A 241,845-nucleotide genomic window follows, 5' to 3' on the forward strand; every position below is an offset into this window, starting at 1 on the left:
ATTACCTATGGTAGTTTTTATCCTTGATTATTTACTGAATTTAAACTCTTTATCTTTAAATATTGCGATATCTTCATATCATCTGGCATTTTCAAGCACATCCCAAGTTCTTAATCATTTTGGATTTCCCTTCATTCTTCCCTTCTTCCACCCACGTTGAACTTGTACTTCTGACCACTTCATTCCTTCCATATCACTTTTTCTCCTCATGTTATACGACTAAACATTTGCACAAAATCTTTCTACTGAAGTTTCATGTATTTTATTCTAGGTCGGTATCCGTTTGTTTCCCATGACCATGTACAAAGAATGTTTTAATGTATTTTGTAAATACATAATCATAATTTCTTGAGATCAAATGTCTTGTTAGAAAATTAAACTTTATTTCTAACTTTTAGTTTTTCCAGTTTGAGCATTTAAGCATAAATTTGTTGCAATCGATGAAAATGAACAGATGTACCGAAAATAAAAATCACTTTTTCTTTTAGAATATCTCCTAAAACAATACAAATGTCTGTCAATAATGTAAGACTTATAAGATACACAAAACAAACCTATATATATCTCTGCTAATTCTATTTTGATATTCTATTGCTGAAAATTTTGGGAAAAAAAGTTTCAGCATTTCAAGTTTCAATTTCTTTACCTATCACAAAACGTAAATTGTTCACGGAACCGTTATTCTTCAGTAATCTGATAATCAAACCGAATTTTGCTCTTTTGATAATCTGATTATCAAACCGTGGTTGCTCTTTTAAGTACTTCTTGGCAAACTGTAACCTGGCCATCCGATTTTTGTGGCTAACCAGTGGTTTGCATCTTGCAGTGTAGCCTCTCTATTTCTGTTCATGAAGTCTTCTGTGGACAGTGGTCATTGACAAATCCACACCCGACTCATGAAGAGTGTTTCTGATCTGTTGGACAGGTGTTTGGGGATTTTTCTTTACTCTAGAGAGAATTCTTCTGTCATCAACTGTGGAGGTCTTCCTTGGCCTGCCAGTCCCTTTGCGATTAGCAAGCTCGCCAGTGCTCTCTTTCTTCTTAATGATGTTCCAAACAGTTGATTTTGGTAAGCCTAAGGTTTGGCTGATGTCTCTAACAGTTTTATTTTTGTTTCTCAGTCTCATAATGGCTTCTTTGACTTTCATTGGCACAACTTTGGTCCTCATGTTGATAAACAGCAATAAAAGTTTCCAAAGGTGATGGAAAGACTGGAGGAAAGACTAGGTGCTGGGAGCTCTCTTCCACCTACATTAAGGAGGCATCTATACACACCTGAGCAATTACAAACACTTGTGAAGCCATGTGTCCAACCATTATGGTGCCCTGAAATTGGGGGGGGGGGGGGGGGGGGGGATAGGGGACTATGTACAAACACAGCTGTAACTAAAATGTATAAAAATGGCCTTTAATAACATCTGACAATGTGCACTTTAACCACATGTGATTTTTTTCTATTACAAATCTCAAATTGTGGAGTACAGAGGCAAATAAATAAATGATGGGTCTTTGTCCCAAACATTATGGAGCACACTGTATAAAACAGGAACATTCTCCTCACATTTTCTAATATAAGAGGAAATATGAGGGCCACACTCCTTGCACATCAAATCCCATAAAGAACAACGATATGGAAGACTTGATTTCCAATCAAGATGAGTAGGATTTGAACGCAAGATCTTTTAAAAATTATTTTCATTTTCTAGAGGTTGTGATTAGTTGTAATAGAACACTAAAATAGTTAGCAAGTATCACGAACATCACCCAGCTTTTTAGCTGTATGCCAATATAGTGAATGCCGTTTCACTAAGATCTGGAGGCCATCCATCATAAATACAAAAAGTGTATTTTTCCTTATTCTCCAACACTATAGCCCAAAATTGAATGCAAAACCTCTTCTACAACAATCATTGCAATGAGCAATTTCCACAGAACCCTTTGGCAAAATCGTTGTCCTCAGTTTCAAAACATTATGCAACCATAAGCTCACATATGTTCCCACAAACAATGCTGACAACAAAACAGATTTACATTAAATTCTACATGGTTCAGCTTTACACTGTATTGATCAATCCCTTTATTTTAATAGGTATCATATTTTAAGATTAACGTATTTGTCCTCATTAAAAAAAAATCTACAGTGAAAGAAAAAGAAGGGAGACAATCATGTTAAATTATGTAGTACAAATTTGTCTTTGTGCCTTAAATCAGCCATCACTGTAATTTCCTCTCAATAACTTGTTCTATTGTCCTCAGTGGCATCAAAAATTAGAAGGGGAGTGCTGTGGGAAGTTGGTGGTTCAAGTAACCAAAAGTGAATTCCAACCCTTTACAGTATAACAATTGACACCATGCTATTAGAAAATGCACAGGGCATTTTAAATATTTTTGTCAATTGTGTTTTTTCTATCAACAGCAGTCCAAAGATCATCAGAACTGCTATGTGCAGAGGCAGCCACTCAGTAGGATGGATGGATACTGAGCAGCCACTCAGTAACATGTTGATGTTTCGTCTGTTGAGGCAATGTATTCGCATCTACAGGATACTCCAGTCAGTATACTCTGAACTGTGCCACAGGTTCAAGCAAAAAGAATCAAATCCTAAGTACCAGAAAGCTGTAACATAAATGTATTATTGCATCTTGTTTGTTTGATCATTGTCTATGTATGAAAAAAAAATCTGTGATTATCAATTCTCAATACAATTGTACTGATTTCTTAAATCTTGTCTTAAGTTTTCTTGAAGGCTTGCATTAACTTCAAGTATTCATATTCTGAAGGTTTCTTACAACTGAGAGGTTCCAGAATTTGGTAGACCTTTTATTATTTGGTTAATTATTAAGTGTTCTGTTTTCAATTGCCTTTATCATTATTGTAGTAAATAAACTAAAGAAAACAACTTGCAATAGTATGTTGTCACTTAGTTGCTTCATTTATCAGTAACCTATTTGGAAAATGACTGAATAATACAGCAACATGTTCGTAAAACAGTCAGCATACTAAGGATTTACTTAAATAATCTACTGTAATGAAACTTAAAACATATTAAGCATTGATTCTGTACCAGGACAAATAAAATGCACAAAAGCTTTAATGACTGTAGCCATTTTAGGATTGAAAACAAATTGTTGTAACATCGAACAGAAAGTGTCTGATGTATTAGGGTACAGAAATATTTACAGACGTATTTACAGTTACAGAAAACTGATAAATTATATAGTTATAAATCTGAACCCAAAATGTCTATTCAAAAAACAAGAACACATATTACACGTCACTAGCTTTTAAAGTCCCTTATTGTAAATAGAATAGGTATTAAGGGTAAACAATAAACAATTATGTAGCATTTTGACGTCCAGCCATACTAACCGATGTTGATATGTTTACTTTTCAGTCATGTGGACCGAAAACTTACTCAGATTCTAAATGTCAGATATTATATTTTCAAATTATGTTCAGCCTTGAAGATAATATTTAAATTGGGTCAGCATTTCAATTTCATTCCAATATTTGTCATTTACCACTTCACCTTCTTATCTTTTTGAACTACCTGCTTTACATAAAACAATAAATTACATTTATATAACAAAATATCCCAGGCAAGCGTGGAGCAAAGGGAAAATGAATGGGGTGCTGCTTGTCCGACCTGAATACACATCTCGCGTGGGGGAGTTTTTAAGTCGGCAGTAAAATAGAACCCCCGTACGATTGGTCCTTGTCGTCATGCACGTGCACACGCGCGCACGGTTTAAAGCTCCCTCGTCCGCGCATGCGTGTTCCGGCAGTGGATAGTCGGGCACATGCGCAGTGGTAGTTCTGACTCAAGCGTCGTTTGGTTGGGAGTCGGGTTCGACACTAATCGGGAATCGACAGCCGCGGGAATGGAGCCAATAGCGCCAGGTACGGACTGGAGTCGGGGAGTTTCAGGGTCATTATGAAGATGATCGGTCGTCCAAAAACCGAGGTGGTGGTAGTGGCGGCAGCGAGGAGTGGTTTGGGCCCGTGAATGTGAGCGCCGCCTCGGCCCAGTTCACGGCCACGCTCAACCGGTAACGGGGTATCAGAGGAAAGGAAAGCCGTTCACGCTATAATCAAGGGCAATACCAAACCGGCGAAGGAGGACTGTTTTATTTTCTGCTGAATGTAACTGGGTTGTCCGGGGGTTGAGACTTGCCACGTTTTCCCCAATGTCTGAGGTGAAGGCCCTTTTAATCCCGTTGCCTATCGGACACGCACCTGAAACGTGTTTGTAAACAAGCGAGCGGGCAGAGACCTGGGGGATGGGGTGGCAAAGAAAGTAGGCGATAAAGCAACGGGTCTTGAGTAGGTGGCCATTACATACAATTCTTTTCCGCGTAGTCTGGGGGAGGGAGAAGTAATCGGCGACATGAGCTGGGGGTTATTGGTTTGTTCGAGTTGGAGGAAGACGACAGTCCACATTAATGAAAAAGCACGAAGACTGAGATCGCACAATGGGAATTGGTAATAATCTAGCTGTTTATTTACCCAAACAGTGATTTTTGAACATCGCAAGCCGTATGTTTATAAATATACCGAGCTGAATAGTTAAGTGCTGTGGGAACTTTAGTGGTTATTTAGAAGAACGCAACATCCGCCTCCAGCAGTCTTGTGTAAAGGAACAAGTGGAGGCGGCTCAACCTTCGAACTTGTGTAAATTGTTGTACTTGAGTTACGATCGCAGTGTGTTCAATTTCAGAGAAGTGAATAGCGACACAAATGTATATTATAAAAGAGTAATTCTATGGGAATGCGATCAGGCAATATTCTGCGTTGATTCTTCTGTCATAAATTGAGTTACCAAACAAGGAACTCCATAAAACTTGAACGAAGTACCGACTAGGACATGGTTTTGCGGAAATATGCTTTCATTACAAAATACATCTGTAACTTTGGCGAATGAAGATGCTGGTTTTAAACCTGGAAATGAATATTTTCCTCTGGACACCAGTCCTGCATAACTTTTTCTGTGTATAATTAGAATACGAAAGACATTATTTTCAACCTCTCCCTACTGTCACATGCTTTACCATCGCCACTTGCGCCTTTCTCATCTCCAGCTATCAATTCAGGTTGAGCAGCGATGTCCTTTCGATTATCTGTTTTAGCTATGTTTTATATCGTTGATCTAAAAATTTCATTAGGCCTTCTATTTTTACTCCCTTAAATTGCATACCTATATCTGAAGTCTGCTATGGTCTTTTTCTTCTTGCGTTGAATCTTGTAATCATCGAAGAGTCAAGTGTTTTATTGTCGTATTAAACAGAACATTGTATATATTAAAAAAAAAAAAAAAACAATAATAGTGCAAAGACAAAAACAATATTCCCCAACCCCCCCTCTCTATGTAGTTCAGTCTATGTAGTATGAAGAAGGATCTCGACCCGAAATGTCACCCATTCCTTCAGACTCCAGCATGTTATGTCTACCTTCGATTTAAACCAGCATCTATGTAGTTCAGAGCATATTTGGGGGTTGTCATATTTAATAGCCTGATGGTTGTTGGGAAGAAAATGCTCCTGATCCTGGTTGTTACAGTTTTCAGGCTCCTAAACCGGAGCAGGTTGAAATGTGAGTGTGGCCTGCATGGTGTGGGCCTCTGATGCTGGCTGCTTTTTTGAGGCAGCGACTCCTGCAGATCCCTTCGAAGGTTGAAGGTCAGTACCCATGATCAGCTGGGCAGTGTTGACCAATTTTTGCAATCTTCTTCGTTCCTGAGTGGCTGAACCAGGCTGTGATGCAACCAGTCAATATGCTTTCTACCGTACACCTATAAAGTTCAAGAAAGTAATCATCAACATACCGAATCTCCTCAATCTTCTTAGGAAATAGAGGTTTCGATGGGCTTTCTTTATGGTTGCTGGATTCAGGACAAATCTTTGGAGATCTGCATGCCTACGACCTTGAGGTAGTTGACTCTCTCCTCCAACGTTCCATCGATAAGACAGATTTATGGATGCTCGGCCTTCCTCTTCTAAAGTCAACAATCAGTTCCTTGGTTTTACTGGTGTTGAAAGCAACGTTGTTCTAGCACCAATTGGTCATTCATTTGATCTCCCTCCTATATTCAGACTCGTCACCTTCCATAATTCATCCAACAAGGGTGTGTCGTCAAATTTGAAGATGGAGTTGGAAAAGTGTCCAGCTACACAGTCATGGGTGTAGAGTGTTTAAAGAAGGGTGCTGAGCATACAGTTCTGAGGTGCTCCTTTGCTGATGGTTTTCGAAAAGGAGGAAAACTGCTTTATACATACTGAATGTGTTCTGTTAATGAGGATCCAGTTACAGAGGTATGCGTGGAGACACAGCTCTGTGAGCTTGGCCACCAGTTTGGAGGGGATGATGATATTGAATGCCGAGCTGCATTTTATGAACGGCCAAACATATGTTTTTATTGTCCAAGTGGTCTAAGGTGGAAAGCCAGCGAGATCGTATCCTCCGTTGACCTATTGTGGCAGTAGTCAAATTATAGTGGCTACAGGCTACTTTGTCTCTGATTTTGTGGGGTTTTAGGTGGCTAAAGAGGCTATTGTGGGAACCACAGGCCTGCTATGATAGGCCATTTCTCCACTTTGAGCAATCATATGTTGGGTTTCTGGGATTTGGTTGGGATGCTCTGCTTTTTGAGGCTCAGCAACTTGCTGACAGCTTTGATGCATGGGATCTTCAATGCGGTGAGAGTCATCTATCTCTTAAATGCCCAAGGCCCTACTCCACTAAAAACCAAGAAAAGATGTAAGCTTATCAGAGATGGGCAGTCAACGTCCGCTGGAAGCAGCACTTCAAAGACCACCTCAACTTCAACACTGTCCTGTTGAGTGTCCTTGACTCCATCCTACAGTAATCTAAACAAACCAGCCTACTACCACTGCCAAACAAGGCACTGAGATGAACATATAACTTAAAGCTAATAAAACATTAGGGATGGACTATAATTCTGCCAATATCCTATATCGTAGTTGCATCCACAATCTTTTTTTGTCTATATCTGGAAAGAGAATGACAAAACAGGGGATGACAGGGATACCTTGACCATCTTTAGCAGCCTTCCATCAAGCTAGCAACTGGGGAATTGAGCATCTTGATCAACAAGCATAAAAGGGCATACCGTGAAAGTATCTACCAAATTACCATTAACATATCACCTTCAACATCAGAGGGTAGCCCACACATACAACCACTGTGGTACCACCATCAGGGAAGCATAATGCTCTATCCCTCGTCTGCACTTTTGAAAATTTAACCAACCGGCTGCGCTGTTTCTTCCTACCCACAGCAGAGACTGAAGAATGGCAGCGGTAAAGAGGACTATAAATTGCTGGGCAGGGGAGGCAGTGGAAGGGTTATGTGACTGCTTTGAATTAGTGGACTGGGCCATGTTCAAGGATTAATCAGCAGATCTAAATGAATGAGTGAATATACCACAGTTGTTACCGACTTCAAAAAGAAATAAAAGGATGAGTGTGTACCTACAAAAACATTCTGTGTCTTTCCCATCCAGAAGCCCTGGATGAACCAGGAGATTCATAATCCTGAATATGGATTACATCATACTGAAGACCAAGTATGACTTCCTAAAGGCCAAGAGTGCAAAGAAATAATTTCAGACTAAGCTGGGGTCTCAGATGAAATTTAATAGCTATGGCAGGGCTTGCACATTATCGCTTCCTACAACCAGATATTTTAAGTATCAGGGATCCATTACTTCTGGATGATCTCAACATCTTATGCATGCTTTGAAATTGAGTCAATGATATACCTACACGAGGCCCCACGCCCCTTCATTACACTGTTACTCTAGAGCCCACATCTGATCATCCTTCAAGAGGGTGAATCCACGAAAAGTGTCCTGTCCATTGCTAAAGATCTTTCTGAACCAACTGGCTGGAGTATTGAAGGACATCTGCAATCTCTCTCCAGCAGTTTTAGGTTACTACCTGTTTCAAAGGGGGAATTGATCATATCAATGCCAAAGAGCACAGTGATCTGCCTCAATGACTACTGATGAAGTACCAACCTCCGAGGGGTTGGTTATGGAGTGAATCAATTCCTGCTTCAGAAATGAACATGAACAAATCGCCTGACCATGTCAACTGCATTTATCTCACTGGATTCTGGATAACAGGAACACGTACAGCAGGCTGCTGTTTGACTATAGCATAGCATTCAGCGCCATTAGTCCCTCCAAATTCGTCACCAAGCTCTGAGACCTGGATCTTTATATGTCTGTTTGCAACTGGATCCATGACATCCTCATCAGCAGACCTCAATCAGTGTATATCGGTAACAATATCTGCTCCTCGCTGACCATAAACATAGATGCACCTCAAGGCTGAGTGCTTAGCCACCTGCTTTGCTTTCTTTACATTCATGGCGTGTTGCTAAGCACAGCTCCAATGCCATCTATAAGTTTGCCAATGATACCACTGTTGTTGGCCAAATTGTGGGTGCTGATGAGTCAGTGTACAGGGGTGAGAGAGAACACCTGGTTGAATGGTGATGCAGCAACAACCTCTTGTGTCTTTACTTAAAATTTTAAAGATTTGGCAATACCCTGACAGACTTCTCCAGATCCGCTGTAGAAAATATCTTGACTGGTTGCATCATGACCTGTAGGACATTCCAGAGCATGTGACTGCAAGAGGGTGCAGAGAGTAGTGGTCTTGGCCCTCTCACCAGCAAAAACATCTACATGAGGTGTCTCAAGAAGGTGGCATCTATCATCAGGGGCCCCATAATCAAGGCCTTACCTTCTTCTTGCTGCTATCATTGGGCAGATGGTGCAGAAGCATTGGTTCTCTTACCACATTTTCAATTTACTTTCCTACAAATATAAGTTTCTTTAACCAACATTCGCAACCTTAATCCTAACTCGGCAATGAAATTTTACAGACCACCTCTTGCACTAGCATGGACCTTTTTTCCTGATTGTTTTTTTCACACATTTTTGCAGTTTGTTTATTTTTAGTGTCTTGCAGAATTTGTGTAACTTATGTATAGATTAAATTTTTGTGTATATTTGCCTGAGTCAGGCTGCGATGCTCCTGCAAGCAAGATTTTTGTGTACTTGTGCATATGATGATAAACTTGACCTGACCTGTTACATTATCCATTGTACATAAAATACTCTTTTTTTTTTAATGTTTGATGTTATGAAGAGTCTGCCTTCCAAGCTGTGTAGATCCAGTCTAAGTGGGGATTGTAGTTTTTATAATTATTGTTTGATGTTTGTTTTATGCCCAATTGTTAATCAGTATGCTCTAGCAATAATTTTTTGTCTCATGTTGTTCCTTATTTCCCATTCACCAGCCAAAATAATTATTTTTCCTGTTCTTCTAGAAAGACCCTGGTGGGAGTGATTTGCAGGCCCCCGAACAGTAGCTAGGATATAGGGTACAAATTATATCAGGAGATACAATTGGCATGTAAGAAAGGCAATGATGTGAACAAGTTCTCATAATATTATTAAATGCAAAAGCCCAGTGTATAAAGTCCTTGTGCTTTTGGTGCCAGTCATTACAAGAAATAGGGTTTCCATAACTCACATTTTCTGCCTTGAGGACAAAATCGACTCGTAGATGCCGGTAAAAATGGGACCCTTTAGCTATCCTCTGTTTCTTGCAAAAATTGTTGCCTTGACCTTTGTCATCAAACACAATTTTTCCATGCACCTGAACTACTTTCTCCTCATTGTCCATCATTCTCAACTTGTGTATGTTTATGTGCAGGAAAGAACTGCAGGTGCTAGTTTAAATCGAAGGGAGACATAAAATGCAGGAGTAACTCAGCGGGACAGGCAGCATCTCTGGAGAGAAGGGATGAGTGACGTTTCAGGTCGAGACCCTTCTTCAGATTAATTAAGTTTTTAATGCATTTTCCACAACCCTAATTATTTAACTCATCAGAACTGCTCCCAACCCAGTTTGAGAAGAGCCTGTCATATCCGATTTCTCCTCTGTACCGTTCCTAATGTCTAATGAACTGAAATTCAGCTGTCTTGTATTGATCTTTGTAATGAGTATTCAACTCTGATCTGCCAGTCTTTAACTTAATTTTCACATTAATGTGATCTGGTATATTTAATGGGAGGGATTTTAAACATAAAGACATTTGAAAACAGTAACATATCTGAGTCTGTTTAATTGTAATGATCAGAACTTACTTGTTGATCAATCGAGCTGCCTTTTATTTTAATGGGAAGTCAGTGCATTGGCATAGCCAGTATTTAATGTCCATCCCTCGTTGCTCTTGAAGATGGTGAGGACCTGGCACATTTCTTGAGGGGAAGATGTACACTTCCATGTGTGATTATGAGATCAACTTGCAGGTTATGGGTTTTCGTTTTGTGTGTTGCCATAGTGAGTTTGGACAGTGTTATTGAAGCCTTCACTGACAGCTGTAATGCATTTAATGCATGTTGCATTGGTGATATTGAATGTGAGCTATAACTGAAGGTGTGACAATCAAAAGGTGTGATTTTGTTTGCAAACCCACCTCATCGCCTCCTGGAAATTATCAACAGTTGCATTCATTCAATCACCCAAATAAGGGAGAATGCCTTTAGTTTTGTGACTTTTAAATTGTCAAATTGCTTTGGTTTATCAAGTAATAAGTCGCTCAGAGCAGGAGGCTTGATTTTCTGCCTATGTTTAAGCTATGAAATAATTCAGTAAGAGGGCCCACTCTAAATTTCTACTAAATTAGCTAACATTTTGCACATTGAGCAGCATTTTTTCCAAGTTTAGGTTAGGCTTATTATCGTTACGTGTAGAGGTACAGTGAAAAGCTGTTTTACATGCTATTCAAACAAATCAGATATACACAGTTTAAGAATGAGGAAGAACTTTTTCAGTCAGAGAGTGGTGAAGGTGTGGAATTCTCTGCCTCAGAAGGCAGTGGAGGCCAGTTCGTTGGATGCTTTCAAGAGAGAGCTGGATAGAGCTCTTAAGGATAGCGGAGTGAGGGGGTATGGGGAGAAGGCAGGAACGGGGTACTGATTGAGAGTGATCAGCCATGATCGCATTGAATGGCGGTGCTGGCTCGAAGGGCTGAATGGCCTACTCCTGCACCTATTGTCTATTGTCTAATACATAAATACAATCAAATCAACAATGGACGTCATTTATGACAAAGAGGCTATTGGGCTCTTCAAGTCAATTTCGTTCCCAGCAGGGTAATCTCGTCAGTTCCAGTACTTGTTTTCCTGTAATCCCAAAATTTATTCTCTCACACTTGCACATCAATGTTTGATTTTTGTTGCTCGCCTATATTGAGGGATAATTCTCAGTTAGTTAAGATGTTCACTTAACCAACTTGAACATCTTTTGGGGACCAGGAGAAAACCAAAGTACCAGGAGGTTGTAAAATGTGCAGACTTCACACATTCAGCTTCTGGTTCCCTAGAGATGAGGCAGCAGTACTACCCACCATTTCATTTGGTGGGCTGTATATGAAACCTCTAGTCCAAAAATATTGTTATGAATATTTTTTATTTGATCATTTTCCCCACATGCCTGTCCTAATCTTGGTCTTTTGGCTAAGTACTGAAGGCTGCATTGGATATTTTCTTTGTTGTCTTGAGTAGGAAGGAACTGCAGATGCTGGTTTATACCACAGACATAAAATGCTGGAGTAACTCAACGGGACAGGTAGTATCTCTCGAGAGAAGCAATGGGTGACGCTTTTGGTCAAAACCTTTCAGACTGAGTCGGGGAGATGGAGACATAGAGATAATAAAGTGTAAGGTGTGAAAATTAGAGATCAAAAGGAATGTAGATCAAGAAAAATGTAGAATGGATCATTGTTAGTTATGGGGAAGGTGACAACAAAGCATACAGTCAGTAAAATTTAATCAGAAAGACAGTGAAACTAGTCGGATAACTGGAATGGGGGAGGGATGGAGAGAGACGGAAAGCAAGAGAAGTCAACATTCATACTGTTGGGTTGTAAGCTGCCCAAGTGAAATAGGTGCTTTTCCTCCAATTTGCAATAGATCTCGCTCTGACAGTGGAGGAGGCCCAGAACAGAGGTCAGAATGGGAGGGGGAGTTAAAGTATTTAGCATCCAGTAGATCACGTAGGTCAAGGCGGACGGAGCGGAGTGTTCAATTAAATGATCGCCAAGCCTGCGTTTTGTCTCGCGAATACATCGGAGTCCACACCTGGAACAGCGGGTACAGTAGATGAGGCTGTAGGAGGTTCAAGTGCCTCATCTGAAAGGACTGTCGGGGTCCTTGGACGGAGTAAAGGGAGAAGGTTGACTTATTATTGCTCATTTATTCATCCTTCATGGAAACTTGCCAAAATCAAGAAATCCTGTTTCCTGTAACTAAATTGCATTTCTTAATTTCTTTGGAGGAATTGCCTCCTCCTGTATTTTCCCAAAGATCCTAATGAGGTGTCTATTTTTTCTCACTTATGAAATTGTAAGTATCCTGTATCTTTATTTTTAAGCGGTTTATTTTTCATTTCTATATTTTGCACAATCCTGATATATTTGATAATTATGGTCAAAAATGTATTCCAGCAGTTATTAAATCTCATTTTACTTTGAGTGATGCTTGTGACAAAATACTGTTATGTATATATTAATTATTGGTTGATTTCTGTGAGACTTCTCTTGCTGTCCTCCCCTACATTTCTGTGATAACCTGAAAGAATACAAATGATTTATTGGCCTTTAATGAGCTTTAAATGGTGAAAATAGACCTTGAGATACTGTTTTTTGGAAATATAATAGCTGATTAACTCAATTCTTTAGAGACTGCTGCATGGGTGCAATGTGTCTGATTCTCAAGCTAATTTGCACTGGCTAAGTAAGTATGCTTCTTCCATGGATCTTTTGTAATTGATTGCAGTTGAAATAATAAATTGTAGATTTATTGTTTGGAGCAAGATTTCTATAGGGATCTAAAATCACCCTACTCAGATTTTTAAAGAAAAAAAGCAGATCCCCTCCCATATTTCAGTATCTCAAATGTGCATAGCACTTACTTATTTAGGGAAAGACGGAGAATAGGGTTGTGATTTGATCGTTGGCATAATTAGCTTATTCGCAATTATGTCCTTTTTGTCTTGGCTGTTTCGGAGCTAAAGAGAGGAATACATGGTAAAGACTGTGTCAGGAGATCTTTGAAGAGCAACATTTATCCTATTAATTTAATTCCAAACATTGAATAGGATATACTGTTTTATGTATGTTATTGATGTGCTGTTAGCTTGTTAGTGCACTTAATAAGTGTTAGTTGGATAACTGTCATGATCACTTGTGGCCAATTTGAGCACTTTCAATTTTCTTTACAATTTTTTTGGCTTAATATTTAACGCTATTTAGGTTGTGATAAGTTGATGAAAGATGCAAGATCAACTTCTGTTCCCCTTTTGAACTTTGTGCATAGTGCTGGGGAATGTGGAGGAGGAGAAAGTATTTACTTAAAGGAGTGCGAGTTTTATATATCGATTTTTAGATACTTAATTTTTAAAAACAAATGCATCTGTTGAAATGCTATATTTAATTCAATTTAACATTTTAACAATAACTTCTCTTTTTATTTTTAGTTCCTCCTGCAACAACCAATTTGTTTCAACCTCCTCGCAGGCCAGGACTTGGTACAGTAGGAAAACCTATTCGCCTGTTGGCCAATCATTTTCAGGTCCAAATCCCTAAAATTGATGTTTACCACTATGAAGTGGATATCAAACCAGAGAAACGTCCCCGCAGAGTCAACAGGTGAGAAGTGGACACTTTCTGAATAGTAGATATGTCCTTGGCCCCTGTTAGATGATATCAATAGAATCCAACGCTCCTTATTGAAAGATTACTTATACATGATGTTATACACTTTGCAAGGAAAGATGACAATTTGCTTTATAACTTTCACATTGAATTTCCAAGAAATGTAACAAACAATAAATATTCCAGTAGACAACTGACTTGCTAACATGCCTCATTGGAATTAAAATATTAAGTTATCACTTTATCTTCCTGCCAGCAGTCACTATAAGTTTTGGCCAAAAGTGTATGCTTTTTTAAACTTGATTTGTATTTGTATGAATTGAACAAAGAGGCATCATGAGATTGTAGCATCTGCATAGTGTCTCCATAATGATACATCTACTACAAACCCACGACTCCCACAGCTATCTTGACTACACTTCCTTCCACCCTGGCTCCTGTAAAAAGTCTATCCCCTACTCCCAATTCCTCCGTTTATGCCGCAACTGTGCCCAGGATGAGGTGTTTCACACTAGGGCATCAGAGATGTCCTCATTCTTTAGGAAACGGGGCTTCCCCTCTTCCATTATAGATGAGGCTCTCACTAGGGCCTCCTCTATATCCTGCAGCTTTGCTCTTGCTCCCCCGCTCCCACTTCTTCCCATCTCCTCCTCGTTCTGCTTTCCGCGGAGACCAAGCCCTCCGTAACTCCCTGGTCCACTCGTCCCTTCCCACCCAAACCACCCCCTCCCCAGGTACTTTTCCCTTCAACCGCAGGAGATGCAACACCTGCCCCTTTACTTCCCCCCTCGACTCCATCCAAGGACCCAGTTAGTCTTTCCAGGTGAGGCAGAGATTCACCTGCACCTCCAGCCACATCTATTGTATCCGCTGTTCCAGATGCCAACTTCTCTACATCGGCGATACCAAACGCAGGCTCGGCGATCGTTTCGCTCAACACCTTCGCTCAGTCCGCCTTAACCAACCTGATCTCCCAGTGGCTCAGCACTTCACCTCCCCCTCCCACTCCCAGTCTGACCTTTCTGTCATGGACCTTCTCCATTGTCATAGTGAGGCTCACCGCAAATTGGAGGAACAGCACCTCATATTTCACTTGGGCAGCTTACACCCCAGTGGTATGAACATTGATTTCTCCAACTTTAGATAGCTTCTCTGTCCTTCTCTTTCCCCTCCCCTTCCCAGTTCTCCCACTGTCTTCCTGTCTCCAACTACATCCTTTCTTTGTTCCCCCCCCCCCCTCCCCTGACATCAGTCTGAAGAAGGGTCTCGACCCGAAACGTCACCCATTCCTTCTCTCCTGAGATGCTGCCTGACCCGTTGAGTTACTCCAGCTTTTTGTGATACCTTCACAAGAAGATAAGGTGGTGAAGAAGACTTTTGGCATGCTGGTCTTTTGTCATTCAGGGAATTGAGTATAGAAATCATGATGTTACATTACAGTTGTACGAAACGTGATGTGGCTGCATCTGGCAGATTGTGTTCAGTCACCCTGCTTCATGAAAGATGTAATTAAGCTGGAAAGCGAGCAAAGATTTATAAGGAGGTAGCCATGACTCAAGGGCCTGAGCACTAGGGAGAAGTTGGGCAAGCTAGGATTATTTTCCTTGGAGTGCAGCAGCATGAGGGGTGATCTTATAGAGGTGTATAAAATCATGAGGGGAATAGGATGAAGGCTCAGTCTTTTTCCCAGGATAGGGGAATCAAAAATGAGAGGACAAAGCTTCAAGGTGAGAGGGCACGATTTAATGGAAACCCATGGGGCAAAATCTTCACAGAGGGTGATGGGTATATGGAATGAACTGTCCAAGGAAGTTGGTGAGACAGTAAAATAACATGTAAAAACGTTTGGACAGGTACATTGATAGAAAGTTTTCAGAGAGATAAGGGTCAAATGTGGGCAAATGGAACTAGCTAAGATGGTCAGCATGGACAGGTTGAGCTGAACGCCCTGTTTCTGTGCTTTAGGACTCAATGACTCTAAGTGGTGTGTTACTGCTGGCTTGTCCCATTATCAATATGAAGTTTCACTGGGCGAAGTATACTTTAAAATAGGACCATGCTCTTTTGCTTACAATTGCATTCCCCGGCATTTGTAGAGATAAATTTTAACCTATCCCAGGAATTTGAGCAAATGCTGTTATTGCACTGAAACAATGAAAAAGGATCCTAAATCTGTATGCTCTGACTTTCAAATTTCAAACCGTCTACATTTTATTCCTCTCTAGAGAAGTGGTTGATACAATGGTACGACACTTCAAGATGCAAATTTTTGGGGATCGGCAACCAGGTTATGATGGGAAAAGAAATATGTACACTGCAAATCCATTACCAATTGGGCGAGAAAGGGTGAGTGTTCTAGATTTTTGTTTGGCTCTTACCTTTAACTGTTGAAGATGAGCAGGTTACTCAAAATATTGTAAAATTTTAAAGATTTTTTTTTCCAGATTATCACTGTAACTTGGCGATAAAAGGATGGTAGTAAAGGAGGCAAAGATTTGTTTTTGAGTTGAAGCCTTTTCTTAGTTCATTTAAAGTTAATCCATATTAGAATAAATAGGATAATTAAATATTGGGCCTTGTTACCTAGTGCAGACCGGCAATATTTCACAGAATTAAGTCCTCTGACGATATCATCTCCGAGTCCAGCCAGCATCGATGTTTTCCTTGATACCAGATTGGAGTTTGGTTCTCAACCTTGGGTTTTAAATTTCCCTATTTGACATTTATATTTCAAAATGCCTGTTTGGAACCTGAATGAATAAATCTAATTTATTACTTGTGTATCTTAAAAACACATTGTCAACTTTGGTTCAGTAGTGCTTTTGTTATTTCCAACGTTGACAGGTATGTACCGGTTACAAATATTCTAACCAAGAACTAGAGTTTCTAAATCAGTTTCACTCTTTTATTATAGGTTGACTTGGAAGTGACCCTCCCAGGGGAAGGTAAAGATCAGACATTCAAGGTTTCTATACAGTGGGTATCAGTTGTCAGTCTGCAGTTACTTTTAGAAGCTTTGGCAGGGCGTCTTAATGAGGTTCCAGAGGATTGTGTCCAGGCACTTGACGTTGTCACTAGACATCTTCCCTCAATGAGGTAAATACTAATGTGTGTTTACTGTTATATTTTAAGATTAAACCCGAGGTGTTTTATTTTCTGACATTAAATCTGCTCTTGTGATCCATTGTGACATCTTATTCATCTTAAATGAAGTATACATTGTGTTCTCCTTTGAATACACCTCAGTAATACTTTTATGAAAACCAAATCAAATTGATTAATATTTTCCGGAAGTGACGTGAGAGGACGCTGGCGTTGTTTGTTCGCCGCTTCTCACCACTTCTCTTTTTGTATTCATTTTGCCGTTTTTGAAAAGATTTTCTCAGCTTGCAAAAATCCCTCTGCTTAAACTAATCCTTCTGCTTGACCACCTGGTATCATCTGCCCAGCTCTTCCACCGCTGCCTCCGCACCCTTGGACTCCGCACCCTTGGACCTCTCACTCCTGTCTGTGCTCCTGTCTCTGCTGGCTTGGACTGCTCCCCTGTGGGTTACCTGACAGCTAGCGCTGCAGTCATCAACTCGCTAATTGCTAACGCTACCGCTAACACTAACAGCTGCCTGGCTGCCTGGCTACCTCTTCTGCCTGCACGTCCTCAGCTCCCTATTTAACCCTAAGGCTGCTCAGCTTCCTCGGTCCTCATAGGCCTTGCTCTGGATCAGCCTGTTGTGCCTGCTGTGACGTTTTGATCTCTCCGGGCTCTATGCTCCTTCGCTCCTGCCTGGCATGGCACTGAAGTACTTCGCTGCGAGGCTGCTCCAGCTCAACAACCACTCCACTCCGACATGCATCTCTGCCATCATCAACCACGGACTTCTACGACAACCCAAATACATCCACAGAGGCTCCGGTCACAAGTTTGTCTACTCCCAGACCGTTCACTCCATCCCTGCACTCTGGTCAGCTGATCGGACTTCCACTCGTCCATTACGTCATCACAACAACGCACACGAGCGTGCCCCCTGTCTACAAGCCCTGGCTAAATCACCCGTGTCCATCCACACCACACAAAGCAACATGAAGCTCACTCTGCTCAACATCCGGTCCCTCAACAATAAAAGCCACATTCTAAATGACTTCATCCTGGAAAATAAACTGGACTTCCTCTGTCTGACAGAAACCTGGCAACAACCTCTGGATTACCTCCCACTCAACCTCACTACACCCAACGGATACTCCTACATCAATAAACCACGCTCGGAAGGCCGAGGTGGTGGGATTGCCGTAATTCACCGACAGTACTTCAAGATCAACCTCATCTCCATCTCATCTGCTCCTTCATTTGAACACCTGGCTTTCAAACTCTGGCCACACAAAATTAGTCATGGCAGTTGTCTACCGCCCTCCCAAACCACACCCATCATTCCTTTCTGACTTCTCTGACTTTCTGACCCAGTTCTGTTCTCTCTCCCCCTCAATCCTCCTCCTCGGTGATTTCAACATCCATATGGACTCCACTGACTCCACAATAACCGCTGACTTCACTGAAATACTCAACTGCTTTAACCTCACTCAACACGTCAATTTTCCCACCCATAACCGTGGGCACATTCTGGACCTTGTCTGCTCCACTGGACTAAATCTACATCACCTCTCTGGCTCCGACCCCACCCTCTCTGATCACTTAGCCATCACCATGTCTGTCAACATTCCCACCCCAGCTCCAAAGCAAAAACGCAAAATCAACTTCCGTAAGCTGAACTCTGTTTCACCTACCTCGCTCTCATCCTCCCTCTCTGAAATAATGTCCACCTCTCCCTTCGTTGACCTCCACAGCCCCTCTGACCTCACTGACTACTACAACCACACTCTCTCCTCCTGCCTCGACCAGCTTGCACCTATAAAAACCAAAACAGTTTCCTTCACCCACTCTGCTCCCTGGTTTAACCCTGAACTCCGCGTGATGAAAACTCATGCCCGCCAACTTGAAAGACTCCGCAACAAAACAGGTCTCACAATTCACTCCCAAGCCTACAAAGACCACATGCAGCACTACAAAGATGCCCTCTCCCGCGCCCACTCCACCTACTACTCTCAAATAATTCACTCTGGCTCCGGAAACCCCAAAACACTCTTCTCTACAATAAACAAACTCCTCAGCCCCCTGGACACCATCTCCCAATCATTCACAGTTGACAAATGCACCACTTTCCTTTCATTCTTCCAAAGCAAAATAGACAACATCTACAGCACCTTAACCACCAACGCACCTGTTCCCCCTCAAACCACCTGCCCCCCCTTATCCTGTCAGCCCCTGCCTCAATTCTCCCCAATCTCCACCACCGACCTCTCTGACCTCTTCACAGGAATAAAAACTGCCACCTGCTCTCTGGACCCCATCCCCTCCAGCTTTGTCAAGGCCTGCCTTCCTGCTCTCTCTCCACTTATCACTGCAACAATAAACTCCTCCCTGTCCACTGGCATCGTCCCGCCATCCCTCAAAATCGCTACTGTCACCCCCATTCTGAAAAAGCCTGGTCTAAACCCTGACACCCCAAACAACTTCAGACCAATCTCCAACCTACCCTTTCTGTCCAAAGTTTTGGAACGTGCTGTAGCTTCCCAACTCAAATACCACCTCTCTACCAATAACCTGTATGAAACTTTCCAATCCGGATTCCGCTCAAACCACTGTACTGAAACTGCGCTCCTCAAAATCACAAACGACATTCTCCTCTCCTCCGACGCTGGCAACCTCAACATCCTCATCCTACTTGACCTCAGCGCCGCCTTTGACACCATAAATCACTCCATTCTCCTCACCCGACTTGAAACCTCCCTTAACATCACCGGCACAGCCCTATCCTGGTTCAAATCTTACCTCTGACAGACACCAGTTCATCTCCATTAACAACTGTAAATCCCCCACCGCTCCCCTCCCCCAAGGTGTCCCCCAAGGCTCAGTCCTTGGCCCCCTCCTCTTCATCCTCTACCTGTTCCCCCTTGGTCAATTAATCCGCCGTCATGGTCTCAACTTCCACTGCTTCGCCGATGATATCCAGCTCCTCATCTCCACCAAGTCAATCTCCCCCACCACACACTCTACACTAACAAACTGCATCACTGAAATAAAATCTTGGCTTCAATCAAATTTCCTCAAACTCAATTGCAACAAATCTGAAATCATCATCATTGGTCCAAAAACGCTCACCAAATCCATCCAAAACTTCATCCTCAACATTGATGGTCTCCCAGTATCCACCTCACCTCACATCCGGAATCTTGGAATCATCTTTGATCAAGCCCTCTCCTTCGACAAACACATCAAACACATCACAAAGACAGCCTTCTTCCACCTCAAAAACATTGCCCGTCTCCGTCCATCCCTCTCCTCCACAGCTGCAGAAACCCTCATCCACGCCTTCATCACCTCCCGTCTGGACTACTGCAACAGCCTCCTCTATGGCGCACCCTCAAAAATCATCAGTAAACTTCAATACATTCAAAACTCCGCTGCCCGTCTACTCACCCACACCCCGATCCGTGACCATATCACCCCCGTCCTTTATAAACTCCACTGGCTCCCCATCCCCCAGAGAATACAGTACAAAATCCTCCTCATAACCTACAAAGCCCTCCATAACCTGGCCCCATCCTACCTGACCGACCTCCTCCACAGGCACACTCCCACCTGCACCCTCCGCTCTGCTGCTGCCAATCTCCTATCCCCCCACATCCGGACCAAACTCAGATCCTGGGGGGACAGGGCTTTCTCCATCGCTGCTCCCACCCTATGGAACTCACTACCCCAAAACGTTAGAGACTCCTCCACACTCACCACATTCAAAACATCGCTGAAGACTCACCTGTTCAGTACTGCCTTCAACCACTGAAGGTCACCTCACCTTCTGTCTCCTTTCTCTGTTCGTTTATTTATTTACTTATTTATCTATTTATTAATTTCCCTATGTTCTCTAAATCTCTGTAAAGCGTCTTTGAGTAGATGAAAAGCGCTATATAAATAAAATACATTATTATTATTATTATTATTATTAATATCCAATGGAAAGGAGCTAGATGAAATGAAAAACATGCAAGAAAATGTGATTAAAGTTTGCAAAGGTCATGAATTGCACACTATGTTGATTCGAGGTCCTGAAAATTCAGAGCAATTGACAAAGAACAATGAAGAAAGATGTGCTCTGTTCCTGGACAGTTCTACTTTTTATACATTGGTGGAAGAGATGGTGGCCAGACAGAAAAATTAGCATCACATTGCATTGCTGATAAAATAACATTTAATATGCCAATTTTTCAATATTCATTTAGAATGATACAGCAGGAACTTAATCAGCTAACCAAGTGTGCTGAAGGAGTTTAGTGTAGATAGATGCAAGGTTTCGATTTTGGGAAGTCAATTTGGGACAGGATCTTCATGATGAATGGCAGGGCATTGGGGAATGCTGTATCTAGGAGTGCAGGTACATAGTTCTTTGAAAGTGGCATCACAGGTAAATAGAATGGCAGAAGGCGGCTTTCAGAACATTGGCCTTCATCAGTCAGAATATCGTATAGAAGTTGGAATGTTATGATACAGTTGTACAAGGTGTTGGTGAGGCCACATTTGGAGTATTCTTCAGCTTTGGTCAGGATAGATGTATATGAAATATGTTGTTAAGCTGGAAAGAGTGCAGAGAAGATTTACAAGGATGTTGCCAGGATTTGAGGGCCTGCGCTATATGACGAGGTTAGGCAGGCTAGAATTTTATTACTTGGAGTGCAGACAGATGAGGGTGATCTTATAGAGGTCTATATGAACATGAGGGATTTAGATAGGGTAGATGCATGGAATCTTTTACTCAGAGTGGGGGAATCAAGAACCAGGTGAGATGGATATGAACTTGAGGGGGCAATATTTTCACGCAGAGGGTGGTGGATATATGGAATGAATTGTCAGTGGGGGTAGTTGAGGCAGGTACCGTAACAATCTTTAAGAGGCTTTTGGACAAGTACATGGATAGGAAAGGTTTTGAGGTGGCGAGTGAGACTAGTGTAGATGGGGCATCTTGGCCAGCCTGGGCAAGTTGAGCCAAAGAGCCTTTTTCCTTGCTGTATGACTATCATTAGAGGAAAATATCATATTGTGAGCCTCAGTGACGATCAGATGAGTAATCCAGCAACCTGGGCAAGTCATAAAATGGGTTTAAATCTTAACCTAATGGGTTCTGGAATTTAAATTGCAATTTGATAAATTGGGAGTGAAAGGTATCAGTAGTGATCCTGAAGCTACTGTTTTAAAAAAAAAAAAAAAACCTACCTGATTCACCAATGCCTTTTTTTTAGGGAAGATAATTTCCTACCCTTGTTTGCAGTCTATTTGTGACTGTGGAATTCACATCAATGTGGTTGGCTCAAAGGCCTTCTGAAATGGCCTGACAACTTCTGTATTAAACTACCACAAAATCTGCAATTAAATCTAATATTAGATTCAGACACAACAAAGGCATATGGGGCACAGTCAACCCAGCAAAGTCATTTTAGTTTGTCATGTTTGCTGAATGGTAAATAATTCTAATGAAATTGTTTTCACTTGGCATTGAAGTAATGGCTTTGAGAAGAAACTATAGTATGCTCTAAAACTATTTTTAAGTGTCATTCTCCCTTTATTGTCTCTAGTATATTAGTATGTAGTTTTAAAATAATTTAGAAGGATTTCTATTTTTCTTTACTTCCCCACTTCACTTTAGGTACACCCCAGTAGGTCGCTCCTTTTTCTCTCCCCCTGAGGGTTACTATCACCCTTTGGGAGGAGGTAGAGAAGTCTGGTTTGGTTTCCATCAATCTGTTCGACCAGCCATGTGGAATATGATGTTAAATATTGATGGTGAGTTGCTAAATTGTCGACATACTTATTCTGTGGATCTTAAATATTTTTACTTGACTTGTTTTAGAGCTATAATAACATACTTAAAGTCATCTATCAAGGAGATCACGAGCATCAAATCTCTGCCTAATCTACTGGAACATGAAAAGATTATTTAAATGTATAATATGTAACCAGCTGAGTATAAAGGTTGTAGCACCATGGTGTTTGTCAAAATATTAAATCCATCCAAGCACTACCATTATAAGATAAGAGAACTTAAAAAAGATGCTTGAACCCTTTGGTCTCTGCAGAGTGTACAAAAATAAGTTTTTTAGTTTCGATGTCACCAATGCAAGATGGAGGCTAACTGCTGAGCTGAGCACTGCTCAAAATGTATGAAGCTCCAGCAAAAGATTTTTTTTAAACCCAAGAAGAGCTGCTATGTATTTGATGCATGAGAGAATAATTGCAAAAGAATTACATTATTAAACTGAATGTGTCAATTTAAAATAATATATGGCATTATTTTATGGATAATCCAGGATAACGCCAAACTAATCAGGGCTGTTAATCATAATTAGGTAGATTTTAAGAAACCAAATGGACCATTTAACCTTTCTGGGTGTATCTGCTTCCTTCCAAATATGCAACTAATTTTTATTTCGTTCACTTATTTTGGAAGCTTGTCCAAATAACAATTAGAAGAATTGCAAGTTATGATTTAGCTACTAGATTTCTTTCAGTGTATCCTAAAAGTTACCATCTACCAAGCTGTTGTGATGCTTTATAATTTTGAATCAAAATCAAATGATAAACTGTGACACTGTCTAAATTGTATAAATCCAACCAATGCTTCAATCATTTGATCTGCATCCATCCAAGCAAACAATAAAGCTCATGGCGTGCAATGAAAAATGCATCACCTTGTTCCTGATGCTTTCTGCAAACATGGCATCTGCTTATCCTTTATTGCTTATTGTTGTTTGTTGTATTTGGTCACTGGATTCTGGATAACAATAAGCCTTTTGCAATGTCCACAGTGGGAAAATGTAGAACATTTTACATTAATGAGTGAGATCACCTCTGCTCCTCCTAGAGCATAGGCCCAATCTGCATTACATTTCCTTGCAGGGCAAACCTTGTATCCCAGCAATCAATCCAGACAACCGTCACAACATTTTCCTTATTGTGTGTATCCTTCAAGTGGAACAAGACATCTGTTCTCTTATATTCTAAACTTCTAATAAAACTCAACATATCATGTCTTCCTGTTTATGGTGTGCCTGCATGTTAACTGTTAGTCATTCATATACAAAGGCGACAGTTTCACAAGTTTGGTGGCCTTTTGATGGCAGTGAGTTGCCAGAGACTAAAAGGATAGCCTGATGGGATGAAGGTGGAAATAAAAACAGAAACTCCTTGAAAAACTCAACAGGTCAGTTAGGGTCTATTTAATAGAATCAGTTAACATTTCAGGTCGTGTCAGAACTTGAAGCTTTGCCTCAGTGCATGACCTTGAGATCTGATATTTGGTCACCTTTAATGGACTTTTTTGTGTGGGAGAACTATACATCAGAGCTTGGAGGTTGACTTCGAACAGGCCTTTCGACCATCAATGTCCACGCAGATCAATATGCCAGGTTAAACTAATCTCCTCTGCCTGCTCATGATCCATATCCCTCCATTTCCTGCATATTCATGTGCCTATCATTTAAATAGTAGGACTGCAAATGGTGAGTTATCTGCAGGACAAATGAGGGTGGCAAGCGAGAGATGTTATCCAGATCAAACACAATGCAACCCAGTAGGACCTGTAATTTGTAATCATCAAGGAAAAAATGCCATCAATTACTCTTTACAATTGCACTTGTACTTGCGTTTAAACCTTGGAATGAATCGAGTGTCACATCAGGTCCTCAATGGACCTGAGCGCTGCATGAATGTCTAAATTCTTGAGCTATCCAATTAAAATGTTCTTAATATAGCATATTGGTTCTGAACCAAAAAGTGTGCTTCAGTTAATTGTGTACCAAAAGTAAGAACAAGTATAAATTAGAACAAGAACGTTCAAAATGATAGAAACCCTAAAAAATACTTTTGAAGTTGCAATAATATAAAATCAAATGAAGTGAGTCTCTATAAAAGTTGGTTATCAGTGGTAGCTAGATTCTTCCAGCAATCAAATTACCATAATCACCATAAAGGTGTATGTGCACTTACAGCGACAGGTCCCAATTCGACCATCAATGTCCATGCAGATCAATATGCAATTTCCACAAAAGTTCCTATTAGATGGTGCTTTCAGCTTGGCTGATATTTTGAATTCTACTGTGCCTTCCTGCCAGTTCCCAATAACCATTGACTGTAGTTCAAAGATGTGTTTGTCTCAATCTTGAATGTGTTTAATTACTCTGCTTCCACAGGTCCCTTGGATAAAGAAATCTCAAGTTTTGCACTGATATTCCTTGTCAATTCTGTCCTAAATGAGTTTAGGTCCAGTCTTCCCAATAGTTTCTCATGGCCATCCCTGCCTAATGAACATTCCCTTAATTGTTTCCATTGTAGGTGTATCCCACATTTAATAAGGACATCAAAACCAAACACGATGCTCTGCGTCTAGTATTAACAACTTCCTGTCTTTCAGCATCCCATCAAAGCAACTGAAAGTCCTGGGTTCATATTAAGCTATTAGCCATGTTTATTATTCAATCAGAACCTACTTTGTTCATTATAACTGCATTTAAAGCTGTAATTAATGTGTTTGTATTTTCTTTTGCCACAAATAAATCAATATACAAGCTGCCTGCTTAGTTATGCAATTTTACAGATACGTTTTCCATTTTATTTAGCCAGTCAGGGAAAGAAAAGAAATAAAAGCTCATTAATCCATCTCTTCGAATGTTAGTTCCACTTGGCTTATAGAACATATTTGAAATCCTGGACACAGTTGCAAATTGATAAGGTGGGAAAGAACAGTAAGGAATTTAGTTTGTGGAAGTCTGAGCTTTCAAGGATACTAATCTTCTTCTGCCTTACAGTGTCAGCAACAGCGTTTTACAGAGCTCAACCAGTCATTGAGTTCATGTGCGAGGTATTAGACATTCAGAATATCAATGAGCAAAGCAAACCACTGACTGACTCTCAGCGTGTGAAATTTACCAAAGAAATAAGAGGTAACATGCAAATGCAGGCAATTTTGCTACCCATTTCCGCAAGTGAAAACATTTACTTGAATTAAGTAATTATGATTCGGCTTTTGTTACAAAAAGTTGTAATCCCAGCATGAAAAAATCACTGTTTTACTTGGAAATTTTGTTTATAAAAAAGAAATGTACATTTAGATGTTATTGTATTGGAAATGGCTAGTTATTAATAGTAGGTTTGTTAAATGTTTGTAAATAGCTGCACATACATGGTTAGTTGTGTGTGTGTATCTAAAATCGACAAAATGAAATAGGCTACTTATTTATATTTTCTGTGCTTATCACTTACCCTCCCACCTACATTTCTTTCACTGGCATCACAATTCGTGCCTCTTTTATCCTTATCTCACACTTTTTGTCTTTTGTCCAACTGCCTATCAAAACCCGCTCTTGTCTGTATCCACCTATCACTCGTCTGTCTTTGTCCCGCCCCAGTTCTCTTTCTCCCCCCCCCCCCCCCACCCCCACTACAAACAGTTTGAAAAGGGGTCCCGACCCAAAACATGCTCTCCAGAGATGTGGCCTGACCCACTGAGTTACTCCAGCACTCTGTCTATTTTAAGGCTATTTTTATGATTTATATTTAAACCATGAAGCTTTTTGTATCTTATGAACTTGCTTCCACAACTGTTTTTAGCAGCATATTTTGTTTGGCAGTTTACTGTACTTTAAATTAAAAAGTTATGGAAAATCACTTTCCTTGGTGCCTTTCAAATTTTCTTTTGTTGCAAAATTAGGATTTGGCAAGTAAATGTGCCCATTTCATTAAAATGGATCAATTTATTAATACGTTTATTGTTAAAAAAAAGAATTGTCTCAATTTAGACCCTTCCTGCTGAGTTTTCCAAACATCTTCGCAGAAACGATATTTATCTATTTTCAAAATATAATGCATTTCTTTAATATTCATGTTCATTTCTGGATTGAAAGCTGGGTTAAGCATTTAGAAGATTAAAAATTACAATTTGTGTTTGCAAAAGTGGGAGTTTGAATTATTCCATAATAATTATGGAAGGTGATGCCAATCTTCTATTCTTTTTACAGTTGCAATGTATTTACATGACCATGTGGCACCACCAGCCAGGACAATGGGGGTCAATACTACGTATTGGAATGCTATCGTTCAAATTGTCATGCAACAAATACTAAATAACAAAATACAGATTGAGATAATTGTTCAGTGTAGCTCATTTGAACATTTACTTGCTGGTCTTGTTTTCTACAACTGATTTTAATTAGTTCTGCTGTCTATTCAGGTCTAAAAGTGGAGGTGACTCATTGTGGACAGATGAAAAGAAAATATAGAGTATGTAATGTCACCCGACGGCCGGCCAGTCACCAGACGTGAGTACGCACTCACTTGCAATATTTTATAGCTTTTTCATTTGTTTGTGCTTTGTATCCCATATTTTTACTGTATATAATAATTTTTATTTCATGCCTGCAAATAATTGTTCTGACTTTCCTTGTGGTTGTCAACTATCTGTGTTGCCAGGTTTCCTCTACAACTGGAAAATGGGCAAGCAATGGAGTGTACAGTGGCACAATACTTCAAACAAAAATACAATTTACAACTTAAGTATCCCCACCTACCTTGTCTACAAGTGGGACAAGAGCAGAAGCACACCTATCTGCCACTTGAGGTGAGATTGAAATATAGCGAACGATGTACCACTGAAATAAGGTTTTGTCATGAAGTTTCATGCTCGGGTCTGCCTGCGAGTTCACCCATTTTCCAGGACAAATGCACCTTTAATTCTACATTTGCAATTCCATTGCTGCAGTCTGGTAGTCTGAAGGAAAGGAAATGTCGCTTTGTTTTTCGTCACCAGGCCTTCTCTATGAATCTAAATTTTATTTCTACCTTTTTTTCTATCAAAGTGCTTGACTTAAATTTTTATCTGATGTTCCACTGATCTAATTAAAAACATTATTTCAAAAATATAACATATTGATTTCATATATAACATATAATGTAATTTCACTTTCTATTTGTAGGTATGTAACATTGTAGCTGGGCAACGTTGTATCAAGAAACTAACAGACAATCAAACATCAACAATGATTAAAGCAACAGCACGATCAGCGCCCGACCGACAAGAGGAGATTAGTCGTCTGGTGAGTTGTGAAAAAGCTTTAAAGTTTGGGTTTACAATCTGGAAGATGTGGTGCAGATTTGACTGAGCAAAACTAACCAGTGCATCGATTAAAGCAGGATAAATTTAAGTATACTAGAGTACCTGAAAGATTAATTTACAAACCTTTTTCAAACTATTATTAGTTTGAAAATAACTTTTAAAAAGAAAAATGTGGACGATTAAATTGAGTTCCACAATTAGCTGACCATTACAAGGTTTAGAATGCCGTCTAAATAGTCAAGTTAGTATTATGAATTACATCATCCAATATATATTAATCATTTTGAGCATTGCCAGCTGAAATAGGGCACAAATGGCTTTACACCATGCAATGCTACATCTTTCCAAAGCCTTCCTTTTCAATCTATCTGCATGTTTTATTGAAATGGTTGGTTAGAATGTAGTGGATAAATAATCTTAATGAGTGCAACAATCAGAACATTGATTAGTAAATTTGTTTTTTTTAATAAAAAGGTGAAGAGTAACAGTATGATTGGCGGGCCAGATCCATATCTAAAGGAGTTTGGTATTGTCGTTCATAATGAAATGACTGAGGTCACAGGTCGAGTGCTGCCTGCACCGATGCTCCAGTATGGAGGCAGGGTAAGTCTGATGTTGGACGGAAGCAGCTGGAATTGTGAATGCACAGGACTTGAAGTAAGTGATATAGTGCATTGCTCTGCTATATGTATGAATTGTACAGCAAAACTGTTTTGTTTTTGTACTTGCTGCTCAAGTACATTAGAGTATGATTGTCTGAAATAAATTACAAGGTTGAATTCCAAAATTAATAATTTACCTTCCCCCTCAAAGTTGTTTATTAATTCTTTGAAGAAGAGCAAGAACGAGTTGGTACACAGATTTTCAAGCTTTTATTCTGTGAACTGTTTTATTGTTTAAAATTTGTACCTAAGCTCCGTACAGAAACGTGCATTCATAAGCTGCAGATGTTGGAAATGTTCAGCAGATCAGGCAGCGTCTGCAGATAGAAATAAAGTTGACATTTCCGATCAATAACCCTTTATCAGAACTTGAGAGTTAGTTTCCACTGATTTAGAATTCTGCATCACAGTGGTAGTTTGTACTAGCTTAAAGATGTACATCTCAGCACCTAGTGGTTAAATCATTATCAGAAATGATGTATATAAGGAAATTAGATAAAGTATCTTCATTTAGTATCTTTTTAACCATTTGATTTTATTAAATTTTCGCACGTGCTGCAGTGATCCATTCACAGCATATATAGCAAATTATAGATTCAAACTCAATTTTCTTATAGAATTTGTAAATGGACAATATTCAATTTTAATTGTTGCTTAAACAGGTAGTGTTTTCAATTATAAATACATTTGATAATAATTGCCCCACAAAGTGAGCTTAGCTCAATTTCACTTGATTATTTGAACTAGTGAGCTTAAGCAAATACTAATTTTTTTCTGTGTTAATCTAATTTTTAAATTGATCTAACAATCATAGATGGTGTTTTTCCAAATATGAGCAGTTTTTGCCTATTAATAATTTCCTTCGGGCTCGGTCCTATGTATAATGGCAATCTGGGTAGGCCAGTCTACTTTGACAGATCTATATTGATGCTGATATTCTAGCTATGTTCTTGCTCCATAACTACCTAAATCCAATTAAGATGCTTATGTTTTTGTCTTTTAAGCTTAGACTTAGTAATTGGAAAGCAAATCATTTCCCTTAATGATCATCAAAAAGACTTGGCACGTTTGAAATGTCATTTTTATTCTTGCATCTACATGTTAAATGTTTAATAGATTTTATTTATAGAATGGTGATATCTTCAGTTCTCATTCATTTCTCATTCTTCAGTTGCCCTCCGTTCACCATGGCTTAGTTGGGCAATAGCAAATATATAGTCAAGGTTACTGGATACAAACATTCATTTTCCAAAGCATAATTAAAAATATGCTTTTTTAATATACCTACTATGGCCATCTTTACTCTCTGCACCAGTTGCTTCTGTAATGCTTTGCTTACCACAAAGGTTTGTTTTCTTTTAAGACCGCCTGCTATCAGCCAATAGAATTTTTATAAGGCAGCTTTGCGTATTGTGTTCCAGAAAAATGAAAAGCCCTGAATTCTTATTAAATAATCGGTTTGGCTCTGTTTCATTGTTGAAATAGTTGCTGATGAGTGTACGAATTTGGATTTAATCCTGAACTGTGGCAAAATAAAACTGGGTAAATGCCTCTTCCTTTGACCACATTTGCATTCCCACTTGAGAGACTGCAAGTGTTAAATGAGGTGGTCTGCATCAGACTAAATCTTTATCCTTGGAATTTGTCATTGCCAGTAAATTAGCAATGCTAAATGGAATTTGGGTACCACAGAAAAGATTACCTGTTTAATTCTTCTAGGTCATAATCTGCCATGATAAAATTATCCAATGTTTTCTTTTAAATACCAGTACTTTAACTACATCGATGATTTAATACATTTTCTTCATCCTGACATTGGCAGCGTCTAAATGTTCGGTGACCTAATCCCTGGAACCAAGCACAAGAAAAATATTTGCCATTTAGCCCAAGAGGCACTTGTGAAAGATGTTGGCTATATATTCCCTCTTTTTAAAAAAAGGAAGCTTCTGAAATATGCAGAAACAAAATGTTCTTGATATTTGGGACTTGTATGTAATGTAGTTAATATAACGAAGACAAAGTGAGGAAACCAATATGTGGATAGACTAGAGTAAGTCGAGCCTTACTCGACTTAGTAAGGCTCGAGTAAGGGATTATGACGAGCAGAAAAAGAGTAAAAAAACAGAATGAGAACTGGGCCATGTGATCCATTGAGTCCGTTCTGATGCTTGGGAAGATCCTGGCTATTGTTCTACTACTTTTCTATTGTAACTTCATGGGCTGAATTCTCACATATTCCCATCCCTCTCGTCTTAAAGCTATGCCGTCTAATCTTTGACAATTCCACCCTGGGGAAGAAAGGTTCTGACTGTCCACCCTAATTTTGCCCCTCACAATTTTATATACTTCTAACAGATCTCCCCTCTCGGCCTACGACATTGCAGGGAAAACAATCTAAGTTTGTCCACCTCTCCTTTTTAGCTTTACCTCTCTGTTGCAGGCAGCCTTCTGGTAAACCTCTTCTGCACCTTCTCCAAAGCCTATACATCCTTGCTGTAATTGGGTGACCAGAACTGCACTCAATGCTTCAAATGCGACCTAACCAAAGTCCTATAAAAAAACAAGTTACTTTCTGAATCTAGATTACTTTACTTCTTGATTTGCCTTGGTGTAATTTTCCTGAAGTGTTTTATTGAGTTTACATTTAATATTTTTATTCATTCTGATATTAATTAATTATTTGCATCACTTATAGTAGTTTAATATCAGTATTTAAATATCAGAAACATTTAAAAAAAGAAAACACAAACTTTGGCAACAGATGTCCCAGTTTGCCTTCTATCAAGGCATTGGAAGGGCAAAGATTCAGGATTAGGGCTCCTTTGGGGAGACTATTCCTCCACTTGGGGCTTTCAGTTGACCCAACTCGGGAAGATTGGTTTCAATATCCCGGGGTTTCCTTATTATTTCAAAGATCTGTTCTGTCTTGCATCTACAATTTTCTCGGGTTAGAACATTTCAAAGATTTACTGCATTGAGTGAATAGAATCTTGTATTTTAATCCCAAATAACCAACCAATCTTGATGCCCTGGTTGTTATCGACTCTCCGACTGTTCAAAACCCCTCTGCATCTTTTCTGTAGTCCTAGGAAATAATTTTCTGTTTTAATCGATCAACGTTGTCCCGTATTTTGAATGAACCCAAAAGCTTGCCGTTTTTGCCACAACAATATTGTGACCACCTAAGTTCTGCTGGAGTTGTGCGCAATTTGAGAGGTGTTCAGAATTGTGAATCGGTTTAATAGAACAAAACTGGCAGTGCAGCCAATAACCAGAGAATATACGTTTAAGATTGTCAAAATATCCTGGGAATGAAATTATTTTACGTATCAAATCACAAATATATTGCCTGCAAATGTTGTGGAAGATTTGACTTTTACCTTTCAAAGGAGAATTGAATATGTTATTAAATTGAAATAAAACTAGGACAAAGAGCAAAAGTACAGGTGGATGTGATTATTTAGTCAGCTTTTTTTTAAGAGTGATAAATGACCAATGATGTACTTTCATGTGCTTCCAAGAGACCAGACGATGGTTGTGGCCTGCTATGATACACTTTATCAAATCTGCCTTATATCTTTAGGGGGGGGGGGGAGCTTTGGAGAAGCCAGTGGCAAGAGGAGGGTAAGAGTAGTAAGTCTATCTATTGTTGAATAAAGTTTGAATCCACTCATGATGTTCTGTGGGAATTTTAATCTCATTGTCTAGGGAAGGACATTTACTTCAAATCACCCCCAGTTAATTTTTGATGCAAAAGGATTGTCCGATGACTAATACTATCAGGCATTAGAAGAATGTAAAGTACTATCATTAAAATTCAAGATTGTTAATGACAAGTGCTGAGAGGTTCATTTCCTTGCTTAAAGAAATGGGGCTACAATCTTAGGTGATGAATTCATAGGAAGGTTGTATAGGATGGTCGTGAGATGAGTAGAAGTCTTTTACTGTAGGTTATGGATTTTTACAATTCTGTCTTGGAAGGCTGTGGGTTCAATTGTTGAGTGTGATTGATATTTTTTTGGCACTAAGGGCATCAAAAATTAGAACTAGATGATGCGTTATGGTAGAAGATCAATTGTGAACTTAACTGGTTGAATAGATCGGACTTGATTTTCCTGTTTTCAACCTTGTTTTTTGTGGGATTTTATTTTTAATTATGGCTTGAGAAGAGGAAGTAATGACAACAGCATTATAACAATGGACCAGGACGGGGAACATTTTTCAAAGTATTTAGTTTTAAATGCCACAGCATTTAAGATATTAATTTTCTTTTGCATTGTAATACTTGTTCATAGAAAGTTGTCAAATATGCAAAACTCTATTCAGTGGAGGCCATATCTGTATTATCATATCATATCATATCATATATATACAGCCGGAAACAGGCCTTTTCGGCCCTCCAAGTCCATGCCGCCCAGTGATCCCCGTACATTAACACTATCCTACACCCACTAGGGACAATTTTTACATTTACCCAGCCAATTAACCTACATACCTGTACGTCTTTGGAGTGTGGGAGGAAACCGAAGATCTCGGAGAAAACCCACGCAGGTCACGGGGAGAACGTACAAACTCCTTACAGTGCAGCACCCGTAGTCAGGATCGAACCTGAGTCTCCGGCGCTGCATTCGCTGTAAAGCAGCAACTCTACCGCTGCGCTACCGTGCCGCCCTATAATCTTCATTATCTTGAAGATGGACATAAAAAGCTGAAGAAGGGTCTTGACTCAAAACGTCATCTATTTCTTTTTTCTGGAGATGTTGTTGGACGCTGAGTTACTCCAGCTTTTTGTGTCTTATCTACGGTTTAAACCAGCATCTGCAGTTCCTTCCTGCACATTTTGTCTGTATTTTCTTGGCTTTGCTTCCCAATATGTCTGATTTTGCTAGTTTAAAATTTGTGTTATTTACATTTGTTATTAGGGTAATACTTTGGCCTATATCCATATTTACTGTTGACTTTATTTCTGAATTCTGTACCAACTGTCAATCAGAAGAATAATTCTCCCTTGTGTAGGGGAATGGGGCATTGAAATTTCATTGCTTTACCTTGCATTACTTTCAATTGACAATAGACAATAGGTATAGACAATAGGTGCCATTGGTAGGCCCTTCGAGCCAGCACCACCATTCAATGTGATCATGGCTGATCATTCTCAATCAGTACCCCGTTCCTGCCTTCTCCCCATACCCCCTGACTCCGCTATCCTTAAGAGCTCTATCCAGCTCTCTCTTGAATGCATTCAGAGAATTGGCCTCCACTGCCTTCTGAGGCAGAGAATTCCACAGATTTTCAACTCTGACTGAAAAAGTTTCTCCTCATCTCCGTTCTAAATGGCCTACCCCTTATTCTTAAACTGTGGCCCCTGGTTCTGGACTCCCCCAACATTGGGAACATGTTTCCTGCCTCTAACGTGTCCAACCCCTTAATAATCTTATATGTTTCGATAAGATCCCCTCTCATCCATCTAAATTCCAGTGTATACAAGCCTAGTCGCTCCAGTCTTTCAACATATGACAGTCCCACCATTCTGGGAATTAACCTAGTAAACCTACTCTGCACGCCCTCAATAGCAAGAATATCCTTCCTCAAATTAGGAGACCAAAACTGCACACAGTACTCCAGGTGCGGTCTCACTAGGGCCCTGTACAACTGCAGAAGGACCTCTTTGCTCCTATACTCAATTCCTCTTGTTATGAAGGCCAACATTTCATTGGCTTTCTTCACTGCCTGCTGTACCTGCATGCTTCCTTTCAGTGACTGATGCACTAAGACACCCAGATCTCGTAGTACGTCCCCGTTTACTAACTTGACACCGTTCAGATAACAATCTGCCTTCCTATTCTTACCACCAAAGTGGATAACCTCACACTTATCCACATTAAACTGCATCTGCCATGCATCCGCCCACTCACACAACCTGTCCAAGTCACCCTGCAACCTCGTAGCATCTTCCTCACAGTTCACACTACCACCCAGCTTTGTATCATCTGCAAATTTGCTAATGGTACTTTTAATCCCTTCATCCAAGTCATTAATGTATATTGTAAATAGCTGCGATCCCAGCACCGAGCCTTACGGTACCTACTAGTCACTGCCTGCCATTCTGAAAGGGACCCATTTATCCCCACTCTTTGCTTTCTATCTGACAACCAATTTTCTATCCATGTCAGTACCCTACCCCCAATACCATGTGCTCTAATTTTGCCCACTAATCTCCTATGTGGAACCTTGTCAAAGGCTTTCTGAAAGTCGAGGTACACCACATCCACTGGCTCTCTCCTGTCAATTTTCCTAGTTACATCCTCAAAAGATTCCAGAAGATTAGTCAAGCATGATTTCCCCTTTATAAATCCATGCTGACTCGGAACGATCCTGTTACTGCTATCCAAATGCTCAACAATTTCGTCTTTTTGACTCCAGCATCTTCCCCACCACTGATGTCAGACTAACTGGTCTATAAATTCCTGTTTTCTCTCTCCGTCCTTTCTTAAAAAGTGGGATAACATTAGCTACCCTCCAATCCACAGGAACTGATCCTGAATCTATAGAACATTGGAAAATGATCACCAATGTGTCCACAATTTCTACAGCCACCTCCATAAGTACCCTGGGATGCAGACCATCAGGCCCTGGGGATTTAACAGCCTTCAGTCCCATCAGTCTACCCAACACCATTTCCTGCCTAATGTGGATTTCCTTCAGTTCCTCCGTCACCCTAGGATCTCTGGCCACTAGAACATCTGGGAGATTGTTTGTATTTTCCTTAGTGAAGACAGATCCAAGTACCGGTTCAACTCGTCTGCCATTTCCTTGTTCCCCACAATAAATTCCCCTGCTTTTGTCTTCAAGGGACCCACATTTGCCTTGACTATTTCTTTCCTCTTCACATACCTAAAAAAGCTTTTACTATCCTCCTTTATATTATTGGCTAGCTTACGCTCGTACCCCATCTTTTCTCCCCGTATTGCCTTTTTAGTTATCTTCCTCTTCTGGTCCAAAGAACTGAAGATGGCTGTGTGGGATTGCAACAGTAATAGATGGGAATGGGCCGATTCCAGCTCGAGCTTCTTAAAGGGACTACTTTTGCATTGGTTTAATTGGGGGGGGGGGTTATCCATGATTGGATTTAGGCTATCTATTCCATGGTAGGTGGAGGCAATTTATTTGAAGAATGAGGATTATTCCACTTGGTTAATAATGCACCTTGATTTTCCATGAGTTGTATACATATTGTTTTGCATATAAAGTCAGTGGGTTCTTTGCAGAGGAACTCGGTTTAATCAATTCATTTGCAATGTTAATAGATTCAATTAGAATTGTTTTTAGCAGTTTATATTTAAATAGCAATTTTAGAAATGGGTGTAAATAATTTCTCAATCCTTTAAGTTTGGCTAACCCACTTTGTTTTTTGCACATTTCATGCTTTCAACAGCAAAACAAATTAAAAGTTTGCTGAAGATGATATACCAAAAGGATTATGGGAATTGGTATCATTTTATTATAATTGAGTTCAATATAATACCTGCTGTTCTAAGCACAAATGAACTTGCAAAGAAAAGTGAATAGTCAATAAGCACATTAGTAGAAGCCGCATTGAAGAATTGAGAGGGGCTAAATCCACCATTCTGGACGATATATAAACACAACCAAACATCTTGATTCCACATATTTGGATATAATTTTCTATTTCTACTTTGCAGTTCAGAGAAGAAAAAGTGCGAAGAAACAGAAACATGGCTTTTTGTTAAGATGTAATTGTTAATTATCTTTAACAGGTTTCTTTTCACCTTCCCAACCACTGTGCATTTATTTCAGAATAAGACTGTTGCTACCCCAAACCAGGGGGTATGGGACATGAGAGGCAAACAATTCTATGCTGGCATTGAGATTAAAGTCTGGGCAGTTGCCTGCTTTGCACCACAGAAGCAGTGCCGGGAGGAAGTTTTAAAGTAAGCATCCTCTCACTTACAGAATGAAGCATTTGCTTCTTAGTTTGCTGGAAAGCATTAACGTCAAAAATAAAAAAGGACACGTTTTTAAAATGATGGATTAACATTTCCTTTCAACTAATGGTTTTCTGTATTTCTAGTTTGCATGATGAGGTTGTGAAATTTAAATGCACTTTTTCTAAATATAATTTTTAACAAATTTGCTTTATTTACTTCAAGAGAAATGTTCTGTTTTAAATTTGTCTTTGAAATTCTAATGTTAATGGAGCAAAAAGGAAATTGCCTTCTAACTGAAATGGGTTGAAAAACAATCAATGGGTGGTGGTGGTATATTTTTTTCTGCACAAATTCAGCTTATCGCATGAGTGCAGATAAAAAGCATCAGACAAATAGTTTTAATTCTGCTGCTTGTTCTCCTACAGGAATTTTACTGATCAGTTGCGTAAAATTTCCAAAGATGCTGGAATGCCTATTCAGGGACAGCCGTGTTTCTGTAAATATGCACAAGGTGCAGACAGTGTAGAACCGATGTTTAAACACCTGAAGATGACTTATGTTGGTCTGCAATTGATTGTAGTTATTCTGCCTGGGAAGACTCCTGTTTATGGTATGTTTGTGACGAGTGTTACAAAATGTTCATTCCACAGGCTGCCTTTGGATGCTAATGAAGATGAGATTCTCTACTTAAATGCTGAAATGGTCCACCAGTTACTTTTCAGTTCCATAGATAATTTCTATTCCTCTCACAAACAAACTAGAAAGCTGCTCATCACAGTAACAGCTATTATTGGAGTCCACATTGGTTTATCATGACTTCTGGTTTTGCCGCAGTGTAAATAAATATTTGAAAAACCTTCATTTCCCATCTTAAGCAAGTTCAAAAAGTAAATGAGTAAGAAGATGAGGAAAAATAATCACAAAATCCAAATTTAGAAAGTGAACAACTTAAGGTGCCACCAACAAACCAGTTGGTAATTTTGCATAGATCTGGTGGCAGATTGTTAGATCGTCCCGTTGTGCAAGCAATATTCAATGGGTACTAAAATGTGAAATTACAAACTTCTAAACAATAATATAAAGTCATTCTCCAAACTGAACTTTCTAATCTGATTGTGTACTTGAATGGAAAGCTTCTATGTTCAATTACTGAGCTACTTGATTTGTGTAGGGGATTGTTAAAATTAATTAGTTCAGTTTGATCATTCCATGATCATGTAATGCTGGTTTTCGGTACCAGCAAAGTGTTAAACATATTTTTGATTTGCTTGTTTGCCCACTATCTGAGGGAAAAAAAATACATGTGGAATCCATATCAAGTAATTGACATTTGATAATATTCAGTACTATGAAACATTTCTTGTAAAAATAAAAAATAAAATCAATTCTGAAAGGTTTTTTAAACTAGCAGAATAAAATATTCAAAGTCATCATCTAAATATTTAATTTTAAAATATATATTGGAGTCCTCCAAGAGCTTTTGCTTTTTGAAAATGTTTCAGGTGTAATTTAAGATCTCTTTTTATATCTATCTTCCAGCTGAAGTGAAACGTGTGGGTGACACATTGTTGGGAATGGCCACACAATGTGTTCAGGTGAAGAATGTAGTCAAGACATCCCCGCAGACATTATCAAATCTTTGCTTGAAGATTAATGCAAAACTTGGTGGAATCAATAATGTCCTTGTACCTCACCAGCGGTGAGTTCAGTCTGCAATAATTTTTGTACACTAGTTTTGCATTTTACCAAATTGTGTAATATAGTGCAAAATATTTTAATGTAATGTCTATTGCGTTAAGTTGTTTTCCACATTTTCTTTGAGGTTCATTGAGGTATGAAAACCAACGGTAGTTCTGGGTCAAAATCATGTCTCAAATGCTAACAAGAAGAACAATGATAGAACTTTAATGTTAGTTTAGTGAGGACATTGGGCAGGACAACTGTTTAATGTAAGGCAATAGTTATAATAGATACATGGGAGTTTTTAAAAAAAACTGCATTCCCAAGGGGACAAAAACAGATATCTGAACAAATACAATCCAAATATTTGTAAAATAATGCATCAGTGATGAAAAATTGTAAATTGAATATTTATTTTGGCAGAATGTTAAAATTAAAACTGTTTGGTTATCATTTGTACTTCCTTGATAACATCTTATTAATTCCTCTTGCCTACTGTCCTGCATAAAAATTCTGATATCAACACTTTCTATCATTTGTAGGACAGCAGTAGCTAACAAAAAAAACAAAGCATGCAGCTTATTTACTGGATATTATTTTCAGGATGGTCATCCTGTTCGCTGCTCTCCTACAATATTTCTGCATCATAATTGCATTTTAATCACTTAAAGCAAATTATCCTAATTCATAAGATCATGTGAGAGGAGTAGAATTAGGCCATTCGGCCCATCAAGTCTACTATGCCATTCAATCATGGCTGATCTAACTCTCCCTCCTAGCCCCATTCTCTTCCCCATAACTTCTGACACTCGTACTAATCAAGAATCTATCCACTAACTGCCTCCACAGCCTTCTGTGGCAAAGAATTCCACAGATTCATCACCCTCTAAAGAAATTCCTCCTCTTCTTCCGAAAAGAATGTCCTTTAATTCTGAGGCTATGACCTCTAGTCCTAGATTCTCCCACTAGTGGAAACATCCTCTCCACATCCACTCTGTCCAAGTTAAATCCAAGGAAAAGGCATATAAATTGGCCAGAGGAAACAGCAAATTTAGAACTCAACAGAGGAAGGCAAAGGGTTAATTAAGAGGGGGGTAGGGAGGAGCATGAAAGACTCTAAAAGCTTCTTTAGGTATGCAAAAAGGAAAACATTAGTGAAGACAAATGTAGGTCCCTTACAATCAGAGACTGGTGAGTTTATAATGCGAAACAAGGAAATGGCAGAACAGTAAAACGAGTACTTTGGTTCTGTCTTCACTAAGGAAGACACAAACATACTCTCAGAAATACTAGGGGACTGAGGATCTAGTGGGAGGGAATCCACATTAGTCTGGAAATGGTGTTAGGTAAACTGTTGGGAAATAAATCCCCAGGGCCTGATGGTCTGCATCCCAGAGTACTCAAGGAGGTGGCCCTAATTGTGGATGCATTGGTGATCATTTTCCAATGATCTCTCGACTCTGGCTACCCTCCAGTCCACAGGAACTGATCCAATGTAACCCCACTTTTTTAAGAAAGGAGGGAGAGAGAAAACAGGGAATTATAGACCAGTTAGCCTTACATCGGTAGTGGGGAAGATGCTTGAGTCGATTATTAAAGATGTTGTAGCAGCTCTTTTGGAAAGCAGTGACAGAATCGGTCAAAGTCAGCATGGATTTACGAAGGGGAAATTATGCTTGACTAATCTCATGGATTTTTTTGAGGATGTAACAAATAGAATGGATAAGGGAAAGCCAGTGGATGTAGTGTATCTGGACTTTCAAAAAGCCTTTGACAAGGTCCCACACGAGATAAGTGCAAAATTAGAGCACATGGTATTGGGGGTAGGGTATTGACATGGATAGAGAACTGGTTGGCAGACAGGAAGCAGGTCCCTTGCAGTCAGAAACAGGTGAATTGATCATGGGGAACAAGGACATGGCAGACCAATTGAATAACTACTTTGGTTCTGCCTTCACTAAGGAAGACATAAACAATCTGCCGGAAATAGCAGGGGACCGGGGGGTCAAATGAGATGGAGGAACTGAGTGAAATCCAGGTTAGTCGGGAAGTGGTGTTAGGTAAATTGAATGGATTAAAGGCCGATAAATCCCCAGGGCCAGATAGGCTGCATCCCAGAGTGCTTAAGGAGGTAGCCCCAGAAATAGTGGATGCATTAGTGATAATTTTTCAAAATTCTGGAGTAGTTCCTGAGGATTGGAGGGTAGCTAATGTAACCCCACTTTTCAAAAAGGGAGGGAGAGAGAAAACGGGGAATTACAGACCAGTCAGTCTAACATCGGTAGTGGGGAAAATGCTAGAGTCAGTTATTAAAGACGGAATAGCAACACATTTGGAAAGTGGTGAAATCATTGGACAAAGTCAGCATGGATTTGTGAAAGGTAAATCATGTCTGACGAATCTTATAGAATTTTTCGAGGATATAACTAGTAGAGTGGATAAGGGTGAACCAGTGGATGTGTTATATCTGGACTTCCAGAAAGCTTTCGACAAGGTCCCACATAAGAGATTAGTATGCAAACTTAAAGCACACGGTATTGTGGGTTCAGTATTGATATGGATAGAGAACTGGCTGGCAGACAGGAAGCAAAGAGTAGGAATAAACGGGTCCTTTTCAGAATGGCAGGCAGTGACTAGTGGGGTACCGCAAGGCTCAGTGCTGGGACCCCAGCTATTTACAATATATATTAATGATTTGGACGAGGGAAATGAATGCAACATCTCCAAGTTTGGATGACACTAAGCTGGGGGGCAGTGTTAGCTGTGAGGAGGATGCTAGGAGGCTGCAAGGTGACTTGGATAGGTTAGGTGAGTGGGCAAATGCATGGCAGATGCAGTATAATGTGGATAAATGTGAGGTTATCCACTTTGGTGGCAAGAACAGGAAAGCAGACTATTATCTGAATGGTGGCCGATTAGGAAAAGGGGAGATGCAACGAGACCTGGGTGTCGTGGTACATCAGTCATTGAAAGTAGGCATGCAGGTGCAGCAGGCAGTGAAGAAAGCGAATGGTATGTTGACATTCATAGCGAGGGGATTTGAGTATAGGAGCAGGGAGGTTCTGCTGCAGTTGTACAGAGCATTGGTGAGACCACACCTGGAGTATTGCATACAGTTTTGGTCTCCTAATCTGAGGAAAGACATTCTTGCCATAGAGGGAGTACAGAGAAGGTTCACCAGATTGATTCCTGGGATGGCAGGACTTTCATATGAAGAAAGACTGGATAGACTCGGCTTGTACTCGCTGGAATTTAGAAGATTGAGGGGGGATCTTATAGAAACTTACAAAATTCTTAAGGGGTTGGACAGGCTAGATGCAGGAAGATTGTTCCCGATGTTGGGGAAGTCCAGAACAAGGGGTCACAGTTTAAGGATAAGGGGGAAGTCTTTTAGGACCGAGATGAGAACGTTTTTTTTCACAGAGTGGTGAATCTGTGGAATTCTCTGCCACAGAGGGTAGTTGAGGCCAGTTCATTGGCTATATTTAACAGGGAGTTAGATGTGGCCCTTGTGGCTAAAGGGATCAGGGGGTATGGAGATAAGGCAGGTACAGGATACGGAGTTGGATGATCAGCCATGATCATATTGAATGGCGGTGCAGGCTCGAAGGGCCGAATGGCCTACTCCTGCACTTATTTTCTATGTTTCAAAGAGTAGGAATTAACGGGTCCTTTTCAGAATGACTAGTGGGGTGCCGCAAGGCTTGGTGCTGGGACCCCAGTTATTTACAATATAAACAATTTGGATAAGGGAATTAAATGTGACATCTCCAAGTTTGCAGATGACACAAAGCTGGGTGGCAGTGTGAGCTGCGATGAGGATGCTATGAGACTGCAGGGTGACTTGGATAGGTTGGGTGCGTGGGCAGATGCATGGCAGATGCAGTATAATGTGGATAAATGTGAGGTTATTGACTTTGGTGGCATGAACAGGATGGCAGATTATTATCTGAATGGTGTCAGATTAGAAAAAGGGGAGGTGCAACGAGATCTGGGTGTGCTTGTACATCAGTCACAGAAAGTAAGCATGCAGGTAGAGCAGGCAGTGAAGAAAGCTAATGGCATGTTGGCTTTCATTATGAGAAGATTTGAGTTTAGGAGCAAGGGGGTCCTACTGCAGTTGTACAGGGCCCTGGTGAGACCTATTGTGTGCAATTTTGGTCTCCTAATTTGAGGAAGGACATTATTGCTATTGAGGGAGTGCAGCATAGATTCACCAGGTTAATTCCCGGGATGGCGGGACTGACATATGATGAAAGAATGGGTCGTACAGTGCCCTCCATAATGTTTGGGACAAAGACCCATCATTTATTTATTTGCCTCTGTACTCCACAATTTGAGATTTGTAATAGAAAAAATCACAGGATTAAAGTGCACATTGTCAGATTTTAATAAAGGCCATTTTTATACATTTCGGTTTCACCATGTAGAAATTACAGCAGTGTTTATACATAGTTCCCCCATTTCAGGGCACTATAATGTTTGGGACACATGGCTTCACAGGTGTTTGTAATTGCTAAGGCGTGTTTAATTGCTTCCTTGACGCAGGTACAAGAGCTCTCAGCACCTAGTATTTCCTCCAGTCTTTCCATTACCGTTGGAAACCTTTATTGCTGTTTATCAACATGAGGACCAAAGTTGTGCCAATGAAAGTCAAAGAAGCCACAGATGGCAGTGGAGGCCAATTCACTGGATGTTTTCAAGAGAGAGTTAGATTTAGCTCAGGGCTAAAGGAATTAAGGGATATGGGGAAAAAGCAGGAATGGGGTACTGATTTTAGATGATCAGCCATGATCATATTGAATGGCGGTGCTGGCTCGAAGGGCCGATTGGCCTACTCCTGCACCTATTTTTCTATGTTTCTAAGCCTTTCACTTTCCTTTACGTTTCTTCTGAACTCCAGCGAATATCGGCCCAGTGCTGTCAAAAGCTCATCTTATGTTAACCGACTCATTCCTGGTATCATTCTTGTAAATCTCCTCTGGACCCTCTCCAGAGCCAACACATCCTTCTTCAAAATTGCTTACAATATTCCAAATGTGGCCTTACCAGTGCCGTATAAAGCCTCAACGTTACATCCCTGTTTTTTTTATACAAGACCTCTTGAAATAAATGCTAGGTTTGAGTTTGCTTTCTTTACTACCGATTCGACATGCAGATTAATCTTTTGGGAATCCTGCCCCAGCACTCCCAAGCCCCTTTGCACCTCCAATTTCTGGATTCTCTCCCCATTTAGAAAATAATCTATGCCTTTATTCCTATTACCAAAATGCATGACTCCAAACTTTGCTACACTATATTCCATCTGCCACTTCTCTGTCCACTCTTCAGACCTACCCAAGTCCTTCTGCAGAGCCCCTGCTTTCTCTACACTACCTGCCCCTCCACCTATTTTCGTATCATCTGCAAACCTGGTCACAAAGCTGTCAATCCCTTCATCCAAATCATTAATATACAATCTGAAAAGTAGCAGCCCCAGCATTGAGCCCTGCGGAAATCTGCTAGTCACTAGCATCCAACCAGAGAAAGCCTCCTTTATAGCCAGTCTTTGCCTTCTGCCGTCCAGACAAACTGATATCCATGCTAGTATCTGCCCTTTGATACCATGGGCTCTCATCTTCCTTAGCAGCTTCCCATGTGGACACCTTATCAAAGGCTTTCTTAAAATCTAGGTATATACCATCTACTGAATCCTTTGACTGTCCTGCTATTTACTTCTTCAAAGAAGTCCAGCAAATTTGTCAGGCGAGACCTCCCCTTCTCAAAGCCATGCTGACTTCGGCCTATTTTATCATGAACTTCTAAGTACTCCGTACCTCATCCTTTATAATGGACTCTAAAATCTTTCCAATCACAAGTCAGACTGTCCAGCCTATAGTTCCCACTATTCTGTTTTGCTCCCTTCTTGTGCAGCAGGGTAATATTGTCAATTTTCCAATCATCTAGAACCATGTTTAATGGTGATGGGGAAGGGATATATTTTCAATAATGTGTTAGTCTACAGAATCATTAAGTTATCTTGATGAGGTATTTCATTGTTGACACCTAGTGTTTTAAAATATGTTTTCTTTTGTTGTACATAGACCATCTGTGTTCCAGCAGCCAGTCATCTTTTTGGGAGCAGATGTCACACACCCACCAGCAGGAGATGGCAAGAAGCCCTCAATTGCAGCAGTAAGTTCCATTTAATATTAGAAATCCAAATCTGACAGAACTGGAAAATGTTGATTAACCTGAAACATTTAGGTTCCTCAGAATACAACAACAGGGCAAACTTGCACATTCTTAACCTGGCATAGATAGAAGGCATGAGAAAATTCAAGCAGCACACTATCTGGTTGAAAAATGTGTTACAAGATGATCATGGAATTCATGTTAGGTATCAGCAATCTCTGCTGCACGCAATTGACATCTTGGGTTCTCGTATCACAGATTCACTTGGAAGAGATGGCAGATTAAAATACTCAATACAGTCAAGATTCCCAGCTGACAGCTATGTGGGCTCTAGTTTTGGGGGGGGGGGGGAATATCAATAATCACAACCTATGGAATCAATAGGTTCTTCCTGAATTGGCTGTGTGGTGTGCAAGGTGTGTTCGGGAGAAGGGTAAAAACAAGTATATTTGTAGCTCGAGTTTGACATCCTTTTAGCAAGTTTTCATGGTTAGATTTTGGGTAATCCATTTACTAATATCAAAATATATTCAAAGAAAATTTCTTCATCCACAGCTGCCTCAGAAACTGACATTTTCGTTTATGAATCAGAGCTGTATTATTGATTAGAGGTTTAAGTTGTTCATTTGTCTTCCAGGTGGTTGGTAGTATGGATGGACACCCTAGTCGATACTGTGCAACTGTTCGTGTGCAGACATCGAGGCAAGAAACATCTCAGGAACTTCTGTTTAGTCAAGAGGTAATCCAGGATCTGTCCAACATGGTGCGTGAGCTTCTAATCCAGTTTTACAAATCAACCCGCTTCAAGCCAACGCGTATAATCTACTACAGGGGTGGAGTATCTGAAGGACAGATGAAACAGGTTTGTATTTGTGGTTATTGGGATGCTTTATATAACTCTTTGCAGTTCCATCTCTGATAAATTTCAGGAACTTTTATATTTTATGTTGAGCAATAAATCTGAAGCTTTTGCCGTCTATGTTGGTTATTACGGAGGAAAATATCTGATCATCTAGCTTTCTTTCACAGTAATTCAACTAGTAGATGAGCTGAAACAAAATTTCTTAATCCAAAATTCCTATGCATATTTGGTTTTGAAGGTTTGAAATCAGGTGATTTACCGTTTGAAAATAAACTTGGGCAGTTTAGACTGTTCTGCTTTCTCATTGGGCCATATTATATGGATGCAGGTTGTTAATAAGAATTGGCTGGGGTGGGCGTGCAAGGAAAATACTGCTGAAAAGTGAAAAAGTCAGTAATTCAGTGGGTCAGGTAGCATCTGTGGAGCGAAATGGACAGATGATGCTGACTGACCGACCAACTCAATCCAACAGCTTGTTATTTTGCTCAAGGTTCTCGAATCTGCAGTCCTTGTGTGTCCATTTAAAGACAGTAATGTTTAGAAGAATTGAATATTCTTGCTGCTTCAGTTGTTGCTTAATTTTATTTTTGTTTGAACTTCCATCTAGGTTGCCTGGCCTGAGCTTATTGCTATTCGAAAAGCCTGTATTAGTTTAGAGGAGGACTACAGACCTGGCATAACGTACCTTGTTGTTCAGAAACGACATCATACGCGACTATTTTGTGCTGATAGAAGTGAAAGGGTAGGTGTTCTTCTATTCAAATATGATACAATGTGGTACCATGCATTTAGTTCCATAACTTCCAATTATGAAATTCAACTGTACAGCACAAGAATGATCATTTGCTTAACCCAACCTAACAGAAGTGTTAGAGAGGCAGATGAAAATCCTGTTGTTCCTACCTGATCACTCTTCCATGACATCTCTTGGAAATTCTGATACTTCCAATCATTTTTCAATCACAACTTGTATTTGGCAAATTTGTAGATTTTTGTGTGAAATACATGAGAAACTATTGGTCATGATAGTAATGGTTTAATTTTGTTTAGAGATTCAGCATGGAAACAGGCCCTTCGGCCCACTGATTCCACTCCGACCAGTGATCCCCGTACACAAGTTCCATCGTACAGACTAGGGACAATTTACAGAAGCCAATTAACCTGCACGTTTTTGGAATGTGAGAGGAAACCAGAACAACTGGATAAAACCCCCGCAATCATAGGGAGAACGTACAAACTCCGTATAGATTGCACCGTAGTCAGGATTGAACCCAGGTCTCTGGCGCTGTGAGGCAGCAACTCCACTGCTGCGCCACTGCGGTGGTATATCCTTTAGTATTGAGTAGTAAGGGTTCAAATGAATATCACTCATTTTTGTACAGGTCACTGAAGAATGTGTTTTAAAATGATCAATTTTCTTTTTGGGCTCTTGGCATTGGTGGCAAAGCCAGTAGTAATTCCCTTTTGAGAGCAGCCTTGTAAAACTGCTGCAGTCTTGCACATGAAGATACTGATCTGATGGTATTGGAAAAAGCGTTTCAGGATTTAGATCCAGCAACGATGAAAGAATGGCTGTGCATGAACAGTTCAGGATGGTGTACAGTTTTGAGGGGATCCAGCAGGACCTGGTATTCTTGTGTATCTACTCTCTAGATCTAGTTGAAATTGGGTATGAACTGCTTCTTTCATTGATGAGTTGCCAGTGGATTTAATCATTGTGCAATCATCAGCAAACTTCCTAACTTTGGGATAGAAGGAAGATCATTCATGAAACTCGTAAAAATAGCCAGAGCACTGCCATGAGGATGTCCACTCTGGTACCTATGTTCGGGCTCAGCTAGCTCGATCAGCATTGGTGCTGCCAAGACACTCTGGGTGATGGACATCAAGTCTCCCAAGCAAAAAATTGTGCCACTTCAACCAACTTCATTAAAATGTTCTGGTTGGACCTTGGTGTATGCATATTGACTACTTCAATTGCAACAGCGACAAACTTCAGAAGTGTTTGGTTATTTGTCTAGTACCTTGTGTTCACAGGTTGTGATAGGCAGTAAATAAAATTATTTCATCTAATATTTTTGTTCGTTTCATTGTTTGCATGTAGCTTATAGTTTTTCTTAACCTTTTTATTGCTCAATTGACAGGTGGGTAAAAGTGGCAATGTTCCTGCTGGCACAACTGTTGATAGCACCATCACCCATCCTTCCGAGTTTGATTTCTACCTTTGTAGCCATGCTGGAATTCAGGTACAGTAATGCCCATTGCCTCCTTGGTTTTTAAACTGATTTAAATTTTTATAGTTTAAACTAGTTCGTGTATTCGCATGAAAACAAGACTCCTTCATTTATAAGCTTTTTATTAAAGTCAGTTTCAACCTGCGAGCTGACAAAACCCAACTGATCCCTTTTCAATCTCTCAATCTCTCTTTTGTGCAGAGGGTAATGGGAAGGTGCTGAAGAGTGTTGTAGAACAGAGAGACCTTGGGGTACAGGTACAGTTCCCTGAAAGTGTCCAGGAAGACCATGATGAAGGTGGCATTTGGCATGTTTGCTTCACCGATCAGGGCATTAGGTACAGGAGTTGGGACAGCATGTTATAACTCTAAATTATCAGGCTCACAGAAATTTCTTCGCAATTAGTTATTAGGAAAAGCATAGCCATTGTTTTTATTCCATCTCCAACACTATTCCTAGCCATCTACTGTATCTCTTTGCTTGGCAACTACCCAAGGCTGACCCAAGCTATTTGCAATGTTGGTATGCTATTCAATGCCACGATAAGCTGGGAACACTTGTCAACCATCATTAAGATTGCCCATTTCTACCTCCGCAATATGGTCAACCTCAGCCCTCCCTTTGTCAGACCACTCATCCGTCTTTTGTAATTCTTAGCCTTGACTGTCCCAGCATACTCGGACCTTCTATTTCAGTTCATGTATATAGCTGGCTTGCGTTAGGTTCTTTTCACCCATTGCCCTGCAATTAATAACCTATACTGGCCGCATTTTGATAAATTAAATCAGGACAGGACTTGGGGGGGGGGGGGGTAAGAATGTTGTAGAAAGAGTGTTGTAGAACAGAGAGACCTTGGGGTACAGGTACATAATTTCCTTAAAGTGGCGAGCAGGTAGACGGGGTGTAAGTGGCATTTAGCATGTTTGCTTCATCGGTCAGGTACAGGAGTTGGGACATCAAGTTACAATTGTACAAATCATTCAGACCACACTTGGTACAAATCATTCAGACCACATTTGGAGTATTATGTGCATTTCTGGACATCTAGCTAGAGGAAGGTGACATTAAATGGGAAAGGGTGCGGAAATGATTCACAATTATGTTACTGGGACTGGAGGGCTTGAGTTATGAGGAGCGGCTGGATTGGCTGGGCCACTTCTCTCTGGAGCCAAGGAGGCTGAAGGGTGTTCTTAGAGGTATGTAAAATAATGAGGGGCTTAAATAAAGTGGATGGTTAGCCTTTTTCCTCGGCTAGGGAAGTCTAAAATGAGAAGGTGTATATTTAAGGTGAGAGTGAAAATATTTAAATGGGACTCGAGGGATGACTACTATACGCAGTGTGGTAGGTATAGGCAATGAGCTGCCAGAGGAAAGCTGCAGAGGTGAATATAAAAAATATTTAGACAGGGACATAGTAAATGTTTAAAGGGATATGGACCAAACAAGGCCAAATGGTACTAGCTCTCATATACATCTTGATCATCAAGAATGAGTTGAGTGAAAGGGCCTGTTTCCAAGCTGTGCAACTCAGACTCTGAAGTTTCAAAAAAATGTCATCACCGTCTTCCTGTAGCCTGCACTAGATGTTCTTTGGTTCTGATCTTTTGAGTTTCCCTAACTTTAGTCGCTCCACTATTGGTTACTGTGACTTCAGCTGTCCAGACGCAAGAACTGGAATTCTCTCGCCAAGCCTCTCTTCACATATCTTCTTTCTTACTTTGAAGTGTTTTAAAGCTAATGCTTTTAGTCATCTGTCCTATCTTCCTTTTTGGCTTAGGTATCAAAATGTATTGGTCCTGTGAACTACAAGGACCAGTAAATGCATTTATCTACCCTGAACATGCTCTTAAGTTAGTGGTGTTTAAGCTACCTTCTGCAGAAATCTCAAAACAAAATTAATGAAGATTCTTTTTTTGTTCTTGTAACTGTATTGCTCGGTGTGAATGTTAGATATGTTCCCATTGCCATCAATTTGATCTTTAAGTAATTTGTGTACTTTAGGGTACTAGTCGCCCTTCACACTATCATGTCCTGTGGGATGACAACTGCTTTTCAGCCGATGAATTGCAACTTTTGACGTATCAGCTGTGTCATACTTATGTGCGATGCACACGCTCTGTATCAATCCCTGCACCTGCGTATTATGCCAGATTGGTTGCATTTAGAGCAAGATACCACCTCGTCGACAAGGATCATGACAGGTAAAATACCTGAGCTTCAAATATAAATTATATTTTTATAGCAGCTAATTAGCTATAGTGCATGCAATTGATATGAGTGCAAACTGACAAGGTGTCATTTTTAACATGTTAATTATATACGTTCATGATAAAAAGATGAAACTGGAGTTTTAGTAAAAAAAATACTTTGGATAATAACTTGCAAAGTTTATTCTGAGCCATTTGCCCCAATCAAACCCCCCTCCCCCAGCAGACCACCACCACATGTCATGCTAGAGACCAGTGCATTCCATTCCCCACAGCACCCACCCAGGCCTTCCCTCCACATCCCAAATACAAGGCATGTCCCTTTTCCTAATGATGGATGTTGAAAGAAAGCAGCAATGCACATTTCAGAAGATAAATCATTGAAAATTAAATGTTTCACAAACTGAAATGTCTTATTCTTTAGTCATTTTAATACCATCTGCATATACCAAACACTACATTCTAAAACTATTTCTAATACGATATATTGTATATTTAAAAATGTAACTTTTTGATCTTTGCAGTGCTGAAGGAAGCCACATATCTGGACAGAGCAACGGACGGGATCCACTGGCATTGGCCAAGGCTGTACAGGTCCACCACGATACCCAGCATACGATGTACTTTGCATAAGACCTGCTGATGAATTTTCCAGCCATTTCCAGCATATTCTGCCGTTCTGAAACGTCCTTAGTGCTTACATTTTTTTAAATAAACTCATGAGGGCCAAGCCTGTTTCAGACAGCAATCTACCAGCTAAAAGGATGCAACGCACTGAATGACTCATTTAACTCATTAGGATTTAAATGCACAGAGAAATGAGCCATTGTTCTTCATAATCTACCAGAAGCACTATATTAGGACAACTGTGGTGGCTTTTTCCAACCACGCTGATTTTATATTTTTTACCTCAAGGCTAGAAGACTGAACATCATAGGGGAAAATTGCATGAATGACTTTGATTGTTACTACATTCAGTAGCAAGTTTTGATATTGTGTGTTTTCTTTTTCTGTTTATACGAGGTAACACTGTTGTAAAACTCCCATCTATTTTTAATCTTTTACAAAATGACTGTGTGTGTATGTGTGTGTGTGTGAGAGTGAGGCAGACAGAGGGAGAGAGATGGGCATTAGATTCTTTGTAGCTAGTTCAAGTGTATTAATTGTGCAACAATTTCAAAGGGAACCCTTGAAATTGTGCAAGTAAAGGTGCAAGTGTTTCCAAACTATACAAGTACAGTTAAACCACATTGTGCACTCATAAATGTAAAGTAATTCTTTATGGTTCATCTTTGTAAGGCTTAAGTTCCTCTTGCGATGTGGCTGATTCAGAAAGATTGAGCTGCATTCCAAATAGTTGAGGTTTGTGGTAGAATATAAAGGAAATATGAGTGTAAATAAGTCCAATATTTAGTATTTAAATGAATCATTTTAGAATTCTATAGTTCTGAAATGTTTTGCTGACACAAAATCTGACAGTATGAAAAATATCAGGCTTGCTTGGCCTATTAATGAGTGCCCAATCTGTCTTAATCTGTTCGGTCTGACAATATTTTTCTATTTCTTTTGATGCTCTGTGGTCATCGGTATGGTTTGTCCCGAGTTACCATGAACTACCCAAATCACAATGCATTTCTCATCTTGCTTATTTAGTGGCATATTGGTTATGAATACAAATTGCCAGTCAACGTTGACATATTTTTGCTTTAAAAAATCCTAATTAATGATGCAGACCCTAATGCCATTGATAAACCCCATACTTTGGAATGAATTTAATTTGTTTTTAAATAGAGATTTTGCACTAAAAGTTTAATCTTTATGATTTTACCTTAAATCGTAATCATAGCTGAATGTAGTACAATTCTGTCATGCAATTGATGAACAAAGTCACTCATTAGAATTGCATGTAACAGGAGTAAAGCCAGTAATTACTTAAAGATGCTCAATAGAATAACATATACTCTGTGGAGTGTAATGTACTTGCATTTTTTGAAAAAGAAAGATTCTTGAACTTATGCAACATTTTAAATTGTAGTTGCCAGGTTTATTTTGCTGTTGTTCATCAACATCAGAAGCTTCTAAGTACTGATAGTTTGCCGCACTAAATTTCCAGTGGAATAACATTTAGTTGACTGCTTGATTGATTTGCTTGATTGCAGAAACTATTATGGTGCTTGAAAAATACTTGACTGTATTTATATTGAGGCTTTTGCCAGTTGGACTGCCCATGATCACTTTATAACTTGGGGAAGAAAGTTATGTTCAATGCTGTATTGGGAAGAACAAAATTGTGGATATAATACTATAGTTCAAATTCTTCACATTTAAATTCATAATTGCAATGGTTTGTTTTATTTGAAGTTGAGCATACCTTTTTGCATTTGAACTTTTGTGCAATATATGTTAAAAACCTTCAATTATAAAGCGCAGGCAAAGGCTACAGAAAGGGGTTGTGCTGGCCAGGCATGTGGGTGATTTAAAAAGTAATTTTTATTTTCCAGTATAATTCTCAAGGATATTGGCATGGGATATTGTGTATTATGTGGTTCCATGTCTCCATACACAATTTTCAATTAGTGACCTTTTTTTTTGTAGGGTAGGGGTGTTTAAATTTCTAAGTAAGCAAAGCAGTGCTTTCCTAAATGAGCTAATAATGCCGATTCTGGAGTCGGGTCGAGAGAATGGATTTATTCTAGCAACCTTTACTGTCAGCAAAATTATGCCACTCCATGCAATTTTATTGACTGTTTTCTTCATTTAGTTTCTAACATTCCATAGATGAAGGCATTGCTAAGAAAGTTTAGTTTTGGAAATGTTCTGTTGAACTACGCTTGGTGCAACAGTTAAATGCTTTTTTTAAAAGAAATTACAAGGTATGGGTTTTCCATGTATTGATCTGGTTTCCAGATGGATCCTTATGAAATTATTCAACAAATGATGAATGTCTTTTTCCCAAAATTTAAAACAAAATTATTTCCTGATAGTTGAAGTGACTGTACAACTGTTTAATTTGGTGACATGTCTGATATTTTATTATCATATTTACTTGGCATTGCTTTCCAGTTTTCTCTTCCCATTTACAGATTGGTAGGCAGAGTTTAGTTTTTAAATGTGGATAGTGCTGACAGTCAATTCCAACTTGAAATATTACTAATTTTTCTATGGTCAGCTTTATCAACTTGGTCAAACATATTTTTGCTCATGAAATTGCTGTACATTCAGTAAAATCTGAGGTTACTTAAGTTATAATAATGGCAGTAATTGGAGCAGTAGTGAAGCCGATTTCCTTATCTATTTTGAGCATTTTTAATGAATTGTGTTTTTCAACATTCTTGAGCTATATCATTGATAGCTATATCATTGTATAATCTCATCCAGATCATCATCCAGAGCTATATCATTGTATAGTCTGGAAAACCAAAAACTACAAAGTTTAAAAATAGTTACAACTTCTATCTGCAAACACCTTTCTTCAGTCTTAATGCAGTGAATATTGACAATAGATTGATAGCATCATGCTATTCAGAAACCAGTATTTTGTAGATAATCTACTAAATGGCATAATTGGCTTTTTTCTTGTGAATTACCTGAAGTATCCAGAATAGACTGCTCGAACAAGGCACTGCCAAGGAACATCAAGGGTAAAGATCATTAAGATTAATGTTTTACAAAACATAAACATTTATAGTTTTCAGAATTTGTGCTTAAAATGGCTCTCCAAAATAATGTCACTTCTGTTTCCTGAATACAGGAGATGGTCCTCAGGTCTTGTGGGATGCAAACTGTGTAGTGAGACATGTTTTATTGAGGGTGTATTTATATTTTACTTAAGTTTATAGCAATTGTAACAAATTTGTGATGTTGTATCCCCTTCGTCATAAGAACGTCACAATAGTTTTGCAAATATAACATGCAGGCAGCTGGGACTTCAATGCATTACAGTATTCTGTTTCTCTTTGTTTACTCTTAGATAATCCATAATGACAATATAAATTTTGATTACTGTCATAACATTTATCTAAAGTGGAGCTTGTAATTAAGAATGATAGAGCGTACTTGTCACTTATTTTTACATTTTTTGATTTGTATGGGTATGGCAAATGCCACTCAAGTTGAGTGGGCCATATTCAATCTGATTGTCATTTTCAATGTACAACAGCTGTGTGCAGAATTTAAATACCAGGATGCAGTAATGTAAATTGTTGACTGTGTTCCATGAATACAAAATCAATGTCAAATTCTGGGGGGAAATTTGTAGCTTTATGACTATTACCAAACGAAAACAACTTTTGAATTTAAGTAAATAATCTATAACAATACTTCCAACCAGCTAATGAATCTAAAATGAAGTAGCTGAAAGATTACTTCACAACAAAATAATAATTATCTGCTATCTGAGGCATAAATCTCCCTGCTGATAATTTAATATCTCGTGGTCAGAAATTAAGTTAATTAGAATTTCTGGGAAAGAGTAATACTTTGATCCATATTTATTAACCTCCTAAGTATGATAATCAAACTGCAAAGTGCTATGAGTAATTTTACTAAAACATAGAATTCTCCAGTTATAGGTTGGTGTACTAAGTTTTTGGTGCAGTGAATGGTGCAGATGAACAAATGCTTGCAGTTTGATTAGAAACAGATGATAGAGATAATGGTAAATAATATTCTTTGCAATTACCATAATTTGCATAGGTACAGAAAGAAAATATTGGAGGGAGTGATTTCAGTGCAGAAGGACACCACTTGATTATTGTGCCTCTGCTATTTTCAACAGCTGTCCATTTGTCCTAATTCTCCCGCACTGTCCTACAGACAATTTTCTTTTGACGGTTACTATTTATCTTTAAGCTTTTCTTGATCGGGTCTTTCATGAATTGACTGCCCTGTGCACTTTATTTTTTTTAATGTTCTTGCTTGCCCCTTTGTTTTGTCATAAATTTACACAATTGCCATCTCGCCAGCTATGTTAAAATGTTCATATGACCATAAACATTTATTTCACTCTGATTAGTGCCCATTTTAGACATTCATCTGGTTATTTTAAGGATTTTTCTCATCTCTCCATTCCTGATTTGTTACTGAGAATAACAGCAGAATAATTTTTGCAGTCAATTCATCACAATAGTTCAGTGGTTGGTAGGAAATAGTTTGGTGATTGGTAGGAAATTGGCTCCTAGTTGAAGTTTCCCTCTGCCTTAGAGATAGAATGTTGCTTCTGATTTTCAGGGAAAGAACAAAATAAACCACAGAAATTTCTGGAAGTATACTCATTAAGTCAGACAATATTTTTGGAGAAACAGATGGAGTTAATGTTTCAGGTCAATGATCTTTTATTCTGTTGATTATTTGCAGCATTTTCTATTGTCATGAATTTCCTGTTAATTTGAGTCAGAGTTATGATTTGGGAGAAGGCAATTAAATGATCTGTCAGGTTAACCAATGATTTGAGTAAAAACAATCAATGGCCGGCTGTAAATTTTGGTAAGCATCATTATGATATCGTTTCTTAATTTTAAGGTATTGCCATTCATGACATTTGTAAAGTGTTTTATTTCCCTCTATATCCCTTCAATATGTAAGACCGAGAATTAAACTGTTTTACAGCTGTGTTCTCTTCACAATACATAGATGGAAGACTAACAAATCAATCATTTTGTATAAGTACCTTAAGACCCCTGCCCCACCAAAAATAATTGTGTATTAATGACAGGAGTCTTTAAAGAGTGACTTAACATGAAAAAAATCCCAAATTTTGGGAACCCTCCTACATAAGTTTGGTACTGTACTAAGTTGGCGATAATGGGGCAATTAACCAAACAATTTGGCCTAAGCTAGGTTTTTGAGGATCTCTAAAAGGAGGAAGGAAATCAGGAAGCAAAAAATTAACAACTTAGGTCAGTTTAAAAATAAAGATGAATGACACTGCTGCTATTAGTGCGCAAGTTTGGAAATGTTCAAGAGCCAAATACGCAAGATATTTCCGCAGGACCTGAAACCATCAGATTAGTGACAGGGAGAGCGAGACCATGGAGTAATTTAAAGTTGAGGATGAGAAATTTAATATTGTGACTCACCAGTAGCCAATGCAGCTTGTAAGTACTAGATTGAACGAATGAAGATACACAAAGTGCAGGAGTAACTCAGCGGGTCGGGCAGCATCTATGGAGAAAAAGGATGGATGATGTTTCAGGTTGGAGCCCTTCTTCAGACTGAGCGAACAGAACTTGATACATGCTGGGAGTTCCCAGGTTTATGGAAGGTACAAGGGTGAAGCAATAAAATAATTGCTTACAGAAATAGGAAACGGATGGAAGAAAGTTGTTGAAGCAGGTAGAGTCAGATGGTATGGATAGATGGTACAAAGTTCAACTCTAGGGCAAATCTGACACTGATTGGCAAAAGTCTCTTAATTTTAAATGGTTGCGAAGATGAGGGAAGAAGTCAATAGTTGGAAAATGAGGTTTGTGATTGCAGAAGTTGATGACTTCAGTCTTCCCAGTTACTGTTCATCCAGAATTGGACATGATTATTGCAATCTAATAATAGATAGGTAACTGCATTAAGAGATACAGTGGTCAGACAGCTGCATGTTGCAAGTATAACCCGATTTTGGATCAAGTGCAGTACGTAATGGAGAAATTTGTGCCATTGATTGATTCTTGGAAGATACCAAAATTAACTACAGGAACAAGTGGAGAAATCATTGCAGCTAATTCGCTGCTGTGACTGGATAGATCAGATTGGAACAATTAGAGCTGGACAATAGGTGGATTGAATAGATGTTGGAGAAGAATGGTTGGGTTGACTTTGTTAAAAGGTTGAGAAAGGCAGATTTTTCATCCAGTGGATGTTACTTGCTAATAATATTTTGTAATTTGTGTTTAATTAGTCCAAAAACAATTCACCACATTGTGCTTTATGAATACGGTAGAAGCAATTGGTGTATTTTTCTCTCAAGATAACAGCTGCCATTATGGCATTTTAATACCACTTTGGCTAGTTTTAAATTAGATTAATGTTGTTTACAGATTAAACCCACATGGAGACAAGAAAACAACTTTGTTACCTTCTCCCCACACAAAGCAAAGTGACTGCACACCACGCATGACTGACAACCTCGTGCGGGTTTTCTCTTTGAGCTAGGTAATACCACCTCTGCTGCCAAACAGGAATGAGTTGATTCAACATATGCTTGATTTTTACCTGAATCTTCACAATCTGTAGCTTTGTACCATACTAGACTGTGTGCCTAATGATTTTTGCTAGTTTTGCCCTGTATATTCATGGAAGCAATGATCTTTGAATTGCTACCTGTGTGAAAATATTTATTTTTTTCTTTGTCTTGCCATTTTAGATTTTCTGTATACCTATGTTGCTAGAAGTTTCCAATTCCTACGAGTATTGCTGAGAATAACTAACCTCTAAGTCATGAGTGAATTACCAATAAACCAATTATGATATTGGTTATAGTGGTTTGTAGTTAACCTGCCCTTATGGATTATCATTCTAAACTTGTCACTTGAAATTCTGTTTTCCTTCCTGCGTCAGCTTTTGTCATCCAACAATTATAGGTTTCTTAATGAACACACCGCCATTAAATTTTATAAATGCCTAAATGTGTTGCCAGTTTAAAACTGATCATTGCACGTTTTGTGATGCACATTCATCCAAGGTTTTTGGGTAACAAGTTTTGTATCCGAGCTGATGTTAAGATGGTGTAGGTTGTGCAGAAAAAAGTCTAAAATTTGTAAGTAATACTGTAAATTAGCCTGGTCATCATGGGCTTAACGCCCCAGCCTTTGCTGTACGAAATGCATTGAAGGCATTTCATGCTGCATAGTTCTGCTGTAAACAATTTTTGTGTAGTTCATTGGGAAAGTTGTTGATAAGATGTATGCATTCTTCAATTAAGTTGGAAAAGCTTTTCTTTTTGTTTACACATTTAGATAAGTGCTGTTTTGATTATTTTATTGATTTTTGTGTCTACCAATACGAGGTACTCTCTTGAGCTGTAGGAATGGAAATTGTGTGGTAACCTTCCCTACACAATAAAAGATGTTGGCTGATTGAATTGCAAATCTGTATTGCAATATGATTTTTAGTCTGCAGGGACAACTTGTGTTCACATGACAATAAAATGGTATTTCCATGCCAAAACTTGTAAAGTCTTAACAACTTCCTTGGTCCCCCCCTCCTCCTGCTGTGGCATGGACATGTACAGATTACATATAGATTTCACAATGTGAAAGACTTGGGTTTTGGAGAATGGTGGAGAGAGACTGATTCCAGGGAATATATGACGTCTGTGTTGGTCTCGGTAGTATTGAATCCACCAGAAACTTGGCTTTGATTCTGGTTGGTTCCTTTTGAACAATTTATTCAACCCCTGCAAATTAATTTTCTTTCAAATGTCTTTGAAGGCACTAATCCACTGCAAACCTTATCCCCAACAAGGAAAAAGTTCCAGATTTTAATAAGCACCGTCTGCAGAGAGAGTGCACAGTGGCACTCATCTGATAGAGCTGCTGCATAGTGGCTCCAAAGTCCCAGGTTCGACTGTTGTCTGTGTGGAGTTTGAACTATCTCCCTGTGACTGGATTTCTTCCAGGTATGCCGGTTTCCTCCCCATTCGAAGGCCGTGTGGGTTTGTAGGTTAATTGGCCTCTGTAAATTGCCCTGAGTGTGCAGGGATGAGAAAGTGGGATAACGTAGAACTAGGACCTGCTTGCATGCTATACCTCTCTAAACTTAACCCAATTTGGTTATACACAGTACACCTGTAAATGATCAATATGACAATAGTTTATTTCAGGAATAGTTTTTTCCACTTGCTTGGAATCAAGAAGAGGACAAATGCCAATGGAGATTTGGCAAAAATGTACAAGATCAGATTATATTTTCAGTAACACAAATAGATAAGCAGCTTGGGTTTAGCACATGGATTAAGGACTGGGGATATTAAAGTGAAAAGCAAAATGAAAAACTTTCTCTCTGCAGACCATCTATCTATATTACTAAAACTCTCATCGTATGTATATATATATATTCGTATATTGCATTTTAGTACATGCCCCAAATACAGCCAAAACAGTACATGATAGCGCAACAATTTTACGCCCACCCCACCCACCAATCCCCTGCAGTCTCAATTGATCAAGTTTTGTTACATTTTTAGTTTAGAGCTCAGAGATACAACGCGGAAACAGGCCCTTCGGCCCACCAGGTCCGCGCAGACCAGCAATCCCGCACACTTACAGTACCCTACACCCACTAGGGACATTTACCAAGCCAATTAACCTACAAACCTGTATGTCTTTGGAGTCTTTTAAAAACAATGAACTTAATAAACTTTAATAAATGCACTCCCCCCCCCCCCCTTGCTGGGAGGACCGGCACCCGACCCGGCGTGCCCCGCACCTGACCTTCCTCCCGTGGTGCAGCGCGGCGACAGAAGGTCAAACAAGATGGTTGTACCCAACGGGGAGTTGCCACGCCCACAGGAGAGGTTTGCACGGTAGGCTGCCGCGCCCGCGGCAGAGTTTTCAACGGGTCCAGTTGGGAGAGGGTTGCCGGGCCCGCAGGATAGGCTTGCACCCAACAGGGGTTGCCGCGCAGTTGCTGGGCCCGCAGGGGAGATTTAGACCCAACGGGTCCATGCCCGTCTAGTACTTATTAAAATCTGGCTCTTTCTCATTGTCGGGGGGGAAAGGAAGTAGTGAATTGTTGCATTCAAAAGCACTTGAAGGAAAGTTAATTTGCAGAGCTATAGGGAATGGGGCAAAATAAATTGTTCAAAAGGAGCCAACCTGAACCAATGTCCCCTGGGCCATAATAATTCTGTGATTCTTTGGTGGTACTTTAACATCTCTTGAGTCCGCCACTAACGAATTGCCACATCATACAATGAGCTAGAAGCTGCTCCACTTCTCAAGGTTTTCCTTCCAAATCCTAACCAAGCTTTGTTTGGGACCCTGCTTTCACTGAAATAATGCAGGAACTGGTACCGAGTTCTCGGCCAAGCTTGCTGTCTTTCACCAACTGTGTATTCAATGGTCCTAAGTTGATTCCATGTTGATAATGGTTATAATGCATTGATATTTTCACGGAACTGAAATTGATGAAAGGAATTGAAGAAACATTCTTGCTTGAATCCCCACGCTGAATATGTCTAATGTAGATACATCAGCTGGAGCCTGAAACCTTGGCCAGGTTCCATTTGTTTCCTCCAATAACATCATATTCATGCAATTTAACAGCTTTAACAATGTTGCATTTGAAATAATTGCAGTGACTGAGGCTCTGGGGGATTCTTTATTATGAGTAATAATAGCTCCTCCATTGCATCTGAGATCCCCTGTCCAAAATTCAATTGTTTTCCTCCTGTCCTTGACCACTAACCAAGTCTAGGCCATTATTGAACCTGAAGTACCTGTGAAAGAAGATGACTGAGAAATTGAGTCTTGTAACAATCAGAAAATAAATCTTATTAATTAGAAATGCGAGCTTCATTTTTGTGCCTTTTTCAATATGATTATTTGGTCATCAATATGAACTTAACTGGACTGACTTTGTTGCAAAGATGTGTGAACCTTTTGACTTGAAGATAACCTATTATTTTGAATGTGACATTTGGGTATGGCATTCAGATAGAAAAATCCTTGATCGACAGTTTAAAAACACAAGACTACTTTTGAAATTTGGTTAGGAAGGAAAACATTCGATGTGTGTATACGTCAGCAAGGACAGGTAGAAGTAAATCAGGAGTAGAGTTATGGATCTGAAGCACGTTCAGCTGTTGTCCACAATCCTGTGTAATGACTTGTGTCAAATGATGTACAGTCCACCAGTACTGAATGTGTCAAAGCAATGGCTTGGGTCTGTAATGTTTTTGTCTCTGCTTCCCATATTGAGCCAAATTGCCAAACTGCCTTGACCAGCAGTATAAGAAAATAACTGCAGAAGGATCTCGACCCGAAACGTCACCCATTCCTTCTCTCCCGAGATGCTGCCTGACCTGCTGAGTTACTCCAGCATTTTGTGAATAAATTGCCTTGACCAGCAGATTGTTTTGAGTTTTGATTTTTGCTGTTGGCTTGCTGAGACATTCCCCAATAATTCTAAACTCTTTCTAATCTCATTCCAATGTATGTTGGGGTGGAGTCCTGCCTTATCCTCTGATAAATATGTATGGATGTTCAGTTTTCTTTTCTTTTCTTTTGGAATCCCTTTGGTTGTGTAGAATGAGAATTCAATTAAGAGTTTTGGCAAGCTTGGTGTGACCTGTCATGTACCATGGTAGGCTGAAAGCTGTGCTCAAAAAATGATCAAGAGCACAAAATTATGGCGTTTGAGCGGCAGAACAAAATGTGCTCTGTGTGGAGAAAGTAGATTTGGTTATTCAGTTATTCGAGGGAGATTTAAGAGCTGGAACAGGTACCTCTGTGAAGACTTTCTCTTCGAATATCAAGAAGACAAAACGCAGGGCCACAAGATATGCCCACGGTTTAGAAGGTACAAGGAACTGCAGAGGCTGGTTTTATAAGAGATTATTTTTTATCACCGCAGATAGAGAACCTAGGCTATTCTGAAAGAGAAAGTGGTTACCTGAAGTTGCATGTCAAGTCTAGAAACCTGACGTGCGTTGTTCCTCAAGCTGACATTCTTCGTTGTAACAGCACAGGAGAACGCAAACACGAGTGGGGCGGACAATTAAAGCGGCAGGTAGCGGGAAACTCGGGATAGCAGCCGCAAAAAGGTATATATAACTTGTGGGCGAAGGAATAGACACATTGTTGGAGTCACCCATTCCTTATCTCCAGAGATGCCGCCTGTCCCGCTGAGTTACTCCAGTATTTTCGGTCTATCTTCGGTATAAACCAGTATCTGCAATTCCTCCCTACACATTGTGGCTGACGGGAAATGGACAGGCGACGTTTCAGAGGAAGTAGGGTCCCGGGCCCAAACATCGTCTGTGCATTCCCTCCACAGATGCTGCCTCGCCCGCTGAGTTACTCCATCCAGCACTTTGTTCGTTGACCTTTAAATCTACTGCAATTTTTTCTAATCGACTCTTGCACCGTTAGGCGCCCCTTTGCTGTGCCGTCAATGACCACGGTATGGCGCTCCAAGAGCGAATTCCCGTCAATAGAAGATAGACACAAAATGCTGGAGTAACTCAGCGGGAGAGGCAGCATCTCTGGAGAGAAGGAATGGGTGGCGTTTCGGGTCGAGACCCTTCTTCAGACTGAGAGTCGGGGGAGAGGAAGACTAGAGACATGGAAGGAAAAGGTGTGAAAACGGCAGATCAAAGCAGACGCTGTCCAAAGGAAATGTAGCATTGATCATTGTGTAGGAAGGAACTGCAGATAGTGGTATACACCGAAGATAGACACAAAATGCTGGAGTAACTCAGCGGGACAGGCAGCATCTCTGGAGAGAAGGAATATGTGACTTTTGGGGTCGAGACCCTTGAATGTAGAATGGATCGTTGTTTGCTGAGACCCGCTGCTGCCTTTGGTGCCGCTGCTGATTTGAAGGAATGGCGGAAGCGGGAAGACCAACGGCTGGCCGCTCGGCGCGCTGGGGCCGCGAGGGGGCGTTGCGTGCGCGCTGCCGGCCTAACGGACAGCCCGGCCCGCGCATGCGCGCTGCCAGTGTGAGTGTGTGTGTGTGTTGTGAAGTGGAGTTGCTGCGCGAGGAGGACGCCAGATTTTAGGCGCTTGACCGCGGGGAAATCCGCGCTCACACAACGATCTATGGGATGGAAGCGGGTACAGCGACAGCCGGTAAGCCGCCGGACAGCGAGGACTGAGCAGTTTGCTTTTATTTTCCTGTGGTGAACTGAGGGGCTCCGGATAAGTGTGTGTGTGTGGGGGGGGGGGGGAGGAGGAGGAGGAGGAGAGAGGCATGCGCACTGGGCTGCTACCGCAGGAGCAAGCGGTGCAAAGAGTTGGGGTGAAAACAACACTCCGGCTGCGAGGGGAGCGCAAAACACTGGGCTGAGCAGTCGAGAGCAGAACAGCAAAAGAGAGCGCACGTATTCAAACTTTGCGCCGAGTTTCAAGTGATGTAGCGCATCAGGGAGGAATTTGATGGAGGGATTACTCTCGGGAGATTTTCCACACTGTGCATTTTATTGAGAAAGTTACCTTGATAAGAAATAAAGTATAGCGCAATGTAAAAAAGAAACTTAATCTATCGTAGTGGATGTTAATGAATCGTTTGGTGAAGAATGGGATGGATTTAACAGGGGGATTTTGAACATTACTTCGGGTAGTTAGAGTAAGCATGTCTTATTCTTTCATAGCTGGGAATGTGTTGCAAGAGTACTGTTCAGTATTTTTGATTGAAAATCAGAACTAAAATTCAACACGAGCCCTAGTGTTTATAAAGTGCTGGAGTAACTCAGCGGGTCAGGCAGTATCCCTGACTCGTGGAGTAACTCCAGCACTTTGTCTATTTTTGGTATAAGCCAGCATCTACAGTTTCTTGTTTCTATCTTAGTGTTTATAAACATAGTTGATAGCTATGACACAATCTGGTTCCGTCATTGTCGTGTCAGGTAGCCAAACGCGCTTATCCTTTCTTGTTGATCCCGTGGATACAAGCTATTGATGACAGTGACCTTGTTAAACAGATGTACAATATATTTAATTGTATTGTTTTGCACTATGAAACAGCACAATCGAAGAAATTTACTAGTCGTTGCCGTAGGAACAATAGTTGCTGTGTTTGTCCGCACCGACCGCAGTGACTACACTTCAAAAGAAATTGATTGACTGTGAAATGTTTTGCGGTCTTTGCCTCAGCGGTCATGTTCTTGCGTCTACAAATCAATGTTGTGGATTCAAATTTTAATCCAGAGATATGAAATCTTGCAATTCAAGTTGTCACTTTGGCACTAAAGGAGTGCGACACTGCTCTTGGGAGGAGATGTTGAAGTGAACCCCTTGAACCCTTGGCTGGAAGACACAAATAGTGTCATGCCAGTTTGAAGAACAGTTTTTCCTAACAGCATCCGAAGCAACATGCAGTACTCTTAATATCACCAAAACAAATGATTTACTCATTTTTCTGATTTCTCTTGATGTTCAAAGTAAACATCTGCACGTTTGTTTAAACATCCAAGTTATTAATTGCATTAAGCATTATTCAGCTGAGTTATCGTGCCCAATTTTAAAATGGCATTTTAGAGATGGTTCAGAGTTGCTGGGATCATTCTTTTTACAGCTACAAAGGCATAGGTTTGTTGCTATGCAGTATTGTTGAAGACTTTATATTGAATAAATGATGAGAAATTGCTCAATGGTCGATAAGCAGTTCAAATACAAGTGAGAGATTTTGGCAGATCTTTTAAGATATGGAATGTACTGCCTTGTAGAATGGTGTACAGAGATTACATTGCAGCCTTCAGAAAAGAATTGAATAAATATTCAGGAAAAAAAGAATGGGGATACAGCCGACTGGACTAACTAGATTACGCTGTGAAAGCTGGTGCAGACTTGCCAGGTTGAATGGCTGCCCTCTGAACTGGATACTGAACTGATTGTAACTCATTCTATTAATCAGTTTTAATTTAAATCTGACATGGCCTAGAAGATCTACTCTGGGAAATATGCAAGTGCCATGTATCAGAACATGTGGATGTCATAAGTAGAAATGATTACGATTTGCAGTTTACAGCTAATTGAAATGAGTTTGATTTGTTTTGCTCCTACTCATGCCTGCCCACATATTTTCCTCCATACTTTGGGGCATGTTCTTTACAAATTGAGTTGTCCCATTATAATTATTGCTACTGTGCTCAAGTTCAGGGTGATCTGTTTAAATCTGCATGGTGGCATTTCAACATTTGGTACTCTGATTATCAGCAATAGCTTTCTAGAGTTTTATAAGTTCTCTAAGAATTCATATATGTAAAACAACATTTCTGTATTCATTGGAGCAAGATTGAATAGATTTTTCAGGAAAACCTTAAGATTCTGGCACATTATGCATTTCTCTAGTACCAGCTGATTGTGTAGCTAATTCAATTGAATAACTTGAACACTTATCTCAATAAAATAGAACAACATTTTTTTCTGGACATTTGTCTAATTTGCTGTGACTTCACCCTTTTCCTTGCTCCTTTAATAATTCTTTCTTGGTGTATTTTTATGGGTACCAATAGCCTTTCAGTTGTTCATAGAGCTACCCTTCATGGATTAGTTTAAACAGCAGGCTGGTTGACTGTAAGGGTGCGTCTGCCCTCCCCAGATCCCTATATGTACATAGTTCCAGGTGTGCTATGTTAAATCCTATTTCTCAAACTGTGGAGCATGTGGACAAAATAGATTGCTTGCTGGTCACCCATTTTAACCTTCTGTTGTAACTCATTCTATTGATCAGTGACATAGCTTTATGTTCACATCTTTCTACTCGCATAGCTATCCTTTTGTGATTCAACTGCCCATTGCTAAAATTGAAATGGCATTGTAATACCTTAGGAATAGAATACTATGGAAGCCTAAGATCAGCTATTCCAAACTGTGTAGTGCATTTTCCCTCATATTCCTATTAAAGTTCCTTGGTCAACTTGTTTCCATTCTTTTTGAGTTGGTTGATGAGGACAACGTGGGAGCTGTAAACTATTCCTCACGATGAGCGGAATGTTCCTGACAAAGTGGTCACATCGCTTTGGGAAATCTGTAAAATCTTGCCAATTTCAATCAAAAGATAAATCCCAGTGGTTCAATAATATTATTAGTTTAGTTTGGAGATACAGTGCGGAACCAGGCCCACCGAGTCCGTGCCGACCAGCGATCCCCGTATATTAACATTATCCCACGCACACTAGGGACAATTTTTATATTTACCATGCCAATTTACCTACATACCTGTACGACTTTGGAGTGTGGGAAGAAATAGACGATCTCAGAGAATGTACAAACTCCTTACAGACAACACCCGTAGTCGGGATCGAACCCGGATCTGCGATGCTGCAAGAGCTGTCATGGCAGCAATTCTGCCACTGTGTCGCCCGAATTCAAATTCATTAAATAAATACATTCAGAAAAGCTCCACATCTGCAGGCCACATCTGATCCACGTGCTCGGCTGCTTGGGGCAGTACCTGATCCAATCAGGTTCCAGCCTGCTGCAGGGCCTGCAGGGGCCCACTCCACCGACTTCTCGATTTGCACACCGACCTGTGAACATGTGTTCATCTCGTCTCACATGCGGGAGGTAAGACCCTAGCCAGCTCACTGACACCATTCTTTACCTGCATCAGCTGCTGCCACCATCTTCATAAATTGCGATATAAATAATATCACATTTCAGAAATACAGTATCCTTATCACAACTATCCTTCCATCTATTTTTGTATAGTTGGTAAATATGGACATTTTACTGTTCATTCCTCTGGGTAATTAATGTAAATAACCAACAGTTGCAGGCCAATAACTGATCCCTGGTACTCTGCTTGTTGCCGGTCTGAAACTGTCTATTCTCACACATCCTCCAATCTTCTTATACACCAGCCTCCTATGTGATACCTTATCAAATGCCTTTTGGAAATCTAAATACACTACATCTACTGGTAACCCTCAATCAGTTCTTCCTGTTACACTCTCAAATAATTTGAGATAACTCTTTGTCCTTTACTATTAGTCCAGGCAGGCATCATAACCTTTTATTTCCATCTCCGGTTTGCATAGAACGGTGTCCCAATAGATGTCTATTGGTAAACACAAAATGCTGGAGTAACTCAGCAGGTCAAGCAGCATCTCTGAAGAAGGGTTTCAAACCGAAATGTCACCTTTTCCTTTTCTCCAGAGTTGACCAACATCTGTAGTTCTTTCCTACACAAGTTTGCTCCACTGTGAAATGTCCTCAAGGTATGCCACTCCACTCTTGAAGTGGTGCCCGATCTAATCGAGCCCAGGGGTACTGCAGCGTTTCGAGAGGCTCACTCCACTGACACCTCGACACAGACACATAGACCACAAAGGCGCTGTACCTTGCCTCATGCAGCCACCATTTAGCCTCCATGTCCCAGGGCACATCTTGTAGCCGACCTTGGAAGACCCAGAACGTCTTGGAGGGTCCCAGGCCATTCGCCAGCACAATTGTTTCCTCCGTCTACCGAAACAATCAAAGGGGTTTGAAGAAGAACCTTTTCACCCGGAAAGCATGCCTAAGCAAGTAGAGGAGGCAGAGACATAACATTTAAGTAGCTGGACAAGCACTTGAATTGGCAAAGCATTGAAGGCTCTCAACCAAGGTCTAGAAAATGGGATTAGTATAGATAGGTACTTAATGGATAGCATGAACATGGAAGGGCTTATTTCAGTGCTACCTTATATTTCCTTATTCATAAAATGCTGGAGTAACTCAGCAGGTCAGGCAGCATCTCGGGAGAGAAGGAATGGGTGACGTTTCGGGTCGAGACCCTTCTTCAGACTGATGTCAGGGGGGCGGGACATAGGAAGGCCTTTATATTTCCTTATACTCTGTGTTGCATGGCCAGCAATTTTAATCACAACTCTGTTGCTAATGTACTATTTTATATTTCTGGGCAGTTCTCCCCCACCCCTCACTGTTTGTTGCAAATGTACAAAAAGTAAGGAGAAGACTCCTTCATTTTACATTCCACTGCAGTGAAGTTGAAGCTAGCTTTGGGACTTCAAATACCCCTTAATGGTGCTCAGACGAACAATCCCAAAGTCTGGCCTTTGTCAAAAGTTTTATATTCCAAAGTTTTAATTGACTTTTTGCATGAACTGAAGATGGCATAAATGTTTCAACTTAGATTACTCTTTATAGGTGGGTAGAAAGCAAAACTATAGTCTATTGAATAATCTCATTCACTTTCCCAATTTTGAACTGATAGGTTGGAAACCAACATATTCAAGTCTAAAATTTGTGGATTCATGCCTGATTTAGGGTACACACAAAACATAGGCTACTGCTTCACTATGGCAATGCCCCATTTGCATGTTTGAGCATCAGATGAGTGCTGCATAACACTATTATTATTAAATTATCATTAAATACTACTTGCATTCTCTCATCTATGTTTAGTTATCATTGCCGCGCATACCGAGGCGTAGCGCAAAGCTTTTGTTTGCGTGCTATCCAGTCAAAGAAAAACCCATACAAGTTTGCAGTGAAGCTGTGCACAGTGCACAGATAAAGGGTACACGTTTAGTGCAAGGTAGTCTGATTAAAGATAGTTCAAAAGTCTCCATTGAGGTAGATGAGAGGTCAGGACCACACTCTAGCTGATGAGAGGTCGGTTCAGTTGCCTAGGAAGAAACTCTCTATGAATCTGGAGGTATGCATTTTTGAACTTCTGTACTCTTATCTGATGGGTGAGGGGAGAAGAGGGAGTGACCGGGGTGAGACTGTTTCTTAATTATGCTGGTGGCTTTGCCGAGGCAGTGTGAAGTGTAGATTGAGTCAATGGAAGAGAGGTTGGTTTGCTTGATGGTCTGGGCTACATCCAAAACTCGCTGCAATTTCTTGTGGTCTTCAATGCATCTGTTTCTAAACTAGGCTGTGATGCATCCCAATAAAATACTTCATATGGTGCATCTGTAGAAGTTGTTGAGGGTTGTTGGGGACATGCCAAACTTTCTAAGCCTTCTAAGGAAGTAGAGGCGTTGGTGTGCTTTCTTGGTCAAGGCTTCGATGTGGCTGGTCCAGGACAAATTTCTGGTGATATTTATTCCAAAGAACTTGAAGCTTTCGACCATCTGTACTTCGGTGTCATCAATGTATATGGTTTGTGTACTGCTTCACTTCCAGAATCTCCTTTCTCTTGTTGACATTGAGGGAGTGGTTAACGTCTTCAATCACCTTTCTGGATTCCATCTTGTCATTATTTGATATCCGGCCCACTACGGTGGTGACTTCTGCAAATTTGTAAATTTAGTTGGATTGATGCTTGGCTGCGCAATCATGAATGTATAAGGAGTAGAGTAGGAGGCTGAGAACGCATCCTTGCACCAGTGTTGAGAAATATTGTTGGGATGATTTGTCACCTATCCTCACTGATTGTGGTCTGTTGGTCAGGAAGTCAAAGACCCAGTTGCAGATGGGACTGTGGTATAAGGAACTGCAGATGCTGGTTTAAACCAAAGATACAAAAAGCTGGAGTAACTCAATGGGACAGGCAGCATCTCTCGAGAGAAGGAATGGGTGATGTTTCGGGCCTAGACATCTGAAGAAGGGTCTCGACCCGAAACGTCACCCATTCCTTCTCTCCAGAAATGCTGCCTGTCCTGATGAGTTACTCCAGCTTTTTGTATCCCATCTGCAGATAGAAGTGCCGAATCCAAATTCCACGAGTTTGGAGATGAGCTTGGTTGGGATAATGGTATTGAAAGTGGGGCTATCGTCAATGAATCTTAAAAATGTACTCCTTTTGGAAAGTTTTTCTGCCGGGGTATCTTTACACATATCAAATGTAGGTACATTTTTGGACAATATTGCTTTTGTCTCGGTGTTGCAATGTATGCTTAAAAGTCAAACTTTTAAAGGGGCTCAATTGCAAACTGCAATACTGTTCATTCACTTTATTTTCTATGGTGTGCTGAAGAAGAGAACCATACCACACATTTCTATCCTATGTGCCAGGATGATTCATGCACAATCATTACTGACCTTTGTGTGACTTATGAATTACAAAGACTTTGAAGAAAAATTCTATAGAATTCTATCTGAGAGCTTAAACTTTGTTGTTTCATTTAGCAAAGTTGACCAATAATGAGAGGGATAAATATAATAACATTACAATATTTATTATTTCACCTCTCGGGCAACTATTGCAGGAAAAAACAACAACTTTCCCCCTTGGTTATGCTCACTTTTTGTTTTTCAAGCAGAAATTGAATAATTTTAATTTTAAAATAGGGGGCAGTAGATCGAGTAAATCTTAACTTACAATTTTGTTAGTTGGTACCTTGAAAATGCATCTGTTTTTCTTCAGTTGATTTCTTTAAAGGTCAAATTATTTGAAAAGATTCCTTGTGACTGTTGGCCTGCTCTTGTGCTTGAGCATGGACACAGACTAAGTGACAGATGGCAGTATAGAGAGAATGGACAAAGGTACTTTACGGATGGACCAGAAGCAAAGTGAAGCACAAAGAGACTGAGCATTTTAAATTAGTTTAGTTAGAAATAGTGTACAATATAAGGGAATGCTGTTTAAAAAATGTTTAGCACAAACTTCTTAAGTGCTAGGAAATGGAAGAGAAGTATTAGTGTGCATAGTAGGCAAATATTTTAATATTTGAAATAAATCTGATATATTAGCACTCAATTACAAATCTCGCACACCTCTTCTCTGTAAGTCATACAAGCGGAGGCAGTTAAACATCTTGTGTCAATCTGGTGCAGTTTACATTATATTTAAACCCTATTGTAGTCTGGCCTGCGTGGGATTTATTAGGTGCAGGTTGTAGAAAGATTATGGTTAACATTGTATTTCTAGCCACAAATTGGTTAGGTCACAATGAATTGTTAATATATATATATTGGAAGCATTAATTATTTTCTATAAGTGCTCATTATGGTCGTGCTTATGCTGTGGATTAAAGAACAAGCTTGTGTAAACTTGACAGATTTGCAATAATGTAAGCCAGTAAGCACTTTTACCGGTTTGTCCCTTTCTTGGACCAAATAAAATGGAAGAAATGTTTTTGCCTGCACAAACATGTAATTGTGAAGCTATATGGCAGCTCTTCTCAATTTGTTGGCATGGATACTTGTATATAGCACGGTATGGCATTGGCTCTTGGCACCCGATTTACTAGATTCTTGTGCTATGGATAGATAATGATGAAACGTTTAGTGCATTCATTGTGACCTTAATGAGTTCACAGATCATCTTCACAAAGCATCGTTTTAGAATTTTTTTAATTTCAAGAATTATTATTTTTTCATAAAATATTTAAAAGGGAGTACATTCCAAAATTTGCTGTTCCTTTTAAAAATTAAACATGACAGCAAAAACAACTTCCAAGTATGATGCAGCAAGGTAATGCATGGATTGAAATTCCGAATGTCAGCAGAGGTTGTGTCTACTCCATCTCCACATCAGAGCACGGACAATGCCATTCTTACATCCTTTTTCCACAATTTCTTTCCTATTGCGTGCATATTGATTTCCCTCAGATGATACGATTAATTGCAAAATTCTTTTGATGTAATATTTTACCATTTCAGAACCACATTTGTTATTTTAAATTGTATTGTAGGTAATAGAAATCCAAACTGTATTTTATTCTTGGTATGGGTGCTATATTCATTTTGCAATTTCATCAGTGCTTCTTGGGGCCCATTTCAAAGAGAAAAGATAGCCGTAACTAACATGCTTACAATCATCATTATATCATGGAGCACCTTCAGAGTGTTTTCACATTGATGTGGTATTCATGAACTTCACTCTGGTCAATGTTAGAGCTACAAGATGGTAGTTTATTTGGTAGTCATTGAGGCAAGTCAGTTTATTTTTCATGGGGAGTGGAATGATGGAGGTTTCCTTGTAGGAGATTGGGACAGGAGAGATTTAACATGAGGGTGAAAACTATGGCCAGTTGATTGGTGCTCAATTTCAGAACCTATACAAGGATTCCATCGAGCTGGCTGCTTTCTGAGTGTTTACCTCTGAAAATAGAAGTATCGGAGCCAGTGGGAGATGGGGATGCACATAGTTGGAGCTTTGTTTGCCTGTTGTAAGAGATCTAGTCAGACCTTGGTTCTTAGCCCGTTAAGGAGGCTGTTTGGGTGGAACTCAGAAATGAGAAAGGTTTAGCAACACTTATAGGGGTGTATTATAGACCGCCAAATAGGGAACGAGAATTGGAAGAGCAAATATGTAAGGAGATAGCAGATATTAGTAGTAAGCACAGAGTGGTGATTGTGGGTGATTTCAATTTTCCGTATATAGACTGGGAATCACATTCTGTTAAAGGGCTGGATGGTTTGGAGTTTGTAAAATGTGTGCAGGATAGTTTTTTGCAGCAATACGTAGAGGTGCCTACCAGAGAAGGGGCAGTGTTGGACCTCCTGTTGGGAAATGAGATGGGTCAGGTGACGGAGGTATGTGTTGAGGAGCACTTTGGGTCTAGTGATCATAATGCCATTAGTTTCAATATCATTATGGAGAAGGTCAAATCTGGACCAAGGGTTGAGATTTTGGATTGGAGAAAGGCTAATTTTGAGGAGATGAGAAAGGATTTAAAAGGAGTGAAATGGAAATTGTTGTTTTATGAAAAGGATATAATAGAGAAATGGAGGATATTTAAAGGTGAAATTTTGAGAGTACAGAGTCTTTATGTCCCTGTTCGGTGGAAAGGAAAGAATAATAATTTGAAAGAGCCGTGGTTTTCCAGAGAAATTGGACACGGTTCGGAAAAAGAGGGTGATATACAATAAATATAAGCGGCAGGGAGTAAATGAGGTTCTTGAGGAATATAAAGAATGTAAAAGGAATCTTAAAAAGGAAATCAGAAAAGCGAAAAAAAGATATGAGGCTGCTTTGGCAAGTAATGTAAAAGTAAACCCCAAGGGGTTCTACAGATATGTCAATAGCAAAAGGATAGTGAGGGATAAAATTGGTCCATTAGAGAGTCAGAGTGGACAGCTATGTGCTGAGCCGGAAGAAATGGGGGAGATATTAAACAATTTCTTTTCTTCGGTATTTACCGAGGAGAAGGATATTGAATTATGTGAGGTAAGCGAAACAAGTAGAGTAGTGATGGAAATTAGGAGGATTAAAGAAGAGGAGGTACGGACACTTTTGAAGAATATAAAAGTGGATAAGTCTCCAGGTCCTGATAGGATATTCCCTAGGACATTGAGGGAAGTTAGTGCAGAAATAGCAGGGGCTATGACGGAAATATTTCAAACGTCATTAGAAACAGGGATGGTGCCGGAAGATTGGCGCATTGCGCATGTTGTGCCTTTGTTTAAAAAAGGTTCTAAAAGTAAACCTAGCAATTATAGACCTATTAGTTTGACGTCTGTGGTGGGAAAATTAATGGAAAAGATACTTAGGGACAATATATATAATTATTTGGATAATCAAGGCCTGATTAGAAACAGTCAACATGGATTTGTGCCTGGAAGGTCATGTTTGACTAATCTTCTTGAATTTTTTGAAGAGGTTACCAGGGAAATTGATAAGGGCAAGGCTGTGGATGTTGTCTATATGGACTTCAGTAAGGCATTTGACAAGGTTCCACATGGAAGGTTGATTAAGAAGGTTAAATCGTTGGGTATTAATAGTGAGGTTGTAAGATGGATTCAACAATGGCTGAATGGGAGATACCAGAGGGTAACGGTTGACAATTGTATGTCAGGTTGGAGGCCAGTGTCTAGTGGAGTGCCCCAAGGATCTGTGTTGGGTCCACTGTTGTTTGTCATTTACATTAATGATCTGGATGATGGTGTGGCAAATTGGATTAGTAAATATGCAGATGATACTAAGATAGGTGGAGTAGTTGATAGTGAGGTAGATTTTCAAAGTCTACAGAGAGACTTGGGCCTTTTGGAAGGGTGGGCTGAAAGATGGCAGATGGAGTTTAATGCTGATAAGTGTGAGGTGCTGCATTTTGGTAGGACAAATCAAAATAGGACGTACAGGGTAAATGGTAGGGAATTGAGGAATGCAGTGGAACAGAGGGATCTGGGAATAACTGTGCATTGTTCCCTGAAGGTGGAATCTCATGTGGATAGGGTGGTGAAGAAGGCGTTTGGTATGCTTGCCTTTATAAATCAGAGCATCGAGTATAGAAGTTGGGATGTAATGTTGAAATTGTACAGGGCATTGGTGAGGCCGAATCTGGAGTATGGTGTGCAGTTCTGGTCGCCAAATTATAGGAAGGATGTCGACAAAATGGAGAGGGTACAGAGGAGATTTACTAGAATGTTGCCTGGGTTTCAGCACTTAGGCTACAGAGAGAGGTTGAACAGGTTGGGTCTTTATTCTTTGGAGCGTAGAAGGTTGAGGGGGGACTTGATAGAGGTTTTTAAAATTTTGAGAGGGACGGACAGAGTTGACGTGGGTAGGCTTTTCCCTTTGAGAGTGGGGAAGATTCCAACAAGGGGACATAGCTTCAGAATTGAGGGACAAAGGTTTAGGGGTAACATGAGGGGGAACTTCTTTACTCAGAGGGTTGTGGCTGTATGGAATAGGCTTCCGGTGGAAGTGGTGGAGGCTGGCTCGATTTTATTATTTAAGAGTAAATTGGATAGGTATATGGATAGGAGGGGATTGGAGGGTTATGGTCTGAGTGCAGGTAGATGAGACTAGGTCAGGGAGAATGGTCGGCGTGGACTGGTAGGGCCGGACAGGCCTGTTTCCATGCTGTAGTTGTTATATTGTTATATTGTTATATTGATATTCAGGCCCTGTCACAGTTGCCTGGCACCCATTTGATTAAATTGAGTTTCCATCTTATTTCAAAAGTGTCACCTGGCATCCCTGATAGCCGTGCATAAATCATATTTGACCTTTTGGTACAGTGTGGGGTAATCCTTCTTGAAAGCTTTAGCAGAGAGTGAGGCTTCTTATTCAAGGTTTCTAATTAGGATAAATCCAAGTTCTCTTTGTCAGAACACAGTTGTCAATGCATTTCTTGACAACTGAGTACACTCATTCAGGCTTGGTTAAGTGATCTTGAACATGTTCATGTCCACCGACTCACAGTTATCCTGAAGTTGGCCTCCACAGACTAGTGCTGTATTACTCTTTTTGTTGGTCATTAACAACACTGGTATAAAAATTTGCTAGTTTCAAAGAGTATGGAATGTTTTCAAATCATTTCAACAAATAGAAATCTCCTCGAGGTATCCCTTAAAGTTCTCCTCCTCTCTCCGTGAGTTTTGTGAAGCCCTCTCTCACTGCTCCCCCTCTGTGATTCCTGCTGCTCCTGGCTCTATGAACATGTTTTAACCCAGACTTGACAACCATCTGCCTGTCAAAAAACTTTGCCTGTGTCAACCTATTACCATGCTTTGTCCCACCTTACCCCTTTTCCAGATCTCTTCCCTCCCAGCCTCTACAATGAGTCTGAAGAATGGTCTTGACTTGTAACACAATTTATTCATATTCTCCAGAGATGCTGTCTGACTTCCTGAGTTACTCCAGAAATCTGTGTTCTTATTAGAAATAGAATGTATTATGTCTGCTACTGAAATAACTTTTTCAAAATGACTAATCCACACTGCTGCCATTTGGGTTTTCTCCTCGCCCACATTTGAAGAGTAGTAAAATAAAGCATCGGTGTTATTAAAAATTCATTAGTCAAGCAAATGGTTCTTTTTTGACATTTCATATGTAGCTTCTGTTTAAATGCTGAAAATATTTGATTTATTTTACATAGATTGCTCTAGAAAATCTGTAGGCAGAAAGAGATTAAAACATCCATCCATTCAGTTGATGTGTGTAGTTGGAGTTTTACACAATTGTGGTTTTCTTCAATAAAATAATTTAAACCAAGTTATTTAAAAAACCCCTCAGTATTGTTTACTGTTCCAATGTGATTTTCTTGGGCAAATGATACAGATACTGGTAGATTGTGGTACGGCTTGCATGCTGTAACAGGCTACAAAACACAGGCAGGTTGTATCGCTGACAATAAGGGGGTCCTCCCTGATGAACTCAATGCATTCTCTACATCCGCTTTGAACAGAAGGTTTGTGAAGGAATGCCATCCTTGGATTTGTCTTTGGCACTGATGCATGACAATGCTGAGAACTATATTCTCCGTGTCTTCCCCTTTGCTCCATCTATTGTACGAGTTTGACTTGATTGGTATTATGTGATCTCTTTCGACAGAGTGCAAAACAAAGCTACCTTGGTACATATGACATTAATAAACCTAAACCAAATATGAAGATAACAATGAATCAAGGCTAATTTTTTTGAGATTAGTGATAAGGTGTGGGCAGTGTTCTTGATTCTTTTGCAATAACTGAACGGGTATGAATGGAACCAGGCAAGTGCTCTCTTACTGGGCATTCGTGGAGAGGCAATGAATATGTGTTGGATATGGTTGACTACCATTTCCACTTGATACCAATGGTGTTGATTGGGCCATGTACTCCACCACACTTCCTGAAGTCAGTAGCTAGCTCCTTAGTATTGCTATCATTGAAGAAGAGGTTGTTATCTTGACACCATGTTACTATCTTCTTCCTGTACTCTGTGTCGTCAGTGTTCATGATGCGGCCTATTACAGTGTGTCACCTGCAAACTTGTTGATGGAGTTAGAGCAAAATTTGGCTACAGAGTTGTGAGGGTTTTGGGAGTATAGTTAGGAACTGAGAATGCATCTCTGCGGGACATCAATGTTGACCATTACGGTGAAGGATGTTTTGTCACTTATCTTTGATGATTGTGGTCTATGGATCAAAAAAAAATCAAGGATCCAGTGGCAGAGGTGAGGGGGTCGGGAGTGCTAACTTCTAGGTCCAGGAGTGTGGAGATGTTCCTTTGTTGTGTGAGTATCTCTGTGTTTGGTTGAGATTATGGGGTTGAAGGTGGAACTATTATCAATAAATGGGAGCCTGCTATGTGATACAATCAAATAAACATTCAAGATTGAAGCGGCATTCCTTTGCCCCCATTAAGTTGTTCAGGAACCCAACTCTGTTAAAAAAAAAATTTGACGTCCTCCATAACTCCATCTATTCCTGGCTTGCACTAATGTTCTATTGCCCGTTCTCAGCTAATCCTGATGCCTCGTCCTTATCTATCAGTTTTTGTAATTTTGTGGTCTACACAGGTCTTTAGCATTCCTTCAGGTACACTGTCTGGGCCAGATACGTTAGTCTTTTACCGAAGATAGACACAACATACAAAATTCTTAAGGGGTTGGAGAGGCTAGATGCGGGAAGATTGTTCCCGGTGTTGGGGAAGTCCAGAACTAGGGGCCACAGCTTAAGGATAAGGGGGAAGTCTTTTAGTTTGTCTCTTCTCACTTTTGGTGGTCTTCAGATGTTGTACCTTGACTGTTTGCATGACATTGGATTACCAGTCCTAAATAGCCGCAACTCTCTCAGCAGATTATAAATCTTCTGGTCCATCTAGGGCTTCTGAATTCAGATTTTCCAAAGTGCAGGTGAGGAAGGATGGACAGGTAGGTGTTTCTGATGGTGGAATAGCATTGAGCAAGTGCATGGGGGTCCTCTGATTCTAGCTGCTTCAAAAGGGTATATATGATACCAGTGAGCAGGATCCTTGACTTCCTCATCAGTAGACTTCAATCAGTGTGTATTGGCCACAAAATGTCTTCGCTGACCATCAACACAGATGTACATCTAGGCTACATGCTTAGTCCCCTGCTCTGCCTTATTTACACCAGTGACTAAGCACAGCTCCAATGTCATCCATAAATTTGCCAACAGCACTATTGTTGTTGATAAGTCAACATACAGGAAAGATAAAACACCTGGTTGAATGATGCCACAACTCCGTGCTGACAGAACCAAGGAACTAATTATTGATTCAGGAAGAAGTCAGTTTTTATTGATGAATCGATAGTGGAGAGGGTTATCAACTTCAAATTCCTATGTGTTAACATCTCGGATGACCTGTCCTGGTCTTGGCTCATAAATGTAATCACAAAGAAGGCGCAACAATATTCTACTTTCTTAGAGGTTTGAATAGATCAGGCATGCTACTAAATATTCTAACAACATTCTGTACACAATTGTAGAAAGTATCCTGACTGGTTGCATAATGGCTGATATGGCAATTCCAACACACAGGGACGCAAGAGGTTGCAGAGAGTGTGGACTCAGCCCGGTTGATCATTAACGCAGCCCTCCGGTACCAAAACTGTAAGGTTCTTGAGGTGATCTGCAAAACTCTAATCCAACCTTGGTGACAGAATGTAATGGACCACCTCTTGCACTACCATGGATTTGTTTCTAACGGTATATTTTTGCACTAATGTTTTTTCCCCTTTTGCCTGTTATGCTGCAAGCAAGTTTTTTGTTATACCTGTACCTCACGATATTTGTGCATGTGACAATAAGTTCGACTTGATTATCACAATTAATCTCAGTTGTATATTCTTCATAGACAAGATGCCTAATTTATAGATGATCTGGTGTTTTCTCTTTGAAGGCATTACCATTGTGCTGTAGGTGAAAAGTTCAATGGTTTTGATCTCGCAATATTGAAGGAATGTCATTACATTTCCATTTCAGCATAGTGTGTTACTTAAGAGAGGAGCTTGCAGAATATGCTGTTTCCACGTCTAGCAGCCCTTGGTATTGGAGATGGTAGAGGTTGCTGGTTTAGCAGGTGCTATTAAAAATAATTCTCAAATATAACTTGAGCAAAACTCTTTAAAACAACATGGCCTGCTTGATCAACTGTTCACTTTTCATGCTTGTAATATTCCACTTGCTTTTTGTTAGCGGGGGTGGGGAGAGGGGAAAGGCCAATAGAAGAGAGGAAATGCTCTGGATTATTTCTTCCCTGACCCCAGAGATCAGTAGTAGAATCCAGGAATGATGTAAACCTATCTATATAACAAAACTCTTGTTTGTTTGTTCCTGAACTACAGCCAAAACGGTACACGATAGCACGGAAATTTTAGACCCACCTTACTCACTGTTGTCCCTTTGGTGCTAATGAAAGAAGTTTCATTGAAATCGGTGTTATATTTTTTTAAGTTATTCGCATTTTAAAGTTTAAACCTATCTCCTAGGGAGGGAGGGGGGAGGAGGGACGATAAGGGGGGTTGAGGGGCGATAAGGGGGGTTGAGGGGTTGATATGCAGTTGATATACAATTGCAGTAATACCTCCGTGTTCGACGACACAATGGTAACTCAACGGGCCTGCGCCTGCGCAGTTGGGGCCCGTTGATCTAGTACTTGCTTAAGATGGCCGCTGGATTCGCGCGTGCGCTCAAAGCGTGCTGGTTGTCCGCTGGGGCTTCTTCCCACTCAAAGCAATGGCTGTCGCCGTCGAGCTGTCACTGCGGGAGAGGTTTGCACCCAACGGGTCCACGGGTCGCTTTGGACGTCGCAATGGCTGCCCGGGGCCGGGATGTGTGGCTCCCTCTCCCCTTTCCTCGCCCCCCCCCCGGCCCAGCGGGAGACTCCCCGGCAGGCAACGGGTCCACGGGTCGTCAGTTGGGGGATGGTTGACGGGCCCGCAGGAGAGGTTTGCACCCAACGGGGGTTGCCAGGCCCGCAGGAGAGGTTTGGACCCAACGGATCCACATCCACCTAGTTAACAATATTATGTTATCAGAGGTTCAGTCAAAGGTTTCCAGATCCTGTTCAAGGTGTGCAAAGAGCAAGAACCCACCAGTTAATTCTGTTTCTTCCCCAGATATCTGAATTGGTTTGTAGTTTATAATTCTGCGCAAAGTCCAGGTAAACTGATCTGCCTATATTATATCTACAATAATTAATATTCCTTTCATAAAACACCCTTGGCACAAGAACATTTAACCAAGAAAAAATGTCAGAGTAACCTAAGATATTAGGGCAGATGTCAAAGCATATAGAGATAGCAAAAGAATAAGGTAGAGAAGTTGCGGGAGGGTGCATTGCAGGGAATTTAATGCTCATGGCAACTGCAGGAATGGTTGTCAGTGTTGAAGCTGATAATTTCAAGGATGATCGAGAGGCAACAATTAGAGGAATTAAGATATCTGAGCGGATAATAGGGTGAGGAGATGAAAAGGGGGAGGGGTAAGTTCAATGAAGGATTAAAAAACTATACTTTTAAATAAAAATCAAAAACTGGATGCTGAAACATTGAAACAAAAACATGGTAGAAAATGCTAGAAGCACTCAGTGAGTCAGGCAACATATGTCAAATTGCAGAATTAACATTTCAGGTCAAAGACCTTTAATTTACTACTTTTTAAAATGAAGCATTGCTTGCATGGAAACCTGTCTAGTCACAACGAACAGAGATCATTGGTAAACTGGATTTCAACTTGTTAGGACCTTGGCAACAAATGTATGGCTAGCATTAACTTTACAAAGTAGGAGAGGGAGAAACTACCTCTGAATCTTGCTAATATGTTTTGCCTCTGCTTTTTAAATTTGATCAACCCTTTGCAATCCCAATAGTTAAAGCAAATCTTTGAACACTTCTACTGTTATTTAGTATCTGTCCTTCTGATTTTTATAAATGTTTAACTTTATCCTCTTTTTCAGAAAGAATTTAAAAACATTTAGCAATTTAAATATGATACAATTATGAAAAAAATTAAAGATTGTCCTTTTTTTTAAATATACTAAGGGCTTTTAAGATATTGCCTGTTGGAGATAAATTCTCTAACACTAACACACACACACACACACACTCACAATCTCTCAGTGCTTCGTAGACTAGAAGTTCTTGTCCAAGGAGTGTGATTATGAATTGCTTAAAGGCCTTGTCATGAGTTGAGAGTGATACAAGGATTTTAATGTGCAGGGGCTGCACAATGTGTGAATGACTGTTTGGTATCCCAAGCTGTTGCATTTCTAATGGAGCAGATTTTGCACTGTTGAGTGAGCACATTGTGTGCAAGGGACACATGGCCCCTGTCCCACCATTTGAATCTCCATAACAAAGTACAAGTTTAGCTGCCTCTGCCATGGAGAGGTGAAGTATGTGTGACCTCTATATCCAGGAGGTGAGAGGGAAAGGCAGCCTCACGGCACAAAAATGTAAAGGGAGACCATTTCTCCAATGGTGTCTTGTATTAGTTTATTGTGTTTATTGGAAAGTTCTCATTGCTGCTCGGTCTCTGTAGGTTTGTTCATTTTTATTTACAACACAGATATAAAAGTTTTTTTTAAATTGTGACTCGGAGCACTACTCATGAGTGATCCTAGCAGTAAAATTCACCAGTGGTTACCCATAATCCAGTCAGGAAATACTTTGTTCAAACTTTTGTACAAACAATGCTAGTTGGTTTCATTTTGGGATGTTTCAAGAGGCATTTATTCCTTACTCTGACAGAGGGACAAAATATAAAACTTGCAACTCTTTATAAAACAACATAGTGAGGGTTTCTAATAGGAAGATTGGTAGAGATTCATTTTCACTTTGGCATGAGTGTAAGTTTAGGTTCATACATTTAACAGCTTTAACATGACAGAGCAAAATGTTATATTAGTCTGAAGAAGGGTCTCAACCTGAAACGTCACCCATTCCTTCTCTCCTGAGATGCTGCCTGACCTGCTGAGTTACTCCAGCATTTTGTGAAATAAATACCTTCGATTTGTACCAGCATCTGCAGTTATTTTCTTACACAAAATGTTGTATCTGGTCAAAGATGATTTTCTGTTACGCAGAATGGCTGTTTAGCTAGTGTGAATTCTGTTTGAACCAGAAACAAGTCAATTAGTATTGCAGCAGTTATGCAAGTGATGATGGAAAGATAAATCTTTGAAAGCTGATTACATGTTGAAAATAGAGAAATGTACAGTTTGTGAAGAGGTGAGGGTGGTGTCTGTGTTTTTCCAGTAGGAGTCTTGTAAATATACAGGGATAAACCATTGTAGGTTATACACTGAATACCAGATACGGCAGAGTCCATCTGATCAAAATCCTGCTCATTTTTGATAACCATCTTAACTATCTACGATACCATCCACTTTAGTGTCATCTGCAAACTTACTATCATATCTTGTGTATTCTCATCCAAATCGTTGATATAAGCAGCGCACAGCAACGGACCCTGAATCTATCTCTGAGGCACACCACTAGTCACATGTTTCTAGTCCGAAAAACTACTTTCCACCATCACTCTCTGCTTCCTCCCATGAAGCCAATTCTCCTCCTCCTGGATCTCATGCGATCAAACCTTCCAGAGGAGACCAACATGTGGAACCTTATTGCTCGGATGCTTCTTCATAAATCTCAGTCAGATTTGTAAGGCACGATCTCCCGCTTACAAAACCATGCTGACTATTCCTCATCAGTCTCTGTCTATCCGAAAGCAAATATATCTTATTCCTCAGAATCATCTCCAGTAACTTGCCTACCACCAGTGTTAGGCTCACTGGTTTATAGTTCCTAGGTTTTCCTTGCAGCCCTTCTGAAATAGAAAGACAACATTAGCCACCCTCTAGCCTTCTGGCACCTCACTCGTGTTTAATCAGTCAGGGGTTTTGCAATTTCTTCTGTAGCTTCCCCTAGTGTCCTCGGATATATCTGATCTGGTCTGGGAGATTTATCTTCCATCATGTGCAACGTGAGTAATTGTTCATCCAGTTCACCTCCAATCTAGTCAAGCTGATGTACAAAGATAAAGCTGGCATTTGCAAGCAAGCAGAAATTGAGTTTTAAATTATCTTCTACTTATTCATTGGCAGATGGGCCTTCAACTATTTTCACAAGATCCTCTTCCACCCTGTTCTCGCTGTACAATGATGCCTAGTAACAATAGAGGTTCACAAAGAAACCCTTCTCCAATGTTTTGTTCAGTTTATTGTACAGTGTACATTGTACAGAGGTACTGTGAAAAGCTTGTGTGCATTTTATTTTGCGCAATTTAGTTTTATCTACTTTAAGATCACTTTGGATATGTTTTGTGGTTGAAAGATTTGTGTTGTTGGGCTCTGGTTTACTAGATTATGAAGTTGTGTGTACTTTGCATTATTGTATCAAATCTTCAGAGTAGTTTAAGAAAATAACTGCAGATGCTAGTACAAATCGAAGGTATTTATTCACAAAATGCTGGAGTAACTCAGCAGGTCAGGCAGCATCTCAGGAGAGAAGGAATGGGTAACGTTTCGGGTCGAGACCCTTCTTCAGACTGATGTCGGGGGCGGGACAAAGGAAGGATATAGGTGGAGACAGGAAGATAGAGGGAGATCTGGGAAGGAGGAGGGGAAGAGAGGGACAGAGGAACTATCTAAAGTTGGAGAAGTCGATGCTCATAGCACTGTATTAGTTAGTGGTGGCAGCACAAATTACAATCAATACAAATTTGATACATTTTTTACGTTATTTTGAACATTGTTTCAAATCAACACCAGGAGGAAAACAAAATGTAATGCGGAGTAGCATAGCACATATAATTAAGATTTACAATTTAGATTTTCTGTGTAATTGTAAATTGCCAGTTAGCAAACCTTGTCTTCTGTTTAAAAGACTGCTTGTCTGCAGACCCTGAAGAATAACAAACTTTCTCTCACCCTTTCAGCAGCAGTTGGCCCTTATGTGCCACCTCTGCAGCAGGTGTTCCAGGCACCACGACGACCAGGAATAGGAACGATCGGCAAACCAATTAAACTACTAGCCAACTACTTTGAAGTTGATATTCCGAAAATCGATGTTTACCATTATGAGGTGGATATAAAGCCAGACAAATGTCCACGAAGAGTAAACAGGTACCCAATCCATCAACCAATCAGTTCAGAGTAATTCTTCCAAGTAAAGGCTGGTGAATGAAATCTTGAGTTTTTATTGGCAAAGTAGATTACACTTGCTGATATCTTACTGTTTGATGTTCTCTGGTAACTGTACTATTATGTTCAGAGCAAAATCTCATGACATGACCCTAGAATATTTTTTTGCAATTTTTCTAATGAATCAAGTAAAATTGTTCTATGTAAAATAATACTCTAAAGGTATTCTAAAATCATTACAGATAGTTTGATTATCTAGATGTTTACAATTTAGTATGTGTTTAAACAGTATACACAGCTTTTCTAATATATAGGTATCTTGAAGCTCAGGCTGAGTTTTCAGGAACAAGAGTGTTAATGGAATAAGAGTTAATCGGGGTCTGAAGAAGGGTCCGGACCTGAAACTTTGCCTATCCATTTCTTCCACTTTGATGAATTATGTTGTATCCACCTCTCTTATTGTGGCTGCTTTTCCTTCCGTGGCCGAGAGATTTCTCTATGGTAATAATCTTAACCAAGGGAACACAATAACTATCACATCCCAAAGGAACTCAGGAGAGAGACCATCGGATCTGGATGATCAGGACATAAAACCAGTGCTGCTAGCACCAGCACTGTCCTAGTCACCACACACTGGTCAGGATACAGCCAACTCTTTCACATTGAGCCATGGATAATTCTTGCTCCAAGAGCTCCAATGTAGCCCTGGGTTTATGGCAATATTTCTGACACAAGTGCACAGCAACAAGGGCATGCATTCTCACCAGTTTCCCGACACAACAATGGGGAGGCAGGGATTCACACCAGGCTCTTGGCACACACAGTCCGATCCGAACAGATGTATTTTTGAAGTACAAACAGTTTGCACCTGTGAGAGTTCAAACACCATGGCCAAGGGCCACAACAAATCAACGCTCTGTGGAATAGTGTGAAGAGATGTAATAGTACAGTTATATCAAAGGTTTTGCACTTAAGATTTATTGCTGTTGGCCCCTTGCTTTGTATTTTGCAATCTCTCCTAATACAACTGGCCAGACAACTCTTTGATTAAATTTTGTATTTCTCTTTCAACAAATTAGGTTTGAGCAATAGTAACAGTGGATTGAAAAACATTTTTGCCTTTCTTTCATTAAGTTGCTTACTAATTCAAATTAGCATGGACTGCCATTATGACATGGGCATCAATATGTGCAAAATGTTTTGTTCCATATTCAGTGCAAACTTCAACCGTACAAATGTGCTTGAAAATTGTAGAACTGCTGATGTTTATCCTGATCTATACACGTGATTTTATTGATGGCAACATGTTGCTTTATCACTTTCAGGAGATTTTTTTTAAAATTACCATTGTCAACCCATTGTATATTTGCCAAAAAATGATGATGCTCTGGCGTTTAGGTTTGTGAACCAGGGGAAAGTCACTTCTTTGGGATGGAGATAAAAGTTTTGAGACTCACTGGAGATGAACAGTGGACATAAAATTGTCCCTGTAAATTGAAAAGTCATTCCTATCTGTGGGGTACAAACACTATGGTAATCTATTGGTGTTGATATCATTATCTTGTGCAGAAGATCTCCTTGTAATCTGTATAAACTTAAAACTGTTAAAACAATCAGATCTGTAAAGTTCCAAGCTAGCCTGGAATGAGGGTAGTTTCCTCATAACAGCAGCTTGTTAAGGAGTGACTTTCATGTAGTGCAGCAAATCAAATCCCTTTCAAGAGTCTTCAATCATACCCACAAAAGTTAATAATAGAAGACGTGACTAAATGGAGGAAAGAGATAGAAAGACAAACTTTTTAAGGATGGGAATTCAAGCTTTTGAATGCACAATTAGAACAGCTGATGCATAAAGGCCAGATTTGGAGAAGCTTACGAGGTCTTAGAGAATTGTGTGATCAGCCTTAAGATCTTTGATTTAAAATTAATTTGACAATTAGTCCCAGGAACTTGAAAGTAGAAAGTTCAAATGCATTTTTGTTTTTTTAAGTGATTTGTCATGTGTTGCAAGGAATTTTGCACTTTATTTGAATATAGTCTATGCTCGATGGGAGCATTTTTGAAGCTATCACTTCCCTGATGAAAGTGGGTGGGAGATTGCTGTTCATAAATTGATGTTCCACTTTCTCTATTGAATAATTATCACTCATTTTAAAAGATATGATTATCCAGCATAAGAAGAACATTTTTCACAATCCATGAATAGTAGGCCCAAATCGCTGGCCTATCTTGCATTTAAAATGATCCAACCATGAGAATGATGCATATGTTCATTCTTGCAACTCTTATAAAAATTTTAAAAAAATAAAATCACACTTTGCCAAATATCACTTCAGTTTATAAAACCAAAAATGGAGTAAAAGGTAATTGAAGTTTACCTAAAATAACACTGAATCTTGGTAAGGATTGCCTTCTCAATGCATTTGTTTTGCAGGGAAGTGGTGGAGTACATGGTTCAGCATTTCAAACCTCAGATCTTTGGAGACAGAAAGCCAGTGTATGATGGGAAAAAGAATATTTATACAGCAACACTACTACCAATTGGCCAGGATCGGGTATGCTGCATCTCATGTGGGGATGGGGGTAAAGTCTTTTTTCTCTTCATAGAATGGGGATAAACTTTTTTTTGTTTAAAAAAAAATACAGTCAAAGTCAGTTTCTGCAGAACTGTGCAATGCATATTAGAAATTTCCAATTTATAATCTAATGTATGTTGATCTAGGGATATTGCATTAGCATGTTGAATGTAGTTTTTTGTAAAAATCATCCTGCGTTAGCTCTGCTGTTACATATCCAAGGAGCACTACTTAAAATATCTGTCAGAATGTTTGTGCTGAGGGAGGTGATCTTTTGGGACTTTCCTGTTCAATTATCAAATTTGCCTCGTTTGAGGTGGTTGCCTCTGGAATCTCTAAGGATCTTGTGCTCTCATACTTTTCATTACTGCCCTCACCAGTGGTATTTAAAAACAAGAAAGATTACACTTGTCGGCTCTGAACACCTGAACAAGCTTATCATGTTTATTTAAACTTCCCTAGAATGATTTTCTACTATAACAAATGCAGTTTCAGATTATAAGGTGATAAATGTGATCACCTTATCCAACAATACATTTTCAAAAATAGTGTTTAATGGAATCAAATGATACTCTGTCAATGGTTTTTGTAAACATAACTGAGACAATTCTGGTAAAAGCAGGGTTTCTAATCTGATTTTCCCCTCTTCCTCCTCAATAAATATATTGTGCTGATTTTGTGTGTCTTTTGTTGTATTCAACTAATGCAAGTACTCAGTTTTGTGCTTGCTTGGTCCAGAGTAGATGTTTCCTAACTCACATGCGATCCTCAACCTGGGTTTCTGGCCACTCTGAGGTCATTGCACCGACCATGGCCCAGCTTCTCTGGATTCAGGGCTCCCTGTTGCCAAAAGATTAGTAAAATTGGCAACGGTTACCTTGGATTGGTCGTTGGTTTTTAGGTTGTATGGTGAAAAAAGCTTCAACATGAAGGAGCTAACTTTTTACTGTTTAATTTATTTGTTTTTGTTTCAATGCAAGGTTGATTTCGAGGTGACCATTCCTGGTGAAGGAAAAGATCGTATTTTTAAGGTCTCCATTAAATGGCTGGCAGTAGTGAGTTGGAGACTGCTGCATGAAGCCCTTGTCAGTGGTCGAATCCAAGTTCCATTAGACTCTGTTCAAGCACTGGATGTAGCAATGAGGCATCTGGCATCAATGAGGTAATCTGATGTGTGTTGGTATACAATAAGGAATGTACATATAATAGTCAAAATCTGAATATTTTGACTATATTAATTTCATATTCATCAAGGCAAGTTATAGGTAGTCATTTGTTCCCTTTAGCAGTAACTGTAAGTTTTGCAAATATTGAAGTTTATTTGATTATTAAATGATGTCAGTTGAAGAAACCATGGATTCCTCTTGGACTTTGAATTTCTGACACTTTTATGGTTTGTCAATAATGTGCATTCACATTTTATGATGCTGTCAAATCATAGGATGTACTAAGACATATTTTGGGACATGGTTGTTTATTTATACTTTCATCATTTTCTTGGGTATTATGTCTCAGTTGCCTTCATCTGCCTTGCCTACCAAGCCTCTTGCATTGAAATAAATACAATTTAATCCAATTGTCTTTCATCACCCCCTGTTGTGCTATCCATTGAACTTGCTAATATTGATGTTTATAATCGACTTCCAGCCTCCTACTTGCCTGACTACTGCGTTGGATCCCGTCTCCCGGCCAATCTAGTCTAAGCCCTTCCAAGTAGCCTTGCAAACCTGCCCACCATTATAATGGTTCCATTCCAGTTCAGCTGCAACCTATCCCTCTTGTATAAGTCACCCCTGCCCCAGAAAATATTTAAATGGTCCAAAAATCAGAATTCCTGCTCCCTGCACCAATTCCTCAGCCACACATTCTTGTGTCCTATCTTCCTATTCTTCCCCTCACCATCATGTGGCACTGGAAGCAATCTGGAAATTACCCTTGAGGTCCTGCTTTTTAACTTTTTATCTAACTCCCTTTATTTATTCTGCAGGACCTCATCTCTTTTCCTACCTTCTTCATTTATACTTTTGCAGTGGCTCCAAGACATCCTGGACCTTGGCACCAGGGAGGTAACACATCATTCTAGAATCCTATTTGTAGCCACAGAATCTCCTGTCCTCCATATTGAGTCTCCTATCATGATAGTCCTGCCTGACCTCACCCTTTCTTGTTGTGGTGGGACCATCTCACTATAACCTCTGTCTACGATGCTCTCAGTCTCCTGGACGATCCCAAGGTCATCCAAGTGCACATTCCCTCACGCAGTCAGTCAGGAGATGCAGCTGGACACACCATTCACAGGTGTATCCCTCAGGGACTAGAAGATTTCCTAACATTCCCACATCCTGCAAGAGGAATAGACCGTTGCCCTAACTGCCATCCTGATTGCATTTGAGCAAAGAAGAAAATGTTTTAAAAAAGGACTTTGCCTCATGCTACCGTCACCCTCAGCGCAGCCTCCCCACTGAAGCATCATGAGCCAAAGCCTTGGCACTTACCCTCAAACACAGCACTTCACCTCAGAACATAGTCTTTCCCAAAACAGCTGCTCTAAAATGGAAGCACTCTACTTTTTACTTAGTAAACCAAAATCACTTCAATGAGCCTTCCATATGAGCTGCTGCAACTGGTAATTGTCCAGGGTCAACTATTTTGTTTTGGCCAAGGTAAAACGTTCCACTAGTTGGTTTGATTTTGATACCGATATAACCTGGTATGCTGATGTCAGTGGTTCTGATGGCAGTATTTAAGCATTCCTGTCTACATATTGAAGTAGTCAACTCGGACTGTGTTGCCTGGACTTTGACAAATATGTTGCCAGAGTCGGAAAGCTAAAGGTACCTTTTTCTCCATTTTCCCCATCAACATGTGCCATATTTTCATAATACAATAATATTAACGAGACTGCTAATACCATTCTTCAATTTCAGGTATACTCCTGTTGGTCGTTCTTTCTTTTCTCCTCCTGAGGGTTACTATCACCCACTAGGTGGAGGCAGAGAAGTTTGGTTTGGTTTCCATCAATCTGTCAGACCTGCCATGTGGAAAATGATGTTGAACATCGATGGTAATGTGCCTTTTCTGTTGAAGACATGCATTGATCTGTAACCTTTAAAGTTGATACTAATTGTTTTTGTTAATGCTGCTCTAATTCTTTGGTTGTGCAATACGCAGGCTGTAGATCCATTTTCTGACAATAGGTTTATTTTTTGTGGGGTGATGGGAGATTGCCATCAAATCAGAAACTATCTGACCAAGTTATTTTATATCCCTATCCATTTCTTTCAAACGTTCTATCACAATGAATGGCGGTGCTGGCTCGAAGAGCCAAATGGCCTCCTCCTGCACCTATTTTCTATGTTTCTATGCATGCGAATCTGAAGAAAAGGAGCGATATGGATCGCCTGCAGGCAGAGGAGGTTAATTTAACTTGGAATCATGTTTGCCGCAGACATTACGTGCCTAGGGGCCTGTTCCTGCACAGTACTGTTTAATATTCTGTGAGATTCAACTAGATTTAGAAGTATAAATCAGGTTTGTAACTCTTAGGAGAGGAAACAAAGACCTAATATACCTGATTCACTTCAGCCTATTTTGACCCTTTGATTTAATGCTATGTTGATTAATTGCATTTTGAGAATCTCTGTCCCAGGATAACTGCAGCGGTCTGTGGGACTATAGCTCCATCTACAGGCGAGGCTCACCAGTGCATCACACCTGACTAAAGCAAGGACGGTATAAATGCAGCATATCAATATTTAAACGCAGGGCATCTGCTCAGTGCTGCGATTGTTGATGCCATTCTTGTGTCTGAATCAGAAGATTTTGGTTTGTAATTGTACTCCAGAGACTGGACGTAAACATCTAGATATTTTCAAGCGAGAGTTAGATTTAGCCCTTCGGGCTAACGGAATCAAGAGATATGGGGAAAATGCAGGAACTGATTCTGGATGATCAGCCATGATCATATTGAATGGTGCTGCTAGCTCGAAGGGCCAAATGGCCTACTCCTGCACCTATTTTCTATGTTTCTATGTTTTTCTGTTCCTGTGAAATTGGTTCTTCTCCCGTATTCACACCAGGTTTCTTATAAAATAATTTGTCAGAAGGTTTGAGCAAAAAAAACAATGTGCCGGGGAACTAAGAGGGCCAGGCAGCATCTGTGGAGCGAATGGATAGAAGGTTTTGGGTCAAGACCCTTTTTCAGACTGATGGAGTCCTGGGGAGAGGGGCGGGGGTGCAAACCTTGGCAAGTGAGAAATGGATGCAAGTGAGGACCTGGTGAGCAAATAGCTGGAGCAAGTGATAAATTCTAGAGGTGAAAAGGAGACAAATTCTAGAGTTGAAGAGGAAAGAAGAGAAGGAGTGGAATATAAAGCCGAAATAGGGATATGGTGGAAAGAGATGGGAGGGGAAAATGGGGGAATAAAAGGGACATCTGGGACTCGAGTGGGAGATGGGTATGCAGAGGAGCGAATGGGAGCAGGATGATGAAGGTGATAGGAACTGGAGTTGAGGAGGCAGGGAAAGGAAAGGGAGGTAGGGGGTCAAGGAGGGCAGACAATATTACTGGAAATTGGATGATTCATTGTTCATTTTATTGGGCTGTAGGATACCCAAACGGAATATGAGGAGCTGTACATTGGATTGTATTTGTAATAAAAACTTCCAAAATACTTTATAGTTTATGTGCTTCAGTGATATCACGATGCAGGATTTCCAATGATGCAATAGTTGTCTAAGAACATTATTGTATCATTGGGGCTAGAGAGTTTCAGATTCGCAATGACAGTTTTTTTTTCTGCAGGCCTTTTGAAAATAATGGTATTTTTCATAGCTGTACGTTTATTTTTGTTCCTGCTAAAAATACTAAAGGCTGTTTGTCACATTGTTTAACAGGATAGTTGTTCAAGTGTCAATAAAAGCGATTGCTTGTCAATTTCAATCGGCAACTGCAGTGAAACTGACAAGCTGTGTTCTTGAGAGACAATGATGTCTGATTACTGTGGGGAGGCTATATAGAAATAGATTTTTTTCCTTAGACTTTTTTTCCCAAGACAGCTGTTTTGTTCCACTTGTCAATTTCCAAAGTAATTTTTAAGTGCTTTTGAAATAGTCCCCAACTATATGTCGAATTGGTGCATATCTTAATGGCCTATGGACACAGGCATGGCATTTAAATTTGAACAGTAAACCACCACAACAGGTACTCCTGAATAAACACTTGCCTGCAACATCTTCCAGAGGATGAGAACCCAGCATGGTTGTTATTGGATAGCTGTGACATTTCTGGTGGGTAAAGACTAAGGCAGCTGGATCCTAATCAGTGATGTTCGACTAAGCTTTCACAGCCATGTCCCCACACAGAACTGGCTATTAAAATTCATAATCATTCTTAAAGATTTAAGGATAACCTATCTTAACCCAAGCTATTTGCTGCCTCGGGATCACAAGTCAACATAAAAAAGACTTGTCCCAGCCTGATCATTCCTCCTCCTCTCCACTCCCGTCGGGTCGATAATGCACACCACTTGATAATGCACACCACCAGTCTTAGAACCAGTTTCTTCTCCTCTGTTATCAAGGTACTAAATGGTTCTTCCATGAGTTAGATACTATCTGATTCACCTCTATCCCTTTGCGGATATTGGGCATTGTCTCTGGAACTGGTGCACTGCAATGCTGAGAACTATATTCTGCACTCTATCTCTTTGCTCTACCTATTATACTTGAGTTCGGCTTGATTGTATTTATATATAGTATTATCTAATTTGGTTGGATAACATGTAAAATAAAGCTTTACAATGTACATTGGTGCACAAGACAATAATAAACCTAAACCTAAATTAACTATAAATTTGTTTCTAAAAAGTTAAATTTAAAAAAAAAAAAATTTAAACACTAAAAGCCATTTAAAAATAATTAACTTCATTGATTAAATCCTTTTTTTTAAATGTAAATGGCCTAGAATTTGGTATTTCTCTGAGCTGTTCAGGTTCATTAAAATTAATGAAGTCGTTGAGCTCCTGTTGCCCATTCAGCTCTTCGATTTCTCAGTTTAACTGGAGGAACACAGCAGGATGTTGATGCTCTGCCCCTGGCATCCTTGAGGAATCCACATTTGAGGACAGTGTGGGATTTTCACTTGAGTGGTCCTCAAATTATTTTGGATTGTGAATCTGACCATTCCTGCAAAAAAAGATAGTAAGTCACTAGCATCTAACTTCCTGAAGTCCCTATGCCATAATAGCAATTCTTTGTATTCATTTCATGCTTTCTGTGATATGTTCTAAAAGGCTTCACTGTTTTAATGATCCTGTTGTGCTGCAAATTATGATGCTTTTTTAAAGGTCTGGATATGTTCTGCTCATTTATATTGATCTTCACCAGTCACTACTAAATGTTGGATTTCAGTCTTGTGTTTTACATTGGATCAAATATGGTAACTATAATAGTCCCTGACCATAGTTGTTTTTCTTTCAATTTTAGTGTCTGCAACAGCTTTCTACAAAGCCCAGCCAGTGATTGAGTTCATGTGTGAAGTCCTTGACATAAGGAATATTGATGAGCAGCCAAAGCCTCTTACGGATTCTCAGAGAGTCCGTTTTACAAAAGAAATTAAAGGTAGGTGTCATGGCAGTTGTTTTTACCATTATTTTTATATTTAGCGATTATGCAACACAGCAACAAATTGGGGACTTGCAGCAGATCCCTCGACATCAAAGATATTCATGAAGCTACGGGGTTGGAAAAAATGCTCAGTTCATCCAGCAAACCCGCTACACCTATTTAGCAAATATTTTTAGTAACTGTACATTCATCCGTTACAACTTCACAATGTAGTAACATTTTAAAGCTTGTCCTTTTGTATGTGAATGTGGCAATTGCCAGTATTCTAAAAATTCAAATAAAAGTCCAAAATGTGTACTTTGGCTACTTTTTTAATTGGCTACTGAAATTGCCCCATAGTATAGTTAAATGGAAAATAATCAAAAGCAGAACATTTTTTAGAGATAATAAATTGTAGAGCCATTAGAGCATAATGTAAAGGGCAGTTGGACTGATGGAGTTGCTTTGCTGCAAGCTGGCATGGACTCAATGGACCAATTGTCTTGTGTAGGAAGGAACTGCAGATGCTGGTTTGATCCTCAGCCTGAAGACAGGTCTTGACCCGAAACGTCACCTATTCCTTTTCTCCAGAGATGCTATCTGACCCGCTGAGTTACTCCAGCATTTTGTGTCTATCTTCGTATAAAAATATGTATTAAAATCTGAACTGCAGCTTGTGCTTTCAACAATGCAGCGCACCATACTTCACTAATTTGTCTACCTGGATTATATACTCAAATAAAAGCAGAACATGCTCAGGAAGTCAATCAGCATTTGTGGAGAAAGAAAAAGTTAATGATAACGTTTTGGAACATTCTGACAAAAGGTCTTCGACCTGAAATGTTAACTCTTTTTCAGAGATTCTACCTATTTTTGTTTTGGATTTCCAGAATGCGTGATTTTTTTTTAAATGATTGATTTTCATTTGCTATACTACTCTGGTGTAAGAGTATCATCATTATTCTGAGCCAAACTTGAATAATAAATACTGGGGAGGTTCCATAAAGTCAACCCAATGTTATTATCTCATTGAACCAAAATTAACATGTTGGGAGTCAGATAATTTAAAGAAGTAATAACAAAAGACCATTTACATTATTAATTGTTCAAATACAAATGAGAGAATTTAGAAAATTTACTATTTTCACAAAAGTTTATCTTTAAAAAAAGACTGAATTTTAAGCTATGTATGCATATTCTGAGGCATATCTGTGCTGTTAATATTTGGACACCAAGTTCTTTGGTTCATTCTTTTGTGGGAATTTAATAAAGAGAAGCTGATAATCAGTCATGAAGCAACCAATGTGCATTTTGATGGGGGGAATAATAATAATTGAAATTGAGTTCCAGCATTTGTCTTTATTCAGTGGACAAAGCACAACAGATCTGCTTTTTCTGTGAAACAGCATTCCAGCCATACCACAAAACCATTCATACACTGGAGAGAAAAAAAAGCAGAGCTGCCAGTAGTTTTTTTATAGAAAGCACAAACATTGTAACATAAATATTCAAATTGGAGAGCAGATTCCTTCGTGGATTTCCTGTTGGCAGGTAGCCTCCTAATATCACTGAATAACAAAAGATTTTGCAAGCTTGTTGAGAGCTGTTAATGTCTTGTTATTTGGTAAGTGGGCATTCTTCTATGCCCCCTTTCCCTGATTCGAGGAAACACTTACTGATCCCCCTTCTATGTTAAGAAACCCTTGCTGCTAAATCTGCTCCAAGTATATTGCAAGCAAAGTTGACATTGGGAAACTGCAAATCATTTGTTAAACTAATGACATCAAATATCCCTTTCTTTTGGGCATGCAAACACATTAGAAAAAGTGTTCCAGTGATGAAATTAATGATAACTTGAAAATCAAAGAAAAAGGCTCTTTAAGTTGCCAGAAAAAGCACTGAACCTGAAGATAAGGAATGCTTCAGAATTCAAAAAAGGGTAACCATGAAATTGTAATGGGAAAATAGAATATGTTAGCAAGTCTGCAACAGTTAGTCATAGCTTTATATGTGATAAGTAATATTGTGTCACAAGTAATATAGCATCAGACAATAACCAACTTCAAAGAAGCAAAGACACCATGCTAAAGCTCCCATTATCAAATTTGGTAATTGATCAGCAATTTAACTACACCAGCTTGAAAAGTACTGCGAATGCAAGAGCTTGGGTGTTCTTGGGTAAGTGGCTCATCGTACAGCTTAACATCTAGAAAGCACAACTCATAATTGGAATGGAATACTCTCCCATTTGTCTGGCTCAAGTGGATATGATATTTATGGTTGAGTTAATGGCTGATTATCTATGGGCTTGAACCTATGATCCTGTGATGTGAATTCAAATTCCAATAAACAAGGAATTTGGTTAATTTAATTAATTAAATGATTTAGGAATTCTAAAGTAGTATTTGTATTAATGATTATGAAACTACTGGATTAATTAAATATAGAAAATCAGAACATTCAATTCTCGGGAAATTTTGATGGGCAAATAAGGTTCCAAAACTCAAGGAACTTAATGCCATCCGCCAAACCTAATCCACCAACCTAGCCACTCGCTTCCTCATTCGCAGGTTGTGCTTTGGCTATTATGTTTGTCATATCAAGCGCTCTGGGATTATTTGTCAAACTACTTCAATGGCATTGCCTAAACCTTTGACTCTCCCACTTCGGCAAAGTTAGGCAGGGTAAATCAACTGTACCAACTGTAAATTCCCATTCAAGCCCCATAAAGTCAGGACTTGGAAATATATTGGCATTCACTTGTTGTTCCGTGTAAATGCTGAAAACTCTGGGTTAACATATCATGAGCATTTGAATTTGACTACACTGGGCTGGCCTCGCTGGAGTTTAGAAGGATGAGGGACATTGTTAAGGGGGGACATTGAAACTTATCAAATAGTGAAAAGCCTGGATAGAGTGAATGTGGAGAGGATGTTTCTACTAGTGGGAGTGTCTACGACCAGAGGCCATAGTCTCAGAATAAAAGGACACCTTTAGAAAGAAGATGAGATGAAATTTCTTTAGTCAGAGGTGGTGAATCCGTGGAATTCATTGCCACAGACGGCTGTGGAGGCTCCAGATTCTTGATTAGTAAGGGTGTCAGGGGTTATGGGGCAAAGGCAGGAAAATAGAGTTAAGAGGGAAAGATAGATCAGCCATGATTGAATGGCGGAGTCGGCTTGATGGGCCGTATGGCCTTATTCTGCTCCAAGAACATTATGAACTATCCAATAGTGATGGGAATACAAGAATGATGTTTTAGTTCAAGATAGTTTTCACCAGCCCCCACCTTCTCAATGATAAATATGGATGATAATTAATTATGGCCATGCTAACAACACCTTTACCCATTTGCCATGGACACAACCTATGCACTTCCCATAAACATCCCTGGATGGTATTCAGAAGTACTGGCTGATAATTTTGACATTCAATGTGAACTTGCACAGTATAAACCAAAAAATCAGTATTGGATCATGGGAGTCAACGATTCGCTTCCTTAACCACCTGAGCTGTTTGGGAATATCGAATGTTCCAATTCATGATTGTTCCATTCTGGTCTCTCCAGGTTTAAAAGTGGAGGTAACTCACTGTGGACAGATGAAGAGGAAATATCGAGTGTGTAATGTTACACGTCGGCCTGCCAGTCACCAAACGTAAGTCACCTCCCATTAATGTGATAAAATCTAAATAATTTGTGCTGGTTTGTGTAAATAATATAGAGATTTTGCGGATTTCAGGTCAGGCATCGATTCCAGAATTACAGGTCACCAATGGGTGCTCATGTAGGATTAATTGTAGATTGTATACGAATTTAGGATTTGCAGAACTAAGTGAGATTAGATTGACCAATTAATATATCCTGAAAAAAAAGTGTACATTCGCAATCATATATCCAAACTATAATCAAAAGAATGAAGTATATGCCTCAGGTGTGCGCATAAACCAAAGATTCAATTTAATGATAATTGATATCATGGATTTTGGACGATCTCGGGAAATTGTAGAATAATTAGAAGATGTAACAGAAATGGAAAGACATTTGGGAAAAGTAAAAAGTGGAAAGAAATAGAAAAAAATCCAAAATACAGTAGTCATGTAATGTGAGGATGGATTACAATGACCATCAGAGTCATGTTTTTACTAGCAGATTATGGCAAAGCACTGCTGAGGGATTATTAAATGACAGGAATGTTGAAATTATTATGGATTAATTTTGCAACTCAAAAGCTCAGGCGAGCTAATTTCATTTCTAGATGAGTTAATGCAAAATAATATTAAAACAAGAACAGGATTAGGCTTTTTGTCTCTTCGAGCCTCACCCATTCACCAAAAACATAAAAACAGATATTTGGAGAAGGAATAGTTTTTTTTGTACCTTCAGGTTTCCTCTGCCATTTAGTATGATCATAGCTGATCATCCAAATTCAGTACCCTGACCTTTGCCTTCTCCACATATCTCTTGATCCCTTTTGCACTCTTCCTGATTTCCCCCTTGATTATATCTTTTGGATTCAACAGTGTGTGTGGTAGAGACTTCCACAGGTTTACCACTCTTTGGATGAGGAATTTCTTCTCATCTCGGTCCAAATCTTTAATCTTATATCATAACCATACACATGAGGGTTCCATCAGACAATGCAGATGAAAGTTGTGGAGGAATATACTATATTTACCAATGGTATAAAGCCAATCTTGTAAATTTGCATACCAATAGATAGTAAGTCAGTAGATGACGAGGGTCCAGTGTCTCTTGATCAAAGTGTCATAGACCATTTTGGGCAGAAATGATGGATAGTGAAAATTTGAAGCTATATATTGAAATTGGCTGTGGAGGCTTAATTGTTGAGTGTATTTAAGGCAGAGATTGTATTTTTTTTTAATATTGTGTTTGCTTGGGTAGGGTTCTCTGAGATAAAATATCAGACATGATTTTGAATAGCAGAGCAAATACGTGACTGAATGAACGCCTTCTGTTTCTTGTGTAATTGGCCTAACAGGCCTGTGCTGATGTTTATTCTGCGCATGCCTCCTCCTTCTCCTCTTTCTTATCCGGGTAATTCTATCAGCCTGCACTTTGATTCCTTTCCTCCTCATTACAAAAATCAAATACATCCAATCAACTTGATCAGCATCTCCAATATCTTGTGTTTCCATTCACCTTAATTGCCTGACATGTCAAATTCTTTACTTTTGCCACTGGAAGGCAAACAAGTTTATTTTTAATTCCTTTCAGATTTATATGTAATAAATTATTAATATGGAAATGGTTGCAGTGAAATTGCTGAGCATGGCAGTAACATGAAACACTTTTTGCTGTATGGTGAAATGGAGATAGAGTTTAGAGTTTATACTTGCAAAGTGGAACACCTTAGGGCAACGAACCAAGCATTGGAGGATTCCATTATGGATTTAACATGAATGAAGATAACAGCACAGAGGACAAGAAAGAAACATTAATGCAGAAGTCAATAATTATGGAGTGCAAAACTGGAAGCTTATTTCAGCGTCCAATAAAATATACAGGTTGCACACCTCTGGGTTCTGCCTGGATGGGGAAACAAGACAAGTGAAATGAAGGGTTAGGTTGATGGGAGTCTAACACAATTAGCTTTAACCTTGTTAAATTAAGGAAAGCCTACATGTTTATATATTTGTGAATGTGTAAAATAACAAGATGTGATTTTTTTTGCCAGGTTCCCACTGCAGTTGGAAAGTGGACAGACTGTAGAGTGCACAGTAGCACAATATTTCAAACAGAAATACAATCTGCAGCTGAAATACCCACATCTACCCTGTCTACAGGTGGGACAGGAGCAGAAGCACACTTACCTACCTCTTGAGGTGAGAGATTATTACAATATAGCTGAATGTCCTTTTCTTTGATTCACCTCTTGGCTTCTCTTACTTTCTAAATAACTTAACTTACTTAACTTTTCTTTATTAGCCTCAACATGGATGACAACAATGCCCTGTTATTGATTCTTCTCCCTAACTATTCTGATATTTTGCATAGCTTTGAATATATAACAGTACAGCCCAGTTCAGCTCACAATGTTTGTGCCCAGTTGAACTCTCGATGATCCTTATTTCATTGGTTGAATTGCTTTGGAGGATGACTTATGCAGAGTTTTAATGACTTATCTTTTGAAGGTCTGCAATATAGTACCTGGGCAGCGATGTATCAAGAAACTCACAGACAATCAGACATCAACAATGATCAAAGCAACAGCACGGTCAGCACCAGACAGGCAGGAAGAGATTAGTCGATTGGTGAGTGACAGAAAACCATAACATTTATTTTTTGTTGAACAATTCATTTGCAACTTGCATTCAGATAATCAATAGGCCACTGTATTGTTTTACTTTAAGAATGATGAATAGTTTTCACATAGTTAAAAATGAGAAAACAGGATGATGCACACTTTCTCTCCAGTTTGGCTCTTGAAAACGAAATTGTCTGCAAAAAATTAATTTGTTTCACATTATGGCAGTTACAATACTATATTTAACCACATTGTGCTGGTGCCCGTCTTAAATTATTTTTTCTCCATTCTTTGTATTTTTTGCAAACAATCATGCAAATATCATTTAAAGTGTTACTGCCAAGTTCCAAGATGTTGTCGACATGTTTTCTGATGTGTATGAGAGAATGCGTCTTGCACTGAACTTGTGTTGGACCAAGGTCCTCAACCAGCCTACTCCCACTTCAACACAATCCCGCCCTGATGATAAAGATAGGTGTTGAGACCCTGGAAAACATGGGCCATATTCCACATCTCTTGCCGATAAAGCACATCACTGCTGAAATTCACCACTGGGTTTAATGCATTCACATTATTTTTGATCCATTTAAATTAAGTATTTGAAGACCAAGACCACAGATCTGCCAGAAGATTCATATTCTACCAAGCAGCAGTCATTCCCAGCCTCCTACGTGGTCTCTCCAGAAATCTTACAAATTCACCAGAGGAATAAATGAACTGACATTAGTATTCTCCCCCAGGTCAACATGCCCAGCATTTAAATCCTAATTACTCTCAGTCAGCTATTTTAGGAGGGCACATTACGTATGTAAAGCACTCTGTCTGAACTGTATTGTGGAATGGGATTAACTGTGCAGGCAGAGGAAGATTTAAGGCTTATCTTAAGACTTTCTTGAAGAAATGTATGTTCCTCACTGACTCTTCGAAACCATTGGCCCATGACCACTTGAAATTGGAGAAGGAACATTCAAAATGATATTGAGAGCATCTAGACCATGCATCTGGGGCGCACGGAAGCCCTGCAAAAGAGCTAAGAGATCATACCTACAAACTATCCATTTGCTCATCACAGCAGCCACCACCTCCTCCAACGTTGACCTCATTAGTCAGCTTAATATCCACAAAAACAGAGAAGAAAATCATCCTTGATCCCGAGTGAATGCGTAAGAAAACCTAGCTCCCTTACCTGTCTAGCTTCAAGCAAGCATTCTGGCTTAGTGTGGTTCTTACCAGCTTCATTGGTGGGAAACATTTAGGCATCATGCCTGAAGATTCTGTAACTCCTTTATTTTGCTGCTGATAGATCATCTTACTGAAGGAAAATAAAAAAAAATATATAACTTGATGATGATGGCAAACTCTCAAGCCATGAAGATGTATACAAATTGAGATTTTTTACTTGCAGATGAAGAATGGCAGCTACAACCTTGATCCATATATTCAGGAATTTGGGATAAAGGTGAAAGATGACATGACTGAAGTTACAGGCAGAGTCTTGCCTGCACCGATTTTACAATATGGAGGCAGGGTAAGTTAATGATTTTTTTAGTTTATTTAGTTTAGTTTAGAGATACAGCGTGGAAACAGGCCCTTCGGCCCACCGAGTCCATACCGACCAGCGATCCCTGCACATTAACACCATCCTACACACACTGGGGACAATTTACATTTATACCAAGCCAATTAACCTACACACCTGTACGTCTGGAGTGTGGGAGGAAACCGAAGATCTCGGAGAAAAAAACCCACACGGTCACGGGCGGAACGTACAAACTCCGAACAGACAGCACCCATAGTCGGGATCGAACCCGGGTGTCTGGCGCTGCAAGGCAGCAACTCTACCACTGAGCCACCGTGTAGAAGGTGACTGTCGTCAACCACCCATTGTTGTCTTCACATAAGGTGGCACAGAGTGCAGCACATTAAAACATTGAAGGTCTATGCACATTAAAGATTATTTGAGGTGCAATATTAGATTATAGTACAGAGGAGTTAAGTAGTATTTGGATCTATACCAGAATCCATGTAATACTACGACAGCATCTCTTCACCATAGTCACAAGATACATCAATGTCGAGAGTGAGCTTTTCCATAAAAACCATTAAGCATGACATTTTAAGTAGCAAAAAGAGGAATATTGCAGGTGCTGAAAATCTGAAACAGAAAAAGGAAATACTGGCAACATTCGCCTAATATTAAAGAAAGGACACTGTGAATATGGACTTTTCCTTAGAACTGGAGTACTTTGGGCTCAATTCTGAGGAAGAGTCTAGATCCAAAGTGTTTCATCTGTTTTCCACAAATACACTCTCCTCTGACTGGTTACAGCTATTTGTTTGAGAGATGGCAAAGAGAACCAACCCATTTTCTTGCTCTTCATGGTGCCCCAGTTGTGTCTTTATGACTGTTGGCAAATTGATTTCCTTCCTGGGATAAATAAAATTCTATCGTATTGTAAAATGCGTGCACATCTGCTTGCTTGCATGTGCATATGGATGTAGGTCCATATGTCATTGAGATCTTGCACAGCATTCTGCTTGCTTTCTTACGATGAACTGATCGACACTAAAAAAATGAAAAATAGTCAAATGGTGAAAATGTTCAGAAAAAAGAAGGTAATGTTTCAGCAAATGTATCAACCTGAGACATCAGCTGTTTGTACCTTTGGATGTTGCTTGATCTGGTATATGTTTTCAGCTTTTATTTCTGATTTTTGATTGTCTTTCACCTGCAATACTTGATTGAAAACAGAATTGCAAATCTCCATAGCATCAGGGAATTCATGAGAGGAAGTAGTTCTTTATTTTCCTAATTCTATTTACGATACCTTCCTGTACTTTCCTGTTTTAGAGATGAAAAATTCCCAAGCATTACACTATGCCAAAATGAGAAATTAACAATATTAAATAAGATTCATGAAATATACCTCCTGAGAAATAAACCTTGTGCCTTTTAGTAAATCTGAGCTAGTGGGTGACTCATACTTCAAAAACCTGAATTACAAAATGTTGGTACTTGATTTTGCATCTCAACTTAGGCTTTACTCTATCCTAATTCAAAATTTCTCCTGCTACATCTTTTCACTTCTATTATTTTCACTTTGCCACATGCCTCCCGAATTTCACTTTTGTTCTCTCCTTTTATACCTCTTGTTTTCTCTTCCTTGCTGTCCATTCTATTTGCTCCTTGCGATATTAAAAAAATTGCTATGGTTGATGATGCATCTCGAGGTCCGGTAACATGGATTGGAATTGCTTCAAAGTTCAGTTCAGTTTAGTTTATTGTCACATGTACAGTGAAAAGCTTTTGTTGCATGCTAACCAGTCAGCTGAAAGACAATACATGATTGCAATCGATCCAATTGATCCAGTCTGTTCGGTCTCGGTCTGATACTATCCCAATGTTTGTAAAATTGAATTGTGTCATCAATCTGACTCTTCTACAAGTTGCTGAATAGAATTCTCCCTACTGGCTCTACTTGTTAGGAGATCAGTACTCGATCCCCAAAACGTTTACAGCGATTAATTTCAACTCTCAACAAACCTCTTGCCTAGTTTTATTCACAAAATGCTGGAGTAACTCAGCAGGTCAGGCAGCATCTCGGGAGAGAAGGAATGGGTGACGTTGATGGTTGATGATGCATCTCGAGGTCACCCATTCCTTCTCTCCCGAGATGCTGCCTGACCTGCCGAGTTACTCCAGCATTTTGTGAATAAATCGATTTGTACCAGCATCTGCAGTTATTTTCTTATGCCTCTTGCGTAGTTTTATTGACAATAGTGGTTCCCTCATTCCAAGCTGAAGGATATATAACATAGCCAAAAGTCGAGAGGAGGAGAGAAAGGCTGTAAAAAAATGTTTAATCATGACTGGGTTTATGAATGGTGAGGGCAGGAGAGCTAAATTCGGGTACTTGCCTCTGAGTAATCTGGCCTTGCCTTTGAGTCTCATGGATGCTCTGTGGTAATGATATTGGTTTATTGTCACGTGTACCAAGATACACTGAAAAGCGTTTGTTTTTTGCTATCCAGTGAAATTAGGTCATATTATACACGAGTACAATCATGCCATGCACATGTACAATAGGTAGTGCAAAGAGAACAACACGTAATGCTACATTTTATTCGTTGATTGCTGAATGATTATTCACTCCATTGCACTTTGAAACTCATTTGGACCTAACAAAGAAGAGGCCATTTTTGGTGACTTTCCCCTGTTAAATTACATCTGATGTCAACTCAAGATCAAGCTGACCATCCCTGTTTCACTGCAATAAATTAGAAAAAAATAATTCAAAGATTTCATTATTATAAGAAAAAAGTGTTGAACAATTCTATGACATTGTATGCTATGTGATTTTCTATGTCACTAAAGCTAATGCTCAGAATGCATAATGTATATTAGTGTACTGTGTGGCTCTGAGCTTATTTTCAGCTTATTTATTTGATCATATCTGGGCACGTGCTTTTTTATAAGTGCTATTTATCCTTGATAAGTTGTGTTTGGCTTCCATGTACCACTTGGTTGCTGCCTAAAGTTTTAAATTGTTTATATTCTATTTCTAATTGCATATATGGAATACTGTTTTTGGAAGAAAGGTGTGCTTATTGCACCTGTAAATTTAAAAAAAATGAACAAGCTTTCTTTACCTCTAGATCTACCTAGATTTAATTTTGCCATGATCAAGTATTAAGGCAATTATTAAGCTCGAATGAAAAGTGCCAATGTGTGTAGAGGTGGAGTGCAGCACATTTGAAGTATTAATCATTGCATTGTGGGTTGGAGACACATTGATCCATGGCCAGAGGAAGCTGGATGTGAACACTTCATTGTTTGCAGGTGCTGCTAGCCAGTAAATCTGGAGACAGAAGATAAAATTAGGTTAGCGTACAGTGATTTTTGAAATATTATCTGATGATTAAGCTTGTTTGGCAATTGATTCTACGAGAATTGTTGATAAGCTGCCTCTCATTGTAGTCTACATTGTATATCACGCCTGTTAACTCAGTCTGTTGATTACTATGGGAGGGCAGAGGCACTGAGACATTTCAGTGGAGGTTCTCAAGATGGTGTTGAACATCTGATTATGACAGTGATGTTTATTTCTACTAAAATGTATCATAAATTTGTTTATCTGTGTTTCACAGAACCGAGCAATTGCTACTCCAAATCAGGGAGTGTGGGATATGCGTGGAAAACAGTTCTACAATGGGATTGAGATCAAAGTCTGGGCCATTGCCTGCTTTGCACCGCAGAAACAATGTCGGGAAGAAGTACTGAAGTATGTAGATTATTCACTCATAACTTAAAAGAAGAACTTGCATGCATGTGTGTAGCAATTAATGTACTAGGATATCCCAAAACACTTCACAGTGACCAACCCAATTTTTCACTAAATTAGAAAAACTAATTTAAAATTTCATTGTAAGAAAAGTATATAACAAATACTCAGAGCACACAATTTATATTTGATTCAAATTAGTTTATTGTCATATACACCAGGGTGCAATGAAATTCTTTATTCACATGAAGCTCAGATTAAACAAAAATGGTATACATATAATAATGATAAATACAACAATAAACAACAAATGCAAAACAGTAGAATTGTGCAAATATTGTTGTGCAATGTGAAGTAGTGTAAATAAAATCTAAGATATAATAACAGAATACTCAAATTAGGTAAAGAGTAAGGTAGCATCCTTGGGAAGAGGGTGTGAAATAGGTGATTGATTCAGGACAATAGGCACAGGAGCAGGGCATTCGGCCCTTCGAGCCAGCACCACCACTCAATGTGATCATGGCTGATCATTCTCAATCAGTACCCCATTCCTGCCTTCTCCCCATACCCCCTGACTCCGCTATCCTTAAGAGCTCTATCTAGCTCTCTCTTGAAAGCATTCAGAGAATTGGCCTCCACTGCCTTCTGAGGCAGAGAATTCCACAGATTTACAACTGTCTGACTGAAAAGGTTTTTCCTCATCTCCGATAGAGGAGTCTGATAGCAGTGGGGAAGAAGCTGTTGGTATATATTTTCAGTATATTCATTTAATAGAAAGGTTAGGCATTGATTTTTATCTTGCTAACTAACCCTCATTGTGTATATTTGGCAGTATGTGCCTATTTGAGGTGTTATGTAGTTATTGAATGGTTGCCTAAATGCTTTTAATTATTTGTATGCTATTTATAACATTATATGTACAGTACACGGAATGTGTTGAAATGTTGTCATTGTTATGGAGGATGTTCCAGAAAATTAGATGTGTAACCAGTTTAGCAGTGTTGCTTGCGAATTAATTATTGGCTGGGATGTGAAGAGAAATCTACTTCTTTTAAAAGTATCATAGGATCATATAGGTGCCTAAGCAAGGAAAAAAATCATTTAATGTTCCATTCAATAGACAACAATGTCAAAAATGCAGTGTTGTTAAGTACCAATGTTTTACAGGGTGATATGGCTAGCAGGACATTTATCCCATTCTACTTGTGCCAAAAAGTTTCAGAACTATCGAGTAAACTACTCACTGTTCATTTCCCCTTTCTCGTATAAATATTTTCCAACTATTTCCATTGGTTTATAGTTTATAGTATAATTTCCACTTGTCTCTACTTCTTTTCAGCAATCAAATTCTTCTGTACTAGAAAACTTAGCTATTATGATTTTGAATTTCTCGAAACTCTTAATTTTCTCTAGCCAATGGTCTCTTACAACTCCAGGGACCCAGACTCATTCCTGATGCATTCAGTGTTTACCCACTCTCTGTGCCTGCCCAGGTATCCTCCAGGTACTCCTATTTCCGTCTGCAACTCAAAAGTGTATTTTTTTTCGTATGTCCTCGCAACATAGGAATTGGCCATTTGGCCCATTGAGTCTGCCAGCTATTAGAGCATATCCCACAGTCCTACTCCCTTGTTTATTTTCTTGTAACCTTTCTCGCAATCATCTCCCTTCACATTTTCATACCACCCAACTATGCTATGGACAATTTTCAGTAGCCAATTAACTTACTGGAATGTCTAGAATATGGGAGAAAACCAAAGCGTCCACAGAAAGCCCACAAAACAGCATGAAACCACACAAACCAGACTCATAGCTAACTTGCCTTTTAACTGTATTCCTACATTTGCTAACAGCTTTTCTAAATTGTCTTGACATTTTCACGTTTTCTGCAAATTTCTACAGGATGTCTACAGACACAATTCCTTCGACAAGGTCCCACACAAGAGATTAGTGTGCAAAATTAGAGCACATGGAATCGGGGGGAGGGTATTGACATGGATAGAGAACTGGTTGGCAGACAGGAAGCAAAGAGTAGGAGTTAACGGGTCCTTTTCAGAATGGCAGGCAGTGACCAGTGGGGTTCCGCAAGGGTCTGTGCTGGGATCCCAGTTATTTACAATATATATTAACGATTTAGATGAGGGAATTAAATGTAACATCTCCATGTTTGCGGAAGACACAAAGCTGGGTGGCAGTGTGAGCTGCGATGAGGATGCTATGAGGCTGCAGGGTGTCTTGAATAGGTTGGATGAGGGGGCAGATGAATGGCACATGCAGTATAATGTGGATAAATGTGAGGTTAACGACTTTGGTGGCAAGAACAGGAAGGCAGATTATTATCTGAATGGTGTCAGATTAGGAAAAGAGAGGTGCAATGAGACCTGGGTGTGCTTGTACAGCAGTCACTGAAAGTAAGCATGCAGGTACAGTAGTGAAGAAAGCTAATGGCATGTTGGCCATCATAGTGAGAAGATTTGAGTTTAGGAGCAAGTAGGTCCCACTGCAGTTCTACAGGGCCCTGATGAGATCACATCTGGAGTATTGTGTACAGTTTTGCTCTCCTAATTTGAGGAAGGACATTCTTGCTATTGAGGGAGTGCAACATAGGTTCACCAGGTTAATTCCCGGGATGGCGGGACTGACATATGAATGAATGGGTCGACTAGACTTGTACTCACTGAAATTTAGGATGATGAGAGGAGATCTTATAGAAACATATAAAATTCTTAGGGGATTGGACAGGCTAGATGCAGGAAAAATGTTCCCGAAGGAGCACTTTGTTTTTGTTCTATTCTATATTTCTTCCATCTCCTTTCACTGCTCCAAAGTACTATCCATGATTGTTGTTGACTTGAAATGGCCACAATCTCATTACAAGGCAACCCTTGTAAAGTTTTTCCACCTCTGGGAATGGATAATGTGTGTGAGTGGAGGTCACTTTTAACGATACAATTTTGAAAATGCTTCATTTAGTTTCAAAATTCCCATTTATGCCTACCCCTAAACAATCCTCTTTATGGAAGGAGTAATTTCATTGCTCAGCTTTAACAGGAAGCCAGGTGGTTCACCTATTGTGTAACATTCGCTGTTCTGCCCAGTGGTTTACTTATATAGGTCGGTCTTAACAATCAGCAGACTAAGTTATAGCAGTAAGCTCGGAAGGCTATGTATCATGATGAAGAGTAGTTGATTCTATTTTTAATCTTTTTTTAAATTTCCATGCAGTGAGCCATAAATGTAAGGAGGAATGTATAACTCCTGAGAGCAGGGCAGTAGCTGAGCTTCCATAGCAAACCCTAAAGGGCACTCGATTGTTTTTGGAAAGCACAACAGAAATGGCTTTCCATTAAGCTTGAAATTTCAGGATTTTGTTCTGAGCAATCAAATTATAATCACGTGACATTTCTCAGAAAAAAATGTATTGTTCAGCACACAGTTGAAATTTATGGTTTCAATCGTACAGGAGTTTTACTGACCAACTGCGGAAGATATCTAAGGATGCAGGAATGCCAATTCAAGGACAGCCATGCTTTTGTAAATATGCACAAGGAGCTGACAGTGTGGAACCGATGTTTAGGCATCTAAAGAATACTTATTCGGGACTCCAACTTGTCATAGTAATTCTACCTGGGAAAACACCTGTCTATGGTAAGAAGTGCAGAGGGTTAGTGTAATATTGAAGTGGTCACACATGAGGTTCTCTAGCACCATCTGGTGACAAACACTGATTATTTTACTCTCATTCCTCTCAATTTTGAATCGAGTAACAGATTCAGTTCGGACACAGTGCTGGAGTAACTCAGCAGGTCAGGCAGCATCTCTGGAAAACATAGATAGTTGACATTTCGATTCAGTTGTCTGCAATCATATTCTATGGGCCATATTCTGAAAGTGTGACTAACTTTACATTCGAATGTAGCCTGAAGCCTAAGCACATTTATTCAGTTAATAGTTAAGTCCTTCATATCAGAATATTCTAAAAGTCATTTCTTGCTCCTTGTAAAATTAGATGATGTCAGCGGGGGAAGCTACTGGTTTATTAAAACTGAAAGCAAGCTTTAGAAAGGGGCAGATTAGATTGTATTCCTCATCGTAATTACAAAGCACATGTGCCAAATTAACGTTCAAAAACAGAATTGGGGTTCAAATCTACAACTCTTAGATTTGGGTATGATAATATTTACCATCAAATATTACTTTTTAAGGATTGTCATTTGAGATAAGTACTGCTGGAATCTTAAATGACATTGGGAAGTGTTGAAAATTACCCTACAGATCAGGTAATGTTCTGTGAAGAGAAATGGTTAATGCTACAGGCCAATGACCCTTCGCCAGAACTGGAGAAATGAGAAAACGAGCGTGCTTTAAATTGAGAGGTGAGGGGCAGAAAGAATAAAGAGAAAGTCTGCAGTAAGGAGGTGACTATGTGCAGGATTTTGGTAGGCACCCCTAAGCAATCATTGATAGTTTCAGAAGGAAAGAAAGTTAGTAAGACTTCCAAGCTGTGCAGTACAGTATTGATAATTACTAAGTCTTGCCTAATATCCACTGATATTAGCTGAGTTTTTTTAAATTCTCAAGCAAATAGCTCAGCCAATTTATCCAGGAAGATTTTGGCAATCATCATTACTTAAAACTAACATGTAATCTTTAACAAAATCTAGGAATTAGAATTTTCATAAGCTTCAGTGCTTCTTTTTAAATACTAAATATTTGAAATAAATGTTAAATGTTAATTTTTTATTTTTAAATGTTAAATATTTCAAATAAGCGAAAACAATTACAAAACCAAGTCATCTGCTTTAGATCATAAAATTTCTCTCTCCCACCCCCTTCCATGTAGCTGAGGTGAAACGAGTGGGAGATACTCTTCTTGGAATGGCCACACAATGTGTTCAGGTGAAAAATGTTGTGAGAACTTCTCCTCAGACACTTTCTAACCTCTGCCTGAAAATCAATGTGAAATTGGGTGGAATCAACAACATTCTAGTGCCTCATCAACGGTAAGATTTATGTTTCATGTAAATAAATGAAAATTGGACTGGATGGTATTGGAGTTCATAGGCCACTGATGCTGCAGTTTTGGTATAAAGACAACTAGAAATTCTCTTCTCTTGAAAGGAACTTTCTAAGGCCCCACCTCCAAACATCACACTCAGCTTAGCAAGTGCACTTATAAAATGCAAACAGATATTTTGGAAGTGAACATAATGACCTTATTTTCAATTACTTATCAAGTTTACGAGAGTGGCAAACTAATGTTATGCATGTACAATTATGATTAAGAAATTATTTTTTAGTTATTGAACAAATACCAAATCAAGTAGCCAAAGGATTCACTTGTTGGTTAGTTTGGAGTCTGGATTTACTCATAAGAAATAATCAAAATCCATGTGTGATGTGTACTCCTGGATAACCTACAAAGAGCACCTGAAAGAATCTCCATTGTGGACACGACAAATTTTTCAAATTTATTAGCAGGAAAGAAAAGCAATGTACCTCTTCCACGCTAACATTTCCAGGTTCAAAGCTCAGATCATGCTCCACCAGATCTGATGTGTGGACCATATCGTCCACATAACTGACATTAGTCTCCATAATTGGGCACTGTTACAGCAAGAGATTTCCAGAACAAAGAAAACGCTTCAAGAATATTTACTGAGTCTCCTTGAAAAAATGTAACCTCCACACTAACGGTTGAATCATTGGCCGGTGAATGCTTTAAAAATGGTCAAAATCACAAAGTCGCACCCATTTGTGTCAAGACTTTTGATTTCTATACAAAAGAAATAGATGTTGATTTAATGTAATTTAAAAGCAAAGATTAATTGAAATATTCATTTTATTACTTCTGTCTAGAAGCATAAAGATCATGTTGACTATTTTGTATGACCATTTAGAAATTTGTAATTATACAATTTTACAAAACAATTTTCTTCAGTGTTCTATTAATGCTTGGGTACCATTCAATGCTCGTGATACTTCGTTCACTTTACGCAAATTAAAAATGGATTTCTACCTGTTTCAGTTCAGCTGTGTTCCAGCAGCCTGTGATATTCTTGGGAGCTGATGTCACACACCCACCTGCTGGAGATGGCAAGAAGCCATCAATAACAGCAGTAAGTTTACATTTTTTATATCAAAATATTACTGGCAAGTATTGCCAGTGAAATATAATTGATGAATTTTCTTCCAGGAATCAGAGAAATTCCTAATGGCCCAAGGGCTGTGTGCGTGTGTTTTTTGTGTGTATATGTACTTATGACCAATTAAGTGGCCCGATTCCATAAGACCAAAGTAATTATAAACTTAATATACAATGTATTATTTTGCTGTTATTGGTAGCTTTGTTGAAATAGCTACATCCATTTATCCCATCCCATGAACCTTTCAACAGAAGAAAAATGAATTGGGCAACATGGATAAATGGGCAAACATGTAATCGTGTATTATCTTTCTGCTGACTGGTTAGCACGCAACAAAATCTTTTCACTGTACCTCGCTACACGTGACAATAAACTAAACTAACTGGTTGCTTAAAACAAGATTGCCCAGTTTATCTTCTGATTGAAGTTAAATTTCATACCATTAAATGTAATCTTAGTGTCTAATAACTGGACCAGAAAATCTTGTAGATCTCTGCTTTCTGGTGTTATTTAATAATGCTTTTATTTATGCAAATGCATATCCTTTAGACATAACATTCCTTATACAGGTAGTTCTGCGATCACATGATAATTATGCTCCTAGGAAATGTCGCGTAATGGAAAATGTCTATCAAAATAATTGTGTCAATGGGAGTTATGGGGCTGGATAGTTTCAGACTTGCAATAGTTTTTTTTATATATAATTGTTTTAAGTTTGTTACTGCAGGTTAAAAATACTAAAGGCTATATGTTACATTGTTTAATAAAGTATCATTGCACAAGTGTCAAGGGAAGCGAATGGTTTGCATTTAAATGGCGAGCTATGCTGAAACTGACAGACTGTTCTCATGAGGCAATGGTCTCATGAGAACGCTAAAGTTAATTTTGTTCGGTATCTGTACCGAATGACAATAAAGTTCTGTATTCTGTAGAGGAAGGTTACATACGAAAGTAACTTTTAGGTGGTTCTCCAGTTCCCGATCAAAATAACCTGTTTGGTCCACATAATGGTGTTCCCTAATTCATCAATCATGTTATATCCAAATACATTATAGCAGAACTACCTGTCCTAATTGGAAACATGCTTGTTTTTTGGGGATGAGCAATAATACAAACATAAAAGTAATATTGCTTTATATTATATATAAGTAATCTTAATTTTTTTTTAAAATTTGGACATTTGTTCTTTGATCAATGTCATAACATCATATTAACATTGATCAAAGAAGAAATACTGTCCAATTTTTTTTTTGGTTCATCTAAATGCTTTTGTGTGGTGCAATGGCAGGTGCATTTGCCAATGTGGCAACAGTAATTATAATTTTAAAGTAACTTATTTTAATCCATGTCAAAATATCTTAGCAATGTGTTTAGAAGCTATTGAAAAATATGATACTTTGATTTTGGTGTCCAAAATATTTATTTGTATGTCAACTTTGTTCAAACCACTATATAAAATATAAATATTTCTGGGAGAGGTGGGACCAGTACAAACAGGACGGTCTGCACCTGAGCTGGAATGGAACCAATGTCCTAGGGGGAGTGTTTGCTAGTGCTGTCGGGGAGGATTTAAACTAATGTGGCAGGGGGATGGGAGCTGGAGCAGAGAGACAGAGGGGTGTAAAATGAGGGTAGAAGCAACAGGTAGCAAGGTGAAAAGTAAAAGTGGCAGGCAGACAAATCCAGGGCAAAAATCAAAAAGGGCCACTTTTCAACATAATCGTACAAGGGGTAAGAGAGTTGTAAAAACAAGCCTGAAGGCTTTGTGTCTCAATGCAAGGAGTATACGTAATAAGGTGGATGAATTAAATGTGGAGATAGTTATTAATGATTATGATATAGTTGGGATTACGGAGACATGGCTCCAGGGTGACCAAGGCTGGGAGCTCAACATCCAGGGATATTCTATATTCAGGCGGGATAGACAGAAAGGAAAAGGAGGTGGGGTAGCGTTACTGGTTAGAGAGGAGATTAAAGCAGTGGAAAGGAAGGACATTAGCTTGGAGGAAGTGGAATCGATATGGGTAGAGCTACGAAACACTAAGGGGCAGAAAACGCTAGTGGGAGTTGTGTACAGGCCACCTAACAGCAGTAGGGAGGTTGGGGATGGCATCAAGCAGGAAATTAGAAATGCATGCACTAAAGGCGCAGCAGTTATAATGGGTGACTTCAATCTACATATAGATTGGGTGAACCAAACTGGCAGGGGTGCTGAGGAAGAGGATTTCTTGGAATGTTTGAGAGATGGTTTTCTAAACCAACATGTCGAGGAACCAACGAGAGAACAGGCCATTCTAGACTGGGTATTGAGTAATGAGGAAGGGTTAGTTAGCAGTCTTGTTGTGCGAGGCCCCTTGGGCAAGAGTGATCATAATATGGTAGAGTTCTTCATTAGGATGGAGAGTGACAAAGTCGATACAGAAACAAGTGTTCTGAACTTAAAGAAAGGTGACTTTGAGGGTATGAGGCGTGAATTGTCCAAGATAGACTGGCGATTGATGCTGAAGGGGTTGACGGTGGACATGCAATGGAAGGCATTTAAAGGTCGCATGGATGAACTACAACAAGTGTTCATCCCAGTTTGGCAAAAGAACAAACCAGGAAAGGTAGTGCATCCGTGGCTAACAAGGGAAATCAAGGATAGTATTAAAACAAAAGATGAAGCATACAGATTAGCCAGAAAAAGTAGCATACCAGAGGACTGGGAGAAATTCAGAGTCCAGCAGAGGAGGACAAAGGGCTTAATTAGGAAAGGGAAAATAGATTATGAGGGAAAACTGGCAAGGAACATAAAAACAGACTGCAAAAGCTTTTATAGATATGTCAAGAGAAAAAGATTAGTTAAGGCAAATGTAGGTCCCTTGCAGTCGGAAACAGGTGAATTGATCATAGGGAACAAGGAGATGGCAGACCAATTGAACAAATACTTTGGTTCTGTCTTCACTAAGGAAGACATAAACCATCTGCCGGAAATAGCGGGGGACCGGGGGTCTAAAGAGATGGAGGAACTGAGGGAAATCCAGGTTAGTCGGGAAGTGGTGTTAGGTAAATTAAATGGATTAAAGGCAGATAAATCCCCAGGGCCAGATAGGTTGCATCCCAGAGTGCTTAAGGAAGTAGCCTCAGAAATAGTGGATGCATTGGTGATAATTTTTCAAAACTCTTTAGATTCTGGAGTAGTTCCTGAGGACTGGAGGGTAGCTAATGTAATCCCACTTTTTAAAAAGGGAGGGAGAGAGAAAACGGGGAATTATAGACCAGTTAGCCTAACATCGGTAGTGGGGAAAATGCTAGAGTCAGTTATTAAAGATGTGATAGCATTACATTTGGAAAGTGGTGAAATCATCGGACAAAGTCAGCATGGATTTACCAAAGGCAAATCATGTCTGACGAATCTTATAGAATTTTTCGAGGATGTAACTAGTAGAGTGGATAAGGGAGAACCAGTCGATGTGTTATATCTGGACTTTCAGAAGGCCTTCGACAAGGTCCCACATAGGAGATTGGTGTACAAACTTAAAGCACACGGTATTGAGGGTTCAGTGTTGAGGTGGATAGAAAATTGGTTGGCGGACAGGAAACAAAGAGTAGGAATAAACGGGTCCTTTTCGGAATGGCAGGCAGTGACTAGTGGGGTACCGCAAGGCTCAGTGCTGCGACCCCAGTTATTTACAGTGTATATTAATGATTTGGACGAGGGAATTGAATGCAACATCTCTAAGTTTGCGGATGACACGAAGCTGGGTGGCAGTGTTAGCTGCGAGGAGGATGCTAGGAGGCTGCAGAGTGACTTGGATAGATTAGGCGAGTGGGCAAATGCATGGCAGATGCAATATAATGTGGATAAATGTGAGGTTATCCACTTTGGCGGCAAGAACAGGAAAGCAGAGTATTACCTGAATGGTGACCGATTGGGAGAAGGGGAGATGCAACGTGACCTGGGTGTCATGGTGCACCAGTCATTGAAAGCAAGCATGCAGGTGCAGCAGGCAATGAAGAAAGCGAATGGTATGTTGGCATTCATAGCAAGAGGATTTGAGTTTAGGAGCAGGGAGGTTCTGCTGCAGTTGTACAGGGCCTTGGTGAGACTGCACCTGGAGTATTGTGTGCAGTTTTGGTCTCCTAATCTGAGGAAAGACGTTCTTGCCTTAGAGGGAGTACAGAGAAGGTTCACCAGATTGATCCCTGGGATGGCGGGACTTACATATGAGGAAAGACTAGATAGACTGGGCTTGTACTCGCTGGAATTTAGAAGACTGAGGGGGGATCTTATAGAAACATATAAAATTCTTAAGGGGTTGGAGAGGCTAGATGCGGGAAGATTGTTCCTGATTTTGGGGGAGTCCAGAACCATGGGTCACAGCTTAAGGATAAGGGGGAAGTCTTTTAGGACCGAGATGAGAAAACATTTCTTCACACAGAGAGTGGTGAGTCTGTGGAATTCTCTGCCACAGAAGGTAGTTGAGGCCAGTTCATTGGCTATATTTAAGAGGGAGTTAGATGTGGCCCTTTTTGCTAAAGGGATCAGGGGGTATGGAGAGAAGGCAGGTACAGGCTACTGAGCTGAATGATCAGCCATGATCATATTGAATGGTGGTGCAGGCTCGAAGGGCCGAATGGCCTACTCCTGCACCTATTTTCTATGTTTCTATGTAACTTAAATATTTGTAGAAGTTAAAGCACATGAAGATAAATTGGATTTATAAATTAGTCAAGGTTCAATTATATGATTGAAGAAAAAATCTTGAGCAACTTAAGTGTCTCAGATGGATATTTAAAGATAATCACTGTTAAAACAAAGGGTCGCATCTTATTGGACATTTTGTCACCATCGTTGGCTAGCTCTTCAGCTCAAAATTCGTATGCATCATAACTTGAAGTTGTGAATGCATGGAGGCATCATGGTCATAACTCCTTGAATGTGACAACACAAGTAGATAGAGTGGTACAGAAGACCTATGGGATGCTTGATTTCATTATAATAGACAATAGGTGCAGGAGTAGGCCATTCGGCCCTTCAAGCCAGCACCGCCCTTCACCGTGATCATGGCTGAACATCCACAATCAGTACCCCGTTCCTGCCTTCTCCCCATGTCCCTTGACTCCGCTATCATTAAGAGCTCTATCTAACTCTCTTGAAAGCATCCAGGGAATTGGCCTCCACTGACTTCTGAGGCAGAGAATTCCACAGCTTCACAACTCTCTGAGTGAAAATGTTTTTCCTCATCTCTGTTCTAAATGGCCTAGTTCTTATTCTTAAATTGTGGCCCCTGGTTTGGGACTCCCCCACCATCGGGAACATGTTTCCTGCCTCTAGTGTCCAATCCCTTAATAATCTTATATGTTTCAATAAGATCCCCTCTCATCCCTCTAAATTGCAGAGTAAACATGCCCAGTCGCTCCAGTCTTTCAACATACGACAGTCCCGCCATTCGTGAACCTTCGCTGCACGCCCTCAAAAATTAGAATGTCCTTCCTCAAATTTGGAGACCAAAACTGCACACAATACTCCAGGTGTGGTCCCACTAGGGCCCTGTGCAACTGCAGAAGAACCTCATTGCTCCTATACGCAACTCCTCTTGTTATGAAGGCCAACATTCCATTAGCTTTCTTCACTGCCTGCTGTACCTGCATGCTTACTTTCAGTAACTGATGAACTAGGACACCCAGATCTCGTTGTACTTCCCTTTTCCTAACTTGACACCATTCAGATAATAATCTGCCTTCCTGTTCTTACCACCAAACTGTATAACCTCACATTTGTTTAGTTGGGGCTTTGAGTACAAGAGTCAGGAGGTTAAGAAAGGAGGGAGAGAGAAAACGGGTAATTATAGACCAGTTAGTCTGACATCAGTGGTGGGGAAAATGCTGGAGTCAATTATAAAAGACGAAATTGCTGAGCATTTGGATAGCAGTAACGGGATCGTTCCGAGTCAGCATGGATTTACGAAGGGGAAATCATGCTTGACAAATCTACTGGAATTTTTTGAGGATGTAACTAGGAAAATTGACAAGGGAGAGTCAGTGGATGTGGTGTACCTCGACTTTCAGAAAGCCTTCGACAAGGTCCCACATAGGAGATTAGTGGGCAAAATTAGGGCACATGGTATTGGGGGTAGGGTACTGACATGGATAGAAAATTGGTTAACAGACAGAAAGCAAAGAGTGGGGATAAATGGGTCCCTTTCGGAATGGCAGGCAGTGACCAGTGGGGTACCGCAAGGTTCGGTGCTGGGACCCCAGCTATTTACGATATACATTAATGACTTAGACGAAGGGATTAAAAGTACCATTAGCAAATTTGCAGATGATACTAAGTTGGGGGGTAGTGTGAATTGTGAGGAAGATGCAATAAGGCTGCAGGGTGACCTGGACAGGTTGTGTGAGTGGGCGGATACATGGCAGATGCAGTTTAATGTAGATAAGTGTGAGGTTATTCACTTTGGAAGTAAGAATAGAAAGGCAGATTATTATCTGAATGGTGTCAAGTTAGGAGGAGGGGGAGTTCAACGAGATCTGGGTGTCCTAGTGCATCAGTCAATGAAAGGAAGCATGCAGGTTCAGCAGGCAGTGAAGAAAGCCAATGGAATGTTGGCCTTCGTAACAAGAGGAGTTGAGTATAGGAGCAAAGAGGTCCTTCTACAGTTGTACCGGGCCCTGGTGAGACCGCACCTGGAGTACTGTGTGCAGTTTTGGTCTCCAAATTTGAGGAAGGATATTCTTGCTATGGAGGGCGTGCAGCGTAGGTTCACTAGATTAATTCCCGGAATGGCGGGACTGTCGTATGTTGAAAGGCTGGAGCGATTGGGCTTGTATACACTGGAATTTAGAAGGATGAGGGGGGATCTTATTGAAACATATAAGATAATTAGGGGATTGGACACATTAGAGGCAGATAACATGTTCCCAATGTTGGGGGAGTCCAGAACAAGGGGCCACAGTTTGAGAATAAGGGGTAGGCCATTTAGAACGGAGATGAGGAAGAACTTTTTCAGTCAGAGGGTGGTGAAGGTGTGGAATTCTCTGCCTCAGAAGGCAGTGGAGGCCAGTTCGTTGGATGCTTTCAAGAGAGAGCTGGATAGAGCTCTTAAGGATAGCGGAGTGAGGGGGTATGGGGAGAAGGCAGGAACGGGGTACTGATTGATAGTGATCAGCCATGATCGCATTGAATGGCGGTGCTGGCTCGAAGGGCTGAATGGCCTACTCCTGCACCTATTGTCTATTGTCTATTGTTACGATGTAGCTTTATAGGACTTTGGTCATGCTTTGGAATATAATGTGCAGTTCTGGTCAACCCATTGCAGGAAGGATGTGGAGGCTTTGGAAAGGGCACAGAGGAAGTTTACCAGAAAGATGTCTGGATTAGGGAGCATTGACCACAGGGAGTGGTTGGACAGGCTTGGATTATTTTCTCTGGAATGCCAGAGGTTGTGGGGAGACTTGATAGTTTATAAAATTATGAGAGGCATAGATAGACAGTAAGAATCTTTTGGATGGAAAAAAATGAAATACTAGAGGACATAGTTTTAAGGTGCGAGGGGTAAAGTTTAAAGTTAATAGGGCAAGTATTTTACATAGTGGGTGGTGAGTCCCTGGAACTCGGTTGAGGCAGATAAAATAGTGAAATTTAAAAGACATTTCGATAGGCATATGGATATACAGGGAATGGAGGGATATGGGTTATGTGCAGGCAGATAAAATTTGGTCGGCATCATGTTGGCACAGACATTGTGGGCTGTAAAGCCTGTTCTTGTACTGTACTATAAGAAAATAACTGCAGATGCTGGTACAAATCGATTTATTCACAAAATGCTGGAGTAACTCAGCAGGTCAGGCAGCACCTCGGGAGAGAAGGAATGGGTGACGTTTCGGGTCGAGACCCTTCTTCAGACTGTTCTATGTTCTATATAGATTGGGTTCTTCTAGAATGCATCGGAGGACAGAAAAAGTAAGCATGGATAGGAACTTGGCTGAAGTTTCAGTATCCCTGGCAAATCTGCCATTTACATTTAGGTTTTCAAGAGGTAACAACCCAGTGGGATACAACCTCAAGTGCAAGATAGGAATTCCTACTACATTAACCCTTGCATTGACCAATTTCACCATTACTGTTTGTTGTGTAGAAAGTTGTGTAAAGGCGTACTTCATGACCAACCTTCATGTTTTATTTTCCTTTTCCCTTTGCTTCTCGCTTCCTGACTTTTTATGTTGTCAAGTACTAACCCACCTTAATTTTCAATATTTGTTCAAATGCCTTTGGCATTTACTTGGCCAAGTCACATGTAACATTGAAGTGCTAGAAGCTTGGAAGTTAATAGTACTTTTGTAAAAGAGCGAGGATAGGTGAAGGTTATTCCGACGGTAAATCATATACATTTGGCCAAATCGGGTTAACTGTCCTATACATACAAGGGGGACTCATGTACAAGCTCTTAGAACTAATAAAACATGTTTGTAAAAAGAGTATGTGAGAAAGTGGGAAACTGAAAGGAAGCAGATTGCCTGAACTTTACGTAATTTTTCATCTCTCTTGTAGACATTTTTGTACTTGAGGTGAGGGCACAGATTTGGGAAGCTGTTATCTTTGAGCATTTATCAGGATATCTCAGGCAGTATTGACCATTACCTGGAAACATGCATAATGAATTCTGCAATGTTGAGAATGTGTAAAAATACTCATGGAATTTTTGTTTTGTTTTTTAAGATGAAAGTTACTGAGAGCACCTGAATTGCTCCACATTGCCATGTATGAATTTGCTTAACACAATAAGTTCAACCAAATGAACATGGAAACTAATTCTGTATTTCGGCTTTAGGGGGAATTGGGAATAGAGTACTGAACCATCAAGAGTAGCCATGGCAGTTTTCTGCACAATTCTGCAGCCAACCTTGAGTTGCTAAATTATAGATAAAAGACATTCCACGCAGTTCATTATCCAATGGAATCTGGATTTGGGTTATTCAAGCACATTCAGAACTTTGTTTTTGGCAGTGCTGTCACTTCAGCACTAACACGAGTCATCCTGAGAGTTCTGTTTCTCACCAGGTGGTTGGCAGCATGGATGCTCATCCAAGTCGTTACTGTGCCACAGTCCGTGTGCAGCGACCCCGTCAGGAGATAATTGAAGACCTTTCCTACATGGTTCGAGAACTCCTGATCCAGTTTTACAAATCAACCCGTTTCAAGCCAACAAGGATTATTTTCTATAGAGATGGTGTCCCTGAAGGACAATTACCACAGGTAGCTCAAAGTTCCAAACCCTCACTGAAGTAAACACCTGAAATGGCCAAAGTCGTACAAGTCAACTGAAGCAATGTTCAGATCTACAGGGGTTACCTTGATGGATTTAGATACAGGCAGGTGAACAATATGAACAAAACAATTAAGCTGGATTTAATATTTGTACTAACTGTTCTCCTTTATTCTGTTTAGCACAGCTTCCTCTCAGTGGGAGGAAGAATAGTCTGCCTCATGGACAGTGGTTATCAATGCTATATTATAATCAGTTGCTAGGAGCTATAGTTCAAATGAGGTAACTTGGAAAGTGCACTGTGTACTTAGTATGATTTGGACAATGAAAAATAGTTGGTCCCTCTACATAAACTCTGCAGTGAAAGTTTTAATAGGGATTTCACATCTTTTCCAAAATACCTCTGGCAATATAATTGGTTAAAAAAAATCACCTCACTGATGGCGTATATTTCTCCTGATCTTGAATTCTTTATTCTTTTGGCTTAAAAAGACATTTTATAAACAGCTGCATCTATGCTCCTCACCAAAAATGTTTACAACTTTTATTTGAATTAACAACTTGACTGAAACTTCCTTTTTCAGATTTTACATTATGAGCTCCTGGCTATTCGTGATGCATGTATCAAACTGGAAAAAGATTATCAACCTGGAATTACCTACATAGTTGTCCAGAAACGTCATCATACACGACTCTTCTGTGCAGATAAAAGCGAGAGGGTAAGTAAAATGAAATAACTTTCTCCTTTTGTCCTTTTCGAAGGCGATGGTTACTTAGTATATCCCACAGGTGCTGTGGCCCTTGTAGCGCCTTCTAAAGTAACTTTTCATCATGTGTAAGATCAATTAATAACAAATGTATTAACTAAAAACTGTAAAAAGAGTACGGCAACATGCCTCAATGACAACCAACTGGTGGCACTAATGCCCATGGTGATGAAGTGATTTGAGAGGTTGGTTATGGAACATATCAACTCCTACCCTAGCAAGATCTTGGATCCACTACAATTTGCCTACTGCCATAATAGATCAATGGGGGATGCGACCTCGCTGGCGTTCCACTGTGCACTGGACCACTTAAACAATAAAAACACATGTCAGGCTGTTGTTCATTGACTACAGTTCAGTGTTCAACATCATCATCCCCTCCAAACGTGTTACTAAGCTCAGAGAACTGGATCTCTGTACATCTCTTTACAGACCACAATCAGTACAACTTGGCCACAGCACTTCCTCCTCAATAACCATTAGCACAAGGGCACCTCAAGGCTCTTTGATCGGTCCCCTGCTCTACTCACTTTATGCCCATGACTGTGTAGGCAGACACAGTTCCAGCTCCATCTTTAAATATGCCAATGACACGACGATCGTTGGACGAATTATGGGAAATGATGAGTCGAAGTATAGGAGATAAATTGATCGTCCGATTAAAAGGTGGATGAACAACCTTGCTCTCAATGTCAGTAAGTCCAAGGAGCTGTGTTAAATTTAGAAGAGAAACGCCAAGGATCTGCAAACCTGTCTTCATCAACAGTATTACGGCCAGCTTCTCGTCTTTCTTATCAAGCTCTAAAGCTTCCGTTGATGTAGGATAGGTGGAACGATATTTTCTTATTACGCAAACAATCAACAACAAAGATCTCCACGGCGTTTGAATTAGTTAGTCGTTTATTTGAAGTTGCAATATAACATATTGGCATGTCTCGTCATTGACTTGTTATTGATTAGCTTGATAAGGATCTCATATCCTACTGTGGTTCTTCGTGTGTTATACGAACTGCCAGGTCTTATCGCCGGCAGATTTCTTACTGATCTTCTATCAGTAGGCTCTTTAGCCAATTTATAGCGGTAGCTTATTTTGGCTGAACTTCTATCAGCCGCTTCTTTCCATGTACTGAACAAATACGTCGGAGCTGGAAGCTCTCTGGCCCTGCCCAGCCCAAAGTAGGCATAGTATTAACCTCTTAGTGTCCAAAAATACAGCAGGATACAAAGTAATATAATATGCTAAAATAACTAATAAACGCAAAATGGCTCCTACAAACAGCTCAGTGGTGGAGCGTCAATAACTTCAAGTTCCTAGGCATGCATATCTGTGAAGATTTGTCCTGGACCCTGCACTGATGCAATTATAAAGAAAGCTCATTAACACCTCAACTTCCATTGAAGATTGAGGAGATTTGGTATGTCGACAAATAGTCTCTTTAATTCCTACAGGTATATGGTAGGGAGAATATAGGCTGGTTGCCTCATGGCCTGGTTCAGCAACTCAGACATCCAGGTTACAACAAATGGTGGACACTGCACGTTACATCATGGATATTGACCACCCCATCATCAAATGGATGCCTCAAAAAGGCAGCCAGCATCATGAAGGACCCAATCCACCCTTCCTGCCGTCAGGAAAAAGGTATGGGAGTCTGAAAACCATGATGGCCAGGTTCAGGAACAGCTTCTTTACAACCATCAATCTATTCAACACTACAAACACCAACTAAGTACCAACTAAACTTAGAACTACAAACAGTCTCTGTTGCTCCAGGGACTTCAGGCTTGTTTTGATTTGCATTAATATCGGGTGGTTTGAATTTATCAAACTTTTTTTTTGTTTCGTATTAAGAGTTTAATTGTTTCATTTTGGTACATAGCACAGTTAAACACTCTTGGCTCTTGAACAACATGGAGAATTCTACGAAACATTTTTTTTTTTCATATCAAAGACAATCTGGACTGCTGAGAGCTTTCAGCACTTTCTCTGAATTTCAGATTCCAACATGTGCTTTTTTTTTCAGTGACATAAGTGAGAAAGATCAAATATTACTGGAGAGCAATATGTAGACACTTTCATTGTGTATACCAATAGCTGCCTAAATGCTTCCTCTGGCTGATCATTGTGGCATTTGAGATTTGTATTATTTTAGCCAAGATTCAGTCTCATTGTCTGCTTGACTTGGGATAAGGAAGTTTTTACTGGGAGAAAACCTTATTTACAACAAACTACATTAAGCAATTTGATTCCCATGAATATGGAATTCCTACGTTAATAAAAGTTCCTCACAGAAGTATTTTCTGAGGCAGCTGTTTTTACCCATTGTAATTTACCCAATACCAATGAATTCTGCGTAAATGTTCCAGAAGTGAAACCTCTAGACTGGGTTCTATGGCATAGATGATGATACCTTATTATCACATGTGACTTGTCATAGTGAGATTCTTTGTTTTGCACACACAAATAGTAGCAACATATAAGATGCGGACACAGTTACAAACTATTCCATTTAGTCTCCAATGGTCCCCCTTTGTTCTCGGTGTCGCCCCTTCCCCCATGCTGGGATTCCCCTATGTTTTCTCAGCGGCTCCCCCACGCCAGGTCCCTCTGTTCTCGGTGGCGCATCCGGCGCCCACATGGTCCCATCCGACCTCCAGGAAGCTCCTCCGGCCCGTCCTTGACCGCCTTCTTCCTCCTCGAACGGCAGCGCCCGTAGTCAACTTCGACTGCCGACCCCTACCTCGACTGCTGCAGGGTCCTCTAGATTATGCGAGTCATTTGGATGCAAAAAAATACTCCGAAGTTTGTTTCTACTATTCGAGGGATTACCAAAATCATCCTCTATATAATCTGTACTGATATATTTTCTCCTGATCAATTGATGTTTACTGGTATAAATTTGATAACTGATCTAATCAGGCTGCAGTGTGGGCTATAAATGCTGTATCTATTCTTGTGTTGAGAATATATTTCAAACTCAATATTCACTGAATTGTTGCTACTCTGGTGCCAGTGGTGTGGTTATATGATGTCATTGTTTCAAGGGTATAATGTCAAATGGAGTGTAATTTGAATGTGCACAAACCTGTAGATACATCAAATTAATATACGGTATAAGCCTTTATGTTTAAATATGGCAAAATATTTCCTTGCTGTGTTTTATAAAAAATATTAAATACTGAACTTTTAATTTTATAGATTGGTAAAAGTGGGAACATACCAGCAGGAACAACAGTTGATACTGATATCACCCACCCATTTGAGTTTGATTTCTACTTGTGCAGCCATGCTGGGATTCAGGTTAGTTCAATTTCTTAGTACTTGTAACCATTACAGCACAGAAATACAAACAATGTATACACATGACTTGCCATGGCAGTGTTGAGAATTACTTTAGCATGCAGAGCATGTTAAGCTACCAGCTTGACCTTTGTTCTCTCCTTTAATACGACTGTTCAGGTCCTGGGAAACTAATAACAATGATTGCTGAGGTCAGTTACTGGTTTATTGATGATGCATTACCTACAAAACCAATCACAAGCAGCCTCAGTATATGAGATATATGGACATTTAAAAAAAGGTAAATCAACAAAGTGAAACGCAAAGGAAATAAGTCAACAAGGGGGGCAGTTCACAGGACAGGTTTTATCATTCTAACTTCTGGACTGAAATGCATGTGTCCATCCACTTTGAACAATGTGCTCAAAATTCTTTGTAAATGTTTCTTCCATGGGTGTACTTGCTTTTCACTTATTGCCTCATTTATGCTGTCATTTATTGTGGTAAAAAGAGGACACGTATAGCAGTTGATATCAATTACCAAGAAAGAAGCTCATGGCATGGTGGAAGCGTTGTACAATCTGATTATTAAGACATTTATGATGGACAGTAACCAGCTTTAGAGAACTATAACATGCTTAAAGATATATATATATAATATATATATATGTGTGTATATATATATAGATGGATGGATGGATGGAACACTGGAGTAATAATTAGCGAGACAGGGATTCCTTAAAGGTTTGAAAATCATGGATAAAGGAAAGAGTGGGAAAGAGAAGTAAAGAATATGATAGATTTGAAGTATTTGAATTTGTTGAGATTGAGGATGTTAGGTTACATATGTTCTGTTTTGTGATGCTACTATGCAGCAGCAGGAGGGGTGAGGTAACTTGGCATTCAGGAGGCATGCTCTAGATATATCTATATTCTTCTGCACTGGTATTATAAGAGTTTTGCAGACAGGAGAAAGGTTGGGCCTCCACTGGGCCACAACAGTATTGACAGTCATTGCAAAGAACATTAATTTTCTGGGAACTTATATTTCTTGGAACCTATGTTTTATCGTAAGTACAATAGTCCTCTTGATATTTCTCTTGCAATATCACAAAGCAATAAAAATTAACATCTTTTTTCCACATACGTTTCACGCTTTTGCCACTTCTCATTTCTCCGTTATACCAAAAGTCTTCCCACAGTTGCATGCTATGTCAAAGGCTGCTTTTGCTTAATTAAACCAAGACATCCCAAATTGGTCTGGAGATACAGGAAGATGAAAAGGGGTGCAAGATCTCTGGCACTTCAAGGCAGCAACTCTATCACTGTGCCTCATGTTGCTAACTTAAATTTACTTTGCAGGAAGAGATGACAGCAGGCAAGTAAAACCTTTCCAGATTGTGGCAATGAGTTTGTATTTTTTTTTAGAATTCCACAAAACTAATGCAATGTACTTGGGAGTTAAGATTGATATAAATGGCTATGTAGGTTAAAGACCTGCAAATGCTTGTTAGTGGCTGATTAAATGTCATAGTTTCACCGATGATATCCAGCTCCTCATCTCCACCAAGTCAATCTCCTCCACCACACACTCTACACTGACAAACTGCATTACTGAAATAAAATCTTGGCTTCAATCAAACTTCCTCAAACTCAATTGCAACAAATCTGAAATCATCATCATTGGTCCAAAAATGCTCACCAAATCCACCCAAAACTTCATCCTCAACATTGATGGTCTCCCAGTATCCACCTCACCTCACATCCGGAATCTTGGAATCATCCTTGATCAAACCCTCTCCTTCGAAAAACACATCAAACACATCACAAAGACAGCCTTCTTCCACCTCAAAAACATTGCCCGTCTCCGTCCATCCCTCTCCTCCACAGCTGCAGAAACCCTCATCCACGCCTTCATCACCTCCCGTCTGGACTACTGCAACAGCCTCCTCTATGGCGCACCCTCAAAAATCATCAATAAACTTCAATACATTCAAAACTCCGCTGCCCGTCTACTCACACACACCTCGATCCGTGACTATATCACCCCCGTCCTTTATAAACTCCACTGGCTCCCCATCCCCCAGAGAATCCAGTACAAAATCCTCCTCATAACCTACAAAGCCCTCCATAACCTGGCCCCATCCTACCTGACCGACCTCCTCCACAGGCACACTCCCACCTGCACCCTCCGCTCTGCCGCTGCCAATCTCCTATCCCCCCACATCCGGACTAAACTCAGATCCTGGGGGGACAGGGCTTTCTCCATCGCTGCTCCCACCCTATGGAACTCACTACCCCAAACCGTTAGAGACTCCCCCACACTCACCACATTCAAAACATCGCTGAAGTCTCACCTGTTCAGTACTGCCTTCAACCACTGAAGGTCACCTCACCTTCTGTCTCCTTTCTCTGTTCATTTATTTATTTACTTATTTACCTATTTATTCATTTCCCTATGTTCTCAAAATCTCTGTAAAGCGTCTTTGAGTATATGAAAAGCGCTATATAAATAAAATGTATTATTATTATTATTATTATAGTTTCACTTTTTTACACTCACAGGGCACCAGCAGACCGTCACATTATTATGTATTATGGGATGACAATCGATTCACAGCAGATGAGCTACAGATCCTGACGTATCAGTTGTGTCACACTTATGTGCGCTGCACTCGCTCAGTTTCCATTCCAGCACCAGCTTATTATGCTAGATTGGTAGCATTCCGGGCAAGGTACCACCTGGTGGACAAAGAACACGATAGGTAAGATAAATGGTCTGAATAATTGCTGTTAATTTACGGATTTATAAGTATTTTGCATAACACAAGCTCAATAGCACCTTTTCCTACAATGTTACCTTTTTTGTCGAGAGCCAGCTTGGGAATGAAGATCATAAGTGGTAGGAGTAGAATTAGGCCATTTGGTCCATCAAGTCTACTCCGCCATTCAATCATGGCTGATCTATCTCTCCCTCCTAACCCCATTCTTCTGCCTTCTCCCCATAAGTAAAAACAAATGCTAAAAATGCTCATCAGATCAGGCAACATCTACAGACAGAAACAGTTTACTATTTTGGGGTCAATATTAAGGGTTAAATGGAAAAATTAAGGATATGGCAAATTTTGATAGAGGTACAGCAACAGGATAATAAATGACATGGAAACAAAGTGAATGCCTGTGCTATGTTGGTAAAAGGAAAGATTATCTGAGAGAAAGAATAATAATAATAATAATAATACATTTTATTTATATAGCGCTTTTCATATACTCAAAGACGCTTTACAGAGATTTTGAGAACATAGGGAAATGAATAAATAGATAAATAAGTAAATAAATAAATGAACAGAGAAAGGAGACAGAAGGTGAGGTGACCTTCAGTGGTTGAAGGCAGTACTGAACAGGTGAGACTTCAGCGATGTTTTGAATGTGGTGAGTGTGGGGGAGTCTCTAACGGTTTGGGGTAGTGAGTTCCATAGGGTGGGAGCAGCGATGGAGAAAGCCCTGTCCCCCCAGGATCTGAGTTTAGTCCGGATGTGGGGGGATAGGAGATTGGCAGCGGCAGAGCGGAGGGTGCAGGTGGGAGTGTGCCTGTGGAGGAGGTCGGTCAGGTAGGATGGGGCCAGGTTATGGAGGGCTTTGTAGGTTATGAGGAGGATTTTGTACTGGATTCTCTGGGGGATGGGGAGCCAGTGGAGTTTATAAAGGACGGGGGTGATATGGTCACGGATCGAGGTGTGTGTGAGTAGACGGGCAGCGGAGTTTTGAATGTATTGAAGTTTATTGATGATTTTTGAGGGTGCGCCATAGAGGAGGCTGTTGCAGTAGTCCAGACGGGAGATGATGAAGGCGTGGATGAGGGTTTCTGCAGCTGTGGAGGAGAGGGATGGACGGAGACGGGCAATGTTTTTGAGGTGGAAGAAGGCTGTCTTTGTGATGTGTTTGATGTGTTTGTCGAAGGAGAGGGTTTGATCAAGGATGATTCCAAGATTCCAGATGTGAGGTGAGGTGGATACTGGGAGACCATCAATGTTGAGGATGAAGTTTTGGGTGGATTTGGTGAGCATTTTTGGACCAATGATGATGATTTCAGATTTGTTGCAATTGAGTTTGAGGAAGTTTGATTGAAGCCAAGATTTTATTTCAGTAATGCAGTTTGTCAGTGTAGAGTGTGTGGTGGAGGAGATTGACTTGGTGGAGATGAGGAGCTGGATATCATCGGCGAAGCAGTGGAAGTTGAGACCATGACGGCGGATTAATTGACCAAGGGGGAACAGGTAGAGGATGAAGAGGAGGGGGCCAAGGACTGAGCCTTGGGGGACACCTTGGGGGAGGGGAGCGGTGGGGGATTTACAGTTGTTAATGGAGATGAACTGGTGTCTGTCAGAGAGGTAAGATTTGAACCAGGATAGGGCTGTGCCGGTGATGTTAAGGGAGGTTTCAAGTCGGGTGAGGAGAATGGAGTGATTTATGGTGTCAAAGGCGGCGCTGAGGTCAAGTAGGATGAGGATGTTGAGGTTGCCAGCGTCGGAGGAGAGGAGAATGTCGTTTGTGATTTTGAATGACAGTAGAAAGCAAAAAGGAAAGCCAGTAGATTTGGAGTGAACAATTGGGAAACAGGTGAACTGGAAGGTTTTGGTCATGCTTACAAACTGTAAAGAGGCATTCTACAAAATCATCCAACCTGAAATTTTGTTTGCGAACTGAGCAAAGAATACAATGGACAGAGGTGGACGCTCGATGAAATGATCATCTTGGCTGCACTTGGTTTCACTAGTGCATAGGAGGTCACATGAAGAACACCGAATGCAATTGACCAGGATGGAGGAGTTGCAGGTGAATCTCTGCCTTACTTGGAAGGGCGGATTAGGTCCCTGATCCAGATGGATTTATAGAAGATGTCAGTGGCATGTCTTTACTTAAAATGGAGACAGAGATGCTGAAAAGGAAGAGAAGTATCAAAAGTACTCCAGATAAATTTGAGGGTTGAATGGAAGTTGGTGACAAAGGTACTGAAATTGACAAATTATGAAGGAAGGAGCACTGATACATTTTTCGACATAGTGGAGAAATAGATTGGTGGGAAGTGCCAGAATACATTCTGGAATCTTGGAAAAACAGGGACATTGAAGTTGAATGAGGGTTTGCAAGCACAGACAGGTTAAGGGGATTTTTTCCAGGTGAATGCAATGGTTATTGTGAAAGGGTTTGTGACGGTGCCCCAAAGATGTAACCATGAAAATGGGCAACTGACATACAGGACAGAAATACAGTTACTCAGTAATTTAATGAAAACAGAAGTAAATCTCAAATGTGGCGGTTAAGGACCTGGCCAAGGACGGAATCTGGTTCAGATATGCAATTGCTTTGGGCAAGGCCGATTTGGTGTTGAGGAACTTCTCATTATCAAAGTGAGGTCGAAGGGATATTGGAAAATAATTTAAAGAAGCAACTGGTGGAGAAAAGAAACTGAAATTTAGCTCTTCTCTTCCCTCCCCCACCCATCCTATTCACCGACTAGAACCGATTTTTCTTGTTTACCCTTTGGATTGGGAGAACCAACATAGGGCTTGTTTCATGGAAAATTACAGAAATAGTTTGATCGACACAATGGTGTCAAAAATGGTGGTGTGGTCCAGCAACTGTGATACTATTGGGTGCAGTAATGAAAAACTAGGTTGGGAGACTAAAAATGTCATGATGAACATCTTTAGGAAGGTTTTCTTCGGGGCACTTGATAAATTAGCTGTATTAGAAATGGCTACTAGCTCACTTGTTCTTGGTCTTTCAAAAACAACTCGCCTCTTCCAGCATTAGTTCATTAAATAGTCAACTACTCTGGCCTCAAGCTTTCCTCATCTTTGCCAGTTACAGCTGCTGGTCACTAACTGGGTTATAAAATATTTGCTATTATCTTCTGCAGAAGTGGTTGGAGTAGACAAAGGAATTTAGTTCACTTTTCTTATTTTGTTTACAGTGGAGAAGGCAGTCATATCTCTGGACAGAGTAATGGACGGGATCCCCAGGCACTGGCTAAAGCTGTACAAGTTCACCAGGATACCTTACGCACAATGTACTTTGCTTAACTCTCTGAATATTCAGCCACTTCAACTTACCAGCCTTCTGGACTATAAGCAGCCATGTAAGAACAAATAAGCACCTTCCACTGGATGTGTCTTGGAGGTTGGAAGGGATCAAGGTGTATTTTACAAGAGCAATTTTCAAAGAACTAATAACTAGTGGAGAAAGATTGGCCAAGCATATTATAGATGTGACAAAAAACATTTCACATTTATGTTTTATTTTTTACACGTATTTATGCAATATACTGATGACTTCATGTAAAGTGCAAATGTTCACTGCCAAACTCCTTTTAGTTTTTAAGACACGAGGATTAAAGAAAATGCTCGGAAAGCAGCTACTTCAATTGAATTGTTCAAGGATTTTAAAAAATCCCATAGGTCCAAAAGCTGAACCGTTCAACTTAGTGCCTGGACTAGTAATTATTTGAATTTTTACGTCTGATGTACATTTTCTTAACTTGGCACCAAACATATCAATCATTTTCAACCTGTTTATGTTCTTTAACATCTCATTTTTTATTGTGCTTTCGTGTTTCATTCTAGCAAGTGCAGAAAATTGTGTATATACACAATCTAAAGAGATCTTAATGTTATGTGGTCACTTTCTAAAGTCTGGACTTTAGAAAGTTACCACATAACATTAAGTCTGGACTTTAGAAAGTTATTATGAATATATGGAAACACTAAGTCCTGAATCTGAGGTAGAACAAATGGAAACTTGTAAATTATTTTTTTAAATATCGCATTAAGTATCGTATAAGGTTGTAATGGCTGCTCTTCACTTTTACTGATATTATGAGCCCTCCTGCACAGACCCTTTTATACATGGGGGTTGAAAATGGCAGCAATGAAAGAAGTAGATTTATAGATTCAATTTTAGCAGACAGTTGAATGAATAAAGCAGTCTCTGGGGTCTTTTTAAGAATTCTTTGAATGATCTTTAGTTATTCAGCAGAAGAATTGCACGTCAACTGAACTCGCACAGTAATTCTCTTTGGAAGCTGCTAATAAATTGAAAGCACACATGGATGAATAAGAAGCATATGTTAAATCCTTTTTAAAGCCATTTACTTCGAAGGATTTAAATTAGATTTTTTTATAAAGTAAACCGATACAAACGTTGGGAAGTATGTTTAAAATATTCTAATTGCTATTTGGATTTATAATCATTTTGCTCGTATTTACATACTCATTTTTTATTAGAGAGAAGGATGGTATTATTCTCTAAGAAAAATTTCACTGAAGGTAAACTTTAGAATTGGTTTTGTAAACTACTGTCAATATAAAAACCTGTTGAATGCACATCACCTGTTTAAGGTGTATGAAAAATGCTTCCTATATTGTCCCCTGATGGTGCGAATGCTTGCATTCTTTGAGGAGTTCCCCTCCTCTACAGGCATTACATTTTAGTTTATTGGACCAACCATCCTATGAAACCACTAAATAGATTTTGTGCAGCTTTACCATTTGATTCATACCCAACGCACTAAATTGAGACAAGTACATATTTAGTAAAGGTAACTTTTCCTCCTTTGTTCTTGGAAGGGTAGGGTAAATGTTCCAACACATACCCCAATGCTATATTTACAGACTTTAATATACATCGAGGTATGTGTAAACCCAAATAAGCAAGTTTTCCCACAATATTTGCTCTAAGATTTGGTATTCATTTTGGGATATAATTTTATATTCACCATTTGCACAGGAGCATAAAGATTGAAAATGAGGCCTAAAAGCTGCACACAATACTACGTTCCATATTAACAGAGCACTACGAATTGACAGTAAATACTTCCATTAAAAAAAGTAATACAGCTAAGATTATCAAGAGTAAACCATGAGAAAGCATTTCACAACCCTGAATTTTATCCCCACCCAGTTCAACTTTCATCCTTAAGGAGATGACGTAGAAATGGATTCTGTAGATGTTCCCTGCTGTTTGATATCTTGTGCTATATGCTACATACATGTTTATGAATGAAGGAAGTATTTAATTGAGAGGCTATTCAAATATCAGGGTCATGATTCCCATCCCATTCTCATTCAGTATAGCCAAACTTGCTTGCAGCAGCAATGGTTGCTTTGTAACAACTGAGACCCAGACTGATGTGCCCTTTTCTGGATAAAGTCATTCTTTACCCTGCCATGCTCAGCTGCCTCTGTCTGAACTTCAGAAAAACAAATAGAAAATTCCCAGTCTGCGTGGCTCAATTACATGATTCCTTTGCCAGCTGTTGTCATGGGAACATGAACAACCAAGAGCAAAGTGTCACTTCAGCAGCATTGTCAAACAAAATATGTCAATGAACCACATACAAAGATGTTATGGGAGATGAACATAAGATTAATCAAAGGTTAGGTTTGAGGAGTGTTTGTAGAACGAGGATAGATGGGTTTAGGACCCTGGCAGTTGATGGCATTTGACAAATATAAGAAAATATATTTGGAAATGATCTAAAGCCCAGAATTCAAGGAGTGCAGCGATCTTAGATCGCTTAGAGTGCAGCCACCAGTCTGAAGAAGGGTCTCGACCCGAAACGTCACCCATTCCTTCTCTCCCGAGATGCTGCCTGACCTGCTGAGTTACTCCAGCACTTTGTGAATAAATAGCAGCGATCTTAGAGTCATACAGCACAAAAACAGGCCCTTCAGCCCAACCTGTCCATGCCGACCATTAAATGACTTAAGTGTTGTTACAGTATCAGCATCAACTACCACATCCAGCAGCTTGTTTCATATACCCATCACCTTCTGTGTGGAAAAGGTTGCCGCTCAGTTTCCTATTAAATCTTTCCCCTCTCATCTTCAACCTTTTGTCCTCTGGTTCTTGTTTCGTATTCTGCATAAAAGACTCTGTGTTCACCCTATATATTCCCCTCGTGATTTTGTACACCTCTCCAAGATCACCCTCAGTCTCCAACACTCCAGGGCATGAAGTCCTGCCCTGTCCAACCACTTCCTATAGCTCAGGCCCTCAAATCCTCTAGGGTCCTTGTCCGAATCTTGTAGAGTTCTAGGGTTGGAGGAGATTACAGAGATAGACGGACACAAAATTATGGAAGATTTTAGGGTCATTTTGAACATCAAAGTGAATTGAAATCGGCATAAGATTAAATCTGATGTCTGTAAGAGGCAGATTACCGCCACAATTTAACCCTTTGTCTTTTATAGCTGGCCATAACAGAGCTTTATGTTTGTGGCATCTGAGGTAATTGGCATGCAATGCACATACAGTTGGGAAATTCTTATGAATTATTTCAGTGTAGAGTAATGGATAAGATGCACTTGATGGGGTGTATGGTTTAACCTTAAAGAAAAGCACAACAGAAGGGTCATCAAACTCCTCATAAAAGAGAGCATGATTGACATTACTCAAGTATGTTCAATGTGCATAGATACAATCTGTAAACTATAAGATTTTCACATGGTTGTAAACAATGTCACAAGTCCTAGAAAGGTTGTAATGTGGTGTTACTGCAACACATTGCCAGTTGGTGTTCACCTGACTTTAGCTTGGACACTTAGGATGGGGAAAATTAAAACAGGTTGGGTTACTATTGTTTATCCCACATATATATTGGGGTACTTACAAAACCCTGGGAGCTCATCACTATTTCTCCTTGCAGTAAATTAAGAATGCGTAACAAAAGCACAAATTAATTTCAAATATACATGAATTTAATTCTCCCTGCTGCCTTAAATAGTGGAATTCTAACAATCCTAAAGGACTTGGTTTACAAAGGTTGATTAAGTACATATCTGTATTCTTATCTAATGCAGGTAAAGAACGTCTATGTGAAAATGACACAGGGCTTTCCCAATAGCTTAAATGTATTCAGCAAATTGCTACACCTCAAATTCCTGTGATATTTGTTGTGTTAGTCAATTCTGGGTGTGTAATTATCTTTGTATTCGGGATCTGCTTCAGGTCACTATCCACCAACCCTTGCTAGGAATGAAGTGGGATGAGCAGCAAAATTGAGATTGGTCATGGTGCCTTTCATTGTCTAATTGCTGAAAAGATGGAATTATGGAACTGGTGCCATAAAGGTCTGTGCCTATAAGGGTAAAGTTCAAATCTGGAGAGAGAAAGATAATCTGGTATTTCTTTAAACAGAAGTTAAAAGTAGCTTGAAACATTTTCATCTCAGCAGCATCAGTTGACAGTGTATGAGATGATCCAATACTCAGTAAGCTCATAACTCATCAATCCAATCATCTAACTTTACTCCCTGTGAAGTAGAGAATGAACCCATTCATTCCCAAGCCATGTCTGTGGAAATTCCTATTGAAATAAAATGCACTCAGCTAAGGTGCTGAGTGTTATGCTTGAGAATTTACTGAGGCAGAGTAGTTTATTTTCTTACACTGAATCAATATACTGAAGTTAACAATATTTATAATTTTCTATGTTTCTTTTCCTTGCTGCATAAGTGTTTTTTTTAAATAAAATGATTTGAAGCAACTTTCAAAGTAATTTTATTCAACCACAGGTGCCTCCTTTTATCAATTTATGGTTAAAATGAGATGCATAAATTCAACCAAGTGGAAACGAGTATCTTGAACAACAACTGTAAAATCAATTATATAACCTGGGGACAATTTACTTTTTAAAAACCTTTTTGTTTTCAGAAACTGCATTGAAGAAGTGTTTTCTTGTAATTTGGCTACCCATCATCTTTGATCTAAAATATATTGTACTGAGACTGTTAGAAGTGTTTTGAGCCTCTTTATATGAAAAATGTAGAATAATATTGATCAGATATTTTATTCTAACTCGCACACACTTATGTAAGGCCAAGAAGGATACGGTTCTATTGTGGGGGAAAATGGGATTAGAATAGTTCAGTAAAAAGGTTGGCATGGATATGGTGGGCCGAAAGCCTGTGTCTGCTCTGACTAAGAAATGCCTGACAATAGGTTTAGGTTTACTATTGTCACCTGTACCGAGGTACAGTGAAAACCTTTGGTTTGCATGCTATCCAAACAGATCAGGTATACCATAGATAGATGCAATCAGTTCAAATGTAAGTACAATAGATAAGAGCAAAGGGGAAGATACAGGGTGCAGAATATAGTTCTCAGCATTGTAGCGCATCAGTTCCATAGATCAAGTCTAATGTCCTCAATGGGGTAGAGGTAAATCTAACAATACTGTAACTAATTGAAGGACCATTTTGAAGCCTGAAAAGAGGTGATGAAGCTGTTCCTGTGTCTGGTTGTGCGTGCTTTCAAGCTTCTGTACCTTCTGCCTGACAGGAGCAGGGAGAAGGAGGATTGGGACAAGTTTTCTGTTATTTTGAAACAAAGAACTACAGATGCTGGTCAATGAACAAAAGGATACAAAGTCTGAAGAAGGATCTCGACCCGAAACGTCACACATTCCTTCTCTCCAGAGATGCTGCCTGACCTGCAGTTACTCCAGCATTTTGTGATACCTTTGATTTGTACCAGCATCTGCAGTTATTTTCCTGCACAAAGGACAGCGATAAGAGCAGAAGGTGATAAAACAGGTTTGAAGAGACGTGGATTGTGAAGCCAGAGGAAGGAAAGTAGCAGGAGGGAGGGGGGGCTGTGGTGGTGAAATAGGTGGGGCATTAGGGAGGGGTGGGTGGGGAAATAGGTGGGGCATTGGGGAGGGGTATGTGGAGAAAGAAATGAGGTAGTGAGGGAGAGAAAAGGGGTGAGGGGTTAGCTGGATGCTGGCTAAAATTGGAAAATTCAGTGTTCATACCATTGGGTTGTAAGCTACCCAAATGGAACATGAGGTGGTGCTCCTCCAGTTTACGTGTGCCTCACTCTGGCAACCGTCGCCAAGTCTAAGCTTGGTCTCGTCGATGTACAAGAGGCCAAATCAACAACGCCAGATGCAGCAGATGAGGTTAGGGGAGATGCATGTAAATCTGTGTCTCACCTGGAAGGACATCTGGGGTCCCTGGATGGAGGTGAGGGAGGAGGTAGAGGGACAGGTGGTACATCTTCTGTGGCTGCAGGGGAAAGTATCCATGAAGGGTGTCGTTTGAGTGGGCAGGGATGAGTGAACCAAGGAGTTGTGGAGGGTGCGGCCTCTGCGGAAGGTGAAAAGGGTGGAGATGGGAAGATGTAACTAGTGGTGGGATTCCGTTGGAAGTGGCGGAATATGATGTGTTGGATGTGGAGATTGGTGGCGTGAAAGGTGAGGACCGGGGAAATCTATCCTTATTCCATCTGAGGGTAGGGGAGCAAGAGCAGACGTACAGAACACAGGAGATGTGGGTGAGGGATCCATCTCTGACAGAAGGGGGGAAAACCACGGTTGTCCTAGAATGGAAAGTCTCATCTTACATAGATAAATAGACAAAAGGTGCAGGAGTAGGCCATATGGCCCATCGAGCCAGCACCGCCATTCAATATGATCATGGCTGATCATCCACAATCAGTACCCCGTTCCTGCCTTCTCCCCAAACCCCTTGATTCCGCTAGCCCTAAGAGCTCTATTGAACTCTTTCGAATGCATCCAGTGAATCCTTTCGAATGCATCCAGTGAATCATCCTCCACTGACTTCTGAGGCAGAGAATTCCACAAATTCACAACTCTGTGTGAAAAGGTTTTTCCTCATCTCAGTTCTAAATGGCCTACCCCTTATTCTTAAACTCTGGCCCCTGGTTCTGGATTCCCCCAACATTGGGAACATGTTTCCTACACTTAATGTGTACATTCCCTTTATAATTTTATATGTTTCTAGAAGATCCCCTCTCATCCTTCTAAATTCCAGTGCATATAAGCCCAGTCGCTCCATTCTTTCATCATATGACAGTCCCACCATCCCGGGAATTAACCTAGTGAACCTATACTCCCTCAATAGCAAGAATGTCCTTCCTCAAATTAGGAGACCAAAACTGCATACAATACTCCAGGTGTGGTCTCACCAGGACCTTGTACAACTGCAGAAGAACCTCTTTGTTCCTATATTCAACTCCTCTTGTTATGAAGGCCAACATGCCCTTAGCTTTCTTCACTGCCTGCTGTACCTGTATGCTTACTTTCAATGACTGATGTACTCAGACACCCAGGTGTCGTGCTTCCCCTTTTCCTAACCTGACACCATTCAGATAATAATCTGCCTTCCCATTCTTGCCTCCAAAGTGGATATCCTCACATTTATCCACATTATACACAGTTGAAAAAAATGTAATGCTTGATATTTACTTTCAATGGATTTTCAATTCCTTTTCTAAAGATGGTCGATTTTGGTGCTTGAAAATTTTTTTTTAAAGGGTGGCACGGTGGCGCAGCGGTAGAGTTGCTCCTCCACCATGCTTCCTGAAGTCAACAGCTAGCTCCTTTGCCTGGCTGACATTGAGGGAGAGGTTATCATCCTGACCATGTCACTAAGTTATCTATCTTTCCTGTATTGTCTTGCTTTCAACACATTCAAGCTCCATGTACAATATATATATATACAATGTGTTCCGTGTTCAGAGTATTATTTTCAGTTCTGAGCACCATGTTGTCGGAAAGATGCTGTCAAGCTGGAAAGGGTACATAGATGATTTACGAGGATGTTGCCAGGACTAGAGGGTTTGAGCTGTGGTCTTATCAGAGCTTTTCTGCAACTTGTTCCTGAATTTTTTTTTAAATGAAGTGCCTTCCCAAGAGTTCAAAATGCATTCTAATTATCTAGTTTTCTCAAGGTGACGTTCACCCATTCATTCTGATGGATCTCGATGTTACTGTGATCAAAACTCCTGGACCAATTTAAAGTACGTTTCTTACAGTAAAGTTTGCAATGTGATCATAAAATCTTGACGGCAACCTCAAACGCATGTGTTGCAAAGCATAAAATAACCACAGCATGTTGTATGAGAAAGATTACCCTATTAATTGTAATTGTGTTTACGGTCAATTTCTTTATTTACTATACCCTTGAATCTGCTTTCTGCAAATATGCAAGTACATATTTCATCTGCACACCATCAAAGAAGCATAAGCAAGTGTAGCTACGATGCGGGTAGACACAAAATGCTAGAGTAACTCAGCGGGACAGGCAGCATCTCTGGAGAGAAGGAATGGGTGACGTATCGGGTCGAGACCCTTCTTCAGACTGATGTCAGGGGAGTGGGCGGGACAGAGATAGAATGTAGTAGGAGACAGTAAGATTGGTGGGGGAAGGGGCAGGGGATGCAGAGAGAGTGAAAGCAAGGGCTATTTGAATTCAGAGAAGTCAATGTTCATACCGCTGGGCCTCACTCTGACAATGGAGGAGGCCCAGGACAGAAAGGTCAGATTGGGAATGGGAGGGAGAGTTTGTGCTGAGCAACTGGGAGATCAGGTAAGTTAAGGAGGACTGAGCGGAGGATTTCAGCAAAATGATCGCTGAGCCTGCGCTTGGTCTCGCCAATGTACAGGAATTGACACCTGGAACAACGGATACTGTAGATGAGGTTGGAGGAGGTGCAAGTGAACTTCTGCCTCACCTGAAAAGACTGTTGGGGTCCCTGGATGGAGTCGGGGGGGGGGGGGGGGGGGGTAATGGGACAGGTATTGCATCTCCTGCGGTTGCACAGGAAGGTACTGGGGAGGGGGTGGTTTGGGTGGGAAGGGACGAGTTGACCAGGGAGTTGCAGAGGGAACGATCTCTGCGGAAGCAGAAAAGGGTGGAGATGGAAGGTGTGGCCAGTAGTGGGATCCCGTTGGAGATGGCAAAAATGTTGGAAGATTATATGCTGTATGCGACGGCTGATGGGGTGGAAGGTAAAGACAAGGGGGACAAATGGGGGGAGGGGGAGCAAGAGCGGAGCTGCAGGATATCGAGGAGACCCTCGTGAGAGCCTCATCTATAATGGAAGGGGGGAACCCCCATTCCCTAAAGAATGAGGTCATCTCCGATGACCTGGTATGGAAATTCTCATCCAGGGCACAGATGCGGCGTAGAGGGAGGAATTGGGAATAGGGGATAGAAGGAAGCTGGGTGGGAAGAAGTGTAGTCTAGATAGCTATGGGAGTCAGTGGGTTTGTAATAGATGTGAGTCAATAGTCTGTGTCCTGTGATGGAGACGGTGAGATCTAGAAACGATAGGGAGATGTCAGAGATGGTCCAAGTGAATTTAAGTGCAGGATGGAAATTAGTCGGCGCGCGGCGGCGCGGACTTGGTGGGCCGAAAAGGCCTGTTTCCGCGCTGTATATATATGATATGATATGATAGTCGTGAAGTTGATGAAGTCATTGAGTTCCGCATGGGTGGAGGAGGTAGCGCCGATGCAGTCATCAATGTGGTGGAGTTTGGGGATAGGGCCAGTATACGCCTGGAACACTGATTGTTCGACGTACCCTACTAAGTGGCAGGCATAGCTGGGGCCCATATGATTTGGAGGAAGTGGGAGGAGTCGAAGTAGTTCAGGGTAAGGACCAGCTCTGCTAGGTGGAGGAGAGTGTTAGTAGACAGAAATTGGCTGGTTCTGCGGTCGAGGAAGAAACAGAGGACTTTAAGACCTTCCTGGTGGGGGATGGAGATGTAGAGTGACTTAACATCCATTGTAAAGATGAGGGAGTGGGGGCCTGGAAAGCAGAAGTCATTGAAGAGACAAAGTGTGTGAGGTGTCTTGGACATAGGTAGGGAGTGATTGGACCGGGGGGATAGGATGGAGTTGAGGTATGTGGAAATTAATTCAGTGGAACATCAACAAACAGAAACAATGGGTTTGCAAGCTTCAGTGCAGCAGTTCTGATTCAGGTGGATTGAACTGAATATGTGTCGGAAAGAACTGCAGGTGCTGGTTTAAATCAAAGATAGACACAAAATGCCAGAGTAACTCAGCGAGACAGCATCTCTGGAGAGAAGGAATGGGTAAAAATATAAATAAAACTATCTTTTAATTTAAAATTAAAAGATATTTATAATTCACATATTAAAGTTTCTTATTAATTTGAACTACCAAGTAACCAGCCTGGATAAATCAATTTGAAGAAAAAGTCTGAAGAAGAGTCCCGACCCAAAACATCACCTATCCTTTTTCTCCAGAGATATTGTCTGACCCGCTGAGTTACTCCAGCATTTCGCGTCTATCTTTGGATAAATCAGTTATTCAGTTCAATCGTCATCAGTCTGCAGAAGGGTCTCGAACCGAAACAGATTTTGATGTGTGCAGGATTCTCCTTTTCCTTGGGTATTGTGTAGATGGTTGTATAACTAGGTATTGCTGGCTCATGGGACTTAAGCAGTCTATAGTATAGAACTGATACCTGTACAGAGTTTAGATGTTCATGAGAAATGCCAATGGCCAACAACTCGAGACAATAACGGGGCAATAAATAAGGACCAGTGATGCTTATATCTCGAAATCATTGTAAATCCTGCAGCCTTCGCTCGAGCTAGTTGCAGCTCTCTTTTACTGTCCTCTGGCGAAATACAGGTCGGAGCTCCAGAACTGTACAATAACAATAACAATGCTCGCCGTGGTGTGAGCTGCACCAGCGTTGCCCCGTCGACAGTCTCCGTCTGAATGCGTAGGTAGGCATCTAATTCCTCTCACCATGCTGCCCAACGTTCAACTCACCACACTCGCTTCCCCACGCGGCTCGAATTAATTCAAACCTGTAATCGCAGCTGCTTCGACTCCATTAAAATGCCACATTCGCTTCAAAAGGTGAACTACACAATTCCTAGTCCGTCCTCGTCGCCAAAGTCAGATCGTCGCCTTGACCTCATCATAACAACATCTTACGTAACGTCGCATTCCTGAATATCACGCAGGCGTCGTGACATCACGCCCCCTCGCCCGGAATGTTTATGGGTCAGGCCGGGGCTCGTCATATCCGGCGGTTGGATGACGGCGCTTCCGCTTGGTGAGACGCCGTCGGTGAGAATTAAAAAAAGACGAAAGCGGCGGAGAGAGAGGAGGAAAAAAAAAAGTAGATCGTGAGCGGGGCCAGAACGTGGAGAAAGTGAAGGGAGCAGCCAGCGCCGCCGAGTCCAGCTGCATTCATCGTCCCGGCCCGTAAGCCAGAGGCCTCCTCGGCATTTCCCAGCCGTCAGCAGCGAGAGGAGAGCCGAGGCCCCGCCGCTCAGGAGGTGCGCCAGCGGGGACAAGCACTCGTTCCCAGCCCAGCTTCGTCTGTCACCGACTCGGCCGACCACCGGCTGCTGCCGTCCGTCAAGAGGCCGCTGCAAACCAAACTAAGGAGTGCGTGTAGGAAGGGGCTCCATGAATGGAAATCGGAACCCCAGGTACGAAGCGCTGCCTCGACACGCACAACACGGGGAAGATGCTCGAAAACGCCCTGAAATGCGCGGTGGGGGAGCCGGGGCGAGATTTAAATACAGCACCGGAGAGGTTCACACCACTCCCGCCAATAGGGCAGCAAAGTAGTTGCGATATTTATAAACGGCCTACTACAAAGAGAAAGTTAATTAGACACGCAATCGATACATCAAAAGTCTGGTTTCCCAGCCCAGAAATTGTACTTGCTGTAACTTAGCTGCAGGGTTGTTGCGACTGTTTAGAATTCTTGGGGGAATGAAGGGAATCTTGTAACTCCACTCAGTACATTTCCAATGGTTAGCGGGGCATGGTGCTTGAAGCCGGCATTGAAATGTATTGGTTGAACCTGTCATCGGTCATTTTATTAAATCTGTGGTTCGTATTGTAACTGAGAGCGAAACTAATCTAATAGGAGATCTATCATTAAGCTTTAAATGCAAGGCAATTCAGTTTGTCTATATAAACAGCAAATAGTACCAAAAAAAACAATGACACTGCGCAGTATCAGGGTAAATAATAATTTCATGTGGATATTTCTAATTAAGTAATTTGATCAGATGTATTCATTGAATTCTCATTCAAAACCTGGTTTTAATTACAAGCTGATTTCTGATCATGCCAGTGTTAGCTTCTTTGAGCTTAATTCTAAACTGAAGATGTAAAAGTTAGCAGAAAACAGTACTACTCTTGTAAATTAACCAATATTTTATGAAGAATCTGAATTGGTGCAGGTTAATATCTAGGCTGTAGGAAAAAAAACTGCAGATGCTGGTTTAAATCAAAGGTAGACATAAAATGCTGGAGTAACTCAGCGGGTCAGGCATCATCTCGGGAGAGAAGGAATAGGTGACGTTTCGGGTCGAGACCCTTCTTCAGACTGATGTCTGGGGGGGAACAAAGATGGAATGTAGTAGGAGAGAGGAAGACCAGTGGGAGAACTGAAAAGGGGGAGGGGATAGAGAGGGAAAGCAGGGACTGTGAAGTTAGAGAAGTCAATGTTCATACCGCTGGGGTGTAAGCTACCCAAGCGAAATATGAGGTGCTGTTCCTCCAATTTGCGCTGGGCTTCACTATGACACTGGAGGAGGCCCATGACAGAAAGGTCAGATTGGGAGGGGGAGCTCTGCTCTTGCTCCCCCTTCCCCCATTCATAACAAGGATAGAGGCCTTCTTGTCCTCAACTTCCACCCTATCAGCTGTCGCATACAACATATAATCCTCCACCATTTTCGCCACCTCCAACGGGATCCCACTACTGGCCACATCTTCCCATCTCCACCCCTTTCTGCTTTCCGCAGAGACCTTTCCCTCTAAAGCTCCCTGGTCAACTCGTCCCTTCCCACCCAAACCACCCCCTGTCCCTTTACCTCCCCCCTCGAATCCATCCAAGGACCCAAACAGTCTTTCCAGGTGAGGCAGAGGTTCACCTGCACCTCCTCCAACCTCGGCTACTGTATCCGCTGTTCCAGGTGTCAACTTCTCTATGTTGGCGAGACTAAGCGCAGGCTCGGCGATAGTTTCGCTGAACACCTCCGCTCAGTCCGTCTTAACCTGCTTTTTCTCCCGGTGGCTCAGCACTTCAACTCACACTCCCATTCCCAATCTGACCTTTCTGTCCTGGGCCTCCATTGTCAGAGTGAGGTCCAGCGCAAATTGAAGGATCAGCACCTCATATTTTGCTTGGGTAGTTTACACCCCAACGGTATGAACATTGACTTCTCTAACTTCAGATAGTCCCTGCTTTCCCTCTCTATCCCCTCCCCCTTCCCAGTTCTCCCACTAGTCTTCCTGTCTCCGACTACATTCTATCTTTATCCCGCCCCCTCCCCTGACATCAGTCTGAAGAAGGGTCTCGACCTGAAACGTCACCCATTCCTTCTCTCCCGAGATGCTGCCTGACCTGCTGAGTTACTCCAGCATTTTGTGTCTACCTTTTTATATCTAGGCTGCCTGCTGTTGAAGTAATTGATTCCACCAACCAAAGCAAAAATTAAACCTGACTTCTTTCACTTCTGGCATCTTGTTGTCATTAAAATCAATGATGTTACAGTCGGAAAAGACTCTTACAATAATTATATTGTTAAAAATCAGCAATATTGCTTTTGAAAACGGATTTAATTGTGTTGTGATTCTCAAAGGTATACAGGGTATACAGACTAATGATATATGATTAATTCTGTATGGAAGCATTTACAGTGATTGACTAATGGGTAAGTTGGCAGCATGAGGTTTAACTAACACATTTGTTAAGATGTATGACTAAAACAGGCCGATAATGTTTTTCCAAATGAACATGCATATCTCTGTATTACTTGTAGTTCAAGTTGCCAAAATGACATGACCAGAGTAAGCTGAAAGTTGCTCGGATCGCTTCTTTATGCCTTTATGGTATCTTGCAACAATTATCTGTTACACTGCGTGCTGGTTCCAATATAACATTCAGTTCTTTGCAGAATTTTATAACAAAATAATCATCATCTATATCCCATAGTCTTATACTGTCAAGATCTGAGTAAGGGATAAAATACTATGAATACTAGCATTACTCTAGGTTCTATATATATATATATATATATAGGTGAATAAAGTAGATCGTATAAAGTGTTTCTCGATTAGGCGACCGTTTCTGTCCAGAAATGTTGTAGATAAACTGAGGTTTTCCAGCTCCTTTCTGGAAATAGCCAAGGGAGCATGTACAAGTGTGGTTCTGTGTAGTGGTTATTTCTTTTCTCTTTTGGCAAGATCGCTGAAAATTGCTGACTTGATTGTGCACTCCACATTCTGAGGATCAAAAGGATATGGGCACTGAATATCTTCAATAATGTTGCTCTCTGATCCATCACTGACAAACTTTTCTCCCAACTTAATTGAAATGCTTCTCAGTTTATGTATATTCTGTAATTCCTCGCCAGTGGATCCACTTTTTTGATAAATTGTAATTTAATTTGCTGACTAATTTCAATGATGGGCATGCTGGAGTATTTTACTTGGTTGTAGCAGTGCAAATTTGGTAAAAATGTTTAATGTTTGTCTTTTGGGTAGCTTGCTTTCATTGAAGAATGATATGCTTCTGTCTAGTTTATTTCAATACACTCTTATAGGATAATGGAAGTAAACCTAGTATTAACCTGTCCTGAATGACTAAAGGTGAGGACAAGAAAGTTTATTGTGCATTTTTCCATAAAATCCCTATATCTGCTTTGGTTGCAAAGGTAGGGTTGGAGCTCCACTCCTTGCGATTAATTTGAACTATTTGTTCAATCAATTTTTTGGCAGTTTAACTGCTAATGTCACCTTAAGAAGCATTCCTTGGGTTAGTGTAATTTTAATAAATTATTTGCATTGGATTATAGAACCATGAGATCCATTATAGCAGGTTTAGGATGACATTTCAGATGAGCTAGTAAGTAGGTGAACTGGCTTTTAATTATGATAATAATGCACTTTGCACATGTGACAATAAAAGCACCATTGAATTACAACTGACAGCAAGAAAAATATATTTTAAGAAGGGCAATGGTGTGCTTGCATGTTTGCCAGCATCAGCCTTCTGGGTGGCAGTGATAGATGATTTGGGAACTTGTTTGAGAAGCCTTGCTATGTAGCATTTTGCATAGCATAACACTAGTCATATTTAGAGTGATAAATTAAGCCCCAATCAAGAAGCTACTTTGGATATGTTTAGCTTCTGTAGTTGTGGGAGCCCTGTTCCTCCAAACAGGTTTAGAATATTCTGTAATGCTCAAAATATACATTGATCAGTAACTGAATTGCTCATTGCCGAATACTCAGCATCTGGTCTGTTCTAGTAGCTGCAGTTTTATGTGGTTAGGTCATAAGCGATAGGAGTAGAACTAGGCTATTCGGCCCATCTGGTTTACTCCGCCATTCATGGCTGATCTATCTCTCCCTCCTAACCCCATTCTCCTGCCTTCTCCCCATAACCTCTGACACCTGTACTAATCAAGAATCTATCTATTCACAAAATGCTGGAGTAACTCAGCAGGTCAGGCAGCATCTCAGGAGAGAAGGAATGGGTGACGTTTCAGGTCGAGACCTTTCCAGCATTTTGTGAATAAAAACCTTCGATTTGTACCAGCATCTGCAGTTATCTTCTTATAAGAATCTATCTATATCTGCCTTAAAAATATCTGACTTGGCCTCGGCCTTCTGTGGCAAACAATTCCACAGATTCGCCACCCTCCGACTAAATAAATTTCTCATCTTCCAAAAAGAACGTCCCTCTAGCAAGTACAGGTCCAGGACAAACGCTCATCATAGGTTAACCTACTAATTCCTAGGATCATTCTTGTAAACGTCCTATGGACCCTCATCAGAGCCAGCACATCCTTCCTCAAATATGGTGCCCAAAATTGCACACTTCCAAATGCGGCCTTAACAGCACCTTATAGATCCTCAGCATTACATCCCTATTTTTGTATACAAGCCCTCTTGAAATAAATGCTAGCATTGAGTTTGCTTTCTTTACTCCCGATTTGACTTGCAGATTAACATTTTAGGAATCCTGCACCTGTACTCCCAAGTCCTTTGCACCTCCAATTTCTGGATTCTCTCCCCATTTAGAAAATAGTCTACGCCTTTATTCCTACTACCAAAATGCATGACTCTGCACTTTGCTACACAATATTCCATCTGCCCACTCTCCAAACCTGTCCAAGTCCTTCTGTAGAGTCCCTGCTTTCTCTACACTACCTGTCCATCCACCTATTTTTGTATAATCCGCAAACTGGCCACAAAGCCTTCAATCTCCTCGTCCAAATCGTTAATATACAATGTGAAGAATAGTTGGTTGGTCCATTTAAGCTTCCTGTCATTGACTCCCTTCTCTGCCTATGCCTGACTGTTGTCCAGGTTGGTCTGTGTGTAAACGTAGACTACATTAATAAGCTGAAAATAGAATAAACGCTTGAATGCCGCTACTTTTGATTGAGGAAATGTCTAGGTTTGGACTTGGATGCTGCCTGGTGAACTCCCTGTATTAATGTCCTGGGGTTGAGAAGAGCAACCATCTCTTGTTCTTGATACAAATGTAGTCAGAGAGAGGTTTACACCCTGATGCACATTGCCTTCAATTTTACCGGAACTGCTTGAGATTGTTGGCAGTTATGCTGAGCATGCCTTTTGAGCTCTGTTTGTTCAAAGGCTGTGATAACTTGTAGAGCTGTTTGGTCCTGGTGAATGGAAAACTGAGGAGATGCTCAGATATCACACCTGCTAATACTCTGTTGCTTAAAATCACCGAATAGTAGTTGGCCAAATTATATTTGACATTTTGAGTATGTTTTGCACCTGTATGTGAAACATCTCCTCTATCATAGGATCAACGATGTCACAGCTCAGTTGATGAATATTCTGAGGGGGGTGGGGGAAGAGTGTAAACGGTTGGAGGTTATGGTCCATATTGATACCAGTGATGTGGCTCGAAAGAAGAATGAGGGGCTGCAAGCAGATTGTGAGGATGTTAGTATATTACTGTGTAGGACCTCTAATTTAGTAATTTGTGGATCATTACTAGTGCTATAGGAGGATAGAAGAAATGACATGTGACTTATGGAATGATGCAGGGTCACAGCTTTAGATTTGTGCAGCAGTGGGATCTGCACAAGCTAGGTGAGATTCAGGTCAACTGGATGAAGACTCGTTTCCTGGCAAAGTTTCAATATATTTGGACAGGTTATTAAGTAATTTTGAGGAAGGGAAGAGGGAAAATTGGATGTTGAAAGTAAAGGTTTCGTAAATGAGCCTGGAAAGGAGAGGAGGCAAAGTCTGCGAAATAAAGAAAACACTTAATTATTTGTCACAGTAAAGAGTCCAGGGAAAAAACTCAGTGCACCTAGAAAGACTTTTTAGAGTATGTCAAGAGGGTTTAATTGTCAAATGTACGGGCAATGGAACAAAGAAATTATTTTCTTGCTGCAGCTTAACAGGCCCAGTTAACGCATCAACACAGATAATTTATTGGATTATTGATTATTATATATTTAATAACGGTAATGCAAGGTAATTATAGTGTGAAAATTCCGCAGTGCAACCACAGAGTCCAAAGATCATAGTTGCTGATATAGTGGTTACGGCTGTACAGTGTTCAAGTGCGTGATGGTTAATGGGATGAAGCTGTTCTTGAACCTGATGGTCATACACAAGACTTAAAGAGTAGTCAACAATAATGTACAACTGTGAGGAAAGATAATTTACAATAATTTACTGGAAAAATCTACAATGCAGCCGTATGGGTTGCACGAGAATAAAACAAGGGCACTTACATTGGGGGGGAAGTATACTCCAGCCCCACTAACAGTCACTGAGTTAGAAGAAAAAAGTACTAGGCGTAGTATTTCTGATATAAAAGATATTAAGGCAGTGATAATTATGAACGCAGTTACCTTAACCTTAATTGTATGGTATAACCGGAACAGAATTCTTGACAAACATTGAGAAGAACTTCTTTAATGGGGAGCAATACCACACTTCATTTTAGGTAATGAATCTAGCCAAGTATAACAGGTGGCAACGAAAATACCAAGCGGTGATTGTAAATTGGTTTAATTCAACGTTCAAGAATATGAAACTTTAGGTGTAGACTTTCTACACTGGGCGGGGTAGCTTGTTTTGCTCGACTGAGAATGGGCTATGCAGAATTAGACTCAAACTAAATATTCAAAGGTTGATCAATGTTAGAGCAGTGGGGATATATTCAAAGAGGTGAGGCTCAGAACACATGAACCCATTAAAAGGGAGAGGTATTCCAGGAACATGATCATAGATGAAAAGATGCTGAAAGGTTTAGAGCAGAAAAGTTTGAGTACAGAAGGTGCTGCGTTAAACCAAAAGGACATTAAAAAAAGTGTAGTGATTCCTTGGAAAAACTCAGATGAAGCTAAAGTAAGCTTAAGACGTTCTATAAATCTTTGAAGCAAGAGGATTGGAAAATAAACAGTGGATCCTAATAAAGACCAAAATAACAGTCCGAGTGTGCAGGCGGAGGAGATGTAAAGTTGTGAATAAACACTTAGCATCTATCTTCTAGTAAGCAGAAGATCATTGGTTGGTAAGAGGAAGGTTGATATTGTAGTGGCCTGGCGGAGGCCAGAGAAAAGGCAGGACGCCAGGCAGGTTTAGATAAAGGTCTTTATTAGGCTGTGAGCTCCTGCTCACAGCGTAGTCCACCTAGGGATGAGCCACGCCTCCCAACGGGCTGGCTTTTAACCCCTTACGCCTGTCCGTCAAGTGACGAGGGGGCTGACCCAAGGAGTGGCCTGATCCCCAGGGACCGCCACAATATTAAGAAGGAAGAACATGGTGTTGGAAAGGATGAAGATCAGAGATTGCATATTAAGTATTCAGGATTGCTTTGTGAATCAGTAATCAGTGTCAGATAAAATATATTACAAGATCTTCAAAAAAGCAGGAACTATCACAGGTTCTAACTATAAATTTCTAGTGGTGCAGGAGGATTGCAAGGGCAAGTAGCATTGGATTAAAAGTTGACTCTGAGAAAGCAAATGGTCAAACAATTTAAAGTCTGAAGAAGGGTCTCGACCCGAAACGTTGCCAATTCCTTCTCTCCTGAGATGCTGCCTGACCTGCTGAGTTACTCCAGCATTTTGTGAATAAATACTTTTGATTTGTACCAGCATAACTGGCGGCGCCTAACGGCTGCGGCTCGCTAGCAGTCTGTTCGTCTTTTTTCCTTTTTTTTTGTTGTGTGTCGGTGTTGGGATGGTTTTTGTATTTTTTTTGGTTGTGTATGTGTGGGGGGTGGGGGAAACTTTTCTCTTCCTCACGGCGCTGGGTGCGGCTCGGCTGCGGGGCCTAACAGTGCCCGGTGCGGCTCGGCCGCGGGACTTTTCATCGCCCGGTGCGGCTTGGCTGCTGGACTTAACAGTGCCCGGTGCGGCTAGGCTGCGGGACTTTTCATCGCCCGGTGCGGCTCGGCCACGGGACTTAGCTGCGCAAGGCTTGGTCGCGGGGCCTTTCATCGCCCGGCTCGGCCGCGCGACGTTTCAGCACCCGGTGCGATTCGGCCGCGGGGACTTCCACCCCCTTGCGGGGACTGTGCGGGTCGGTCGGGGACGAGCTGTCTGTCCGTGGGCGTGGGGAAGAGAGTGGAAGTTTTGTTGCCTCCATCACAGTGAGGGGGTGTTTGGAGTCACTGTGATGGACGTTTGTGTTGGGGTTATGTGTCTTGTGTTCTTTTTTTGTATGACTGCTATGTAGTTTCGTTCGGTACCTCGGTACCGAATGACAAATAAAGCTCTGTTATACTGTTATCTGCAGTTATTTTCTTACACTAAATAATCCAGATGCATTCAGAGGCCACAAAAAAATACATTTGCTAACGATACCAAAATTATCATTGTGATGGATGATAACAAAGTTCTTAAGAAGATGATGGATTTGTTTGGTGGATACACAGGTGAGAAACATAGAAAATAGGTGCAGGAGGAGGCCATTCGGCCCTTCGAGCCAGCACCGCCATTCATTGTGTTCATGGCTGATCGTCCACAATCAATAACCCGTGCATGCCTTCTCCCCATATCCCTTGATTCCACTAGCCCCTAGAGCTCTATCTAACAGATAACGGAAATGGAATGCAATCTCGCGAAGGGTGAATAACTACATTTTGAGGAGAGCAAATAACACAAGAGGATAAATACTAGGGTACAAAGAAGGGTCGAGCAACATAGCGACGACCAATGAGCTAATTATAGCAGAAGTGGCAGATAAGACGGTTAAAAAGGCAAAGGGGATATGTCTTATTTTAGCTGGTGCACTGAATACAACTGAAAGAAGATTCCTGGTTGGCTGACCATCACACTAAAAGGAAAATGTGATAACAGTAGAAAAGGTGGGGGATCAATGAGGATGTTACCAGAGCTAGAAGACTATATAATGGATGAATAATTACATTTTTGGGAGAGCAAACAACACAATGAGGATGTTACCAGAGTTAGATTACCATAATGACTATCCAGATTAGGCTTGTTTTCCTTTGAAACAGCACTGAAGGGAGGTTGAATTGAGGTGTGGTGTTTAGGAGGCATAACAGGGTAAAGAATGAACCCATTTCACTAAGCAGAGGTGGCAGTATATGGACATAGGTTTAGCTTAATAGGTTAAAAAGAGGATAAAATTGGTTCCTTTCTGAAAGTATGATAGAGAAATATTCGTCACATTTAGAAGCAGATTCATAACCCTTTGAAGAGCCAACAAAGTTGTGGGCCAAGAGCTGAGAAACTTTTAGTTGGCATGGATGGATGCAATGGGCTGAGTAGCCTCCTTTTTGTGCCATAAATTTTTGAGATTCCGTGGTTCGCTAATATTGGCTGCCAGTGCTCCTTCTGGCAGCTGTCCTCCTCGATTTGGTCAGTTTGTTGCTGCTGAGTCATTCCTAATGACGGACATGGCAGTGTTTCATCTGGAGAACATTCTATGCCCTTGTTAAATATGTGCACGCAACTGAAGTACAATGTGGAGGAATGTTTTTCATCCGCTGTGGGTGTTGTAGAAGCTAATCAGTGGGATGTTTTCTTGCACTTGTTCCCCTCTGCCAGTTCACCTATTAGTTTTGAACTGCTTGTGAGTCTGCTACGGCAGGCCTGTTTGTGGATTTTGGGATGGAGATAGAAACAGGCAGTGCGGGACAAGGAAATGATAAAGTTGGGAGTTGTGGAGGGGAGATGGCCAGAGATGAACAAATCAGAGGTGATGATATCTATAGGGTGTTGAGCTGAAAGACTCTTGAGACGTTAGCGAATGAGTGAAGGTGCCATTTTCGTTTGGATGGTCTGCGGGTCAGTTTTACTAGTGCAGGCACCAAATGCCTGTAGGAAAGACTGCAGGGTTGTGTGTCTGGATGGGTGCTGCTTTTATTCTTAATTGTTTTTGTTCTAGTTTTAATATAACCTGGTTTCTGATTTTGACTCTTTGTTCCAGAATTACTGAAATAATTAATTGAATTTAAATTAGCCCGAGACATCATCTCTCCATTTCCCCTTGCAGATGCTGCCTGACCTGTTGAGTTTTCTTTTTGTTCAAGATTTCAGCATTTGCTGTCTATTATTTCACGTCTTTGGAATTTGTAATTTCAGAGACATGTGGGTGTTGTCATTGAGGGTACTAACAGACATGGTTTTCTTTTTAACCTATAGGGAAATTCAAGGGCAGGAAAATGTAGCTGAGGCAAAAGATTCAAGCAGCCATAATTTCTTAAACTGCAGAGTAAGACGGAGTGGCCATGTGGCTAACCACTTCGCCTCTTTCTTATGTGGTAGAATATATATATTTTTATTCATAATTAAAAGGTGGTAGAGAAAGACAGGTTTAAGGAAAATATTTAGAGGAAGGAGCCTGAGTTCCATTGCTTGCAACCTCAGGTAAAATTGCTTGGCCATAATTCATTGCCTGCTGCTAAACATAAAGTAATCAAAAGTTAGAGATGTGAATCAACAGCTTCTGAAGAAAAGCACTGTGGGATTTAATGGGGCAAATCAATATTTTGATTGTGCATTGAAAGAAAAAGAAAGCTATGCTGATAATAAATTGGAAATAAACTCTTTTAAACATCCAGCTTACTGGATGCCCTTTTTCTCCAAAGGCATTAAAATGTGGACTTTAATCATTCATAGAATTACTGGCATGGTCTGTGTTTAAAATCTATTACTAATTGCCTATCTTGGGCTGTGATTTGGGCAGTTAAAAATCAACCATTTGCTTTGGGTATAGAGTTACAAAGATCTCATTGGGTCAGGGAGACTGATTTATTTTCCGAAAAGATATTGGTTGATATTTTCCAACTAACTATCAGTAGCTTTATAATCGTCATTTATCTGGATTGTTTTGTTAATGCCACGGTGAGATTTGAACAATCTATCAATCTAGCACTTTGGAATTCCACTACAGCTTTCTTTTGGCTTCTGCTACACTGTTATGGCCCTCTTTCTATCCCTAGCAATTTCTCAGGAGCACTAAGTTACACCCAGGTCCTCGTGTGTTCCGGCTGTCCAAGTTGAAATTAAACAATTTGATTTAGTTGATCTTTTACTGTCTTTGGCAGGAATGCACAGGAGAGAATTTTTTGTCTACTTTAAAAATGATGAAATAACTTCCTGCATTAAACATATGTCATCTTTTAATCTAGCAGAACCTTTTTGGGGTGGTTTGAATTTATTTGCCTTTTTACAGGCAAGTCGAAGCATTGTTGGAGTTCGACGATTTACATGTTCCCATTTACTTGCCGATTTTTCTGTCAAAGTTTGGGAATTTTTCACATATTAGATATTAATGTAATGAACAGCTCTTTGCAAACTTCTGGGGACTATAAATTACAAACAGAATCCTAATTGGGTTGAACAAAACTGGGTGATTAGAAGTTCAGTTTTATTCATTGCATTGCCAGTGTTTGGTTGCAGAATAAGGACTCGGGCACTATTGTTTATTGCTCCAAAATGAAACTGAAGCTTTCATTGCAATTACAGCTGTTCTGTGGTGTGTCTTACAGAAAGTTAAAATATTTGAGCATAAAACATGAACATTGGAATACTTAAAAACATGGCACAATTGAATGAAGGTTTGTGGTTTAATTGGCTTCTCTAAATTGTAAATTGGGTGATTGCAGAGGGTTGTGGGTAGGTCAGGACAAGATGAATTACATTGTTGCTTCAGTGTGCTTAGTCAAGAAGCAAAGGTGCCCTGCACAGTCCTATGGTGGGATGAAGTTACCAAGGAGAGTGTTATCTGTGGTGAAAATAAGATGGTTGGGACTGGGAGTGTCCAAGCTGTCAAAGTAGTAGAAGGCATCGGAGGTATCACAAATGTAAGTGGGAAAGGACGAGACATTGGATAAAGAGACTAAAATAATGAATCATGCAATATGGAAATGGGCATTTGGCCTGCTGAGACCATAGTGACTATCAAGCACACATGCATTAATTCTGTATTCCCATTTTATTCTCCCCACATTTCCATCAACTCCACCAGATTGTAGCACGCACCTTCATATGAGAGGTAATTTACAATGGTCAATTAACTTTCCAACACATGTCATTGTTGAGGAAATTGGAGGACTAAGAAGAAACCCATACATTTACATGGAGAATGTGTAAACTCCATATAGTACCACAAGTTCTTATCAAACCCAGGTAAATAGACCAGTGAATCTAGCAATTATATTCACTGTGCTATCTATGGTAGGTGAACTATGAGGCTGGAATTTTGGGGGGTAAGATATCCAGAGCAACTGACTTCAGAGACCTAAGCCTAATGTCGACCCATGGTGGAATGATCCAGAAGAAGTCACGAGGAGGTATCGGAAAGTTAGCATTCACCCCTTGCATGTTGGAGGTCAGATCACTAAACAATAATAGCACCCTGATTTTCCCACCCAGAAAAATTACAGTATTCCCTTGTCATTGCTTCTACTGCACAAGACTCCACATTCAACAGATCCTCCTTCATAATTTAAACCATCTGCAATTTGGGACAGCACGGTGGCGCAGCGGTAGAGTTGTGGCCTTGCAGCTCCAGAGACCTGGGTTCGATCCTGACTACGGCTGCTGTCTGTACGGTGTTTGTATGTTCTCCCTGTGACCACTTGGGTTTTCTCTGGTTGCTCTGGGTTCCTTCGACACTACAAAGACCTACAGGTTTGTAGGTTAAATTGTGGTTGAAGCAAACTCGGTGGGCTGAAGGGCCTGTTTCTGTGCTGTGTTTTTATTTCACATTTCCAATATCAGCAATTTCTATTGTTTTTAGAAAATAACCCTGGTCCAGAATGGTTTTAAGATTTAAGTTTGGTGACTGAATTTTAGCAAGTTACTGATGACACTCAGCTCCATCTATAAATACAAAGTAAGCTTGAGTCTTTTAAATTTGACATCATTTAATGTAGCTGAGTTTGTTTTTTAGTACCAAACTTGGTTCCACATTGGACAATCTAAAACCATTGGTCCTAACTTTGACCATGAAATCTGGACTAGAACTATGTTGTAACAGTTGCTGTTGCATTGAAATATTCCCTACCAGATTAGAGAATAAACTGAGCCTACGTTTGTCCCAATGTTTCATCTAGCTGTAAGAGAATCTACATTGTAAAGAAGTAGGAAGTTACAAGAACCTAGAAGGTTCAGTGCTCATTTGAATTTTTTTTTAATTGAACCCGAGGGAAACTGATTTTTAGCTACCTTTTATGCTGCTTAGAACTGACGGTGAGGTCGATACATAGTCCAAAAGTAGCATCAAGCCTTTTTGGAATAAAAGAAGAACCATTTGTCGCACTGCTATCTCATTGATGGATAATTCTCAAAGTTCTATTGAAATATGACTAAGTCACTGGGAGGTGAATGAACTTCATATGTAGATCCTGAGATTACAACAATACTTTAGTGCAGTCCACAAAGTTTTAAAAAAATCCACCATGAAATGTTGCTTGTCAAAATATTAATCAATAGATATTATGTTCTCAATTTAGCTACTTGTTATTTTTGTGTGCAATTTCAAGTGTTTTTTAAGATGCAAAGTAATTTATTATTGTGAACAGATTTGTAATTAACAACCCTTCATGCTTTATGCTCTGCTGCAGGTTTTGTGCTACTGAAATTGCTAATGATATATGCTTCAAAATTACTTCCAGAAGCTTTGTAGCATTTTCCCCTCTTTTGAAAATGGAAACCTGCTACAAGTTTGTTTTTACATGGGATGTTCATTAAAGAATTTTCATGACCTCAGATACGAGGACTAGAGGGATAGGGAGAGGCAAATAGTAATAAAACACAATTTATGCTTGAGTTTAAAACTAGAATGCTCCGTGCTGGGACCCCAGTTATTTACAATATATATTAACGATTTAGACGAAGGAATTAAACGTAACATCTTCAAGTTTGCGGATGACACAAAGCTGGGTGGGAGGGTGAGCTGCGAGGAGGATGCTATGAGGCTGCAGGGTGACTTGGATAGGTTGGGTGAGTGGGCAGATGCATGGCAGGTGCAGTATAATGTGGATAAATGTGAGATTATCCACTTTGGTGGCAAGAACAAGAAGGCAGATTATTATCTGAATGGTGTCCGATTAGGAAAAGGGGTGGTGAAACAAGACTTGGGTGTCCTTGTACATCAGTCACTGGAAGTAAGCATACAGGTACAGCAGGCAGTGAAGAAATGGCATGTTGACCTTCATAGCGAGAGGATTTGGGTATAGGAAGTCCTACTGCAGTTGTACTGCAATACTCCCTGGTGAGACCACACCTGGAGTATTGTGTGCAGTTTTGGTCTCCTAATTTGAGGAAGGACATTATTGCCATTGAGAGAGTGCAAGATAGGTTCACCAGGTTAATTCCCGGGATGGCAGGACTGACATTTGTTGAAAGAATGGGACGACGGGCTTGTATTCACTGGGATTTAGGACGAGAGGGGATCTTGCAGAAACATCTATATACTAAAACTCTCGTTTGTTTGTTTGTTCCTGAACTATAGCCAAAACGGTACATGATAGCGTGACAATTCTAGGCCTACCTTACTCACTGTCATCCTTTTGGTGCTAATGGAAGAAGTTTCATTGAAATCTGTGTTATATTTTAAAAGTTATTCACATTTTAAAGTTTAAATCTATCCCCGAGGGAAGGAGGGTGGAGGGAGGGAGGATGATAAGAGGGGTTGAGTGAGGGGGAGGGGGTGGAGGGAGGGGGGAGGGGATAACGGAGGGAGGGGAGGGGGGGGGAGGAGAGGTTGCTGCACCAATGCAGGAGAGGTTTGGGCCCAACGGGTCCACTTGGTCTAGTAATTCTTAAAGGATTGGACAGGCTGGATGCAGGAAAAATGTTCCCCAATGTTGGGGAGTCCAGAATCAGTCACCCAGAGAGTTGTGAATCTGTAGAATCTTCTGCCACAGAAGGCAGTGGAGGTCAATTCACTGGATGTTTTCAAGAGAGGGTTAGATATAGCTCTTAGGGCTAACAGAATCAATGAATATGGGGAGAAAGCAGGAATGGGGTCCTGATTTCAGATGATCAACCATGATCATATGAATGGTGGTGCTGGCTCGAAGGGCCGAATGGCCTACTTCTACACCTATTTTCTATTTTTTAGAGAGAAATTATTAGGCAGTGTAACATTCAATTCTGATCTTGTATCTCATTTAGCAACTCAGCTGAGAATCTATGACACTTGAATGGCAGGAATTTAGTGACAGGTAATGGTGGAAGTTGCAATTATTTGAAATTATTCTTTGTCGCCACTTGATGCAAGTTGCAGTTTATTTTTGTGCTTTTTATATCAACAGAAATGCAATGAGTTTCAAGCTACTTGGTCCATGGAAAGTAAAGATTTTAAAGTGTACAGTTGCAGTAACACGATTCAATTAATATTTTTTCAAAAAGTTCTTATAATGCTATTTTACTGTATTTTCTCTGTCCCACCCATTCCATTCTCACACTGCGCATTTGTCAAGTGGTTTGCCTTTGGTTTAAAATGTACTCACCACCTGCAGCACAGTTGGGATCACAGTATTCTCGTCTGGGGATTCCTGAGGTTGAAAAGGCCTTTATCCCAGGCAACCATTCTTTTCCCCTTGAAAGAAAAACAAGATACATCACTATTACTGGAGTTTTTCATGTGTGGTGGATTCATTGCACCTGGTTTTAAAAAAAAAATCTTGTTGATCAGCAATAAGTGATTATTTTATTGAACCATTGTCATCCCAAAACACATCCAATATTAAATTCACATGTATATCTGGCTGAAATCACATTTAATTGAAATTAATTGGAATTATTTTGTTTCTCAAATACCAAAACAGTAATAAAATCTTAACTTTCGGGATAAGACTTTCTTTGACATCCTTGTCCTTATCATTAATGCTCAAATGGAACAGTCTTCAGTTGAGAATCATGCTGCTATAATACTACTACAATATCATTCTTTTTAAACTCTTAGGTATGATGCTTTAGCAGATTAGCAGGAAAACTTCTACTTTTTAGCCAATCTAGTCATTCATCATTGATAATCTCAAATTTATATGCCTTATCTTCATCGTGAGATAACTTGTGATACTTGAAAATTTCAATGAATGATTTTTTCATTGGAAGTTCAAATAATTGTATCAGGTTACTTATACTGGACCTGGGTTTTTTTTTGTTATATGTTCATTTTCTAGATGGCTTCTTATTAATTTTGTGTTCCTTCATAGTTCCCTTGAGTACATTAAACTAATCAGCATACAATTACCAGATTTCATTTCATATATATTTTTTAATACATGTCCTCTGGCTTTCTTCATATATGGATGATTCTTTGAATTTGAATGCATGTCAACTGGAATTGAAGAATGCTACCTGCTTTAGTTTTATAAAATGTATCAGTTTTTATCCCTGCAATATTATTTTTTAATTTGCAATCTTGTGAACAGCCTTTGGTAGGGTGGTGGGGATGGGGGTTAGCAAATGCTGGGAATCAGAAATAAAAACAGAAAATGATGGAAATGTTTAGCAGGTCAGGCGGCAACTGTGAAAGAAGAAACAGAGTTAGCATCAGAGATTTAACAAATGGTCCGTGACGAGAAACATTAACTCTGTCTCTTTTTCTCTAGAAGCTGTCTAAACTTCTGAGTGTTTCCAGAGATTCGTCTGCTTTTATGACTAGTAAACATTTAATTTATCTAATATCTTTTAATCCTGCTTTTGGTACTATCATTCCTAACCATAACCTTTTACCATGCTGTTGCCATGACCTCAGAGATCCTTTAATTTATTTTCTGTTCTATTAATTCCCACAAGATACAATCATGCTTCTCCTTCTGTATTCGAACATAGAAGCAGGTGTATGTCATTTGGCACCCTTGTGTTTGTGCAGCCATTCAATAAGAGTATGGCTAATCATCCAAAGGCACTGGTTTGCTGTGCTGACCTATATCCTTTGATTCCTTTAACATCCAAACATCTGTCAATCTCTGTCTTGAATTATTTGCACGTGTATGGCACTCAGACAGATAATTCTAAAGGTTCACAGCCTTCAGTGTACTTACTTTTTGGTGTTTTTTTTATGCCTTGGCTATGCCCTAGGTCATTTGAACACATTTTGCTTGTTTGAACAACTATATTGGCTATTATGACAATTATATTTTTTGCTAGTGCATTAAGAAGTATGCCTTGTATAGGGCAGTATTTGCAGGGGTCCAAAAGTGGGAGAGAGTAATAGATTATTGATCTGTGTTGATGCTTTATACAAGAAAACCTAATTTGCTTAAGGGGATAAAATGATAAACTGTTCTCCAGCCATCTAGCCCAAGGGGTTTCTAGCCTCATTTCATTCTGTCCTGAGAAAGCAACAAGCTGCAATTGGGCAATGACCCTTCGGTGTAAATAAGGAAATATCCAGCCCACTTTCCAGTGACCTTGCCTGGAAATGCATCCTTGTGCAGATCAAATGAGGATTGATTTAGAATTATCTGTAGGGCAGACTAGCCAACTGCTTTCAGCTTCCATAGTGTATTGGGTGCGTTACAGATAAATGCTTGAAGATTGCAGGTGGTGGAAGTCTGAAATAATAACAAAATGCTGCAAACACTTGGGAAAAGCAGCATCTTGGAGAATTTGTTTTTTTTAAGAGTAGGGTGGAAGATTGAGTTTTGTTTTAAAATCTATTAAGTGTGTGAGCAGGTGTTGTGCTTGGGGTGTTTCTCTAATCAGATGCTGCAAGAAGCTCGAGTGTCCCAGAGTGACTTCACCTACAAGCATCGACAACAACAACATCCATTTGTGTGGAGCTTTTAACATGGAGAAACGTCCCTGGATACTCCTGAGTCATGATAGCGAGCACAATTTGCTACCGAGTCACAGAAAAAGCATGTGATAAAAAAGGGAGCAGAAGAAAAGAGCTTTAGGAAGGAATACCAAAACTAAGGGCCTAGACTGCCACTAGTGCAATAGTTGAAGTTCAGTCGGCCAAAATTGGAGAAATGCATACATTTCAAATGTTTGTAAAGCTGGAGAAAATGAAGAGGATAACAGGTTAAGGGGTTGAGGGTCAAGAGATATGAAAGGGGGAAGGATTTTTTTTTTTAACTTAATGGAGCTAACCTGGATCAACAAGGACAGGTGAAGGTGAAAGTTAAGATAGGCAGCAATGTTTTGGATGACCTGGTTTGAAGGAGGCCAGTCAATGATGTATTGGGTTAGTAAAGTCTGGTATGGCCATAGATATGATGAGTCTTTAACAGCAGATTAGTTGATGCATGGATAGGGTCTGGTAGTATTATAGGGATGGCCAATGGCACACTTATGATTAGGAATTTGTTTGGTCATTAGCTCACCCTAGGTTCAGATGTGACACCACAGTGGTGAATTAGACTGGTTTTGGTTTAGATTGGTGCCAAGAAGAATGATAACATTGGTGATGGGGTATATTTTGACCAATTTGGTGAAACACAAAGCTTGACTCTTGAAATATATTGTTTCCTTCAATGAAATATCCCCTCTTATTCTTCCAAACTTTATATGGTTAATCTAATTGGTGAGAGTAAGATTAGTGGAGAAGCTTTTCTATTTATTTGGATCGACATGTCGCTGGCAAGAACCACATTTATTGCCCATTCCCAATTGCCAACACCTTGAATTATTGTAGTCTTCGTCATGTTGAGTAGGGAATTCCAGGATTTAACCCCAGTGATGAAGGAAAAGTGATGTTTCCAATCAGGATGGTGTGGGACTTGGAGGGATGATCCTTGACCATCTTAAATGAAAGAGGTTATGGATTGAGACGTTTTATCAGAGAAATCCAAGGTGTGTGTATTTTGGGGATGGTACTCATTATGCCCACTGTGCCCCTGTGATGGATGAGGGAGCAATCAAGCAAGTTGCTTTAATCTGGGTGATGTCAAGTTTCTTAAATGTTGGTGGAGTTACAGTTTCCGGGCAAGTGGAGAATTTATGACTGTCTTGTAGATGCTGGGAAAACTTCAGGGTGTCTGGAAATGAGTCAGTTACATGCTCACTGTCCCTCATTAACAATATTAGTGTTTTCCCTAACTGTAAATTATCCCCTCTTCTGTGAAGAGTGATGCAATGTATTTATTCAGAAATGTACACATCTTCCGCCTTCACACCCAAGTCACGTTTTGGTTTCTAATGGAAACTACACTTTTGTTATCTACTTCTGCTTTATGTATTTTTAAAACATCCTTGATTTTGCTTGTTAATGTTTGTTGATAATTCTGCATAACACAACCTTGTGCTTTACATCCGATTATGTACTTTGGAAGTAAAGTAAATAGGGAAATTGTATTATTGTTGGTGACTAAAAAATGTTGGGAAGTGGGCAAGGGGAAGAAACTTTTAAAAACAAGATGTTCTGCTTTCATTCAGAGTTTCCCCACCCCCACTGCCCCAGCCAAGTTGCTTTTCTATTTGATTACCTTGAGCAAAAGCAATCTTCTCATCCACCTTGAACATCACATTAGGATTGTCATCAGTGTTTAAATGTCATATGTACTGGGGATAGAACATTGAAATTCTTTCTTCTTGCAGCTTTACGGGCCAATTAATGGTACACAACTAAACAAATATACAATAATCAGTAATACAAGTTAACCAGATCATTGATTAGTGACTTAATTTAGATTAGAAGTTTATCCTCAGAGAAGAGTGGTTTAGTTTCTCAGGGAGGTAAGCTAAACAAAGTTAAAATAATTTGAGAGGACATGTCAGTATTTCCGTAACTGTTTGTATTTAAATTGTTGTAATTCTCAAAATATATTGCGACTTAGACAATAGACAATAGACAATAAGTGCAGGAGTAGGCCATTCAGCCCTTCGAGCCAGCACCACCATTCAATGCGATCATGGCTGATCACTCTCAATCAGTACCCCGTTCCTGCCTTCTCCCCATACCCCCTCACTCCTATTCATTGTCCACTTCTATTCATTGTTTTGAAATCACTATTTTATTTGATCATAGTTTCACAATCTCTCTGCTGAGCAATTTTAATATCACATTTTCCCTTGCTGTGCTTTAAAAGTTCCTTTTAACTCTGTTTTAATAATGGATGGTCTGATGGAATAAAATGCCCACTTTGTGTTATCAGAAAAGGACTATAAAATCCAAAGCATTCTAATGGTCTATTTGCATTTCGTAATAAAAACCTTTGATTGTATGCATTAGGGTGCTTCTGGAGCCCCATTATTTTTTTAAATGTTTGCATTAAACTTCTACATACCCTCAGTTTGTTCCACTTCCTAAATGGACCACTCATACAAAATTTGGTTGCAATCAATTATTGTCTAGGGGGTCCTCGAGCCAATCAAAATTGTATCGCAAGTTTATCATTTTATGCGAAAGGCAGCTATATTTATGCAATATTACTCTGAAAAATAATAGCTCCTGTATAATCATTCTGCATATTTGCCCTATTTAAGGTTACGTTGAATCATTTCACTGTTTATATCCACAAAATTAAGCATGAGGCAGATGTTTGATAGATATTGACATAATTAAGGAATAGCTGCCTTATGTTTTATTTTCATCCGAGTTGCCAATGACACTAGTTTTGGTGATTTCAATATATCGTGTGGAATGAAGGCAGTTGTTCCAGTATAGGTGCGACGATGACTCCTGGGGGTACTAGATGAAGATGCAGATGTACATTGTAGACTATCACCAATACCAGTCATGTTATTTTCACTGCCACTGTCTTCACTGCTACTAAATCTCTGTGAACTAATGGAAGCTAAATCAGCCATCTCTTGGTGAGCTTTTTCCTTTCTTTTTGCTTCAGCATTTGCACGTGCTTCCTTGCACTGCATTCTTCCAGCAAGCACCTTGTCACTAGATCCGAATGATGCGGTACGATCTGTCTTCATTGATTGAAGAAATTGAAGATCCTCTTGATTTTTTTATCAACTTCTCGGCATTTGGTGGCCCTAATTGAAAGGTCTTATTAAGTTCAGTGTCCATTTATTTGAGCTTAGCAAGAGTAGCTGGTGCTGTTCTGTGTGCAATTGGTATGGCCCTGATTTTTACATTTTCATCTTAACAGTTTTATCATCTTCTGACAAGCCTTGATCTCAGAAATCACTGGAATGTTTGCTTTTCCATAAAATGGAAGAACTTTGGCAAGAACAATTTTTGCAGCTTCAGTTCTAGTTCAGGATTCTGAGACTCCCTTCTGAAGGTGATACATCAAACAGCGTAGTACTTGGCAACATGTTGGTAGACATGAACTTGTAATTTTTCCATCTGAAGATGTAATTCCATTTCCAAGACCTAAGATTTCAGCTGTTTTACGTGTCACCTTTGCAGCAGATGTAGGTGTGCTAGATCGTTCTGATGGTGGAGTTGACGGTGCTTGACTTCCAGTTGATTGTTCATCCATTTTCAGCTGTGTAAAACTTTATTTCACATTAGGCAAATGACAGCGAGAAGGGTCACAAGATGCAAAAGCAGAGATGAAAATGATAAATAATCCCAATTCACTTCAACACAATAAGGCTTGCAGACAGTCCCTATCACTAAAAATAGACAGGGGAATTTCCACACTCGTGCAATTAGATGTTCCCCTTGTCAAACTTTTGGAAATGTACTTTCCAGCACCCTAAAAATAGACTTGACTTAATCTGTCACAGAATTGGAAAATAAACCAAATATCATCAATTACCAATTTGTATAGGAAAGCACCAACTGTAAAACCACATGTATTTCTATGAAATTCACAAAAACTTGCAAAAATATATATATGGCAGCTATTATTGTGCACATATTTAAATTCCAACAAAGCTGCCTTATGTTGTTTTAAACATATCTGAACAAAAAGGACTCACGAGAACATAGCACTAATATGTACAATAAACACTAAAGGCAGCTAATATATGTTGCATTCATTAATGGATCCTGTTCGAATAGCTGCCGTATGCACATAGTAGAGGACATAGCCCTCCAAGTGCGGGCTACTGGTGGACCCCCTAAACTACTTCCGATTTAATTTAAATTTCAAAGGTTATTATTTTCACTAATGGAACGTTTTAAGACTGGGTAGAAGTTAATTGCTTACTATGAGGGCTCCAGAGGCACCCTAGTATGCATATTCTATCTTGTAACTATATTTAACAGCACTGAAGTGGAAATTAGACCCTTCAAACCAATTTCTATTGGCTGTAGTACTTTGGTATTTGATTTAACTCCAGGTATTCTGTGATGGGCCCAATGGCCTACCTTTTAGTTTCTCTTGTTACATATAAATGCAGGTATTTCTTGTTAAAAATTTGCAGAAAGCAAAACAGCTAAATTCCAGAAATACAGCTTTTTTTAAAGCAAAATATGAGGAGCAAGCCTCTAATATCCTCACACTTGGTAATAAAAATGTGCCTTTGAGAATAAAAGCAACAGAAAAGATGAACTTACAATAATCAGCAGGCAGTGCAGTAATATTGTCAATCTCAGGGCAATGATTAGCTGAGAAAATGTCTTTAAATTTAAACTCAAATTGAAATGGACATAAAGAACATGGGATATTAAATGAATCTCTATTTGCTCCAAATAAGCTTTTGTACTCGCATGTATCACAAAAAGCTGGAGTAACTCAGCGGGTCAGGCAGCATCTCTGAAGAGAAGGAATGGGTGACATTTTGAGTCGAGACCCTTCGGGGCGGGCCAAAGAAAGGATGGAGTTTGAGCCAGGAAGACAGTGGGAGAACTGGGAAGGGGGAGGGGAAGAGAGGGACAGAGGAGCTATCTAAAATTAGAGAAGTCAATGTTCATACTGCTGGGTGTAAGCTGCCCAAGCGAAATATGAGGTGCTGTTCCTCCAATTTGCGGTGGGTCTCACTATGACACTGGAGGTGGCCCATGACAGAAAGGTCAGACTGGGAGTGGGAGGGAGAGTTGAAGTGCTGAGCCACCGGGAGATCAGGGTGGTTAAGGCGGACTGAGCGAAGGTGTTGAGCAAAACGATTGCTGAGCCTGTGTTTGGTCTCGCCGATGTAGAGAAGTTGACATCTGGAACAGCGGATACAATAGATGAGGTTGGAGGAGGTGCAGGTGAACCTCTGCCTCACCTGGAAAGACTGTTTGGGTCCTTGGATGGAGTCGTGGGCGGAGGTAAAGGGACAGGTGTTGCATCTCCAGTGGTTGCAGGGGAAAGTGCCTGGGGAGGGGGTGGTTTGGGTAGGAAGGGACGAGTGGGCCAGGGAGTTACAGAGGGAACGGTCTCTGCGGAAAGCAGAAAGGGGAGGAGATGGAAAGATGTGGCCAGTAGTGGGATCGCATTGGAGGTGACAGAAATGTTGAAGGATAATTTGTCGTATCCGCTGGCTGATGGGGTGGAAGGAGAGGACAAGGGGGATTCTATCGTTACGAATGGGGGGGAGGGGGAGCAAGAGCAGAGCTGCGGGATATAGAGGAGGTCCGAGTGAGAGCTTCATCTATAATGGAAGAGGGGAAGCCCCGTTTCCTAAAGAATGAGGACATCTCTGATGCCCTAGTGTGAAACACCTCATCCTGGGCGCAGATGCAGTGTAGACGGAGGAATTGGGAGTAGGGGATAGACTTTTTGCAGGAGACAGGGTGGGAAGAAGTGTAGTCAAGATAGCTGTGGGAGTTATATTTGTACTCGCACGATCATTTGGTGAGAAGTATTTCTAACTGGAGAAAAGGAAAGTCGTATCAGGTCTGACCAGTCATTTTCTGGGAGTCCATACTTTAAAATCAGTCATTGCTGTAAGATAACTGTATACCGCAAAGAAAATATTATAGTGGCACAAGAGCACTGCCATCTACTGTGTGTTTCACTTTGAAAGAGAGTACTGTTGCTCTATCTGTGTCGGCAACGTGCTAGTAGACATCCTTGTGCTTGATTTAAATGTTGGTGCTATTCCAAAGCTGGTGTGGATCTACTTGCATGTTTGCATACAAGTGCTATTCAAAACTAACCCACACAGTGCTGATACAGAGTCGTTGCAGATGCAGTCTTTGCAGGTTGATTATGTCCTCATTCTTTAGTCAAGGTGATTTTCCCGGCAGTCCAGCTTTCACCCGGATTCCTCACCCACATCTCTTATGTGTCCAGTAGTTCTGCTCACGCTCCCTTTCCCCCCAGACACATAAAGGATATAGTTCCATGGTCCTTGCCTTTCACCCCACCTGCATCCAACACATCATCCTCTGATATTTCCATCACCTCTAATGATATTTCACCACTGAATCTCCTGGTTGCTAACCATTTCATCTCCCTTTCACTTTACCATATGGACCTTTCTGACCTGGCGACCTCCCCTCCCCCACTTACGTTCTCTTCCCCCTCAACCCCCTTACCCTGAACACTTGCACTGGTTTCTTCCCCCTACCCCTTCCACCAAAGGTCCTTCAACTATCTTCAAAGTTCTCAACAATGTATTTCTCTTGGTGTCGCACCTGCTTCCATTTTAGCCTGTGATTTGTTCAACTTCCTCTTCTCACTTTTTTTTCTTCCAGTTTTTTTTCCGCTCCCTCCTACAACCAGTCTGAAAGAGGGTCCTGACCCGAAACATCACCTGTCCATTTTCTCCAGAGATGCTGCTGAATTGCTCCAGCATTTTGTGTCTAGCATTGCCTCAATGCTTTATTAATTATAATTGAACACTGCTGAAGTTCAGTCTAGTCACTTTTCTTATTTTAGCTTGCAGCTCAGTGACTGGAATAGAATAAAAAATATATTAATGTAGATTTGCCAATTCATTAACAAGTTTGAGTATAACTTTATTTGACTAGTATATTATCACTGACATGTACAACACGCATGTACTTCAATGGTTGCAACTATACAGTAGTTTGCCACACTGAGCAATCTTTGCCCAACAGCATTTTTAAGCAGTTTTGACATTACTTGTGGAATGCCGTCAATTAATCACAGTTAACGACTTTGTTAGATTTGATAGCACCCCCCCCCCCCCCCCCCCCCCCCCAGGCCTCATCTCACACACACACACACACACACACACACATCTGACAGTAGTCTGTCATTGTACAAAAGGTTTATTGGGCCAGAATGTGCGAGATCTAGACAGTACTTGCATCCGGAATCTGCATTGTTCGCACAGCATCACTAACCATGTTATCTTCAGGCCAAAGCAATTCTGAGAAGCAGAGTAGTGTCAAGGTCTCAATATAAAGCAAACTTTTTGAGAAAGAGTTCAGTTCTTCAGTTCAGTCTGAAGAAGGGTCTCGACCCAAAACATCACCCATTCCTTCTCTCCAAAGATGCTGTCTGTCCCGTTGAGTTACTCCAGCATTTTGTGTCTGTCTTTGCGAAGGAAATTAGGAGTGTTGGTGATGTTAGAGCATTTGATACAGTATGCGTCCATTTTACAAAAATCCTTAGCGCACATTAAATAAGGGAAAAAGGCAAGTTGGATTCAAAATTGCTTCATAGCAACAAGCAAAAGGTAATTATTTGATGACAATGTTTATGACAGAAAGGCTGCCTGTGGTCAGAAGATGAGGTGCTATTCTTCAAACATCGGGGATGCTTATCATAATACAAGAGACTGTAGGCTGAAATCTGAGGGGGGTTGCGGTGAATTAAAGTGGCAGGCAGCAATAAGCCCGGGGTTTGCAAAGTGATTATTCAATTGCCTTTGGTTTCACCAATGTCGAGGATGACATATTGTGAGCACGGAATGCTGTACACAAGATTGGAGGAGGTGCAAGTGAATTGCTGCTTCACCCAGAAAAATCATTTGGGTCCCTGTTCAACACAAAGGGAAAAGATGAAAGGACAGGTGTTACAGGTGCTGCAGGTGCACAGGAAAGTGCCAAGGGATGAGGAGCGATTGAAGGAATGGATATGTGGATCTGGTGGGTGTCAGTAAGGGAATAGTTGCTTAGAAATACTGAGAGGGTAGGGAATATACATTTAATAGAATTTTGAAGCTGACAAATTGCAAAGGATGATCTGTTGAATGTAGAGGCTGACGTTAGATAAGAACTAGGGGCACCTGCACCTATACAGAAACCAAATTCCATTTCAGTTGCTGCCTTTTTTCCACCATGCTGTGATTTTCACATGCTCTTTCTTCCCTTTCTGAATCTCTCCATATCCATTATGAACAGTCTAGAGGAGAAGCTGCTGGTGGCATTCTACCGCTCCACCATCAAGAGTGTGCTGGCATATTGCATTACTGTGTGGTATGCCAGCTGCTCAACAGCAGACAGGAGAGCTCTACTGAGAGTTATCAAAACTGCCCAGAAAATCATCGGCTGCCCTCTGCCTTCCCTGGAAGACATCTCCAGCTCTCGGTGCCTCTGCAGAGCCAAGAAAATAATCAAAGACCCCTCCCATCCTGGACAGTTCCTGTTCAACTTCCTGCCCTCTGGCAGGCGGTACAGGTGCATCAAAAGCCGGACAAACAGACTCAAGAACAGTTTCGTTCCCTGGGTCATCAGAGCTCTAAATTCCTCAAATATTCACACGACATGAGAAATGCTGTCATCCATTCCACTATTTTCTTTAAAAGTATTTATTACATTTTAAAGTGCAATATTCTCCCAAGTGCAATATTCTACCTAGGTGTGATAAATATACATTCATTTATTACTTTAAGCATTTAAAGGACGTATTGGATGTTCTTTTAACTTGTTTTGGTTGCACTGATCAGGAGTAGCTCTCCTAATTTTGTTGTATCTCTAAGTACAATGACAATAAAGGCTTATTATTATTATTATGTTAATAGAATCTCCAGTTTTATCTCTACCTCATATATACTCTAACGATGAGACAGATGCGCTGTCTTCTGTCTTCCTGACCCCTGGCGTATCCCCTGCCCTAGTGGACAGTTCCCTTGACAGCATCTTATCCATTTCCTCGACCTCATCTCTCAGCCCACCCCCAATGGACAGAGCAATCTGAGGGGGTTGACAGGCCTGGCTTTGCCAGGACAGGGGGTGGAGGTGCTTCTCTCGGCCTATGCCGATGATGTAATCCTTGACCCTGTTGACCTACGGAGGATGCGTTAGTGCCAGCAGGTTTCCTCGGCTGCATCCTCTGCCAGGATCAACTGGAGTAAGTGATCTGGACTCTTGGTGGGTCAGTGGCAGGTGGACTCCCTGACGGAGGAGATGACATTTTATGTGTGGAGCACCACGCACCTCCTCTACCTGGGGGTCTACCTGAGCCCTACTGAGGGGTCTTGGCCGGTGAACTGGCAGGAGCAGGAGACGAAAGTTGTCGCCCGGCTAAGGCGCTGGTAGGCCTCTGGGGTAGAGCGCTGGTCATAAACTAGCTGGTGGCCATGTTGTGGTATCGGCTGGCCACTCTAATCCTGTCCTCTATTTTTGTCACCATGATCCAGAGGAGGTTGGTGAATTTCTTCTGGGGAGATGGGAATCACTGGGTCTATGCTGGTGTTCTGAGTACCCCGTTGGCGGGCCGTCAGTCGCTGGTCTGCGTTCGTACCCAGGTGGCGGCTCTCCGTCTCAGGACCCTGCAGAGGTTTATGTATTCCGAGTGCCCTCCTAGATGGCAAGCGCTGGTGACAAGTTTACTTTGTTTGTAAACTTTAATCATGTTACTATTCTGTTTTTTGTTTGTTTTGAATAAAAGTATTTTGTATTAAAACAATTAAAATCGGACAGAGCAAAGGTAGAATTTTCCTGTTCCTTGCCTTTTACCCCATCAGCCTCTGTTCACATATTTCTTTGTCACCTTCTAACAGTCCCATTAACAACTCGTACCCACAGCAACGCTGACTTCAACCTGTCAGTTATTCCCATTCCTTATCAACCCCCACCCTCTCTCCATACCTCCATCATGCTGATTCCAAAATCTGATGGCTATTAACCATTTTCATCTAAAATTGAAATTAGTGCAGATGTTATAAAATCATAAAAGTGCAGTTCAACTCGATAGTAACTAGAATCAAACAAGTTGATCACATGAAAAATGGAGTGGTATTTATTAGAATGGTATTCATTAGATTTCATCCTTGGGTTTCTTTGCATTGTTAAAATTGAGAAATGTGTTAATTGTTAAATTGATGATTGGTGTAATTTTTTTTGGTTAATTTCAAAAGTAATCCTAGAAATCTGAAACAAAAGCAGATAATACCAAAAGTAGTCAGTAGGTGAAGCAGCATCTTGGGTGGGAGAAACAGTCAGCTTTTAGGGTTGATGATCTTTTAGAAATGAAAGATCATGATAACTGAAATTTTGACTGTTTCTCCGAAAGTGCCACCAGACCCAGGGCTTGTATCTCATTGCAAACTGATACTGTAACATTGACTGTCTCAATATTTCCACTCTACTTACTCATTGTAACCTAATCTTTCTGAACTTGCAGCACTTTGTTCAATCAGGAGTAACACTAGTGGCATTGTCAAACCTGTTGATGAAGATAATGTCTTGCTCTTACAAATGTCAGCTCTCAGCCACCTCCTTAAGCCTCTCTCTGGACCATGACCCCATCACTAAACAGCAGCACATTTCCTGCCGGGCAGTCACTGACCTCATTTTTGCAGGTGATCTTTCCTACATAGCTGCCTTGGTCTGTTTCTACCTCCTCCCAAAGATCCACAGCCAGAGCCATGTCTGGGCCGACATTGTTTCAACCATTTTCTTTTGCTGCCAGACTTATTTTTTATCATTACTCCAGATTCTTTTCCCATGGTCCTCTCATTTTTTTTTGCCTTTCCCCTTTCTGACAAAGGATCTTTAACCCAAGACACTAACTCCATGCAACACAATTCTCCCGACAATAATGCCTTCCATTCCAGCCGAAACAAACTAAAGCATCAGTCACTTGATGCCAACTGGATTGTTTGTGGAGCAGTGAACTTTTTGTTGCTGTGATCCTAAAAATGTCTAAAATCTCGAAATACCTTTTAAAACAAACTCAATTGAAACCTTGATTATCCATTTACCCTCCAGAGATGCTGCTTGACCCATTGAGTTCCTCCAGCGGCTCTCCTTTTTTTGTTGATTATAAATAATGGTTGTGCTATCTATCCATCCAGGGTATGTTTATGTGTGTACCATGCCCTCTACACATTCCTCCAATTTGACGACATTGAAAAAATCATCCACACATTAATTTCCTCCCGCCTAGACTACTGCAACTCCCTATACACTGGGATTAGCCAATCATCCCTGTCCCGCCAAGTATTGGCGGGACAGGGATATGAAGTATAGAACTGCAGTTTAACGCCGCAGCGAGACTCCTGATGGGTACCCGTATAAGGGACCACATCACCCCGATTTTGGCCTCTCTCCACTGGCTTCCAGTACAGTACAGAATCAACTTCAAGCTCCTCCTATTCACATACAAAGCCCTAAACGGGCCCCCCCCCCCCCCCCCCCCCTCATATCAAAAATCTTCTAACCCACCACTCTATCTCCAGGTCCCTCAGGTCGGCCAACTTGGGGCTACTGACTATCCCGCGGTCTAGGCTTAAGCTCAGGGGTGACCGCGCTTTTGCGGTTGCAGCTCCTAGACTGTGGAACAGCATCCCTCTCCCCATCAGAGCTGCCCCCTCCATCGACTCCTTTAAGTCCAGGCTCAAAACCTATTTCTACTCCCTAGCGTTTGAGGCCCTCTGAGGGGGCGCTGTGAACTGTTTATGTATGTGCTGTTATGTTTGTGTGCCATTGTTTGTTCGTTCTTAGTACCTGAACTGTTGTACAGCACTTTGGTCAACGTGGGTTGTTTTCAAATGTGCTATACAAATAAAATTGACTTGACTCTCCCCTTTCCTCTCCCCCCTCGCCCGCACCCAGGGGAGATTCCAAGCAGCAGGCAGATGGTCACCATCCCCGTCGTCTCATCGTTTGCCTCCGTCTCCTCCAGCGCCCGAGGGAGTGGGGGTGGGGTAGGGGGGTGGAGTGGGTGGGGAGGAAGGGGGATTGAGTGGAGGGGGTGAGGATCCTACACCAATACAGGAGAGCCTTTGGGTCCACAGTTCGCTCCAGCTGCAGCGCTGGCGCCACAAGGCCGAGGTCACTGGCACCCTCTCCCCTTCCCTGTCCCCCTCTATGAGGAATGGACCCAACGGGTCCACTTGGTCTAGTACTAGTTAAAATTATTCATTTGCCTTAAAGTCAGAACTTAATATAAATGAACAAATTCTACCTTTTATTTAATGATTTGTGCTTGTTCCAGGAGACAATTGGCAGATTAGTTGCAGTTATCACCTGGAGATCTCAATTGCAGACTATACTGAACAGTTTGATGGAGTCTCATTGCTAATAATGGAATATGCATTCAACCAATTGTTCTTTAAACCGGGAAATTTGCATTAACAATCTGGTGTACAGCTTCTTTCATTACCAAACTGTGACTTAGCCCACTGAAGCATAAGTAAGTCACAGCTAGTATTGCTTGCACAGGAGTGCCCCCTCCACTGCCCTCCCATTTGACAAAAGGTATCAACTTTCTATTGTAAATTTTCTCCTATCAAAGGGAGGTGCACTTTGAGCAGAGAATGTACATATTTCCCTTTCCTCAATGATTCTTATGAAAAGTGGCCTAGCATGGACCAATAGTCCAGCTAAATTATTGGTATTAGTTTTGAAATACTACTGTTATTCCATTGGATTTTTCCCACCATTGGATCCTGCCATTTTTAATTTTCAGAAGACCTTGTATTTGATCTGACCAAGGCAAGGCATAAAATTGCTGTCTTAGGCATTGGGAAGATTGTGAGAGATGTTTTGCTACCATTAATGAAAATCTATTTTACAAAAATATGCTTTTTACCTTCACTCACTTTACAAAGTCAAGCAAGTTTAATTATGTAGACGCAAAATGCTGGAGCATCTCGGCGGATCAGGCAGCATCTCGGGAGAAAAGGAATGGGACGTTTTGGGTCGAGACCCTTCTTCAGACTCGTGTATTATTCATTATGGCATGTGTCAACCACTGAATTTCTCAAGGCCAGATACAAGAGTAGCATTGATCTGAACTAGAATTGTTGCCCAGCATATAGGTTTAGCTATATCTTAATCAAGAGATTTAATGTTAAAGCCTGTAATGAGATCTGAGAATCCATCTTTCCTGAAGCCAATTAATATTTAACTTGAGTGAAAGAGGGAGGAGAGAATCTTTAGGATTTGGCAATCTCAATATTTTATAGTACACAGGGATTTGTAAAAGATGGGGATTTTATAACTGAATGAATTTTCATTCAGCAAATGAATTTTCATTCAGCAAATGAATTTTCATTCAGGAAGGAATTGTTGACAGAATAAATTCACTAAGTTAACATGCAGATGCAGCAAACATTTCAGAAGGCAAGAGATATGTTGGTCTTTGCTGTAAGAGGATTTGAGTGTAAGAGTGAAGATGTATTAATGCAATTATATAGGGCTCTGGTGAAGCTCCATCAGAATATTGGATCCAGGTTTGCCAGATTATACTTTCAATGGAAGGACATCAAATACAAACATGTAGAGGTAGGCAGATTGATTCCTAGGATAGGAAGATTATCCTGCAGGGTGACAGTAGGCAGAATGGCCTTATATTTGCTAGAGTTCAGAAGAAGATGAAGTTATGCCAAGTATTGTCCAATATACTTCTGGGCCTTGATAAGGTGAAGGGGTGATGCTTTTCTTGACTTTCCCTTAAGTTTCTTTTATTCTTACCAGGATAGCTACAGATGATTACTGGTATCTACATAGCGTGACAATCATAGGCATTGAATGTTTAATATGTTTTTGTTCCCGCATCTAGAATCAAAGACTCACCCAGCACATGAAGATGTAATTTAACCTGTTGAACCTGCTGTGTCAGCTTGTCCCATTCATTGTTCTTTTATTATAGGCCCACAAGTAAATATTTTTAATATATGTTTACTTACCTCTCAAATCAATATTAAGTCTGCTTTTGCCACCTATTACGTCACATAACTCACTGTGCTAAAGGAAGTTTTTCCCGTTATCATTCTCTTCCTCTTTATTTTGCGGCACTTATTATAACCTATAGTTTGACCAGGCTTTCAAATCTTTGTCCTTAAATTTCCTTAAGTAACTTAAGTGTCAGAACTTGAGAAACTCAGTGGGTCAGGCAGCATCCAAGGTTCCAGCATCTGCAGTTCCTTGTGTCTCCAGTGTCAGAACTTGTTTGGTAGCATTCTTTATTAAGGATGTATGTTAAATGCAAATAGTTGACATAACATACATTCTTTCATTGATGAAATAATACAAATTTATCCAAGCTTACCCTGAGTGCTATCGAACAGCTTTGGCACTTCACATTACCACAATTATTTGAACTTTTGTCACCTGGGTATTTCAACAGTTGTTTTACACGTATTGACATTAAATTTCAACTGCCATTTCTCCACAAAGCATATTTTATCTGACTTGCTCTTTATAAATCCCAAGTAGAATTCCTGCATTTCTCTAATTTTTCTCTCTTTGGTGCAATTTTCATCGATTTAAATTGAATTTCAAAATCCAAATCATTCAGATATTGATGTCTATTATGAAACCTATAGCAACCCCTGGGCATCTTCTTTAATTGGTTGCCCACTGCTGATAATGCCATGCCCCTCTGCTCTATTGTTTATACTTGGGCAGTTTCGCCAGGACATTTGTAGGATATTCAATTCTGAGCACATTTGAAGTATTGTGTGTATTTCTAATTCTTTTTAAAAAGAAGTTGCATTTACATGGTGCCTTGTTACATCACCAGAATGCTTGAAAGCACTTTGTTTCAAACCAGTGATTTACGCTGGAAAATATTTACTTTTAAACAGTTATAAATGCAGCACCCAGATGGCACAAATCGAGATCTCGTAATCACTAAGTTTATGACTGACTAAGTTTATGAGCATTGCTAAAACTTTCAATTTCATTTTGTTTCATGGGATTTATTGATGCCTCATCTAAAAGATAGCACTTCAATACTGCACTTAAATTTGAGGCCAGATTGTGCTCGTTGGTAGTAGAGCTTTAACTTTAAATACAGATATTTGTTTTTTAGCTACAATCATTTGTTACTAAATGCTTAAATTTAAAAAATGGGAAAAAAATGTGTTGACTGACCTTTACAACAAAAGTACTTTGACTCTGTGTCGCTGAGTTTTTGCTATCCTTTCAAATTCTGTCATGTTTTATTCGCCCATCCCTTTTGTAAAATATTAGTGCATTGTTATGGATCCAAGTAGTCATGCACGGTTAGATCATAGTTTGACAGCCTGTTCTACTGAATCATCAGAGATGGTCACCAATTATCAGGTACGGGACTCGCTGATTTCACATTTCATCCAATCCTATACTGTCTTCCCACAAGGCCTTGGATAGATATAGAATCACTTCTCCAAAGCCTGAACAAACAAAGGAACTGATGTAACTGTCAGTGCCTGAAGTCCCTCTCTTACTCTCGAATCACCTGTCCTGGAAGAACATTGCTATTTCTTTGTTGTCGCTGGGTTAATATCCTGACACTGACATAAGCATTAGAGTAGCTTCATTACTGTACAGACAGTGGTGGTTAAACAAGGCAGCTCACCATTGCCTCCTGAGAAAATTAGGCATTATTCAAGAGTCTAAAATATGAATCACAAAGTAATGCTGGTTATGTCCATAAATCATGAGTGAAGAAGTGGGTAGACCATTTAGCACAATGTCAAGTAGATCATGATTTAGTCTAACTCTGTGTACCTGGCTTTGCCCCCATTTTTCCTAAATACCTTCGTAGAGTTCATGGGCATAAATACGAATAAACTGAGTAACTCAAAGTCTTGCACAGATTGAATCTTTAAACAGCACAGGCCAGATATTGATCATCATCAATGAGAGATGTTTTTAGTGGCATTAGGACCCCAGAGACCCAATCTTGATTTAAGACCCGAAACGACACCCATTCCTTTTTTCCAGAGATACTGCCTGTCCTGCTGAGTTGCTCCAGCATTATGTGTCTGCCCCCAATCTTGATAATCTGGCGGTCCGTATTTTACATAAATATAACTAAATCAACAATATAAATGCTCTGCTTACAAAAGCTGGTTAAAGGGTGTTATCTTGAGTAAGTGACTCAAGTTTTGATTTTTCAATATCTATAAGATCCAGTCAGCAGGATGGGTAGAATGGAGTGCTTTCCACACATCTGGTTGCATGTGGGTGCAACAACAATGTGAAAACTTGACACCATCCAGGACAGAGCTCTCAATCTAATTCCAAACATTCAGGCCTTAACCTGCCTCGTTTCTATTTCTGAGAAACCTGAGTTTCTATTTCCAAACTCAGTCTAGAAAACTCTAGAAGACAGACTGCCTCCTACAAATTCCCTCAAAGTTGCATAATAACCATCACCATATGCACAGTAGGTCAATGGGCAGGCATGTGAATTTTCAGCGGATTTCCGCGTTTTTAAAATCCATTTTCCTCGCTTTTTGCACGATTTCCGCATTTTTCACTTTGCCAAAATCACGTTTACCAACGGAGAAATCGGATCGGAAAAAAGAAAATAAACGATGTATAGACTTGTAATGAACACTAGGGTTCCGCTAGAGGTGGCTAGGGGTTCCGCGAGAAATCCCCCCCACCCCCACGCCCTGGAAGTCTCCCCGAAAATGTGGCACCTAGGCCAGCCGATCTCGACCTCATTGGGACTTCCACGGCCGATCAGTGGGTTGAATTTGTAATCTGCGGCCGGGGCTCTGGAACTCCAGCCAGCAAATCTATCCACATAGCCGACTTTCTTGGCCAGCTGGATAAACCAGCAAAGCTCTGGAACTAAGAGTGCCAGAAAATCAGTGATGGAACTGTAATGAGTAAATATTACATTTAAGTGCAAGATTATATAACGAAACTAATTAAGACGGGGTTAAAAAATAAAACAGCAGAAAATCCAATTACCACCTTTTTGGGCTGATTATCAATTAATGTGCGAATTTACTTAAATGTTATTAGTATACAGTGACATATAAGATATTCTTTTAATTTTTCTTTTATACTTTATATAGTCATAGTTCATTGCATATGAACAAAATATATTGGAATAGCATCGCAACCAACTGCTGGAGGTACGCAGCAGATCAGGCACCATTTGCAGAGAGAAATTGATATGCTGTCTGGCCCACTGAGTTACTTCAACAGTTTGTTTTTTTAGATTTAGAGATACAGTGCAGAAACAGGCCCACCGGGACCGCGCCGCCCAGCGACCCCCGCACACTAACACTATCCTACACCCACTAGGGACAATTTTTACATTTACCAAGCCAATTAACCTACATACCTGTACGTCTTTGGAGTGTGGGAGGAAACCGAAGATCTCAGAGAAAACCCACGCAGGTCATGGGGAGAACGTACAAACTCCGTACAGACGGCGCCTGTAGTCAGGATCGAACCTGAGTCTCCGGCGCTGCATTCGCTGTAAGGCAGCAACTCTACCGCTGCGCCACCGTGTCGCCCAAGATCTGCTCAAGATCTAAGCATCTCCAGTCTCTTGTGTCTCAGCTTTATTTCCTCCAATTTGCCTCAAATAAATAAGTTTTCAACCACTATAATAATTAAATTGGGTCCATGTCTTGTGTTGCAGGTTACGGTTGTACACTTACAATTGCAATAATATTACACATTAAAAGGCAAATGTAACTTGTATCAGGTGCAAGCCCAGCTAATTTCACTCCTGAGTTCCTCAACTAATCAAGATTAATATAAGAAGAAGCTGATTAAAGGCCAAATTATTCCCTTTGGCTTGGGAATATTGAGGGGCAATGGGTGGAAATGAGAGAGCAGGTTATATTGTCAGTTTACAGGTCCTATATAGTTAGGGCATGTTTGTTTATCTTAAAGTTTGTGAAAGCATGCTTTGTCTAATTTTATTGAATTGTTGTTTCATTATAGGAGCTGTTGGGGCTCAGCCCCTCTTCACGGTGCCAAGGCGTCCAGGATGTGGCACCATGGGAAAACCGATTAAACTGCTGGCCAACTGCTTCCAAGTAGATATCCCAAAGATTGACGTCTACCTCTATGAGGTAGATATTAAACCAGATAAATGTCCTCGCAGGGTTAACAGGTGCGTATAGAGAAGAGGATAATTCTTGAGAGAAGAATAAGGTGCATTTGAGTGCAGTGTAAATTGTAAAACCACATTTAACTTGGCATATCAAGTTGAACAACGGTCACTGTAATTTAGGAGCATGTTTTGGTCATTTGTATTCGAACAACACAAAGTCTGAAATGGACAGTCACCATTAACAAACAATATTTCTGCCATTGAGTAACAAACTGAGAAATAAATGACTTGATCCAGAAGAGGTTTACTAGAAAATACCTGGAAAGAGCAAGTTGTCTTATGGCGAAAGGTTGAATAGGCTGGGCTTGTAGCTAGAACAGTTGAGAAGAATTAGTGGAGACAGATTGAAACATAAGATCCTGAGAAGTGTTGACGGGGTGAATATGTTCCACTGGTGGAAGAAATAAATGTTTAGTGGATAGAGTGTCAATCAAGTGAATTACAATTAAAACACAAAGCTATAACTCCAGGATAAGCACTCAACTAAGAAAACCAAGCCCAAAGCATTATCTAACTAATTAAATATACCAACTTATGCTAACGACATTAAATAATTCCGTAAGCAAAAACAGCTACCTAAGTGTTAAATAAGTCTTAAAAAAAACTAATATTGATGCAAGTATATCACTGGGGTTATCAAATGGGCACCTACCTTCACTGGTGTTTCATTGAGTTAGGCCCACAACACCTCAGGAAGGCTCAACAGTTGGTTTTCTTTTAGATTTAGAGATACAGCGCGGAAACAGGCCCTTCGGCCCACCGAGTCCGCGCCGCCCTGCGATCCCTGCACATTAACACTATCCGACACACACTAGGGCCAATTTTTACATTTACCCAGTCAATTAACCTACATACCCGTACATCTTTGGAGTGTGGGAGGAAACCGAAGATCTCGGAGAAAACCCACGCAGGTCACGGGGAGAACGTACAAACTCCGTACAGACGGCTCCCGTAGTCAGGATCGAACCTGAGTCTCCGGCACTGCATTCGCTGTAAGGCAGCAACTCTACCGCTGCGCCACCGTGCCGCACGGATCCCAGAACAACCCCCATCAATACCTGCGACCAGTAATTACTAAGTAAAGAAGCTGCAGCCAATTAGCTCACTGTAACAAATGCTTAACACCTGCATCCTATCTCCAACTTATCCTAGCCCATCATTAAACTTGGAACATCACAAATATGACACTTGCATAAGACCGGGATACACTTATACAGACTACAATTACAAAGAAATACACATACATGCCATACGTTTTCTTTCTGCCCCCAACTGACACTATTTCTTCTCCACCAAATCCACCTGCTTTGCTCTGCTGCCTCTGACATCTGCTTACAGCCTGACGCAAACTCTGTCCACAAATTCCGAGCACTCCAAATAGCGACATGGTCGATCTCGCTATGAAACCTCTACAATCCATCTCTATCGGATATACTCTTGCTCTCCATCCTCGCTGCTCAACCTCTGCTGTCAAGTTTACATATCTAAGCCTTTTCCTTTCATAAGCCTCATCTTCCAAGGCACCGTCAGTTCTATATCAGGCCTCAAACTAGTACAAATTATTTCCTGCAGAACAACAAACTTTCCTCCCAAATCTACCTGCATCTCCCAATCATTGGCTCCCCATAACTGGCCTGACTCATACCTGTCTGAAAACTGCCCTCCTCTACCTTTCTCTCCCTCAAGGACAAAATGAATCGCTACACTCTCAGTCCTGGTGCCTGAATTCACTTGTTCTCTCCTCCTCTCAATTGCTGCAGCTATGCACTTCAAGACCTGGTTATACCGACCCTGAGAAAGACTAGTTCTACATCCTGACAAAATATGCCTCAACGTTGCCACCTCTGAACACAAGGGACACGCCAGGTTCCCACCTAGCCATTATTTGAGGTTCTGCGGTGATGGCAGCACATCATAAATAACCCTTATAAGGAAACTTGCATGCCCCGCTTCCAAGCACCACAGGTCCCTCCAACTAAACCTCTTCTTTTCTACACGTTCCCAGTTCATCCACTGTCCCTGCTTAACCTGAGCTACTGCCCTTACACATCTCACTGCTTCCTCCTGACGACGTACCTGCTCTACAACCAATTTCCTCCTCTCTGTTGGACCTGCCTTACTCCACACTGGTTTCCCTGTGCTGAGCCCTAAGCCTCCCTTTCTCTTACACCCTACCAGCAATGTCTGTATGCCTCAGAGTTGCTTATGCTTCTTCTTCCACTTCCTCTTCCTCCCTCTAGTTACACTTGGCACCAGATTACTAACTAAGGTATCTGTGCTCCCCGATAATTGCAACTGTAACCTCACCTTAGCACACTTAAACTCCTCTGTTAGGCTAGACGATGGAAAACGGAGAATACCTTTCGCATATAAAGCCACATTACTAAGACACCATGATTACTTTGTCCTGGTTGGTATTGAGCTTTGAGCATTGTTGGAGCTTCATCCATACAGGCAAGTGGTGTATTCCATCAAAGGCTTTTCACAATCCTTTAACCATCACTCGAAGCTAAACTTGAATCTCTCGCCAATGGTAACTATTGGAAGTTGATGAGGAATTCGTCAATGGTAATATCCTTGCCTCCTGTTGATGGTTGTAAGGACATGCAAAGTGTGGAGTCTCTGTCTTTAGCTGAGGTTAGTTTGGTTATTGGGAAAGTAAGGATGAATACAGATGGTGAAGTCTTTGACAGACTAAGGTTGCTATATTTGCTCTTTTAAGTACGTCTTGTGAAGGCCTCCACAGCTGATGACAGGAGAATTCTCTCCAGAATAACGAAAAATCCCCCTTGTTAGGGGATGTCGTGTCTTGGATATCCTACATATGTGTGAGGTCCAATCTCATGACTGGACTATGAAGGAGCAAAAGTTACAAACAGAAAGTTATGTTATGAAGCGATTGGTTCTTGTGGTAAGACAGCAGAAAAATGAATGAAAAAGAAGATAGTATACTATCACTTTTTACCTGCTGAAACATAATCCCTTTTGTAGTAGCGATCATGAAACCGTTGCTGGGATAGAGTGGGACATGTGATCACCTGTTTGATCAAAGAGTAGGTTGCAAGATTGCTTTAAGCAATGAAAATATTTGGAAGTGATACTTTGGAATTTATCCAGTTGTCAGTCGGATTGAGGAACAAAGAAAATCTGGATGAGTAAGAGGCCATAATTGGAAAAATTGGTTTACTCAAGTCCATAATCTCAGACATTGACCTAAATTGTTAGCACTTTTGGACGTCCACAGTGACCCTTTGTTATCTTAAGTTATCTTAATCATATACAGTGCCCTCCATAATGTTTGCGACAAAGAGCCATCATTTATTTATTTGCCTCTGTACTCCACAATTTGAGATATGTAATAGAAAAAAAAATCACATGTGGTTAAAGTGCACATTGTCAGATTTTATTAAAGGGTATTTTTATACATTTTGGTTTCACCTTGTAGAAATTACAGCTGTGTTTATACATAGTCCCCCCATTTCAGGGCACCATAATGTTTGAGACACAAGGCTTCACAGGTGTTTGTAATTGCTCAGGTGCGTAATAATTGCCTCCTTAATGCAGGTATAAGAGAGCTCTCAGCACCTAGTCTTTCCTCCAATCTTTCCATCACCTTTGGAAACTTATTGCTGTTTATCAACATGAGGACCAAAGTTGTGCCAATGAAAGTCAAAGAAGCCATTATGAGACTGAGAACCAAGAATAAAACTGTTAGAGACATCAGCCAAACCTTTGGCTTACCAAAATCAACTGGAACATCATTAAGAAGAAAGAGAGCACTGGTGAGCTTACTAATCGCAAAAGGACTGGCAGGCCAAGGAAGACCTCCACAGCTGATAACAGGAGAATTCTCTCCAGAATAAAGAAAAATCCCCAAACACCTGTTTGACAGATCAGAAACACTCTTCAGGAGTCAGGTGTGGATTTGTCAATGGCCACTGTCCGCAGAAGACTTGATGAACAGAAATACAGAGGCAACACTGCAAGATGCAAACCACTGGTTAGCTGCAAAAATAGGATGGCCAGATTACAGTTTGCCAAGAAGTACTTAAAAGAGCAAGCACAGTTCTGGAAAAAGGTCTTGTGGACAGATGAGATGAAGATTAACTTGTATCAGAGTGATGGCAAGAGCAAAGCATGGAGGAGAGAAGGAACTACCCAAGATCCAAAGCATACCACCACATCTGTGAAACACGTTGGTGGGGGTGTTATGGCCTGGGCATGTATGGCTGCTGAAGGTACTGGCTCACTTATCTTCATTAATGATACAACTGCTGATGGTAGGAGCATAATGAATTCTGAAGTGGAGAGACACACCCTATCTGCTCAAGTTCAAACAAATGCCTCAAAACTCATTGGCTGGCGGTTCATTCTGCAGCAAGGCAATGATCCCAAACAGGCTGCTAAAGCAACAAAGGAGTTTTTCAAAGCTAAAAGATGGTCAATTCACTCACCCGATCTGAACCCAATTGAGCATGACTTTTATATGCTGAAGAGAAAACTGAAGGGGATTAGCCCCCAAAACAAGCATAAGCTAAAGATGGCTGCAATACAGGCCTGGCAGAGCATCACCAGAGAAGACACCGAGCAACTGGTGATGTCCATGAATCGCAAACATCAAGCAGTCATTGCATGCAAAGGATATGCAACAAAATACTAAACATGACTACTTTCATTTACATGACATTGCTGTGTTCCAAACATTGTGGTGCCCTGAAATGGGGGGACTATGTATAAACACTGCTGTAATTTCTACATGGTGAAACCAAAATGTATAAAAATAGCCTTTATTAAAATCAGACAATGTGCACTTTTTAACCACGTGATTTTTTTTCTATTACAAATTGTGGAGTGCAGAGGCAAATAAATAAGTGATGGGTCTTTGTCCCAATCATTATGGAGGGCACTATATGATTAAGATAACAGAGGGTCACTGTGGACGTCCATATCAGTGTAACTTGTTCCTTTCAGATTAATGGTTGCAGTGGGAAAAAAAAAAATTGATAAATTTATTGGTTGTATTGTCAATCAGTTGAATTTTGATTCTTGAGGTTAACTTACAAGTCGTTCTGTGTTATTGTAGGGAAGTGGTTGACTCTATGGTTCAGCATTTTAAAGTTCAAATTTTTGGAGAAAGAAGACCTGTCTACGATGGGAAAAAGAGTCTCTATACTGCTGATCCCATTCCGGTCAGCACCACGGGGGTAAGGGCTGCTTTCATTTATTTAATTAAAAAAATGTTCAAAACATCAAGTCATGGTTTTGTTAATAAAATATCAGATTGAGATGAAATTCCATTTATATGCATTATTAATGGACACGTCTTGAATCGGTGCTTATTAAATCCAACATCTGCAGTTATTTGCTTATTTTACTGATGATTTTGATTGTGTCTTGATAAATATTGACTGTATTGGTCCAGGGCATCACTTTGAGCATTTAATAAGAATATCAGTATAATTGCTAAGCAGTGCCCTTTGCATTAATTAATTCTAAAAAATCATTCCATGAAGAGAACACGAATAAAGGAAATGGCCCTTCAGCCCACCATTTCTGCACTGATCATGATGCAAATCTAACTGATTCTTCCTTCCTGCACATGGTCCCTATCCCTCTATTCCCTGCCTGTTCACATGTCTGAATGCTATTGTATCTGCTTCTAGTACCACCGTTGGCAGTGCATACCAGGCACCTCCCACTCTCCCTTGTGGTTAAAAGTAGCTTGCCTGCACATCTCCTTTCACCCTTTTACCCTTCTCACTTTCTACCCTTTCACCTTATGATCTCTTGTATTTGCCATTTCCAACCTGGGGAAAAAGACACAAATTTGTGAGACAGGACATCCCCACATGAGTCATTCTGATTGTCTGTAATAAATCCATACTTTTCCAAATGTGAGTAAATCCTGTTCTTAACAATCTTGTCCAGTAATTTCACAATCACTTATATAAGGCACACTGGCCTATAATTTCCTGGATTATCCTTGTAGTCTTAAAAAAAAAAGAAACAACATTAGCTAATTTCCAGTTTTCTGGAACTCTGCTCCTGATTAAAGAGGATACAAAAATCTGTCAAGGTTCCAGCAATCTCTGCCCTTCTCCTTCATCAGAATCCTCGGATAGATCCCATCAGCCCCTGGGGACAACCACCTTAATGTTTTTCAAGAGACTCAACATCTGCTCTCTCTTAATATCAACATGCCCTAGAATATCAACATACTCCTCCGTGATCTCGCCATCATTCATTTCCTTCTCTTTCATAAATACTGATACAAACTTAAGGAGTTGCTGCCCACTTCCGTTTGCTCCATTTGTCCTTTAATTGACCTACCCTTTCGCTAGCTGCCCTCTTGTTTCCAATATTCATATAAACTCTTTTAGGATTGTCCTTAATCCTACTTGTCAATGACATTTCATGGCCGTTTTAGCCCTCCAAATTCCTTGTGTAAATTCTTTCTGTATTTATCTAAGAAAGACCTTGTCCAAATTCAGCTTCATAGTCAATGCACATTCTTATCCGTGAGCTCTACCCATATGGCCTCGCTGTGTGAACCCTCCAAGATAATCTCTTATTGTTGATATAACATTATCTCTAATTGGTAATGCAACTCCCTACCTCTTTTACATTCCTCTCCATTGCATCTGAAACACATAAATGTGGAATGTTGAGCTGCTAGTCAATAGACAATAGGTGCAGGAGTAGGTTATTCGGCCCTTCGAGCCAGCACCACCATTCAATGTGATCATGGCTGATCATTCACAATCTGTACCCCGTTCCTGTCTTCTCCCCATACCCCCTGACTCCGCTATCTTTAAGAGCTCTATCTACCTCTCTCTTGAAAACATCCAGAGAATTGGCCTTCGCTGCCTTCTGAGGCAGATTATTCCACAGATTTACAACTCTGACTGAAAATGTTTTTCCTCTTCTCCGTTCTAAATGGCCCTATCCCTTATTCTTAAACTGTGGCCCCTGGTTCTGGACTCCTCCAGTCCTGCCCTTCTCTCCATCAAATTCCTGCAAAGGCACCAACTTCATAATTCCATGCACTAATCTAGGCTATAATAAAAATAAAACTTTTAACCAAAAAAAAATTACGCAGTGGAACATTGTAGATGGCTTGTAATTTAGTTTTTTTTTTTAAAAGGTGGATTTGGAGGTGACGTTACCAGGAGAAGGGAAGGACCGGATTTTCAGGGTCTCGATAAAATTTGTTTCAAGAGTGAGTTGGCACTTGCTACATGAAGTTCTTACAGGACGGAGTATGCCGGAGTTGCTGCCCGGGTTGGATCTGGACAAGCCTCTCAGCACAAATCCTGTCCATGCAGTTGATGTTGTTCTTCGACATCTCCCCTCCATGAAGTGAGTATCCCACCAAAATTCTTTGACTTTTGATATTGATTTTCTTTTTTGTTTAAAATCCACCAAGCACAGACAGATCAAACCACTTGTATTAATATGATTTTTTTCTGCCATCCACCACTGTAAATATCCATACCATACTTGCACCTAAAAAGATAGGCAAGTGTCTTCTTTGCTCTTCAATTTCCTTCAGTATTGCTCTGAAACCAGTCACAATTATATTCTACTGCACATATTACTTGAAAGATCAAAATTGGGTAGCATGAGACAACATTTTTTACGTTAGACGATGGACTGTCAACTGACGTCAACTAAACATAGCACAAAAAGTAAGGAAATTTGTGTTTGGTAGATTATTTCTTTGTTGTAACAATGCTTCTTGGCAATAAATCTTATACCGTTGGAAAGCCTGTTTATTTCCCTTTTAAATGGTGCCACATTTGTAAGGAACATGCATTTGTGGGATGAGCAGCAGAGCTGAGTATATGGGTTGCGCCCATGAAAAATTTGCCAAATCTTCTCTGCCAATGCCAAACAGCTTATTCTGCCATTGACTCTTGTTTGGTGTTGTTTGGTGGATTGGATGATTGAAGTCTGAAGAAACAAGACATATTGGCAATTTAACAATTTATTCATTTAATAAACAGGAGCCACAGTAGCGTGTGGAAGAACCATACACAGCCATAACAGCCTGGCACCTCCTCCTCATGCTGGTCACCAGCCTGGTCACACACTGTTGTGGGATGGCATCCCATTCTTGTCAGCACCTGGGGGTACCAGAAGCTCAAAACAAGAGTCAATAGCATCAGCAGAATAAGCTGTTTGGCATTGGCAGAGAAGATTTGGCAAATTTTTCATGGGCGCAACCCATATACTCAGCTCTGCTGCTCATCCCACAAATGCATGTTCCTTACAAATGTGGCACCATTTAAAAGGGAAATAAACAGGCTTTCCAACGGTATAAGATTTATTGCCAAGAAGCATTGTTACAACAAAGAAATAATCTACCAAACACAAATTTCCTTACTTTTTGTGCTATGTTTATAAACCTACTGACTCCTACAGTTATCTGGACTTTAGCACCTCATACCCTGCCTCTTGCAAAAACGTCAACCTCTACTCTCAATTTCTCCATCTCCTCTATATCTGTATCCAAGCTGCTGACGAGTGTTTACCCTGATAACAATCCTATCCATTAGAGTGCATTAATTAACGTAGAATTTGGGGTTTGCTTATAGGTAAAATCAACTGTGTATCGTGCATTATTAAATTGCATCTAAAGTGATCCAAACACAAATGTATCTCTTATTCCTCTTGAGTAAATAGTGACTCTTGAGTAAATAGATGGTTTATCTATTCTCCAATAGAAATTGAGCCTGTATGCAGAAAAATAAATAAGAGCTTCAACTGTACTTGCAGGCCATCTAATCTCCTGGTCTCTAAATTTCCACACAGGATTGATGTAGTGAGTGACATGAAACAACACAAAGGTGGCAAGTTTGCAGTAGCCTAATGAACTGTATGGACAACAGGATTCCAGGAAAGGTGTCAAATAAATCAGAGAACAGGCATTCCCTCTTTGTTTCAAGTATGAAGTCATGATATAACTCCACGCATGACAAAATGTCTGTCCAGCCCAGATGAAGCTACTAATTAAAATCTGTAGTCCAGTGCTGTGAATTCCAGGAATTGGAATTGAATCAGTTGGTTTATTTCATTGATTCGTGCTAAAAATGTCGAATTATCTGCAAGCCACATCCTGACTGGTATATCGGATACTATCTCACTACCATGTTCTAAATCTATGTAACTGTTTACCTTGATCCAAGATAGAAATTCTATCATTATTTAGCTATTGTATCAGTTTTCAGAAAGCCACCGGCAATAGTTGACAATAACTTTGCTCTAGTATTGTAATTAACAATAAAGGATCTGGTAGATGATCTTTCCAAGATAGATGATTTTGTCATAATCTAATTTCTTCGATTGTTGCAAGATGCTTCCTATCGAGTTTTGAAATGCCATTCAAAGTACATCAATAACAAAATACATTTCACACCCATGGAGTGGGTGATCAGTTAATCTGCCTTTGTGGATTGAGCTGGGAATTACTTTGGTACATTGGGAACATTCTCAGAGCTCTTCAGAATAATTCCGAACACAGAGATTCTACTCGTTGAAGTCCATCTCCCATTGTTTTGACCATACTAATTATCTTTGTCCGTTTATAATTTCCAATAACTTCCATACAATTGATGTTTAACCAACACTTGAGCATTTGACTAGTTTCTCCACCATCATTTAATAACTGTTCATGTAGACACAAAATTGGCTCCAAATCATTATGGATAAATCAATTTTGATGATAATCCATAAAATAAAAACAGAAATTGCCTGGCTTACAGGAAATTCAACACATCAGATCTTTGAAATAAACCAACTGATTCAAATTCCACTTCTAGAAATTCACCATACTGGAGTGCAGATTCGTAGCTTCACTTAATAATGTGAAATTTGCAGTTTTCTGTTAAAAGGGTGCAATTCCTGAATATAGAATACTTTGGAATTTTATGTGGCGTATGCACAATTTTTCGGTATGTTGCTGTTAATATTTCAGAAAGGAAGTAATTGAATTCTTGAGATTTGTTCATCTTGTGCCCCACTATTTACTTTGAATCTACTTTGCTCCACTTGAAATTTTAAGCTTTCCATAAATAAGTTGGTATTTTATCCACAACCTTCACTATAAAATGAAACAAACTTGTCATTTAGTCAAGTTTGTCAATTCCTTAATGTCTGTGTGTTCCTTTCATGGTTTTGATATCTTTTCACACTTTTTTTCAAAGAATGTGTTTATGGTTCTAAACTTATCCATGTTTTGATATTTATTGCAGCTTATTTTTGCTAGATTTTTGGTGTTTGAATTTCGCACAATTTTATATAGCTTTCAAAGGGTTTTCCCTTTGAGTTGATATCTTTCATGACGCCGTGTGCTTGTTTTCATTTTTACTGATTAGAAATGGTGTATATGATCCTTGACTCCTGACTTTAATTAATGTTCTCTGTATTACAGGTACACCCCTGTTGGCCGCTCTTTCTTCTCTGCCCCCGAAGGGTATGACCATCCATTGGGTGGGGGTAGAGAAGTCTGGTTTGGTTTCCATCAGTCTGTCAGACCAGCCATGTGGAAAATGATGCTAAACATAGATGGTGAGTCGTGATTAGGTTTCGTTTTTTTAGGTTTAGACTAATCTTACACCTTATTTTTCCACTGGTGTTGGTTTGATTTATCAACCAAAATTGTTAAGGGATATTGCATTATAGTTCTGACAGACTGGACTGAAGACCGTCTGAGAAATTAGAAATTGTGTATTTTTCGAATAGGCCTCAAAGAATTGATGGGAGATGAAAGATTGTTTCATTTTTACATTAATCACTTACAAAAAACATACTGCTGGAGGAAGTCAGTGATTCAGGCACCGTTTGTGGAGAGCATAGACACATGACATTTCAAGCCAGGGCTCTTCGTCAGACTGAGTCTGAAGAATGGTCCCGACCCGAAACATGATCTGTCCATTTACTTCCACAGATGCTGACTGACCTGCTGAGTTTCTCCAGTCTTTTGATTTTGCTCAAGATTCCAGCAACCTGCAGTTTCTTGTGTCTACATTAATTAAATAGACTACCTTCCACAAAGCTGACTTTGGAACATTGAACAGAATTTATTGGTGCCAATATCTTGCCAGTGGCTGTTATACTTACAAATTTAACCACTCATTGTTTTCCTCTTTGAATTCCAATCTCCATTATTACATTGCATGAATCTTCTGCATCACACCATATTATCCACCAACAATACTTGGTCCATAATCTCAAGTTGTTACATCTTTTAAAATTGTCATTTTTCATTCAAAGTCTGTTCTTAACTTGACATATAACAATCAGCACCATGGCCATTCCAATAACTCTACATCTAATAGCCTTTTATTGCTTCATTTGTAACCACACTTAGTTGGACTTAGAGGTTCTGGAATTCCCTCTGCTTCCCACTTCGCTATCACCCCTTCACCATTTAGGTTGCTCCTTTTTGGTCAAACTTTTAGTCTCTTCAAAAATGTCTTCATAAAATTTGAATATTCTTCGATTAAATATTGTTCAATGTTTTCCCACATTGTATGTATGTCATTGTTTATAAGATTTTGCAGTTGGCATTTATTTTTCCATCCAAATTCTCCATTATATGGTTCTTTGACCTTCCTGGACTTTCCTGGAGAACATGGATAGGTGATGTTTTAGATCGAACCCTTCTTCAGACTGATTGTAGGGGGGCGGGAAGAAAGCTGGAAGAGAGAAGGGGCAGGACAGAGCGTGGCTGGTAGCAGGTGAACACAGGCGGGGGGTGGGAGGGGGTGGTATTTGATTGGCAGACTTTTGGACAAAGGCCAGAGATGAAGAGACGGGTGTGAGCCCAAGAGGATAAACAGCTGCTCGGGGATAGAAAAGTTGTGAATTGTTTATCCCTTATAAACACTACAGGAGGTCAGCCAGGTTTCAGTGAGGAGTGGTGGAAGGGCAGGGGTGGGGGTTCTTGGGGGAGACAGGGCAGGGGGAAGGAGGGTGGTATAGGTTGAGTTTCTTAAAATTGGAGAATTCAATGTTCATTGAGGGCTGGTATGGGTTGTAAGCTACCCCAATGAAATATGAGGCGCTGTTCCTCCAGTTTGGGAGGATGGAAGACATTGCCTCAATGAATACATAATCCGCGACTTTTCTATCCGTGTTTAACACTTCGCAATTCTTTATGCTCTCGGGCTCACAACTGTCTCTTCATCTTTGGCTTTTGTCCAGCAATCTGCCTATCAAATAACCCCCTTACCTGTGTTCACCTATTACTGGCCTTGCTGTGTTCTGCACCTTCTCTCTCCCAGCTTTCTTTTCCCACCCTTCCCCTCCCCTTGCAATCAATTTGAAGAAGGGTCCGACTTGAAGCATCACGTATCGATGATCTCCAGGGATGTTGCCTGTCCCGCTGAGTTTTCTTCAGCATTTTGCCGGTATTTCACCTGTATTTAATTTTGTTACTTATCCATTTTTAATGTTTTTACCTAGGCATCGAGGGAATAATTCATGAAATATAAATATAATTCTTGATGAGTCATAAGATACCGTCTCAAATATACCAAAATGCATTATGTTGTGCATCATTACCGACCAGACGCTCGTGTATCTGAATCTGTGGAGATGTAAAGCCCACAAAGGATTCTGTACCTTGAGTGAAATATTCATATTACATTCTCAAATAAATAAAATTTTGTTTTTTTCTACAATTTTTTTAATCCGTTGTTTTCAAAGAAACAATTGAAAGTTATAGTCAATGTACATGTGACATTTTTCACGTAGAAGTTGCAAACATTCTGTAGGCAACTTATACAAGAGAAAATAGACTGGAATTTGGTGGCAGCAGCAAGCCAAATACAATTGGCTGTTCCAGGTGTACACTGGCCCTATCCCCGAAATCTGTACCCATTACATTGACAACTGCATCGGTGTTACCTCCTGCACCCATGCAGAACTCATGGACTTTATTAACTTCACCACCAATTTCCATCGTGCACTCAAATTCACGTAGACCATCTCCGACACTTTCCTCCCCTTTCTTGATCTCACCATCTCCATCACAGGAGATAGACTATCGACTGACGTCTATTACAAACCCACTGACTCTCATATTTCGCCTGGGCAGCTTACAACTGAATGGTATGAATATTGATTTCTCTAACTTCAAGTAACCACTGTACTCCCTCTCTCTCCATCCCTCCCCCACCCAAATCGCACCAGGTTCCCGTCTCACCTAACAAGCAGCTAACAATGGCATGTTTCCTTTATCATCGTTACTATATTGAATATCTTTCATTCATTTGTTCTATATCTCTCTACATCACTGTCTATATATCTCGTTTCCCTTTCCCCTGACTAGTCTGAAGAAAGGTCTCGACCTGAAACGTCACCCATTCCCGTCTCTCCAGAGATGCTGCCTATCCCGTTGAGTTACTCTAGCATTTTGTGTCTTAACTACGGTTTAAACCTGCACCTGCAGTTCCTTCCTACAAATACAATTGTCACAGACATTGGGATTAAGTTGACATGTGTCCTTTGCAAATTTCTGATAAATGACAGCCTGATTAAACTTTTACTGCAGTACAATGCAATGAAATGGATAAAAAGGAATGCCAGCTGCAAATCTGTTATGAACTTTGATTACTTTTGAATGTCTGACAATTGAAACATTCAAAATTAATTTGTACTGTATTAAAAAAATTAAAACTTATAATTACTTTTTTAAAAGATTCCCTTAAAACTTATTTAAAAGTTTTAATACAAACTCAACAAATATATTACATTATTTATCCATTTGCAGCTTAAATTGACTCTTTCCCCAAAAAGCTGCTGGTAGTTTCCATATATATTTCCACTGCTGGAGTTTTAAAATATTTGGGAACTCCACCTGAAGATGGAGAACCTGAAATCTTGCCATTGAATGCTGCCTTTTCAGTGCAGAACTGTTGACATTTCCCAGGGCCCATTGCTGTTGAAAACTGTTAGGGCTTTGTGCTGTTACTGAGATTTTAAATCGATCAAATGTTGAATCTGTTGACACTGAAGTGATCAATGTTTGAAGCATTTTCAGCTATCAACTTAATTTATCAAGGTATGAGTGTTTAATTGAACAATGCTAAATTACAGAGTTGTTATTGGAGACAGATTGTAAAAACAAATAATTCTTAGTGTGATTTCCTGCTGGGTAAATACTTTTTTTTAACTCCATGACTCCCTCAACTAATCTGGAAATTCTCACAGTTTGGAATTAAGGATTCACAGGTTCGCTTTTCAGCTCTGTATCTAATTATTGTGGTCTCACTGAAGATTGATTTCCTTAAAAAAAATATTCTTTGTACAACCACATAGAATTGTCGCCGATGGTTGATTATTTGTCTTGGGCCATTCTCAAATATAACCCAGAATTAATTGCCCTTTAAATTATTATCACCCTCTGAAAGTGAGTATATCTTAACTTCACCTACTCCCCTAGTTTTGCTCTCCCAACCAATGGAAAATGCTGAGATCTGCAAATCTTGCTAATGCACCATTATTGGGAGTTATTGGGATTTTATTTTCATTTCTGTTTGATGGGAAATTATCACCTTAAGCTGTGGTGTCCAGCCAAATATACAAAGCAACTCTTGAGCAGATGTGTAAGCGATTGTCTCAATGTATAAATTGCAGAACGTTTGTCCTATGAATTTATTGTACATTAGAGCTCATTTATTGTTGTAGTCCTTTGATCTTTTGATTGCCTTGATGGAAAATGTGAATACAGTTGAAATGTAGGGTTTGCAGATTTTCTGTCAGATGGTGGTGGTCTGGTGTAAATAAAATATAGTATGTTGTAGTGAGGAATTTTTCCGTTATTTGAATGACTCACAGAAACCACCAGTAGCAAAAATTAAATCAAGTCAGGACATGATCTCACTTATCCAATTGTGTGATTTTACCAAATTTGTTTTATGTTTTGTGAATGGGAAACCAGATAGTAATTTTGGAAATGAGCCAAAAAATTTCACTTATACTTTGCAGTTGTGTTTTGTCAATATAATTTTTTTAAATATGACTGTACAAGATTTATTTTTCTAGATTTCTAAAAGGCATTCTTTTTTTTCCTTAATTTTAGAACACATTACTTCAAGAGGAGTTCTAATAGCTTTAATGCCCAGACGTTTAAAATTAACCTCACTGATATTTAAGTCACAGTCTGCATATGTTAATAATAATAATATTCATTTATTGTCATTGCAACGAGTACAACGAAATTTAAAAAATAGCCAATCCTGACGGTGCATACAAACATATATGCAATAAATGCAAAAACAAATAAATACATAAATACAATAAAATACAATTATATCAGAAGATCCTTGCGGTTGTAGGTAGGATTTGCCTGATTTTCCTGGTTTGCATGACTAAAATTGACTAACAGACATAACACAGATAACACACATAAAACGCACCGAAAGGGAGAGCTGTGAGCCGCTGCGTCCGTGCGCGCCGCCATCTATCTTGTGTTAATCCAGCACTTTAATTTTACGTGATGAATTTTATTATAAACAATGTTGCCAAAAATTGGTCTATAAATATATATACCATCCTGCAGTGTAGCTAGATGATATCTTATATAAGGTTAAAAGAACTAGATTTTAAGGTGTCTTGTTTCATTCTGAGACGTTGACCTTTATACTGAGAAATATGAAAGTTTCCTCTGATGGATGTCAATCGGCAATTTCTGAAATCTAGTTGGGCAATTCTGCTGAGCAGTATTACACATAATTTGGTATACTGCATGAGTATTCATTTGACTAATGGAAAGGAAATCCCATACAAATGGTTTTATTTAATAATAATAATAATAATATTATATGAAAAGTGCTATCCAAATAAAGTTATTATTTATTTTGTGGCGGGAACATGAATGAGTCATTGCCACCTATCTGGCAAGTAGATGCCGTTTTATGTAGTGTACATGAAATCATTTTTTTCCATTGAAACTGGTTTGCTCTGTCTCAATGTTATTTATCAGCTGATGTGGGTGAGGATGTGGAATTGATGGGAAACATTGAAAGTGTGACTCATTCAAATGGAGTGTTTCTGCAGTGATGACAGATCTGTGTGGTTATGGCTCTTTCCACTGGGTTTTTTCATTTCATTCTTGATTTTTAATGTTAGTTTTTGTTTCATTCAACTTCTTCAAACATAAAAGAATGTATGAAAAAAATGTGGGTGTTTTGAGCATAGACAGAGTGCAGAAAGTTATGTTATTTCCTGGCATACCATAATATCACTCATGATCATTTTGAATACAGACCACAAATTTGATGTTTAATATCTTGTCATTTTCAGTGGCTGAAAGCTGCAATGTGGTCGCCTAAGTGCTGAAAATTTTGTTTTATTTTGATGTCAACCTCAGAATAGCAAAAAAATGGCACATTATTGCTTGCAGAATTTCTAAGACTTGCCAAGTGATACTTTCTGCATATGCTTCCAGAATCGGTCATGTTTCTGGCAGTTGCCAACTAGTTGTACACACCTGTGCACTGGTTATGATTAACTGAATAACATAGAAAGGACTACCTATATATACTTTAGTTAACCTGAATAAAGGCTTTAGGAAGAGCTATGCATGTGCATGTTCCAAACAATTCTTCCAATGATAGACACAATGCTGGAGTTACTCCAGCATTTTGTGTTTACCTTTGATTTAAACCAGCATCTGCAGTTATTTTCTACACATTTCTTCCAATTATCTACTTTTAAGAAAATGCACATCTGAGATCAGAGGATAATAGTAAAGGTAGTTAGAAATACAATCCTTGTTGGCAATAATTGAATAATTGGTTCTGAAATATTAGTTAAACCATTGTCATATCAGCTAAGATGATGGTTTCCTTCTTTTTTTTAAAAAAATATTTTATTTAAGTTTTAACAGAACCCATACGTTATACATTATACATTTCATAGTAAACAATAGTCACTAACCTATAACTTCGATTATACACGTATTGTTCTGTATTTTCTCCCCTCCCCCCACCCCCCCCGCCCCCCCACCCCTCAGTTGAAAAGAAAGAAAAAGAAAAAGCAGAAGAAAGAAAGAAAGAAAGAAACCTGGAGTCCCGAGGGGGTCACTTCCGAGTAATTTCTTTTAAAATTCTTGCTAGGTAACAAGGCAATCCTGAATTTAAGTACTTCCTATTCTTAATCCTAACTTTGCCATGAATGGGTTCCACACCTTCAAAAAGAAGTCGTATCCATTTCTCAGATTATACGTTGCTTTTTCTAATGGGATACAACTCCGCATTTCTGCATGCCATCTTTCGAATCTTATTTCATTTTGTTCTTTCCATGTAACCGCAACACATTTTTTGGCTACTGCTAATGATATTTTGAGAAATCTTTCCTGATGTTTATCGAGACTTAGCTTTGGTGTTATTCCTTTTGTATCTCCTAGCAAAAACAACCTTGGATCCATTGGTATAATCTTATTCATCAATTGCTCTAAAAACTTTTTTAGGTCTTGCCAAAAAGGAGTTACCTTCTGACATGCCCAAGTAGAGTGTATAAAAGTGCCCACGTCTTGGTTGCATCTAAAACACCTTTCAGTTGAATTTAGTTTAAATTTATTTAATTTTTCCGGGGTTAAATATAGTTGCTGCAAAAAATTATACTGCACTAAGTTATACCTCACATTAATAGTATTTTTCATAATATCTAGACACAGTCTTTCCCAACTTGGTTCATCAATAATAATATTAAGATCTGTTTCCCATCTTTGTCTTGCTTTATTAATTCCTATCTTTGGACTAGCTATCTGTAGTAGTTTATACATTGATGATATAAATTTTTTAATTCCCTTACCCTGAATCAAGGAATCGGGTTTCCTTCTTGACCCTTAAGACTGACCTTATCCTGCTTTCCTTGCAGAAAGTGCAACTTTATAATCCAAGTGCATCAGATAAATTGACAGGCGAGGGAGTTGACTTAACACATACAGATTATAACTCAATCATGGATGGAGGTACTATTAGGTGGTAATCAGTTACAACCAGAGGCACTTTATCACAAGAACAGATGTTTTGTGAAACTGATTATGACGGTTGCTGACAGTATAGAAGAGTTCTATAATTTGATGGGCATGCATGGGGCTTTATGTACTTCTCCAGCAATTCTGGGTCAATTATTGGTCATGATAGCTGTTTGAACTTCATGGATGGAGGTATTGTTTGAACTTCTGTAAACATGGCATAAATTATGAGAAACAAAATTCTTGGGAAAGGTTTTCCTGTTCAAATGTGCTGTCTGCATTACAATTAGGTTCCAGAGGGATTATGAAATACAATTTTCCAAGTTGTTAAATAAAGATATTTGATTCTGTAATAATGCATGTTGCTTAGAAGCACTCAAAATGATCACCTCGTGGTGTATATCTGTAATGCTGGATATCTGCTGTGCCATTCTGGCAATTATCTCATACAAAATATGCATTACATACCTTAAATATAGATCTGCTTTTATTAGGATTTCCAACTGGGCATTTACAGTGTCATGTGACCTCCAGCTTCCACTTACTGTGGGAGATTATTAAAAAAATTAATGGCTTTACAGTAAAAGTATTATATTGTCTAGAAATGACAACCATTTTGGCTAAATGTGTAAGGCTTTATGGTTAAAAGAAAGACTTCCATCTATGTACTATCTTGCGTTTTGCAAAACATTTCTATGTTCTTCCTATGGTACATTTATTTTGGGATACAACTAAATCTTACAGCTATTATGCACATAACGGGATTGGTCCAAAGCAGTAAATTAACAACTGATTCATTGTATCTGACTTTGATATTGGTTGAAGGTGGAATATTGATCAGATCACATTTTTGAGCAGGGTCAAAGATTTTTTAATATCCCTATACCAATTGAATCCAACTAATCTGTTTCACCATTAAAAATTCCAATAACTTTTAGTTTACTCTATACGAGCAGAAGTTACTCTGAACTGGAAAATCTGGAGTCTTTTAATTTATATATATTGAATTTTTTGCCAGAAGAATCAAATAATTTTCTAAGGTAAACACCAATGGTAATAGTTACTGAACATTTTCCATCAAACATTTATAAGTTATGATCTTGCACAAAATAGCTCTTGTTCAAATGAAATTAGTTCTCTTGTAATTGTTAGTTTAGTAAATTTTTCTGATTTTTGAAGTGATTGGTAAAATATACCCTTATTGTGGATAATCTGTGTCAGGAACCAAGCACGGCTAGACATACACTAACCGATCAGCCCAAACATTATGACCACTGACAGGCGAAGTGAATAACATGAATTATCTTGTTACAATGGCACCTGTCAAGGGGTAGGATATATTAGGCAGCAAGGGAACAGTCATTCTTGAAGTTGATGTGTTGGATGCAGGAGAAATGGGCAGGAGTAAAGGCCTGAGCAACTTTGACAAGGACCAAATTGTTATGGCCAGATGACTGGGTCAGAGCATCTCTGAAACGGCAAGGCTTGTGGGGCGCTCCCAGTCAGCAGTGGTGAGTACGTACCGACAGTAGTCCGAGGAGGGACAAACCACAAACCGGCGACAGGGTATTGGGCCCCCAAGGCTCATCAATGCGCGTGGGCAATGAAGGCTATCCCGTCTGCTCCGAACCAACAGAAGGTCTACTGTGACGCAAGTCACAGAAAATTTTAATGGTGGTCACGGGAGCAATGTATCACAGTACACAATGCATCGCACCCTGCTGCATATGGAGCCGCACACGGAGGACCAACGGCATATTAGGCAGGTGGTCATAATGTTTTGGCTCATCAGGTCATAATGTTTTGGCTGATCACTGTATGTAGGCCAACAGTTTAAACCACTAATACATCTACAAATTGTATTTCAGTCACAATGAACTCGCTAACAATTGCCAAGTCCTTGCAAGAAGCCAAACACTTAGGAGGTGAAGACTTGAATCCATGCAACAGTATTAGAGTACTTGTGACCAATGAGAATAATTACTGCTAAAGGTCATTTAAGCTATGACATTTCTTTCCTGCAGCGATGGCTGCTGCCTGGAAATGTAACTCATTCCGTTGTGTGATTCAGTAATTGAAAGTAAAGAGATCTTTCATCAAATATAATGAATTTCCCCAATCTTGTTAATGCAGCACCAAATTGGAATAATAGAAAAAGTCCACTCTAAAGATATTTAAGACGTACTGAAATGTAATCACTGAAAATGTACAGAAATGTGGCAATATCCCATAAAGAATTAAATTAATGATTAGCATTATTTTTTGGGGGATAAAGGGTGACCAGAAGACTTGGAAATTGTTTCTGCTCTTCTACAAATAGCTTTGTGGGATCTTCATTTGCACCTGTGAAGGCAGATGAGGTCCCAGATTAACATCTGCTTTGAAAGGATATCAATCAATGTACTTGTCTGATTCCTTTGGCTTTGAAATTGGAAGATTATTCAGTGTCTACGAAATTCAGTCCTTAAAAGATGTGAATGGTGTTATTTTTATTTAGTTATGTATTCTTTTATAAATCAAGTGCTCATGCACAAATATGACATATCTTCATCCTGGTTTCTTTATATTCAAAAGCCTCCATTGGAACATACTATATTTTTCTCCTCTGGTTTTCTACTGTTTTCCTCTTCTAAAATTATCACTCAAGAAATTAAATATAAAAATTCATTTTCATATGTTGAATACATGTCCTTTAAGTGTGCACATGCAATATGTTCATTCAATCTGAAATGAAGCATTTTTTAATTCTCAGAATAGGCAATATTTGCATTATAATATGAAAAGAAACGCACAAGTTGTTCAAGAGTACACATTGGGTATGCTAGCAAAGAATTTCACTGTGCCTAGTCACATGTGACAATAAAGTATTCCATTCCATTCCAAGAGTTTGTATTTGTTATAACAATAAACGCCTATGATCATGCATTATAACTTCCTATGCTAATATTTCTAAAGGAAAATTGCAGCGAGGCAAGCTTGGATTTTCGTGACCTTTTCTCCACCCACCATTCATTCTGCTGCCATTTGAGGTGCTGCAGTATGATTACAGCATGGCGAGCTTACAAATTGTTGGTTCTGCTTTATGTTAGAATAAATCGCATGACATATGAGGAAGGGATAGTGAAGTAGAGCTGAAATGTCCGCAATGAAATTACATACTGGATTTAATTCTGAAAAAACAAAATGCGAAATACGAGTTATCACTGAGATGTCTCCAATTCTAAGGAACTAAGATTTATTTTGGTTATCTATATACTAAAACTCTCATTTGTTTGTTTGTTCCTGAACTACAGTCAAAACGGTACACAATAGCGCAACAATTTTAGACCCACCTTACTCACCGTCGTCCCTTTGGTGCTAATGGAAGAAATTTCATTGAAATCTGTGTTATATTTTTTTGTTATTTACATTTTAAAGTTTAAATCTATCTCCTGAGGAAGGAAGGGAGGGAGGGGGAGGAGGGAGGTTGAGGGGGATAGAGTGGGAGAGCGGAGAGGGGGGGAGGAGAGGGTACAGCACCAATGCAGGAGAGGTTTGGGCCCAACGGGTCCACTTGGTCTAGTTGTACTTAAGTCTGTCCATGAGTCATTTAACTGGGTGTCCAATCAAATAGCCCAAGCTAATATTTATTCGTGAATGTTTCAAATGATGTTCATGAAATGCTCCCTTAAACTCTCAACATGATTGTTCAGCGTGTTTGATTTGGGGTAGCTGATTGGAGATAAAGGCGAAGGCCATAATCATACAACATGGCAATGGACCACAGGATCCATACCAACCCTTAGGCTCCCGTCCATTATTAATTCTGTTTTCCAGCATTTAGCTGTAGCTGCCTATGCCTCAGCGAATCGTGCTTGTCTGGACACTTCTTAAATAATGTCGGTGACTCTGCTTCCATTCACAACTCTTTGCATGACAGTGATCCTCGCTGATCCCCTTTAAATCTCTTACCATACCAAAAATCTATGATCTCTAGTTTTATCAACCTCTAGTTTCCTGCACCCTATCCTATCTCTAATCCCTCAATTTATGTATATATCAGCCATATTTCCTCTTGACTCTTCCACTAGTTTCTCCTTGTAATTGAAATGCAACATAGAACATAGAGACCAGTACAGCACAGGAGCAGGCCCTTCAGCCCACCATGTATGTGCTGACCATGATCAATCTGACTAATGCCATCAGCCTGCACATGTACCTCTCTATTCCTTGCCTATTCATGTGTCTGTCAAAATGCCTCTTAAGTAAGGCTATCGTATTTGCGTCTATTATCTACTCTGGCAGTATGTTCTAGGCACCCACCTCTCTCTGTGCAAAATAATCTTCACATTTCTCCTTTAAACCTATGTCCTCTAGTATTTGACATTTCCACTCTGGAGAAAAAAGATTCTGACTGTCTACCCTATTTATACCTCATAATTTTATATCATCATCCTTCCGCCTCTGGAGAAAACAATCTAGTTGTTTCAAACTTCAATCAGTTCCATAGACAGAGTCCAATATTCTCAATGGGGTAGAGGTGAATCGGACATTACCCTATCCTGATTGTTTTCCTTTTCTGATTATGTCAGATCTGGTCAGTTGCGATGAAATTGAATTTTAAAAATTTATTAGCCAAGTATGTATACATTTAAGGAATTTGCCTTGGTGCTTTGCTCGGAAGTAACAACACGATATACAGTAAACAATTAAGAATAAAACATTATCATTTAAACATGTGAAGAATTAAATAAAATACCAGACCATAAAGCTGTAACATTAATTCATTTTATCTCTTGCCACAGATGCTGCCTGGTCTGAGTATTTTTACATTCCCTTTTAATTTAGACTTCCAGCATCTGCAGAGTTTTGTGCCTTGCAGTCTCTGAATTGCTTCTCTTATTCTTATTTCCATTTTTCTCATTCATCTTCGATTGATATCTCCTTCAAACAAATCATCTGCAATTGACCTACCTCACGCTACTTGTCATTCAACGTTTCTTGATCTCCACTCCTTCGGACATTCTCTTCATTTTGTCGATCCTTTCTCTGCAACCATAATTAATTTCTAACATTTCATTATTCTGATCAACGGCTATCAATCATAAGCAGTGTGCAGATGCTGCCTGATATTGTTTGTGGTATTTTCTCTCTTGCACAAAATTGGCAAAAAATAACATTGATAGTCAATAAAGTGTAGTAACTATTCTATGAGTTGTCTCTTAAGCCAGCAGATCATCAGTCGAACTACAATTTCATTTTTGAGTGAAAGTAAATCGAGTGCTTAGATTTTGCTTCTGTTCCATGGTGTGGGCGGCACAGTGGCGCACCTGTTAGAGCTGCTGCCTCACAGTGCCAGAGATCCAGATTGATCCTGACCTCGGGTGCTGTCTGAGTGGAGTGTGAATGTTCTCCCTGTGACTCCGGGTGCTCCAGTTTCCTCCCACATCCCAAAGACATGGGGTTTGTAAATTAATTGGCTTCTGTAAATTGCCCCTAGTGTGTAGGGAGTGAATGCGAAAGAGGGATAACGTACATCTAGTGTGAAAAGATAATCACTGGCCAGTGTGGACTTGGTGGGCTGAAGGTCCTGCTTCCATGCTGTACCTTTCAATTCAAGTTATTGAATACAAAACTGTCAAAGACAGTCTGAAGAAGGGTCACGACCCGAAAAGTCATCGATCCATTTTTTTCCAGACATCCTGTCTCACCCACTGAGTTAACAAGAATTTGTGTCCTTTTGTGTAAACCTGCATCTGTGATTCCTTGCTACAAAATTCAATTTCGTGCTTTTTTGGTAGACAAAAAGGTGCCCCACAATTAATAAACATACGTATCACATTGCCGGAAAATAAAATCATGCCGTTTAACTTTTTGGAGGTGCCAGTTGTACCGGCATGTACTTTCACAAAAAAACGCTGGTTCTATACTTAATATGAAGTATAGAACTGCAGTTTATGGTAAGTCATACCAGAAGACATTAATTCATCTGCCTGAGATACCTCAAAGCTTCCAATTAAAGGCAAAGTTCAGTTATTCCCAGGATTATGTTCCATATTTGCAAGGCAATAATAGTGATTTATGAGACTTTTGTATGTATTTCAATATCTATTTGCAGTATTCTTTGAGTGCTGTATTTACACAAATTAAGAATGCAGCAAGACAATATCAAGACAATGCTGACCCTGTGAAAATCTACTAATCAGATAAAAATGTGAATGATTTGGTTGGGATGGATAATAATTTAAAGCTGACAAATCTCATTTAAATTTTGAACTTGTTTCTTTTATATTATTTCTTAATATTATAAAGAGAATCTTAGTCATTTCTGTGTGTTATCTATTTTATTACAGCATTTTAATTTGGACCTTTTTTATCGTTTTAGTTTCTGCCACTGCTTTCTATAAAGCACAGCCAGTAATTCAGTTCATGTGTGAAGTTCTAGACATACATAATATTGATGAACAACCACGGCCTTTGACTGATTCCCATCGCGTCAAATTCACCAAAGAGATAAAAGGTAAGTTGCAAAAATTTCTTTTCAATAACTCAGTAACAGGCTATGGTTGAATTTGAAATCTATTATTTGCCATTCCTGGTTTCTGTATATTGTAGTTTATTCCAGTCGGTTTATAAAATAAATTTACTAGATATATTGGCAGTGTTGCACGGCTGGTAGAGGGCTACAAAAACAAATTCTGAATCTCTGAATTGAAGCATTGGAAAGATCAACTGTAATACAGCAGAATAGAATTCTGACTTGTCTTTATGGTAGGCCCTCTGGCCCACCATATCTATGCCAACCAATCTGTTACCCATCTTACTAATCCCATTAACAACACTTGGTTCATTGCCTGCTATGCATTGGTGATTCAAGTGTTTATCCAATGATGTTTAATGTAGTGAGAATACCTGCCTCCGCCACCATCTTGGGCACTGCATTCCAGACCTCAACTACCCACTAAATTTATTGTCCCTTACATTAAAATTATGCCCCCTGGTTTTAAATATGTCTGCTATTGGAAGAATATCTTATGATCTACTCTCAATACCCACTTATAATATCTTTAACAGGTCCCCCCTCAGCTTCTTCTGCTTCAATGAAAATAAACCCAGTCTCCTCTCATAGTAGAAATGTTCCATCCCAGGCAACATCCTGCTGAAACTCCTCTGCACCCTCTGCAGTGCACATCCTTCCTATAGTGTAACAGCCAGAACTGCATGCATTATTCCAATTGTGGCCTAACCAACAATTTATACTGTTGTACCATGACCACCCTGCTCTTGCATTCTGAGACTCTGCTGATAGAGGCAAGTATTCTGTATACTGTCTTCATCGCCAAATCACTGCCACCATGGAGGATCTGTGGGCTGACGCATCAAGGTCTCTTTGTTTCATTGTACTCTGTGTGGCCCCTACTATTCATGGCAGGTGTCCTACACTTTTTAAATACCCCCAAATCCTTCATAACACATGTTCATGTTGTTTGTAACTTGCTAATCATACCTTCCACACTCGCCTTCTATGTTGTTAATGTATTTAGTGTTGTATAAGTTGTTAATGTATATAACAATACATGACGATCCCTGTACCGATCCCTGTGGTACACCATTGGTCACACTCTATCTTTATTATTAAACCAATTTGCATCCAATATGCTAACTTGCCTTGGATTTCATGTACTTCAGCCCTTTGGGCTAATCTTTCCCAATAGGAATATCTGTGCTTACACAAAAAGCTTTCCTGGAAATACTTTAAGTTTCCACTCTGTCTAATCTTTTCAACTAAACTGATCTGTTATACTGGGAAAGATGAAATCCCTTTTAAACCTCTGTGATTTGCCTTCATATCTGCGTTTATCTGTTGCTGGCAGTTGGGAAGTCTGTGGTATAATCCAACCAAAGTGATTACATTTTTGTTTATTTCTAAGCTCTACCCATGTGGCCTTATTTGAAGAGCCTTCTAAGATATCCTTATTCATTACTACCACGATCGTCTCCTTGAACAATAATGTAATGCCTCCCCCACCCCCATTTTACATTATCCCCCCCCACCCCAACGTTCCTGAAATTTCTATATTCTTGAATGATGAGTTATCGTTGAAAAGTGTTGCCTCTCTGTCAACAAAATGTCTCACTGATTGCAACAATATCAAATTCCTTCAAGCTGGTAAATAGCGCCATCAACTGGTTATGAATTTCAAGGAAAATATGAATTCATCAATTGTTGCACCATTTCTCAAGTGATGAGCTAATTCTACAAATCCTTGGCCTACATGTACTTTTAGTATGAGATATTTAACAATGTGTTAAAGACTGTTTATATTCCCTCAATTTCAGTACCATGGTGTTATTAAAGGTGGGCTTTGCAAAGGTGATTGAGTATTTGACATGTCCTGATCAGTTGACTGGGTTACAGCCCACTAGACATAAAGGTTTGTTCTTGCATTGTTCTTAATTGTTTTATGCAGATGAATGGCGTACGAGTCTATCGAGTAGTTTCTGCATAACAATGTTCTAGGTCTTCCAATGCAAAATGATGCAGCTAATTAAGCGACTGCTCACAGTGCCAGAAACCCAGGTTCAATCCTGACCTTGGGTGTTGTCTTTGTGTGGAGTTTGCATGCATTCTCTGACCGCGTGGGTCTCCTCTCACGTACCCAGAAATGCAGGTTTGGAGGTTAATTGGCCTCTGTAAATTGCCCCTAGTGTGTAGGGATTGGATGGGAAAGTGGGATAACACAGAACCAGTGTATGATAGATGGCCGGTGTGGAGTTGATGTGCTGGAAGTCCCGTTTCCATGCTGTATCTCCAAACAAACAATTTTCTCATCTCTTTAAAAAACAATGCACACAAGCATTGCTTTCAATAATGTCTTAATTGTAGTAAAATGTTTACCTCTTTCTGCCCATCATTTCAGATCATTGCTTTTTTCGTCAGTCAAATTAGTGGCATGGAATTTTCAACACAAAGTAGCAGTTTAGCCTTTTAATAATCCAAAATGCCAGCCTGCATTGAATTGTTCCATTCAACATTTTTACTTCATAGCCCTCAAGAAATGGACCAATGTATTCAGCAATCCCAGGGAAGCTGCATTGGAAGCTCTATTTATACCTCGTGCTGCCTCGGCAAGGCAAGCAGCATAGTCACACCCTGGCCATTCCCTCTTCTCCCCTCTCCCATCAGGCAAAAGATATGAAGTGTGAAAACGCACAACACCAGATTTGGGGACAGTTTTTTCTTAGCTGTTATTAGGCAACTGAATCATCCTACCATAACCAGAGAGTAGTGCTGAACTACTATCTACCTCTTTGACGAACCTCGGACTATCCTTGATCGGACTTTGGTGGCTTTACCTTGCACTAAATGTTATTCCCTTATCATGTATCTATACACTGTAAATGGATCAATTGTAATCATATTGTGTTTCTGCTAACTGGTTAGCACGCAACAAAAAGCTTTTCATTGTACCTCATTACACATGACAATAAATTAAGCTGAACTGAAGTTGCAGGCTTAATACATGTTTCTCATTTGAAATGATATTCTGGGGCATCTAAAATTGGTGGGATGTTGATTTTGAAATGTGCAGAGCTCTAAGTATGAATAAATAGTTTCAGAGGAAAGAGAAATTTCCTGAAAATAACAGCAGTAGAAGATAATGGGATAACAGGTCATATTCTATCCTTTCCTAAATGTTTTGCAATATCTAAAGGCTATGACATACAAAAAAATATTTTTTTACCTCCTGGTCCATTGATGAGTTCTAAATCCATTATGAAAAGGGTTGACTCAAGGTTGCCCTGTGAGCAGTTCCCAAATTGTCGTTTAATGGGTAATGGTGCAGTGGGGTTGTTGCTACAGAAAAGAGTGATGTGTACCAAGAAAAATAAAGCATTGCCTTTTCAATAATTGAACGTTATTTGAATTAGAAGGCATAAAAGCTCATTTATTTTCCAATATTGAGGTTACAGTTAAATTGGTTTGTAACAGTTGCTATTTTGCCTTCTCCTGACAAACTTCTCACAGGATTGAAAGTTGAAGTAACTCACTGCGGACCTATGAGGAGAAAGTACCGTGTGTGCAACGTCACCAGGCGACCGGCCAGTCATCAAACGTAAGCTATAAGGCCTAGGAAACAAAACTTGAAGGAAAATACAAAAGTCTAGGTCACATTTGTGTATGATAGAATTTACGTTTTTGATGCATATTTTACAGAAAAATAATCTTTCTTTGTGTTGAATATGTGTCACTGCCCGCTGTGATGGTCTTCAACTTGGAGCACCATAGGTAAGAGGTATCGATTTACACAGGCTGGATTGCTAGCTCAAACCCCTTACCTGGAGAAAATCACATTGTAGGTTTGGGTTCAGATTTTCCATCATATCACTCTTCAGACGAAGTTAGGCACGGGCTTGTTTGAAACTGCGCCTCTCTTTTTGCCGTGGACCCCTTCTGATATTGATGATGTCACTGGAGTTTGTCTTGCTAGTAAGAAACTTGTATTTCACAATTGCTGTTATTAGGTCTTCCTTCCTAGCTCGCTAAACAATGCAATTGCATTAAATCATGGCATTGGGGTAGGCATTGATCATACATGTTATACTTAACAGCCTGTGTAGGAAGGAACTGCAGATGCTGGTTTACACCGAAGATGGACACAAAATGCTGGAGTAACTTATAAGGTCATAAGTGCTTGGAGTAGAATTAGGCCATTCGGCCCATCAAGTCTACTCTGCCATTCAATCATGGCTGATCTATCTCTCCCTCCTAACCTAATTCTCCTGCCTTCTCCCCATAACCTGTACTAATCAAGAATCTACCTATCATTGCCTTAAAAATATTCACTGACTTGGCCACCACAGCCTTCTGTGGCAATGAATTCCACAGATTCACCACCCTCTGACTAAAGAAAGTTCTCCTCATCTCCTTCCTAAAAGAACGTCCTTTCATTCTGAGGCTATGACCTCTAGTCCTCGACTCTCCCACTAATGGAAACATCTTCTCCACATCCACTCTATCCAAGCCTTTCACTATTCTGTATGTTTCAATGAGGTCCCCCCTCATTCTTCTAAACTCCAGCGAGTACAAGCCCAGTGCCGACAAACGCTCTTAGGTTAACCTATTCATTCCTGGGATCACTCATGTAAACCTCCTCTGGACCCTCTCCAGAGCCCGTACATCCTTCCTCAGATATGGTGCCTAAAACTGCTCACAATATTCCAAATACAGCCTTACCAGTGCCTTATAGAGCCTCAGCATTACATCCCAGTTTTTGTATACAAGACCTCCTAAAATAAATGCTAGTATTGAGATTGCTTTCTTTACTCAACGATTCAACTTGCAGATTAACTTTTGGGGAATCCTGCACCAGCACTCCCTAGTCCCTTTGCACCTCCGATTTCTGGATTCTCTCCCCATTTAGAAAATAGTCTATGCCTTTATTACTACTACCAAAATGCATGACTGGTTGGACCCAAAACATCATCCATTCATTCTCTGCAGAGATGCTGCCTGTCCCACTAAGTATACTTAAGTCTGTTGCATTAAATTCCTCTAATTCAAAGGATTTTATTTCTTGTCTTTAATATGAATTCAGCTGCAGTTCAAATTCTATTGCAAAACCTCAGAATTGCATCTGCTTTTACAATTAATATATATTAGCCTTCCAAAGCATATATCATCATTAGTCTATGCAAAATAATGTATACATTATTTTTTTGATTATGGGATAAAGGTTATACAGGCAGCAGTTGGTAATTTTTATTATTCATATTTGTCGATAATTTGATAGAATTTAATAGCAAAACTCAGAAGTCAAGTATTCGACTGGCATGGGTTGAATAATGTGTCGATGAGAGTTACTGCTAGAAATGGGAGGGAAACTGATATGAAATTAAAGGAAAGATTAGATTCGTGAAGACTTCTTCACAAGCACACATTTATTTCAGAATTAATTCAAAATTATGGGATCAAGTATCTGACAGCAAGATCTCACTGAAATGTTAATTCATTTCTGGGTGGATATGATTGTGCCATAGAAAATAACACACTGGTTGGCATTCTAATCTGAAAATTCAAGTGCAGTGATTGTGAGAAAGTCAAAGAAAAGCTTCTCAGGGTGGTTTAGCCTCCTGTTGTGAAGATAGAATTATAGATTAAAGTAGTTTTATCTGTGACTAGACCAAGTGGACCCGTTGGGCCCAAACCTCTCCTGCATTGGTGCAGCACCCTCTCCCCCTTCCCCCTCTCCCCCCTCCCCCTCTCCCCCTCCCCTCTCCCCCCTCCCCCCCTCAACCCCCTTATACCCCCCCCTTCACTCCCCTCCCTCCACCACCCCCTTACCCTCCCCACTCCATCCCCCTCAACCCTCCTCACCCCCCCTCCCTCCCTCCTCCCTCCAGGAGATAGATTTAAACTTTAAAATGTGAATAACTTTAAAAATATAACACCAATTTCAATGAAACTTCTTCCATTAGCACCAAAGGGATGACAGTGAGTAAGGTGGGCCTAAAATTGTCGTGTTATCGTGCACCGTTTTGGCTGTAGTTCAGGAACAAACAAACAAACAAACGAGAGTTTTAGTATATAGATTGTGCATTACTTAATCTAGGAGTACTTGTTATTGATACAATGTCAACCAGTACTGATAGCTTTCATCTTAATGGATGCAAATGATGGGAAAGAAATAAAAGCACAAGTTTAAAGAGAGTGGAAGACGTATTCAAAGAAGGAGTTGACGAAATAGAAACATAGAAAATAGGTCCAGGAGAAGGCCATTCTGCCCTTCGATTCAGCACCATATGATCATGGCTGATCAAAAAAAAACGGTGCTCCTTTCCGGCTTTTTCCTCATATCCCGATTCCCTTAGCCCTCAGAGCTAATTCTAACTCTCTCTTGAAATGAAGACGATGAAAGTTGTTTTCAACAAGAAAATAAGAAAGATCTCTTTAAATAGAGAGAATACAAAATTAAAAGCAAAATAACAGCTTTTAAACCCAAATAATTGGGTTTTTATGAAGCAAACATGTAGATGATTGGGCAAATTGTGATCATTCTGGGTTTCATTAATGTTCCTTTTTTAATTTATCACTTTTTTGCAATCAGAGTCTGAAAAATTGAAATACATCGTTTCCTTAAATTGTATAAAATGAAAGGATGGGGAATGTCACAAGTCACCACTTTATCATAACTTGGGCATTTCTGAATACTGTAAAGAAGAATAATCCAAAGGTAAAAAAACAGCTATAATTCTGAATTTTTACTCAAGGCATTTGACACTGTTCATCTATCTATCAGGTCTTTGGACAGGGCGAGGATGACTAAATTAGGATCCATGTGTTGTGAAATCATGCTAAAGGCCAATTTTTTGCAAAAACTATTTTATGCACGATTATATAGAAATGTGGTAGATTTAGGTTACACTAATTTCTTTCAATTGTATTCCTTGGCTGGGGAATTTGGATTTTAGTTCACCTGTATTGACTGCTTTTCTATCATTTCCCAGGTTCCCCTTGCAGCTGGAAAATGGACAGACTGTGGAATGCACTGTGGCACAGTATTTCAAACAGAAATACAACCTTCAGTTAAAGTACCCACACCTACCCTGTCTGCAGGTGGGACAGGAGCAGAAACACACCTATCTGCCACTGGAGGTAAGAGATGAATGGGTGGACCTCATCCTGTACGGATGAGAATTGAATAATACGGGTCCACCACTGATTTTCAGCACCCTTGGTTCCACAACCTTGCTGGATTATCCATTTTGCTGGACCAACAGAGGTCATGGCCTCTGGGAGGATTTGAAGGGTGCTGGAATGGTTTGCTTTGGCCGCCAAGGGGCCAAGATACCGGACCGCAAAGTCGGACTGAAGTCGGCTATGGGAACGGATCTGTCAGCTCAGGCCGGGTCGGAGTTCCAGAGCCCTGGCCACAGGGGACAAATTCAAAGCATCGATCGGCCGCAGAAGTTGGCTATGAGAACAGATCTGTGGCTCCAGCTGAGACCTTAAACCGGAGGCATCTTTATTTCCTTAATAATACAAAGATCAGTTATAGAAGGTAATGACCCAGCCGAGATCATCTAAATATATCTATCAAGCTGGTGACCCTTGGGTCTACATGACTTAATACTGAAACAGAAGCATCATTTGCTCAAATAGATCAGTGATACCCATAAAAATATATATTTATCTACAAGATATATTTGTTTGGTGGGGAGTATTTATGTGCCAGTTTGCCCTCTCTTATATTAAGGACCAAAAGTCGAGTATACATTTTTATTTATGATTTTTATGTGCAAGTGCTATTTGTACAATAGCTTCATTAAATGCTTATTATTGGTCAGCAATTTCTTTGCAAGAAATTAAAACTTTTAAAAAATTGAACTTGGCCAACTTTATACAAAAAGAGCAATATAAAATAATTGAACAGATATAATGAAAAATATCTTCACATAGGATTTTCACAACTTCACGACATACCTAAGTATTTTGCAACAAATAATGTGTAATTATTTTTGAAATGCAGCCAATGTGTACACTAATGACTTTTGAGATATTAATATTGGTCCCAAAACCAGAAACAGTTCTCTCACCATGAAACAGTGTCATACACATCAAATTTCCATCTAGTGAGCATGCAAGACCTCAGAGTAACATTTCATCTGAAAGGCCACACCACTGACATTGCAATTTGAGTTGGGGAAATTGCTTTGTTTGTGCTTCAGCTAAATTTTGTTTTTTGAATTAGGTCTGTAACATTGTGGCGGGGCAACGTTGTATCAAGAAACTGACGGACAATCAGACATCAACAATGATCAAAGCAACAGCACGCTCAGCACCTGATAGACAAGAGGAAATAAGTAAATTGGTATGTTTTGGATTGTTTCTGCCTGTAAGCAGGTACTGCCGTGTACAGTGCCAGTAAGATGGTGGCCAAAGCTATGTTTGTGTTACCACCTTACCGGTACTTAAATTATTTTCACCTATGGCATGGAACATAAATTTATGTTAAAATGATCTGTAACTCATATTCTGTTTAAATGGATGTTTTAAACATATTTAATTTAGCATAGTCTGTTCCATTGCTTCTTGCATAAAACTTTTAACTTTTTAATCTACACATTGGTCCTCACTGCTGGCTTTCTCCTTTCATTTGTGTCTCATCTTATGAAGTCCAACCTGACTTTGTACTTCTACACATTCTTCACAAACAAAGATTTCATGCCCTTGTTATCACCTGCACCTTTTCATAAAATCCTCACAATTTATTTCCTCTTTCATCACTTTAGTAACTCCTTTAGTAAAATCCTCAGTCTATCCTGTTTTGTCCTGTACCATGACTCCTTACAATGATTTTAGTCTTCAGCTAAAACTTTTCTCCAGTGGCATTCTCAATATACTAGTCTTTCTCAATTACCTTAACTAACTGTATAACATAATAAATATAAATTGTGTGTGTGTAAAAAAACAAACTAGTTTGCCCAACATTTTTTTTAAACTGAATCTCAATGAAAGAAACTTCTGTTATGAGCATATGCATCACTTATTCATAACTATAGAAATTTTCTTAACCAAGGTAACTCCAGTGTGCATATTACTTAATGCTTTATCGCCCTTTATTGGCCCTTTATTGTTAAAATATATTCTAATTCCATCACTTTTTACTTTTTAGGTAAAAAATGCAAACTATGACGCTGACCCTTTTGTCCAGGAGTTTCAGTTTAAAGTTCGAGATGAAATGGCTCATGTGACTGGCCGAGTCCTTCCAGCCCCCATGCTGCAATATGGGGGGAGGGTAGGTCATATTGATGCTACCTGCAAAATCTGTGGTGCCTAAACAGGAAGATGACAATTTTACCAAATTATTGGAAATTGAACATTTCTGATGTGCAAACCTTATAGCATTGTAATATTTTGTGAGCACCTTTCAGTAATGTTGTAAACTAAACTATTCTTGGTTTAATTTTTTTGCATGTATTTTGGACTTCACTGATTAGAACTTAGTGGTTGTTTATCTATCTTAGTGTATGGGGGGGGTAAAATCACAGGATGGATGTTTTACTTTCCTTCCGGGTGTTGGATTGGAAATGTATTGGTCATCTTCAGTCTTGTCTAAGTTGGAAATTTTGACGGAGTGGTATGTGGAGAAATTCCCAGAGCTGCTTCTGTATTTCATTATCAGAGTACTAATGGAATTTAGACTTTAGAGATACAACACGGAAACCGGCCCTTCAGCCCTCCGAACCCGCATCGACCAGTGATCACTCCATACATTAGCACTGTCCTACTACATGCTTAGGACAATTTACAGTTTTTGCCGTAGCCAGTCAACCTACAAACTTGTACATCTTTGGAGTGGGGGAGGAAACTGGAACACCCGGAGAAAGCCCGCATGGTCACAGCGAGACCGTTGGTATTGGAAGGCAGCAACTTAACACTGTGCCTGTGTCGCACCCTGAACCTTGCACTCGCTTTTCTTGACCTTGTACTGCAATATGCAGTGATCTATTTGAATACCAAATCCTCAAAACCACAATATTCAAAATATCTTTCTGCCGTACACATGAAAAGATGTGCTGATAATTTAATCATATTGACTTGATTAATCTTGCATGTTTAGCTTGAACATTTTCTAAACCTGCTTCATTACTATAGTTGAAGATTTAAACCAAAATATTTGTTCAAGAATGTTCGTTCAGTTTCTAGAGTTTTTCCAATTGCAGTCATCAAAGTTTGGTGTAAAAACTAGTCAACATTTAATACAAAATATAAATGCTCTTCCTTATTTGTATGTATTTCTTGAGTTTGCATATTGCCCAGCTTGTTTGTGTATGTGTGTTTTAGTAGGCATGCAGCAGTCAAAGGATCGTTATCATTGATTGTTTTTCTGAATTTTATTTGTTCCAAACAGTTCATATGATTATGATTATTTCATTGCATTTCCTGGTACACTCTCAGAGGTAGCCTCTTGTTTTACAGGTGGAACCGAGTCATTTTAGATTACAAACTGTAAGTAACAAAATTTAGATTAATTAAGTGATAGATGTGATTGGAATGCATCTTAAATAAAAATGCAGTAACTACATAATTTATTTTCCCTGGGAATAAGTTGTGGATTAACAGCATGTTTGCCGGTCTGGGATTTAATCATGAAAGCTAATAGCAGCATGGGATTTAATCGTGAAAGCTAATAATAGCAGATACCAATCAGAATTATACTATTGACACACATTTAATAAAACATACTGACTTTACCTTTTTAATACAGAAACAAAGAGCTGCAGATGATGGTTTACAAATAAAGATACAAATTGCTGGAGTAACTCAGCGGGTCAGATACCTTCTCTGAAGATATGGATAGGTGACAATTTCAGTCAAGACCCTTCTTCAGAATGATTGTGGGGGTGGGAGAGAAGGAAAGAAAGCTGGTAGAGAGGAGGGTAGGACAAAGCCGGGCAAGTAATAGGTGGAAACAGGCGCGTGGGGTTTTGCTAGGCAGATGTTGGACAATGACCAAAGATGAAAAGGCAGTTGTGATACAAAAGGATTGAAGAGAAGGAAGGTTTAGTTTAGTTTCGAGTTACAGTGCGGAAACAAGCTCTTCGGCCCATCAAGTCAGTGCCAGCCAGCGATCCCCACACATGAACACTATCCTACACACACTGGGGACAATTTACACATACACCAAGCCAATTAACCTACAAACCTGTACGTCTTTGGAGTGTGGGAGGAAATTGAAGATCTCAGAAAACCCATGCAGTCACGGGGAGAACGTACAAACTCCATACAGACAGCACCTGTAATCGGGATGGAACCCATGTCTCCAGCGCTGCATTGCAGCAACTCTACTGCTACGCCACCGTGGAAGGGTAGACTCAGCAACTGTTTTGCCAAACACGTGCTCGGTCCACCAAGGTCTACTGGATCTCCCAGTTGCTAAACATTTTAACTCCTTCCATTCCCATACTGATCCTTCTATCCAAATGGGAATCCTCCATTGGCAGAGTGAGGGTACATGGAAACTGGAGGAATAACAACTCGTATTCCACTTTGGTAGCTTACAACCTAGCGGTATGAATATTGAATTCACCAATTTTAGGTAACTACAAAACACAATCACCCCTCCCCCTTCTTTGCCACCACATTCTCTTCATTGTGCCCCACCTGAACTCTCGCCTATTTCTCCCCTCCCAACCCCTTCCACCTATATTCCTTCCTTAGCTTCGCAATTCGCAAATCTTCAATCCTTTTGTCTCACACTGCCTTTTCATCTCTGGCCTTTGTCCAACCATCTGCCTATCGGAAACCTTCCGCACCAGTTACTTGCCAGGCTTTGCCCTGCCCCTCCCCTTTTCCAGCCCTCACAATCAGTCTGAAGAAGGGTCCTGACCCGAAACGTCACCTATTCGTGTTCTCCAGATATGCTTAGTTTCTCCAGTACTTTGGCCTTTTTAACCTTTTTATCCATTTCCTTGCAAAGAAAATGAGAAACTCTTGGTCTTATAGTAATAAACATTAGAAAAGCAAGAAAAATTCATTGTAGACAGATCCACTGCAAGAGGCTTTAATGTGGTTTTCGGTTATTTAATCCAAAATTGTGAATTAAAGAAATTATTATATTTATGAAGATTTATGTAGAATTATACACTTGACATTTATTGATGCATTAAATATAACTGAGATAAAAATTGGTATCAGATGTGAAATGGAAAACTATTGCACTGTTGGGAAATGCAAAATGATTTTTTGAAACTTGAACCAACATAAATAAATAATTATTATTGCAATTTCACACACTTACTTTAAAAATTGCTGCTTATTCTGCCTCTAAGTTGTAAGGAAAATGTTTAAATGCACTTGCAGTTAGTAGTTTGATACAACCCAGGGATGTAACTCAAGTCTGTGTAATTAAACATTGGTTATCTTTACAATTAATTAGCTAAACTTGATCTTTTCATACTGAAAAAAAGTAGCTATTTGAGCGTTATGCAAATACACAATATTTGATCATTTAATGGCAAAATAATTTAATTTTTGTCTTATTTCCCTTCCCTCCACAGAATCGTACAGTTGCTACTCCAAGTCATGGTGTTTGGGACATGCGGGGGAAACAGTTTCATACTGGGGTTGAAATCAAAATGTGGGCCATAGCATGTTTTGCGGCACAGAGACAATGTAGAGAAGAAGTACTTAAGTAAGATATAGCATTCTGTAATTTTGCATTTTTAGTTCCAGCTTGATTTTCCTAAGTACTGCTCAAAGCTCTTTAATTTATGGAATTCCAGTCTTGTTTGTGCTTTTTCGGAAATTAAGTTAACATCCTAATTTATTTGTCTTTTTAGGAGTTTTACTGACCAGCTACGGAAAATATCTAAAGATGCCGGAATGCCAATTCAGGGCCAGCCATGTTTTTGTAAATATGCACAAGGAGCTGATAGTGTGGAGCCAATGTTCAGGCATCTGAAGAATACATATTCAGGACTCCAACTTGTTATTGTAATTTTACCTGGGAAAACACCTGTCTATGGTAATAAAGTATTTCTGAATTTGCAATATATCCAATAATTCTAATTTGAAAATGTTTATTCTTTGCTGGACACCAATTCCCCTCAAATATCTTGAACAAATTACTGCCATTTGTTATTGAGCTTGCCTCTGTGGCAGCACGCAATTTGAACATAACTGAGGAGATTTTGTATCATTGAAATTCCACATGTACGTTTTCCCTAGAGGATACAGTGTATTGTTATCCCACACTGTGTCCATAACCACTTTAGCTCCCTTTATCCTATAAATTCTACAACCATGTTATCATTGCTTCATTGGCATCAGTATGTAGCATTGACATAAATTGTTATAGATGCAAGTAAGTAGTTTATTTTTATTATATTTAAGGAAACTATTATCTTTATGGAGCATGTCCACGATCAAAAATGACAGATTATTTACAAGGCACTAATGAAGCCATTTACTGGTAGAAATTTGGGGAAAATACTGAACAATGTGGTTTACCATAATAATTTCTTTCCCCTTTAAGTCTGAATTTTCTTAACTGATTAAAGCATCTCTTTTGAAGTAAGAGATCAAATAATAAATATATACTAGGAAAAACATAGTTAAATAGCAATTTTCTCCATCTATTAAGGCATTCATACCCTTTTTTAAGTGAGTGATGGGTCTATTTTTTTTATTAGTGTATCAAAGTTATAGTGAGCAAAAAGTGACCCAATAGTTGCACAAGGATTCCTAGATGGTAATTAAGTGTCTAGCAAGCCCAGTTTTGTATAAATCTTTTATTTAGTTGATAATTTATGTTTAGTCATTACTGTAACAATATTATTTAAATGTTTGAGATAATAAATGGAAATAAAATATGATCAGCCTTGTGTAATAGTTTTAAATGTTAAGTGTTAGAGTTAAATGACCATCACCTGGGACATGTGTGTTTATATGCTCAGCTGAGGTGAAACTCAGAGTGTTACTCATGCATTTGATTGCAACTGAACACGCCCATGAGAACGGCAGACCTTTGGAAAAATGCATCAGACAAAAATTAAATACTGGTCTTACTATGATTATGCAAAAGAAATAGTTGCGGTGTGACATTCTTTGAATTTCTTCCAAATTTATAATCAGTTGACTTGAACATTGTGAATACCGAGGCTCTCACATTTTGTGTTTCATACTGAAAACATGTTGCTGCTTGGTATGTTTTAAAATTTGCCCAAACAATGGGTACTACTTGTATACGGTCTAAAATTATTGTGTTAAGATGTGCCCGAATGGATGCATATGTAACTAATGTGAATGACTACAAAGTTGTTTATGAAGGAGCATTGATCAATAAAAGTGTGCTAACACTATCTTATTCAGGACATTGGAGTGCTACAAGTGAAACTCATGACCTTCCTGTCACATATTACGGGTTTCAATACTCCAGAAGACCAGCTGAGAGGATGCACACAACTTTGTGCTTAATTGAAAAGATGAGTGCATGCACTTAGAGGATGTACAGTAGCTTGCTATGACCTAAAGGAAGTTAAACAATTAAAATAAAGACTAAGTTTGTAATATACTGGCTTTTCTTTCAGCTGAAGTGAAGCGTGTGGGAGATACTCTACTGGGGATGGCCACTCAGTGTGTTCAGGTGAAGAATGTTGTTAAAACATCTCCACAGACATTATCAAACCTCTGCCTGAAGATTAATGTGAAGTTAGGTGGAATCAACAACATTTTGGTACCACATCAACGGTAAGGGTGTTTCTTTCTTGTGCTAAAGTAAATTGGTGATTCAATTTATAATTGTAAAATTAATCTCAGTTTACTGGCATAAGAATATATTTGTGAGTTAGTTCTTGCCTGTCATGAAGTTACTTTATTTTCTGTAACAATCAAACATTTATTGGTTTGAGTCTTAGCGTTACATGCCACTGAAGTGCCCGGCACTGTAGAAGTTGCATTTTGCCATCTCAGCAGGCTTTGTGGCAAAGTTTCTTTTATGTTTCTTGAGTTCACAGACTAATTCAGTGTAATTTATCTTGGTACAAGTCTATGTAAATTGCAGTGTACTATCTTATTGTGGAGCAACCTAGCTTGCGTTTTTGCAAATCTGAAACAAATAAACCTAAAACAATAAGTTCACTGTGAGATTTTGCATCAGGCTCTCTTGTTAACCAATTGAATGAACACAAACAATGCCAAGAGAAAATCTAGGTTTATTTTATAGTCTTTTATATTATGCTGAGCTACAAATTTTGAACTAGGGTGCAAAGCAATTACCTGAGTATTCACTGAAGAGAAGAATATTCAGGATAATAAGATCAGCAGGATATACTAATATATTAGGGCAATTTGAGATCAAGAAGAAGATGGTGTGAGATCTCTTGAAGAGCATTAAGATCAACATCCCCGGTTATTGAGAGAAGTGAGAGGAGAATGCTGAGGCCTATCCCTTCTAGCCACAAATGAGGTCCTGGAGGAAAGAGTGTAGCCAATGTTGTTTAAAAAGAGACAGAGATAAGCCTGGAAGTTATAGGACTGTGAGCCTGATGTCAGTGGCAGAGAAGCTATTGGAGAAGATTCTGGGGAGGGGTACAATTTACTTGAAATGGAAAGGGAATGGGCTAATTAGAGACAGTCAGCATAGCCTTATGTGAGACAAACGTGATAGTTTTTTAAGGTGATGAAGTTGATTAATGATGATATTCTACTAGGGAGGGCCACTCAGTGTGTTCAGTTGAATGTTCGCGGTGTGGACTTTAGTAAGTCATTTGACAAGATCCTCATGGTAAGTTGATCACAAGATTAAGATGCACAGGGTCCATGGTGACTTGGTTGTTTTGATTCAGAACTGACTGGCCCATAAAAATCAGAGGGTAGTAGTGGAGGGGCGTTCTTTCTGGCAGAAGACCTGTGACCAGTAGAGTTCCGTACGAATCCGTACTGAGACCGTAATGGTTTGTGGTATATGTAAACAACTTGGACGAAAATGTCGATGGGTTGGTTAGTAAGTTTGCAGACAACACAAAAATTAGTAGATTTGCAGAAAGTGAAGACTGTCAAAGGATATAAATCAGTTACATATATGGCAAATAGATGGCAGGTGGTGATTAATATTGACGTGTGAGCTCTGGGAGGTTAAATACAAGAAGAATTAATGGCAGAACCTTAACAGCGTAGATGTTCAGAGGGATCTTGGGGTCCAAGTCCATTGCTCTCTGAAAGTAGCAACACAAGTATAGTGTGCTAAAGATGGCATACAGTATGATTGCCTTCATTGTTTGGGGGCATTGAGTATGAGAGTCGGGAAGTCATGTTGAGGCTCAATAAAACTTTGATTCAGAGTTTGGAGTATAATGTGCAATTCTGGCCACCCCAATACAGGTTGGACTTGGAGGCTTTGTGATTGTGCAGAGGGTGCAGAAGCGTTTTACCAAAATACTGCCTGGAGTAGAGAGCATTAGCTATAGTGAGAGGATAGAAAAACTTGGATTCTTTTCTCTGGAGCATTGACGGTTTAGGATACTTGATAGAAGTTTATACAAATTATGAGAAGCAAAGATAGGGGAGACAATCAGAACTTTTCCCCAGAGTGGAAACGTCAAAGACTGGAGGGCAAAGCTTTAAGGCCAGAGGGAAAAAGTTGAAAAAATGTGTGGAGCAAGTACACACTGAGTAGTAGGTGCCTGGAACATTCTGTCAGTGGTGTTGCTGGCAACAGATACAATAATGGCTTTTAAGTAACAGATGGTTATGAAGGGATATGGATTACATGCAGGTAGAAGGGTTTAGGTTAATTTGGCATCATGTTCAACACCGACATAGTGGACTTAAGGGCCTTTTCCAGTGCAGTACTGTTCTTTGTTCCAGTGTCCCCACTTGGACCACTTGTGGAGGGGTCTCTCTGATGAATACTGGTGAGAATGGATTTGGGCTCAGTCATGATGCAATTCATAGTTGAAAGATCTTAATGTGAACACACATTATTTTGACTCCATGCATGAAATATTGTTGGAATTGAATTGTTAACTGACTAAGAACAGAAAAATACCCAAAGAACTTCTAGAATTAATTGGGCAAATACACATCAATAAAGTTATGTGTATAAATTCTGCAAAATTATTTTGCTTTCAGACTGCTGCACATGGCTTTCCAAATGAACATATAATCTATAATGTGTATTATAGTGGGGGATGCGCATCAGTTGTCTGAACAAAGCCAAAAAGGAAAGAACTGTAAAGGGACAATGAAAATCAAGATTCAAGTCAAGGGTTTAATTGTCATATAGAATAATGAACTTCTTACTTGCTGCAACTTAATAGGTCCATAAATGCAACAATGCACAGATAAATATAATCAATAATGCAATAAATTTATAACCCGTAATACAAGGTAATAAAACAGTACAAAACTGAAGTCTAGTGCTACCAAAAATATTCGATAGAAGATAATAGTTGTTGAAGTTGGCATGTGTAGTCTTCATGAACCTGCTCGTTTCTGGGAAGAAGCTGCTCCTGAACTTGGTGTACCACCTTTCCAATAGTGGAATAAGGTCTGGCCACCATGGTATGAATCTTTGATATTGACTGCCATTTTGAAGCACCTCCTCCTGTAGAAACTTTCAATGGTGGGGACATCAGTACCTGTGATGGATTGGGCAGTGTTTACCATTCTCTCGTCTCCTTTGATCCTGGGCATTCCAGTTGCCAAACCAACCCATCAGAATGATGTCTACCGTATATCTGTTGAAGTTTCATAACATTTTTTGTTGTTGACATCCCAAATCTCCTCAATCTTTTAAGGAAATAGAGGTATTGAGGAACTCTCTGCATTGATGTGCCAGGCCCATGTCTGATCTTCAGAGATATGCATGCCTCGGAACATGAAGATGTTGACCCTCCACTGCAGTCCCATCAATAATGTGACTAGGATTTTTGTTCTGGCACCAATCAATTAGATTTTCAATCTCCCTCCTGTACTCTTAACTCATCTTTACCACTTTTTCGTCCAACCACTGCAGTATAGTCGGCAAACTTAAAGATGGTGTTGGAGCTGTGTCTGGCTACAGAGTCATGGATATAGAAAACGTTGAGTGGGGGACTAACCGTACAGCATAATATTTTTTAAAGGCAATCTGCAGTTGTAGATGGCATTAGTGGGAACCAATTAAAATTGAAACAAACTAAGAAGTGGACATCACTCTTGAATTTGTGTAATTGGGGAACATGTTGAATCAAGCAGTTGAACCCTTCATGATCCGTTTCACAAAAGAGCCTCTTGCAATGAAAATTCTGTTACACATTCACCAGCCTTACAAGAAGTGTTTGCTGGTGGTTTTTGGATGATTTGCTAAATTTTGCAATCATAAAAAAAATCCTTGAAGTGACTCCCAAGGTAAATGATAACCTAGCTGCATATATTGAGTTTGCAGTCTTTTGATAACAAGAATGAAAATGGGAATAATGTTCAGCATGGAATTCCCTCCAGCAATGTTGCAAAGGCAATTACCCAACATATTGCCTTTAGTAACTAAAAGCAAGTGACTGGTTTGGCTGAATGTCAACAAAAAAAAATTTAATGGGTTAAGCGCTCCTGAACTGAGCCACAAATAAAATTCAAAGATTCAAGCTGTTATTGAGTTTAGAAGACTGGGTGAGTATGGCATTATTACAGAGATAGAAATAGTAATCCCACAACTTATGAATTTAATATTTGGAGAGGTGACTATTTTTCTTCAGTTAATTTCAAGTAGGATATCAATCTCAACCATGAAATTAAGTTTGAGGTAAAGGTGAATGGGTTGAATTAGTCTAATCATGTTTTCTTTAATGCTTGAATTTGCAAGAATTAATTTATGTTCTGATCACACTGAAGTTTTAAAAAACAAAAGTCAGTTATGTTCAGCCTTTCCGACTTCAAATAAATCACTTTTTTTCCCCCTATTATTTCACATATGTAGACCATCCGTATTCCAGCAACCTGTGATTTTTCTGGGAGCTGATGTCACACACCCACCAGCTGGAGATGGCAAGAAACCCTCAATCGCTGCTGTAAGTATTTATACAAACACATTTTTGGCAAGAATTTTGTTTAAGTGAGGAAAGAATAGAGCAACTTGTAGTTGCTTGCTTATAAATGGTGTACTTTTGAGAAGTGTGTGTTGGAAGGGGCCTAGTTGCACTTTCCCACTTGCCACATCAATTTTCCAAACATCATTTGGAATTTGATTAACTAGCAAAGAAACCTGTCAACATTAAGACAGCTCAGCTCTGATTATGTTGGTGGGTGGGCAGGAAATGATCTAGCAAAATGCATCAGTTACCAATATGTTATTTGGTATTTGCATTGTTCTGCTGAACCACTCAATTTATTTGCAGGATCGCGATCTATATAGAGTCATACATCAAGGACATAGGCCTTTCTGGCCAGCTTTCCCATGCCATTCTAGATGCCCCATCCACACTAATCCCACCTGCCTGGCTTTGGCCTATATCCGTCTAAACCTTTCTTATCCATGTACCTGTCCAAATATCTTTTAAATATTGTTCTGATACCTCAGCTACCTCCTCCACCAGCTCATTCCATATGCCATACTGTCAGAGTTATACAGTGTGGAAACAGGCTCTTCAGCCCAGCTTGTCCACACTAACTGATATGCCCCATCTACACTAGTCCTCTCCTGCCTGCACATGGCCCATAACGCTCTGTACCTGTCCAAATGTCTCTTAAATGTTATGATAGTACCTGCCACAACTGATTCCTCCGGCAGCTCGTTCTATATACCCACCACCTTTTGTGTAAGGGAGTTACCCCTCAGGTTCCTATTAAATTCCACCACCCCCACCTTAAACCCATGTCCACTTCAGCCATTTGCCTCTCCTGACATTTATTCAATCTATTCCTCACATGATTTTATACACCTCTATAAGATTACCCCTCATTCTCCTTGGAATGAAGTCCTGGCCTGCTCAACCTCACCTACCTCAAATTCCACAGTCTTGTAGACAATAGGTGCAGGAGTAGGCCATTCAGCCCTTCGAGCCAGCACCGACATTCACCATGATCATGGCTGATTATCCACAATCCCCGTTCCTGCCTTCTCCCCATATCTCTTGACTCCGCTATCATTAAGAGCTCTATCTAACTCTTGAAAGCATCCAGAGAATTGGCCTCCACTGCCTTCTGAGGCAGAGAGTTCCACAGCTTCACAACTCTGTGAAAAAGTTTTTCCTCATCTCCGTTCTAAATGGCCTACCCCTTTTTCTTAAACTGTGGCCCCTGGTTCGGGAGTCCCCCAACATTGGGAGCATGTTTCCTGCATCTAACGTGTCCAATCCCTTAATAATCTTACATGTTTCAAGAAGATCCCCTCTCATCCTTCTAAATTCCAGAGTATACAAGCCCAGGTGCAGCAGTCTTTCAACATACGACAGTCCCACCATTCCGGGAATTAACCTTGTGAACCTACGCTGCACTCCCTCAATAGTAAGAATGTCCTTCCTCAAATTTGGAGACCAAAACTGCACACAATACTCCAAGTGTGGTCTCACTAGGGCCCTGTACAATTGCAGGACCTCTTTACTCCATTCTCAACTCCTTTTGTTATGAAGGCCAACATGCCATTAGCTTTCTTCACTGCCTGCTGTACCTGCATGCTTACTTTCAGTGACTGATGAACTAGGGCACCCAGATCTCGTTGTACTTCCCCTTTTCCTAACTTGACACCATTCAGATAATAATCTGCCTTCCTGTTTTTACCACCAAACTGGATAACCTCACATTTATCCACATTAAACCGCATCTGCCATGCATCTGCCCACTCATACTACCTGCATCCTCATAGTATCCTCCTCACACTTCACACTGCCACCCAGCTTTGTGTCATTGCAAATTTGCTAATGTTACTTTTAATCCCTTCATCTAAGTCATTAATGTATATTGTAAATAGCTGCAGTCCCACCACCGAGCCTTGCGGTACCCCACTGGTCACTGCGTGCCATTCTGAAAGGGACCCATTTATCCCTACTCTTTGTTTCCTGTCTGCCAACCAATGTTTCCATCCATGTCAGCACCGTACCCCCAATACCATGTGCTCTAATTTTGCCCACTAATCTCCTATGTGGGACCTCATCGAAGGCTTTGAAAGTCCAGGTACAATACATCCACTGGCTCTCCCTTGTCCATTTTCCTAGTTACCTCCTCAAAAAATTCCAGAAGATTAGTCAAGCATGATTTCCCTTTCGTAAATCCATGCTGACTCGGAACAATCCTGTTACTGCTATCCAAATGTTCTGCAATTTCTTCTTTTATAATTGACTCCAGCATCTTCCCCACCACCGATGTCAGGCTAACTGGTCTATAATTTCCTGCTTTCTCTCTCCCTCCTTTCTTAAAAAGTGGGATAACATTAGCTACCCTCCAATCCATAGGAACTGATCCTGAATCTATCTTTTCCACAGTAAATACAGGTGAAACGCTCATTGAGAACCCTGCCCATCTCCTGTAGCTCCAGTCAGATGATTGCTTTGATTCCTATGGGGCTAATTCTCTCTTTGCTTGTCCTCTTTCCCTTAATGTACTTATAAAATGTCTTGGGGTTATCCTTAATGTTACCTGCCAGAGTCTTCGCTTGCCCTCTTATTTTTTTTTGATTTTATTTTAGATTTAGAGATGCAGCGCGGAAACAGGCCCTTCGGCCCACCGAGTCGGCACCGCCCAGCGATCCCCGCACATTAACACTAGGGACAATTTTACATTTACCCAGTCAATTAACCTACATACCTGTACGTCTTTGGAGTGTGGGAGGAAACCGAAGATCTCACTGTAAACCCACGCAGGTCACGGGGAGAACATACAAACTCCGTACAGACGGCAGCCGTAGCCAGGGTCGAACCCGAGTCTCCGGCGCTGCATTCGCTGTAAGGCAGCAACTTTACCGCTGTGCCACAGTGCCACCTCCTAATTTCCATTCAGATCCCAAAACTCCTCCAGGGATATACAATCCCAGCTGCCTATACCTGTCCCATGCCTCCACCTTATTCTTGACCATAGTCTCAATTTCTCTTGTCATCCAAGCTTCCTTTCGCTCACCTGCCTTGCCCTTCACTCTTATAGGAAGATGCCTGACCTCCTGTCAACACACTTTAAAAGCATTCCACTTCCAGACATTCCTTTTCTTGCAAACAACCTGCTCCAATCAACTTGAACAAGTTCCTGTCTAATACCATCGAAGTTGGCCCTGCCCCAATTTCGAATTATAACTTGCAGGCCCGTCCTGTCTTTATCCATTATTATCTTAAAGCTAATAGAATAGTGGTTTCTGGCCCCAAAAGGCTCATCCACAAACACTTCAGCCATTTGCCTCTCCTAATTTCCTAACACTAGATCAAGCAATGCCCTCTCCTGCCTAGGGCCCTCTACATATTGCACCTGAACACTTTTGACAAATTCTGCCCAGTCTAAACCTTTTGCACTACGACAGTCCCAGTGTATATTGGGAAAGCTAAAATCCTCAACTATGAGAACCTTATTAGTCCTGCAGCTGCCTGCAATCTCCTGCTTTTCTAATAGCCATTTTGGGGGCCTATAGTACACTCCCAACATGGCAATAATCCCTTATTTCTCAGTTCCACCCATATAGTCTCACTGGACAGACCATCCGTAATGTCATCGCAGACTACTGTTGAGGCATTCTCCTTTATCAACCCCCCCTCCACTTACCCCCACCTCTATATCTGAAGCATCTGTACCCTGGAAGCTACCAGTCCTATCCCGCTCTTAACCAGATTTCTGTAATGGCTACAACGTTCCAGTTGAACATCCCTCTTGTGCATGTCACCTCTGCACCTGAAGAGATCCCAATGGCCCAAAATGTTGAATCCCTGCCTCCTGCACCAACTCCTCAGCCGTACATTCATCTGTCCTATCTTCCTGTTCCTACCCTCACTAGCCTTTTATCTAACTCTGTATACTCATTTTGGAGGACCTCATCCCTTTTCCTGCCAGTGTCATTAGTGCTAAAATGGACAAAGACTTCTGGCTGCTCACCCTCATTTCATGTAGCTGCTCAGAGACATCCTGGACCCTGGCACCAGGGAGGCAACACCAGTCTAGAGACACCGGCTGTTTCTTTGACTTCCCACAGCCTACAGGAGGAACATTGTACCATTTTACCTGCCTTCACCATTGTACTGAACCAAGAAAGAGAAAAAAAAATAAAAAACTCACAGAAGATGACTCACAGAAGATCCACCTCTGTATTAGCCTCCTCGCCAAAGACTCACACGAGCCCTCCACTCAGCACTTCACCTCAACACAGAAGAAGGGTCTCGACCCGAAACGTCACCCATTCCTTTTCTCCCGAGATGCTGCCTGACCTACTGAGTTACTCCAGCATTTTGTGAATAGTCTCCTCAACACAGCCTCACTCCCAACAGGCCATGCTGCTATAAATTGCCTTTTTATTTGGTACTCAATTAGCCAATTTTGGTCACACAACCAATCCACTGGTTACCTTTTAATTGTCCCACCACTCAAATTAGCTGGCTTCAGCTGGCTCCAGTAATCCGTAGGAAGGAACTGCAGATGCTCGTTTAAACCAAAGATAGACACCAAAAGCTGGAGTAACTCAGCGGGACAGGCAGTATCTCTGGAGAGAAGAAATGGGTGACGTTTCGGGTCGAGACCTTTCTTCAGAAGAAGGGTCTCGACCCGAAACATCGTCACCCATTCCTTCTCTCCAGAGATGATGTCTGTCCCGCTGAGTTACTCCAGCTTTTTGTGTTTATCTTCGGCTCCAGTAATCCTCTGCTTACCTTTTAAATTCTCCCGCTCTTTTTCTGATACTGAAATTGAATCACAGCACCATTCATACACGATGTGTATTTATACATGGATAAAGAATCACAAACAGGAGCAGGCATTTTAAATATTTAAAACCAGATAGAAACATTGACTGTACCTACATCTGAAATGTGTATGCAGGTATCCAGGAGAAGAGTTGTCTTCATCACTTCTCTATAGCTATATTACAACGATGATCTTGATGAAATATTCAAATCATTTACCCAAGTTGCCTTTAGCTTAGTTTGGAGATACAGCGCGGAAACAGGACCTTCGGCCCACCAAATCCATACCGACCAGCGATCCCCGCACATTAACACTATCTTACACACACTGGGGATAATTTACATTTATACCAAGCCAATTAACCTACATACCTATACGTCTTTGGAGTGTGGGAGGAAACCAAAGATCTCGCTGTAAACCCACGCAGTCACGGGGAGAACGTACAAACTCCGTACAGACAGCACCCATAGTCAGGATCAATCCCGAGTCGCTGGCGCTGCAAGCGCTGTAAGGCAGCAACGCTACCGCTGCCCCACCGTGGCCGCCCACTTCTGTCATGTTCAAGTAATGGAACTTTCACTTTTTCGCTATTGTTCAATCCACATTTAAGTGTTCCATCTCTTTCCAGGTTGTAGGCAGTATGGATGCCCATCCTAGTCGTTACTGTGCCACTGTGCGTGTACAGAGACCACGACAGGAGATCATTCAAGATTTGGCATCTATGGTTCGAGAACTTCTCATACAATTTTACAAATCAACGCGTTTTAAGCCCACCCGAATTATATTTTATCGTGATGGAGTTTCTGAAGGACAGTTTCGTCAGGTGAGTCCCTTTGTCAATGCATGCTTTTAAAGTGTTTTAAAGTGAATGAATGAAAACTTGAAATTATATGAGTCAATGTGGCAAAAATATTTTGTTTTCAAACTTAATTAGAATCAATTCAGAACAAATCAAAAGGTAAACAATTGCAGATGTTCAAAATCTGAAATAGCATTTTTTTTCCTCCATCTCTCCTGCTTTCATTTATCTCCTACTTGCCTCTCTAGGCAGATCATCTGTGAGTAAGGAGTCATCACCATTATCACTTGTATCATTTATTTTCTCTTGGTCGACACCCTATCATGATAATTTCCTTATTCTACTTCTCTACTATTTGAAGCCAGTTTGATTTCTTTCTTCTCTCAGTTCTGATGCAATATCTGAACTGAAAAGTTTATTATTTCTATTTCCACAAATGCTCTCAATCTGAGTATTTCCATTTTTAATTTCAGGATTAATGCAATTCTTTCTTCATCCATGCACTCAACTTGGAAGTAACACTGTTCTTGATCTTTTTTAAATAACTAGACTTACTCAAGCATTTCTTGTGAATTGTACTCCATTGCTGTAGGTTTTGTATTGCGAGCTTTTGGCGATTCGAGAAGCTTGCATTAGCCTGGAGAAAGACTATCAACCCGGTATTACATATATAGTGGTGCAGAAACGGCATCATACACGATTATTCTGTGCTGACAAGAATGAAAGGGTAAGAACTTGTGTTTTCTATTTGGTTTGCAGAATTGTGTGATGTGAACTGAATTTGTTAAATAGGATTGATTCCAATAGGTTTTCCATAAGGTGAGCCTTAATGAACTTGTAGTCTATATGAATTTGGTTATTGAATTTTGTTTACATTTTTCCAAGGTTGGGAGAAGTGGAAATATTCCAGCGGGAACCACGGTCGATACAGATATCACCCATCCATATGAGTTTGATTTTTATCTCTGCAGCCATGCTGGGATACAGGTATGGAATACTGTGTTGAGAACTTAAATCTTTTATTCCTGGGGATCTTGAGAATAATTCCTGTATATGGATGTGTTTTTCTCAGTTTCCATATTAATGAATCTTATTCAAATAAAAGGATAGAAAACTGCAGAAGTGAGTGGATAACTTGCACTATTTTGTTATGTGCCACATAATGTTAAAGCTGCTACAAGCTGAATCTTTGAGTATGCTCCCATGGCTTTCATTTTGCATGTAAAGTCTTCAAAAGCAAAATCCATCTGGAGCAGCTTACTGAGCATTCGAGGGAGGATGATTGATCTCTAACAACATCATAAAGTTTCACTTTATATGCCACTGGTGATCAGAAATAGGCTTCGTACTTTTTACCATATTTATGTTATCAACAAAAAGTTAAATATAGGTACATGAAAGCAAAAGAAGTTACTTGTGAACTTAAACTTTTCTAGTATTTATGTACGTTTTTGTAAAATTGAAGGATGTAGATGAGATCATTTACTTGTACATTACTTAGTTTTGTCAAAAAAGATTGTGTCGCTATATTGCCTGATCACAACTTCACAACGTTTGAGTTTTAAGGAGAAAGAATTGTGTCTGAACAAATTTTGTTACTATGGACTTCATTTTATTGTAAAGATTGTGTTTTTAAATGGTGTGGAACGTGACCATGAGATATTTCAAATGGCGTTATTGCTAATTAAGATGTAGCTTTTGAGGTATAAGAACAGTGAAATATTAAGCAATCCAGCAGACAGCACACATGATAGAATCACACAAAACTCCATTAAATGATTCTGTCATTTCTTAATAATAAATATTGGCCAGGACATGAGGAAACTGGCTTTGCTTTCGAGCTTTAGATTTATTATCCTCATTTGTACTGAGGTACGTTGAAAGCTTTGTTTTGCATGCTATCCAGTCAGATCAGATAATACATAAATGCAATCAAGTAGAACTTGACTATAATAGGTAGAACAAGGGGAAAGATTCAGAATGCAGAATATAGTTCTCAGCATTGTGTCGCATCAGTCTGCGAGGCACACTACTCGTCATAGGCTCCATTCTGAAAAGCAACATTCTACTCCTACCCTCTGCTTCCTATCATGAAGCTGATTCCACTTAGCTAGCTCTCCCTGCATCCCATGCAGTCTAACCTTCAAGAGCAGCCTATCATGCACTTGTGTACCTAAATCTCTGAAATATTCTATACTTGAGTTTGCTATTCAGTATTTGTGTAACCGCTTCTAAAGTTTACCAGTATGTGATGAAGGTCATGCTACTTAGATAGTTAAGAAAACCAGTCTAAAAGGAACCTTTTTTTCTCAGATGATGATCTAATTAACATTTTCTGGTATTATTTCTGTTTCAGGGTACAAGTCGCCCCTCTCACTATCATGTTCTGTGGGATGACAACTGCTTCTCTGCGGATGAGCTTCAGCTCCTTACCTATCAACTATGTCACACCTATGTGCGTTGCACACGCTCTGTATCTATCCCAGCACCAGCGTATTATGCACATCTAGTGGCATTTAGAGCAAGGTACCATTTGGTGGACAAAGAGCATGACAGGTAATGCACAACCTAGTCATATTGTTTGATAGGTACTCTGCTGATCGTACTGTTGTACATGAGTGTAGATTTTATGTTTCGAAGAAGCAATAAATGCAATTAAAATGCCTTGGCAGATATCACAATTATGAGACCCCCTTGCGTTGTAAATGGTTCAAAACACAAGTACTTCTGCGGCAATGCCATATATATATATATATGTAAATTTATATAGTTAATATATTCATTCTACAGTTGGAAGAAGCAGTTAGTAAGGCATTCCAAGAAAATCTCATTGATTACTCTACCAAGGTAGTATTTATGGAAATAAAGACAAATGGAACAGTGTTATTAATTTGTACTAAGTTTAAAGTAGTGACCCCAAAACTGTGCCTATTCGCTTCACAGTGTAATGTTATGCACTAATAATTTGTTTTGAAGTTTTTCCATATGTATGATGGTATTATTAAATATTGAAACACAGTACATATTGACATTTGTTCAGTTCTGATTGTCTTTCTCCAACTGTTCACAGTGCTGAAGGCAGTCACATTTCTGGTCAGAGTAATGGACGTGACCCTCAGGCTCTTGCCAAGGCTGTGCAGATTCACCAGGACACATTGCGCACTATGTACTTCGCTTAAGTTTGGGAAATTCTCTCCAGAAGGAACCGAAAATCACAGCCTGCAATTCCAGTGGGGTCAGTTTACGGGCATGTCTCCAGCCATACTGTAACTTTCACTGTGTGGGGACAATAATTTCATAAACTGACGAAAAGAGATTGTTTACCTACGAAGATCATAGCACTATTATGCAATATGAAACCAGCCAACTGCTCTGTGTGTGTGTATGCGCACGCGTGTGTGCGGGTGTGTGCATGTGCGTGCGTGCTCCGTCAGACCTTGTGTCTGTGTCTTTCCTTTTTTTTTCTCCAGTATAGTTTTCTTTTTGCCTTTACCTCAGTGTTTGGCAGCACAAAAGTCATGCAACATGAAAATGGGACAAAGAAAAAAGTTTGACAAAACTTGGATCTCAAAGCAAGTCACTAATTAGTTCAGACGTCCAGTCATTTGCTTGGAGTCTTCAACTTGGGAGGGTGGGTGCTTGGAAAAGGAGGTGAAGACATGCTTGAAAAAATATATTCTGGGGAATAACTACCAATGTTTTATAAGATCCAAAAGTCCACCTCCATCCTGCCATTTTTCAAACTCTGCATACTCATCAATAAGTCAGTTAAATCAACAGATTATTGAACTTGGCTATTAGTTATGGTTGAGCACCATAAACAGAGCAGTGGAATTTTGTATAGAAGATAATATCCATATCTTGGATAACCCTAATTATTGACGGTAGAAGATCTTTTGAAAATTCCAAGAAATGGGGCTATGTTTAATGTAGAAACTTCTGCTTTTTGTTACTGTTTACTTGCTAGCTCACAACTAAATGTGATGTTTTCTGTTTTAGCATCCTATATTTATTAGAAAAAATAATGCTTAATTTAATATGGATTTACATTAAAATATAGTAGCATCAATTCTATTTAGTTCTGGAATGTAACCGTGTTGTATACTGACAGAACATTGCTACCGTTAGTGCAATAAGCGGTTGGTAAGAAAGCCCGTGTCCTACGCTGTTCCGGAGCAGCAGTTGTACCACTATAATCGTGGGAGAGTGGACACCTCCGCACTTCAGAACCTTATCAGTTTTAATAAGAAAAAGATGAATGCAAAAAAAAAGTAGGGCTGGGATGTTTCAATATTACTTTATTGGGACATTGCTTTATTTAATTTACACATCTAATCACTGAAATGTGAATTTTTTTCATATATTTCTGTTTTATTTCAGTCATTCCATTTTAAGGTATACCGATTATTTTTTTTTGGAAATTTTTCATAAAACAGTTTGATGTGTCATTGATACAAATCTCATGACGTCGTTTGCACTTTGTAAAACCTCATGAACTGCATATTTTATCTGACGGTTGTCATTGCACTGGCTCGAACCGCAATATACAAAATGCTGCAGCCTTCTTGATGGATGGGCATTGCCTCTGTCCCAGCCCTACAAAATCGCCTCTCCTCTACATTAAAATTTCTATTGTTAGTAAAAAGAACTCGAACTTTGTGAAAACATAGAAGACACTGCAGAATTTTCCTACCCTTTCACAAAAGCTGAGTCCTTGTTTAATATGAGTTGCTCATAAAGTAAAGTAAAATATTTTTCAGTTTATTCCTCTTCATCTCTTAAATATAGGAAGGGCTAATACTGAGAATGGTGCCTAAACTTTCAAAGGATAATCCTACTTTAAAGTGGAATTCAGAAGTCCAAACTGATTCTTCAGGCATGGCCACAGTATTGAAAGCTTGAAGTCCAGCAACTTCATAAAAAAATTATTCTATTCATTCATGGTGCTGAACAATCTGAATTAAATTAAGAGACTTCAGATGCATTTGTTAATTTATAACAACATATAACAACTAACATCACTTAAAAATCAGTCTTTCATTCTGAACATTAAACAAATGATGAATATAGTATGCATTTATTTAGCTATTCTTTGTGTGAAAGAGTTGCACATTACTTGTTTGTTTTGTGCCTTTTAGAAACATAAGTATATATTTTTAGTATGCATGTACTTTCCAATTGTAGTTACGGTTAATTATTTTCCATTGAGTTCCTTGTGTTCAAGAATGCAGCTGTAAAATAATTAGTTACACTGAACTTCAATCATTTACTGATTTATGATGCATCTGAGTAAAAAACACATTCTTACTATGATTCTATTTTGCTCGGTTGATCGTACGACTGTAGTGCATATTATACCATTCCTACAAATTTATCTTGTTGCCTTTTGTGGTAGATTGGAACTTTTGTATTCAGTTAGTCTTCAGTTCCTAGTTTACAATACCAAAAGAAAGGATTGGCTGTTTCCAGTAAAACAAAAAGTGATTTGCCTGAGAGGAAAATAATGAGCTTTTAATAAATTCATTCTAATAGTTTTTAAATCTAGTTTTTAAATGCTGCTAATTGATAGGAATCTGTTTCTTCTTTAAATTGGTTGTCTGTTGCAGCTCTAGTTGTGCATGATTGTTCGAACATCTTAAAAATATCAAAATACCTCTGATACTTTTATGGTTGCTTTTATAATCAGACACTGTTGAGTTTTGACAGTGACTCCACAAATGATTGGTTAGATTATGTTGCTGAATGAATTTTGCTTTGAGAATGAGTAAAGTAAAACTACTTGAGCTCTGTAGATAATTTGAGGTGTCAAATAAATATAGTCAATCAGGAGCACCCCCCAATTCAAGAAATCTTCCCTTAGTTTAAAAAAAATCTATCCTTTGGAGAATTGTTTTGAGGACAATTCTTCTTTGGAACTCCTTTGCTGATGTATACTAATATTCTTACAAAATATTAATGAAGCAGAGATTTAGGGGACAGTTCCAGCTATTACTCTGCTGTTAAACCCATTATCTAGACATGATGTCTCCAGATACAATTTCTACATAAATTAAATCTTTCATTACATTCTCCATCAAAAAGTGCTTTGATGGACAAATAAGACAATGCTAGACACAGGGAAACAAAATATCCACCAAATGCAGGTCAGTAATATAAACTTAAGAATGAATCTTTCCATAGAGAGGTCAATTGCTTCTTAGATTATCGATTTAATAATATTCCACAAAGGAAGCAAAATTTAAAATGAAAACTACATTGGCAAATTGTGTTCACTGATTTCAGCGGAATGAATGTCATTTCTCACTTAAAATAGAGAGCAAAACCAAAATCCTGCAAATCGTATTCTGTTATCTGGAGGTTCCCTTGGAAACAGATGTGTATCAACAGATAATTTGCCAAACTCTACCAAAAGAAAATTCACAGAAGATGAAATATGATCATTTTCTCCCCAGTTCTTATGACATAGTGATGATTGCATACAACCTTTCTTCCTTGCATTTACTGTTCCGTTTGGTAGTAGACAAAATTCTAAGAAAGTTAATTCAAGGTTTTCTAGCCTTTAGCATTAGAACACAAAGAACTTTTGGTAATTCAAATGGATGATCAAAACTGCTTTCAATCATGAACTATAATGGGAACAGTGAATAGGCAAAGTTTGAAAGAATCCACAATCATGCAGATAGGTGTTCTCGTGCCTCTGTGTGCCCACTGCTAAGGATTTACAATGCTTAATTTTAACTCCACATAACTTAATGTTAACTTGCCATCTTCTTGTGAATTATATTTGAGAGGGAGGAAACTTCTGCAGTCATGCCAAACCAAGACCAGTATGATACTTGGTGCCTTTGTTATGTTCCAATTGATCTCAATGGTTAATTTAATTGAGCCAATGCCAAGTTTGGATTACAATTCAAAACACCACTCTATACTTTGGACAATGTACAATAATAATGTACATGTAATGCTGCTCTTGCAAATTTACAACACAGCATTTAAACCAAATGCTTCCTTGTACTGCATATTTATTGGTCAGGTATTTCTGAAATAATATTCTGTAAAATAGAGATTTTCTGTCAGGAGGGGCGAGTGTCCCTGTACCATACCCATCAGCTCAGTTTGTAAATGCCTGCAAAAAGTGCTGACTGCATTTGCAAACGTACTTCATAATGTACCAGCGTTGGGAGGGCAGTGAGACCGATAGCTGCTATTTGTTAATCAGTGTCAGACAATAACTGCACTAGGAATTGAAGTTATGCTCACAATTCCTATTTACAAGAGTGAAGGGAAGAATGTAGTAATTGACCAGCATAAAAATTGAATCAGGCCAGCTCTTTCCAAGCCCTTTTTTTGTTATTTTCTGAACCCTGACTGCTGATTCATGTGCAGTACATGATGTACAGCAACTTGTACTGGATCATGCAGCAAGACAATAGATTTGCTTCAAATGCAAATCTGACCTGTTGCTTATATCAGTACCATCACATTGGAGTCATGTCAATCTTGTGTTGGTTCTGGCCAGGTAGTAGTTGGTTCTGGCCAGGTAGTAATACATGCTGCATCTAGGTACCTCTCACTAATAGTTATTGTAGTAACATGGGGGCATTTGCTAGCATAGCATTTATTGTTTTAGTGTACTGGAATGGTCTCAGTACAGATCTGGTGCTACTAGATGCAATATCTATACCACTACATCTGTAGTAAAAGCTGGATCTGATTTTTACTGAATACATGTGCTGTATGAGTCCAGTACTTGTACCACACAGTTTTGGTACAGGCACCAACTCTAATGGTACAAATCTGATATTTGTGCTGGTCTTTTGCAAAAGGAAAGAGGTGGTTTCAGCATTAAAGCTGATCCATTTTAATTAATTTTTGAAGGACAGTCCTTAGAAAGTGCCTTTACAGAAGCTGGTGCTGTAGATTTGTTTTTGTTCATTACGTGGCTGAACATTTTATATAATGCCAAGAATATTGATAGTATCCTGTAGCTGATATGTTTAATGACAGTTTCTTCTCAGTCAGGACCAAGATGGGGACTATAGTTTGAAAAGCTTTGAAGAACATTCTCAATACACAACCTAAGCAGAAAAAAGACCCAGAACGGGAGCTTTGAATGTTGTAAATTAACTATGTTGCTTTAAAATTCTATCTCCATGGTTGAGAATATTTCCTGTGTGTAAAGAATTCAATGACTGTTGATTTGATACCCAATTCTCCTCACCACCACCCCACATCCAGCTCCTTTCCCCAAAGTTTGAAGGATGGATGATTAAAATCAGGCCGAATGAATGTAATGAAGTTTAAGTGGTATACAGAATGCAGTCTGTTATGTTTGTAATTCATCTGTTGCTTCAGCCATAGATTTGCTTTCTAGATGGCTAACTACATTCTGGGCCGTTTCTGGTATTAGCCGATATCATCTTATTTCCAAGCTAGAGATTATGTGAGGTCACGAATCAGATGGAACTCCTGGGAGAAACGATACAGTTTGTGAAATAGTGAACATCTATTTACATGTGAATGTAGACACATGATTCTCATGGTTCCCCTGGCATTTTATGAATGTTATATTTGTGGAGGTGGATTGATAGAATCTTTTATTTTAAAACAGGAACCATTTATAATTTTGTATAGTAATGCAAAATAACCCTTTTAATACATGCTTAAATGTGCTCACTAGTGGAGCTAGATATTCAGGAAAGGAATATTCATTCACTGAAATTTACATATGGTATTTGGCGCACTGTTTGCTTCTAATTCAAAAGAACAGACCTAAGCAGTGAACTAAAAAATCAACCTTGTTTGGAATGGTACATTCAAAACTAGTGCTTTTTGAATGCAGTATTCATTAAACAAGTTGACACTATCTGTTTTTAAATCTGATCTACTGGTATCACCTGATACTGTATCTGATGTTGTTATCTGATGGTGTTTTATCGAATCAATATCTTAATTCCTGCAAAAGCACAGTGAGCAGCTGAGCCATCCAGAACAGCAAGATCTCTTTAATTATCTGTCTGTCAAGTGATTTCAGCTGAATCATAAAAGGAGTTCTAGAATTGGCTTCAACATGAAAGAGGGGAAAGTTGGGTCAGAGTCACTACTTCTGGCTTGAGATAATTTTTTTGCTCCAGAACTACACACGATTAAAGGCGATTTGAGCAAGATACAATAAGTTCAATACTCTTACAAAGAAACGGTTTAAAGGAAGTGTCTATATGCGATACGTATTTTAATGGTTTATTCCAATTTATTCTAATCGGATTATTTGTTTATCATTTCTTGTGTAAAGAAACTGGCATTTTTTTTTATTCCAAGGAAACTGCATTAATAACTTGTTAACTAACCTCCCTTCAAATTATTAACATAATGTGATGTGATTTATCAAATTAAAGTGAAAACACCATATTATAAACCAATTTCTTGATCTGTTTGGCTGCCTTTATCCCGCAATGTCTTGGTGTGTAGTTGGATTTACAATTGAAATATTTTTAAAATATATTTTCTTTTAGCAGATATAAGTACTTTTAGATTTCCAATGATTTAATTATACTTTTGCTGGATTAGACTTTTTTTTTTAATAGAGTTTAAAGTGTAGTAATCAACAAAAAGCAAAGAATCAACAATACCAAGTTACAGTACACTACATTGAAACGATAAAATAGTGAAGCACAGAAAGAAAATATTTGTTACATCACATCTGCGCCATTACTCTTGAAAAACCAATCCCATTTAGACCCAAGCTACAACTTTGTCCTTTTCTTCGATTACCCGCATAGATACCACTCCCTATTTGCTCTATCAAAAATCCTCTATTTCAAATAATCCATGAAGTATCTTAAGTTTCTCTACCCCGAAGGATTAATTGCATTTTGTCTGATCTCAGCACATCATAGACATCCTATTCCTGAGAGCTCTCTGATAATCCTAACCTGGGTCCTCTCTGATGCCTTGACATCATTCCTAGCTGTTCATTATTAAAGAAAATATTGAACAGTGGTTAATTAATTATTGTATCATTCCCCATTAATATATTTATGAGTTTATAATTGTATAGTTTCTGCTTGGCCAGCTTCCTATCTAAGTATTAGTGGATGCAATGATGTTGAGTTGGTGGAAATGTACATTATGGAAATGGTGGAAAAATGAAATGTAGAGAATTCGATCAAAATTGAGCCAGCTGGAAGAATTTGTCCATTGTGTGTTGCTTGTATTAAGTTGGGTAAAATGTTCTAAATTGAGATTTTAAAAGAAGAGAAATGTATTTAATTTGTATTTTAATCCTTTTGTGATCGGAACCTCAGTGGTTGGTGATGTTGAGTCAAAGTGCGAAATGAAACTTTTCACCAGCTTTATTTACTTTTAGTTTATTATTAAAAGAGTCGTATCATGGGGAGGAGTAGAAAATTAATGTTTGTGAACTCAAAAGAAGTGTGCCTCCCGTTAGCCTAGCACAGAGCAGCATTTGTATCAATAAGGAGAATTCTTGCACAGTTTCCTAGCTGAGAAAGCTGAATGAAAGATTAAAAATAGTCGATTTGCTGGTTGTGTATGGTGAGCATTCTGTTATAAGGAAGCTTGGAATTAAAATAAAAACACTGCACCTCAATATCCTTCATATGCTGCAAAAGAAAATACTGCTTTGGTTACATTATATCTGCTGCACATGCTTGACAATACACTTTAAAAATGTTTTAAAAATTGTCTTAATAGCAGTTATCGAAATTGGGTTTATAATGGAAAAGATGAGCCTTTATTTTGTGGTTATTTCTAAGAATTAACTTATTACTCATTTTAGCATACTGCAAGGTAACATGCATTAGTGTCGCAATTATATGTTTAGAGAGATTATTTGCTATTGCGTGATGCCTTTCTTCAGAGCAGATGAGTGGAGATTTGAAATTGTGTGTTATCTGTATTATTTTTGGATGTTGTATTTTATTAGTGTGTTGTTGGGGTCACTGACGTTGAATCACAGGCCTTCATTAAAGGGTTATAAGATTTTTGTGAACAGTTCTTGCAAAAGATAAAGATAAGATTATTAATAACTTTAGTTCTTTAGAGATTCAATATTTAACTACACAACCTCGTGTTAATGAATTCCAATAATTGTGATTGTGTCATAAACAGTCTTTGGTATTTTCCAGCCACATCTAGTTTTAACTGAAATAGAACAGTGAAACAATCTTTACAAGCAGTCCAAGAACCCATTGCAAGTCATGTAATGAAGGCAACAGATGTATTTCATCTGAATCTATTATACTGTTTATTCCCTTTTACATTCTCCTGGTCAAATGGCCAAATTCCAATCCATAAATCCAAAGTGACCTCCGATGTGCTTCATGCCGTATAGCAATTTTTCTAATTTTTATAACTAACAAAAGAGATTTGACCTTTTTGAATGAGTAAAAATCCAACTTTAGTGCACATAACTAAAACTGAGGGTCTTTTTTCCTTTACCTGATAACGTCAGCATTGTGGTTGGTCATTATTATACTCTGGGAACTGAGAAAGCCATGCTGGGGTTTATGGGAGAGAATCAAATAACAATATAAATTTTTTATCAAGCACAAACATTAATTTAACCAATTAGATAACTTATTTTACTGCCATTAAATCATAATCGTGTCTCTGACAATGTAACAGTTTTCATGTGAAATCAAAAAAATTCCACTTCTATGGTCCATAAGTCTTTAGCCAAAAAAAAAGATCAGTGGTCCTATTTCTGGTCATCCTTGAACTAGATGTTTCAAAACCAGCTGTGGTGGGTGACTTGGCAGCCAAGTGTTCCCTGGAAAAGTGCCTGATGTTGAGTGAGTGTTTTCCTGACTGACTGGCTACGTTTGAAAATTCACCTTTTAGGAGTGGCAAGCCATTTCTGTGATACCCGTCTTAGCACAGTGTGCATTATCAGTACTCTTATATAATGTCAGTGAATTACAATACATCTTCACTGAATTGATGCAGGTTTGCACATCAAGAAAATCTTCATTTTATAAATGTAATAGTTTATTTTCTGCCTTTGAAATAAATAAAAATTGGGATAGATTTCCATCAATTACATGATCGGCCACCGTCACCCATCATGCATGTTATAATATTGCTGTTAATGTTACCTGGATCAGCTAAGCAAGGGTGAGAAGATCATCTAATTAATACCTATGAAACTGAAGAATTACTGGATCTTTCGTTGTGGGATAAACTGCATTCCTAGCTTTTCTTGCTGTGTATAGTTTGCATTCAGTTTTTTGTATTAGAATGGAGAATATACCTGTATGTGACTCTTCAAAGCAAACTTTCATGGAAATAACTTCTGCATCAACCTTCTTGAGCATTAAATGGACTTTTTTTTAATGCAATATTATTATCTGCAATTTTCAATAATAGGCGACCATCATCCCTGGAGCGCCAATGTGATGTTGCTTAATCATTGCGCTGTTGAAGTTGCAACAGTTGCATCTTTGTCATTGTTGAACTACAGTAGCTTGTCACAGTTTAAACTTAGCTTCTTGGTTTTAAAAAAAACTACCCAAATATGACCGAATATGCCTTCAAACCATCTTTAGACATCTACCATGTGATGCACATTATGAATGGGAAATGCATAGGGCCACAGAACATGTATTCCAAGTATTATTTGAATAAGATCATTTCTAATCTCAAATTGATGCAGAGTTATTATTGCAGTCCTCAAGAGGGTTAATGTTATTCAGTTGTTTTTCTAAATGTTTTCATAATTTGTAATATCTTACTCAGTCCATTCTTGTAAAAAAAAGAAATGAGCTTGATTTATTGTTATAATGCATATGTATTTGCCAGTTACTTGTTGGATTTTGTTGTCTGTGGACAGTCTGATCCAAAGTTTTGTGTACATGGGCAAACATTTTGATTGCCCTCAAAAATCATAGCACTGATTTTCAGTGCTGAAATAATTCTGCCTTTCAAGGTATTTTCCCCCATTTATGTTTTGGTAAATTGAATTTTCCTGTCACATTAAGTTTTGACTTAAAATTTCCACCAATAAATATGCAAAATAAATTGTTCACGTGATTCTGTGCAGATGTTTTTCTGCACTAGACATATGTGAATGATTGCCAGTTGAAATTTCTGTGAAAATATTCGGGACCATTTTGGCCCTATTTCATGAAATGGGGAGGGATTTTACTTCCTATTTTATCTCGGCTGAAAAGATGAATGATCCACATAGGGCAGCAATTTGTTTTTCAAACTGCACACAGGAAACATCTGTGCTTTACTTTGTCCATGTATTTAATAAAAAATATTTTCTTTTTTAAAAGAAATTGGTAAATGACATAAACATTGTACATTTATATGCTCAAAATATTTTTGCAATGTCCCCAAAAGAGAACTTGTGATTGTTATAGTTATTTTTGCTGCAAGAATGCTTCATTGTTACTAGAAACATTTGCTATTCAATGCATCTTTCCCCCTGACAGCTTGCGCTGACAAGCCAGGGAATCCAGAAGGATTTCTCAACAAGCAATTAGACATTGTCTTAGTGACAACATCTTGTGATTTGTCCCACGCTGTCACACAGTGGGATGTTTCCCAGTCTTAATTATGTATTGAAAATCAAATCAACCGTATAGCAAAAAAAGATTTGATACCAAAATCCTATAGGTTCCTTGACTAAATCTATTGTAATTTTTTTGTAACTTTTTGTTCAGTGTTACTGTCCTCAATAAAAATTTATTTCAATTACAATGAGTTTCAAGCAAGTCCGCTTTTTCTTACAATTGTGTCTATTTAATTCTTTCATTTAGCTTTAAATTTGTATATACATAACTGCTCTGAGATGACGCAGTAGTTCAAAGAGTGACATTTTGTTTCCATTCCGAGCTGAATCCAGTTGAAACTGCTGGACAAAAAGACAATTTCAGTGTCAAAACATGTCTTTGATCCATCTCATTCCACCACAAAGTAAACCTTTATTCACAAAATGCTGGAGTAATTCAGCAGGTCAGGCAGCATCTCAGGAGAGAAGGAATGGGTGACGTTTCGGGTCAAGACCCTTCTTCAGACTGATGTCAGGGGGGCGGGACAAAGGAAGGATATAGGTGGAGACAGGAAGATAGAGGGAGATCTGGGAAGGAGGAGGGGAAGAGAGGGACAGAGGAATTATCTAAAGTTGGAGACGTCGATGTTCATACCACTGGGCTGCAAGCTGCCCAGGCGAAATATGAGGTGCTGTTCCTCCAATTTCCGGTGGGCCTCACTATGGCACTGGAGGAGGCCCATGACAGAAAGGTCAGACTGGGAATGGGAGGGGGAGTTGAAGTGCTCGGCCACCGGGAGATCAGGTTGGTCAATGCGGACCGAGCGCAGGTGTTGAGCGAAGCGATCGCCGAGCCTGCGCTTGGTTTCGCCGATGTAAATAAGTTGACATCTAGAGCAGCGGATGCAATAGATGAGGTTGGAGGAGGTGCAGGTGAACCTTTGTCTCACCTGGAAAGACTGTTTGGGTCCTTGGATGGAGTTGAGGGGGTAGGTAAAGGGTCAGGTGTTGCATCTCGTGCGGTTGCAGAGGAAAGTGCCCGGGGATGGGGTGGTTTGGGTAGGAAGGGACGAGTGGACCAGAGAGTTACGGAAGGAACGGTCTCTGCGGAACGCAGAGAGGGGAGGGGACGGGAAGATATGGCCAGTGGTGGGGTCCCGTTGTAGGTGACGGAAATGTTGGCGGATGATTTGTTGGATCCGCTGGCTGGTGGGGTGGAAGGTGATAACGAGGGGGATTCTGTCCTTGTTACGAGTGGGGGAGGGGGAGCAAGAGCGGAGCTGCGGGATGTAGAAGAGACCCTAGTGAGAGCCTCATCTATAATGGAAGTAAACCTGATCTCATTTTGGTAATAATGGCAATTGCAACTTTATATCATGTCTTCAACATCGTCTTTAAAAAAAATCACAACTGAGCGTGTATTTGGAAATGAGACTAATGAGTAAAATGGTTTGAAAACCTATATGTGAGAGTTTATTAGGGAAGCTTTTGAAGGGGCAGGAAAGAAGAATTAAAGTGATTGATGTGAATGCAATCAGGGCAATCATGATCCGAAACATCAATCATCCCTTTGCCTCCACAGATGTTGCTTGACTTGCTGAGTTCTTCCAGATGTTTGCCTTATGCCCCATATTCCAACATCCACAGTTTGTCTCTATCTGAAATCGATAGGTTAAGATAAAAGAAACCATTTTGTCGCAAAAGGCTAAAGCTGTAAATTAACGGACCATTGTAGAGAATGGGGTGAGTGTGTTGTCGGTGGTCTACAATGGTTGAACCATCAGTTAAACCATGCCACAGAAGAGATGCAACAAACGGCTGCTGTAGCGGAAGTAGGGAATTTGGAAGGAGGGAAATTACAAGCAATTAAACTAAGCTATAAAATTCACCTGGATATTGATAAAGGTATGGTTAACCATTCACAAACAAACTCTTGGTTGCTCTTTTTCCAGTATGCTCCTGAGACTGTTGAATGAGGTATTGAGGCATATCATACATACTTCAATATCCTTCCAGTAGGTCTTTTGTTTGATTATGACTGACGTTATCAAATTAAATAGCTTGCTGCTAACATTTTCTAGTCTGATTCTTCTCCAAAATCCTTGTTTATCAGCAGATCACTGGATATAAACATATTCTTCCTTGTTTAAAATGACCTGAGAATAATGTCAAAGGTATTTGGTTTATCCCCGGGGGTACAAAAAAATGGAAGAAAGCCTTGCAAAAAAAAAAGTTAGAATTAAATGTTTGGTGGGGAGAAAAGAATCAAAAGCCAAAGATGTAAACAATGGAATAATGTGACAGAAGAGATGGCCTTTGCCAAATGTATGGTCGTAATTATGTGGAATAAAGCCATAAGAACCAGCACATGGAACTGTAAGTCCACGTGAATTGGAGCTTTAAAATTATTGGCTTTAGGATGTGGAGTTCGAGAAAATGTGGTGGCTGAATTTCAGTTATTTGAAAATGAGCATGTGTGGTGGAATGCACATTACATGCTACATTACGTACATCACTGGCTAATTTAAATCAACACTTCATTGACATGCATGTGTAGCCAGCGTTACCTGTGCCAATGAGCAGAACATCAATCTTCCTTCATGACTGTAATGATATTTAATTG

The 241,845-nt window shown here is 39.8% G+C and overlaps 3 protein-coding genes and 1 long non-coding RNA gene across 6 annotated transcripts; 3 read left to right on the forward strand and 1 right to left on the reverse strand.

Moving 5' to 3' along the window:
• The first annotated feature begins 3,807 nt into the window (after positions 1–3,807).
• ago4 (argonaute RISC component 4) lies at positions 3,808–57,940 on the forward strand. Its single transcript, XM_078423272.1, has 19 exons — positions 3,808–3,900; positions 13,575–13,746; positions 15,978–16,098; positions 16,667–16,848; positions 22,500–22,636; positions 25,657–25,791; positions 27,078–27,165; positions 27,317–27,464; positions 27,820–27,939; positions 28,434–28,616; positions 36,440–36,573; positions 36,996–37,180; positions 38,110–38,269; positions 44,334–44,424; positions 45,062–45,286; positions 45,894–46,028; positions 47,431–47,532; positions 49,522–49,721; positions 50,252–57,940. Exons 1-19 carry the CDS (start codon positions 3,882–3,884, stop codon positions 50,358–50,360), a joined length of 2,646 nt encoding a protein of 881 aa, XP_078279398.1. The 5' UTR covers positions 3,808–3,881; the 3' UTR covers positions 50,361–57,940.
• A 4,489-nt stretch (positions 57,941–62,429) lies between these two features.
• On the forward strand, positions 62,430–129,941 carry LOC144606888 (protein argonaute-1). The gene is made up of 19 exons (XM_078423351.1): positions 62,430–62,515; positions 82,895–83,081; positions 85,534–85,654; positions 86,656–86,837; positions 88,603–88,739; positions 92,162–92,296; positions 95,850–95,937; positions 97,978–98,125; positions 98,435–98,554; positions 99,953–100,075; positions 103,696–103,829; positions 107,293–107,477; positions 108,673–108,832; positions 109,858–109,948; positions 119,022–119,216; positions 119,811–119,945; positions 123,193–123,294; positions 125,839–126,038; positions 129,251–129,941. The coding sequence occupies exons 1-19, from the start codon at positions 62,491–62,493 to the stop codon at positions 129,357–129,359; spliced, it is 2,577 nt and encodes an 858-aa protein (XP_078279477.1). The 5' UTR covers positions 62,430–62,490; the 3' UTR covers positions 129,360–129,941.
• Positions 120,895–140,028, reverse strand: LOC144606889 (uncharacterized). Of its 2 annotated transcripts, none has more exons than XR_013548996.1 (3): positions 139,894–140,028; positions 125,837–126,015; positions 120,895–123,464 (listed from the first exon to the last, which is right to left on the reverse strand). It is a non-coding gene; the product is annotated as an uncharacterized LOC144606889 (long non-coding RNA). The 2 variants fall into 2 exon arrangements; XR_013548997.1 differs by having other exon boundaries at positions 139,932–140,021.
• A 137-nt stretch (positions 140,029–140,165) lies between these two features.
• LOC144606881 (protein argonaute-3) lies at positions 140,166–239,394 on the forward strand. 2 transcript variants are annotated; one of them, XM_078423338.1, is made up of 20 exons: positions 140,166–140,564; positions 176,416–176,587; positions 181,671–181,791; positions 183,732–183,946; positions 187,020–187,156; positions 200,941–201,075; positions 204,586–204,673; positions 208,065–208,212; positions 209,309–209,428; positions 210,233–210,355; positions 211,540–211,569; positions 213,621–213,754; positions 213,903–214,087; positions 215,652–215,811; positions 220,019–220,109; positions 225,536–225,730; positions 226,299–226,433; positions 226,592–226,693; positions 228,063–228,262; positions 228,777–239,394. In XM_078423338.1, the coding sequence occupies exons 1-20, from the start codon at positions 140,546–140,548 to the stop codon at positions 228,883–228,885; spliced, it is 2,619 nt and encodes an 872-aa protein (XP_078279464.1). In that variant the 5' UTR covers positions 140,166–140,545; the 3' UTR covers positions 228,886–239,394. The 2 variants fall into 2 exon arrangements, with proteins under 2 accessions (XP_078279464.1, XP_078279462.1); XM_078423336.1 differs by having other exon boundaries at positions 200,941–201,074; positions 204,570–204,673.
• Positions 239,395–241,845: the final 2,451 nt, after the last annotated feature.

Source organism: Rhinoraja longicauda, chromosome 27 (genome assembly GCF_053455715.1).
Source record: "Rhinoraja longicauda isolate Sanriku21f chromosome 27, sRhiLon1.1, whole genome shotgun sequence".
Lineage (NCBI taxonomy): Eukaryota > Metazoa > Chordata > Chondrichthyes > Rajiformes > Arhynchobatidae > Rhinoraja > Rhinoraja longicauda.

Coding starts and splice junctions, on each gene's coding strand:
- ago4 (XM_078423272.1), top strand. Junction 27,940..28,433: donor AAGAGGAGATTAGTCGTCTG/GTGAGTTGTGAA, acceptor TTTAATAAAAAG/GTGAAGAGTAACAGTATGAT. Junction 46,029..47,430: donor GTGCTGATAGAAGTGAAAGG/GTAGGTGTTCTT, acceptor CTCAATTGACAG/GTGGGTAAAAGTGGCAATGT.
- LOC144606888 (XM_078423351.1), top strand. CDS start 62,491: ATGGAAGCGGGTACAGCGACAGCCG. Junction 83,082..85,533: donor TGTCCACGAAGAGTAAACAG/GTACCCAATCCA, acceptor TTTGTTTTGCAG/GGAAGTGGTGGAGTACATGG. Junction 95,938..97,977: donor CGGCCTGCCAGTCACCAAAC/GTAAGTCACCTC, acceptor TTTTTTTGCCAG/GTTCCCACTGCAGTTGGAAA.
- LOC144606881 (XM_078423336.1), top strand. Junction 183,947..187,019: donor CGACATCTCCCCTCCATGAA/GTGAGTATCCCA, acceptor TCTGTATTACAG/GTACACCCCTGTTGGCCGCT. Junction 228,263..228,776: donor GTGGACAAAGAGCATGACAG/GTAATGCACAAC, acceptor AACTGTTCACAG/TGCTGAAGGCAGTCACATTT.